The sequence below is a fragment of the Aphelocoma coerulescens genome, chromosome 3, assembly GCF_041296385.1.
Source record: "Aphelocoma coerulescens isolate FSJ_1873_10779 chromosome 3, UR_Acoe_1.0, whole genome shotgun sequence".
NCBI classification, from domain to species: Eukaryota; Metazoa; Chordata; class Aves; order Passeriformes; family Corvidae; genus Aphelocoma; species Aphelocoma coerulescens.
In genome coordinates, this window is record NC_091016.1 from 124518535 (window position 1) to 124799884 (window position 281350).

The window sequence follows — 281350 nt, forward strand, 5'->3', positions numbered from 1 at the left end:
ATTTGGGGTCCCGGACCCCAAACCGCCCCCAAACCCCCAAAATTGGGGTCCCGGACCCCAAACCGCCCCCAAAACCCCCCAAATTTGGGGTCCCGGACCCCAAACCGCCCCAAAACCCCCCAAATTTGGGGTCCCGGACCCCAAACCGCCCCAAATCCCCCAAATTTGGGGTCCCGGACCCCAAAGCGCCCCAAAACCCCCAAATTTGGGGTCCCGGACCCCAAAACCGCCCCAAAACCCCCCAAATTTGGGGTCCCGGACCTCAAACCGCCCCAAAACCCCCCAAATTTGGGGTCCCGGACCTCAAACCGCCCCCAAAACCCCCCAAATTTGGAGTCCCGGACCCCAAAGCGCCCCAAAACCCCCAAATTCGGGGTCCCGGATCACAAAGCGCCCCAAAACCCCCCAAATTTGGGGTCCCGGATCACAAAGCGCCCCAAAACCCCCCAAATTTGGGGTCCCGGACCCCAAACCGCCCCCAAAACCCCCCAAATTTGGGGTCCCGGACCCCAAACCGCCCCAAAACCCCCCAAATTTGGGGTCCCGGACCCCAAACCGCCCCAAAACCCCCCAAATTTGGGGTCCCGGACCTCAAACCGCCTCCAAACCCCCCAAATTTGGGGTCCCGGACCCCAAACCGCCCCCAAACCCCCCAAATTTGGGGTCCCGGACCTCACACCGCCCCAAAACCCCCCAAATTTGGAGTCCCCGACCCCAAACCGCCCCAAAACCCCCAAAATTTGGGGTCCCGGACCCCAAAGTGCCCCCAAAACCCCCAAATTTGGGGTCCCGGACCGAAAACCGCCCCAAAACCCCCCAAATTTGGGGTCCCGGACCTCAAACCGCCCCAAAACCCCCCAAATTTGGGGTCCCGGACCTCAAACCGCCCCCAAAACCCCCCAAATTTGGGGTCCCGGACCCCAAAGCGCCCCAAAACCCCCCAAATTCGGGGTCCCGGACCCCAAACCGCCCCAAAACCCCCAAAATTTGGGGTCCGGGACCCCAAACTGCCCCCAAAACCCCCAAATTTGGGGTCCCGGACCAAAAACCGCCCCAAAACCCCCCAAATTTGGGGTCCCGGACCTCAAACCGCCCCAAAACCCCCCAAATTTGGGGTCCCGGACCTCAAACCGCCCCCAAAACCCCCCAAATTTGGGGTCCCGGACCCCAAAGCGCCCCAAAACCCCCAAATTTGGGGTCCCGGACCAAAAACCGCCCCAAAACCCCCCAAATTTGGGGTCCCGGACCCCAAACCGCCCCAAAACCCCCCAAATTTGGGGTCCCGGACCTCAAACCGCCCCAAAACCCCCCAAATTTGGGGTCCCGGACCCCAAACCGCCCCAAAACCCCCCAAATTTGGGGTCCCTCACCCTCTCCCGGACCGGCTCGGTGTCATTGTCACCTGCTCGGGTTCCCATTCCCAGTTCCCACTCCCAGTTCCCGTTTCCAGTTCCCGTTCCCAGTTCCCACTCCCAGTTCCCATTCCCAGTTCCCATTCCCTGTTCCCTCTCCCTGTCCCCATTCCCAGTTCCCATTCCCAGTTCCCAATCCCAGTCCCCATTCCCATTCCCATTCCCATTCCCTGTCCCCATTCCCAGTTCCCAGTTCCCATTCCCATTCCCACTCCCAGTTCCCATTCCCTGTCCCCTCTCCCTGTCCCCATTCCCAGTTCCCATTCCCTGTCCCAGTTCCCAGTTCCCATTCCCCGTTCCCATTCCCTGTCCCCATTCCCATTCCCAGTTCCCATTCCCTGTCCCCATTCCCAGTTCCCATTCTCAGTTCCCTCTCCCAGTTCCCATTCCCAGTTCCCATTCCCATTCCCAGTTCCCATTCCCATTCCCATTCCCATCCCCATTCCCAGTCCCCATTCCCATTCCCAGTCCCCATTCCCATTCCCATTCCCATCCCCATTCCCAGTCCCCATTCCCATTCCCATCCCCATTCCCAGTTCCCATTCCCATCCCCATTCCCATTCCCATTCCCATCCCCATCCCCATTCCCAGTTCCCATTCCCATCCCCATCCCCATTCCCATCCCCATTCCCAGTCCCCTCTCCCAGTCCCTTATCCCCATTCCCTGTCCCTCGTGCCGCGCTTTTCTCCCCGTCCCTTTATCCCCCGGCCCTAATCCCGATCCCCCGGCGCTCCGCACTCCTCACCTGCCCCATCCCCCTGCCCTTAGCCCTCGCTCGGATCCCTTATCCCAGTTTTTATCCCCTGTCCCTCTGTCCCTCTGTCCCTCTGTCCCCCTGTCCCTTATCCCTTGTTTTTATCCCTGTCCCTGTCCCTCTGTCCGTGTCCCCATCCCCATCCCCCTGTCCTTATCCCTTGTTTTTATCCCCTGTCCCTGTCTCTGGTCCCTCTGTCCGTGTCCCCATCCCCATCCCCCTGCCCCTTAGCCCTCGCTTGGATCCCTTATCCCAGTTTTTATCCCTTATCCCCTGGCCCTCTGTCCCTCTGTCCCTCTGTCCCGCTGTCCCTCTGTCCCCCTGTCCCTTATCCCTTGATTTATCCCCTGTCCCTCTGTCCCTCTGTCCCTCTGTCCCCCTGTCCCTTATCCCTTGTTTTTATCCCTGTCCCACTGTCCCCCTGTCCTTTATCCCATCCCTTCTCCCTGTCCCTGCCCCTTCTCCCCTATTCCCGTCCCTCTGTCCCTCTGTCCCCTGTCCCTTATCCCGTCCCTTCTCCCTGTCCCTGTCCCTTATCTCATCTCCCTGTCCCTTATCTCGTCTCCATTATCCCCATCCCCCTTTCTCCCTGCCCCGCTCTCCTCTGGGAGCCCAACCCTACTTTGGTAGCCCCGGCTCTGCCTTGGTAGCCCCGGCTCTGCTTTGGTAGCCCCGGCTCTGCTTTGGTAGCCCCGGACACCCCTTTGGTAGCCCCGGCTCTGCTTTGGTAGCCCCGGCTCTGCTTTGGTAGCCCCGGACACCCCTTTGGTAGCCCCGGCTCTGCCTTGGTAGCCCCGGCTCTGCCTTGGTAGCCCCGGACACCCCTTTGGTAGCCCCGGCTCTGCCTTGGTAGCCCCGGCTCTGCCTTGGTAGCCCCGGCTCTGCTTTGGTAGCCCCGGACACCCCTTTGGTAGCCCCGGCTCTGCCTTGGTAGCCCCGGCTCTGCTTTGGTAGCCCCGGACACCCCTTTGGTAGCCCCGGCTCTGCCTTGGTAGCCCCGGCTCTGCCTTGGTAGCCCCGGCTCTGCTTTGGTAGCCCCGGACACCCCTTTGGTAGCCCCGGCTCTGCCTTGGTAGCCCCGGCTCTGCTTTGGTAGCCCCGGCTCTGCTTTGGGAGCCCCGGCTCTGCCTTGGTAGCCCCGGCTCTGCTTTGGTAGCCCCGGACACCCCTTTGGTAGCCCCGGCTCTGCTTTGGTAGCCCCGGCTCTGCTTTGGGATCTGGACCCTCCTCTGGGAGCCCAACCCTACTTTGGTAGCCCCGGCTCTGCTTTGGGAGCCCCGGACACCCCTTTGGTAGCCCCGGCTCTGCCTTGGTAGCCCCGGCTCTGCTTTGGTAGCCCCGGACACCCCTTTGGTAGCCCCGGCTCTGCCTTGGTAGCCCCGGCTCTGCTTTGGTAGCCCCGGACACCCCTTTGGTAGCCCCGGCTCTGCCTTGGTAGCCCCGGCTCTGCTTTGGTAGCCCCGGCTCTGCTTTGGTAGCCCCGGACACCCCTTTGGTAGCCCCGGCTCTGCCTTGGTAGCCCCGGCTCTGCTTTGGTAGCCCCGGCTCTGCTTTGGGAGCCCCGGCTCTGCCTTGGTAGCCCCGGCTCTGCTTTGGTAGCCCCGGACACCCCTTTGGTAGCCCCGGCTCTGCCTTGGTAGCCCCGGCTCTGCTTTGGTAGCCCCGGCTCTGCTTTGGTAGCCCCGGACACCCCTTTGGTAGCCCCGGCTCTGCCTTGGTAGCCCCGGCTCTGCTTTGGGAGCCCCAGCTCTGCTTTGGTAGCCCCGGCTCTGCTTTGGTAGCCCCGGACACCCCTTTGGTAGCCCCGGCTCTGCCTTGGTAGCCCCGGCTCTGCCTTGGTAGCCCCGGCTCTGCTTTGGGAGCCCCAGCTCTGCTTTGGTAGCCCCGGCTCTGCTTTGGGAGCCCCGGCTCTGCCTTGGGAGCCCCGGACACCCCTTTGGTAGCCCCGGCTCTGCCTTGGTAGCCCCGGCTCTGCTTTGGTAGCCCCGGACACCCCTTTGGTAGCCCCGGCTCTGCCTTGGTAGCCCCGGCTCTGCCTTGGGATCTGGACCCTCCTCTGGGAGCCCAACCCTACTTTGGTAGCCCCGGCTCTGCCTTGGTAGCCCCGGCTCTGCTTTGGTAGCCCCGGCTCTGCTTTGGGAGCCCTGGACACCCCTTTGGTAGCCCCGGCTCTGCTTTGGTAGCCCCGGCTCTGCTTTGGTAGCCCCGGACACCCCTTTGGTAGCCCCGGCTCTGCCTTGGTAGCCCCGGCTCTGCTTTGGTAGCCCCGGCTCTGCCTTGGTAGCCCCGGCTCTGCTTTGGTAGCCCCGGACACCCCTTTGGTAGCCCCGGCTCTGCTTTGGTAGCCCCGGCTCTGCTTTGGGAGCCCCGGACACCCCTTTGGTAGCCCCGGACACCCCTTTGGTAGCCCCGGCTCTGCTTTGGGAGCCCCGGCTCTGCTTTGGGATCTGGACCCTCCTCTGGGAGCCCAACCCTACTTTGGTAGCCCCGGCTCTGCTTTGGTAGCCCCGGCTCTGCTTTGGGAGCCCCGGCTCTGCCTTGGTAGCCCCGGCTCTGCTTTGGGAGCCCCGGCTCTGCTTTGGTAGCCCCGGCTCTGCTTTGGTAGCCCCGGACACCCCTTTGGTAGCCCCGGCTCTGCCTTGGTAGCCCCGGCTCTGCTTTGGGAGCCCCGGCTCTGCTTTGGTAGCCCCGGCTCTGCCTTGGGAGCCCCGGACCCTCCTCTGGGAGCCCAACCCTACTTTGGGAGCCTGACCCGGGCCAGCTGCCCCCGTCCCCTGTCCCTGTCCCCATCCCTGTCCCCATCCCTTATCCCTGTCCCATCCCTTATCCCTGTCCCATCCCTGTCCCCATCCCTTATCCCTGTCCCATCCCTTATCCCTGTCCCATCCCTGTCCCCATCCCTTATCCCTGTCCCATCCCTTATCCCTGTCCCATCCCTGTCCCATCCCTTATCCCTGTCCCATCCCTGTCCCCATCCCCCATCCCTGTCCCATCCCTTATCCCTGTCCCATCCCTTATCCCTGTCCCATCCCTGTCCCCATCCCTTATCCCTGTCCCATCCCTTATCCCTGTCCCATCCCTGTCCCATCCCTTATCCCTGTCCCATCCCTGTCCCCATCCCCCATCCCTGTCCCATCCCTTATCCCTGTCCCCATCCCTTATCCCTGTCCCCATCCCTTATCCCTGTCCCATCCCTGTCCCCATCCCTTATCCCTGTCTCCATCCCTTATCCCTGTCCCATCCCTGTCCCCATCCCTTATCCCTGTCTCCATCCCTTATCCCTGTCCCATCCCTGTCCCCATCCCTTATCCCTGTCCCATCCCTTATCCCTGTCCCCATCCCTGTCCCATCCCTTATCCCTGTCCCATCCCTGTCCCCATCCCTTATCCCTGTCCCCATCCCTGTCCCATCCCTTATCCCTGTCCCCATCCCTGTCCCCATCCCCCATCCCTGTCCCATTCCTTATCCCTGTCCCCATCCCTTATCCCTGTCCCCATCCCTGTCCCATCCCTTATCCCTGTCCCCATCCCTGTCCCCATCCCCCATCCCTGTCCCATTCCTTATCCCTGTCCCATCCCTTATCCCTGTCCCCATCCCTGTCCCATCCCTGTCCCATCCCCTATCCCTGTCCCATCCCTTATCCCTGTCCCATCCCTTATCCCTGTCCCCATCCCTGTCCCATCCCTGTCCCATCCCCCATCCCTGTCCCATTCCTTATCCCTGTCCCATCCCTTATCCCTGTCCCCATCCCTGTCCCATCCCTGTCCCCATCCCCTATCCCTGTCCCATCCCTTATCCCTGTCCCATTCCTGTCCCCATCCCTTATCCCTGTCCCATCCCTTATCCCTGTCCCATCCCTGTCCCCATCCCTTATCCCTGTCCCATCCCTTATCCCTGTCCCCATCCCTTATCCCTGTCCCATCCCTGTCCCCATCCCTTATCCCTGTCCCATCCCTTATCCCTGTCCCATCCCTGTCCCATCCCTTATCCCTGTCCCCATCCCTGTCCCCATCCCTTATCCCTGTCCCCATCCCTGTCCCATCCCTTATCCCTGTCCCCATCCCTGTCCCCATCCCTTATCCCTGTCCCCATCCCTGTCCCCATCCCTTATCCCTGTCCCCATCCCTGTCCCATCCCTTATCCCTGTCCCATCCCTTATCCCTGTCCCCATCCCTGTCCCATCCCTTATCCCTGTCCCATCCCTTATCCCTGTCCCCATCCCTGTCCCCATCCCTTATCCCTGTCCCATCCCTTATCCCTGTCCCCATCCCTGTCCCCATCCCTTATCCCTGTCCCATCCCTTATCCCTGTCCCCATCCCTGTCCCCATCCCTTATCCCTGTCCCCATCCCTGTCCCATCCCCTATCCCTGTCCCATCCCTTATCCCTGTCCCATCCCTGTCCCATCCCTTATCCCTGTCCCATCCCTGTCCCCATCCCCCATCCCTGTCCCATCCCTTATCCCTGTCCCATCCCTTATCCCTGTCCCCATCCCTTATCCCTGTCCCCATCCCTGTCCCATCCCTGTCCCCATCCCTGTCTCCATCCCTGTCCCATCCCTTATCCCTGTCTCCATCCCTTATCCCTGTCCCATCCCTGTCCCCATCCCTTATCCCTGTCCCATCCCTTATCCCTGTCCCCATCCCTTATCCCTGTCCCCATCCCTGTCCCATCCCTTATCCCTGTCCCCATCCCTGTCCCATCCCCTATCCCTGTCCCATCCCTTATCCCTGTCCCATCCCTTATCCCTGTCCCCATCCCTTATCCCTGTCCCCATCCCTTATCCCTGTCCCATCCCTGTCCCCATCCCTTATCCCTGTCCCATCCCTTATCCCTGTCCCATCCCTGTCCCATCCCTTATCCCTGTCCCCATCCCTGTCCCCATCCCTTATCCCTGTCCCATCCCTTATCCCTGTCCCCATCCCTGTCCCCATCCCTGTCCCATCCCTTATCCCTGTCCCCATCCCCCATCCCCGTCCCCATCCCATATCCCTGTCCCATTCCTTATCCCTGTCCCCATCCCTGTCCCCATCCCTTATCCCTGTCCCCATCCCTGTCCCATCCCTTATCCCTGTCCCCATCCCTGTCCCATCCCTTATCCCTGTCCCATCCCATATCCCTGTCCTCATCCCTTATCCCTGTCCCCATCCCTGTCCCATCCCTTATCCCTGTCCCCATCCCTTATCCCTGTCCCCATCCCTGTCCCATCCCTTATCCCTGTCCCATCCCTTATCCCTGTCCCATCCCTGTCCCATCCCATATCCCTGTCCCATCCCTTATCCCTGTCCCTTATCCCTGTCCTCATCCCATATCCCTGTCCCCATCCCTTATCCCTGTCCCCATCCCTGTCCCCATCCCTTATCCCTGTCCCCATCCCTTATCCCTGTCCTCATCCCTTATCCCTGTCCCCTATCCCTGTCTCCATCCCTGTCCCCATCCCTGTCCCCATCCCTGTCCCATCCCTTATCCCTGTCCCCATCCCTGTCCCCATCCCTGTCCCCATCCCTGTCCCCATCCCTGTCCCATCCCTTATCCCTGTCCCCTATCCCTGTCTCCATCCCTGTCCTCTCCCCCTTTTCCCTGTCCCCAATCCCAGGCCTGGCCCTGAGGGGCCGTGGGGAGGGGTCAGATCCCGGTGTCCCACTGGGACCTTCCCCGTCCGCAGTGTCCCAGCTGCTCCCTGGATCCCAACAAAATCCCGCCCAAAGTCATGGATTCGTGGAATCCCAGAATCCCGGGATGCTTTGCCTGGGATCCACGCAGCTTCAATCCCATCCCATTCCCAGCCCCGCACCTCCCCCGATGATCCCAGGCTGCTCCAGCCTTTCCTTGGGCACTGCCAGGGATCCGGGCATTCCCTGGGAATTCCAGCCCAGCCGGGAATCCCTTCCCGAGATCCCAGCCCGAGCTCCCCTTTCCCAGGGAAATCCCTCCATTCCCGCCTCTCCCAGCCTGGCATTGGATCCAGCCCCATCCCGACTCCTCTGCGGGAAGGAATTCCGGCCTCCAGGCCCTTCCCTGGCAATCTCGGCACTCCAGGAAGGGTCTCCCTTCCCTTTCCCATCCCCGACTCCCAGAAAAACCCCTGGGCATGGATTCGGAGCCTCCTGGATCCCAGAATCCCGGGATGCTTTGCCTGGGATCCACGCAGCTTCAATCCCATCCCATTCCAAGGCCGGCACCTCCCCCGATGATCCCAGGCTGCTCCAGCCTTTCCTTGGGCACTGCCAGGGATCCGGGCATTCCCTGGCAATTCCAGCCCGGCCGGGATTTCCTTCCCAAGATCCCATTTTTCCCCCTCTTTCAGTCCCACCATTCCCTGGATCCCATTGGATTCCCGGCCTTTCCTTCCCAGCCGCCTCCGGACCGGGATTGAAGCTTCCCCATGGAGCTGATCCCTGCTGGAGCATTTTCCCGGGGAAAACCAGGCCTGGAAAATCTGGGATCCTTCGGAGATGTCCCAGCCGGTGGGAAGAGCTCCGGGAATGCCGGAGCAGCTGGGATAACCGCGGGATGAGCCGGGATTTCGGGAAGGAATTCCCGGGCTGGAATTCCCAGAGAAGCTGTGGCTGCCCCTGGATCCCCGCGAGTGTCCAAGGAAAGGCTGGAGCATCCCGGGATCACGGAATGTGCCGGGATGGGGATGGGATGGGGATGGGATCGAAGGTTCTTTCCCACCCCAAATTCCAGGATTCCAGCGCCATTCCCGATCCTGATCCCGGAGGGGGAATCGGGATCCCCGCGCCAGAGGGGCGGCGGAATGAGAGGAACCCATGGAATCCATGGAATGCGGGAAGCGCCGATCCCTCGGGAATTCCCCCGCTGGATGCAGCTCCGTTTCCATGGAAACGGCCGCGGAGAAGAGGCGGGAAGCCGGGAAAGGACGGAGGCGGATGCTCCCGGCGCGGGAAATTCCCGGGATTTGGAGCTTTCCCGCCTTTCCCAAAGGGATTCTTCCCTCGGGAAGGATTTCGGGATCAACCCAAGCCTCGGGCTGTTCCCGGAATCCCAAAATGTCCCCAGTGGGATTCGGGATTCTCCTCCTCGGAGGCTCCGCATTCCCAAGGAAAACGCATTCCCGAGGCCGGGAATTCCCGGGGAATTTCGGGAGCCCCATTCCCGCTTCCGAGGCCTCGCGGAAGCCCCAAATCCTTCGGGATCGGGGCTCTTCCCGCGGCTGCTCCTGGGAATTCCCTGGCGCCGATGAATTCCTGGAATATTTTAATTAAGGCCCAGTTTTTCCCGCCGGGAGCATCCTAATTAATTCCCTAATTAACGAGCCAGGCCGGCGGCTCTTCCCGGCGGGAAGAGAGGCAGGAAGAAAATTCGGGAATGGGGGAGGATTTCCGGGAATTCGGGGGCCAATTCCAGCCTTGTCCTGGCCCCCAGGGCGGCGTCCGGGATTCTGGGAATTCTGGGATCAGCTCCGGGCTCCTCATCCCGTGGATTTGGAGGGGCTGGGGCGGGTCCAGGGAAGGGACGGGAGCTGGGAATGGCTGAGGGAAAAGCCGGGAATAAGGGAGGATCCAAAGGGAGCTCCTCCCCCTCTGGAATTCCCGGGAATCTTGGAGCCAGCTGGGATCGGGATTTGGCCCAGGCTGTGCCGGGGGAGGTTCCCCTGGAAATTTGGGAATGATTCCCACCTGGAACGGCTTTTCCAGCCCCGGGCAGGGGAGGAGTCGCCGTTCCCGGAGGGATTTGAATCCCTGTGGATTTGGGGTGGGGGGAGGGGGGGGACCTGGATCAGGGATGGGATTGGGAGTGTTGGGAAGGCTCGGATCCATGGAATCCCAGGGCTTTTCCAGGGATTTGTCATTCCCGAGGTTTGGGGGAGCCAGGATTGGCAATGCCGGCGATCCCGGCCTCAGTTTCACCTTGGAATTCCGGTGCTCCTGCTCCTCATCCAGAGGGGATCCCGGAGCTGGGAGAGCCGGGAATTCCTGGCTGGATCAGGGAAGGATCCCGGGAATCCTCGGAGCCGCTTCCCGAGCCCGAAGGGGCTCCAGGAGAGCTGGGATTTGGGATTTGGGCTGGAGGGGCAGGAGGCAGGGAATGGCTTCCCGGTGGGAAAGGGGAGCTCGGGCTGGGATCTTGGGAAGGAATTCCCGGCTGGGCTGGAATTCCCAGGGAATGCCCGGATCCCTGGCAGTGCCCAAGGAAAGGCTGGAGCAGCCTGGGATCATCGTGGGGTTGGAATGGGATGGGATTGAAGCTGCGTGGATCCCACTCAAAGCATTCCGGGATTCCATGAATCCCTCACCCTGCAGTGGCCCCATTCCCGGTTTCCTATTCCCCATTCCCAGATCCCATTCCCAATCCCATTCCTGGTTTCCCGGCGCGGGAGGAGCCTTGGGCAGAGTCGGCCCCAGAGCCTTTCCCGGTTCCCATTCCCAGTTCCCAGTTTCCCATTCTCTATACCCCAATCCCCATTCCTGGTTCCCATTCCCTATATCCCAATCCCATTCCCAGTTTCCATTCCCATTCCCTATACCCCGGCCCCATTCCTGATTCCCAGTTCCCATTCCCTATATCCTTATATCCCTATATCCCATTCCCTATATCCCTATATCTGCGTATCCCTATATCCCTATATCTGTGTATCCCTATATCCCTATGTCCCTATATCCCGATATCTCTGTATCCCATTCCCAGTTCCCTTTTCCTTATATCCCCGTTCCCATTCCCTATATCTCAATCCCATTCCCTCTATCCCTCTATCCCTCTATCCCTATATCCCGTTCCCTATATCCCTATATCCCAATCCCATTCTCTGTATCCCTATACCCCTATATCCCATTCCCTGTATCCCTATATCCCAATCCGCATTCCCATTCCCCATATCCCATTCCCCATTCCCTATATCCCAGTCCCATTCCCTATATCCCTATATCCCTATACCCCTAGACCCCTATATCCCTATATCCCAATCCGCATTCCCAGTTCCCATTCCCGGTTCCCTATATCCCTATACCCCTATATCCCTATATCCCTATATCCCTATATCCCATTCCCCATTCCTGATTCCCAGTTTCCCATTCCCTGTATCCCTATATCCCTGTATCCCTATATCCCTATATCCCAATCCCGTTCCCGGTTCCCAATCCCATTCCCTGTTTCCCTGTATCCCTGCACCCCTACATCCCTATATCCCTATATCCCCCTTCCCTATATCCCGAACCCATTCCCTATATCCCTATATCCCTATATCCTTATATCCCTGTACCCCTATATCCCGAACCCATTCCCTATATCCCGAACCCATTCCCTATATCCCTGTATCCCTGTATCCCTATGTCCCTGTATCCCTATATCCCTGTATTCCTATATCCCCATTCCCTATATCCCGATCCCATTCCCTGTATCCCTATATCCCTGTATCCCTATATCCCTATATCCCTATGTTCCTATATCCCAATCCCATTCCCTATTTCCCTGTATCCCTGTATCCCTATATCCCTATAATGTCCCTACATCCCTATGTTCCTATATCCCGATCCCATTCCCTGTATCCCTGCATCCCTGTATCCCTACATCCCTACGTTCCTATATCCCGATCCCATTCCCTATTTCCCTGTATCCCTGCATCCCTACATCCCTATGTTCCTATATCCCAATCCCATTCCCTATTTCCCTGCATCCCTGTATCCCTGTATCCCTATGTCCTTATACCCCCATTCCCTATATCCCGATCCCATTCCCTGTATCCCTGCATCCCTGTATCCCTATATCCCTATGTCCCTATGTCCCCATTCCCTATATCCCGATCCCATTCCCTATTTCCCTGTATCCCTATATCCCTACATCCCTATGTTCCCAGATCCCGATCCCATTCCCTATTTCCCTGTATCCCTGCATCCCTATATCCCTACATCCCTATGTTCCTAGATCCCAATCCCATTCCCTATTTCCCTATATCCCTATAATGTCCCTACATCCCTATGTTCCTAGATCCCGATCCCATTCCCTATTTCCCTGTATCCCATTCCCGCTTTCCCGGCGCGGGAGGAGCCTCGGGCGGAGACGCCCCCGGGGCCGCCCCCGCGGGCTCGGCTCGGGCTCGGCTCGGGCTCGGCTCGGGCTCGGCTCGGGCTCGGCTCGGCTCGGGCTCCTCTCGGGGCTCGGCTCGGGGCTCGGGCTCGGGCTCGGCTCGGGCTCGGCTCGGGCTACGCTCGGGGCTCGGCTTGGACTCGGCTCGGGTTCGGGCTCCTCTCGGGGCTCGGCTCGGGCTCGGGCTCGGCTCGGGCTCGGCTCGGGCTCGGCTCGGGCTCGGCTCGGGCTCGGCTCGGGCTCGGCTCGGCTCGGGCTCCTCTCGGGGCTCGGCTCGGGGCTCGGGCTCGGGCTCGGCTCGGGCTCGGCTCGGGCTACGCTCGGGGCTCGGCTTGGACTCGGCTCGGGTTCGGGCTCCTCTCGGGGCTCGGCTCGGGCTCGGGCTCGGCTCGGGCTCGGCTCGGGCTCGGCTCGGGCTCGGCTCCGGCTCGGCTCGGCTCGGGCTCGGCTCCGGCTCGGCTCGAGCTCCTCTCGGAGCTCGGCTCGGCTCGGAGCTCGGCTCGGAGCTCGGCTCGGACTCGGCTCGGCTCGGCTCGGCTGGGCTCGGGCCGGGCCGGCGGCAGCGGCAGCGGCGGGAGCGGCCATGTACGGTCAGTGCCGGGAACAGCGCCGGGAACAGCGCCGGGATAGCGGGGATCGGGATCACTGGGATCACTGGGATCACTGGGATCAATGGGATCACTGGGATCGGAGTCATCGGGACCGGCAATGCGCTCCCGCCTCCCCCCGCGCCCCCCGCGTTCCGCTGTCCCCGCCCCGGGACGGGCTGAGCATCCCCGGCCTGGGGGGCGGGGGGACCCCAAATGTGTGGGGTGGGAGAGGTTTGGGGTCCGGGACCCCAAATTTGGGGGTTTTGCGGCAGTTTGGGGTCCGGGACCCCAAATTTGGGGGTTTTGGGGCGGTTTGGGGTCCGGGACCCCCCAAATGTGTGGGGTGGGAGCGGTTTGGGGTCCGGGACCCCCCAAATTTGGGGGGTTTGGGGCGGTTTGGGGTCCGGGACCCCCCAAATTTGGGGGGTTTTGGGAGCGGTTTGGGGTCCCGGACCCCAAATTTGGGGGGTTTTGGGGGCGGTTTGGGGTCCGGGACCCCAAATTTGGGGGTTTTGGGGGCGGTTTGGGGTCCGGGACCCCAAATTTGGGGGTTTTGGGGGCGCTTTGGGGTCCAGGACCCCCAAATTTGGGGGGTTTTGGGGCGGTTTGGGGTCCGGGACCCCAAATTTGGGGGGTTTGGGGGCGGTTTGGGGTCCGGGACCCCCAAATTTGGGGGTTTTGGGGGCGGTTTGGGGTCCGGGACCCCAAATTTGGGGGTTTTGGGGGCGGTTTGGGGTCCAGGACCCCCAAATTTGGGGGGTTTTGGGGCGGTTTGGGGTCCGGGACCCCCAAATTTGGGGGGTTTTGGGGGCGCTTTGGGGTCCGGGACCCCAAATTTGGGGGGGTTTGGGGGCGGTTTGGGGTCCGGGAGTTTTTTTGGGATCGGCTCCTCTTTGGGATTTCTGGAATTTTGGGGGGTTTTTTGTGGGATTTTGGGGGGTTTTGGGGTGGGATTTGGTTTTTTTGGGGGGATTTTGGGTGTTTTTGGTGGGATTTGGGGTTTCTTTGGGGGTTTTTGTGGGTCGGGAACATCCCTCAAGATTTGGGGTTAATTTGTGGGATTTTGGGAGTTTTGGGGCTTTTTCTGAGATTTGGGGTTTTTTAATTGGATTTTGGGTTTTTTTACGGGGATTTTTTGTGGTTTTTTTGTGGGATTTTGGGAGGGTTTGGGGTTTTTTGGGGGGGATTTTGGGGTTTTTTTGTGGGATTTTGGGGTGATTTGGGAAGCGGGAACATCCCTGGAGAAAATCCCCCGGGATTTGGGGTTTTTGGGGGATTTTGGGGAGATTTTGGGGGTTTATTTTGTGGGATTTTGGGGTTTTGGGGGTATTTTTTGTGGGATTTTGGGGTAATTTTTGTGGGATTTGGGTTTTTTTTGTGGCTCCGGAACATCCCCAGGGAAAACCCCTCAAGATTTGGGGTTATTTTGTGGGATTTTGGGGTTATTTGGGGAATGGGAACGTCCCCAGGGAAAATCCGCAGGGATTTTGGGGTTTTGGGGGGGATTTTGTGGGGTTTTTTTGTGGGATTTGGGGGGTTTTGTGGGATTTTGGGAGGGCTTGGGGGTTTTGGGGGGATTTGGGGATTTTTTGGTGGAGTTTTGGGGTTGTTTGATGAGATTTTGGGGGTTTTGTGGGATTTCGTGGGATTTTTTGGTTGTTTTATGGGATCTTGAGGGGTTTTGGGTGGGATTTGGGGTCATTTTATGGGATTTGGGGTTGTTTGTGGGATTTTTGGGGAGGTTGTGGGATTTTGGGGATCTTTTTCCTGGAATTTTGGGGTTTTGTGTGAAATTTTGGGGTTATTCTGTGGGATTTTGGGGTTTTTTTTCGGTAGGATTTGGGGTTTCTTGTGGGGTTCCGGTTCTTTTGTGGGATTTTTTGGTGGTTTTATGGAATTTTGAGGTTTTTTGATGGGATTTGGGGTCATTTTGTGGGATGTGGGGTTGTTTGTGGGATTTGGGGGGTTTTTGTGGGATTTCGGGGTTGTTCTGTGGGATTTTGGGGTTGTTTCGGTGGGATTCGGGGTTCTGCGGTAGAATTTGGGGTTATTTGATGGGATTTTTGTGGGATTTTGCTGTTTTCCGGGAATTGGAGTTTTTTAATGGGATTTTGGGTTTTTTTTGTTTTTTTTCGGGAATTCTTCCCCTCTTCCCCCCCCCCCCCCCCCCCCCAGAATTTTGGGGTTGTTTGGTTTGGTTTGGGGAATTTTTGGTTTTTTTTTTTTTCCCCCCTGGAATTTTGGGGTTATTCCCTGCGATTTTCCTCCTTTTCTGTAGGATTTGGGGGGGTTTTGTTTTTATGGGATTTGGGGGCGGGGTTTTGGTGGGATTTTGGGATTATTTGGGGCGCCGGGAACTTCCCTGGGGCAAAGCCCGGGATGGGGACGGGGCTGGAATTCCGGGATGGGGCTGGAATTCCGGGATGGGGCTGGAGGAATTTTGGGATGGGGATGGAGAAATCCCGGGATGGGGAAATCCAGGGATGAGGATGGGGGAGGAATTCCGGGATGGAGATGAGGAGAAATCCCGGGATGGGGATGGAATTCCGGGATGGGGAAATCCCGGGAAGGGGAAATCCCGGGATGGGGATGGGCATGGAATTCTGGGATGGGGAAGGGGAAATCCCGGGATGAGGATGGAGATGGAATCCTGGGATGGGGCTGGAGGAATTCCAGGATGAGGATGGGGAAATCCCGGGATGGGGACAGGGATGAATCCCGGGAAGGGGACGGAGAAATCCCGGGATGGGGCTGGGGCTGGAATCCCGGGAAGGGAATGGAGGAATCCCGGGATGGGGCTGGAGGAATCCTGGGATGGGGCTGGAATGCCGGGAAGGGAATGGAGGAATCCTGGGATGGGGATGGAATTGCGGGATAGGGAAATCCCGGGAAGGGGAAATCCCGGGAGGGGGATGGGCATGGAATTCTGGGATGGGGCTGGGGAAATCCCGGGATGAGGATGGGGATGGAATCCCGGGATGAGGATGGAGATGGAATCCCGGGATGAGGATGGGGAAATCCCAGGATGGGGATGGAATCCCGGGATGGGGCTGGAGGAATCCCGGGATGGGGCTGGAATTCCGGGACAGGGCTGGAATCCCAGGATGAGGATGGAGGAATCCCGGGATGAGGATGGAGGAATCCCCGGATGGGGCTGGAGTCCCCGGATGGGGACGGGGATGAATCCCGGGATGGGGATGGAGAAATCCCGGGATGGGAATGGGGCTGGAATCCCGGGAAGGGGCTGGGGAAATCCCGGGATGGGGATGGAATCCCGGGATAGGGATTGAGAAATCCCGGGATGGGGCTGGGGCTGGAATTCCGGGAAGGGAATGGAGGAATCCCGGGATGGGGATGGAGGAGGAATCCCGGGATGGGGATGGGCATGGAATTCTGGGATGGGGCTGGGGAAATCCCGGGATGAGGATGGGGATGGAATTCCAGGATGAGGATGGGGAAATCCCGGGATGGGGACGGGGACGGAATCCCAGGAAGGGGATGGGAAAATCCCGGGATGAGGATGGGGACGGAGAAATCCCGGGATGGGGCTGGAATCCCGGGAAGGGAATGGAGGAATTCTGGGATGGGGATGGAGGAGGAATCCCGGGATGGGGATGGAATTCCGGGATGGGGAAATCCCGGGAAGGGGAAATCCCGGGAGGGGGATGGGGATGGAATTCTGGGATGGGGCTGGGGAAATCCCGGGATGAGGATGGAGATGGAATTCCAGGATGAGGATGGGGAAATCCCGGGATGGGGACAGGGATGAATCCCGGGAAGGGGACGGAGAAATCCCGGGATGGGGCTGGGGCTGGAATCCCGGGATGGGGCTGGGGAAATCCTGGGATAGGGCTGGAGGAATCCCGGGATGGGGCTGGAAGAATCCTGGGATGGGGCTGGAATGCCGGGAAGGGAATGGAGGAATCCTGGGATGGGGATGGAATTGCGGGATAGGGAAATCCCGGGAAGGGGAAATCCCGGGATGGGGATGGGCATGGAATTCTGGGATGGGGAAGGGGAAATCCCGGGATGAGGATGGGGATGGAATCCCGGGATGAGGATGGGGAAATCCTGGGATGGGGATGGGGATGGAATCCCGGGATGAGGATGGAGAAATCCCAGGATGGGGACGGAGAAATCCCGGGATGGGGCTGGAATCCCGGGAAGGGAATGGAGGAATTCTGGGATGGGGATGGAGGAGAAATCCCGGGATGGGGATGGAATTCCGGGATGGGGAAATCCCGGGAAGGGGAAATCCCGGGATGGGGATGGGCATGGAATTCTGGGATGGGGATGGGGAGGAATCCTGGGATGGGGCTGGGGATGGAATTCCGGGATGGGGCTGGAATTCCGGGATGGGGATGGGGAGGAATTCCAGGATGGGGCTGGAGGAATCCCGGGATGAGGATGGGGCTGGAATTCCGGGATGGGGATAGGGATAAGGAAAATCCCGGGATGGGGAAATCCGGGGATGGGGACGGGGATTGGGAGGAATCCCGGGATGGGGATGGAGAGAAATCCTGGGATGGGGCTGGAATTCCGGGATGGGGATGGGGAGGAATTCTGGGATGGGGCTGGAATGCCGGGATGGGGCTGGAATCCCGGGATAGGGATTGAGAAATCCCGGGATGGGGCTGGGGCTGAAATTCCGGGAAGGGAATGGAGGAATTCTGGGATGGGGATGGAGGAGGAATCCCGGCTTGAGGAAATCCCGGGAAGGGGAAATCCCGGGATGAGGATGGGGATGGAATCCTGGGATGGGGCTGGAGGAATTCCAGGATGAGGATGGAGAAATCCCGGGATGAGGCTGGGGAGGAATCCTGGGATGAAGATGGAGAAATCCCGGGATGGGGCTGGAATCCCGGGATAGGGCTGGGGCTGGAATTCTGGGATGGGAATGGAGAAATCCTGGGATGGGGCTGGAATCCCGGGACAGGGCTGGAATCCCGGGATGAGGATGGAGGAATCCTGGGATGGGGCTGGAATTCCGGGATAGGGCTGGGGCTGGAATTCCGGGAAGGGAATGGAGAAATCCTGGGATGGGGCTGGAATTCCGGGAAGGGAATGGAGGAATTCTGGGATGGGGCTGGAATCCCGGGATAGGGCTGGAATTCCGGGATAGGGCTGGAATCCCGGGATGGGGCTGAAATCCCGGGAAGGAGGGAAGGAAGGAAGGAAGGAGCGGATCCCTCCGGAGCAGCAGCTGGAGCAGCAGCTGGCGCCCCGCCCCCCCCCTCCCGCCCCCCCCTTTTTCCCGGGATTAAGGAGATTTTGGGAATCAAATCCCTCGCCGATCCCCCCAGCGCCCTCCCCGCCCCCCGGAGAGCGGCGGGGCCGGCGATCCCGAATTCCCAAAAAATCCCCAATCCATCCCAAACCCCGTCTGAGGAGTCGGGGCATTCCGGAGCCGGGAATTTGCCTCCCGGGATTCCAGGTGGGGAAAATCCCGGGATTTTTGGGGGGGGGGATTTGGGGGATTCAGGGAGCGGAGCGAGGGGGGGGGAGGGGGGGGGGAAAAGGGGATTTTCCATGGATTTTCCGGCGGTTTTCCCTGGGTTTTCCATGGATTTGGGAAGCTGCGCTGGGACTCGCATCCCGCTTTTTCCCTTTCCCGGCCTCCCCTCGAGGCTCTTCCCGGTTTTCCGGCTCCCGCTGCTTTTCCAGCGGCACGAGGGCAGCGGGGGATGGATTCTTCCCGCTTTTCCTGGGATTTGGGAATTCCTGGAGGCCCGGGAATGCCGCGCCCCCATCCCGGCGTTATCCCGTGACGGGGCACCCCAAATTCCCAAATTTTCCATCCCTCAAATTCCCAACTTTTCCCTCCCTCAATTCCCAACTTTCCCCCCCCCAATTCCCAACTTTCCCCTCCCAATTCCCAACTTTCCCCCCCTCAATTCCCAACTTTTCCCCCTCAATTCCCAACTTTTCCCCCTAATTCCCAACTTTTCCCCCTCCCAATTCCCAACTTTTCCCTCCCTCAATTCCCAACTTTTACCCCAATTCCCAACTTTTCCCCTCCCCCAATTCCCAACTTTTCCCTCCCCCAATTCCCAACTTTCCCCTTCCCTCAATTCCCAACTTTTCCCCCTCCCAATTCCCAACTTTTCCCCCTCAATTCCCAACTTTTCCCTCCCTCAATTCCCAACTTTTCCCCCTCCCAATTCCCAACTTTTCCCCCCCCAATTCCCAACTTCCCCCCCCCCCCCCAATTCCCAACTTTCCCCCTCCCAATTCCCAACTTTTCCCCCTCCAAATCCCAAATTTCCCCCCCCCCAATTCCCAACTTTTCCATGTTTTTCCTGGGAATTCCCATCCCAGCCTGGATTTTCCTGGTTTTTCCCAGGAATTCCCATCCCAAACTTGGCTTTTCCAGTTTTTTCCTGGGAATTCCCATCCCAAACTTGGCTCTTCCCAGGAATTCCCATCCCAGCCTGGATTTTCCAGCTTTTCCCAGGAATTCCCATCCCAAACTTGGCTTTTCCCAGGAATTCCCATCCCAGCCTGGATTTTCCTGGTTTTTCCCAGAAATTCCAATCCCAAACTCGGCTTTTCCAGGCTTTTCCCAGAAATTCCAATCCCAAACTCGGATTTTCCCGTTTTTTCCCAGGAATTCCCATCCCAGACTCGGATTTTCCCGGGAATTCCGGCCCTGCCTTGGCTGGGGGGGTATCCCGGCAATCCGTGCCTGGATTTCGGGATCAGCTCCGGGATGGTTTTTCCAGGATTTTTGGGTTTTTTTTCCTTAGGAATCCCCGTGATTCCGCGGATCCAGCGGATCCCGGCTCATTCCCAGGTGGATCCATGCAATGCTCGATCCCAAAGGATTCCCAGAATTCCCGGCTTTTCCCTCCCTGGGGGTTCAATCCCGTCCTTCCCACCGGGAATCGGGGCGGGATCCGGATCGGGATTCCCGGGATTCCTCAGCTCCCGGGATTTGGTCCGGAAGCGGGGAGGGAATTCCCGTGGAATTCCGGGATGGATCCCCCGGAGCGGATCCCGCCGGGAATTCCCGGCTGGGGAATTCCGAGGTGGGAATTCCTGGAGCTGCCTTTGGAGCTTTTCCCGCCCCATCCCAGCTCCGGGAACGGGGAAAAGTCGGGAATTCCATCGGAGCTCGGACGCTCCCGGAAATTCTTCCCGGAAATTCTTCCCGGAAATTCTTCCCGGAAATATCCGGGAAAGCTTTTCCAGCCCGCGGAATTTCGGGATGAATCCCATCCCGGCGTTTTGGGATCCCAGGACGTCGGGAGCCAAGGAATTCCGGAATTCCGGGAAGCTCCGAAATCCGGGAATGTGGGAAGGAGGAAGATGGGGGTTTCCCACGCCGAGGAATTCCAGGATTCCGCCCGGGAATTCCTGGGTTTCCAGGAGCGGGAATTGGCCGGAATTCCGGGATTCCGGGAATTTTTTAATGGGATTTTTTAGGGAATTTTAATGGGATTTTAATGGGATTTTAATGGGATTTTTTTGGCATTTTAATGGGAATTTTTTAGGGAATTTGAATGGAATTTTATGGGATTCTTAGGGAAATTTTCATGGGATCTTTCAGGGAATTTTAATGGGATTTTCATGGGATTTTTAGGGAATTTTAATGGAATTTTTATGGGATTTTTAATGGGAATTTTAATGGGAGTTTTAGGGGATTTTAATGGGATTTTAATGGGAATTTTAGGGGATTTTAATGGGATTTTAATGGGATTTTTAGGGAATTTTAATGGAATTTTATGGGATTTTTAGGGAATTTTTGGGGAAATTTCATAGGGTTTTTAGGGAATTTTAATGGGTTTTAAGGGAAATTTTAATGGCGATTTTTAGGGAATTTTTATGGGATTTTTAGGGAATTTTATTGGGATTTTAAAATGGGATTTTTATGGGATTTTAATGGAATTTTAGGGGATTTTTAGGGAATTTGAATGGGAATTTCAAATAGGATTTTGGGGAATTTTAATGGCATTTTGATGGGATTTCAATGGGAATTTTTATGGGGTTTTTAGGAACTCTTAATGGGATTTTTAGGGAATCTTAATGGGATTTTTAGGGAATTTTAATGGGAATTTTAAATGGGATTTTAGGGAATTTTAATGGCACTTTGATGGGATTTTTAGGGAATTTCAATGGGAATTTTTATGGGATTTTAATGGAATTTTTTGGGATTTTAGGGAATTTTAATGGGATTTTTAGGGAATTTAATGGGAATTTTTATGGGATTTTAATGGGAATTTTAATGGGAATTTTTAGGGAAATTTTCATGGGATTTTAGGGAATTTTAATGGCATTTTTAGGGAATTTCAATGGGAATTTTTATGGGATTTTTAGGGAATTTTAATGGGATTTATAGGGGATTTTAATGGGATTTTTTTGGGAAATTTAATGGGATTTTTTCGGGAATTTTCATGGAATTTCCCCCGCCTTTCGATGGGAAATAAACCCCGCAGCCCTTTAGTGCCCCCCGCCTTTTCCATGGAATCCCTCACTCCATCCATGGAATTCCCGCCCTGGAATGGAGGAGAACAGGACCTGGCATTCCCTCTTTTCCCCCTTTTCCCCCCTTTTCCCCCCTTTTCCCCCCTTTTCCCCCCTTTTTCCCCCTTTTCCCCTTTTTTCCCCTTTTTTCCCCCCTTTTTTCCCCCTTTTTCCCCCTTTTCCCCCCTTTTCCCCCCTTTTTTCCCCCTTTTCCCCCCTTTCCCTCTTTTTCCCCCCCTTTTTCCCCCCTTTTCCCCCCTTTTCCCTCTTTCCCCTTTTTCCCCCTTTTCCCCTTTTTTCCCCCTTTTTTCCCCCTTTTCCCCCTTTTTTCCCCTTTTTTCCCCCTTTTCCCCCCTTTTCCCCCGTTTTCCCCCCCTTTTCCCTCTTTTCCCTTTTTCCCCTTTTTCCCCTTTTTCCCCTTTTTCCCCTTTTTCCCCTTTTTCCCCTTTTCCCCCTTTTCCCCCCTTTTCCCCCTTTTTTCCCCTTTTTTCCCCTTTTTTCCCCCTTTTTTCCCCCTTTTTTCCCCTTTTTTCCCCTTTTTTCCCCTTTTTTCCCCTTTTTTCCCCCTTTTCCCCCCCTTTTCCCTCTTTCCCCTTTTTCCCCTTTTTCCCCCTTTTTCCCCTTTTCCCCCTTTTTTCCCCCTTTTTTCCCCCATTTCCCCCCTTTTCCCTCTTCTCCCCCTTTTCCCTCTTTTCCCTCTTTTTCCCCCCCCTTTTCCCTCTTTCCCCTTTTCCCCCTTTTCCCTCTTTTTTCCCCTTTTCCCTCTTTTTTCCCCCTTTTTTCCCACTTTTCCCCCTTTTCCCTCCTTTCCCCCTTTTTTCCCCCTTTTCCCTCTTTTCCTTTCCTCTTTTTCCTTAATTTTTCCTCCATTCCCTCTTTCCCTCCTTTTTCTGGTTTTCTTTTCCTCTTTTTTCCTTTTCCCCCTTTCCCCTCCTTTTTCCCTCATTTTTCCTCCTTTCCCTCCTTTTCTTTTCCCTCTTTTTTCCTTTCCCTCCTTTTCCCTTTCTTTCCCCTTCCCCCCCCTTTTTCCTCCTTTTTTCGTTTCCCTTTTTTCCCTTTTCCTCTCCTTTTCTTTCCCATTTTCCCCCTTTCCCCCCTTTCCCCCCTTTCCCCCCTTTCCCCCCTTTTCCCCCTTTTTCCCTCCTTTCCCTTCCTTTCCCCCTCCTTTTTTCCTCCTTTTTCCCTCTTTTCCTTCTTTTCCCCCTTTTCCTCCTTTCCCCCCTTTTTCCCTCCTTTTCCTTAATTTTTCCTCTTTTTCCCTCCTTTTCTGCTTTTCTTTCCACCCCTTTTTTCCTCCTTCCCCCTCATTTTTCCCCCTTTTCCCCCCCTTTTCCCCCCCTTTTCCCCTCCTTTTCCCCCCTTTTTTCCCCCCTTTTCCCCCCTTTTTCCCCTCCTTTTCCCCCCTTTTTTCCCTCCTTTTCCCCCCGTTTTTTCTGCCCCTTTTCCCCCCTTCTTTTCCCCCCTTTCCCCCCCTTCCCCCCCCTTCTTTTCCCTCCTTTCCCCCCCTTTTCCCCCCCTTTTTCCCTCCTTTCCCCCCTTTTTTCCCTCCTTTCCCCCCCTTTTCCCCTCCTTTTCCCCCCCTTTCTCCCCCCATTTTCCCCTCCTTTTCCCCTCCTTTTCCCCCCTTTTTCCCTCCTTTCCCCCCTTTTTCTCCCCCCTTTCCCCCCGTTTCTTCCGCCCCCTTTTCCCCCCGTTTTTTCCGCCCCCTTTTCCCCCTTTTTTCCCCTCCTTCCCCCCCATTTTCCCCTCCTTTTCCCATCCTTTCCCCCCCCTTCCCCCCCTTTTTCCCCCCTTTCCCCCCCTTTTTGCCCCCTTTTTTCCCTCCTTCCCCCCCTTTTTCCCCCCCTTTTTCCCCCCTTTTTTCCCTCCTTTTCCCCCCTTTTCCCTCCTTTCCCCCCCTTTTTTCCCTCCTTCCCCCCCTTTTTTCCCTCCTTTTCCCCCCGTTTTTTCTGCCCCTTTTCCCCCCTTCTTTTCCCTCCTTTCCCCCCCTTTTCCCCCCCTTTTTCCCTCCTTTCCCCCCTTTTTTCCCTCCTTTCCCCCCCTTTTCCCCTCCTTTTCCCCCCCTTTCTCCCCCCATTTTCCCCTCCTTTTCCCCTCCTTTTCCCCCCTTTTTTCCCTCATTTCCCCCCCTTTTCCCCCCCTTTTTCCCCCCCTTTTCCCCCCTTTCCCCCCCCTTTTCCCCCCTTTTTTCCCTCCTTTTCCCCCCTTCTTTTCCCTCCTTTCCCCCCCTTTTTCCTCCCCTTTTCCCCCCCTTTTTCCCCCCCTTTTCCCCCCTTTTTTCCCTCCTTTCCCCCCTTTTTCTCCCTCCCTTTTCCCCCCTTTTCCCCCCCTTTTCCCCCCCTTTTTCCCTCCTTTCCCCCCCTTTTTTTCCCTCATTTCCCCCCCTTTTTCCCCCCCTTTTTCCCCCCTTTTTTCTCTCCTTTTCCCCCCCTTTTTCCTCCCCTTTTCCCCCCCTTTTTCCCTCCTTTCCCCCCTTTTTTCCCTCCTTTCCCCCCCTTTTCCCCTCCTTTTCCCCCCCTTTCTCCCCCATTTTCCCCTCCTTTTCCCCTCCTTTCCCCCCCTTTTTCTCCCCCTTTCCCCCCCTTTTTCCCCCCCTTTTCCCCCCTTTTTCCCTCCTTTCCCCCCCTTTTTCCCCCCCTTTTCCCCCCCTTTTTCCCTCCTTTTCCCCCGTTTTTTCCGCCCCCTTTTCCCCCTTTTTTCCCCTCCTTCCCCCCCATTTTCCCCCCCTTTTCCCCCCTTTTTCCCCCCCTTTTCCCCCCTTTTTCCCCTCCTTTTCCCCCCTTTTTTCCCTCCTTTCCCCCCCTTTTTCCCCCCCTTTTCCCCCCCTTTTTCCCCCCCTTTTCCCCCCTTTTTTCCCTCCTTTCCCCCCTTTTTCTCCCTCCCTTTTTCCCCCTTTTTTCCCTCCTTTTCCCCCCGTTTTTTCCACCCCCTTTTCCCCCTTTTTTCCCCTCCTTTCCCCCTTTCCCGAGGCCGCCCTTTTTCCCGGGATTACGGGATGACCTCCCCGGGCCGGGCGGATCAGGGCGGGATTCTCCCGGATTTCCTCGGGATTTATTCCCGGTCACCTGGGGCGCCCTCGTGGAGCAAATCCCGGGCCTGGGACGCCGCATCCAGAGGCTTTTCCTGCTCATTCCCGGCAAACGGGACAGGGAAAGGGATCAGGGAAAAAAAAACCACCCCAAAAATCTGGGAATAAGGGAAGCATTTTCCAGGGATTTCGGAGTTTTTTGGGGGGATTTTTGGGAGTTCAGCCGTGCCCGGATCCCCAAAATCCCAATTCCGGCCGGGATTTGGGAATGAGGCGGGATCCAGGTGGGATCCGGATGCGGGATGGGGGTGAAACCTTGGGAAAGGGCCTGGAATGGCGGGAAAAGGGGGAAAGGGGGGGATTGGGGTGGGGTTTTTGGGAAGGAATTCCCGGCTGGGCTGGAATTCCCAGAGGAGCTGTGGCTGCCCCTGGATCCCGGGAATGGGATGGGGGTGGGGTGGATTTGGGGTGGGGTTGGGATGGATTTGGGATGGATTTGGGATGGATTTGGGATTTGGGGTTGGGATTTGGGATGGGGTTGGGATGGATTTGGGATGGGTTGGGATGGGATTTGGGATGGGGTTGGGATGGGGTTGGGATTTGGGATGGATTTGGGATGGGGTTGGGATGGAGTTTGGGGTGGATTTGGGATTGGGTTGGGATTTGGGATGGATTTGGGATGGATTTGGGATGGATTTGGGATGGGGTTGGGATGGATTTGGGATGGGGTTGGGGTGGATTTGGGATGGATTTGGGATGGGATTTGGGATGGGGTTGGGATGGGATTTGGGATGGATTTGGGATGGGGTTGGGATGGATTTGGGATGGGGTTGGGATGGATTTGGGATGGGATTTGGGATGGATTTGGGATGGATTTGGGATGGATTTGGGATGGATTTGGGATGGGGTTGGGGTGGATTTGGGATGGATTTGGGATGGATTTGGGATGGGATTTGGGATGGGGTTGGGATGGGATTTGGGATGGATTTGGGATGGATTTGGGATGGATTTGGGATGGATTTGGGATGGATTTGGGATGGGGTTGGGATGGATTTGGGATGGGATTTGGGGTGGATTTGGGATGGATTTGGGATGGGATTTGGGATGGGGTTGGGATGGATTTGGGATGGATTTGGGATGGGATTTGGGATGGGGTTGGGATGGGGTTGGGATGGGGTTGGGATGGGGTTGGGATTTGGGATAGGATTTGGGATGGATTTGGGATGGGGTTGGGATGGATTTGGGATGGGGTTGGGATGGATTTGGGATGGGGTTGGGATGGATTTGGGATGGATTTGGGATGGGATTTGGGATGGATTTGGGATTTCCTCTCCCTTCCCACCCAAAGCATTCCCAGACTCCCTGAAATCCCGGGAATCTGCCGGAGCCGCCGCTTTTCCCTCGCTCCGTTCCCAACAGAAATTCCCGAGGGATGAGGAGGAGGAGGAGGAGGAGGAGGAGGAGGCGGAGCCGCTTCCCGCCTCTCCTCCGGCGCATCCCGGGATTCCGGCGCATCCCGGGATTCCGCTCCTCCATCGCCTCCCCTCCCCCGTCCATCATTCCCAAAAAAAAACCCCAAACCAAAACCGTGCCATGCTCTGCATTCCCAACCTTTGGAAAAATCCCTCCCCGCCCCCCCCTCCCCCCCGCCATTCCCGCTTTTCCAGCCGCATTCCCGCTTTTCCAGCCGCATTCCCGCTTTTCCAGCGGGAGCCGCCCGAGTGACTCAGCAGCGGCTCCCGCGTTTTTCCCGCATCCCTTGGGAGCGATGCGGCCGCCGGGAGCCGCCGGGAGCCGCGGGAATTCCCATCCCCACCCCCATCCCGAAAATCCCCATCCCCAAAATCCCGAAAATCCCGATCCCGCGGGATCATGGCCCTGAGCCCCTGGATCGCATTCCCGGCATTCCCGCTCTGCTCCTGGGAAATGCTGCCCGTGCCTGGAGCAGGTACGGCCCCAAAACCTCGGGAATTTTCCCGCTGGATCGGGATTGGGAATGGGAAGGGGAGGGGGATTTTTCCAGGATTTCCCCCCCCCCCCCCCCCCCCCCCCCCGTGATTTTTCCAGGTTTTTGGGTTTTTTTTCCCGGTTTTTTTTCCCCAGGATTTTTTGTTTTCCCAGCCGCGTTTGGGGCCGTGCCGGGATTGGGAATGGGGGGGGGGGAGGGGGAGTGGGGGAGGGGGAGGATTCCGAGGGAATGCGGGGTTGGGAAAGGGGGAATTTCTGGGAATTCTGGCGGGAATTGGGGCGGCTCCATCCTTCGGGAATGTTTGGGAAGCGGCTCCAGGCTCGGCAGCGGCGCTTCCCTTGGAAAACTGGGAATGAAACACGAGGGGGGGGGGAAAAACACCGGGAAAATTTCCCTGGTTTCCTCCAGGTCTGCGTCGGTTTATCCCGGGTTTTCAGGATTTATCCCGGTTTTAGGCATTTATCCCGGGTTTTTCAGGATTTATCCCGTTTTTTTCCAAGATTTATCCCGGTTTTTCAGGATTTATCCCAGTTTTTAGGCGTTTATCCCGGGTTTTTCCGGATTTATCCTGGTTTTTATGGAATTATCCCGGGTTTTTTCCAAGATTTATCCTGGTTTTTATGGAATTATCCCGGGTTTTTTCCAAGATTTATCCCGGGTTTTAAGGCTTTATCCCAGTTTATAAGGGTTTATCCCCTTTTTTTTAGGATTTATCCCGTTTTTTAAAGGACTTCTCCCAGTTTTTCAGGATTTCTCGTGGTTTTTAGGGATTTCTCGTGGTTTTTCAGGATCTCTCCCAGTTTTTTGGGATTTATTCTGGTTTCTAAGGCTCTATCCCAGTTTTTCAGGATTTATCCCGGATTTTTTCCAAGATTTATCCCGGTTTTTAAGGCTTTATCCCGGTTTATAAGGGTTTATCCCCCTTTTTTTAGGATTTATCCCGATTTTTAAAGGATTTATCCCAGTTTTTCAGGATTTCTCGTGGGTTTTAGGTATCTAGCCCAGTTTTTTGGGATTTATCCTGGTTTTTAGGGATTTATCCCAGTTTTTTGGGATTTATTCCGGTTTCTAAGGCTCTATCCCGGGTTTTTGGGATTTATCCCGGTTTTTATGGAATTATCCCGGTTTTTCAGGCTCTATCCCGGTTTTTAGGGATTTATCCCAGTTTTTTGGGCTTTATCCCAGATTTTTAAGGCTTTATCCCAGTTTTTCAGGATTTTTCCTGGGTTTTTAAGGCTTTATCCCAGTTTTTAAGGATCTAGCCCAGTTTTTCAAGTTCTATCCCATTTTTTTGGGCTTTATCCCGGATTTTCAGGCTCTATCCCGGTTTTTAGGGATTCATCCCAGTTTTCCAGGCTCTATCCCGGTTTTTAGGGATTCATCCCAGTTTTTCAGGCTCTATCCCGGTTTTTAGGGATCTATCCCAGTTTTTCAGGCTCTATCCTGTTTTTTAGGCTCTATCCCGATTTTTTAGGCTCTATCCCAGTTTTTAGGGATTTATCCCAGTTTTTTGGGCTCTATCCCGGATTTTTCAGGCTTTATCCCAGTTTTTCTGGAATTTTCCTGATTTTTGGGGATTCATCCCAGATTTTTCAGGCTCTATCCCATTTTTTCCAGGCTCTATCCCAGTTTTTCAGGCTCCATCCCGGTTTTTAGGCATTTATCCCAGTTTTTCGGGATTTATCCCGGTTTTTATGGAATTATCCCGGTTTATAAGGGTTTATCCCAGTTTATAAGGGTTTATCCCCTTTTTTCCAGGATTTATCCCATTTTTTTAAGGATTTCTCCCGGTTCTTTCAGGGCCTATCCCAGTTTTTCAGGATTTCTCGTGGGTTTTAGGTATCTAGCCCAGTTTTTTGGGATTTATCCTGGTTTTTAGGGATTTATCCCAGTTTTTTGGGATTTATTCCGGTTTCTAAGGCTCTATCCCGGGTTTTTGGGATTTATCCCGGTTTTTATGGAATTATCCCGGTTTTTCAGGCTCTATCCCGGTTTTTATCCCGGTTTTAGGCATTTATCCCGGGTTTTTCAGGATTTATCCCGTTTTTTTCCAAGATTTATCCCGGTTTTTCAGGATTTATCCCGGTTTTTAGGCGTTTATCCCGGGTTTTTCCGGATTTATCCTGGTTTTTATGGAATTATCCCGGGTTTTTTCCAAGATTTATCCCGGGTTTTATGGAATTATCCCGGGTTTTTTCCAAGATTTATCCCGGTTTTTAAGGCTTTATCCCGGTTTATAAGGGTTTATCGCCCTTTTTTTAGGATTTATCCCGTTTTTTAAGGGACTTCTCCCAGTTTTTCAGGATTTCTCGTGGTTTTTCGGGATCTCTCCCAGTTTTTTGGGATTTATTCTGGTTTCTAAGGCTCTATCCCAGTTTTTCAGGATTTATCCCGGTTTTTAAGGCTTTATCCCAGTTTATAAGGGTTTATCCCAGTTTATAAGGGTTTATCCCCCTTTTTCCAGGATTTATCCCATTTTTTTAAGGATTTCTCCCAGTTTTTCAGGGCCTATCCCAGTTTTTCAGGATTTCTCGTGGTTTTTCGGGATCTCTCCCAGTTTTTCGGGATTTATCCTGTTTTATTAAGGTTCTATCCCAGTTTTTAAGGGTTTATCCCAGTTTTTTGGGATTTATCCTGGTTTTTAGGCATTTATCCCAGTTTTTTGGGATTTATTCCAGTTTCTAAGGCTCTATCCCGGTTTTTTGGGATTTATCCCGGGTTTTATGGAATTATCCCGGTTTTTCAGGCTCTATCCCGGTTTATAAGGGTTTATCCCCTTTTTTCCAGGATTTATCCCATTTTTTAAAGGATCTATCCCAGTTTTTCGGGATTTATCCTGATTTTTTCAGGTTCTATCCCAGTTTTTTAGGCTCTATCCCAGTTTTTAGGGATTTATCCCAGTTTTTTGGGCTTTATCCCAGATTTTTAAGGATCTATCCCAGTTTTTTCAAGTTCTATCCCATTTTTTTGGGCTTTATCCCGGATTTTCAGGCTCTATCCCGGTTTTTAGGGATTTATCCCAGTTTTTCAGGCTCTATCCTGTTTTTTAGGCTCTATCCCAGTTTTTAGGGATTTATCCCAGTTTTTTGGGCTCTATCCCAGATTTTTCAGGCTTTATCCCAGTTTTTCTGGATTTTTCCTGATTTTTGGGGATTCATCCCAGATTTTTCAGGCTCTATCCCAGATTTTCCAGGCTCTATCCCAGTTTTTCAGGCTCCATCCCGGTTTTTAGGCATTTATCCCAGTTTTTCGGGATTTATCCCGGTTTTTATGGAATTATCCCGTTTTTTTTCCAAGATTTATCCCGGTTTTTATGGAATTATCCCGGTTTTTAAGGCTTTATCCCGGTTTATAAGAGTTTATAAGGGTTTATCCCCCTTTTTCCAGGATTTATCCCGTTTTTTAAAGGATTTATCCCAGTTTTTTCAGGGCCTATCCCAGTTTTTTAGGGATTTCTCGTGGTTTTTAGGGATTTCTCATGGTTTTTAGGGATTTCTCATGGTTTTTCGGGATTTATCCTGGTTTTCCAGGCTCTAGCCCGGTTTTTCAGGCTTTATCCCAGATTTTTAAGGCTTTATCCCAGTTTTTCAGGATTTTTCCTGGTTTTTGGGGATTTATCCCAGTTTTTCAGGCTCTATCTCGGTTTTCCGGGCTCTATCCCAGTTTTCCAGGCTCTATCCCGGTTTTTAGGGATTTCTCCCATTTTTTCCAGGCTCTATCCCGGTTTTCCAGGCTCTGTCCCGTTTTTTTCAGGCTTTATCCCGGATTTTTAAGGCTTTATCCCAGTTTTTCAGGATTTTTCCTGGTTTTTGGGGATTCATCCCAGTTCCCGGTTTATTCCCGGTTTATTCCCGGTTTATTCCCAGTTTTTGGGGCTCGGAGGAGGCCTCGGCTCCGCATTCCCATTGGGATCTGGGCATGGTGGAAGGTTGGGAATTCTGGGAGGGGGAAAAAAATCCTGGAAAATGTGGGAATTCCTGGCTGGATCCCAAAAATCCTCCCGGCTCTCTGGGATTCGGGATTTGGCCCTGCTGGGAAACATTCCCGGGGTTGTTTTTTCCTGGGAATGTGCTGAGACTCCAGCGGGGACAATTCCCGGTTTTCCAGGTGGGAGGGATTTCGGGGGAGGATCCCGGAGTTTTGGGGAAATGGGGGAATTTCAGGGAGAAAAAAAAAAAATCCCGGAAATGTCGGAATTTTGGGGAATGGGAAAAAAAATCCCGGGAAGTGTGGGAATTTTGGGGAGAAAAAAATATCCCGAAAGATGTGGGAATTTCAGGGAATGGGAAAAAAAATCCTGGAAAAAAAATATCCTGGAAAAGGTGGGAATTTTGGGGAAAGGGAAAAACAAAATCCCGGGAAAAAGAATCCCGGAAAATGTGGGAATTTTGGGGAATGGGAAAAAAAAATCTCGGAAAAAGTGGGAATTTCGGGGAGAAAAAAAATATCCTGGAAAATGTGGGAATTTCGAGGAATGAAAAAAAAAAATCCCGGAAAATGTGGGAATTTTGGGGAAAGGGGAAAAAAAGTCCTGGAAAAAAAAAATCCCGGAAAAAAATCCCAGAAAATGTGGGAATTTTGGGGAAAGGGAAAAAAAAAATCCCGGAAAATGTGGGAATTTCGGGGAGAAAAAAATCCTGGAAAATGTGGGAATTTTGGGGAATGGGAAAAAAAATCCTGGAAAAAAAAATCCTGGAAAATGTGGGAATTTTGGAGAAAGGGGAAAAAAAATCCCGGAAAAAAAAAATCCCAGAAAATGCGGGAATTTCAGGGAATGAAAAAAAAAATCCCAGAAAATGTGGGAATTTTGGAGAATGAATAAAAAAAAATCCTGGAAAATGTGGGAATTTCAGGGAGAAAAAAATCCTGAAAAAAAATCCTGGAAAATGTGGTAATTTTGGGGAAAGGGAAAAAAAAAAATCCCGGAAAAAAAAATCCTGGAAAAAGTGGGAATTTTGGGGAAAGGGAAAAAAAAAATCCTGGGAAAAAAAATCTTGGAAAAAGTGGAAATTTCGGGGAATATAAAAAAAAAAATCCTGGAAAATGTGGGAATTTCAGGGAATGGAAAAAAAATCCCGGAAAATGTGGGAAATTTGGAGAATGAATAAAAAAAAATCCCGGAAAAAAAAAATCCCAGAAAATGTGGGAATTTTGAGGAATGAATAAAAAAAATCCCGGAAAGTTTGGGAATTCCGGCACTTCCTGCCATGGCAACGCCCCCTCCCCCCCCCAATCCCTTGGGAATCGCCTCCCGAATTCGCTTCCCACGGAATTGGCGCCGGGAAAATTCCGGGATTTGCTGCCTCTGAGGCCTCTCCCGCCCTTTGCCTCCATCCTGGAATATTTTCCCGCCATCCGGGAATTTTTCCCGCCATCCGGGAATGATTTCCCACCATCCAGGAATGTTTTGCCGCCATCCGGGAATTTTTCCCGCCATCCTGGAATGTTTTCCCGCCAGGAATTTTTTGCTGCCATCTGGGAATGTTTTTCCCGCCATCTGGGAATAATTTTTCCCGCCATCCTGGAATGGTTTCCCACCATCCCGGAATATTTTCCCGCCATCTGGGAGTGTTTCCCGCCATCCGGGAATGGTTTTTGCCACCATCCAGGAATGGTTTCCCTCCATCTGGGAATGTTTTGCCACCATCCAGGAATTTTTCCCGCCATCCGGGAATGGTTTCCCACCATCCAGGAATGGTTTTTCCCACCTCCCGGGAATGTTTTCCCGCCATCCAGGAATTTTTCCCGCCATCCTGGAACGGTTTCCCGCCATCCTGGAATATTTTCCCGCCACCCGGAATATTTTCCTGCCATCCGGGAATATTTTCCTGCCATCCTGGAATGGTTTCCCACCATCCCGGAATATTTTCCCGCCATCCGGGAGTGTTTCCCTCCATCCGGGAATGGTTTTCCACCATCCAGGAATGGTTTTTCCCACCACCTGGGAATATTTTCCCGCCATCCGGGAATATTTTCCCGCCATCCTGGAATGATTTTCCCGCCATCCAGGAATTTTTCCCGCCATCCAGCAATGTTTTCCCTCCATCCTGGAATATTTTCCCTCCATCCTGGAATGTTTTCCCGCCATCCGGGAATGGTTTTTCCCGCCATCTGGGAATGCTTTCCCATCGGGAATGGTTTTCCCGCCATCCGGGAATTTTTCCTCCTGTCCTGGAATGTTTTCCCGCCATCCCGGAATGGTTTTTCCGCCATCCCGGAATGGTTTCCCGCCATCCAGGAACTTTTCCCGCCATCTGGGAATATTTTTCCCGCCATCCTGGAATGGTTTCCCTCCATCTGGGAATGGTTTCCTGCCATCCAGGAATGGTTTTTCCCACCACCCGGGAATATTTTCCCGCCATCCGGGAGCGTTTCCCACCATCCAGGAATGTTTTCCCGCCATCCGGGAATATTTTCCCGCCATCCGGGAATGGTTTCCCGCCATCCGGGAATGTTTTCCCGCCATCCCGGAATATTTTCCCTCCATCCCGGAATGGTTTCCCTCCATCCCGGAATATTTTCCCGCCATCCGGGAATATTTTCCTGCCATCCTGGAATGGTTTCCCTCCATCCCGGAATATTTTCCCGCCATCCCGGAATATTTTCCCTCCATCTGGGAATATTTTCCCTCCATCTGGGAATATTTTCCTGCCATCCAGGAATGGTTTCCCGCCATCCTGGAATGATTTTCCCGCCATCCTGGAATATTTTCCCTCCATCCTGGAATGTTTTCCCGCCATCTGGGAATATTTTCCCTCCATCTGGGAATTTTTCCCTCCATCCGGGAATGATTTTCCCGCCATCCCGGAATATTTTCCCGCCATCCTGGAATTTTTCCCGCCATCCTGGAATGGTTTCCCTCCATCCGGGAATGGTTTCCCGCCATCCTGGAATATTTTCCCTCCATCCCGGAATGTTTTCCCGCCATCCCGGAATGGTTTCCCGCCATCCCGGAATATTTTCCCTCCATCCAGGAATATTTTCCCGCCACCCGGGAATATTTTCCTGCCATCCTGGAATGGTTTCCCTCCATCCCGGAATATTTTCTCGCCATCCCGGAATGGTTTCCCGCCATCCGGGAATGGTTTCCCGCCATCCGGGAATATTTTCCCTCCATCTGGGAATTTTTCCCTCCATCCGGGAATGATTTTCCCGCCATCCCGGAATATTTTCCCGCCATCCTGGAATTTTTCCCGCCATCCGGGAATGGTTTCCCGCCATCCCGGAATATTTTCCCGCCATCCGGGAATATTTTCCCGCCATCCGGGAATATTTTCCTGCCATCCTGGAATGGTTTCCCTCCATCCCGGAATATTTTCCCGCCATCCCGGAATTTTTCCCGCCATCCTGGAATGGTTTCCCTCCATCCGGGAATGGTTTCCCGCCATCCCGGAATATTTTCCCTCCATCCTGGAATGATTTTCCCGCCATCCCGGAATATTTTCCCGCCATCCGGGAGCATTTCCCACCATCCGGGAATGTTTTCCCGCCATCCTGGAATATTTTCCCTCCATCCTGGAATGTTTTCCCGCCATCCTGGAATGGTTTCCCTCCATCCTGGAATGGTTTCCCTCCATCCCGGAATATTTTCCCGCCATCCCGGAATATTTTCCCACCATCCCGGAATGTTTTCCCGCCACCCGGGAATGTTTTTCCCGCCGGCCGGCGTTCCCTGAGCGCTGCCGCTGCCTTTTCCAGGCGTGTGCGGCTGCTGCGGCGCGCTCCGGCCCCGCTACAAGCGCCTGGTGGACAACATCTTCCCCGAGGATCCCGAGGTAATCCCAGAGAGTTCCCGGGAATCTGGGAGCGCCCCCAGCCCCGGAATTCCCCGTGGGAAGGTGGGGGATGGGATGGGATGGGATTGGGATGGGATGGGATGGGATGGGATGGGATGGGATGGGATGGGATAAATGGGATAAGTGGGATAAATGGGATGGGATGGGAGGGGTGGGGTGGGATGGGATGGGATGGGATGGGATGGGATGGGATGGGGTGGGATGGGATGGGATAAATGGGATAAGTGGGATAAATGGGATGGGATGGGAGGGGTGGGGTGGGATGGGATGGGATGAGATGGGATGGGATAAATGGGATAAGTGGGATAAATGGGATAAGTGGGATAAATGTGATGGGATGGGAGGGGTGGGATGGGATGGGATGGGATAAATGGGATGGGATGGGATGGGATAAATGGGATAAGTGGGATAAATGGGATAAGTGGGATAAGTGGGATGGGATGGGATGGGTGGGATGGGATGGGATGGGATGGGATGGGATAAATGGGATGGGATGGGAGGGGTGGGATGGGATGGGATGGGATGGGATGGGATAAATGGGATGGGATGGGATGGGATAAATGGGATGGGATGGGATGGGATAAATGGGATAAGTGGGATAAATGGGATAAGTGGGATAAGTGGGATGGGATGGGATGGGATGGGATGGGATAAATGGGATGGGATGGGAGGGGTGGGATGGGATGGGATGGGATGGGATGGGATAAATGGGATGGGATGGGATGGGATGGGATGGGATGGGATGGGATGGGATGGGATAAATGGGATAAGTGGGATAAATGGGATAAGTGGGATAAATGGGTGGGATGGGATGGGGATGGGATGGGTGGGATGGGATGGGATGGGATGGGATGGGATGGGATGGGATGGGATGGGGGAGGTGCCAAAGATTCCCGGTGGGGATTTGGGGTGGGGGGAAGGGAGGAGGGGCGTGGGAGGTGATCCAGCTTTTTCTGGGATTTGGGGTTTGGGATTTGGGATTTGGGGTTTGGGGTTTGGGATTTGGGATTGGGGTCTGGGATTTGGGGTTTGGGATTTGGGGTTTGGGATTCAGGATTTGGGGTCTGGGATTTGGGGTTTGGGATTTGGGGTTTGGGGTTGGGAATTTGGGATTTGGGAGCTGGGATTTGGGGTCCGGAATTTGGGGTTTGGGGTTTGGGATTTGGGGTTTGGGATTTGGGGTTTGGAATTTGGGGTTTTGGGTTTGGGGTTTGGGGTTTGGGGTTTGGGATTTGGGGTTTGGGATTTGGGATTTGGGATTTGGGGTTTGGGATTTGGGATTTGGGTTCTGGGATTTGGGGTTTGAGATTTGGGGTTTGGGATTTGGGATTTGGGGTTTGGGATTTGGGGTTTGGGATTTGGGATTTGGGGTTTGGGGTTTGGGATTTCGGGTTTGGGATTTGAGGTTTGGGGTGTGGGAATTGGGGTTTGGGGTCTGGGATTTGGGATTGGGGTCTGGGATTTGGGATTTGGGGTTTGGGGTCTGGGATTTGGGATTGGGGTTTGGGATTTGGGGTTTTGGGATTTGGGGTTTGGGATTTCGGGTTTGGGATTTGGGGTCTGGGATTTGGGGTTTGGGATTTGGGGTTTGGGGTTCGGGATTTGGAATTTGGGGTTTGGGGTTTGGGGTTTGGGGTTTGGGATTTGGGGTTTGGGATTTGGGATCTGGGATTTGGGGTCTGGAATTTGGGGTCCGGGATTTGGGGTTTGGAATTTGGGGTTTGGGGTTTGGGATCTGGGGTTTGGGATTTGGGGTTTGGGATTTGGGGTTTGGAATTTGGGATTTGGGGTCTGGGATTTGGGTTGGGAATTTGGGGTTTGGGGTTTTTGGTCTGGGGTTTGGAATTTGGGGTTTGGGGTTTGGGGTCTGGGATTTGCGATTTGGGATCCGGAATTTGGGATTGGGGGTCTGGAATTTGGGATCTGGTCTTTGGGGTCCAAAATATGGGATTTGAGATCTGGGATTTGGGTGGATGGGAGGACGAGGGATTGGATCTGATCCTGCTTTTTCCAGGATTTGGGATCTGAAGTTTGGGATTTGGGATTTGGGATCTGGGTGGGAAGGTGGGGAATGGGATCCAATCCTGCTTTTCCTGGGATTTGGGATCTGGAATTTGGGATTTGGGCGGATGGGAGGGTGAGGGATTGGATCCGACCCTGCTTTTCCCCAGGATTTGGGATTTGGGCGGATGGGAGGGTGGGGGACTCATTCCAATCCTTTTCCCAGGATTTGGGATTTGGGATTTGGGAGGGTGGGGGATGGGATCGCATCCGTATTTTTTCAGGATTTGGGATGTGAGGTTTGGGATTCGGGATTTTCCAAGGGCGGGGCTCTCTTGGGATCTCCAGGTTTTCCAGCCCCAAAATTCCCAGTGCTTCCAGGGAATCTGGGAATTCCCCTCTGGATCAGCCACGGGGAGCATCCCAAATCCAACCTTTTCCCGGCTGGAACGGGAAACCAGCGGGAGAGGGAGCTGGGTTGGGGGAATAACCGGGATCATTCCCGGCCGGGATTCCATGGGATGGGAATGACCGGGATCATTCCCAGCTGGGAATAACCGGGATCTTTCCACGGGATGGGAATAACCGGGATCGTTCCTGGCTGGGAATAACCGGGATCATTCTGGGATGGGAATAACCGGGATCATTCTGGGATGGGAATAACCGGGATTGTTCCCAGCTGGGAATGACCGGGATCATTCCATGGGTTGGGAATAACTGGGATCATTCCATGGGCTGGGAATGACCAGGATTGTTCCCAGCTGGGAATAACTGGGATCATTCCATGGGTTGGGAATAACTGGGATCATTCCATGGGCTGGGAATGACCGGGATCATTCCCAGCTGGGATTTTGGATTCCATGGGCTGGGAATAACCGGGATCATTCCATGGCCTGGGGATAACCGGGATCATTCCATGGGTTGGGAATAACTGGGATCGTTCCTGGCTGGGAATGACCGGGATCATTCCATGGGCCAGGAATAACTGGGATCATTCCCAGCTGGGATTTGGGATTCCATGGGCTGGGAATAACTGGGATCATTTCATGGGCTGGGAATAACCAGGATCATTCCATGGCCTGGGGATAACCGGGATCATTCCATGGGATGGGAATGAGCGGGATCATTCCCAGCTGGGAATAACCGGGATCATTCCATGGGATGGGAATAACCGGGATTGTTCCCAGCTGGGAATAACCGGGATCATTCCATGGGTTGGGAATAACTGGGATCATTCCTGGCCGGGAATAACCGGGATCATTCCATGGCCTGGGGATAACCGGGATTGTTCCCAGCTGGGAATAACCGGGATCATTCCATGGGTTGGGAATAACCGGGATCATTCCATGGCCTGGGAATAACCGGGATCCTTCCTTGGTATGGGAATAACTGGGATCGTTCCATGGGCTGGGAAGGACCGGGATCATTCCATGGGTTTGGAATAACCGGGATCGTTCCCAGCTGGGAATAACCAGGATCATTCCATGGGTTGGGAATAACCGGGATCATTCCTTGGGATGGGAATGACCAGGATCGTTCCTGGCTGGGAATAACCGGGATTGTTCCCAGCTGGGAATAACCGGGATCGTTCCTGGCTGGGATTCCATGGGCTGGGAATAACTGGAATCATTCCATGGGCTGGGAATAACCGAGATCATTCCATGGGCTGGGAATAGCCGGGATCGTTCCTGGCTGGGAATAACCGGGATCTTCCATGGGCTGGGAATAACCGGGATCATTCCATGGGATGGGAATAACCGGGATCATTCCATGGGTTGGGAATAACTGGGATCATTCCATGGGCTGGGAATAACCGGCATCATTCCCAGCTGGGATTCCATGGGCTGGGAATAACCGGGATCATTTCATGGGCTGGGAAGGACCGGGATCATTCCATGGGTTGGGAATAACCGGGATCATTCCTTGGGATGGGAATGACCAGGATCGTTCCTGGCTGGGAATAACCGGGATTGTTCCCAGCTGGGAATAACCGGGATCGTTCCTGGCTGGGATTCCATGGGCTGGGAATAACTGGAATCATTCCATGGGCTGGGAATAACCGAGATCATTCCATGGGCTGGGAATAGCCGGGATCGTTCCTGGCTGGGAATAACCGGGATCTTCCATGGGCTGGGAATAACCGGGATCATTCCATGGGATGGGAATAACCGGGATCATTCCATGGGTTGGGAATAACTGGGATCATTCCATGGGCTGGGAATAACCGGGATCATTCCCAGCTGGGATTCCATGGGCTGGGAATAACCGGGATCATTTCATGGGCTGGGAAGGACCGGGATCATTCCATGGGTTGGGAATAACCGGGATCATTCCTTGGGATGGGAATGACCAGGATCGTTCCTGGCTGGGAATAACCGGGATTGTTCCCAGCTGGGAATAACCGGGATCGTTCCTGGCTGGGATTCCATGGGCTGGGAATAACTGGAATCATTCCATGGGCTGGGAATAACCGAGATCATTCCATGGGATGGGAATAACCGGGATCGTTCCTGGCTGGGATTCCATGGGCTGGGAATAACTGGAATCATTCCATGGGCTGGGAATAACCGGGATCATTCCATGGGCTGGGAATAGCCGGGATCGTTCCTGGCTGGGAATAACCGGGATCTTCCATGGGCTGGGAATAACCGGGATCATTCCATGGCCTGGGGATAACCGGGATCATTCCATGGGTTGGGAATAACCGGGATCATTCCATGGGCTGGGAATAACCGGGATCATTCCATGGGATGGGAATAACCGGGATCGTTCCTGGCCGGGAATAACCGGGATCATTCCCAGCTGGGTTTCCATGGGCTGGGAATAACCGGGATCGTTTCTGGGCTGGGATTCCATGGGAATCCCCGGGATGGCTCCGGGCTGGGAACAAACCCAATCCCGGTGCTGGTGGCACTCTCCGGGCTGGCTCTGAGCTTTTCCCGGGAATCCTTTCCCGGTGCCGGTTTCCAGGATGGGCTGGTGAAGACCAACATGGAGAAGCTGACGTTCTACGCGCTCTCGGCTCCGGAAAAGCTGGATCGGATCGGAGCCTACCTGTCCGAGCGGCTGATCCGGGACGTCAGCCGGCACCGCTACGGGTCAGCGGCTACGGAATTCCGGCATGGGCTGCCTGGGAAAAGGCCTCCAGTCCCATCCCATCCCATCCCAATCCCATCCCAATCCCACCCCAGTCCCACCCCAGTCCCAATCCCATCCCATCCCATCCCATCCCACCCCAGTCCCAATCCCATCCCAATCCCATCCCAATCCCATCCCATCCCATCCCATCCCAATCATATCCCAATCCCGTCCCAATCCCATCCCAATCCTATCCCAGTCCCATCCCAGTCCCATCTCATCCCATCCCATCCCATCCCATCCCATCCCAATCCCGTCCCAATCCTGTCCCAATCTCATCCCATCCCATCCCATCCCAATCATATCCCAATCCCATCCCAATCCCATCCCATCCCGTCCCAATCCCATCCCAATCCCATCCCAGTCCCATCCCAGTCCCATCCCAGTCCCATCTCATCCCATCCCATCCCAATCCCATCCCAATCCCATCCCATCCCATCCCATCCCATCCCAATCCTGTCCCAATCCCATCCCATCCCACCCCAGTCCCACCCCAGTCCCACTCCCATCCCATCCCATCCCATCCCAATCATATCCCAATCCCGTCCCAATCCTATCCCAATCCCATCCCAATCCCGTCCCAATCCCATCCCATCCCATCCCATCCCATCCCATCCCATCCCAATCTCATCCCAATCCCATCCCAGTCCCATCCCAGTCCCATCCCAGTCCCATCTCATCCCATCCCATCCCATCCCAATCCCGTCCCACTCCCATCCCAATCCCAATCCCATCCCAATCCCATCCCAATCCTATCCCAATCCCATCCCATCCCACCCCAGTCCCAATCCCATCCCATCCCATCCCATCCCATCCCATCCCATCCCATCCCATCCCATCCCAATCATATCCCAATCCCATCCCAATCCCGTCCCAGTCGCAATCCCAGTCCCATCCCAGTCCTGTCCCAGTCCCGTCCCAATCCTATCCCAATCCCATCCCATTCCAATCCTGGCATTTCCCCGATGATCCCAGGTGGATCCAGCCTTTCCTTGGATGCTCCCAGGGATTCCCTGGGAATTCCAGCGCAGCCGGGAATCCCTTCCCAAGATCCCAGCCCGAGCTCCCCTTTCCCAGGGAAATCCCTCCATTCCCGCCTCTCCCAGCCTGGCATTGGATCCAGCCCCATCCCGACTCCTCTGCGGGAAGGAATTCCGGCCTCCAGGCCCTTCCCTGGCAATCTCGGCACTCCAGGAAGGGTCTCCCTTCCCTTTCCCATCCCCGACTCCCAGAAAAACCCCTGGGCATGGATTCGCAGCCTCCTGGATCCCAGAATCCCGGGATGCTTTGCCTGGGATCCACGCAGCTTCAATCCCATCCCATTCCCAGCCTGGCACCTCCCCCGATGATCCCAGGCTCCTCCAGCCTTTCCTTGGGCACTGCCAGGGATCCGGGGGCATTCCCTGGGAATTCCAGCCCGGCCCCTCCCCTCCCCCCAGGGTATCCATAGGGATGGATTTGTTCTCTCTGGATCAGCATCCGGAGCCTTCGGCACCTTCCCGACCTTTCAGGCCCTCAGTGGCTCTTCCCGGGATTTCCTCGGATCCCCGGCAGCTCCCGAGGCTCTCTGGGATTCCGTGGGCGGCCCCGGGGGCGCCGCTTCCGCTCTTGGAACGGCTAAACCTGGAAAAGCCCCCGGAGATCCTCAATCCCGACCTTCATCCCGGCGCTTCCGAGGGTCCCCCCCGGCCCCGATCCATTCCAGAGGTTTTGGGAACAATTCCAGGGACAGGAACTCCAGGGATGGGATCTCCAGCACTTCCCAGCTTTCCCAGAGCCGGATGGAGGCCGGGAATGTTTGGGAAGCAGCCTTTTTGGGATCGCCATTCCCATGGGATAACAGGAGCAGGGATGAGGGGTCGGGATTCCCCGGGATTCCCCGGGATAGGGATTGGAGCCCCTTCCCTTGGTTTTCCATCCCTTGCGGCCAAACTTTCCCAGGAAATCCCTTCCCGCCCTCCCTAAAAACTCCAGGAGAGCTCCGCAGGCTCCATCCCTTTGGAGCAGCCTCCGGATCGATCCCGGCTCCGGAACGAAGGAAAATCCCGCGGGAAGCTGCCAAAAAAGCGGGAAAAGAGCTGGAAAAGCCTCAAAGGCTCGTCCCTGTCACCGGGAATGCCGGGAATGATGGGAAGATCCAAGCTCTGCCTGACATTCCTTGGATCCAAAAAAGCTTCCGGAGCTTTCCTGACGAGCCCCCGGATCCGGGAATCAATTCCTGACGGAATCGGGTCGGAGACGCGGCCGATTTTCCCAGTTCAGCTCCCGGAATGAGGCCGGAGCCGCTTCGGGAAGCGGGAGCAGCATCTCGGAGTTGGGAATGCCGGGATGGAGCTGACCTGGATTTCGGGAATGCTGGGAGTTGTTTCTCCTTCCCTTTTCCATCCTGGTAATCCCAAAGATCCCGGACAATCCGGTTCTCCCCAAGAACCTGGGAATCCAGGAATGTCAGGCTCGGAATGTTGTTCCCAGCCTTTTTCCAGGAGCTGGAAGCGGCTCCGGAGCTTTTTCCCTGCTCTTATCCCATCTGGAGCCTCCGGATCCAGCAATATCCGGGAATTTTGTTGTCCCAGCCTCTGGAATTGCCTGGGGCTGCAATCCCAGAGAAATTCCTCAATTCCCAGAGCCGGAATTCCCAAGTTTTGGGGCCTCTGGAGAAGGGATCGATCTTCCCGTGCTTTATCTGCCGGGACCTGGAATTCCAGGGACTTTTTCCTGGAAAAAGCTGGCCCAGGGAGATCCCGGCTGTGGAAATGGAGCTGGAAAAGGAGGAACTGGGCCGGAGATCCCAAAATTTGGGATTGGCCGCTCCAGCTTCGGCAATCTGGGAGCTGCTGTGGGATTGAGATTCCAGAGGGAGGGAGGAGCTGTTTTATTCCCGGGATTTGGCTGCCCCTGGATCCAGGGAAGGGTTGGGAAGGGCTTGGAGCAGCCTGGGATAGGGGTCCCATGGAACAGATTCCCAGATTCCCTTCCCTAAATCCCTTCCCTAAATCCATTCCCTTCCTCTCCCAAATTCCCAGATTCCCAAATCCATTCCCTTCCCCAAATCCATTCCCTTCCTTTCCCAAATTCCCAAATTCCCGGATTCCCTTCCCAAATCCATTCCCTTCCCTAAATCCATTCCCTTCCTTTCCCAAATTCCCACATTCCCGAATTCCCAGATGCCCTTCCCCAAATCCCTTCCCTTCCTCTCCCAAATTCCCAGATTCCCAAATTCCCACATTCCCAAATTCCCAGATGCCCTTCCCTAAATCCCTTCCCTTCCTCTCCCAAATTCCCAGATTCCCAAATTCCCACATTCCCAAATTCCCAGATGCCCTTCCCTAAATCCCTTCCCTTCCTTTCCCAAATTCCCAGATTCCCAAATTCCCAGATTCCCTTCCCCAAATCCATTCCCTTCCTTTCCCAAATTCCCAGATTCCCAAATTCCCAGATGCCCTTCCCTAAATCCCTTCCCTTCCTCTCCCAAATTCCCAGATTCCCAAATTCCCACATTCCCAAATTCCCAGATGCCCTTCCCTAAATCCCTTCCCTTCCTTTCCCAAATTCCCAGATTCCCAAATTCCCAGATTCCCTTCCCCAAATCCATTCCCTTCCTTTCCCAAATTCCCAGATTCCCAAATTCCCAGATGCCCTTCCCTAAATCCCTTCCCTTCCTCTCCCAAATTCCCAGATTCCCAAATTCCCACATTCCCAAATTCCCAGATGCCCTTCCCTAAATCCCTTCCCTTCCTCTCCCAAATTCCCACATTCCCAAATTCCCACATTCCCAAATTCCCAGATGCCCTCATCTAAATCCATTCCCTTCTCCCAAATCCCTCCCCTAAATCCCTTCCCCTCCCCTTTTCCTTCCCCGCCTTTCCCCTTCCCCAAATCCCCTCCACCTTTTTTTTTTCTGGATTCCCTTCCCAAATCCATTCCCTTCCCTAAATCCATTCCCTTCCTTTCCCAAATTCCCAGATTCCCAAATTCCCAGATTCCCTTCCCTAAATCCCTTCCCTTCCTTTCCCAAATTCCCAAATTCCCGGATTCCCTTCCCAAATCCATTCCCTTCCCAAAATCTCTTCCCTTTCTCTCCCAAATTCCCAGATTCCCTTCCCTAAATCCATTCCCTTCCTTTCCCAAATTCCCACATTCCCAAATTCCCAGATTCCCTTCCCTAAATCCCTTCCCTTCCTTTCCCAAATTCCCACATTCCCAAATTCCCAGATGCCCTTCCCTAAATCCCTTCCCTTCCTCTCCCAAATTCCCAGATTCCCAAATTCCCACATTCCCAAATTCCCGGATGCCCTCATCTAAATCCATTCCCTTCTCCCAAATCCCTCCCCTAAATCCCTTCCCCTCCCCTTTTCCTTCCCCGCCTTTCCCCTTCCCCAAATCCCCTCCACCTTTTTTTTTTCTGGATTCCCTTCCCAAATCCATTCCCTTCCCTAAATCCATTCCCTTCCTTTCCCAAATTCCCAGATTCCCAAATTCCCAGATTCCCTTCCCTAAATCCATTCCCTTCCTTTCCCAAATTCCCAAATTCCCGGATTCCCTTCCCAAATCCATTCCCTTCCCAAAATCTCTTCCCTTCCTCTCCCAAATTCCCAGATTCCCTTCCCTAAATCCATTCCCTTCTTCTCCCAAATTCCCAAATTCCCAGATTCCCAGATGCCCTTCCCTAAATCCATTCCCTTCCTTTCCCAAATTCCCACATTCCCAAATTCCCAGATTCCCTTCCCTAAATCCCTTCCCTTCCTTTCCCAAATTCCCACATTCCCAAATTCCCAGATTCCCTTCCCTAAATCCCTTCCCTTCCTCTCCCAAATTCCCAGATTCCCAAATTCCCACATTCCCAAATTCCCGGATGCCCTCATCTAAATCCATTCCCTTCTTCCAAATCCCTCCCCTAAATCCCTTCCCCTCCCCTTTTCCTTCCCCGCCTTTCCCCTTCCCCAAATCCCCTCCACCTTTTTTTTTTTTGGGGGGGGGCTGGGCTGGGCCGCTCGGGGTGGGTTGCCGGGAGCGCTGCCGGCATTCCCGGCGTTCCCGGCGCCGCAGGTACGTGTGCATCGCCATGGAGGCGCTGGACCAGCTGCTGATGGCGTGCCACTGCCAGAGCATCAACCTCTTCGTCGAGAGCTTCCTCAAGATGGTGGCCAAGCTCCTGGAGTCCGACAAGCCCAACCTGCAGATCCTCGGCACCAACTCCGTGAGTGCCGGACGCCGGAATTCCGCCCCCACCCCCCCCAAGGGATCCCCACGGCCGGGAAGGGCCGGGAAGGGCCGGGAAAAGCGGCTTCAGCCGCGGAGGGAAGGGAGGGAAAAGAGGGGGAGGGGGGAAGGGGGGGGAAAAAGGTGGGAAAAGAAGGGGGAAAAGGGCGGGAAAAGCGGCTTCGTCCATGGAGGAAAGGGCGGGGAAAAGAGGGGGAAAGGGTGGGAAAATGGTGGGGAAATGGGGGGGAAAAGGGTGGGAAAAGAGGGGAAAAGGGGGCGAAAGCGGCTTCGTCCATGGAGGAAAGGGTGGGAAAAGAGGGGGGGAAGGGTGGGGGAAGAGGGGGGAAAAGAAGAGGGAAAAGGGTGGGGAAAAGAGGGGGGAAGGGTGGGAAAAGGGCGGGAAAAGCGGCTTCGTCCATGGAGGAAAGGGCGGGAAAAGAGGGAGGGGAAGGGGGGGGAAAAGGGTGGGAAAAGAGGGGGGAAAAGGGCGGGAAAAGAGGGGAAAAGGGCGGGAAAAGCGGCTTTGTCCATGGAGGAAAGGGCGGGGAAAAGAGGGGGAAAGGGTGGGAAAATGGTGGGGAAATGGGGGGGAAAAGGGTGGGAAAAGAGGGGAAAAGGGCGGGAAAAGCGGCTTCGTCCATGGAGGAAAGGGTGGGAAAAGAGGGGGGGAAGGGTGGGGGAAGAGGGGGGAAAAGGGTGGGAAAAGAGGGGGGAAAAGGGCGGGAAAAGAGGGGAAAAGGGCGGGAAAAGCGGCTTTGTCCATGGAGGAAAGGGCGGGGAAAAGAGGGGGAAAGGGTGGGAAAATGGTGGGGAAATGGGGGGGAAAAGGGTGGGAAAAGAGGGGAAAAGGGCGGGAAAAGGGGGGGAAAGGGTGGGAAAAGCGGCTTCGTCCATGGAGGAAAGGGCGGGAAAAGAGGGAGGGGAAAAGGGGGGAAAAGGTGGGAAAAGAAGGGGGAAAAGGGCGGGGAAAGGTGGGAAAAGGGCGGGAAAAGCGGCTTCGGCCGTGGAGGGAAGGGTGGGAAAAGAGGGGGTGGAGGGGGGGGGAAAGGTGGGAAAAGAAGAGGGAAAAGGGTGGGGGAAAAGAGGGGGGAAGGGTGGGAAAAGGGCGGGAAAAGCGGCTTCGTCCATGGAGGAAAGGGCGGGAAAAGAGGGAGGGGAAGGGGGGGGAAAAGGGTGGGAAAAGAGGGGGGAAAAGGGCGGGAAAAGAGGGGAAAAGGGCGGGAAAAGCGGCTTTGTCCATGGAGGAAAGGGCGGGAAAAGAGGGGGGGGAAGGGTGGGGAAAAGGTGGGAAAAGAAGAGGGAAAAGGGTGGGGAAAAGAGGGGGGAAGGGTGGGAAAAGGGTGGGGAAATGGGGGGGAAAAGGGTGGGAAAAGAGGGGGGAAAGGGGGTGAAAGCGGCTTCGTCCATGGAGGAAAGGGTGGGAAAGGGTGGGAAAAGGTGGGAAAAGGGTGGGGAAATGGGGGAGAAAAGGGTGGGAAAAGGGCGGGAAAAGAGGGGGAAAAGAGGGGGGAAAAGGGCGGGAAAAGAGGGGGAAAAGAGGGGGGAAAAGGGCGGGAAAAGGGTGGGAAAAGGTGGGAAAAGAGGGGGAAAAAGGCGGGAAAAGGGTGGGGAAAGGGGGGAAAAAGGGTGGGAAAAGAGGGGGGAAAAGGGCGGGAAAAGGGTGGGAAAAGAGGGGAGAAGGGTGGGGAAAGGGCGGGAAAAGGTGGGAAAAGGGCGGGAAAAGCGGCTTCGTCCACGGAGGAAAGGGCAGGGAAAGAGGGGGGAAAAGATGGGAAAAGGGTGGGGAAAGGTGGGAAAAGGTGGGGAAAGGGGGGAGGGAAGGGCAGGAAAAGGTGGGACAAAATGGGGGAAAGGGGGGAAAAGAGGAGGGGAAAGGTGGGAAAATGGCAGGGAAAAGGGCGGGAAAAGAGGGGGGAAAGGGTGGGAAAAGGGGGGGGAAGGGCAGGAAAAGACGGGAGAAGGGCAGGGAAAGGGTGGGAAAAGAGAAGGAGAAAAGGGCGGGAAAAGAGGGAGGGGAAAAAGGCGGGAAAAGGTGGGAAAGGGTGGGAAAAGCAGCTTCGTCCATGGAGGAAAGGGCGGGAAAAGGGAGCAGAAAGGGCAGGAAAGGGCAGGAAAGGATGGGAAATGGGCAGGAAAGGCGGGAAAAGAGGGAGAAAAGGGCGGGAAATGAGGGGGGGAATGGGTGGGAAAAGGGCTGGGAAAGGGTGGGAAAGGAGGGGAAAGGGTGCGGAAAGAGCGGGAAAGCGTGGGTTAAAGGGTGGGGAAAAGGGTGGGAAAAGGGGGAAAAAGAGGAGGGGAAAGGGCAGGAAAATGGCAAGAAAAGGGTGGGAAAAGAGGGGAGAAGGGTGGGGAAAGGGCGGGAAAAGGTGGGAAAAGTGGCTTCGTCCAGGGGAGGAAGGGTGGGAAAAGAGGGGGGAAAAAGGCGGGAAAGGGGGGGAAAAAGGGCGGGAAAAGAGGAGGAAAAGGGTGGGAAAAGGGTGGGGAAAAGAGGGGAAAAAGGGCGGGGAAAGGGCAGGAAAAGGTGGGAAAAGCGGCTTCGTCCACGGAGGAGAGGGTGGGAAAAGAGGGGGGGAAGGGTGGGAAAAGAGGGGGGGAAAGGGGGGGGAAAAGATGGGAAAAGGGCGGGAAAGGGGGGAAAAAGGGCGGGAAAAGGTGGAAAAATGGGGGAGGGAAGGGCGGGAAAAGATGGGACAAAATGGGGGAAAGGGGGGAAAAGAGGAGGGGAAAGGTGGGAAAATGGTGGGGAAAAGGGCGGGAAAAGAGGGGGGAAAGGGTGGGAAAGGGGGGGGAAAGGTGGGAAAAGAGGGGGGAAAAGAGGGGGGAAAAGGGTGGGAAAAGAGAAGGAGAAAAGGGCAGGAAAAGAGAGGGGAAAAGAGGGGGGAAAAGGGTGGGAAAAGAGGGAGAAAAGGGCGGGAAAAGAGGGAGGGGAAAAAGGCGGGAAAAGGGCGGGAAAAGGTGGGAAAGGGTGGGAAAAGCAGCTTCGTCCATGGAGGAAAGGGCGGGAAAAGGGGGCGGAAAGGGCAGAGAAAGGGCAGGAAAGGATGGGAAAGGGGCAGGAAAGGGCAGGAAAAGAGGGGGGAGGAAGGGCGGGAAAAGAGGGAGAAAAGGGCGGGAAATGAGGGGGGGAATGGGTGGGAAAAGGGCTGGGAAAGGGTGGGAAAAGAGGGGAAAGGGTGCGGAAAGAGCGGGAAAGCGTGGGGAAAAGGGTGGGGAAAAGGGTGGGAAAAGGGGGAAAAAGAGGAGGGGAAAGGGCAGGAAAATGGCAAGAAAAGGGTGGGAAAAGAGGGGAGAAGGGTGGGGAAAGGGCGGGAAAAGGGTGGGAAAAGTGGCTTCGTCCATGGAGGAAAGGGCGGGAAAAGAGGGGAGGAAGGGTGGGAAAAGAGGGGGGAAAAAGGCGGGAAATGGGGGGAAAAGGGCGGGAAAAGAGGAGGAAAAGGGTGGGAAAAGGGTGGGGAAAAGAGGGGAAAAAGGGCGGGGAAAGGGCAGGAAAAGGTGGGAAAAGCGGCTTCGTGCACGGAGGAGAGGGTGGGAAAAGAGGGGGGGAAGGGTGGGAAAAGAGGGGGGAAAAGGGGGGGGAAAGATGGGAAAAGGGCGGGAAAGGGGGGAAAAAGGGCGGGAAAAGGGCGGGAAAAGGTGGGAAAAGGTGGGGAAAGGGGGGAGGGAAGGGCGGGAAAAGGTGGGACAAAATGGGGGAAAGGGGGGAAAAGAGGAGGGGAAAGGTGGGAAAATGGTGGGGAAAAGGGCGGGAAAAGAGGGGGGAAAGGTGGGGAAGGGGGGGGGAAAGGTGGGAAAAGAGGGGGAAAAGAGGGGGGAAAAGGGTGGGAAAAGGGTGGGGAAATGGGGGAGAAAAGAGGGGGGAAAAGGGCGGGAAAGGGCTGGGAAAGGGTGGGAAAATCGTGGGGAAAGGGTGGGGAAAGGGGGGGGAAAGGGGGAAGGGAAGGAAAAGAGGGGGGAAAAGGGCGGGAAAAGAGGGGAGAAGGGTGGGGAAAGGGCAGGGAAAGATGGGAAAAGTTGGGAAAAGGGTGGGAAAAGAAGCAGGAAAAGGGGGGAAAGGGTGGGAAAAGCAGCTTCGTCCATGGAGGAAAGGGCGGGAAAAGGGGGGGAAAGGGTGGGAAAAGAAGGGGGGAAAGGGCGGAAAAAGGGCGGCAAAAAAAGCAGGAAAAGGGGGAGAAAAGTGGGGAAAGGGCCGGGAAAGATGGGAAAAGTTGGGAAAAGAGGCGGGAAAAGGGGGGAAAGAGGGGGCAAAAGGGCGGGAAAGGTGGGAAAAGGCGGGAAAAGAGGGGGGGAAAGGGTGGGAAAAGGGTGGGAAAAGGGGGGAAGGGGGGAAAGGTGGGAAAAGAGGGAAAAAAAGGGTGGGAAAAGGCGGGGAAGGTGTGAAAAGGGGGTGGAAAGGGGGGGAAGGGCAGGAAATGGGTGGGAAAAGGGTGGGAAAGGGCAGGAAAAGGCCGGAATTCCGGGTGATTTTTGGGGCAATTTTTCCAGGGGTTGGTTTTCCTGGGGTTTGTTTGTTTTCCCGGGGTTTGTTTGAATTTCCCAGGGGTTGATTTTCCCAGGGTTGTTTTTCCTGGGGGTTGTTTTTCCCAGGGGTTGATTTTTCCGGGGGTTGATTTTCCCAGGGTTTGTTTTTCCCGGGGTTTGTTTGAATTTCCCAGGGATTGTTTTTCCTGGGGGTTGTTTTTCCCGAGGGTTGTTTTTCCCAGGGATTGTTTTTCCCAGGGGTTGATTTTCCCGGGAATTGCTTTTCCCGAGGGTTGTTTTTCCCGGGGGTTGTTTGTTTTTCCAGGGGTTTGTTTGAATTTCCCAGGGATTGTTTTTCCCGGGGATTGTTTTTCCCGGGGATTGTTTTTCCTGAGGGTTGTTTTTCCCAGGGGTTGATTTTTCCGGGGGTTGATTTTCCCGAGGGTTGTTTTTCCCGGGGGTTGTTCGTTTTTCCAGGGGTTTGTTTGATTTTCCCGAGGATTGTTTTTCCCGGGGGTTGCTTTTCCTGAGGGTTGTTTTTCCCAGGGGTTGATTTTTCCGGGGGTTGATTTTCCCAGGGTTTGTTTTTCCCGGGGATTGTTTGTTTTTCCCAAGGGTTGATTTCCCCGGGAATTGCTTTTCCCAGGGTTTGTTTTTCCCGGGGTTTGTTTGAATTTCCCAGGGATTGTTTTTCCCGGGGGTTGTTTTTCCTGAGGGTTGTTTTTCCCAGGGTTTGTTTGTTTTTTCCAGGGTTTGTTTTTCCCGGGGATTGTTTGTTTTTCCCAAGGGTTGATTTCCCCGGGAATTGCTTTTCCCGAGGGTTGTTTTTCCCGGGGTTTGTTTGAATTTCCCAGGGATTGTTTTTCCCAGGGATTGTTTTTCCCAGGGTTTGTCTTTCCCGGGATTTGTTTGTTTTTCCCGGGGTTTGATTTTCCCGGGGCTCGTTTGTCTTTCCCGGGGTTTGTTTGTTTTTCCCGGGGTTTGTTTTCCCGGGGGTTTGTACTTCCCGGGGTTTGTCTGTCTTTCCCGGGGTTTGTCTGTCTTTCCCGGGGTTTGTTCGTCTTTCCCGGGCTTTGTTCTTCCCGGGGGTTGTTCGTTTTTCCCGAGATTATTTGTTTTTCCCAGGGGTTGTTTGTCTTTCCCGGGGTTTGTTTTTCCCAGGGTTTGTTTTTCCCGGGAATTGTTTCTTGTTCCCAGGGGTTTGTTTGAATTTCCCGGGGTTTGTTTGAATTTCCCAGGGATTGTTTTTCCCAGGGTTGTTTTTCCCAGGGATTCTTTTTCCCAGGGATTGTTTTTCCCAGGGATTGTTTTTCCCAGGGATTGTTTTTCCCGGGGGTTGATTTTTCCAGGGGTTTGTTTTTCCCAGGGGTTGTTTGTCTTTCCCGGGGTTTGTTTGTCTTTCCCGGGGTTTGTCTGTTTTTCCCGGGGTTTGTTTGTTTTTCCCGGGAATTGTTTCTTTTTCTCAGGGGTTTGTTTTTCCCAGGGTTTGATTTTCCCGGGGGTTGGTTTTTCCAGGGGTTTGTTTTTCCCAGGGGTTGTTTGTCTTTCCCAGGGTTTGTTTTTCCCGGGGTTGTTTGTCTTTCCCGGGGTTTGTCTGTCTTTCCCGGGATGGTTTGTTCTTCCCGGGGTTTGTTCGTCTTTCCCGGGATGGTTTGTTCTTCCCGGGGGTTGTTTTTCCGGCCGTGCCGGCGGCGATTCCCGTCTCTTTCCGGGGCAGTTTGTGAAGTTTGCCAACATCGAGGAGGACACGCCCTCGTACCACCGCAGCTACGACTTCTTCGTCTCGCGCTTCAGCGAGATGTGCCACTCCAGCCACGCCGACCCCGACGTGCGCGCCAGGTCGGCATTCCCGGGAAAAACAAAAAAACGGGAAAAAAATCCCGCTGGGAACGGCCGGCTGGGCTGAGCCGGCTCCCGGCTGCCGGCGCGGGGATTTGGGAATGCTGGAGGCTGAGGGGAGGATTCGGTGCTGGGATGTGGGCTTGGAAAAGTGGGGATGGTGGAGGGAGATGGGAATGGGGCTGGAAAAGCGGGAATGGGGGTGGAAAGATGGGAATGGGGATGGAAAAGTGGGAATGGGGTTGGAAAAATGGGAATTCCAGGAGGGAGATGGGAATGGGGCTGGAAAAGTGGGAATGGGGGTGGAAAGATGGGAATGGGGATGGAAAAGTGGGAATTCCAGGAGGGAGATGGGAATGGGGTTGGAAAAGTGGGAATGGGGGTGGAAAGATGGGAATGGGGATGGAAAGATGGGAATGGGGATGGAAAAGTGGGAATGAGGGTGGGAAAGTGGGAATGGGGATGGGAAGTGAGACTGAGGCTGGAAATTTGGGAGTGGGGTTGGAAAAGCAGGAATGGGGATGGAAAAGCAGGAATGGGGTTGGAAAAGTGGGAATTCCAGGAGGGAGATGGGAATGGGGATGGAAAAGCGGGAATGGGGTTGGAAAAATGGGAATTCCAGGAGGGAGATGGGAATGGGGTTGGAAAAGTGGGAATTCCAGGAGGGAGATGGGAATGGGGTTGGAAAAGCGGAAATGGGGGTGGAAAGATGGGAATTCCAGGAGAGAGATGGGAATGGGGTTGGAAAAGCGGGAATGGGGGTGGAAATTTGGGAATGGGGTTGGAAAAGTGGGAATGGGGCTGGAAAAGTGGGGATGGGGTTGGAAAGTCGGGAATGGGGATGGAAAAGTGGGAATGGGGATGGAAAAATGGGAATGGGGTTGGAAAAGTGGGAATTCCAGGAGGGAGATGGGAATGGGGATGGAAAAGTGGGAATGGGGATGGAAAAGTGGGAATTCCAGGAGGGAGATGGGAATGGGGATGGAAAAGTGGGAATGGGGATGGAAAAGCAGGAATGGGGTTGGAAATTCGGGAATGGGGTTGGAAAAGTGGGAATGGGGATGGAAAAATGGGAATGGGGTTGGAAAAGTGGGAATGGGGTTGGAAAACTGGGAATTCCAGGAGGGAGATGGGAATGGGGCTGGAAAAGCAGGAATGGGGTTGGAAAAGTGGGAATGGGGTTGGAAAAGTGGGAATTCCAGGAGGGAGATGGGAATGGGGATGGAAAAGTGGGAATGGGGTTGGAAAAGTGGGAATTCCAGGAGGGAGATGGGAATGGGGATGGAAAAGCGGGAATGGGGTTGGAAAAATGGGAATTCCAGGAGGGAGATGGGAATGGGGTTGGAAAACTGGGAATTCCAGGAGGGAGATGGGAATGGGGTTGGAAAAGTGGGAATTCCAGGAGGGAGATGGGAATGGGGTTGGAAAAGCAGAAATGGGGGTGGAAAGATGGGAATTCCAGGAGAGAGATGGGAATGGGGCTGGAAAAGCGGGAATGGGGGTGGAAAAGTGGGAATTCCAGGAGGGAGATGGGAATGGGGTTGGAAATTTGGGAATGGGGTTGGAAAAGTGGGAATGGGGTTGGAAAAGTTCGAATTAGCGGGATTATCGGGATTAGCAGGAGCAGTGGGGTCAGCGGGATTATCAGGATTAGCGGGATCAGTGGGATCAATGGGATTGGTGGGATTGGTGGGATCAGTGGGATTATCGGGATTATCAGAATTAGTGGGATTATCGGGAGCAGTGGGATTATCGGGAATAGTGGGAATATCGTGATTTGTGGGATTGGCGGGATTAGTGGGATTATCGGTATTAGTGGGAGGAGTGGGATGAGTGGGATGAGTGGGATTATCGGGAGCAGTGGGATTAGCGGGATCAGCGGGAATAGAGGGACCAGTGGGATCAGCGGAAGCAGTGAGAATAGCGGGATCAGTGGGATCAGAGGGATTATCAGGATCAGAGGGATTATCGGGAGCAGTGGGATCAGCGGGATCAGCAGGAATAGAGGGACCAGCGGGATCAGCGGGAATAGAGGGACCAGCGGGATTAGCGGGATCAGAGGGATCATCGGGAATAGCGGGATTAGCAGAAGCAGTGAGAATAGCGGGATTAGCGGGATCAGTGGGATTATCGGGAGCAGTGGGATCAGCGGGGGCAGCAGGAATAGAGGGATCAGCAAGAACAGCAGGAATAGAGGGATCAGCGGGATCAGCAGGACCAGTGGGATCAGAGGGATCAGTGGGATCAGCGGGATCAGCGGGATTAGCAGAAGCAGTGAGAATAGCGGGATCAGTGGGATCAGCGGGATTATTGGGATCAGCGGGATCAGTGGGATCAGCGGGAGCAGCGGGAGCAGCGAGAATAGTGGGATTAGGGGGAGAAGCTGGATTAATGGGGTGAGCAGGATTAGCGGGAGCCGAGGGAATAGAGGGATCACTGGGAATTGTGGGATCAGCAGGATCAGAGCAATCAGCGAGGATAGCAGGATTAGTGGGATTAGCAGGGTTAGCGGGAGCAATGGGAATTGAGCGATCAGCGGGATCAGCGGGATCAGCGGGATCAGCGGGACCAGCGGGACCAGCAGGATCAGTGGGATCAGTGGGATCAGCAGAAGCAGTGAGAATAGCGGGATTAGGGGGATCAGCGGGATTATCGGGATCAGAGGGATCAGCGGGGCAGCAGGAAGAGAGATCAGCAAGAACAGCAAGAATAGAGGGATCAGCGGGATCAGCGGGATCAGCGGGATCAGCGGGATCAGAAGGAATAGCGGGAATAGTGGGATCAGCGGAAGCAGCGAGAACAGCGGGATTAGCGGGGTGCCATTCCCAGACTGGCATTCCCAGGCTGCCATTCCCAGGCTGCCATTCCCAGACTGGCATTCCCAGGCTGCCATTCCCAGGCTGCCATTCCTAGACTGGCATTCCCAGGCTGCCATTCCCAGGCTGGCACTCCCAGGGCTGGCACTCCCAGGGCTGCCATTCCCAGAGTTGGCACTCCCAGAGTTGGCACTCCCAGGGCTGGCACTCCCAGGCTGCCATTCCCAGGCTCCCATTCCCAGGCTCCCATTCCCAGGTTGGCACTCCCAGGCTGCCATTCCCAGGCTCCCATTCCCAGGCTGCCATTCCCAGGCTGCCATTCCCAGGCTGGCACTCCCATGCTGCCATTCCCAGACTGCCATTCCCAGGGCTGGCACTCCAGGGCTGCCATTCCCAGGCTGCCATTCCCAGGGTTGGCATTCCCAGGGCTGCCATTCCCAGGGTTGGCACTCCCAGGCTGGCACTCCCAGGCTCCCATTCCCAGGCTCCCATTCCCAGGGTTGGCACTCCCAGGCTGGCATTCCCAGGCTGCCATTCCCAGGGTTGGCATTCCCAGGGCTGCCATTCCCAGGGTTGGCACTCCCAGACTGGCACTCCCAGGCTGCCATTCCCAGGCTGCCATTCCCAGGCTGCCATTCCTAGACTGGCATTCCCAGGCTGCCATTCCCAGGCTGGCACTCCCAGGGCTGGCACTCCCAGGGCTGCCATTCCCAGAGTTGGCACTCCCAGAGTTGGCACTCCCAGGGCTGGCACTCCCAGGCTGCCATTCCCAGGCTCCCATTCCCAGGCTCCCATTCCCAGGTTGGCACTCCCAGGCTGCCATTCCCAGGCTCCCATTCCCAGGCTGCCATTCCCAGGCTGCCATTCCCAGGCTGGCACTCCCATGCTGCCATTCCCAGACTGCCATTCCCAGGGCTGGCACTCCAGGGCTGCCATTCCCAGGCTGCCATTCCCAGGTTGGCACTCCCAGGCTGCCATTCCCAGGCTCCCATTCCCAGGCTGCCATTCCCAGGCTGCCATTCCCAGGCTGGCACTCCCATGCTGCCATTCCCAGACTGCCATTCCCAGGGCTGGCACTCCAGGGCTGCCATTCCCAGGCTGCCATTCCCAGGGTTGGCATTCCCAGGGCTGCCATTCCCAGGGTTGGCACTCCCAGGCTGGCACTCCCAGGCTCCCATTCCCAGGCTCCCATTCCCAGGGTTGGCACTCCCAGGCTGGCATTCCCAGGCTGCCATTCCCAGGGTTGGCATTCCCAGGGCTGCCATTCCCAGGGTTGGCACTCCCAGACTGGCACTCCCAGGCTGCCATTCCCAGGCTGCCATTCCCAGGGTTGGCACTCCCAGGCTGGCATTCCCAGGCTGCCATTCCCAGGGTTGGCACTCGCAGGGCTGTCATTCCCAGGGCTGCCATTCCCAGACTGCCATTCCCAGGCTGCCATTCCCAGGGTTGGCACTCCCAGGCTGCCATTCCCAGGCTCCCATTCCCAGGGTTGGCACTCCCAGGCTCCCATTCCCAGGCTCCCATTCCCAGGGCTGCCATTCCCAGGCTGCCATTCCCAGGCTGGCACTCCCATGCTGCCATTCCCAGACTGCCATTCCCAGGGCTGGCACTCCCAGGCTGCCATTCCCAAGTTGCCATTCCCAGGCTGGCATTCCCAGGGCTGCCATTCCCAGGCTGCCATTCCCAAGTTGCCATTCCCAGGCTGCCATTCCCAGACTGCCATTCCCAGGCTGCCATTCCCAGGCTGCCATTCCCAGGCTCCCATTCCCAGGGTTGGCATTCCCAGGCTCCCACTCCCAGGGCTGCCATTCCCAGGGCTGCCACTCCCGGGCTGCCATTCCCAGGCTGGCATTCCCGGGCTGGCATTCCCAGGCTGCCATTCCCAGGCTGGCACTCCCAGGGTTGGCACTCCCAGGCTCCCACTCCCAGGGCTGCCATTCCCAGGCTGCCATTCCCAGGGTTGGCACTCCCAGGGCTGGCATTCCCAGACTGCCATTCCCAGGCTGCCATTCCCAGACTGGCATTCCCAGGCTGGTACTCCCAGGCTGCCATTCCCAAGTTGCCATTCCCAGGCTGCCATTCCCAGGGCTGGCATTCCCAGGCTCCCATTCCCAGGCTGGCACTCCCAGGCTGGCACTCCCAGGCTGCCATTCCCAGGCTGCCATTCCCAGGGCTGGCACTCCAGGGCTGCCATTCCCAGGGTTGGCATTCCCAGGGCTGCCATTCCCAGGGTTGGCACTCCCAGGCTGCCATTCCCAGGCTGCCATTCCCAGGGTTGGCACTCCCAGGCTCCCATTCCCAGGCTGCCATTCCCAGGGTTGGCACTCCCAGGCTCCCATTCCCAGGCTGCCATTCCCAGGCTGGCACTCCCAGGGCTGCCATTCCCAGGCTGCCATTCCCAGACTGCCATTCCCAGGCTCCCATTCCCAGGCTGCCATTCCCAGGCTGCCATTCCCAGGCTGGCACTCCCAGGCTGCCATTCCCAGGCTGCCATTCCCAGGCTCCCATTCCCAGGGCTGCCATTCCCAGGCTGCCATTCCCAGACTGCCATTCCCAGGCTGCCATTCCCAGGGCTGCCATTCCCAGGGTTGGCACTCCCAGGCTGCCATTCCCAGACTGGCATTCCCAGGGTTGGCATTCCCAGGGTTGGCATTCCCAGGCTGCCATTCCCAGGCTGCCATTCCCAGGCTGGCACTCCCAGGCTCCCATTCCCAGGCTGCCATTCCTGGACTGGCATTCCCAGGCTGCCATTCCCAGACTGGCATTCCCAGGCTGGCACTCCCAGGCTGCCATTCCCAGGGCTGCCATTCCCAGGCTCCCATTCCCAGGCTGCCATTCCCAGGGTTGGCACTCCCAGGCTCCCACTCCCAGGGCTGCCATTCCCAGGGCTGCCACTCCCGGGCTGGCGTTCCCAGGCTGCCATTCCCAGAGTTGGCACTCCCAGGCTCCCATTCCTAGGCTCCCATTCCCAGGCTCCCATTCCCAGGCTCCCATTCCCAGACTGCCATTCCCAGGGTTGGCACTCCCAGGGCTGCCATTCCCAGGCTCCCGCTCCCAGGCCTGCCGCTCCCGGGCTGGCACTGCCGGGGTGCCATTCCCGGGCCGTTTTCCGCCAGGATCCGTCGGGCGGGCATCCGGGGGCTGCAGGGCGTGGTGCGGAAGACGGCGAGCGACGAGCTGCAGGCCAACATCTGGGAGCCGCAGCACATGGACAAGATCCTGCCCTCGCTGCTCTTCAACCTCCAGCAGCAGCCGCCCGCCCCGGCCCCGCGCCACGGCAGCGCCCGCAGGTGGGCACGGACACACCGGGAACGGGCAGGGATACACCGGGAACGGGCAGGGATACAGCGGGAACGGGCAGGGATACACCGGGAACGGGCAGGGATACACGGGGAACGGGCAGAGATATACGGGGAATGCCCGCAGGTGGGCACAGATACACCGGGAACGGGCGCGGATACACTGGGAACGGGCAGGGACACACCGGGAACGGGCAGGGACACACCGGGAACGGGCAGGGATACAGCGGGAACGGGCAGGGATACACAGGGAACGGGCAGGGATACACCGGGAACGGGCACGGACGCACCAGGAACGGGCGCGGACACACCGGGAACGGGCAGGGACACACCGGGAACGGGCAGGGATACACGGGGAACGGGCAGGGATACACCGGGAACGGGCAGGGATATACGGGGAATGCCTGCGGGTGGGCACAGATACACCGGGAACGGGCGCGGATACACTGGGAATGGGCACGGACACACCGGGAATGGGCACCAAACCCGGGAATGCCCGCGGGTGGGCACGGACACACCGGGAACGGGCAGGGACACACTGGGAATGGGCAGGGATACGGGGAATGGGCAGGGATACAGCGGGAACGGGCAGGGACACACCGGGAGCGGGCACGGATATAGGGAATGGGCACCAAACCCGGGAATGCCCGCGGGTGGGCACGGACACACCGGGAATGGGCAGGGATACACCGGGAACGGGCAGGGATACAGCGGGAACGGGCAGGGATATACGGGGAATGCCCGCAGGTGGGCATGGACACACCAGGAAAGGGCACGGACACACCAGGAATGGGCAGGGATACACCGGGAACAGGCAGGGATACACCAGGAACGGGCACGGATACAGGGAATGCCCACGGGTGGGCAGGGATACACCGGGAACGGGCGCGGATACACTGGGAACGGGCAGGGATACGAGGAATGGGCAGGGATACAGCGGGAACGGGCACGGATATACGGGGAATGGGCACCAAACCCGGGAATGCCCGCGGGTGGGCGCGGACACACCGGGAACGGGCACGGACACACCGGGAACGGGCAGGGATACACCGGGAATGGGCAGGGATACAGCAGGAACGGGCAGGGATATACGGGGAATGCCCGCGGGTGGGCACGGACACACCAGGAAAGGGCATGGACACACCAGAAATGGGCAAGGATACACCGGGAACGGGCAGGGATACACCGGGAACGGGCACGGATACAGGGAATGCCCACGGGTGGGCACGGATACACCGGGAACGGGCGTGGACACACCGGGAACGGGCACGGATACACCAGGAATGGGCACCAAACCCGGGAATGCCCGCGGGTGGGCACGGACACACCGGGAACGGGCACGGACACACTGGGAACAGGCACGGATACACCGGGAATGGGCAGGGATACACCGGGAACGGGCAGGGATATGGGAACGGGCACGGATACCGGGGATGGGCACGGATACAGGGAATGCCCGCGGGTGGGCACGGATACAGGGAATGGGCACGGGTGGGCACGGATTCTGGGAATGCCCGCTGGGAATGCACTTTTTTCCCCCTCTCATTCCCACTTTCCCCCCTCCCATTCCCACTTTTCCCTCCCATTCCCACTTTTCCCCCTCCCATTCCCACTTTTCCCCTCTCATTCCCACTATTTCCTCTCATTCCCGCTTTCCCCCTCTCATTCCCACTTTTCCCCCCTCCCATTCCCACTTTTCCCTCTCCCATTCCCACTTTTCCCTCCCATTCCCACTTTTCCCCCTCTCATTCCCACTTTTCCCTCCCATTCCCACTTTTCCCCTCTCATTCCCACTTTCCCCCCCTCCAATTCCCACTTTTCCCCTCTCATTCCCACTTTTCCCTCTCCCATTCCCACTTTTTCCTCCAATTCCCACTTTTCCCCCTCCCATTCCCACTTTTCCCTCCCATTCCCACTTTTCCCCTCATTCCCACTTTTCCCCTCCAATTCCCACTTTTCCCTCCCATTCCCACTTTTCCCCCTCTCATTCCCACTTTTCCCTCCCATTCCCACTTTTCCCCTCTCATTCCCACTTTCCCCCCCCTCCAATTCCCACTTTTCCCCTCTCATTCCCACTTTTCCCTCTCCCATTCCCACTTTTTCCTCCAATTCCCACTTTTCCCCCTCCCATTCCCACTTTTCCCTCCCATTCCCACTTTTCCCCTCATTCCCACTTTTCCCCTCCAATTCCCACTTTTCCCTCCCATTCCCACTTTTCCCCCTCTCATTCCCACTTTTCCCTCCCATTCCCACTTTTCCCCTCTCATTCCCACTTTCCCCCCCTCCAATTCCCACTTTTCCCCTCTCATTCCCACTTTTCCCCTCTCTCATTCCCACTTTTCCCTCCCATTCCCGCTTTTCCCTTCTCATTCCCACTTTTCCCTCCCATTCCCACTTTTCCCCCCTCCCATTCCCACTTTTCCCCTCTCATTCCCACTTTCCCCTCCCTTTCCCACTTTTCCCTTCTCATTCCCATTTTTCCCTCCCATTCCCACTTTTCCCCTCTCTCATTCCCACTTTTCCCCCCTCTCATTCCCACTTTTCCCCTCTCATTCCCACTTTTCCCCTCCAATTCCCACTTTTCCCCCCTCCCATTCCCACTTTCCCCCTCTCATTCCCACTTTCCCCTCCCATTCCCACTTTTCCCCTCTCATTCCCACTTTTCCCCTCTCATTCCCACTTTTTCCCCCTCCCATTCCCACTTTTCCCTCCCATTCCCACTTTTCCCTCTCATTCCCGCTTTTCCCGCAGCCGTTCCCCGTCCCCGCTGCAGGCGGCCGACACGGAGCAGGAGATCCCGGCTGAGCTGGCCGAGCGCTGCCTCCGGGAATTGTTGGGAAGAGCGGCCTTCGGGAATATCAAGAACGCCATCAAGCCCGTGCTCATGTGAGTCGGAATTCCAGGAAAAAACGGGAATTTTCTGCCTCTCCTCGGGCCTTCCCGCTGCGTTCCGGGCCGGGGGAATCCCCCCTGGAGCCGGATTTGTGTCCCGGCAATTCCCGATCCCGATAATTCTGGGGGCGATCCCGCTGAGCGCTGGGGGGGGGTTCATTCCCGGTTTTCCTGCTAATTCCATGTTTTCCCTGGAATTCGCCCTCTTCCCTGGAATTTTCTGTTTTCTCTGGAATTCCCTGTTTCCCCTGGAATTCCCTGTTTCCCTGGAATTCTCTGGAATTCCCTGTTTCCCCTGGAATTCCCTTTTCCCCCTGGAATTCCCTGTTTCCGCTGTTTCCCCTGGAATTCCCTTTTTCCCCTGTTATTCCCTGTTTTCCCTGTAATTCCCTGTAATTCCCTGTTTCCCCTGGAATTCTCTGTTTTCCCTCTCATTCCCTGTTTCCCCTGGAATTCCTTTTCCCCCCTGTTATTCCCTGTTTTCCCCGTTTCCCCTGGAATTCCCTGCTTCCCTGGAATTCCCTGGAATTCCCTGTTTCCCGTTATCCCGTTATTCCCTGTTTTCCTGCTGTTATTCCCTGTTATTCCCTATTTCCCCTGTTACTCCCTGTTTTCCCTGTTATTCCCTGTTATCCCATTATTCCCGGTTATTCCCTGTTCTACTGCTGTTATCTCCTGTTTTCCCGTTATTCCCTCTCATTCCCTGTTTTCCCTGTTATTCCCTGTTATTTCCTGTTATTCCCTGTTATCCCCTGTTATTCCCTGTTTTCCTCCTGTAATTCCCTGTTATCCCGTTATTCCCTGTTTCCCCTGTTATCCCCCGTCATTCCCTGTTATTCCCTGTTTTCCCCTGTTATTCCCTGTTTTCCTGCTATCATTCCCTGTTTTCCCCTGTCATTCCCTGATATTCCCTGTTTTCCCCTGTTATTCCCTGTTTTCCTGCTGTTATCTCCTGTTTTCCCGTTATTCCCTCTCATTCCCTGTTTTCCTGCTGTTATTCCCTGTTATTCCCTGCTTTCCCCTCTCATTCCCTGTTATCCCCTGTTATTCCCTGTTTTCCTGCTGTTATTCCCTGTTTTCCCATTATCCCCCGTCATTCCCTGTTACTCCCCTGTTATTCCCTGTTTTCCCCTTGAATTCCCTCTTTTCCTGCTGTTATTCCCTGTTATTTCCTGTTATCCCGTTATTCCCCTGTTTCCCCTGGAATTCCCGGTTATTCCCTGTTATTCCCCTGTTTTCCTGCTGGAATTCCCTGTTTTCCCTGTTATCCCCCTGTTATCCCCCTGTAATTCCCTGATATTCCGTGTTATCCCGTTATTCCCTGGTTTCCCCTATTATCCCGTTATTCCCTGCTACTCCCTGTTATTCCCTGTTTTCCTGCTGTTACTCCCTATTATTCCCTGTTATCCTCTGATATTCCCTGTTTTCCAGCTGTTATTCCCTGTTTTCCCCTGTTATTCCCTGTTATCCCCTGTTATTCCCTATTTCCCCTATTATCCTGTTATTCCCTGGTTTTTTGCCTTTATCTCCTGTTTTCCTCTGTTATTCCCTCTCATTCCCTGTTTTCCCCTGTCATTCCATGTTATCCTGTTTTCCCCTATTATTCCCTGTTTTCCTGCTATTATTCCCTGTTTTCCCCTGTTATCCCCTGTTATCCCCTGTTATCCCATTATTCCCTGTTATTCCCTGTTTTCCTGCTATCTCCTGTTTTCCCCTGTTATTCCCTCTCATTCCCTGTTTTCCCCAGTTATTCCCTGTTATTCCCTGTTATTCCCTGTTATTCCCTATTTCCCCTGTTTTCCCTGTTATCCTCTGTTATCCCCTGTCACTCCGTTATCCCCTGTTATTCCCTGTTTTCCCCTGTTATTCCCTGGGATTCCCCGTTTCCCCCGGAATTCCCCGTTTCCCCCGGAATTCCCCGTTTCCCTGTTATTCCCTGTTATTCCCTGTTATTCCCTGTTTTCCCTGTTTCCCCTGGAATTCCCTGTTTCCCCCGGAATTCCCCGTTTCCCTGTTATTCCCTGTTATTCCCTGATATTCCCTGATATTCCCTGTTTTCCTGCTGTTATTCCCTGTTTTCCCTCTCATTCCCTGTTTCCCTGTTTTCCCGTTATCCCCTGTTATTTCCCCTGTTATTCCCCGTTATTCCCTGTTTTCTCCTTGATTCCCTGTTATCCCCTGTTATTCCCTGTTATTCCCTGTTATTCCCTGTTTTCCGGCTGTTATTCCCTGTTTTCCTGTTACTCCCTGTTATTCCCTGTTATCCCATTATTCCCTGTTATTCCCTGTTCTCCTGCTGATATTCCCTGTTTTCCCCTGTTATTCCCTGTTATCCCCTCTTATTCCCTATTTCCCCTATTATCCCGTTATTCCCCGTTTTCCTGCTGTTATTCCCTGTTTTCCCCTGTTATTTCCTGTTTTCCTGTTATTCCCTGTTATTCCCTGTTTTCCCCAGTTATTCCCTGTTTTCCTGCTATCATTCCCTGTTTTCCCCTGTCATTCCCTGTTATTCCCTGTTTTCCTGCTGTTATCTCCTGTTTTCCCGTTATTCCCTCTCATTCCCTGTTTTCCCTGGTCATTCCCTGGAATTCCCTGTTTTCCCATTATTCCCTGTTTTCCCCTGTTATTCCCTGTTATTCCCTATTTCCCCTGTTATCCCTGGTTATTCCCTGTTTTCCTGCTGTTATCTCCTGGTTTCCCCTGTTATTCCCTCTCATTCCCTGTTTTCCTCCTGTAATTCCCTGTTATCCCGTTATTCCCTGTTTCCCCTGTTATCCCCTGTCATTCCCGCTTATTCCCTGTTTTCCTCTGTTATTCCCTGTTTTCCTGCTATCATTCCCTGTTTTCCCCTGTTATTCCCTGTTATTCCCTGTTATCCCGTTTTCCCCTGTTATCCCCTGATATTCCCTGTTTTCCTGCTGTTTTCCCGTTATCCCCTGTTATTCCCTGGTTTCCCCTGATATTCCCTGTTTTCCTTCTGATATTCCCTGTTATCCCGTTATTCCCTGTTATTCCGTTATCCCCTGTTATTCCCTGTTTTCCCTGTTTCCCCTGGAATTCCCTGTTTCCCCCGGAATTCCCTGTTATTCCCTGTTATTCCCTGATATTCCCTGTTTTCCCCTGTTATCCCGTTATTCCCTGTTATTCCCTGTTATTCCCTGTTTTCCTGCTGCTATTCCCTGTTTTCCCCTGTTATTTGCTGTTATTCCCTGTTTTCCTGCTATTATTCCCTGTTTTCCTGTTACTCCCTGTTATTCCCTGTTATTCCCTGTTTTCCTGCTGATATTCCCTGTTTTCCAGCTGTTATTCCCTGTTATTCCCTGTTTTCCCTCTCATTCCCTGTTTTCCTGCTGATATTCCCTGTTTTCCTGCTGTTATTCCCTGTTATTCCCTGTTATTCCCTGTTTTCCCTCTCATTCCCTGTTTTCCTGCTGATATTCCCTGTTTTCCAGCTGTTATTCCCTGTTTTCCAGCCACCTGGACAACCACTCCCTGTGGGAGCCCAAGGTCTTTGCCAGGGGCTGCTTCCGGATCATCATGTACTCCATCCAGGTGGGAATTCCGGGATCGGCGGGGAATTCCAGAGGGATCCCGGATCCGCCCCTGGAAGGGCTGGGAATGGGAGGGCGGGAACGGCAGGCCGGGCTGGGAATGCCGTGGGAACGCGGGGCCGGGCCGGGCGCCGGATCCGGGGGATTTTCGGGATGAGCCCATCCCGGATGCGTTATCCCGCTTTTCTCCCCGGGAATTCCCTTTGGATTCGGCCCAGCCGTGCTCTGCTGGGAGAATTCCCACTGGGAATTCCCAGATTTCCCACCCCAGCTCCCATTCCTGGTTTTCCATCCCAGAAATTCCCCCCATCCCAGATTTGGGACAATCCCGGAATTCCCCGCTGGAAAATCCCGATGATTCCTTTGTGGGATGGATTTCCTTGGGAATTCCCGGCAGGAATCCCATCCTTCCTCCCGGAAATCCCACGGAATTCCCAAAATCCCTCCATCCCCACGACTCCTCCCATCCTTTTCCCCATGGAAACCTCTCCAAGCTTTTCCCGGAATTACGGCGACCCGGATCCCTCCGGTGCCTCCCGCTTTTCCATCCGGAAGTTTCTCGGGAATACCGCGGGATCCGGCGGCTCCGGATGATTCCCGTGACATTCCCGGTGTTTTTCCAGCCCCAGCATTCCCACCTGGTGATCCAGCAGCTCCTGGGACACCTGGACGCCAACAGCCGGAGCGCGGCCCCGATCCGGGCGGGAATCGTCGAGGTGCTGTCGGAAGCGGCCGTGATCGCCGCCTCCGGATCCGTGGGTGCGCCGCCATCCCGGGAATTCCCGGGAAATTCGGGAAGGGGCTCCCGCTGGAATTGTGGGAAAGGCTCTGGGATGAGCCGGGAGTGTGGGATCTCCGCGGGAGCATCCCGGGATTCTGGGATCGGTTCTGGGCCGTTCCTGAGCTCCCAAACTCAGGGATGAGTGGAATTCCAGGGTTTCCTTTGGAATTTGGGAAGAGGCTCCTGGGATCGGTTCTGGGCCGTTCCTGAGCTCCCGAACTCGGGGAGGAGTGGAATTCCAGGGATTCCTTTGGGAATTCAGGAAGAGGCTCCCGCTGGAATTGTGGGAAAGGCTCTGGGATGAGCTCTCGGGGAACCCCTCGGGAGCATCCCGGGATTCTGGGATCGGTTCTGGGCCGTTCCTGAGCTCCCGAACTCAGAGATGAGTGGAATTCCAGGGTTTCCTTTGGAATTTGGGAAGAGGCTCCCGGGGTCGGTTCTGGGCCATTCCTGAGCTCCCGAATTCCTGGAGCAACCTGGGAGGGAGGAGTGGAATTCCAGGAATTCCTTTGGGAATTTGGGAAGAGGCTCCTGCTGGAATTGTGGGAAAGGCTCTGGGATGAGCTGGGAGTGTGGGAACCTCTTGGGAACATCCCGGGATTCTGGGATCGGTTCTGGGCCGTTCCTGAGCTCCCGAATTCAGGGATGAGTGGAATTCCAGGGTTTCCTTTGGAATTTGGGAAGAGGCTCCTGCTGGAATTGTGGGAAAGGCTCTGGGATGAGCCGGGGCTGTGGGATCTCCTCGGGAGCATCCCGGGATTCTGGGATCGGTTCTGGGCCGTTCCTGAGCTCCCGAACTCAGGGATGAGTGGAATTCCAGGATTTCCTTTGGAATTTGGGAAGAGGCTCCTGGGATCGGTTCTGGGCCCTTCCAGGGCTCCTGAATTCCTGGAGCAACCTGGGAGGGAGGAGTGGAATTCCAGGGTTTCCTTTGGAATTCGGGCAGGGGCTCCTGGAGGAATTGCGGGAAAGGCTCTGGGATGAGTCGGGGCTGTGGGAACCCCTCGGGAGCATCCCGGGATTCTGGGATCGGTTCTGGGCCGTTCCTGAGCTCCCGAACTCAGAGATGAGTGGAATTCCTGGGATTCCTTTGGAATTCGGGAAGAGGCTCCCGGGGTCGGTTCTGGGCCATTCCTGAGCTCCCGAATTCCTGGAGCAACCAGGGAGGGAGGAGTGGAATTCCAGGGATTCCTTTGGAATTTGGGAAGAGGCTCCCGGGATCGGTTCTGGGCCCTTCCAGGGTTCCCAAATTCCTGGAGCCACCCGGGAGGGATGAGTGGAATTCCCGACTTTCTGGGAAAACGGGATTCTCCAGCATTCCCCGGGAATGCCGCTCTCTGCCCGCCCGTTCCCTTCCCCCACGGGAGCCCCCAAAACCCCGAAACTTCCCGGAATTCCGGCCCAAGCCTTTCCCGTGGGAATCCCTCTGGCCGTTCCCGGCATTCCCGGTATTCCCGGCATTCCCGATCCCACTGCAGGCCCCACGGTGCTGGAAGTGTTCAACACCCTCCTGCGGCAGCTGCGGCTCAGCATCGACCACGGCCTGAGCGGGAGCTCCGAGGGCGGAGCCGCAGCCCGGAAAACCAAGGAGCACGAGGAGAGGATGTTCCAGGAGGCCGTCATCAAAACCATCGGTGGGCATGCCCGGGATTTCTCGGGGGTTTCCTGGGATTTTTCGGGATTTTTCGGGATTTTTCTGGGGTTTTCTGGGATTTATCTGATTTTTTTTCTGGATTTTCTGGTTTCTATCTGGGATTTTCCCAGGGTTTTCTGATTTTTTCCTGAATTTTTTCTGGATTTTCTGGGATTTTTCTGGGGTTTTCTGGGATTTTTTTTTTTGGATTTTCCAGGATTTTTTTGGATTTTCCAGGATTTTCTGGGATTTTCCAGGATTTTCAGGGATTTTTCTTGGGTATTTCAGGCTTTTTCCAGGATTTTTCTGGGGTTTTCTGGGATTTTTCTGGGATTTTCCAGGATTTTCTGGGATTTTTCTTGGGTATTTCAGGCTTTTTCCAGGATTTTTCTGGGGTTTTTCCGGGATTTTTCCAGGATTTTCCAGGATTTTTCTGGGTTTTTTTCTGGGATTTTTTTGGATTTTCCAGGATTTTCGGGGTTTTTCCAGGATTTTTCTGGGGATTTTTCTGATTTTTTTCTGGATTTTCTGGGATTTTTCTGGGATTTTCTGGGATTTTTCTGGGATTTTTCCAGGATTTTCAGGGATTTTTTCTGGATTTTCTGGGGTTTTCTGGGATTTATCTGATTTTTTTTCTGGATTTTCTGGGATATTATTCTGGATTTTTTTTTGATTTTCCATGATTTTCTGGGATTTTTTTGGATTTTCCAGGATTTTCAGGGATTTTTCTTGGGTATTTCAGGCTTTTTCCAGGATTTTTCTGGGGTTTTCTGGGATTTTTCTGGGATTTTCCAGGATTTTCTGGGATTTTTCTGGGATTTTCCAGGATTTTTCTGGGATTTTTCTGGGATTTTCTGGGACTTTTCTGGGATTTTTCCAGGATTTTCTGGGTTTTTTTTCTGGATTTTCTGGGGTTTTCTGGGATTTATCTGATTTTTTTTCTGGATTTTCTGGTTTATATCTGGGATTTTTCCAGGGTTTTCTGATTTTTTCCTGAATTTTTTCTGGGATTTTTCTGGGGGTTTCTGGGATTTTTTTGGGATTTTCCAGGATTTTTTTGGATTTTCCAGGATTTTCTGGGATTTTTCTTGGGTATTTCAGGCTTTTTCCAGGATTATTCTGGGGTTTTCTGGGATTTTTCCAGGACTTTCCAGGATTTTTCTGTTTTTTTTTCTGGGATTTTTTTGGATTTTCCAGGAGTTTCGGGGTTTTTCCAGGATTTTTCTGGGGTTTTTCTGGATTTTCTGGGATTTTTCTGGGATTTTCTTGGATTTTTCTGATTTTTTTTCTGGATTTTCTGGGATTTTTCTGGGGTTTTCTGGGATTTATCTGATTTTTTTTCTGGATTTTCTGGGGTTTTCTGGGATTTATCTGGGATTTTTCCAGGATTTTCCAGGATTTTTTTGGATTTTCCAGGATTTTCTGGGATTTTCCAGGATTTTCTGGGATTTTTCTTGGGTATTTCAGGCTTTTTCCAGGATTTTTCTGGGGTTTTCTGGGATTTTTCTGGGATTTTCCAGGATTTTCTGGGATTTTTCTGGGATTTTCCAGGATTTTTCTGGGATTTTTCTGGGATTTTCTGGGACTTTTCTGGGATTTTTCCAGGATTTTCTGGGTTTTTTTTCTGGATTTTCTGGGGTTTTCTGGGATTTATCTGATTTTTTTTCTGGATTTTCTGGTTTATATCTGGGATTTTTCCAGGGTTTTCTGATTTTTTCCTGAATTTTTTCTGGGATTTTTCTGGGGGTTTCTGGGATTTTTTTGGGATTTTCCAGGATTTTTTTGGATTTTCCAGGATTTTCTGGGATTTTTCTTGGGTATTTCAGGCTTTTTCCAGGATTATTCTGGGGTTTTCTGGGATTTTTCCAGGACTTTCCAGGATTTTTCTGGTTTTTTTTCTGGGATTTTTTTGGATTTTCCAGGAGTTTCGGGGTTTTTCCAGGATTTTTCTGGGGTTTTTCTGGATTTTCTGGGATTTTTCTGGGATTTTCTTGGATTTTTCTGATTTTTTTTCTGGATTTTCTGGGATTTTTCTGGGGTTTTCTGGGATTTATCTGATTTTTTTTCTGGATTTTCTGGGGTTTTCTGGGATTTATCTGTCTGGTGTTCTTTGTTTTTTTTTTTTTTTTTTTCCTGGATTTTCTGGAATGTTGTTCTGGATTTTTTTGGATTCTCCAGCATTTTCTGGGATTTTTTTGGAATTTCCAGGATTTTCAGGGATTTTTCTTGGGTATTTCAGGTTTTTTCCGGGATTTTTCTGGGGTTTTCTGGGAATTTTTTTTTGGATTTTCCAGGATTTTCTGGGATTTTCCAGGATTTTCCAGGATTTTTCTGGAGTTTTTCTGACTTTTTTCTGGGATTTTTCTGGATTTTCTGGGGTTTTCTGGGATTTTTTTTCTGGATTTTCTGGGATTTTTCTAGGGTTTTCTGGGATTCTCCTGGATTTTCTGGGATTTTCTGGGAATTTTTGGGATTTTCCAAGATTTTCTAGGATTTCCCGGGATTTTTCCAGGATTTTTCTTGGATTTTTTCTGGAATTTTTCTGGGATTTTCTGGGTTTTCCAGGATTTTTCTGGGATTTTTTTTCCTGGATTTTCTGTGATTTTCTGTGATTTTTCTGGGATTTTTTGGGATTTTTCTGGGATTTTTTCTGGGATTTTTCTGATTTTTTTCTGGATTTTCTGGGATTTTTCTGGGGTTTTCCAGGATCTTTCTGGGATTTTTCAAGGATTTTCCAGGATTTTCTGGGATTTTTCTGATTTTTTTCTGGATTTTCTGGGATTTTCCAGGGTTTTCTGAGATTTTTCTGATTTTTTTTTCTGGATTTTCTGGGATTTTTCTCCGGTTTTCTGGGATTTTTCCAGGATTCTCCAGAATTTTTGGGGATTTTCCAGGGTTTTCTGGGATTTTTATGATTTTTTTTTTCCTGGATTTTCTGGAATTTTTCTGGGGTTTTCTGGGATTTTTTCCAGGATTTTCTGGGATTTTCTGATTTTTTTCCGGATTTCCTGGGATTTTTCTGGGGTTTTCTGGGATTTTTTCTGGGATTTTTCCAGGATTTTCCAGGATTTTTTTTGATTTTCCAGGATTTTCTGGGATTGTTCAGGATTTTCCCCGGGGTTTTCTGGGATTTTTTTTCTGGGATTTTTCTGGATTTTTCTGGGATTTTTCTGAGTTTTTTCTGGATTTTCTGGGATTTTCTGGGATTTTTCTGGGATTTTTCTGGGATTTTCCAGGATTTCCTGGGATTGGGGCCGGGATTGGGGCTGGGATTGGGATTGGGGCCGGGATTGGGACTGGGATTGGGATTGAGGCTGGGATTGGGATTTGGGCTGGGATTGGGATTGGGATTGGGATTGGGATTGGGATTGGGATTGGGGTTGGGGTTGGGATTGGGACTGGGACTGGGACTGGGATTGGGGCTGGGATTGGGACTGGGATTGGGGCTGGGATTGGGATTGGGGCTGGGATTGGGGCCGGGACTGGGACTGGGATTGGGATTGGGATTGGGATTGGGACTGGGACTGGGACTGGGACTGGGACTGGGATTGGGACTGGGATTTGGGCTGGGACTGGGATTGGGACTGGGATTGGGGCTGGGATTGGGATTGAGGCTGGGATTGGGGCCGGGATTGGGATTGGGATTGGGGCTGGGATTGGGACTGGGTCTGGGATTGGGACTGGGACTGGGATTGGGGCTGGGATTGGGACTGGGGCTGGGATTGGGATTGGGGCTGGGATTGGGATTGGGGCTGGGATCGGGGCCGGGACTGGGACTGGGATTGGGATTGGGATTGGGATTGGGATTGGGGCTGGGATCGGGGCCGGGACTGGGACTGGGATTGGGATTGGGATTGGGATTGGGATTGGGGCTGGGATCGGGGCCGGGACTGGGATTGGGATTGGGGCTGGGATTGGGATTGGGATTGGGGCTGGGATTGGGACTGGGACTGGGATTGGGACTGGGATTGGGATTGGGACTGGGATTGGGGCTGGGATCGGGACTGGGATTGGGATTGGGGCTGGGATTGGGATTGAGGCTGGGATTGGGGCTGGGCCTGGGACTGAGATTGGGATTGGGGCTGAGATTGGGATTGGGGCTGGGATTGGGACTGGGACTGGGACTGGGGCTGGGATTGGGATTGGGGCTGGGATTGGGATTGGGATTGGGATTGGGATCTCCCGGCTGCAGCTTTCCCAGCTGGAATGTGGCTCCAGAATCTGCAGCTCCCCGGGGCTGGGATCCAGCCAGGATTTCCCGGATCCAGCTGGGGTTTCCCAGATCCAGCTGGGATTTCCCAGTTCTAGCTGGGATTTCCCAGTTCCAGCCGGGATTTCCCAGATCCAGCCGAGGTTTCCCAGTTCTAGCCAGGATTTCCCAGTTCTAGCTGGGACTTCCCAGTTCCAGCTGGGGTTTCCCAGTTCCAGCTGGGGTTTCCCAGTTCTGGCCGGGGTTTCCCAGTTCCAGCCGGGCTCAGAGCGGGCTGGGTGGGAATTCCGTGTAATTTTCCTTCTGTTCTCTCATCCTCATCCCCATTCCAATCTAATTCCCATCCCCGTCCCTTTCCTGCTCCCATTCCCCGTCCCCATCCCCACTCCCATCCCCATCCCATTCCTGCTCCAATTCCCATTCCGGTTCCCGCTCCCATCCCCATCCCCCTTCCCATCCCCATCCCCATCCCCACTCCCACTCCCATTCCCATTCCTGCTCCGGTTCCCACCCCCATCCCTGTTCCCGTTCCCGTCCCCATCCCCGTTCCCATCCCCACTCCCGTTTCTGTTCCCACTCCCATTCCCATTCCCATTCCCGTTGCCACCCCCATTCCCATCCCCATTCCCAATCCCATTCCTGTTCCCATTCCTGTTCCCATTCCATTTCCCACTCCCATCCCCATCCCCGTCCCCATTCCCGTTCCCATTCCCATTCCCGTTCCCATTCCATTTCCCATTCCCGCTCCCATCCCCATCCCCCTCCCCCATTCCCATCCCCGTTCCCATCCCCAATCCTATTCCCATTCCCATTCCCATTCCTGCTCTGGTTCCCACTCCCATCCCTGTTCCCATTCCCGCTCCCATTCCCGTTCCCATTCCCGTTCCCATCCCCATCCCCATCCCCATCCCCATTCCCATTCCCATTCCCATTCCCATTCCCATCCCCATTCCCAATCCTGTTCCCATTCCCATTCCCGTTCCCATTCCATTTCCCATTCCCACTCCCATCCCCGTCCCCATCCCTGTTCCCGTTCCCGTTCCCATCCCCATCCCCGTTCCCGTCCCCATCCCCGTTCCCATCCCCATCCCCATCCCCAATCCCATTCCTGTTCCCATTCCCATCTCCATCCCCATTCCCATCCCCATTCCCCGTTCCCGTCCCCGCTCCCGTTCCCATTCCTGTTCCTGTTCCCATCCCTGTCCCCATCCTGTCCCCATCCCCATCCCCATCCCCATCCCATCCCCATCCCCCTCCCCCATTCCCATCCCCGTTCCCGTCCCCAATCCCAATCCCATTCCCATTCCCATTCCCATTCCTGCTCTGGTTCCCACTCCCATCCCCGTTCCCATTCCCGTTCCCATTCCCGTTCCCATCCCCGTCCCCATCCCCATCCCCATTCCCATTCCCATCCCCAATCCCATTCCTGTTCCCATTCCCATCCCTGTCCCCATTGCCATCCCCATTCCCATTCCCATTCCCGCTCCGGTTCCCACTCCCATCCCCATTCCCATTCCCATTCCCATTCCCAATCCCGTTCCCATCCCCATCCCCATCCCCGTTCCCATCCCCGTTCCCACTCCCATCCCATCCCCATCCCCATTCCCATCCCCATTCCCATTCCCAATCCCGTTCCCATCCCCATCCCCATTCCCATCCCATCCCCATCCCCCTCCCCCATCCCCATCCCCGTTCCCGTTCCCATTCCTGTTCCTGTTCCCATCCCTGTCCCCATCCTGTCCCCATCCCCATCCCCATCCCCATCCCCATCCCATCCCCATCCCCCTCCCCCATTCCCATCCCCGTTCCCGTCCCCAATCCCAATCCCATTCCCATTCCCATTCCCATTCCCATTCCTGCTCTGGTTCCCACTCCCATCCCCGTTCCCATTCCCGTTCCCATTCCCGTTCCCATTCCCGTTCCCATCCCCACTCCCATCCCCATCCCCATCCCCATTCCCATTCCCGTTCCCATCCCCACTCCCATCCCCATCCCCATCCCCGTTCCCGTTCCCATTCCTGTTCCTGTTCCCATCCCTGTCCCCATCCTGTCCCCATCCCCATCCCCATCCCATCCCCATCCCCATTCCCATTCCCGTTCCCACTCCCATCCCCATCCCCCTCCCCCATTCCCATCCCCGTTCCCATCCCCAATCCCATTCCCATTCCCATTCCCATTCCCATTCCCATTCCTGCTCTGGTTCCCACTCCCATCCCCGTTCCCATTCCCGCTCCCATTCCCGTTCCCATTCCCGTCCCCATCCCCATCCCCATTCCCATCCCCATTCCCAATCCTGTTCCTGTTCCCATTCCCGTTCCCATTCCATTTCCCATTCCCGCTCCCATCCCCATCCCCCTCCCCCATTCCCATCCCCGTTCCCGTCCCCAATCCCATTCCCACTCCCATTCCCATTCCTGCTCTGGTTCCCACTCCCATCCCCGTTCCCATTCCCGTTCCCATCCCCATCCCCATCCCCATTCCCATTCCCATTCCCATTCCCACTCCCACTGCCATTCCCATCCCCGTCCCCCGCTCCCATCCCCATCCCCATCCCTGTTCCCATTCCCATTCCCATCCCCGTCCCCATTCCCATCCCCATTCCCATTCCCATTCCCGCTCCGGTTCCCACTCCCATCCCCATCCCCATCCCCGTTCCCGTTCCCATTCCCGTTCCTGTTCCCGTCCCCACTCCCATCCCCATCCCCATTCCCATTCCCATTCCCGCTCCGGTTCCCACTCCCATCCCCATTCCCAATCCCGTTCCCGTTCCCATCCCTGTTCCCGCTCCCATCCCCATTCCCATTCCCATTCCCATTCCCATTCCCATTCCCATTCCCAATCCCGTTCCCGTTCCCATCCCTGTCCCCATCCCCATTCCCATTCCTGTTCCCATTCCCATCCCCATCCCCATCCCCATCCCCATCCCCATCCCCATCCCCATCCCCGTTCCCACTCCCATCCCCACTCCCATCCCCACTCCCATCCCCATCCCCATCCCCATCCCCGTTCCCATTCCCCATTCCCCGTTCCCGCTCCCCCGTTCCCGCTCCCCCGTTCCCCGTTCCCGTTCCCGTTCCCGGTGCCGCAGGTTCGTTTTCGGGGACGCTGCCGCCGTACCAGCAGTCGGAGGTGATGGTTTTCATCATGAACAAGCTCCCGCTGCCGCCTTCCCGCCATTCCCTGGAGCCCGGATCCCACGGGTCAGCCCCGACCCCCTTCCCGCTTCGCCTCGGATCCGCCCCGGCCTCGCATTCGCCTTTCCCGGGAAAGGGCTCCCGGCTTTCCTCACGTGCGGGAACCTGGCTCCGATCCCGATCCGGGAATCCTTATCCCGCTTTTCCCCCCAGAATTCCCAGATTTCCCATTCCCGATCCGGGAATCCTTATCCCGCTTTTCCCCTCAGGAATTCCCAGATTTCCCGATCCCGATCCGGGAATCCTTATCCCGCTTTTCCCCTGGGAATTCCCAGATTTCCCATTCCCGATCCGGGAATCCTTATCCCGCTTTTCCCCCGGGAATTCCCAGATTTCCCATTCCCGATCCGGGAATCCTTATCCCGCTTTTCCCCTCAGGAATTCCCAGATTTCCCGATCCCGATCCGGGAATCCTTATCCCGCTTTTCCCCCCAGAATTCCCAGATTTCCTGATCCCGATCTGGGAATCCTTATCCCGCTTTTCCCCCCAGAATTCCCAGATTTCCCGATCCCGATCCGGGAATCCTTATCCCGCTTTTCCCCTCAGGAATTCCCAGATTTCCCATTCCCGATCCGGGAATCCTTATCCCGCTTTTCCCCCGGGAATTCCCAGATTTCCCATTCCCAATCCGGGAATCCTTATCCCGCTTTTCCCCTCAGGAATTCCCAGATTTCCCATTCCCGATCCGGGAATCCTTATCCCGCTTTTCCCCTGGGAATTCCCAGATTTCCCGATCCCGATCCGGGAATCCTTATCCCGCTTTTCCCCTCAGGAATTCCCAGATTTCCCATTCCCGATCCGGGAATCCTTATCCCGCTTTTCCCCTGGGAATTCCCAGATTTCCCGATCCCGATCCGGGAATCCTTATCCCGCTTTTCCCCTGGGAATTCCCAGATTTCCCATTCCCGATCCGGGAATCCTTATCCCGCTTTTCCCCCCAGAATTCCCAGATTTCCCATTCCCGATCCGGGAATCCTTATCCCGCTTTTCCCCCCAGAATTCCCAGATTTCCCATTCCCGATCCGGGAATCCTTATCCCGTTGTTCCCCCCAGAATTCCCAGATTTCCCATTCCCGATCCGGGAATCCTTATCCCGCTTTTCCCCTGGGAATTCCCAGATTTCCCGATCCCGATCCGGGAATCCTTATCCCGCTTTTCCCCTCAGGAATTCCCAGATTTCCTGATCCCGATCCGGGAATCCTTATCCCGCTTTTCCCCCGGGAATTCCCAGATTTCCCATTCCCGATCCGGGAATCCTTATCCCGCTTTTCCCCTCAGGAATTCCCAGATTTCCCATTCCCGATCCGGGAATCCTTATCCCGCTTTTCCCCTCAGGAATTCCCAGATTTCCCATTCCCGATCCGGGAATCCTTATCCCGCTTTTCCCCCCAGAATTCCCAGATTTCCCATTCCCGATCCGGGAATCCTTATCCCGCTTTTCCCCTGGGAATTCCCAGATTTCCCATTCCCGATCCGGGAATCCTTATCCCGCTTTTCCCCCCAGAATTCCCAGATTTCCCATTCCCGATCCGGGAATCCTTATCCCGCTTTTCCCCTGGGAATTCCCAGATTTCCCAATCCCGATCCGGGAATCCTTATCCCGCTTTTCCCCTGGGAATTCCCAGATTTCCCATTCCCGATCCGGGAATCCTTATCCCGCTTTTCCCCTCAGGAATTCCCAGATTTCCCATTCCCGATCCGGGAATCCTTATCCCGCTTTTCCCCTGGGAATTCCCAGATTTCCCAATCCCGATCCGGGAATCCTTATCCCGCTTTTCCCCTCAGGAATTCCCAGATTTCCCATTCCCGATCCGGGAATCCTTATCCCGCTTTTCCCCTGGGAATTCCCAGATTTCCCGATCCCGATCCGGGAATCCTTATCCCGCTTTTCCCCCCAGAATTCCCAGATTTCCCAATCCCGATCCGGGAATCCTTATCCCGCTTTTCCCCCGGGAATTCCCAGATTTCCCATTCCCGATCCGGGAATCCTTATCCCGCTTTTCCCCCGGGAATTCCCAGATTTCCCATTCCCGATCCGGGAATCCTTATCCCGCTTTTCCCCTGGGAATTCCCAGATTTCCCATTCCCGATCCGGGAATCCTTATCCCGCTTTTCCCCTCAGGAATTCCCAGATTTCCCATTCCCGATCCGGGAATCCTTATCCCACTTTTCCCCAGGGAATTCCCAGATTTCCCATTCCCGGTCCGGGAATCCTTATCCCGCTTTTCCCCTGGGAATTCCCAGATTTCCTGATCCCGATCCGGGAATCCTTATCCCGCTTTTCCCCCCAGAATTCCCAGATTTCCCATTCCCGATCCGGGAATCCTTATCCCGCTTTTCCCCCCAGAATTCCCAGATTTCCCATTCCCGATCCGGGAATCCTTATCCCGCTTTTCCCCCCAGAATTCCCAGATTTCCCATTCCCGATCCGGGAATCCTTATCCCGCTTTTCCCCTGGGAATTCCCAGATTTCCCGATCCCGATCCGGGAATCCTTATCCCGCTTTTCCCCTCAGGAATTCCCAGATTTCCTGATCCCGATCCGGGAATCCTTATCCCGCTTTTCCCCCGGGAATTCCCAGATTTCCCATTCCCGATCCGGGAATCCTTATCCCGCTTTTCCCCCCAGAATTCCCAGATTTCCCATTCCCGATCCGGGAATCCTTATCCCGCTTTTCCCCTCAGGAATTCCCAGATTTCCCATTCCCGATCCGGGAATCCTTATCCCACTTTTCCCCAGGGAATTCCCAGATTTCCCATTCCCGGTCCGGGAATCCTTATCCCGCTTTTCCCCTCAGGAATTCCCAGATTTCCTGATCCCGATCCGGGAATCCTTATCCCGCTTTTCCCCCGGGAATTCCCAGATTTCCCATTCCCGATCCGGGAATCCTTATCCCGCTTTTCCCCCCAGAATTCCCAGATTTCCCATTCCCGATCCGGGAATCCTTATCCCGCTTTTCCCCTCAGGAATTCCCAGATTTCCCATTCCCGATCCGGGAATCCTTATCCCACTTTTCCCCAGGGAATTCCCAGATTTCCCATTCCCGATCCGGGAATCCTTATCCCGCTTTCCCCTCAGGAATTCCCAGATTTCCCATTCCCGATCCGGGAATCCTTATCCCGCTTTTCCCCTGGGAATTCCCAGATTTCCTGATCCCGATCCGGGAATCCTTATCCCGCTTTTCCCCTCAGGAATTCCCAGATTTCCCAATCCCGATCCGGGAATCCTTATCCCGCTTTTCCCCTGGGAATTCCCAGATTTCCCATTCCCGATCCGGGAATCCTTATCCCGCTTTTCCCCTCAGGAATTCCCAGATTTCCCATTCCCGATCCGGGAATCTTTGGGTGTTTTGGTTTTATATTTTGAGATTTGGGATTTTTGGGATTTGGGGGAATTTTTTTGGGCGATTTGGGGTTTTTTTGGGATTGGGGTTTTTTTGGGGGATTTGGGTTTTTTTGGGTGAAGTTTTTGGGATTTGGGGTTTTTTGGGATTGGGGAATTTTGGGGGATTTGGGGCTTTTGGGGGATTTGGGGTTTGTTTGGGAGTTGAGATTTTGGGGGGGAATTGGGGTTTTTCGGGAAGTTGTTGGGATTTGGAGATTTTTGGGATTTGGGGGAAGTTTTGGGGATTTGGGGCTCTCTTGGATTTGGGGTTTTTTGGGCGAAGTTTTTGAGATTTGGGGTTTTTTGGGATTTGGGAATTTGGGGGATTTGGGGTTTGTTTGGGCGAAGTTTTTGGGATTTGGAGTTTTTGGGGATTTGGGGGAAGTTTTGGGGGATTTGGGGTTTTTTGGGATTTGAGTTTTTTTGGGGCTATTTTTAGGGATTTGGGTTTTTTTTGGGGATTTGGGTTTTTTTGGGAAGTTTTTGGGATTCGGGGTTTTTGGGGATTTGGGGCTCTCTTGGATTTGGGGTTTTTTGGGAGGATTTGGGGTTTTTTGGGTGAAGTTTTTGGGATTTGGGGTTTTTTTGCATTTGGGAATTTTGGGGGATTTGGGGTTTGTTTGGGAAGTTGTTGGGATTTGGAGTTTTTGGGGATTTGGGGGAAGTTAAGGGGGATTTGGGGTTTTTTGGGAAGTTTTTGGGATTTGGGTCTTTTTTGGATTTGGGGGCTTTTGGGATTTGAGGATTTTTAGGGTTATTTTTAGGGATTTGGGGGATTTGGAATTTTTTGGGGGGGATTTGGGGTTTTTCGGGAAGTTTTTTGGATTTGGAGTTTTTGGGGGTTTGGGGGAAGTTTTGGGGGATTTGGGGTTTTTTGGGAAGTTTTTTTGGGATTTGGGGGTTTTTGGGATTTGAGGTATTTTTGGGTTCATTTTTTGGGATTTTGGGTTTTTTTGGGATCTGGGTTTTTTGGGGGGGACTTTGGAATTTTTTTGGATGTGGGGTTTTTTGGGATTTGGGTTTTTTGGGGGGAAATGTTGGGGATTTGGGGTTTTTATGGATTTGGGGTTTTTGGGGAGATTTGTGGGTTTTTTGGGGAAGTTTTTGGGATTTGAGTTTTCCTTTGATTTGGATTTTTTGGGGGGATTTGGGGTCTTTTGGGATTTGTTTTTTTTGGGAATTGGGATTGGGGTTTTTTGGGGTTTGGGTTTTTTTTGGATTTAGGGTTTTTTGGGGGGAAATTTTGGGGATTTGGGGTTTTTATGGATTTGGGGTTTTTGGGGGGATTTGTGGGTTTTCTGGGGAAGTTTTTGGGATTTGGGTTTTTCTTTGCTTCGGATTTTTTGGGAGATTTGGGGTCTTTTGGGATTTGTTTTTTTGGGGATTGGGATTGGGATTTTTTGGGGATTTGTGTTTTTTTTTGAGATTTGGATTTTTTGGGGGGATTTGGATTTTTTGGGGGGATTTGGTTTTTTTGCATTTGCATTTTTTGGGAAATTTTGGGGATTTGGGGTTTTTATGGATTTGGGGTTTTTGGGGGGATTTGGGGTCTTTTGGGATTTGTTTTTTTGGGAATTGGGATTGGGTTTTTTGGGGTTTGGGTTTTTTGGGGGGATTGGGGTTTTTTTGGATTTGGGTTTTTTGGGGAGATTTGCGGTTTTTTTGGGGAAGTTTTTGAGATTTCGGTTTTCCTTTGATTTGGATTTTTTGGGGGGATTTGGGGTCTTTTGGGATTTGTTTTTTTTGGGAATTGGGATTGGGAATTTTTTGGGATTTGGTTTTTTGGGGGCATTTGGGTTTTTCTTTGCTTTGGATTTTTTGGGGGATTTGGGGTCTTTTGGGATTTGTTTTTTTGGGAATTGGGATTGGGTTTTTTGGGGTTTGGGTTTTTTGGGGGGATTTGGATTTTTTTGGGGGGATTTGGGTTTTTTTGGATTCGGGTTTTTTGGGGAGATTTGTGGTTTTTTTGGGGAAGATTTTGAGATTTGGGTTTTCCTTTGATTTGGATTTCTTTGGGATTTGGGGTCTTTTGGGATTTGGGGGTTTTTTTTGGAGAATTGGGATTGGGATTTTTTTGGGATTGGGGTTTTTTTTGGGATTTGGGTTTTCCTTTGCTTTGGATTTTTTGGGGGATTTGGGGTTTTTTGGGACTGGGTTTTTTTTGGGAATTGGGGTTTTTCGGAGGATTTGGCTTTTTCTTTGCTTTGGATTTTTTGGGAGATTTGGGGTCTTTTGGGATTTGTTTCTTTGGGAATTGGGGTTTTTCGGAGGATTTGGGTTTTCCTTTGCTTTGGATTTTTTGGGGGATTTGGGGTTTTTTGGGACTGGGTTTTCTTTGGGAATTGGGGTTTTTCGGAGGATTTGGCTTTTTCTTTGCTTTGGATTTTTTGGGAGATTTGGGGTCTTTTGGGATTTGTTTCTTTGGGAATTGGGGTTTTTCGGAGGATTTGGGTTTTCCTTTGCTTTGGATTTTTTGGGGGATTTGGGGTTTTTTGGGACTGGGTTTTCTTTGGGAATTGGGGTTTTTCGGAGGATTTGGCTTTTTCTTTGCTTTGGATTTTTTGGGGGATTTTGGGGCTTTTTCAAATTTGCAATTTTTCCGGGAAATTTGGATTTTTTGGGTGCATTTGGGCCTTTCCCCCCCCCCCCCCCCCCCCAATTTGGGAATTTTTTTCTCCCCAGGGAAAACCGGAACCGCCTGACGCAGGTCATGCTCCTGAAATCCCTGCTCCAGGTGGGAAAACCCAGCCCCACCCCCAGCCCATCCCAAACTCCGGAGTAACCAAATCCCGGGATTCCCTTCCCGCCCGTCACCCTTCGGAGCCGCCCCGATCCCGCTTTTTCCCTGGATATTCCCAGGTTTCCGTGGGATTCCAGTGCAGCAACATGCTGACGGCGCTGCCCAGCGCCTTCCTGGACCGGCTGCTGTCGGCCGCGCTCCTGGAAGATCCCGAAATCCGACTTTTTGTCCTGGAAATCCTCAGCAGCTTCATCGACCGCCACGGGAATCGCCACAAGGTGTCCCCGGGCAGGTGAATCCCGGGAATTCCCGGCCGGGGAGGGAAATCCGGGATGGGATCAGGGAGAGTCCAGGGCTGGGTGAAATCCGGGATTTCTGGGATGCTCTGGGTGGGGTTTTCCAAGGGTTTTTCCCTTTGGATGCTCTGGGCTGGATCCAGGACCAAGAATTCCTGGATTTTTCTCTTTCCAAGGAGGGAAATCTGGGATGGGATCAGGGAGAGTCCGGGCTGGGTGAAATCCGGGATTTCTGGGATGCTCTGGGTGGGGTTTTCCAAGGATTTTTCCCTTTGGATGCTCTGGGATGGATCCAACCCTGAGAATTCCCGACTTTTCCCTTTTCCCGGGAATTCCCAGCCAGGGAACGAAATCCGGGATGGGATCAGGGAGAGTCCGGGCTGGGTGAAATCCGGGATTTCTGGGAATGTCTGGGCTGGGTTTTCCAAGGGTTTTTCCCTTTGGAAGCTCTGGGATGGATTCAGCACCAAGAATTCCTGGATTTTCCCTTTTCCCGGGAATTCCCAGCCAGGGAAGGAAATCCGGGATGGGATCAGGGAGAGTCCAGGGCTGGGTGAAATCCGGGATTTCCGGGAAGCTCTGGGCTGGATCCCTCCCATCCAGCCCCAGGAATTCCCGACTTTTCCCTTTTCCCGGGAATTCCCAGCCAGGGAACGAAATCCGGGATGGGATCAGGGAGAGTCCGGGCTGGGTGAAATCCGGGATTTCTGGGAATGTCTGGGCTGGGTTTTCCCAGGATTTTTCCCTTTGGATGCTCTGGGCTGGATCCAACCCTGAGAATTCCCAACTTTTCCCTTTTCCCGGGAATTCCCGGCAGCGCCATCGGCGACGTGTCCGTGCTGAAGCTGAAGGTGGAGAAATGTTCCCGCCAGGATTCCGTCTTCATGAAGAAGGTGCCGGAAAATCCCGGGAATCGCCGCCCTTTTCCCGACTTCCGGAGCCTCCCCGAGGCCGGAATTCCCGGGAATCCCAACCCCGCCGGATCCCGGCTCCTCCGGGCCTTCCGGGCCGGGATTTGGGGTTTCCCGAGCTTCCGGTGCCCTCGGGAATCCTCCTGGCATTCCTTGGGAATTCTGCGCCTTCCGGGGGGCGCTCCTTGGGAAAAGCTGGGATTTGGGGCTTTTTTGGGGGTTTTTTGGGGTTGTTTTGGGGGTTTTGGGGGGGATTTGGGGTTTTTTGGGAATTTGGGGGTTTTGGGGTTTTGGGGAATTTTGGGGTTTTGGGATTTTGGGAGTTTTTTTGGGGAATTTTGCGGGTTTTGGGGGGAATTTTGGGAGTTTTTTTGGGAATTTTGCCGGTTTTGGGGGTTTTTTTGGGAATTTTGGGGTTTTTTTTGATTTTGAGGGGTTTTGGGGGGAATTTTGGGGTTTTTGGTTTTTGGGTTTTTTTTGGGAATTTTGCCGGTTTTGGGGGTTTTCGGGGGGATTTTGGGGGTTTATTTTGGAAATTTTAGATTTTTTGGGGATTGGGGTTTTTTTGGGAATTTTGGGGTCTTTTGGATTTTGAGGGGTTTTGGGGGGAATTTGGGGTTTTTTGGGATTTTGAGGGGTTTTTGGGGAATTTTGGGGTTTTTGGTTTTTGGGGGTTTTTTGGGAATTTTGTGGGTTTTGGGGGGAATTTTAGTTTTATTGGGGATTTGGGGTTTTTTTGGATTTTGAGGTTTTTTTGGGGAATTTTGGGGTTTTTGGTTTTTGGGGGTTTTTTGGGGGAATTTTGTGGGTTTTGAGGGTGTTTGGGGGGATTTTGGGGGTTTATTTTGGAAATTTTAGGTTTTTTGGGGATTTGGGGTTTTTTGGGAATTTTGGGTTTTTTTGGATTTTGAGGGGTTTTTGGGGAATTTTGGGGTTTTTGGTTTTTGGGTTTTTTTTGGGAATTTTGTGGGTTTTGGGGATTTTTGGGGGGATTTGGGGGGTTTTTTGGGGGAATTTTAGTTTTATTGGGGATTGGGGTTTTTTTGGGAATTTTGGGGTTTTTTGGATTTTGAGGGTTTTTTTTGGAATTTTGGGGTTTTGGGATTTTTGGGGTTTTTTTTGGGAATTTTGCGGGTTTTGGGGGGAATTTTGGGGGTTTTTTTTTGGGAATTTTAGTTTTATTGGGGATTTGAGGTTTTTTTGGGGAATTTTGGGGTTTTTGGTTTTTGGGGTTTTTTTTGGGAATTTTGCGGGTTTTTGGGGGGACTTGGGGGGTTTTTGGGAATCTTGGGTTTTTTCGGGAATTTTGGGGATTTGGGTTTTTTTGGGGGAATTTTGGGGTTTTTGGGAATTTTGGGGTTTTTCTGGCAATTTTGGGTTTTTTGGATTTTGGGGTTTTTTGGGGATTTTTGCGGGTTTCTTTGTTTTTTGGGGGGGATTTTGGGGTTTTTGGGAATTTTGGATTTTTTTGGGAATTTGGGTTTTTTTGCGGATTTGGGTTTTTTTGGGAATTTTGGGTTTTTTGGGAATTTTGGGGGTTTTTGGGAATTTTGTTTTTTTGGGAATTTTGGGGTGTTTTGGGGGGAATTTTGAAGGTTTTATGGGGTTTTTTGGATTTTGGGATTTTTTTGGGGAATTTTGGATTTTTTGGGGAGTTCTGCGGGTTTTGGGGGTTTTTTTGGGGGGGAATTTTGCAGCTTTTTTGGGGGTTTTGGGGGGGATTTTGGGGTTTTTGGGAATTTTGGGTTTTTTTGGGGAATTTGGGTTTTTTTAGGGATTTTGGTGTCTTTGGGAATTTTGGGGTTTTTGGATTTGGGGTTTTTTGGGGGGGAATTTTGCAGGTTTTGGGGGATTTTTTTGGGGAATTTTGCAGGTTTTGGGTTTTTTGGGGGGATTTTGGGGTTTTGGGGTTTTTTTTGGATTTTGGGGGATTTGGGGAGTTTCTGGGGTTTGGGTTTTATTTTGGGATTTGGGGTTTTTTGGGGATTTTGTGGGGTTTTGGAAGGGTTTTGGGGTTTTTGGGGTGTGGGTTTGTTTGGGGATTTGGGGTGTTTTTGGGGATTTTGCGGGATTTTTTTGGGAATTTTGGAGGGATTTGGGGTTTTTTGGGGGGGATTTGTCTCTTTTTTGTATTTAGGGGCTTTTTTGGATTTTGGCGGTTTTTTTTGGGAATTTTGTGGGGTTTGCGGGTTTTTTTTTTGATTTTGGGGGATTTTGGGGTTTGGGGTTTTTTTGGGGATTGTGGGGTTTTTTGGGGACTTCAGGGTTCTGGGTTTTTTTTGGGAATTCTGGGGATTTTGGGGGGGTTGGGTTAGTTTTGGGGGGATTCGGGATTTTTTGGGGGAGATTTGTCTCTTTCTTGGATTTAGTTTTTTTTTTTAATTTGGGTTTTTTGGGGGAATTTGAGGGGATTTGGGGGTTTTGGGGGGATTTAGGGTTTTTTTGGGGGGGGGTTGGGATTTGGGGTTTTTTTTGGGGGGGATTTTGGATTTTTTGGGGGATTAGCGGTTCTTTGAGAGAACTTTGGGGATTTTTTTGGATTTTGTGGCTTTTCTTGGGATTCGGGGTTTTTTGGGGGGAGATTTGGGGTGGTTTTGGGTAATTTTGGTTTTTTGGGGGGGATTAGGGAGGTTTTTTGGGAATTTTCGGGCTTTTTTGGGATTTGGAGTTTCCTGGGGGAGATTTGGGGATGGATTTTTGGGATTTGGGGGGGGGGGGGGGTTTGGGATTTCGGGGGGGGTTTTTTTTGGGATTTGGGGGTATTTTGGGATTTGCGATGGGATCCTCCACGATCTGGGGATCCCCTCTGCATCCCCCGGAACGTTTCCCGCCTCTCCTTTCCCGCTTCCCTTGGAATCTCCGGAGCTCCTCCCACATTCCCGCTCTTCCCTTCTGCCATTCCCACCTCCACAAGGAATTTTTCCCATAAAAAACTCATCCCAAATCCATTCCCACCCCAAATCCCGTTGGAATTCCATCCTCCCAACCCTTCCAGACCCTTCCCCCTGATCCCTTGGGATAACACCAGAATTCCCGGAATTCCCGCCCCAAATCCCTCTGGAATTCCCTCCTGGAATCCCTTCCAGACCCTTCTCCCTGATCCCAGCTCCCCTGCGGCCCCGATCCCTTGGGATAACCCCGGAATTCCCGGAATTCCCACCCCAGATCCCTCTGGAATTCCCTTCTCCAAACCCTTCCAGACCCTTCTCCCCGATCCCTTGGGATAACCCTGGAATTCCCGGGATTCCTGCCCCGAATCCCTCTGGAATTCCCTTCTCCAATCCCTTCCAGACCCTTCTTCCCAATCCCATTGGATAACCCTGGAATTCCTGGAATTCCCACCCCAAATCCCTCTGGAATTCCCTCCTGGAATCCCTTCCAGACCCTTCTCCCCGATCCCTTAGGATAACCCCAGAATTCCCGGGATTCCCACCCCAAATCCCTCTGGAATTCCCTCCTGGAAACCCTTCCAGACCCTTCTCCCCAACCCCAGTTCCCCTCCGGCCCCAATCCCTTGGGATAACCCCGGAATTCCTGGAATTCCCTCCCCGAATCCCTCTGGAATTCCTTCCTATGAACCCTTCCAGACCCTTCTCCCCGATCCCTTGGGATAACCCCGGAATTCCCGGGATTCCCACCCCAAATCCCTCTGGAATTCCCTTCTCCAAACCCTTCCAGACCCTTCTCCCCGATCCCTTGGGATAACCCCAGAATTCCTGGAATTCCTGCCCCAAATCCCTCTGGAATTCCCTCCTGGAATCCCTTCCAGACCCTTCTCCCCGATCCCAGCTCCCCTCCAGCCCCAATCCCTTGGGATAATCCCGGAATTCCTGGAATTCCCTCCCCGAATCCCTCTGGAATTCCCTCCTATGAACCCTTCCGGACCCTTCTCCTTGATCCCTTGGGATAACCCCGGAATTCCCTCTTCCCACCCCAAATCCCTCTGGAATTCCCTTCTCCAATCCCTTCCAGACCCTTCTCCCCGATCCCATTGGTTAATCCCGGAATTCCCTGTTCCAATCCCGGATCCCTCTGCAATTCCCTCCTATGAACCCTTCCAGACCCTTCTCCCCGATCCCAGTTCCGCTCCGGAGCTGATCCCGATGGATAATCCCGGAATTCCCACCCCAAATCCCTCTGGAATTCCCTTCTCCGAACCCTTCCAGACCCTTCTCCCCGATCCCACCTCCCCTCCGGCCCCGATCCCTTGGGATAATCCCGGAATTCCCCGAATTCCCACCCTGAATCCCTCTGGAATTCCCTCCTATGAACCCTTCCAGACCCTTCTCCTTGATCCCATTGGATAATCCTGGAATTCCCTGTTCCTGTCCCAAATCCCTCTGGAATTCCCTTCTCCAATCCCTTCCAGACCCTTCCCCCCAATCCCAGCTCCCCTCCGGCCCCGATCCCATTGGATAACCCCGGAATTCCCTGTTCCCACCCCAAATCCCTCTGGAATTCCCTCCTATGAACCCTTCCAGACCCTTCTCCCCGATCCCGTGGGATAACCCCGGAATTCCCGGGATTCCCGCCCTGAATCCCTCTGGAATTCCTTCCTATGAACCCTTCCAGACCCTTCTTCCCGATCCCTTGGGATAACCCCAGAATTCCTGGAATTCCCGCCCTGAATCCCTCTGGAATTCCCTCCTGGAAACCCTTCCAGACCCTTCTCCCCGATCCCACCTCCACTCCGGCCCCGATCCCATTGGATAACCCTGGAATTCCTGGGATTCCCACCCCGAATCCCTCTGGAATTCCCTCCTGGAAACGCTTCCAGACCCTTCCCCCTGATCCCATTGGATAACCCCGGAATTCCTGGAATTCCCGCCCCGAATCCCTCTGGAATTCCCTCCTGGAATCTCTTCCAGACCCTTCTCCTTGATCCCATTGGATAATCCCGGAATTCCCTGTTCCTGTCCCAGATCCCTCTGGAATTCCCTTCTCCAATCCCTTCCAGACCCTTCTCCCCGATCCCATTGGGATAACCCCGGAATTCCCGGAATTCCCACCCCAAATCCCTCTGGAATTCCCTCCTATGAACCCTTCCAGACCCTTCTCCCCGATCCCACCTCCACTCCGGCCCCGATCCCTTGGGATAATCCCGGAATTCCCGGAATTCCCACCCCGAATCCCTCTGGAATTCCCTGCTCCAAACCCTTCCAGACACTTCCCCCAAATGCCACCTCCCCTCGGGCCCCGATCCCTTGGGATAACCCTGGAATTCCCGGGATTCCTGCCCCGAATCCCTCTGGAATTCCCTTCTCCAATCCCTTCCAGACCCTTCTTCCCAATCCCATTGGATAACCCTGGAATTCCTGGAATTCCCACCCCAAATCCCTCTGGAATTCCCTCCTGGAATCCCTTCCAGACCCTTCTCCCCGATCCCTTGGGATAACCCCAGAATTCCCGGAATTCCCACCCCAAATCCCTCTGGAATTCCTTCCTATGAACCCTTCCAGACCCTTCCCCCCAATCCATTTGGGATAACCCCAGAATTCCTGGAATTCCCACCCCAAATCCCTCTGGAATTCCCTTCTCTGAACCCTTCCAGACCCTTCTCCCCGATTGTTTGGGATAAGCCCGGAATTCCCGGGATTTTTCCCGCAGCACGGCCAGCAGCTCTTCCGGCACCTGTTCCTGGTTTCCAAGGAGCGCGACAACGGCCGCGAGCACTTCCGGGCGCTCTTCCGGCTCCTGGTGCTGCTCAGCCTGGAGCTGGCCAACGACGACGTCATCGTGGACCTCGTGCGCCTCGCGCTCGCCCTGCAGGTCCGGATCGAGCCGGATCGAGCCGGATTGAGCCGGGATGAGCCGGGATGAACCGGGATTTGGGGTTTGGGGTTTGGGATTTGGGGTTGGATTTGGGGTTTGGGATTTGGGGTTGGATTTGGGGTTTGGGATTTGGGGTTTCCAAGGCCAAGGTGCTCGTGGACCTCGTGCGCCTCGCGCTCCCCCTGCAGGTCCGGATCGAGCCGGATCGAGCCGGATTGAGCCGGATTGAGCCGGGATGAACCGGGATTTGGGGTTTGGGGTTTGGGATTTGGGGTTGGATTTGGGGTTTGGGATTTGGGGTTGGGATTTGGGGTTTGGGGTTTCCAAGGCCGAGGTGCTCGTGGACCTCGTGCGCCTCGCGCTCGCCCTGCAGGTCCGGATGGAGCCGGATCGAGCCGGATCGAGCCGGGATGAGCCGGGATGAACCGGGATTTGGGGTTTGGGATTTGGGGTTGGGTTTGGGATTTGGGGTTGGATTTGGGGTTTGGGATTTGGGGTTTCCAAGGCCAAGGTGCTCGTGGACCTCGTGCGCCTCGCGCTCCCCCTGCAGGTCCGGATCGAGCCGGATCGAGCCGGATTGAGCCGGATTGAGCCGGGATGAACCGGGATTTGGGGTTTGGGGTTTGGGATTTGGGGTTGGATTTGGGGTTTGGGATTTGGGGTTGGGATTTGGGGTTTGGGGTTTCCAAGGCCGAGGTGCTCGTGGACCTCGTGCGCCTCGCGCTCGCCCTGCAGGTCCGGATCGAGCCGGATCGAGCCGGATTGAGCCGGGATGAGCCGGGATGAACCGGGATTTGGGGTTTGGGATTTGGGGTTGGGTTTGGGATTTGGGGTTGGATTTGGGGTTTGGGATTTGGGGTTTCCAAGGCCAAGGTGCTCGTGGACCTCGTGCGCCTCGCGCTCCCCCTGCAGGTCCGGATCGAGCCGGATCGAGCCGGATTGAGCCGGATTGAGCCGGGATGAACCGGGATTTGGGGTTTGGGATTTGGGGTTTGGGGTTGGATTTGGGGTTTGGGGTTTCCAAGGCCGAGGTGCTCGTGGACCTCGTGCGCCTCGCGCTCCCCCTGCAGGTCCGGATCGAGCCGGATCGAGCCGGATTGAGCCGGGATTTGGGGTTGGGTTTGGGGTTTGGGTTGGATTTGGGGTTTGGGGTTTGGGGTTTGGGGTTTCCAAGGCCGAGGTGCTCGCGGACCTCGTGCGCCTCACGCTCGCCCTGCAGCTCCAGATGGAGCCGGAATGAGCCAGGATTTGGGGTTGGATTTGGGGTTTGGGGTTTGGGGTTGGATTTGGGGTTTGAGGTTGGATTTGGGATTTGGGATTTGGGGTTGGGTTTGGGATTTGGGGTTGGATTTGGGATTTGGGGTTGGATTTGGGGTTGGATTTGGGGTTTGGGGTTGGATTTGAGGTTTGGGGTTGGATTTGGGGTTTGGGGTTGGATTTGGGGTTTGGGGTTGGATTTGGGATTTGGGGTTGGGTTTGGGGTTTGGGGTTGGGGTTTGGGGTTCGGGGTTTCCAAGGCCGAGGTGCTCGCGGACCTCGTGCGCCTCACGCTCGCCCTGCAGGTCCAGATGGAGCCGGAATGAGCCAGGATTTGGGGTTGGATTTGGGGTTTGGGGTTTGGGGTTGGATTTGGGGTTTGAGGTTGGATTTGGGATTTGGGATTTGGGGTTGGGTTTGGGATTTGGGGTTGGATTTGGGATTTGGGGTTGGGGTTTGGGGTTGGATTTGGGATTTGGGGGTTGGATTTGGGATTTGGGGTTGGATTCGGGATTTGGGGTTTGAGGTTGGATTTGAGGTTTGGGGTCTGGGATTTGGGGTTTGGGGTTGGATTTGGGATTTGGGGTTGGGATTTGGGGTTTGGGGTTTCCAAGGCCGAGGTGCTCGTGGACCTCGTGCGCCTCGCGCTCGCCCTGCAGGTCCGGATCGAGCCGGATCGAGCCGGATTGAGCCGGGATGAGCCGGGATGAACCGGGATTTGGGGTTTGGGATTTGGGGTTGGGTTTGGGATTTGGGGTTGGATTTGGGGTTTGGGATTTGGGGTTTCCAAGGCCAAGGTGCTCGTGGACCTCGTGCGCCTCGCGCTCCCCCTGCAGGTCCGGATCGAGCCGGATCGAGCCGGATTGAGCCGGATTGAGCCGGGATGAACCGGGATTTGGGGTTTGGGGTTTGGGATTTGGGGTTTGGGGTTGGATTTGGGGTTTGGGGTTTCCAAGGCCGAGGTGCTCGTGGACCTCGTGCGCCTCGCGCTCGCCCTGCAGGTCCGGATCGAGCCGGATCGAGCCGGATTGAGCCGGATTGAGCCGGGATGAACCGGGATTTGGGGTTTGGGGTTTGGGATTTGGGGTTTGGGGTTGGATTTGGGGTTTGGGGTTTCCAAGGCCGAGGTGCTCGTGGACCTCGTGCGCCTCGCGCTCCCCCTGCAGGTCCGGATCGAGCCGGATCGAGCCGGATTGAGCCGGATTGAGCCGGGATGAACCGGGATTTGGGGTTTGGGGTTTGGGATTTGGGGTTTGGGGTTGGATTTGGGGTTTGGGGTTTCCAAGGCCGAGGTGCTCGTGGACCTCGTGCGCCTCGCGCTCCCCCTGCAGGTCCGGATCGAGCCGGATCGAGCCGGGATGAGCCGGGATTTGGGGTTGGGTTTGGGGTTTGGGGTTTGGGGTTGGATTTGGGGTTTGAGGTTGGATTTGGGGTTTGGGGTTTCCAAGGCCGAGGTGCTCGCGGACCTCGTGCACCTCACGCTCGCCCTGCAGCTCCAGATGGAGCCGGAATGAGCCAGGATTTGGGGTTGGATTTGGGGTTTGGGGTTTGGGGTTGGATTTGGGGTTTGAGGTTGGATTTGGGATTTGGGATTTGGGGTTGGGTTTGGGATTTGGGGTTGGATTTGGGATTTGGGGTTGGATTTGGGGTTGGATTTGGGGTTTGGGGTTGGATTTGAGGTTTGGGGTTGGATTTGGGGTTTGGGGTTGGATTTGGGGTTTGGGGTTGGGTTTGGGGTTTGGGGTTGGGGTTTGGGGTTCGGGGTTTCCAAGGCCGAGGTGCTCGTGGACCTCGTGCGCCTCACGCTCGCCCTGCAGGTCCGGATGGAGCCGGAATGAGCCAGGATTTGGGGTTGGATTTGGGGTTTGGGGTTTGGGGTTGGATTTGGGGTTTGAGGTTGGATTTGGGATTTGGGGTTGGGTTTGGGATTTGGGGTTGGATTTGGGATTTGGGGTTGGGGTTTGGGGTTGGATTTGGGATTTGGGGGTTGGATTTGGGATTTGGGGTTGGATTCGGGATTTGGGGTTTGAGGTTGGATTTGAGGTTTGGGGTCTGGGATTTGGGGTTTGGGGTTGGATTTGGGATTTGGGGTTGGGATTTGGGGTTTGGGGTTTCCAAGGCCGAGGTGCTCGTGGACCTCGTGCGCCTCGCGCTCGCCCTGCAGGTCCGGATCGAGCCGGATTGAGCCGGGATGAGCCGGATTGAGCCGGGATTTGGGGTTGGGTTTGGGGTTTAGGTTTTGGGGTTGGATTTGGGATTGGATTTGAGGTTTGGGATTGGATTTGGGGTTGGATTTGGGGTTTGGGGTTTGGGGTTGGATTTGGGATTTGGGGTTGGATTTGGGGTTTGGGGTTGGATTTGGGATTTGGGGTTGGATTTGGGATTTGGGGTTGGATTTGAGGTTTGGGATTTGGGGTTTGGGGTTTCCAAGGCCGAGGTGCTCGCGGACCTCGTGCGCCTCACGCTCGCCCTGCAGGTCCGGATGGAGCCGGGTGGAGCCGGATTGAGCCGGGATGAACCGGGATGAGCCGGGATTTGGGGTTGGGTTTGGGGTTTGGGATTTGGGGTTGGATTTGGGATTTTTATTGGGGATTTTTTGGGATTTTTTTTTTTTTTTTTTTTTTTTTTTTGTATTTTGGGGATTTTTGGAAATTGGGGGATTTTTGGGGGATTTTGGAGTTTTTTGGGATTTGGGGTTTTTTATGGCTTTGGAGTGTTTTGGGGATTTTTGGGATTTAAGGGGCTTTTTTTGGGATTTCAGGGGTTTTGGGGATTTTGGTTTTTTTGGGGATTTGGGGTTTTTTGGGGTTTCAGGGTTCTTTGTATTTTGGGGTTTTTTTTCAGGATTTGGGGGTTTTTTTCTGGATTTGGGAGGTTTTTTTCAGAAATTGGGACTTTTGGGGATTTGGGGTTTTTTTGGGATTTGGAGTGTTTTGATTTGAGGGTTTTTTTATGACTTCGGGGGTTTCTTGGGATTCGGAGGTTTTTTGGGATTTAGGGGATTTTTTGCGGGATTTCAGGGTTTTTTTGGGATTTCAGGGGTTCTTTTGGAAATAGGGGTTTTTTGGGGATTTGGGTTTTTTTGGGGGGGGATTTGGAGGTTTTTTTGGGATTTGGGGTTCTTAATTTGGGGGTTGGGGTTTGATTTGGGGTTTGGGGATTTTTTTGGATTTGGGTTTTTTTGGGGATTTGGGTTTGGTTTTTTTTTGGTATTTTGGGATTTTTTGGGAATTGGGGGAATTTTTTTGGATTTTGGAGTTCTTTTGGTTGGAGGGTTTTTTTATGACTTTGGAGTGTTTTGGGGATTTGGGGGATTTTTGGGATTTAAGGGGGTTTTTTTGGTATCTCAGGGGTGTTTTTGGAACTTAAGGGGGTTTTTTGGAAATCGGGATTTTTTGGGATTGGGGATTTTTTGCGGATTTGGGTTTTTTTGGGATTTGGGGTTTTTTGGGGGGATTTTGGGGGTTTTTTTGGCGTTTCAGGGGTTGTTTTGGGATTTAGGCTTTTTTGGGATTTGGGCTTTTTTGGGGGGATTTCTTTGGGGTTGCCAAGGCCGAGGTGCTCGCGGACCTCGTGCGCCTCACGCTCCCCCTGCAGGTCCGGAATTCTCTGGGAATGATCTGGGGATTCTGCGGGATTTGGGTTTTTTTGGGATTTGGGGTTTTTATTGGGATTTGGGGGTTTTTTTTAGGACAGATTTGGGGTTTTATCGAATCCTTCGGGGCGGATTTGGGGTTCTTTTTTTTTCGGGATGCGATTTAAGCTCCCTCCCCACCCAACCCCTTCCACGCCGCCGCCGATTCCCTCCCGCCCACGGAGATCCAACCCCTCCGGGAATGCGCTTTGACGCCGATCCCATGGGATTTTCCCGGATTTCCAGGAGCTGGCGCAGAACCCCGAGGAGCAGCTCCCGCCCTACAACCGCTGCGCCCTCCTGGCGCTCGGGGCCGCCTTCCTGAGCCTCATCAGCCAGCTGCTGACCGTGCCGCCCTTCTTCCAGCACATCCAGGAGGTGCGGCCGCAATCCCGGGAATCCCGGCAATCCCGGGACCTTTCCAGCACGTCCCGGCAGCTCCGAGCTGGGCTCCATCCCCCGTTTTCCGCAGGTGATCCAGAGCCGGCAGAAGGAGGCGCCGTTCCTGCTGCCCGAGGAGGTGTTCGGGGAGAACCCCAGGTGAGGGCGGGGAACGGAGCATTCCCGGATTTCTGAGCCCGAGGAATTGGGGCTGGAATTCCCAGGGAATCGCCGGGAGTGCTCAAGGAAAGGCTGGAGCAGCCTGGGATCATCGGGGGAGGTCCCGGGGCTGGGAATGGGATGGGATTGAAGCTGCGTGGATCCCAGGCAAAGCATCCCGGGATTCTGGGATCCAGGAGGCTGCGAATCCATGCCCAGGGGTTTTTCTGGGAGTCGGGGATGGGAAAGGGAAGGGAGACCCTTCCTGGAGTGCCGAGATTGCCAGGGAAGGGCCTGGAGGCCGGAATTCCTTCCCGCAGAGGAGTCGGGATGGGGCTGGATCCAATGCCAGGCTGGGAGAGGCGGGAATGGAGGGATTTCCCTGGGAAAGGGGAGTTCGGGCTGGGATCTTGGGAAGGGATTCCCGGCTGGGCTGGAATTCCCAGGGAATCCCCGGATCCCTGGCAGTGCCCAAGGAAAGGCTGGAGCAGCCTGGGATCATTGTGGGGTTGGAATGGGATGGGATTGGAGCTCCGTGGATCCCACCCAAAGCATTCCGGGATTCTGGGATTCCATGGAGCTGCTGGGATGGCTCCAGGCTGGGGGTCCCAGCACACAAATCCCGTGGGATGCAGCTCCAAGGGATTCAAGGATCCAGGGAATCCTCGGAGCCGCTTCCCGAGGCTGAAGGGGCTCCAGGAGAGCTGGGATTTGGGATTTGGGCTGGAGGGGCAGGAGGCAGGGAATGGCTTCCCAGTGGGAAAGGGGAGCTTGGGCTGGGATCTTGGGAAGGAATTCCTGGCTGGGCTGGAATTCCCAGGGAATGCCCGGATCCCTGGGAGCATCCAGGGAAAGGCTGGAGCCCCCTGGGATCATCGGGGGATGGGATCCGGATGGGGTTGAAGGTCCCTTCCCATGAAACCGTTCCGGGATTCCCGGATTATCAGCCCCGGGAATGGCAGGGTGGGAAGGACGTCAGGATTTTCCATGGGGAGAGGAAAACCTGTCCCAGCTCCCCTCGGGAACCACCGGAGCCATTCCAGGGCCGGCTCCGCTTGGATTTTGGGAAAAGCTCCCTCATCCTGTGGAGCCCTGGAACAGGGAATGGCGACATTCCCGAGGTTTCCGGAACTCCGGGAGCGTTTGGACAACGCTCCGGCACCGGGCGGGATTTTGGGATGAGAGCGTGGCCCGGAATCGAATCCGTGAGCCCTTTGGATCCCATGGAGCTGGGAACATCCCATAATTCCTCTCTTTCCATGGATTTTCCCGTTTCTCCGCAGGGTGAGCGGGAACCTGGAGCAGCTGGGGCCGGAGGTTTTCTTCTGGCAGAGTAAAATCAGCGAAATCCTGGGAAGCAGCGGATACAGCCTGGAGCGGCTCAGCATTCCCTACGTGCCGCAGCTGACCGGTACGGAAAACCGGGATAACCGGGAAAACCGGGATAACTGGGAAAACCGGGATAACCCAGGATTTGGGACAGGCTGGGCTGGGAATGTGGGATCCTCGCCATTCCCTGCCTCCTGCCCCTCCAGCCCAAATCCCAAATCCCAGCTCTCCTGGAGCCCCTTCAGGCTCGGGAAGCGGCTCCGAGGATTCCCTGGATCCTTCCCTGATCCAGCCGGACATTCCCGGCTCTCCCAGCCTGGCATTGGATCCAGCCCCATCCCGACTCTTCTCTCAGGAATTTTGGGAATAAGGGGGCCTTCCCTGGCAATCTCAGCACTCCAGGAAGGGTCTCCCTTCCCTTTTCCTCCCTTTTATATCCCCCAAATCCCATAAAAACCCCTCGGGATGCATTCTGAGTGTCCTTGATCCCAGAATTCCAGACTGGTTTGGGTGGGATCCACAGAGCTCCAATCCCATCCCATTCCAATCCCCCGATGATCCCAGGCTGCTCCAGCCTTTCCTTGGACACTGCCAGGGATCCGGGGATTCTCTGGGAATTCCAGTGCAGCCGGGAATCCCTTCCCAAGATCCCAGCCCGAGCTCCCCTTTCCCAGGGAAATCCCTCCATTCCCGCCTCTCCCAGCCTGGCATTGGATCCAGCCCCATCCCGACTCCTCTGCGGGAAGGAATTCCGGCCTCCAGGCCCTTCCCTGGCAATCTCGGCACTCCAGGAAGGGTCTCCCTTCCCTTTCCCATCCCCGACTCCCAGAAAAACCCCTGGGGATGGATTCGGAGCCTCCTGGATCCCAGAATCCCGGGATGCTTTGCCTGGGATCCACGCAGCTTCAATCCCATCCCATTCCCATCCCGGCACCTCCCCCGATGATCCCAGGCTGCTCCAGCCTTTCCTTGGGCACTGCCAGGGATCCCGGCATTCTCTGGGAATTCCAGCCCGGCCGGGAATTCCTTCCCAAGATCCCACCCCAAGCTCCCCTTTCCCGCTGAAGCCGTTCCCTGTGCCCTGTCCTGGCTGGATTTCGGGAATGGCTTTTCCCGGAGTCGGGCTGGGATTCCGAGGCCGGAATCGTTTCCTGATGCCGCCGTTCCGGTTCCTTCCCAGACGAGGATCGTTTATCCAAGAGGAAAAGCATCGGAGAAACCATTTCCCTGCAGGTGGAGGTGGAATCCAGGAACAGCCCGGAGCGGGAGCAGGTCCGGGATCCAGAGCTGGGAATTCCCTCGGGATGTGCCCTTCAACCCTCCCTTACCTGTGGGAATTCATGGCATTGTCGGTGTTGGAAAAGATCTCTGGGATCACCCACGGCTTCCCAGGAATTTCTGGGAACGTCAGGGAATTCCCAACTCCCTCCGGCGCTTCCCGAATTCCCGCCCAGGCGCCGGCAGATCCCGTTTCCCGCGGGATCCTGGGTGTCCCAGTGCTGGGACGTTGGGTGGCAAATCCCAGCATGCCGAGATTTTTCGGGTCGGAAAAGGCCCAAAATTCCCACCGGAATTCCTGATTTTCCCTGGATTCCCTTTCCTTAGCAACGGGAATCTTCGGAGGGGGATAAACCCGGGCTGCTCCAGCTGGAAAAATCCCGGATTTTTTAGGAGAAATATCCCAGATTTTTATGGAGAAACAACAAAACCAGAGCCTGGCCCGGTGGGTCTGGGATTCCCGCCTGGAATTCCGGGCTTTTCCTGGAATCTCATCCCGATTTCCCTCCCCGCAGAGAGCTCCGGCGGAGGAGATCACCTACGAGACGCTGAAAAAGGCCATCGGTAAGAGAGGGAATCCCGGGAATTCCGGGAATTTTGGGAATTTTGGGAATTCGGGAATGGGGTGGGGGTTTTATATTTGGAGGGGTTTTGGGGATTTTGGTTCTTTTTCTTTTGGGATTTGGGGGGTTTTGTTTGGGATTTAGGTTTTTCTGGGATTCGGGGATTTCTGGGAAGTTTTGGCGATTTGGGGTTTTTTGGGAATTTTGGGGGGTTTAGGGTTTTCTTGGATTTGGGGTTGGGGGGGGCTTTGGGATTTTTTTGGGGGTGGGAGGGGTTTTTTTTGGATTTAGGGTTTTTTTGGATTTACGAGGACTTTTTGGAATTTGGGGATTTTTTTGGGGGGGGGTTGGGGATTTTTGGGATTTGGGAGTTTTTTTTGGGATTTGGGTTTTTGGGGATTTGAGGGGTTTTTTTTTCAGTTTTTTTTTCAGATTTGGGGTATTTTGGACATTTTGGGGGTCTCTTTTATTTGGGGGGTTTTAGAGATTTGGGGTTTTTTTGGGATTTGGGTTTTGGGGGGGGATTTGGGTTTCTTTTTTTTTTGGATTATGGTTTTTTGGGGGATTTTGGTTTTTTTTCAGATTTGGAGCTGGTTTTGGGATTTGGGATTTTTTGGGCTTTGGGGCTTTTTTGAGGCATTTGGGAGTTTTTTTCGGAATTTGGGGGATTTTTGGGATTCGGGGGATTTGTGGCGGGGAATTTGTTGTTTCGGTGGGATTTTGAGGGTTTTTTTGGGGATTTGGTTGGGGTTTTTTTTTTTTTTGGGATCTGTTTGGAATTTGGGAATGGGGGAGCTTGGAAAAGCTCCGGGAGACGGAGGCCGAGCATTCCCAGCCGTGTCGGATTGGGAATCCCAAATCCCTCCGGGAACTGGACTCCACCACTGGGCAGCTCCAATCCCTGGCCGCTCTTTCCATGGAAAACCATTCCCAACACCCCCCGGAGCTCCCCCGGAGCCCATTCCCGCTTTTCCTGCGGGAAAAGCCATTCCCGATCCCACCTGGCTGCTTCCTCCTGGCCAAGAATTCCAGAGCGGGAAAACCCCTCGGGATCCTCCTTTTCTCCAGGCTGAGCCTTCCCGGCTCCTTCCCTCTTCTCCACCCCCTTCCCTGAATCCATTCCCACCCCCGATCCCAACCCTGGACCCCTTCTCCTCCATTCCCGCGGAACGCCGGAATTCCCGCTTTTCCCGCTTTTCCAGTGGACAGCGTGGCCGTGGAGGAGCAGGAGCGGGAGCGCCGGCGCCAGGTGGTGGAGAAGTTCCAGAAGGCTCCGTTCGAGGAGATCGCCGCCCACTGCGGCGCCCGGGTGAGCCGGCGCCGCCTTCCCGGGAATTCCGTCGGGAACGGGGGGGGGTTGGGAAGGAGGCGCCGGGAGCGGAAGGGCTGGAAAAGGCGGGGAAGAGGGAAGGGAAACGGGGATGGAATGGGGGGAGGGGAGGGCTGGAGAGGCGGAAAGAGCCGGTGCCCGACGAGCCCCAAACAGCCCCAAAAAGAAGCCGAAGCAAAAGCCCCAAAAAAGCCTCAGAAAGCCACCAAAAAAAGCCCCAAAAAGCGCAAGGCTGCAGAGGCCCAAAAAGCCACTAAAAAAATCCCCCAAAAAAACCCCAAAAAGGCCCAGAAAATCCCCAAAAAAGCCCCAAAAATCCCCAACAAGTGCAAGCCTGCAGAGGCCCAAAAAGCCCCCAAAAGCCGCCCAAAAAATCCCCCAAAAGCCCCCAAAACCCACAAGCCTGCAGAGGCCCAGAAAACCATCAAAAATACCCAAAAGCCCCCAAAAAATCCCAAAAAAGCCCCAAAAAGCCCCAAAAAGCCCCAAAAAAGCGCAAGCCTGCAGAGGCCCAAAAAGCCCCAAAAAAATCCCCAAAAATGGCCCAGAAAATCCCAAAAAAGCCCCAAAAAGCCCCAAAAAAGCCCCAAAAAGCGCAAGCCTGCAGAGGCCCAAGAAGCCCCCAAAAGCCCCAAAAATTCCCCAAAAGTGCAAGCCTGCAGAGGCCCAAACAGCCCCAAAAAATCCCCAAAAAGCCCGAAAAAAATCCTAAACCCCCCCCAAAAAGCCTCAAGCAGTACTAAAAAGTGAAAGCCTGCAGAGGCCCAAAAAGCCTCAAAAAGCCGCCCAAAAAATCCCCCAAAAGCCACCAAAAAATCCCAAAAAAGCCCCAAAAAGCCTCAAGAAGTGCAAGCCTGCAGAGGCCCAAAAAGCCACTAAAAAAATCAAAAAAAAAAACCCAAAAAGGCCCAGAAAATCCCCCAAAAAGCCCCAAAAATCCCCAACAAGTGCAAGCCTGCAGAGGCCCAAACAGCGCCAAAAAAATCCCCAAAAAGCCCCCAAAAAATCCCCCCAAAGCCCCAAAAAGCCTCAAGAAGCACCAAAAAGTGAAAGCCTGCAGAGGCCCAAAAAGCCTCAAAAAGCTGCCCAAAAAATCCCCCAAAAGCCACCAAAAAAATCCCAAAAAAGCCCCAAAAATCCTCAAGAAGTGCAAGTCTTCAGAGGCCCAAAAAGTCCCAAAAAATCCCCAAAAAAGCCTCAAAAAGCCCCCAAAAGCACAAGCCTGCAAAGCCCCAAAAATCCCCCAAAAGCCACCAAAAAATCCCAAAAAAGCCCCAAAAAGCCTCAAGAAGTGCAAGCCTGCAGAGGCCCAAAAAGCCCCCAAAAATCCCCAAAAAGCCACCAAAAAATCCCCAAAAAACCCCAAAAAGCCCCAAAAAAGCACAAGCCTGCAGAGGCCCAAAAAATCCCCAAAAAGCCTGAAAAAAAACCCCAAAAAGCCCCAAAAAGCCTCAAAAAGAACAAGCCCCAAAAAGCCCAAAAAATACCCCAAAAGCCACCAAAATATCCCAAAAAAGCCTCAAGAAGCCCCAAAAAAGCGCAAGCCTGCAGAGGCCCAAAAAGCCCCCAAAAGCCGCCCAAAAATCCCCCAAAAGTCCCAAAAAGCCCCCAAAAAATCCCCAAAAGCCCCAAAAAGCCCCCAAAACCCACAAGCCTGCAGAGGCCCAGAAAGCCTCAAAAATCCCCAAAAGCCACCAAAAAATCCCTGGAAAGCCCCAACATTCCCAAAAAATCCCCAAAAACCAGAAGCCTGCAAAGGCCCAAAAAGTCCCCAAAAATCCCCAAAAAGCCTCAAAGAGGCCCAAAACCCAAAATGCCCAAAAAGCCCAAAAACCCTCAAAAATGCCCCAAAAAGGGCCCAGAAAATCCCCCAAAAAACCCCAAAAATTCCCCAAAAGCGCAAGCCTGCAAAGGCCCAAAAAGCCCCCAAAAGGCACCCAAAAAATCCCCAAAAAGCCCCAAAGATCCCCAAAAAATCCCCAAAAAGCCACCAAAAATCCCCCAAAAGCCACCAAAAAATCCCAAAAAAGCCACCCCAAAAATCCCCCAAAACCGCAAGCCTGTAAAGGCCCAAAAAGCCACCCCAAAAATCCCCCAAGAGCCCCAAAAAGCCCCCAAAAAATCCCAAAAAAGCCCCAAAAAGCAGAAGCCTGGAACGGCCCAAAAAGCCTCGAGAAGCCACCCAAAAAATCCCCAAAAAAGCCCCAAAAATCCCCCAAAAAGCCACCCAAAAAGCCCCAAAAAATCCCTAAAAAGCCTAAAAAAAAACCCCCAAAAGCCCCAAAAAGCCCCCAAAAAATCCCCAAAAAGCCCCAAAAAGGCCCAAAACCCAAAAGGCCCCAAAAGCCCGAAAACCCTCAAAGAAGCCCCAAAAAAGGCCCAGAAAATGCCCAAAAAGCCCCCAAAAGCCCCAAAAAACGCAAGCCTGCAAAGGCCCAAAAAGGCCCCCAAAAGCCACCCAAAAATTCCCTAAAACATCCCCAAAAATTCCTAAAAAGCCTCAAAAAATCCCCCAAAGCCCCATAAATCCCCAAAAATCCCCCCAAATCCCCAAAAATCCCCAAAAAGCCTCAAAAATCCCCAAAAAGCCACCAAAAATCCCCCAAAAGCCACCAAAAAATCCCAAAAAAGCCCCCAAAATCCCCCAAAACCGCAAGCCTGTAAAGGCCCAAAAAGCCTCAAAAAGCCACCCCAAAAATCCCCAAAAAATCCCCAAAAATCCCCCAAAAATCCCCAAAAAGCCCCCAAAAATTCCCCAACAGCCACCAAAAAATCCCCCAAAATATCCCAAAAAAGCCCCAAAAATCCCCAAAAACCGCAACCCTGCAAAGGCCCAAAAAGCTTCAAAAGACCACCCAAAAAATCCCCCAAAATCCCCAAAAAATCCCCAAAAAGCCTCAAAAGGGCCCAAAAAGTCCCCAAAGCCCCCAAAAAATCCCTAAAAATCCCCCAAAATCCCCCAAAAGCCACCAAAAAATCCCAAAAAAATCCCAAAAAATCCCCAAAAAAGCCTCAAAAAGGCCCAAAAAGTCCCCAAAGCCCCCAAAAAGTTCCCAAAAAGCCCCAAAAATCCCCAAATCCGCGGCTACGAGGGCTGGCGGGGGCGGGGCGGGGCGGGGCCCCGCGCGGCGCTCGCGATTCCGGCGTTTTCCGGGCCGAGCGTCGGCAACGCCGATCGCCGGCTTTGGCAGGCCTCGCTGCTCCGGAGCAAACTGAACCAGATCTTCGAGATCACCATCCGGTGAGGGATCACCGGAATCACCGGGAGCGGGATCGGCGGGATTGGGATCGGTGGGATTGGGATTGGCGGGATTGGGATTGGTGGGATTGGGATCGGCGGGATTGGGATCGGTGGGATTGGGATTGGCGGAATTGGGATGGGCGGGGTTGGGATTGATGGGATTGGGATGAGTGGGCTGGGATCGGTGGGATTGGGATGGGCAGGATTGGGATTGGCAGGATTGGGATCAGTGGGATTGGGATCAGTGGGATTGGGATCGGCGGGATTGGTATCGGTGGGATTGGGATTGGCAGGGTTGGGATTGGTGGGATTGGGATCGGTGGGATTGGGATCAGTGGGATTGGGATCGGTGGGATTGGGATTGGTGGGATTGGGATTGGCGGGATTGGGATCGGTGGGATTGGGATTGGCAGGGTTGGGATTGGTGGGATTGGGATTGGCGGAATTGGGATGGGCGGGGTTGGGATTGATGGGATTGGGATGAATGGAATTGGGATTGGCGGGATTGGGATTGCCGGGATTGGGATGAGTGGGATTGGGATCGGTGGGATTGGGATGGGCAGGATTGGGATTGGCAGGATTGGAATCAGTGGGATTGGGATCAGTGGGATTGGGATCGGCGGGATTGGGATCGGTGGGGTTGGGATCAGTGGGATTGGGATCGGCGGGGTTGGGATTGGTGGAATTGGGATCAGCGGGATTGGGATCGGCGGGGTTGGGATGGTCAGGATTGGGATTGGCAGGGTTGGGATCAGCGGGAATGGGTTTGGCAGAATTGGGATCGGTGGGATTGGGATCGGCGGGATTGGGATCAGCGGGATCAGTGGGGTCACGATAGGTGGGATTGGGATTGGTGGGATTGGGATTGGCAGGATCGGGATCAGTGGGATTGGGATCAGTGGGATTGGGATTGGCAGGATTGGGATGGGCAGGATTGGGATGGGCGGGATTGGGATGGGCGGGACTGGGATCGGTGGGATTGGGATCAGTGGGATTGGGATCGGTGGGATTGGGGTTGGCGGGATTGGGATCAGCTGAATTGGTATCGGCGGGATTGGGATTGGCGGAATTGGGATCAGTGGGATTGGGATGGGCGGGATTGGGATGGGCGGGACTGGGATCGGTGGGATTGGGATCAGTGGGATTGGGATCGGTGGGATTGGGGTTGGCGGGATTGGGATTGGCAGGGCTGGGATCAGTGGAATTGGGATCGGCGGGATTGGGATCAGCGGGATCAGTGGGGTCACGATAGGTGGGATTGGGATCAGCAGGATTGGGATGGGCAGGATTGGGATTGGCAGGATCGGGATCAGCAGGAGCAGGATCAGGATCAGCGGGATTGGGATCAGTGGGATCAGCGGGATTGGGATGGGCGCTGGATTGGGATGGGCGGGATTGGGGTCAACGGGATTGGGATGGGCGGGATTGGGATGGGCGGGGTTGGGATCAGCGGGATTGGGATTGGGATTGGCAGGATTGGGATCAGCAGGAGCGGGATCAGAATCACTGGGATTGGGATCAGAGGGGTTCGGGAGGGGTCGGGATCGGCAGGATCAGGATCGGCAGGATTGGGATCAGCGGGATCAGCAGGATCAGTGGGATCGGCAGGATTGGGATCAGTGGGATCGGCAGGGTCGGGATCAGCGGGATTGGGATCAGCAGGATTGGGATTGGCAGGATTGGGATTGGCGGGATTGGGATTGGTGGGGTTGGGATTGGTGGGATTGGGATTGGCGGGGTCGGGATCGGTGGGATCGGGATCAGCGGGATGGGAATGGGAGCGGCTCCTGGGTGGTCGCCTTTTCCCACCCCAAATCCCCATTTCCCATTCCCAAATCCCCTTTCCCCACCCCAAATTCCCAAATCCCACCCCAAATCCCCATTTCCCACCCCAAATCCCCGTTTCCCATTCCCAAATCCCATTCCCCACCCCAAATCCCCTTTTCCCACCCCAAATCCCCATTTCCCATTCCCAAATCCCCTTTCCCACCCCAAATCCCCTTTTCCCACCCCAAATACCATTCCCCACCCCAAATCCCCTTTTTCCACCCCAAATCCCTTTTCCCATTCCCAAATCCCCTTTTCCCACCCCAAATTCCCAAATCCCACCCCAAATCCCCTTTCCCCATTCCCCATTCCCAAATCCCCTTTCCCCATTCCCAAATCCCCTTTTTCCACCCCCAATCCCTTTTCCCACCCAAATCCCCTTTTCCCACCCCAAATCCCCTTTTCCCATTCCCAAATCTCCTTTTCCCACCCCAAATTCCCAAATCCCACCCCAAATCCCCATTTCCCACCCCAAATCCCCATTTCCCATTCCCAAATCCCTTTTCCCACCCCAAACCCCCTTTCCCACCCCAAATCCCATTCCCCACCCCAAAACCCCTTTTCCCATCCCAAATTCCCAAATCCCACCCCAAATCCCCTTTCCCCATTCCCCATTCCCCACCCCAAATCCCCATTTCCTATTCCCAAATCCCCTTTTCCCATTCCCAAATCTCCTTTTCCCACCCCAAATTCCCAAATCCCACCCCAAATCCCCTTTCCCCATTCCCCATTCCCAAATCTCCTTTTCCCATTCCCAAATCCCTTTCCCCCTTCCCAAATCCCCTTTTTCCACCCCAAATCCCCTTTTCCCACCCCAGATCCCCATTTCCCACCCCAAATCCCCTTTTCCCATTCCCAAATCCCTTTCCCCATTCCCAAATCCCCTTTCCCCACCCCCAATCCCCATTTGCCACCCCAAATCCCCTTTTCCCACCCCAAATCCCATTCCCCACCCCAAATCCCCTTTTTCCACCCCAAATCCCTTTTCCCATTCCCAAATCCCCTTTTCCCACCCCAAATCCCTTTTCCCATTCCCAAATCCCTTTTCCCATTCCCAAATCCCTTTCCCCATTCCCAAATCCCCTTTCCCCACCCCAAATCCCCATTTCCCACCCCAAATCCCATTCCCCACCCCAAATCCCTTTCCCCATTCCCAAATCCCCTTTTCCCACCCCAAATCCCTTTCCCCATTCCCAAACCCCATTCCCCACCCCAAATCCCCATTTCCCATTCCCAAATCCCCTTTTCCCACCCCAAATCCCCTTTCCCACCCCAAACCCCATTTCCCGTTCCCAAACCCCCTTTTCCCACCCCAAATCCCATTCCCCACCCCAAATCCCTTTCCCCATTCCCAAATCCCCTTTCCCACCCCAAATCCCCATTTCCCACCCCAAATCCCATTCCCCACCCCAAATCCCTTTTCCCGAGCTCTCCCTCCCTCCCCGCTCCGGCTGATCCCGGTTTTTTTTTTGGGTTCTCCAGGCCTCCCCCGAGTCCCTCCGGCACCATTGCGGCCGCCTACGGCCAATCCCAATCCCAATCCCACTCGATCCCGGTGTACGAGATGAAATTCCCGGATCTCTGCGTCTACTGAAGGAGCCTCGTTCCCGCGGAATCCCGACGTTCCCGCGGAATCCCGACGTTCCCACGGAATCCCGACATTCCCACGGAATCCCGACGTTCCCGACGTTCCCACGGAATCCCGACGTTCCCACGGAATCCCGACATTCCCGATGTTCCCACGGAATCCCGACGTTCCCACATTCCCACGGAATCCCGACATTCCCACGGAATCCCAACGTTCCCACGGAATCCCGACGTTCCCGACGTTCCCACAGAATCCCGACGTTCCCACGGAATCCCGACGTTCCCGACGTTCCCACAGAATCCCGACATTCCCATGGAATCCCGACGTTCCCACGGAATCCCGACATTCCCGACGTTCCCACGGAATCCCGACATTCCCATGGAATCCCGACATTCCCGACGTTCCCACGGAATCCCGACATTTCCATGGAATCCCAACGTTCCCACGGAATCCCGACATTCCCGACGTTCCCACGGAATCCCGACATTCCCATGGAATCCCGACATTCCCGACGTTCCCATGGAATCCCGACGTTCCCACGGAATCCCGACATTCCCGACGTTCCCATGGAATCCCGACGTTCCCACGGAATCCCGACATTCCCGATGTTCCCATGGAATCCCGACGTTCCCACGGAATCCCGACATTCCCGATGTTCCCACGGAATCCCGACGTTCCCACAGAATCCCGACGTTCCCACGGAATCCCGACATTCCCGACGTTCCCACGGAATCTCAACGTTCCCACGGAATCCCGACATTCCCACGGAATCCCGACATTCCCATGGAATCCCGACGTTCCCGCGGAATCCCGACGTTCCCGCGGAATCCCGGCCTTCCCGCCGGGATTTGGGGATTTTTGGGATGCCCCCGGGAGCCGTTGCTGGGATTCCCTCTCCGCTCCGGGTTTTTCCTTGGGAAGAGGCAGCGGTGGCGCTCCGGGAATGTGCGTTTTCCCGGGATAACGCCCCGGGAATTCCCGGGGATGGATGGGAAAGGCGGGAAGGTCCCCTCGGATCCCAAATCGCCGTCGGAGGCAGGAACGCCGAGCCCAGATCCCGCTGGAATTCCCGGCTGGAATTCCGGAGCGAGCGTTCCCGGCAGCCGGGCGGGCTCCAGGGCGCTCGGAATGGGGATTCCTTTGGGAAAATCCAGGATTTTGGGGGGAAATCCATCCTCGGGCTGCTGGGAATGGCGGGAATATCGGGATTATCGGGAATATCGGGATTATCGGGATTATCGGGATTATCGGGAATATCAGGATTATCGGGAATATGGGGCCATTCCCGCCGTTTTCCGTGGGTTTGGGATGAGTTTCCGCAGTTCTGGGCGCTCCCGCCTGGAAAAATCCCAAATTGGGATTGGCAGGATTGGGATTGGCGGGATAGAGATTGCCGGGATCGGGGATCCCGCTCCCGGGGATTTGTGGATCCGTGGATCGCCGGATTCCTGGGATCGAAGGGGATTCGGGATGCGGGGCGGGATCGAGTTCGGCTTCGCTGGAAGCAGCGCCCGGATCTTCCCAAAAAAACCCCTCGGGAATGGGGAAGGACGGGAAGGAAAAGGAAACGTCGGGATCCCGGGATTCGCTGCCGGACGTTTTCCGAGCGCCGGAGAACTTTGGGATGTGGGGTGGGACGGGCGCGTCCCGGGAATCCTGGGAATGTTGGGAATTCCTGGGGTCGGGAAAAGCGGGAAGAGCCCTTTCCTGGGAAAATTGCTGGAATTATTCACAAAAAACAGTGGGAAAAGCACTTTCCTGGTGGGAAAATTGCTGGAATCGTTCCCGAAAACGGCGGGAAGAGCCTTTTCCTGGGAAAATTGCTGGAATTCATCCCAAAAATGGCGGGAAGAGCCTTTTCCTGGGAAAATTGCTGGAATTCTTCCCGAAAATGGCGGGAAGAGCCTTTTCCTGGGAAAATTGCTGGAATTAATCCCAAAAATGGCGGGAAGAGCCTTTTCCTGGGAAAATTGCTGGAATTCTTCCCGAAAATGGCGGGAAAAGCACTTTCCTGGTGGGAAAATTGCTGGAATCGTTCCCGAAAACAGCGGGAAGAGCCTTTTCCATGGAAAATTGCTGGAATTCATCCCGAAATCCAGTGGGAAGAGCCTTTTCCATGGAAAATTGCTGGAATCGTTCCCGAAAACAGCGGGAAGAGCCTTTTCCATGGAAAATTGCTGGAATTCTTCCCGAAATCCAGTGGGAAGAGCCTTTTCCCTGGAAAGTTGCTGGAATCGTTCCCGAAAACGGCGGGAAGAGCCTTTTCCCGGGAAAATTGCTGGAATCGTTCCCAAAAATGGCGGGAAGAGCCTTTTCCATGGAAAATTGCTGGAATCGTTCCCAAAAACAGCAGAAGAGCCTTTTCCTGGGAAAATTGCTGGAATTCATCCCAAAAAACAGTGGGAAAAGCACCGGGAAAACCCCTCCGGAGGGAAGAAGCGGGAAAAGGAGGAGGAATCCATCGGGAACGCTCCCGGAATTCCCAGGGACCCTCTGGAGCCCCGGGAATTCTCCCGCCCTTCCCGGCGCTTTTCCCTCGCTCCGGCCGCGTCCCTGGAATGTCGTCGGGGATCCCAAATCCCACCGGGATTCCCGTTCCCAATAAACGTCGATGTTGGCACCGCAGGGCTGGGAGTGCTGGGAATTTTCTGGGAATGGTTCCGGGTGGAGGGGGGGGGAGGGAAGGATCGGCCGATTCCATGGGCAGGGATCCCACGGGCCTGGGAGGCTCCGACTTTTCCTTGGGTGCTCCCAGTGATCCGGAGATTCCCTGGGAATTCCAGCGCAGCCGGGAATCCCTTCCCCAGATCCCAGCCCGAGCTCCCCTTTCCCAGGGAAATCCCTCCATTCCCGCCTCTCCCAGCCTGGCATTGGATCCAGCCCCATCCCGACTCCTCTGCGGGAAGGAATTCCGGCCTCCAGGCCCTTCCCTGGCAATCTCGGCACTCCAGGAAGGGTCTCCCTTCCCTTTCCCATCCCCGACTCCCAGAAAAACCCCTGGGCATGGATTCGCAGCCTCCTGGATCCCAGAATCCCGGGATGCTTTGCCTGGGATCCACGCAGCTTCAATCCCATCCCATTCCCAGCCCGGCACCTCCCCCGATGATCCCAGGCTGCTCCAGCCTTTCCTTGGGCACTGCCAGGGATTCCCTGGGAATTCCAGCCCGGCCGGGAATCCCTTCCCGAGATCCCAAGAAATCTCCCTTTTCCCTGCCTCCTTCCGCTCCGTCCCGTTTTCCCCCTTGGCAAACTTCCCAGCCTTCCCAGTTCCTTCCCCATCTCTCCCGAACTGGGAATTCCAAGTCATTCCCCCTCCCTCATCCCCAAACATTCCCCCCCAACCCTTTCCCCCGCCCATTCCCAACCTCCGCATCCATCCCCGATTCCCACATTTTTCCCCCCCCGGGAGCCGCCGGCACCCTCCGAACGCTCTCATCCGTATTTTTTTTATTTTTTATTTTTTTTTATTTCTTCGGGAATTCCCCAGCCCTCCTTTCCAACATTTGGACAGCTCCGCCGGGATCCCGCCATCCCAAGAATCCCCAGCCGGGATTTATCCCACCACCACCACCACCACATTCCCGAGCGGGATTCACCCCTGTCTCCCCCACCTCATTCCCACCCAGAATCCCGGGATTTGGACGAGGGATTTGGATGACGGAGCGGGAGCGCTGAGGGGACGCGACGGGCTGGGGGTTGGGGGGAGGGGAATCCCATGGGATTTTCCCGCTTTTCCATCACTGCCCTTCCTTGGAAAGGCTTTTCCCGATGGCGTTCTTGAAGAGCGTCACCAGCGGGGTCCGGATCCGCTCCGAGCTCATGAAGCCTCCGTAGCGTTTTTCCTTCCGGGATCGATCCCACGGGAATCTCTCCTCCTCCTCCTCCTCCTCCTCTTCCTCCTCCTCCCCCTCCTCCTCCCAGGGCGCTTCCCGCCGGAATTCCAGCGGGGAATTCTCCGCCGACTCCTCCTCGGCTCCGCCGGGATAAACCTTGACGGGCCTCCTCTTGCGGCCCACGGGCTTCCCCCATCGGAAGTGCTCCATGGAATACGAGCGCTTCCCTTCTTCCCGCTCCCCCGGGCGCCGGGAAAAGGCCGTCCCGGCCTCGGCGCCCGTTCCCTCTTCCCGTTTCCGCATCCCGGGAATGCTGCTGCTGTTCCCGCGGCCGAACTGGTTCCATCGGAAGTGGCTCATGACGTAGCGCCGGAGGCTCTCGGACAGCGGCTGCAGGTGCCCGTTCCCGGGAAAAACCGGCGCTTCCAAGGAAAGCCGGGCCCGGCACGATCCCGGGCAGGCCTGGGTGGGATGGAGGAATTGGGGGGGAGAGGGGGAAAAACGGCGGGGTGGGAATTCCGGGCGTGGAATTCCCGCCCGCGGCGCTCCCGAGGGGTTTTTTTTTTGGGAATGATGGAGGTGGGAGGGGGAAGGTGGGATGGGATGGGATGGGGGGAGAGGGGGGTTGGGAATGCGAACGCTTGGATTGGTGGCGTTCCCAGGATCTGGGGGGTCGTGGAATGTCCGGTCCTGGAATGGTTTGGGTGGGAAACTCATCCGCGACGCCGACTTTTCCTTGGACGCTGCCAGGGACTCCCTGGGAATTCCGGCCCAGCCGGGAATCCCTTCCCGAGATCCCAGCCCGAGCTCCCCTTTCCCAGGGAAATCCCTCCATTCCCGCCTCTCCCAGCCTGGCATTGGATCCAGCCCCATCCCGACTCCTCTCTGAGGAATTTTGGGAATAAGGGGGCCTTCCCTGGCAATCTCGGCACTCCAGGAAGGGTCTCCCTTCCCTTTTCCTCCCTTTTATATCCCCCAAATCCCATAAAAACCCCTGGGGATGGATTCTGAGTGTCCTTGATCCCAGAATTCCAGACTGGTTTGGCTGGGATCCACGCAGCTCCAATCCCATCCCATTCCAATCCCCCGATGATCCCAGGCTGCTCCAGCCTTTCCTTGGACACTGCCAGGGATCCGGGCATTCCCTGGGAATTCCAGCGCAGCCGGGAATCCCTTCCCAAGATCCCAGCCCGAGCTCCCCTTTCCCAGGGAAATCCCTCCATTCCCGCCTCTCCCAGCCTGGCATTGGATCCAGCCCCATCCCGACTCCTCTGCGGGAAGGAATTCCGGCCTCCAGGCCCTTCCCTGGCAATCTCGGCACTCCAGGAAGGGTCTCCCTTCCCTTTCCCATCCCCGACTCCCAGAAAAACCCCTGGGCATGGATTCGCAGCCTCCTGGATCCCAGAATCCCGGGATGCTTTGCCTGGGATCCACGCAGCTTCAATCCCATCCCATTCCCATCCCGGCACCTCCCCCGATGATCCCAGGCTGCTCCAGCCTTTCCTTGGACACTGCCAGGGATCCGGGCACTCCCTGGGAATTCCAGCCCAGCCGGGAATCCCTTCCCAAGATCCCAGCCCGAGCTCCCCTTTCCCAGGGAAATCCCTCCATTCCCGCCTCTCCCAGCCTGGCATTGGATCCAGCCCCATCCCGACTCCTCTGCGGGAAGGAATTCCGGCCTCCAGGCCCTTCCCTGGCAATCTCGGCACTCCAGGAAGGGTCTCCCTTCCCTTTCCCATCCCCGACTCCCAGAAAAACCCCTGGGCATGGATTCGCAGCCTCCTGGATCCCAGAATCCCGGGATGCTTTGCCTGGGATCCACGCAGCTTCAATCCCATCCCATTCCCAGCCCGGCACCTCCCCCGATGATCCCAGGCTGCTCCAGCCTTTCCTTGGGCACTGCCAGGGATCCGGGCATTCCCTGGGAATTCCAGCCCAGCCGGGAATCCCTTCCCAAGATCCCAAGAAATCTCCCCTTTCCCACTGGGAAGCCATTCCCTGCCTCCTGCCCCTCCAGCCCAAATCCCTCCGTTTTTTCTGGGATCTTTGGGAGCTGGGATTTGACCCCCATCCATCTCCAGGAAAATCCCGATTCCCAAATCCCACCTTCCTTTTCCTGGCTCCCATCCCTTCCCTTTCCCGCCCCACCCATGGATCCCAAAATCCTCATCCCACATTCCCGAGGGTTTCCCCCCCCCCCTCCCCATTCCCGAATTCCCGCCGCATCCAAGGCCTTACCAGCATTCCCGCCTCGCTGCTGAGGTCCTGGCACTTGGAATTCTCCCAGCACGGCCCGGAGGCTCCGGTGGAATTCCAGAGGAGCAGCCCCAGCACCACGGGAAGGATTCCCAACCCCATCCCGGCTGGAAAAAAAACGAGGCCGGGATCACGCAGGGAGCAGAGAGGCCAAAAAAAAAAAAAAAAACAAACCACAAAAAACCGGGAAGGAACTGCGGGAAAATCCCAGGAAAAAAGAAAATAAAAATCTCATCAGCATCACCGGGAAATTCCGGAATTCCTTTGGGATTCGGCCACCGCGGAATTTTCCATCCCGGAGTTGGGATCGGAGCGGTGGGATTGGTTCTGGTGGCAATTCCGGGTTCTCCCGTTCCCTCCTGGGTTTTCCCGGGATTTGCAGGCTTGGGGGAAATGGGAATCGTCTCGGGAATTGTGGGGAAATGATCCCGATCCCAGAAAAGGAGAGGGAATTTTCCCGAGGGAAACTGAGGCACGGGAAAGGGAATCCCCTGGATCCGCCTCTGTCCCGGCTCCAAAATTAGGGAAAAATCCCCTCCTGAGCATTCCCAGGATTTCCCGGCTTTGGGAAAATGGGATTTGGCAAAAAAAATTAAGGGAAAATGATCCCGATCCCAGAAAACGGGAGGGAATTTTCCCGAGGGAAACTGAGGCACGGGAAAGGGAATCCCTGGATCGGTCCCATTCCCGGCTCAATCCCTCCAAAAAAAAGGGAAAAATTCCTTCCCGGGAGTTCCTAAATTTTGGGAAAATGGGATTTATTAAGGGACAATGATCCCGATCCCAGAAAAAGAGAAGGAATTTTCCAGAGGGAAACTGAGGCACGGGAAAGGGAATCCCTGGATCCGTCCCATTCCCGGCTCAATCCCTCCAAAAAAACCAGGAAAAATTCCCTCCCGAGCATTCCCAGGATTTCCCGGCTTTGGGAAAACGGGATTTTACAGGGAATTATGGGAAAACCGGATTTTTACAGGGAGCTATGGGAAAAATGGGATTTTTACGGGGAATTATGGGAAAAATGGGATTTTTACGGGGAATTATGGGAAAATGGGATTTTCCCAAGGCTGGGAATGCTCAGGAGGGAATTTTTCCTGGTTTTTTTGGAGGGATTGAGCCGGGAATGGGACGGATCCAGGGATTCCCTTTCCGTGCCTCAGTTTCCCTCGGGAAAATTCCCTCCCGTTTTCTGGGATCGGGATCATTTTCCCTTAATTTTTTTTTGCCAAATCCCATTTTCCCAAAGCCGGGAAATCCTGGGAATGCTCAGGAGGGGATTTTTCCCTTTTTTTTGGAGGGATTGAGCCGGGAATGGGACGGATCCAGGGATTCCCTTTCCCGTGCCTCAGTTTCCCTCAGGAAAATTCCTTCTCATTTTCTGGGATCGGGATCATTGTCCCTTAATAAATCCCATTTTCCCAAAATTTAGGAACTCCCGGGAAGGAATTTTTCCTTTTTTTTTGGAGGGATTGAGCCGGGAATGGGACGGATCCAGGGATTCCCTTTCCCGTGCCTCAGTTTCCCTCTGGAAAAATCCCTCCCGTTTTCTGGGATTGGGATCATTGTTCCTTAATATTTTTTTTGCCAAATCCCATTTTCCCAAAGCCGGGAAATCCTGGGAATGCTCAGGAGGGGATTTTTCCCTAATTTTGGAGCCGGGGCAGAGGCGGATCCAGGGATTCCCTTTCCCGTGCCTCAGTTTCCCTCTGGAAAATTCCCTCCCATTTTCTGGGATCGGGATCATTTTCCCTTAATTTTTTTTGCAAAATCCCATTTTCCCAAAGCCGGGAAATCCTGGGAATGCTCAGGAGGGGATTTTTCCCTAATTTTGGAGCCGGGGCAGAGGCGGATCCAGGGATTCCCTTTCCCGTGCCTCAGTTTCCCTCTGGAAAATTCCCTCCCATTTTCTGGGATCGGGATCATTTTCCCTTAATTTTTTTTGCAAAATCCCATTTTCCCAAAGCCGGGAAATCCTGGGAATGCTCAGGAGGGGATTTTTCCCTAATTTTGGAGCCGGGACAGAGGCGGATCCAGGGATTCCCTTTCCCGTGCCTCAGTTTCCCTCTGGAAAATTCCCTCCCATTTTCTGGGATCGGGATCATTTTCCCTTAATTTTTTTTGCAAAATCCCATTTTCCCAAAGCCGGGAAATCCTGGGAATGCTCAGGAGGGGATTTTTCCCTAATTTTGGAGCCGGGGCAGAGGCGGATCCAGGGATTCCCTTTCCCGTGCCTCAGTTTCCCTCTGGAAAATTCCCTCCCATTTTCTGGGATCGGGATCATTTTCCCTTAATTTTTTTTGCAAAATCCCATTTTCCCAAAGCCGGGAAATCCTGGGAATGCTCAGGAGGGGATTTTTCCCTAATTTTGGAGCCGGGACAGAGGCGGATCCAGGGATTCCCTTCCCTTCCCCTCCCGGCCTTTCCCGGGATTTCCCAGCCTTGGGAAAATGGGAATTGTCTCGGGAATTGTGGGAAAATGATCCCGATCCCAGAAAAGGAGAGGGAATTTTCCTGAGGGAAACTGAGGCACGGGAAAGGGAATCCCTGGATCCGTCCCATTCCCGGCTCAATCCCTCCAAAAAAACCAGGAAAAATTCCCTCCTGAGCATTCCCAGCCTTGGGAAAATGGGATTTTACAGGGAATTATGGGAAAACCGGATTTTTACGGGGAATTATGGGAAAAATGGGATTTTCCCAAGGCTGGGAATGCTCAGGAGGGAATTTTTCCTGTTTTTTTTGGAGGGATTGAGCCGGGAATGGGACGGATCCAGGGATTCCCTTTCCCGTGCCTCAGTTTCCCTCGGGAAAATTCCCTCCCGTTTTCTGGGATCGGGATCATTTTTTCCCTAATTTTTTGCAAAAATCCCATTTTCCAAAGCCGGGAAATCCTGGGAATGCTCAGGAGGGGATTTTTCCCTTTTTTTTTGAGGGATTGAGCCGGGAATGGGACGGATCCAGGGATTCCCTTCCCGTGCCTCAGTTTCCCTCGGGAAAAATCCCTCCCATTTTCTGGGATCGGGATCATTTTCCCTTAATTTTTTTTGCCAAATCCCATTTTCCCAAAGCCGGGAAATCCTGGGAATGCTCAGGAGGGGATTTTTCCCTAATTTTGGAGCCGGCACAGAGGCGGATCCAGGGATTCCCTTTCCCGTGCCTCAGTTTCCCTCTGGAAAATTCCCTCCCATTTTCTGGGATCGGGATCATTTTCCCTTAATTTTTTTTGCAAAATCCCATTTTCCCAAAGCCGGGAAATCCTGGGAATGCTCAGGAGGGGATTTTTCCCTAATTTTGGAGCCGGGGCAGAGGCGGATCCAGGGATTCCCTTTCCCGTGCCTCAGTTTCCCTCTGGAAAATTCCCTCCCATTTTCTGGGATCGGGATCATTTTCCCTTAATTTTTTTTGCAAAATCCCATTTTCCCAAAGCCGGGAAATCCTGGGAATGCTCAGGAGGGGATTTTTCCCTAATTTTGGAGCCGGGACAGAGGCGGATCCAGGGATTCCCTTCCCTTCCCCTCCCGGCCTTTCCCGGGATTTCCCAGCCTTGGGAAAATGGGAATTGTCTCGGGAATTGTGGGAAAATGATCCCGATCCCAGAAAAGGAGAGGGAATTTTCCTGAGGGAAACTGAGGCACGGGAAAGGGAATCCCTGGATCCGTCCCATTCCCGGCTCAATCCCTCCAAAAAAACCAGGAAAAATTCCCTCCTGAGCATTCCCAGCCTTGGGAAAATGGGATTTTACAGGGAATTATGGGAAAACCGGATTTTTACGGGGAATTATGGGAAAAATGGGATTTTCCCAAGGCTGGGAATGCTCAGGAGGGAATTTTTCCTGTTTTTTTTGGAGGGATTGAGCCGGGAATGGGACGGATCCAGGGATTCCCTTTCCCGTGCCTCAGTTTCCCTCGGGAAAATTCCCTCCCGTTTTCTGGGATCGGGATCATTTTTTCCCTAATTTTTTGCAAAAATCCCATTTTCCAAAGCCGGGAAATCCTGGGAATGCTCAGGAGGGGATTTTTCCCTTTTTTTTTGAGGGATTGAGCCGGGAATGGGACGGATCCAGGGATTCCCTTCCCGTGCCTCAGTTTCCCTCGGGAAAAATCCCTCCCATTTTCTGGGATCGGGATCATTTTCCCTTAATTTTTTTTGCCAAATCCCATTTTCCCAAAGCCGGGAAATCCTGGGAATGCTCAGGAGGGGATTTTTCCCTAATTTTGGAGCCGGGACAGAGGCGGATCCAGGGATTCCCTTCCCGTGCCTCAGTTTCCCTCAGGAAAATTCTCTCTCCTTTTCTGGGATCGGGATCATTGTTCCTTAATTTTTTTTGCCAAATCCCATTTTCCCAAGGCCGGGAAATCCTGGGAATGCTCAGGAGGGGATTTTTCCCCTCCCTCGGGAGCTTCCAGGTGGCTCCTGGCCGGAGCAGAATTCCTTGGGAAGAGGCAAAAAACGATCCCGAGGGTGGGGACGGGAACGGGAATAAACCCGGGAAAGGGATGGGAGCAGAAAGTCGGGATTGAAGTGGGAAAACCGGGAAAAGGGGCCAAATTTCGGGATCAAAGGCTGGAATTGGGAATCCCCCGGGATTAACCCCCGAAATTCCAAGAGAATCTGGAATTCAGAGGAGAAAAGGATGGGAAAAAAAATCCCAAAAAACCGGGAGCGAGGCTGGATTTGATTCCCGATCCTTCGGGAAAAGGCCGAGAATTCCCAGATTTCTTTCGGCCGGGATTTTTTGGGATTTACCTGGAATGGGATCCCGGCCGCTGCCGGCGCTGCTCCTTCCCCTTTTCCCGAGCGTTTCCAGGGAGCCTCTGGCTCTGCTCCGCTCATCCCGAGGTTTTTATATCCAGAGGGAAGGAGGGGCTGGAGGGGGAAAATCGGGATCGTTCCAGGTGGGGAACAAAGGAGCCGCATCCCGGCGGGATTAACAGCCCCGGGAAAGTTTTCCAGGAGCTCCGGAGGGGATTTGGGAGCGGGGAAAGGATGGGAAAGAATTCCCGGGGTTGGGAATGGGCTTGGGAGCGGCGGGAATTGGGGATGGGAGAGGGGGGATGAGGTGCGGAGGGAATGGGGATCCCAAAGGGTTCAGGGATGGATTTGGGATGGGGTTGGGAATAGGGGAAGGGGGGGGGGAGTGGCCAATTCCAAATCCGTCCTAAATCCATCCCAAATCCGTCCCAACCCCATCCCAAATCCATTCCAAATCAATCAAAATCCATCCCAAATCCATCCCAAATCCATCCCAACCCCATCCCAAATCCATCCCAAATCCCATCCCAAATCCATCCCAAATCCCTCCCAAATCCGTCCCGAATCCATCCCAACCCCATCCCAAATCCATCCCAAACCCATCCCAAATCCATCCCAACCCCATCCCAAATCCATCCCAAATCCCATCCCAAATCCATCCCAAATCCATCCCAACCCCATCCCAAATCCATCCCAAATCCATCCCAAATCCATCCCAACCCCCTCCCAAATCCATCCCAAATCCATCCCAAATCCATCCCAAATCCGTCCCAACCACACCCCAAATCCATCCCAAATCCATCCCAAATCCATCCCAACCCCCTCCCAAATCCATCCCAATCCCATCCCAAATCCATCCCAAATCCACCCCAAATCCATCACATTTTCCCGGATTGGGATTTGGATTTGGGATAGATTTGGCATTTGGGGTTGGGATGGGGTTGGGATGGATTTGGGATGGATTTGGGGTGGGATTGGGATTTGGGATGGATTTGGGGTGGATTTGGGATGGATTTGGGATGGGGTTGGGATGGACTTGGGATGGATTTGGGATGGATTTGGGATGGATTTGGGATGGATTTGGGGTGGATTTGGGATGGATTTGGGGTGTGGTTGTGATGGATTTGGGATGGGGTTGGGATGGATTTGGGATGGATTTGGGATGGGATTGGGATTTGGGATGGATTTGGGATGGATTTGGGGTGGGGTTGGGATTTGGGATGGGATTTGGGATGGATTTGGGGTGGATTTGGGATGGATTTGGGATGGGGTTGGGATGGACTTGGGATGGATTTGGGATGGATTTGGGATGGATTTGGGATGGATTTCGGATTGGGTTCCTTGCCCATAAAAATCCCGGGATAATCAAGCCAGCGAGGCCCCTCCAACCTCATCCCATTCCACGGGCAGCGGTGTTTTCCACCATCCCGGCTTTTCCATCCCATCCTCATTCCCAGAAATCCGGGACGTGCCGCCCTTTCCCGGCCGCATCCGGGGCCGGTTGGGGTTTCATTCCCACGTGATTCCTGCCCTTTCCCGATTAATCCGGGACCAGCTCGCACCTGGATGTGAATGAGCTCCGGGAGCCGGCCGAGAAAATCGCGGATGGGCTCAAATCCCACAAATCCCTCGGGATGCGGGGTTGGCCGGGAGCTGTCGGGGGTCATGGAAGCGGGAAGTGCTCCGGAGGGGGGGCCGGGGTCATAAAAACCTTGGGATTTGTCCCAGGATTCTTTGGGATTGAAAGCTTGGAGTCGATGCTTTTTTCCAAGGGTTTTTCCAGCTTTAAATCCCGGATTCCCGACTTCGAGAAATCCGTGATTCCCAACCTTAATAACTCTAAGGTTTTCACAATTTTTGGGATTCCCAAAGCAGTTCCAAGTCCAAAAAATCCGGGATTTGCCTGACAACAATCAGCGGGAAAAGGGAAATCCGGAGGCTCCAGAATTCCAGGGAATCCCCAAAATCCACCCAAACCTCGACCCTGCTCCGATCCAGGGATCCCATCCCAGGCCGGCCCCAAATCCCTGGATTCAGGAGAGCCCTGGGATTGCCGGGAACGCCGGCCGGAGATGTCTCAGCAAGGATCGGGATTGAGGATTTTGGGATGGAGCCGGGAATTGCGGTGGGATTTGGGATGGAGCGGGGAGAGGAGAAGCTGCACAGCAGGAGAGCGCTGGGATCCCGGGATCCCGGAATTCCAGCCGGGATTGGGTGGGACGGGACCTTCAATCCCATCCCATCCCGACCCCACAGTGATCCCAGGCGGATCCAACCTTTCCCTGGATGCTCCCAGGGATTCTCTGGGAATTCCAGCGCAGCCAGGAATCCCTTCCCAAGATCCCAGCCCGAGCTCCCCTTTCCCAGGGAAATCCCTCCATTCCCGCCTCTCCCAGCCTGGCATTGGATCCAGCCCCATCCCGACTCCTCTGCGGGAAGGAATTCCGGCCTCCAGGCCCTTCCCTGGCAATCTCGGCACTCCAGGAAGGGTCTCCCTTCCCTTTCCCATCCCCGACTCCCAGAAAAACCCCTGGGCATGGATTCGCAGCCTCCTGGATCCCAGAATCCCGGGATGCTTTGCCTGGGATCCACGCAGCTTCAATCCCATCCCATTCCAAGGCCGGCACCTCCCCCGATGATCCCAGGCTGCTCCAGCCTTTCCTTGGACACTGCCAGGGATTCCCTGGGAATTCCAGCCCGGCCGGGAATCCCTTCCCAAGATCCCAAGAAATCTCCCCTTTCCCACTGGGAAGCCATTCCCTGCCTCCTGCCCCTCCAGCCCAAATCCCAACTCCCAGCTCTCCCGGAGCCCCTTTCCGGATCCAAGATTTCCCCGGATTCTTCCCCGATCCAGCTGAACATTCCCAGCCCGGCTCCAGAGCTTCCCCATCCCTCCGGAGGGTTCGTATCCCACATTCCCCCCTAAAAACCCAGCAGCGATCCCATCCAAACTGGGAATTTTCTCCCCCTTTTCCCCATCCCCCCCTCCCTAAATCCCAACCGACCCCATCCATCGGCGGGAAAAGCGGGGCCGGATCCGGCCGGGCTTTGTCTCCCTGAAGAGCTGGGTCGGAAAACCGGGAATTGCGTTTTCCAAAGTCCCTTTTGTGCCGGGATCAGCCTCGAAGCACTCGAAGGCCGTCGGATGTTCCCCCTTTTCCAGAGGCGTCCGGAGCCGTCTCCGCCTCTGACGCCAACGCTCGGGATGAGCTCGGATTGTCCGGGGGGTTTTTATTATTCCCGAGAATAATGAGCCGGTGGAAAATCAAAGGGAATAAAGCTCGGGAGGAGCGGAGGTCAAATCCATTTAGGAGCCGGGAAGTGGCTCTGGAGTGCTCGGATAAAAGGGTCGGGATGGAGCCGGCTCCGGCCTTTTTCCAGCTCCGTGAAAAGCCGGGATGGGCCCTCGGAGGAGGGGGATGAAAATAAAAAAAGGCGGATAATGGATGCGGTGAATGGGAAACGTCGATGGCGGAGAACGGCGGGAAGATGGATCGGAGTTAATGGGGCCGGAGAGCTCCGGGATGGAGGGGGGGGGGATGGGATAAATGGGATAAATGGGATGGGATGGGATGGGATGGGATGGGATGGGATGGGATGGGATGGGATGGGATGGGATGGGAGAAATGGGATAAATGGGATGGGATGGGATGGGATGGGATGGGATGGGATGGGATGGGATGGGATGGGATGGGATGGGATGGGATGGGATGGGAGAAATGGGATAAATGGGATGGGATGGGGTGGGGTGGGGTGGGATAAATGGGATAAATGGGATGGGATAAATGGGATGGAATGGGGTGGGAGAAATGGGATGGGATGGGATAAATGGGATAAATGGGATAAATGGGATAAATGGGATGGGAGGGGAGGGGATGGGGTGGGGTGGGATGGGATGGGTTAAAGGGATGGGATAAATGGGATAAATGGGATGGGATGGGGTAGGGTGGGATGGGATAAATGGGATGGGATGGGATGGGATGGGATGGGATGGGAGAAATGGGATAAATGGGATAAATGGGATGGGATAAATGGGATGGGATGGGGTAGGGTGGGATGGGATGGGACGGGACAGGATGGGATCCATGGGATGGGGTAGGGTGGGAGAAATGGGATGGGATGGGTTAAAGGGATGGGATCAATGGGATGGGATGGGATGGGATGGGATGGGATGGGATGGGATAAATGGGATAAATGGGATAAATGGGATAAATGGGATAAATGGGATGGGATGGGACAGGGAGAGGCTCCGGGTGCTCCGGAAAAACCTCTGGACCCCCCCAAAAAGAGGGATTTGGGGGGGGGGTGGGATTGGGATAAATGGGATGGGATGGGATGGGATGGGATGGGATGGGATGGGATGGGATGGGATGGGATGGGATGGGATGGAAATGGATGGGATGGGATGGGATGGGATGGGATGGGATGGGATGGGATGGGATGGGATGGGATGGGATGGGAGAAATGGGATAAATGGGATGGGATGGGGTGGGGTGGGGTGGGATAAATGGGATAAATGGGATGGGATAAATGGGATGGAATGGGGTGGGAGAAATGGGATGGGATGGGATAAATGGGATAAATGGGATAAATGGGATAAATGGGATAAATGGGATGGGAGGGGAGGGGATGGGGTGGGGTGGGATGGGATGGGTTAAAGGGATGGGATAAATGGGATAAATGGGATGGGATGGGGTAGGGTGGGATGGGATAAATGGGATGGGATGGGATGGGATGGGATGGGATGGGAGAAATGGGATAAATGGGATAAATGGGATGGGATAAATGGGATGGGATGGGGTAGGGTGGGATGGGATGGGACGGGACAGGATGGGATCCATGGGATGGGGTAGGGTGGGAGAAATGGGATGGGATGGGTTAAAGGGATGGGATCAATGGGATGGGATGGGATGGGATGGGATGGGATGGGATGGGATGGGATGGGATGGGATGGGATGGGATGGGATGGGATAAATGGGATAAATGGGATAAATGGGATAAATGGGATAAATGGGATAAATGGGATAAATGGGATGGGATGGGACAGGGAGAGGCTCCGGGTGCTCCGGAAAAACCTCTGGACCCCCCCAAAAAGAGGGATTTGGGGGGGGGGGTGGGATTGGGATAAATGGGATGGGATGGGATGGGATGGGATGGGATGGGATGGGATGGAAATGGATGGGATGGGATGGGATGGGATGGGATGGGATGGGATGGGATGGGATGGGATGGGATGGGATGGGATGGGATGGAAATGGATGGGATGGGATGGGATGGGATGGGATGGGATGGGTTAAAGGGATGGGATAAATGGGATGGGACGGGGAGAGGCTCCGGGTGCTCTGAAAAAACCTCTGGACCCCCCCCAAAAAAGAGGGATTTGGGGGGGAGGGGATTGGTTTCAGCGGCATTCCGGGGGGGGGGGGGTTGGAATTCCTGAGGTTTGTCTGTGGGATTCATGGGAATGGCTGGAATGGGATTGGGAATGTTGGGGGGGGAGGGTCTGATCCATGGATATTCCTGGGAATGGGATCGGGAATGTTGGGGGGGGGTCTGATTTCCATGGATATTGCTGGGAATGGCCGGAATGGGATCGGGAATGTTGGGGGGGGTCTGATTTCCATAGATATTCCTGGGAATGGGATCAGAAAGTTTGGGGGGGGAGGGGGGGTTAATCCATGGATATTCCTGGGAATGGCTGGAGTGGGATCGGGAATGTTGGGAAGGGTCTGATTTCCATGGATATCTCTGGGAACGGCTGGAAAGGGATCGGGAATGTTGGGGGGGGGTCTGATTTCCATGGATATTCCTGGGAATGGGATCAGGAATGTTGGGGGGGGGTCTGATTTCCACGGATATTCCTGGGAATGGGATCAGGAATGTTGGGGGGGGGTCTGATTTCCACGGATATTCCTGGGAATGGGATCAGGAATTTTGGGGGGGAGGGGGGGTTAATCCATGGATATTTCTGGGAATGGCCGGAATGGGATCGGGAATGTTGGGGGGGGGGGAGGGTCTGATCCATGGATATTCCTGGGAATGGGATCGGGAATGTTGGGGGGGGGGGCTCTGATCCATGGATATTCCTGGGAATGGCTGGAATGGGATCGGGAATGTTGGGGGGAGGAGGGGTCCAACCCCATCCCAGAGCTCCAGGATTTTTTGGGATACTGGGGTGTGTCCCACCTTTCCCCCCCCGAACCGGCCCAGCCGCCCATTCCCAGCAGGAATCCAAGGAATTCCCATTCCCAGCAGGAATCCAAGGAATTCCCGTTTCCAGCAGGAATCCAAGGAATTCCGGCGTCTTCCCGAAGGAAAAACGAGGGATTTCTGTTTTCCGGGATTTTCGGAACTCTTTTTTTTCCCCCGAATCCGCCACCCACCGCTGGGAAAGGACGGGAACAGCGGATCCGGGAGCTCCTTTGGAATTTCGAAGGAGTCGGGGAGAAGAACAAATCCCGGCGGAAACGACGAATTCCTAACGGGAAAAATCCCTTGGAAGAAGCATCCAGGAATCCGGGAAGTCTCCTCCAGGACCCGGAAGTGGGGGATGAGGGTCGAATCCCGGGATTTGGGGTGATCCAAGCCCTGTGGAATGGCTGGAGCTGCGGCAGGCGAGGATTAAGTTGGAATTTGGGAAGAGATTCCTCATCCGGAGGGTGTCGGGCTCTGGAGCAGCTCCGCAGGGAATGGCGACATTCCCAAGGTTTCCGGGGGTGGGAATTTTGGGATGCCTGCGCAGGGTCTGGAGTTGGATCGATGATCCCGGCGGATCCCGCTCCGGATATTCCGTGATTCCCATCTCCCGTCCAAAATCTCCCTTCGTGCCCCTTCCCGGGAACGTCGGAGCTCCGGGAAGGGATGGAACCATTCCCAAGCTCTCCATTCCCATTCCCGATCCCCTCACCGGGAATATTCCCAACCTCTTCCCGAGTCCCCAGGGCCGGACACTTCCATAGGGAACGTTCTGCTCCGGGAAAGGTTTTATTGAGGGGGGGGGGGAGGGGGGGAAAACGGCTCCGGAATTCCGCGGAATTCCGGGAGAGCGGGACAACATTCCGCAGGAGCCGCGGGTTTCCCGGGAATCTTCCCAGGCCCTTCGGAGCCTGGGGTTGGCTCCGGGATCAGAGCGAATCCTTGGCCCTGCCGGGACATGAGGCGACAGCCCGGTGGGAGCGGGAATTCCGGGATTTTCCAAGGATTTGGGGCCGGATTTCCGCCGTCAGTAGAAGACCCTTTCCAGGTAGGGGTTCAGGAAGATCCCGGTGGGATCCAGCTTCTCCCGGATGGCGCAGAATTTCGGGAAGGCCGGATACATCTTCTCCAAATCCTTCCGGGTGCAGCTGTGAGCCTGCGGGAGACGGAGGATCCCGGAGGGAATTCCCAACACCGGGAATGCGCCGGGGAAATCCACCCCCCCCCCCCGTGGAACACCCAGGGGCTCCGCTTTCCTTGGGAAAATTCGGGATCCGGAGGCATCCGGCTCCCTCTGGAAGCAGCCGGATGTGGGATGGTTTGGGGGGGGGTGGGGGGGTCATTCCCTGATCCCAAAGGCCTTTCCCGGGGGAAATTCCCGGTTTTCCGGTACCTTGGCCCAGTGGGGTCTCCCGCCGTGTTTCTTCATGATTGTCTCGTAGGTGCGCCAATATTCCAGCCTGGGAATGTCTTTTCCGTAGGGCCTGGAGAGAGGGATCGGGAATCAGCAGCATCCGGGAAAGGGGGATGGGCACGGCTGGGAAAGGCCCCTCGGGAAAAGGAGAATCCCGGGAATCCATCCCGGGGGGGGGGGGGGTTGGGGATGCTGGGAGCACGGGAAAGGGATGGATTTGGGATCCCGGGATTGGGGATGTGGCGGGATCCACATGGAAATATTCCCGGTGGGAATGGGGTCTCCAAGGCAGATCCCTCTTTCCATGGATTTGGGATCCTAGGATCGGGATCTAGAGGGATCCACATGGAAATATTCCAGGTGGGAATGGGGTCCCCAGTCCAGATCCCTCTTTCCATGGATTTGGGATGTCAGGATGAGGATCTAGAGGGATCCACATGGAAATATTCCAGGTGGGAATGGGGTCTCCAATCCACATCCATCTTTCCATGGATTTGGGATCCTGGGATCAGGATCGATCCACATGGAAATATTCCAGGTGGGAATGGGGTCCCCAATCCAGATCCCTCTTTCCATGGATTTGCTCCTCATCCAGGGAATCCTGAGCTGGACGAGATCCCAGAAAGGGCTGGGACAAGGAATGGATTTGGGATCCTGGGATGGGGATGTGGAGGGATCCACATGGAAATATTCCAGGATGGGAATGGGGTCTCCAATCCAGATCCCTCTTTCCATGGATTTGCTCCTCATCCAGGGAAAACCGACCTGGAGGAGATCCCGGAAAGGGCTGCGACAGGGAATGGATTTGGGATCCCGAGATGGGGATCTAGAGGGATCCACATGGAAATATTCCAGTGGGAATGGGGTCCCCAGTCCAGATCCCTCTTTCCATGGATTTGGGATGTCAGGATGAGGATCTAGAGGGATCCACATGGAAATATTCCCAGTGGAAATGGGGTCTCCAGTCCAGATCCCTCTTTCCATGGATTTGGGATCCCAGGATTGGGAATGGGGTCTCCAATCTTTCCATGGATTTGCTCCTCATCCAGGGAATCCCGGGCTGGAGGAGATCCCGGAAAGGGCTGGGACAAGGAATGGATTTGGGATCCCGGGATCGGGATGTGGAGGGATCCACATGGAAATATTCCCGGTGGGAATGGGGTCTCCAAGGCAGATCCCTCTTTCCATGGATTTGGGATCCTGGGATCAGGATCGATCCACATGGAAATATTCCAGGTGGGAATGGAGTCTCCAGTCCAGATCCCTCTTTCCATGGATTTGCTCCTCATCCAGGGAATCCTGAGCTGGACGAGATCCCAGAACGGGCTGGGACAAGGAATGGATTTGGGATCCTGGGATGGGGATGTGGAGGGATCCACATGGAAATATTCCAGGTGGGAATGGTGTTCCCAAGGCAGATCCCTCTTTCCATGGATTTGGGATGTCAGGATGGGGATCCAGAGGGATCCACATGGAAATATTCCAGGTGGGAATGGGGTCTCCAATCCACATCCATCTTTCCATGGATTTGGGATCCTGGGATCAGGATCGATCCACATGGAAATATTCCAGGTGGGAATGGGATCCCCAATCCAGATCCCTCTTTCCATGGATTTGCTCTTCATCCAGGGAAAACCGACCTGGAGGAGATCCTGGAAAGGGCTGGGACAAGGGATGGATTTGGGATCCCGGGATGGGGATGTGGAGGGATCCACATGGAAATATTCCAGTGGGAATGGGGTCTCCAGACCAGATCCCTCTTTCCATGGATTTGGGATCCCAGGATTGGGAATGGGGTCTCCAATCTTTCCATGGATTTGCTCCTCATCCAGGAAATCCTGAGCTGGAGGAGATCCCGGAAAGGGCTGGGACAAGGAATGGACTTGGGATCCCAGGATGGGGATGTGGAGGGATCCACATGGAAATATTCCCAGTGGGAATGGTGTCCCCAATCCAATTCCCTCTTCCCACGGATTTCCTCCTCACCCAGGGAATCCCAGGCTGGAGGAGATCCCAGGAAAAAAACTGGGCACAACCCTTGGGCTCGGAATTCCATCCCACAGCATTCCCAACCCCTGCGTCACCCACGGACCATCCCGGAATATCCCAACAACCCCTCCCACACCTTTGCCCTCAGGATTTCACCCTCCCGTGGGACAACATCCCGGAAAAAAACCCGGGATGGGCTCCACCCCTTGGGATCCTCGGCTCTGCCGGCTCTCCGGGTGGGATATTCCTGCCGGGAAAAGTCGGGATGGGGATCGGGCTCCACCCCTTGGGATCCTCGGCTCTGCCGGCTCTCCGGGTGGGATATTCCCACCGGGAAAAGGTCGGGATCGGGATCAGGCTCCACCCCTTGGGATCCTCGGCTCTGCCGGCTCTCCGGGTGGGATATTCCCGCCGGGAAAAGGTCGGGATGGGGATAGGGCTCCACCCGTTGGGATCCTCGGCTCTGCCGGCTCTCCGGGTGGGATATTCCCGCCAGGAAAAAGTCGGGATTGGGATAGGGCTCCACCCCTTGGGATCCTCGGCTCTGCCGGCTCTCCGGGTGGGATATTCCCGCTTGGAAAAGGTCGGGATCGGGATCGGGCTCCACCCTTGGGATCCTCGGCTCTGCCGGCTCTCCGGGTGGGATATTCCCGCCGGGAAAAGGTCGGGATCGGGATCGGGCTCCACCCCTTGGGATCCTCAGCTCTGCCGGCTCTCCGGGTGGGATATTCCCGCCAGGAAAAAGTCGGGATTGGGATAGGGCTCCACCCCTTGGGATCCTCGGCTCTGCCGGCTCTCCGGGTGGGATATTCCCGCTTGGAAAAGGTCGGGATCGGGATCGGGCTCCACCCTTGGGATCCTCGGCTCTGCCGGCTCTCCGGGTGGGATATTCCCGCCGGGAAAAGGTCGGGATCGGGATCGGGCTCCACCCCTTGGGATCCTCGGCTCTGCCGGCTCTCCGGGTGGGATATTCCCGCTAGGAAAAGGTTGGGATCGGGATCGGGCTCCACCCCTTGGGATCCTCGGCTCTGCCGGCTCTCCGGGTGGGATATTCCCGCCGGGAAAAAGTCGGGATGGGGATAGAGCTCCACCCCTTGGGATCCTCGGCTCTGCCGGCTCTCCGGGTGGGATATTCCCGCTTGGAAAAAGTCGGGATGGGGATCGGGCTCCACCCCTTGGGATCCTCGGCTCTGCCGGCTCTCCGGGTGGGATATTCCCGCCGGGAAAAAGTCGGGATCGGGATAGGGCTCCACCCCTTGGGATCCTCGGCTCTGCCGGCTCTCCGGGTGGGATATTCCCGCTTGGAAAAGTCGGGATGGGGATAGAGCTCCACCCCTTGGGATCCTCGGCTCTGCCGGCTCTCCGGGTGGGATATTCCCGCCGGGAAAAGGTCGGGATGGGGATCGGGCTCCACCCCTTGGGACCCTTGGCTCTGCCGGCTCTCCGGGTGGGATATTCCCGCCGGGAAAAAGTCGGGATGGGGCTGGGGCTGACCTGTACATGATGACGTTGATGTAGCAGCTGTCCCGCCGGAAGCAGGGGCTCAGCAGGATCTCATCCCCCCGGGAAAAGCGGATTTCCACCGGGAAGTGAGCCACCAGCTCGGGATTCCGCTCCAGCGCCGCCTTCAGCTCCAGCAGCGCTTCCTTGGTCTTCCCGCTGTTTTCCCGGGAAAAAGCGCCCCCCCCCCCCCCCGATCCCAGGATCCCGGTCAATGGAAGGGAGGGGTGGGAGCTCCGTCCCGCGGAATTCCCGGCCCCCCGTTATCCCGGGGAACGGGCCGGGATGGGCCGGCGCGTCCCTGCCACGGGATCGCACGGCTCCCAGATTGGGGATCCCGGGATTGGGAATGGGGCCACCAAGGGAGATCCCTCTTTCCATGGATTGGGGATCCTGGGATTGGGATGTAGAGGGATCCACATGGAAATATTCCAGGTGGGAATGGGGTTCCCCAATCGAGATCCCTCTTTCCATGGATTTGCTCCTCATCCAGGGAATCACAAGCTGGAGGAGATCCCGGAAAGGGCTGGGACAAGGAATGGATTTGGGATCCCGGGATGGGGATCTAGAGGGATCCACTTGGAAATATTCCAGGTGGGAATGGTGTTCCCAAGGCAGATCCCTCTTTCCATGGATTTGCTCCTCATCCAGGAATCCTGGGATTCAGTGGAGTTTGGGAAAGGGATGGGAAAAGGAATGGATTTGGGATCCCAGGATCGGGATGTGGAGGGATCCACATGGAAATATTCCAGGTGGGAATGGTGTTCCCAATCTAGATCCCTCTTTCCATGGATTTGCTCCTCATCCAGGGAATCCCGGGCTGGAGGAGATCCCGGAAAGGGCTGGGACAAGGAATGGATTTGGGATCCCGGGATGGGGATGTGGAGGGATCCACATGGAAATATTCCAGTGGGAATGGGGTCTCCAATCCAGATCCCTCTTTCCATGGATTTGCTCCTCATCCAGGGAATCCTGGGCTGGAGGAGATCCTGGGAAGGGGCTGCGATCTGGGAATTTCCATGGGAATGGCCCAATCCTGGATCGGGTTCCAGGAATTTCCATGGGAACAGCCCAATCCTGGACCAGGATCTGGGAATTTCCATGGGAATGGCCAAATCCTGGACTGGGATCTGGGAATTTACATGGGAATGGCCCAATCCTGGACCAGGATCTGGGAATTCTGGGAATTTCCAAGGGAATGGCCCAATCCTGGACCGGGATCCGGGAATTCTGGGAATTTCCATGGGAACGGCCCAATCCTGGACCGGGATTTGGGAATTCTGGGAATTTCCATGGGAACGGCCCAATCCTGGACCGGGATCCGGGAATTCTGGGAATTTCCATGGGAACGGCCCAATCCTGGACCGGGATTTGGGAATTCTGGGAATTTACATGGGAATGGCCCAATCCTGGACGTGCTGCCGGAAGCGACACTCGTAGGAGAAGATCCGGTGGCTCTGGGCGACGTTTTCCACGCGGGAATTGAAGAGGAGCCAGAAGAAGCCGCGGTTGATCCAAGCCACCAGGCCGGGAATGAAGGAGCTGCGGGGGGGAAAAGCGGGAAGTGAGGCCGGAATCGCTTCCCAGGGATCTGCCGAGGGCGGGATGAGAGCGGCACCGCCCGGGAGAAGAATCCTGGGAACGTGGAAGGGGTGGGATCTTCAATCCCAGCGCATTCCAGGGACACTTCCCCCGATGATCCCAGGCGGATCCAGCCTTTCCTTGGATGCTGCCAGGGATTCTCTGGGAATTCCAGCGCAGCCGGGAATCCCTTCCCAAGATCCCAGTCCGAACTCCCCTTTCCCAGGGAAATCCCTCCATTCCCGCCTCTCCCAGCCTGGCATTGGATCCAGCCCCATCCCGACTCCTCTGCGGGAAGGAATTCCGGCCTCCAGGCCCTTCCCTGGCAATCTCGGCACTCCAGGAAGGGTCTCCCTTCCCTTTCCCATCCCCGACTCCCAGAAAAACCCCTGGGCATGGATTCGGAGCCTCCTGGATCCCAGAATCCCGGGATGCTTTGCCTGGGATCCACGCAGCTTCAATCCCATCCCATTCCCAGCCCGGCACCTCCCCCGATGATCCCAGGCTGCTCCAGCCTTTCCTTGGGCACTGCCAGGGATCCGGGCATTCCCTGGGAATTCCAGCCCAGCCGGGAATTCCTTCCCAAGATCCCAAGAAATCTCCCCTTTCCCACTGGGAAGCCATTCCCTGCCTCCTGCCCCTCCAGCCCAAATCCCAAATCCCAGCTCTCCGTGGGAATGCTGGGACGCTGGAATGGGAATCTTGGAATGCCCTCCCCAGAGGCAGAGCGGCAATTCCCTGAGGATTCCGGATCCCAGGAATCCCGCAGCTCTCCCGGGATCTCCCCTGTCCCAATCCCAATGGATCCCAGTGCAGTGGCTGCCTGGATCCCTTGGCAGAATTCCAAGTGGTCCCAATCCCTCTTTCCCCTCTTTTTTCCAGGCTCTCCTGTGTCCTCCTCCTTCGGATCGGATCCTTCCCCATCCCGGTGCTCGGGGGCATTCCCACACCCAAACCCATCCCTAAAAACTCCCCCATTCCCGCCCCCGGCACCGGGAATTCCGCACCCAGGACAGGCTCGGAATTCCCGTTCCCACGGGGATTTCAAAGCCGGGCGGATCCGGGGCGTGGATCGGGGCTGGGGGAATGGTTGGGCTCCGAGGTCTCGGGGGCTTTTCCAGCCTCAACAATTCCATGATTCCATGATTTCTCTGGACACCAGAGGGCAGTGGAGCCCCAGCCGTGAATCCCAAAGCGCTACCCTGGGAAAAGCAGCAACTCCCGATTCCGCTTTTCCCAGGAATCGGGAGTGCTCCAGGTGACAGCTCTGCCTTACCGGATTCCCTGGGAATGCCGAGGGATCGGCACGGGGAGAACATCGGGATGAGGGCAGCCCTGGGAAAATCCTTCGCAATCCCAGTGCCCGGAGGGTTTTCCTACCTGATCCAGAGCAGGAATTCCAGGAGATAATATCCAACGGCATAATCCCAAAACCAGCTGGAGGAGGAGCGGGGAGGCTGCGAATCCAGCAGGAAAACGACGGATTTTAGGGATGAGCGGGGATGTGGAGGGCGGAAAACTGGGAATGTAAGACCGGGATCCACCCGGGAGCAGGGGATGGGAGAAGGGAACCCCAACATTCCGCTCATCCCGCGGGGGGGAAAAAAAAAAAAGACCCGGAATCGCCAGGAGGACGCCGAGGGCTTGGAAAATCCCGGGATTCCCGGAGTGTGGAGCTCAGGCAGAGTCTCCAGCCCATTCCCAAAATCCGGCTTCCCGCCCTCAAATCCATCCATCCCTGGATCCCCCGGGATGGATCCCGGCGGGACCTGCCTTGGAAGTGGGATCCTGGTAGATGATCCGGACGTTCTCGCTGTGCGGGAACCACAGGAAGCGGAAATATTGGGATCTCCTCAGGTGCTCCTCCAGCTGATCCAGGACCTGCAGCCAGAGGAAAAAACGGGAAAGGGGCCGAGGTTTCCCCCTTTTTCCGGAGCCGGGAATGCCCGGAATGGGAGGTGGGGGAACCTCCAGAGGATTCCTGGGATGCCGGAGCAAATTCCAAGGGTTTTGTGTGGCGGAAATGCCCGGGGTTGGGATCTGAGCGCTGAGGGGCCGTGGATCCCGACCGAAAGTTTGGGAATGGGAAGAGGATCCCTCGAGCCACGGAGAAGGGAAAGGGCTCCCGGAATCCGTGTCCGGCTCCGGAGGCAGGGATGCTTCCGGTGGTATTCCCACGCCGGCAGCGGAGCTCGGGAATTCTGGGAAAATGGGGAATGGGGCTGGGATCCAATGGGAATGGGGCTGGGATCCAATGGGGCTGGGATCCAATGGGAATGGGGCTGGGATCCAATGGGAATGGGGCTGGGATCCAATGGGGCTGGGATCCAATGGGAATGGAGCTGGGATCCAATGGGAATGGAGCTGGGATCCAACGGGAATGGATCTGGGATCCAGAAGGAATGGAGCTGGGATGCAATGGGAATGGAGATGGGATCCAACGGGAATGGATCCAACAGGAATGGAGCTGGGATCCAATGGGAATGGGGCTGGGATCCAATGGAAAAAGGGGCTGGGATCCAATGGGAATGGGGCTAGGATCCAACGGGAATGGATCCAATGGGAATGGGGCTGGGATCCAATGGGAAATGGAGCTGGGATCCAATGGGAAATGGATCCAATGGGAATGGGGCTGGGATCCAATGGGAATGGGGCTGGGATCCAATGGAGCTGGGATCCAATGGGACAGGGGCTGGGATCCAACGGGAATGGATCCAATGGGGATGGGGCTGGGATCCAATGGGAATGGGGCTGGGATTCAACGGGAATGGAGCTGGGATCCAACGGGAATGGATCCAATGGGAATGGGGCTGGGATCCAATGGAAAAAGGGGCTGGGATCCAGAGGGAATGGAGCTGGGATCCAATGGGAATGGAGCTGGGATCCAATGGCAATGGGGCTGGGATCCAATGGGAATGGGGCTGGGATCCAACGGGAAAGGAGCTGGGATCCAACGGGAATGGATCCAATGGGAATGGGGCTGGGATCCAATGGAAAAAGGGGCTGGGATCCAGAGGGAAAGGAGCTGGGATCCAATGGGAATGGGGCTGGGATCCAATGGGACAGGGGCTGGGATCCAACGGGAATGGAGCTGGGATCCAACGGGAATTGGGATCCGGTGGGAAAACCCAGCAGGACCCTCTGGAATGCTCCCTCTGGAACGGGAATTGAGGACTTGGGAACACAAAGAACTCGGAGGGCGCGGCGGGAACGGAGCCGCTCCCGGGCTAAAGCCGCCGTGACCTTCCCGGGATTAAATCCACGGATCACTGCACCCCTCGTGCGTCAGGAAAACGCCTGGAAGCAAAGCTGGGAGTGGGGTGGGGGTGGGGGGGGTGGGAATCCTTTCCGGAAAGTTCTGGGAGAGGAGGGAGAAAAGAACGGAATTCTGGAATGCTTTGGGATGGGAAGGGGCTCCAATCCCATCCCATTCCAAGGCCGGCACCTCCCCCGATGATCCCAGGCTGCTCCAGCCTTTCCTTGGATGCTCCCAGGGATTCCCTGGGAATTCCAGCCCAGCCGGGAATCCCTTCCCAAGATCCCAGCCCGAGCTCCCCTTTCCCAGGGAAATCCCTCCATTCCCGCCTCTCCCAGCCTGGCATTGGATCCAGCCCCATCCCGACTCCTCTCTCAGGAATTTTGGGAATAAGGGGTCTTCCCTGGCAATCTCGGCACTCCAGGATGGGTCTCCCTTCCCTTTTCCTCCCTTTTATATCCCCCAAATCCCATAAAAAACCCTGGGGATGGATTCTGAGTGTCCTTGATCCCAGAATTCCAGACTGGTTTGGGTGGGATCCACGCAGCTTCAATCCCATCCCATTCCAACCCCCCGATGATCCCAGGCTGCTCCAGCCTTTCCTTGGACACTGCCAGGGATCCGGGCATTCCCTGGGAATTCCAGCCCGGCCGGGAATCCCTTCCCAAGATCCCAGCCTGAGCTCCCCTTTCCCAGGGAAATCCCTCCATTCCCGCCTCTCCCAGCCTGGCATTGGATCCAGCCCCATCCCGACTCCTCTGCGGGAAGGAATTCCGGCCTCCAGGCCCTTCCCTGGCAATCTCGGCACTCCAGGAAGGGTCTCCCTTCCCTTTCCCATCCCCGACTCCCAGAAAAACCCCTGGGCATGGATTCGCAGCCTCCTGGATCCCAGAATCCCGGGATGCTTTGCCTGGGATCCACGCAGCTTCAATCCCATCCCATTCCCAGCCCGGCACCTCCCCCGATGATCCCAGGCTGCTCCAGCCTTTCCTTGGGCACTGCCAGGGATCCCGGAGCAGCCACAAATTCCTGGGAAAAATCTACACCCTCCCAACCCCCCCATTTACCATGGTTTTATTTGGGAAGGAATCCACGGAGCAGCAGAAGGAGTGGGAAAGAAGGACACAGCATTCCCTGCTTATCTGCGAGGCGGGAACAGGGAATTGACCTTTGCCATGCGCAGCTTTGGATTCCCGGGATTTCAATCAGCGGGAAGATAAAGCCGGAGCCTTTGACGGATAATTCCGGCACGAAGCGGGAAGGGAGGGAGGGAGCGGCACCGGGAGTCCTTGGGAAGGGCGTTCGCTGGCCAGAATGGGATGCGGAGGGCAGGCGGTGGGAATGTGATGGAATCAGGGAATCCCGGAATGCTCCGGCTGGGATCCACGGAGCTTCGATCCCATCCCCTTCCAAGCCCGGCACCTCCCCCGATGATCCCAGGCTGCTCCAAGGTGTTGGGGTTGGAACGGGATGGGATCGAAGCTCCGTGGATCCCACCCAAAGCATTCCGGGATCCTCTGGAGCCGCTGGGATGGCTCCAGGCTGGGGTTCCCAGCACACAAATCCCGTGGGATGCAGCTCCGAGGGATTCAAGGATCCAGGGAATCCTCGGAGCCGCTTCCCGAGCCTGAAGGGGCTCCAGGAGAGCTGGGATTTGGGATTTGGGCTGGAGGGGCAGGAGGCAGGGAATGGCTTCCCAGTGGGAAAGGGGAGCTTGGGCTGGGATCTTGGGAAGGAATTCCCGGCTGGGCTGGAATTCCCAGGGAATCCCTGGATCCCTGGGAGTGTCCAAGGAAAGCTTGGATGGGGCAAACGCCCTTCCCAAGGACTCCCGGTGCCGCTCCCTCCCTCCCTTCCCGCTTCGTGCCGGAATTATCCGTCAAAGGCTCCGGCTTTATCTTCCCGCTGATTGAAATCCCGGGAATGCAAAGCTGCGCATGGCAAAGGTCAATTCCCTGTTCCCGCCTCGCAGATAAGCAGGGAATGCTGTGTCCTTCTTTCCCACTCCTTCTGCTGCTCCGTGGATTCCTTCCCGAATAAAACCATGGAAAATTGGGGGTTCAGGGGAGAGGGGGGTGTAGATTTTTCCCAGGAATCTGAGGCTGCTCCGGGATCCCTGGGAGTGTCCAAGGAAAGGCTGGAGCAGCCTGGGATCATCGGGGGAGGTGCCGGCCTTGGAATGGGATGGGATTGAAGCTGCGTGGATCCCAGGCAAAGCATCCCGGGATTCTGGGATCCAGGAGGCTGCGAATCCATGCCCAGGGGTTTTTCTGGGAGTCGGGGATGGGAAAGGGAAGGGAGACCCTTCCTGGAGTGCCGAGATTGCCAGGGAAGGGCCTGGAGGCCGGAATTCCTTCCCGCAGAGGAGTCGGGATGGGGCTGGATCCAATGCCAGGCTGGGAGAGGCGGGAATGGAGGGATTTCCCTGGGAAAGGGGAGCTCGGGCTGGGATCTTGGGAAGGGATTCCCGGCTGGGCTGGAATTCCCAGGGAATCCCTGGGAACATCCAAGGAAAGGCTGGAGCAGCCTGGGATCATCGGGGGAAGCGCCGGGATGGGACTGGGATGGGATCGAACCTCCATGAATCCCACCCAAAGCATTCCAGGATGCTCCGTGTCCTTCCCAAGCCTCCGGAGGCGCCGGGTTCATCCGAGGATCCCGCGGGAGCGGCCGTTACATAACCCCACATCCAAGGGCTCCGGTGGCACGTTCGTCATTCCCAGATAACTCCGGCTCCATTATTCCAGGCCGGCGGCTCCTTTGCCGTTCTCCTGCTCCGCTCGGATGCCCGGCTCCACATAAAAGCCGGGATTCGGGAGCCGCCGGAGAGGGCGATGACCGGGAATTGATAAGGGCATCCGTATTTATGGAGCGGCCGCCGCGTCCCCGTTCCCGAGGGATGGGGAATGACGGGATGAGGGGGTGGATGGGCTTGGAGCTCGGCCGGGGTCGCTGGTGCAGATCCGGAGCTGGAGTTTTCCATGGAAAAAGGGGGGTCGGAGGTGGAAAAGGAGGATTGGGAATGTGGGGGGAAGGTGGGAAGGGATGGGGAAGGTGGGGAGGGATTTAGGGAATGTGGGAGAGGATTTAGGGAATGTGGGAAAGGTTAAAAGGAAAGAGGGAAAGGATAAAAGGAAGGGGTTGGAAAATGCAGGAAAGGTGGGAAAAGGAGGGAGGAAAAACGGGAAAGGATCCAGGGAAAGCTGTTAGGAAAAGGAGGAAAGGATGCAGGGAATGTGGGAAGGGATTTAGGGAATGTGGGAGAGGATTTAGGGAATGTGGGAGAGGATCCAGGGAAGAGGGAGAGGAGGTGGAAAAAGTGGGAAAGGATGTGGGAAAAGTGGGAAAAGCTGCAGGGAAGGGGTTGGAAAATGCGGGAAAAGTGGGAAAGGATTTAGGGAAAGGTGGGAAAAGGATACAGGGAGGAGCAGGAAGATTCAGGAAAGGTGGGAGATGATCCAGGGAAAGTGGGATAAGGTTAAAGGGAAGGGGTTGGAAAATTCAGGAAAGGTGGGAAAAGGAGGGAGGAAAAGTGGGAAAGGATCCAGGGAAAGAGGGAAAGGATGTGGGAAAAGTGGGAAAGGATTTAGGGAAATTGGGAAAAGGATGCAGGGAGGAGCAGGAAGATGCAGGAAAGGTGGGAGAGGATCCAGGGAATGTGGGAAAGGATTCGGGGAAGGGGTTGGAAAAGGCAGGGAAGGTGGGAAAAGGAGGGAGGAAAAGCGGGAAAGGATTCAGGGAAAGGGATTGGGAAATGGAGGAAAGGATTTAGGGAATGTGGGAGAGGATTTAGGGAATGTGGGAAAGGATGCAGGAAAGAGGGAAAGGATAAAAGGAAGGGATTGGAAAATTCAGGAAAGGTGGGAAAAAGAGGGAGGAAAAGTGGGAAAGGATCCAGGGAAAGAGGGAGAGGAGGTGGGAAAAGTGGGAAAAGCTGAAGGGAAGGGGTTGGAAAATGTGGGAAAAGTGGGAAAGGATTTAGGGAATGTGGGAGAGGATTTAGGGAATGTGGGAGGGGATGCCAGGAATGGGTTGGAAAATGCGGGAAAGAGGGAAAAGGATGGAGGGAATGTGGGAAAGGATGGAGGGAAATTGGGAGAGGATTTAGGGAAAATGGGAAAGGATTTAGGGAATGTGGGAAGGGATGCAGGGAAGAGGGAAAGGATGCAGGGAAGGAGTTGGAAAATTCAGGAAAGGTGGGAAAAGGAGGGAGGAAAAGCAGGAAAGGATCCAGGGAAAGAGGGAGAGGAGGTGGGAAAAGTGGGAAAGGATTTAGGGAAATTGGGGAAAGGAGGCAGGGAGGAGCAGGAAGATGCAGGAAAGGTGGGAGAGGATCCAGGGAATGTGGGAAAGGATTCAGGGAAGGGGTTGGAAAAGGCAGGAAAGGTGGGAAAAGGAGGGAGGAAAAGCTGGAAAGGATCCAGGGAACGGGGATGGGAAAAGGAGGAAAGGATGCAGGGAATGTGGGAAGGGATTTAGGGAATGTGGGAAGGGATTTAGGGAAAGGGGTGGTAGATGCAGGAAAGGTGGGAAAGGATGGAGGGAAAGTGGGAGAGGATTTAGGGAAGAAGGAAAGGATTTAGGGAATGTGGGAGAGGATGCAGGGAAGAGGGAGAGGATAAAGGGAAGGGGTTGGAAAATGCAGGAAAGGTGGGAAAAGGAGGGAGGAAAAGCGGGAAAGGATCCAGGGAAAGTGGGAGAGGAGGTGGGAAAAGTGGGAAAAGCTGCAGGGAAGGGGTTGGAAAATGGGGGAAAAGTGGGAAAGGATTTAGGGAAAATGGAGGAAAGGATTTAGGGAATGTGGGAGAGGATGCCAGGAATGGGTTGGAAAATGCAGGAAAGAGGGAAAAGGATGGAGGGAATGTGGGAAAGGATGGAGAAAGATGGGAGAGGTTTTAGGGAATGTGGGGAGGGATTTAGGGAATGTGGGAGAGGATTCAGGAAAGAGAGAGAGGAGGTGGGAAAAGTGGGAAAAGCTGCAGGGAAGGGGTTGGAAAATGCGGGGAAGGATCCAGGAAAAGTGGGAAAGGATTTAGGGAGGTGAAGGAAAGGTGGGAGAGGATCCAGGGAATGTGGGAAAGGATGCAGGGAATGGTTTGGAAAATGGAGGAAAAGTGGGAAAAGATGAAGGAAAAGTGGGAAAGGACATTGGGAATGTGGGAAAGGATGTAGGGAATGGGTTGGAAAATGCAGGAAAGAGGGAAAAAGATGGAGGGAATGTGGGAAAGGATGGAGGGAAAGTGGGAGAGGATTTAGGGAAAATGGGAAAGGGATTTAGGGAATGTGGGAGAGGAAAGGATGCGGGAAAGAGGGAAAGGATAAAAGGAAGGGGTTGGAAAATTCAGGAAAGGTGGGAAAAGGAGGGAGGAAAAGCGGGAAAGGATTCAGGGAAAGAGGGAGAGGATGTGGGAAAAGTGGGAAAAGCTGCAGGGAAGGGGTTGGAAAATGCGGGGAAGGATCCAGGAAAAGTGGGAGAGGATTTAGGGAATGTGGGAGAGGATTTAGGGAATGTGGGAGGGGATGCCAGGAATGGGTTGGAAAATGCGGGAAAGAGGGAAAAGGATGGAGGGAATGTGGGAAAGGATGGAGGGAAATTGGGAGAGGATTTAGGGAATGTGGGAAGAGATGCAGAGGAGAGGGAAAGGATGAAGGGAAGGGGTTGGAAAATTCAGGGAAGGTGGGAAAAGGAGGGAGGAAAAGCGGGAAAGGATCCAGGGAAAGGGGTTGGGAAATGGAGGAAAGGATTTAGGAAATGTGGGAAGGGATTTAGGGAATGTGGGAGAGGATGCAGGAAAGAGGGAGAGGAGGTGGGAAAAGTGCGAAAAGCTGCAGGGAAGGGGTTGGAAAATGCGGGAAAAGTGGGAAAGGATTTAGGGAAAATGGGAAAGGAGTTAGGGAATGTGGGAGAGGATTTAGGGAATGTGAGAGGGGATGCCAGGAATGGGTTGGAAAATGCAGGAAAGGTGGGAAAGGGTGGAGGGAAATTGGGAGAGGATTTAGGGAATGTAGGAGAGGATGCACAAAAGAGGGAAAGGATAAAAGGAAGGGGTTGGAAAATTCAGGAAAGGTGGGAAAAGGAGGGAGGAAAAGTGGGAAAGGATCCAGGGAAAGTGGGAGAGGAGGTGGGAAAAGTGGGAAAAGCTGCAGGGAAGGGGTTGGAAAATGCGGGGAAGGATCCAGGAAAAGTGGGAGAGGATTTAGGGAATGTGGGAGAGGATTTAGGGAATGTGGGAGGGGATGCCAGGAATGGGTTGGAAAATGCGGGAAAGAGGGAAAAGGATGGAGGGAATGTGGGAAAGGATGGAGGGAAATTGGGAGAGGATTTAGGGAATGTGGGAAGAGATGCAGAGGAGAGGGAAAGGATGAAGGGAAGGGGTTGGAAAATTCAGGGAAGGTGGGAAAAGGAGGGAGGAAAAGCGGGAAAGGATCCAGGGAAAGGGGTTGGGAAATGGAGGAAAGGATTTAGGAAATGTGGGAAGGGATTTAGGGAATGTGGGAGAGGATGCAGGAAAGAGGGAGAGGAGGTGGGAAAAGTGCGAAAAGCTGCAGGGAAGGGGTTGGAAAATGCGGGAAAAGTGGGAAAGGATTTAGGGAAAATGGGAAAGGAGTTAGGGAATGTGGGAGAGGATTTAGGGAATGTGAGAGGGGATGCCAGGAATGGGTTGGAAAATGCAGGAAAGGTGGGAAAGGGTGGAGGGAAATTGGGAGAGGATTTAGGGAATGTAGGAGAGGATGCACAAAAGAGGGAAAGGATAAAAGGAAGGGGTTGGAAAATTCAGGAAAGGTGGGAAAAGGAGGGAGGAAAAGTGGGAAAGGATCCAGGGAAAGTGGGAGAGGAGGTGGGAAAAGTGGGAAAAGCTGCAGGGAAGGGGTTGGAAAATGCGGGGAAGGATCCAGGAAAAGTGGGAAAGGATTTAGGGAATGTGAGAGAGGATTTAGGGAATGTGGGAGAGGATTTAGGGAATGTGGGAGGGGATGCCAGGAATGGGTTGGAAAATGCAGGAAAGAGGGAAAAGGATGGAGGGAATGTGGGAAAGGATGGAGGGAAATTGGGAGAGGATTTAGGGAATGTGGGAGAGGATTTAGGGAATGTGGGAAGGGATGCAGGGAAGAGGGAAAGGATGCAGGGAAGGAGTTGGAAAATTCAGGAAAGGTGGGAAAAGGAGGGAGGAAAAGCAGGAAAGGATCCAGGGAAAGAGGGAGAGGAGGTGGGAAAAGTGGGAAAGGACTTAGGGAAATTGGGGAAAGGAGGCAGGGAGGAGCAGGAAGATGCAGGAAAGGTGGGAGAGGATCCAGGGAAAGTGGGAAAGGATTCAGGGAAGGGGTTGGAAAAGGCAGGAAAAGTGGGAAAAGGAGGGAGGAAAAGCGGGAAAGGATCCAGGGAAAGGGGTTGGGAAATGGAGGAAAGGATTTAGGGAATGTGGGAGAGGATGCAGGAAAGAGGGAGAGGAGGTGGGAAAAGTGGGAAAAGTTGCAGGGAAGGGGTTGGAAAATGTGGGAAAAGTGGGAAAGGATTTAGGGAAATTGGGAAAAGGATTTGGGGAAGTGCAGGAAGATGCAGGAAAGGTGGGAGAGGATCCAGGGAATGTGGGAAAGGATTCGGGGAAGGGGTTGGAAAATGCAGGAAAGGTGGGAAAAGGAGGGAGGAAAAGCTGGAAAGGATCCAGGGAAAGGGGTTGGGAAAAGGAGGAAAGGATGCAGGGAATGTGGGAAGGGATTTAGGGAATGTGGGAAGGGATTTAGGGAATGTGGGAAAGGGATTTAGGGAATGTGGGAGAGGATTTAGGGAATGTGGGAAAGGATGCACGAAAGAGGGAAAGGATAAAAGGAAGGGATTGGAAAATTCAGGAAAGGTGGGAAAAGGAGGGAGGAAAAGCGGGAAAGGATCCAGGGAAAGTGGGAGAGGAGGTGGGAAAAGTGGGAAAAGCTGAAGGGAAGGGGTTGGAAAATGCGGGGAAGGATCCAGGAAAAGTGGGAAAGGATTTAGGGAATGTGGGAGGGGATTTAGGGAATGTGGGAGAGGATTTAGGGAATGTGGGAGGGGATGCCAGGAATGGGTTGGAAAATGCAGGAAAGAGGGAAAAGGATGGAGGGAATGTGGGAAAGGATGGAGGGAAATTGGGAGAGGATTTAGGGAATGTGGGAAAGGATGCAGAAAAGAGGGAGAGGATTCAGGGAAGGGGTTGGAAAATACAGGAAAGGTGGGAAAAGGAGGGAGGAAAAGCGGGAAAGGATCCAGGGAAAGGGGTTGGGAAAAGGAGGAAAGGATTTAGGGAATGTGGGAAGGGATTTAGGGAAAGGGTTGGAAGATGCAGAAAAGGTGGGAAAGGATGGAGGGAAAGTGGGAGAGGATTTAGGGAAGAAGGAAAGGATTTAGGGAATGTGGGAAGGGATTTAGGGAAGGTGGGAAGGGATTTAGGGAAAGGTGGGAAAGGATTCAGGGAAGGGGTTGGAAAATTCAGGAAAGGTGGGAAAAGGAGGGAGGACAAGTGGGAAAGGATCCAGGGAAAGGGGTTGGGAAAAGGATGCAGGGAACATGGGAGAGGATTTAGGGAATGGGGGGAAGGGATTTAGGGAATGTGGGGAAGGGATTTAGGGAATGTGGGAGAGGATTTAGGGAAAGGGGTGGAAGATGCAGAAAAGGTGGGAAAGGATGGAGGGAAAGTGGGAGAGGATTTAGGGAAGAAGGAAAGGATTTAGGGAATGTGGGAGAGGATGCAGGAAAGAGGGAGAGGAGGTGGGAATAGTGGGAAAAGCTGCAGGGAAGGGGTTGGAAAATGTGGGAAAAGTGGGAAAGGATTTAGGGAATGTGAGAGAGGATTTAGGGAATGTGGGAAAGGATGCAGGAAAGAGGGAAAGGATAAAAGGAAGGGATTGGAAAATTCAGGAAAGGTGGGAAAAGGAGGGAGGAAAAGCGGGAAAGGATCCAGGGAAAGTGGGAGAGGAGGTGGGAAAAGTGGGAAAAGCTGCAGGGAAGGGGTTGGAAAATGCGGGGAAGGATCCAGGAAAAGTGGGAAAGGATTTAGGGAATGTGGGAGAGGATTTAGGGAATGTGGGAGGGGATGCCAGGAATGGGTTGGAAAATGCAGGAAAGAGGGAAAAGGATGGAGGGAATGTGGGAAAGGATGGAGGGAAATTGGGAGAGGATTTAGGGAATGTGGGAGAGGATGCAGGAAAGAGGGAGAGGAGGTGGGAAAAGTGGGAAAGGATTTAGGGTAATTGGGAAAAGGATGCAGGGAAGTGCAGGAAGACGCAGGAAAGGTGGGAGAGGATCCAGGGAATGTGGGAAAGGATTCAGGGAAGGGGTTGGGAAATGCAGGAAAAGTGGGAAAAGGAGGGAGGAAAAGCGGGAAAGGATCCAGGGAAAGGGGTTGGGAAAAGGAGGAAAGGATGCAGGGAATGTGGGAAGGGATTTAGGGAATGTGGGAAGGGATTTAGGGAAAGGTGGGAAAGGATGCAGGGAAGGGGTTGGAAAATGCAGGAAAGGTGGGAAAGGGTTTAGGGAATGTGGGAAAGGATGCGGGAAAGAGGGAAAGGATAAAAGGAAGGGGTTGGAAAATTCAGGAAAGGTGGGAAAAGGAGGGAGGAAAAGTGGGAAAGGATCCAGGGAAAGAGGGAGAGGAGGTGGGAAAAGTGGGAAAGGATGCAGGGAAGGGGTTGGAAAATGCAGGAAAAGTGGGAAAGGATTTAGGGAAAGTGGGAGAGGATTTAGGGAATGTGGGAGAGGGTGCCAGGAATGGGTTGGAAAATGCAGGAAAGAGGGAAAAGATGGAGGGAATGTGGGAAAGGATGGAGAAAGATGGGAGAGGTTTTAGGGAATGTGGGGAGGGATTTAGGGAATGTGGGAGAGGATTCAGGAAAGAGAGAGAGGAGGTGGGAAAAGTGGGAAAAGCTGCAGGGAAGGGGTTGGAAAATGCGGGGAAGGATCCAGGAAAAGTGGGAAAGGATTTAGGGAGGTGAAGGAAAGGTGGGAGAGGATGCAGGGAATGGGTTGGAAAATGCAGGAAAAGTGGGAAAGGATGGAGGAAAAGTGGGAAAAGATGAAGGAAAAGTGGGAAAGGACACCGGGAATGTGGGAAAGGATTCACGGAAAGGATGGAGAAAGAAAGGAAAGATCCGGCACATTCCCATCCCACTCCTAATGCACGGAAAACCGGGAATTCCCGGGAAAAATTGTTCCAGAGGCGCTAAACACCATCCCATCCATCCCCACGGGAAAACCGGGAATGAACTCGCTGCAGGCCGGGAAGGCACCCGGAAAAATACCTTGGAATGTTGGGGGGGTGGGAATTCCCAGGAATTCCCTTTCTAATTCCCAGGAAAAAGAGGAGCCCGGAGGGATCTCGGGAACGCTCCTGGATCCCTTTCTCCACATTCCCGCTCATCCCAAGCTCCCACAAGCTTCGGATGGGGATTCGGGAATCCGATCCCGGTTTCCGGCGCCGTTCGTCCATCCCGGAATTCTTGAATCACCCCTCCCCCCACCCCCCCCCCCCCCCCCCCCCCAAAAAAAAATTCCGGAATCTGGATCCGATGGCGCCACAAATCCTCGGAGTTGGGCGCCGAGGATTTCCCGTTTCTCACGAGGCCGGGAGACTCCGAGGGATGCCGGGATGAGGATTTGCCAGGCCCCGGAAAAGGTCAGGAATGAGGGATTTGGGAGCAGATCCAAGATTCTGGAGAGGATTTTTTGGTTTTGCCTCCTGCTGCAATTCCTGCCTCGGTTTTCCCGCTTTTTCCGCCTTTCCCGGTCTCATTCCTCCTTCCGGAGAATCCTTCGGGAAGAGCTTTTTCCCGGTGGTTTCCGAGGATCCGGAAAGTCGGGAAAAGGTGGCTGAGGGCGGATATTCCGCCCCTGGAAATATTCCAGGCCGGCTCGGTCGAGGCTTGGAAAAATCCGGGATCACGGAATCGGATGGAATTCCAGGTCCTTCCCACCGAGATCCAGCCGGGATTCTGCTGGATCGACTGGATCCGCTCGCTCCATCGGAATTCCCGGCACCGAGAGGGCGGGAAGGGCCTCGAATCCAAGGGATTTTATCCAGCGGGAAAACGGGATCGCGGCAAAAAAAAAATCGGGAAGCGGGCTTGGATGCGTTCCCAGGGGAAAGAATTCCCTCGGATCTTTCTCTCCTGAAGGATCCCGAGGGATCCGGATCCCACCCCCGGAGCCACAGGAGATCCGGGATCCCGAATCCAAGGAATGCCCCAGGGAATTGCTGCCTTTTCCAAGGGAAATCTGCCAGGAGTGGAACCGGAAGCGGCTTTTCCGGTTATTCCCGGGAAAAGGGAATTCCACGGTCCAGGAATTGGCGGGAAAAAAAAAAAACAAAAACCCCTGGGATTTGTGGGAGCAGCTCCTTCCGGCGGGAATCCATCCAGGAATTCTCCGGGCTCTTGGCAGCCCTTCGGATCATCCCGGAATTCCCAGGACGGGAATTTCCTCCAGCTGGAACATCAAAGGCTCCGCCACGTTCGCCCGGAATTCCCGAATTCCCACAGATCCAGCGGGAAAAATCGCAGCCCGGAGCCGTTTTCCATGGAAAAACCCCGAATTCCAAGGGCAACATTGGAGCCTCCGCGCTCATTCCCGGGAATCCGGAGCTGCTGGATCCAGGGAAAACCTTCCTGGATATTCCACGCTCCGATGGGATTGCCCGGCTCATCCCTGCCCGTGGAAAAGCTCGGGAATTGCTCGGGAGAAGAGTTGGGAATCCCAAGGCTTGGATCCTTGGGATTGGCCGGATGCGGAGGAAAACTCCGGGATGAGGCGGGGCTGGGAATGACGGAGGCTGGAAGGAATTCTGGGATACAAGGCCACGGAAAAGCGGGAACGGGAATCTCCCTAAGGCCCGGAATTCCGCGAAGGAGGAGGAGCGCGGGAAAGGGCGGGAGAGGCGGAATCGTTCCAGGTCAGCTCCACATTCCCAGGAATTCCTGGGATAAACCAGCCGGGAATGGCCACAATTCCTGCCGGGAATTCTCCGAAGCCGCCAGGAATGCCAAAGATCGGGAATTCCAGCCGGAGCCGGCTCTTTCCCGGCTCGGAGGAGCCGCATGGATCCGTCTCTTCCCGGGTTTTGGGAATGAAGGAATCTCTTCCCACAGCAGGAGGGGCCTCGGAATTCCCGATTCCCGGCCGATCCGGGATTCCCGACGCTCCCCGACATTCCCGAGCTCCGATCCCAAAAAACCGCTCTTCCCGCCCTTGGGAAGGAGCTTTTCCTGCCGCCCCTTCGGCACAATTCCCGGAGATCTTTCCAGCTTCGAGGATACCGGGAAGCCGTGGAAATCGTGGAATTCCGGCCGGAAAAAGCCCCGGGAATCCGGTGCCGATCCCGGCCGAGCCACGCCCTCCCAAATCCACGGAATTCCAGTCCCGCTTCCCGATCCCGCGGCGCCTCCCCGGGAGTTTTCCTCGTCCCGGGGAAATTCCCAGCGCGGGGAATTCCGTACCTGGGAGAGGGTGGAGGGAAAGGCGACCTCGCGCAGCCGGAATTGGGGGACGCACTGGAACGTGACGGAGAGGACGATTCCCAAACATCCCAGATGGAGCCGGGCGGCCTGGAAAATGTCGGGATTGACGGAGTCGGAGCATTCCAGGATCTCTCCCGAGGCCAGGAGCAGGGAAAGAGCCACGACCTGGAGAGAGGGAGCCGAGCTCAGATCCGGGGATCCCGGGGAATCCATGGAATTCCAGAGCGGGATTGGAGGCGTGGAGGGGGCCTGGGAGCTGATCCCGTTCCAGGGGATCCATCCCCCGGTGATCCCAGGCTGCTCCAGCCTTTCCTTGGATGCTGCCAGGGATTCCCTGGGAATTCCAGCGCAGCCGGGAATCCCTTCCCAAGATCCCAGCCCGAGCTCCCCTTTCCCAGGGAAATCCCTCCATTCCCGCCTCTCCCAGCCTGGCATTGGATCCAGCCCCATCCCGACTCCTCTGCGGGAAGGAATTCCGGCCTCCAGGCCCTTCCCTGGCAATCTCGGCACTCCAGGAAGGGTCTCCCTTCCCTTTCCCATCCCCGACTCCCAGAAAAACCCCTGGGCATGGATTCGCAGCCTCCTGGATCCCAGAATCCCGGGATGCTTTGCCTGGGATCCACGCAGCTTCAATCCCATCCCATTCCCAGCCCGGCACCTCCCCCGATGATCCCAGGCTGCTCCAGCCTTTCCTTGGGCACTGCCAGGGATCCGGGCATTCCCTGGGAATTCCAGCCCAGGCGGGAATTCCTTCCCAAGATCCCAAGAAATCTCCCCTTTCCCACTGGGAAGCCATTCCCTGTTTCCCATCCCTTTATCCCAAATCCCGGATCCCCTCCAGCCTCGGGAAGCGGCTCCGAGGGGAGAATTCCCGGGATAATTCCATCCCTGAGCTGCTGCAGGAAAGGCCCCTCCTTTTCCCAACCCTTGGGATTCCCAAAGCACTTCCAAGCCCCAAAAATCCGGGATTTGCCCGACAACAATCAGCGGGAAAAGGGAAATCCGGAGGCTCCTGAATTCCAGGGAATCCCCAAAATCCACCCAAACCTCGACCCTGCTCCGATCCAGGGATCCCATCCCAGGCCGGCCTCAAATCCCTGGATTCAGGAGAGCCCTGGGATTGCCGGGAACGCCGGCCGGAGATGTCTCAGCGAGGATCGGGATTGAGGATTTTGGGATGGAGCCGGGAATTGCGGTGGGATTTGGGATGGAGCGGGGAGAGGAGAAGCTGCACAGCAGGAGAGCTCTGGGATCCCGGGATCCCGGAATTCCAGCCGGGATTGGGTGGGACGGGACCTTCAATCCCATCCCATCCCGACCCCACAGTGATCCCAGGCGGATCCAACCTTTCCCTGGATCCGGGCATTCCCTGGGAATTCCAGCCCAGCCGGGAATCCCTTTCCCAAAATTCCGGGATGAAGGCTCGGGACTCCAGGACCGGCTGTAGGACCATGGAATATCCCAAGCTGGATCCACCAGGATCATCCAATCCAATTCCTGGCGCGGAACATTCCAAGAATTCCGCCCCCCCCCCCCCCCCCCCCGGAATTCCCGGAGCTCTGCACGGCCCAGCTCGGATTCCAGGGAATCTCCCCATTGGATGCACGGGAAAAAGGGGGGGAGGGGGGGGTGAAACAGAGAACCAGGAATGTCGGAATTTTTTGTGGTTTTCCTCGGGAACGGACGGAATTTCCCTCGGGATTGGGAATTTCCTGGGCAGGGATCCGGAGCAGCCAAGGATTCCCGGAATCCCGTGGGGTGGGAAGGGGCCGGAATTCCCGCTCCGTGCGCAGGGAGCTCCCGCCATCCCGGAATTCCCCAAGCTCGGGAATTCTTTCCCCAAGGCTGGATTCCCTTCTCCGTATCCAGCAGTGGAATCTCCCCGTGGATTCCGGAGCGGGAATGGGAGGATTATTCCCGGAATTCCCGGGGGCTCGATTCCCAGCGGGGATCCGACCTGGGTGGGCAGAATTCCGTGGTCGATCCCGGTGTTGTGCGTCCCGGTGCCGATCACTCCGGCCGCCGTCACCTCGGACACGGCTCCCAAACTGGGAAGGGGAAAAGTTCGGGATGAGAATTCCACGTCTGGAAAATTCCCAAGGGAGGGGTTTCCTGCCATGGAGACGCCTTTTCCAGGGGGATTCGGAGCTCGGGATTCGGGATCTGGGATCGCTCCGGAGAAATCCCCGCGGGGAGGGGGTCGGAGGAGCATCCACAGGGAGGAGAATCCATGGGAAAACGGCACCGCAAGGAATTCCGGGAATGGGGATGTGGGAATGGAAGCCTGGGGGCATTCCATGGAATCCCATGGAATCCTGGAATTGTCTGGGCTGGGAAACTGGGACAAAGGGAATTCTGGGTGGATTCCTGGCTCCTGATCCCACCCAGATCCATTCCCGGCTCCTGATTCCACCTGGATCCATTCCCGATCCCACCTGGATCCCGATCCCACCCAGATCCATTCCCAGCTCCTGATCCCAGCCAGCTCCATTCCCAATCCCACCTGGCTCCATTCCTGATCCCACCCAGATCCACTCCTGGCTCCTGATCCCACCCGACTCCATTCCCAGATCCCACCTGGATCCATTTCCGATCCCACCCAGATCCATTCCCAATCCCACCCAGATGCATTCCTGGCTCCCAATCCCACCCAGATCCATTCCTGATCCCAGCCTGATCCATTCCTGATCCCACCTGGATCCATTCCCAATCCCACCTGGATCCATTCCCGATCCCACCCAGATCCAATCCCTGGCTCCTGATCCCACCCAGCTCCATTCCTGATCCCACCCTGATCCATTCCTGATCCCACCCGGATCCAATCCCAGCTCCTGATCCCACCCGGCTCCATTCCTGATCCCACCTGGATCCAATCCCAGCTCCCAATCCCACCTGGATCCATTCCTGATCCTACCTGGATCCATTCTCGATCCCACCCGGCTCCATTCCCAATCCCACCCATATCCATTCCTGGCTCCCGATCCCACCCAGCTCCATTCCTGATCCCACCCAGATCCATTCCTGGCTCCTGATCCCACCCGGATCCAATCCCAGCTCCCGATCCCACCCAGCTCCATTCCTGATCCCACCCTGATCCATTCCTGATCCCACCTGGATCCATTCGCAGCTCCGGGTCCCAGCTGGCTCCATTCCTGATCCCACCCAAATCCATTCCTGGCTCCTGATCCCACCCTGATCCATTCCTGATCCCACCCGGATCCAATCCCAGCTCCTGATCCCACCTGGCTCCATTCCTGATCCCACCCTGATCCATTCCTGATCCCACCTGGATCCAATCCCAGCTCCCAATCCCACCCGGCTCCATTCCCGATCCCACCCAGATCCATTCCTGGCTCCTGATCCCACCTGGCTCCATTCCCAGGTTCTGATCCCACCTGGATCCATTTCCGATCCCACCCAGCTCCATTCCTGATCTCACCCAGATCCATCCCAGATTCCACCTGAAACCATTCCTGATCCCACCCTGATCCTGATCCCACCCGGATCCATTCCCGGCTCCTGACCCCACCCAGATCCATTCCTGGCTCCCAATCCCACCCGACTCCATTCCCAGATCCCACCCAAATCCATTCCTGATCCCACCTAGATCCATTCCTGGCTCCTGATCCCACCTGGATCCAATCCCAGCTCCCGATCCCACCTGGGTCCATTCCCAGATCCCACCCGAATCCATTCCCGATCCCACCTGGATCCAGTCCCATCTCCCAATCCCACCCGAATCCATTCCTGATCCCACCCGAATCCATTCCTGATCCCACCTGGATCCAATCCCAGCTCCCGATCCCACCTGGATCCATTCCCAATCCCACCCAGATCCATTCCTGGCTCTTGATCTTACCCAGATCCACTCCTGATCCCACCTGGATCCATTCCTGGCTCCTGATTCCACCTGGATCCATTCCCAATCCCACCCAGATCCATTCCCAGCTCCTGATCCCAGCTGGATCCATTCTCGATCCCACCCAGCTCCATTCCTGATCCCACCCGCATCCAATCCCAGCTCCCCATCCCACCCAGATCCATTCCCGATCCTACCCAGCTCCATTCCTGATCCCACCCAGATCCATTCCTGGCTCCCAATCCCACCCGGCTCCATTCCCAGATCCCACCCAAATCCATTCTCGATCCCGGCCGGCTCCATTCCCGATCCCTCCCGGTTCCCTTCCCGACCCCGCTCACTTGGCCAGGGCCATCCCGTGTTTATCCAGCTCCAGGTTCAGCTCCGAGAGGAGAATTCCCGCTTCCGCCGTCACCTGCAGCTTGGCCTTGTCCACCTGGGAAAACCGGGATCGAGGGCCGTTCATTCCCGACGGAAAAACCCTTCCCAAATCCGCCGGCGCCCCCATCCCAAACCTCCTCCGAGCCTTTGATCCGGCCCCGCTCCCGCCTCATTCCCGATTCCCGGAATCCCTCCCGGAATTCCTCCCAGCTCCGCGCCGGGGAGGAAATTCCCAGGAAAAGGCGGCTCCGGAGCTCGATCCCAAGAGGATCCGCCAGGGAAGGAGCCTTCCCTTCAGGAATTCCCGGGAATTCTCCGGGCTGGGCGATGGTTGGGATTTTTCCGGCGTGTTCCCGGAATATTCCGGCTCTCACCTGCAGGATCCGGTTGATTTTTCCCATGTGGATCATGAAATCGTCGGAGCAGGCGATGTCCGAGGGGGAGTGACCCCCCCCCACCACCTTCACCCGCTTGTCCCGCTGCCGGGCCAGCTCCAGGATCTGCGGGAAAAACAGCGGGAAAAGAGTGGGAAAAACAGCGGGAAAAGAACGGGAAAAACAGAGGGAAAAGAGCGGGAAAAGAGTGGGAAAAGAGCGGGAAAACAGCGGGAAAAGAACGGGAAAACAGTGGGAAAAGAGCAGGAAAAACAGAGGGAAAAACAGCGGGAAAAGAGCGGGAAAAGAATGGGAAAGCAGCAGGAAAAGAGCGGGAAAAACAGCAGGAAAAGAGCAGGAAAAACAGTGGGAAAAGAGCGGGAAAACAGCGGGAAAAGAACGGGAAAAGAGCAGGAAAAGAGTGGGAAAACAGCGGAAAAGAGCGGGACAAGAGCGGGAAAAGAGTGGGGAAAACAGCGGGAAAAGAGCAGGAAAAGAGCGGGAAAAACAGCGGGAAAAGAGCGGGAAGAGAGCGGGAAAAGAGCAGGAAAAGAGTGGGAAAAACAGTGGGAAAAGAGCGGGAAAAGAGTGGGGAAAGAGCAGGAAAAGAGCGGGAAAAACAGTGGGAAAAAAGGCGGGAAAAGAACAGGAAAAACAGAGGGAAAAGAGTGGGAAAAGAGCGGGAAAAAGAGAGGGAAAACAGTGGGAAAAGAGCAGGGAAAACAGCGGGAAAACAGCAGGAAAAGAGCGGGAAAAGAGCAGGAAAAACAGCAGGAAAAGAGTGGGAAAACAGCGGGAAAAGAGCGGGAAAAAGAGCAGGAAGAGAGCGGGAAAAGAGTGGGAAAAACAGAGGGAAAACAGCGGGAAAAGAACAGGAAAAACAGCGGGAAAAGAGCGGGAAAAGAGCGGGGAAAACAGAGGGACAACAGTGGGAAAAGAGCAGGAAAAGAGGGGGAAAAACAGAGGGAAAACAGCAGGAAAAGAGCGGGGAAAACAGCGGGAAAAGAGTGGGAAAAGAGCGGGAAAACAGCGGGAAAAGAGCAGGAAAAACAGAGGGAAAAACAGCGGGGAAAAGAGCAGGAAAAGAGCAGGAAAAACAGCAGGAAAAGAGCAGGAAAAGAGCGGGAAAAGAGCGGGAAAAGAACAGGAAAAACAGAGGGAAAAGAGCAGGAAAAGAGTGGGAAAAGAGTGGGAAAAGAGCGGGAAAAGAGTGGGAAAAACAGCGGGAAAAACAGAGGGAAAACAGCGGGAAAAGAACAGGAAAAACAGCGGGAAAAGAGCAGGAAAAACAGCAGGAAAAGAGTGGGAAAAACAGCGGGAAAAGAGCGGAAAAGAGCAGGAAAAACAGAGGGAAAAGAGCGGAAAAGAGCAGGAAAAACAGCAGGAAAAGAGCGGGAAAAACAGCGGGAAAAGAGCGGGAAAACAGCGGGAAAAGAGCGGGAAAAGAACGGGAAAAACAGCGGGAAAAGAAAAGGAAAAACAGTGGGAAAAGAGCGGGAAAAGAACAGGAAAAAGAACGGGAACAGAGCGGGAAAAACAGCGGGAAAAACAGCAGAAAAGAGCGGGGAAAACAGAGGGAGAACAGTGGGAAAAGAACAGGAAAAGAGGGGGAAAAACAGCGGGAAAAGAGTGGGGAAAGAGCGGGAAAAGAGCGGGAAAAACAGCAGGAAAAGAGTGGGAAAGAGCGGGAAAAGTGCGGGGGAAAAACAGAGGGAAAACAGTGGGAAAAGAACAGGAAAAGAGCGGGAAAAGAGTGGGGAAAAGTGGGAAAAACAGTGGGAAAAGAGCGGGAAAAGAGCAGGAAAAAAGTGGGAAAAGAGCGGGAAAAACAGCGGGAAAAGAGTGGGAAAAACAGTGGGAAAAGAGCGGGAAAAAGAGCAGGAAAAGAGCGGGAAAAGAGTGAAAACAGCAGGAAGAGAGTAGGAAAAGAGCGGGAAAAACAGAGGGAAAAGAGCAGGAAAAGAGTGAGAATCAACCCCAAACCCATCCCAAAATCCGGGATCTATGGAAAAGCAGCGGGAATTCCAGGATTTATGGAAAACCACCGGGAATCTCCCGGAAAACCCATCCCAGGAATTCCCACCATCCCCAGCTGGAATGAAATCCGCCCCCGGATCCCGGATTTTCCCTTGGGATCATCCTTGGAATCCCAAAGGAAGGGCGGCGGAGGCCTCGGAATTCCCACTGGGATTGGGGATTTCCCAGAATTCCCACTGGGATCGGGGCTTTTCCCGGAATTCCCGCTGGGATCGGGGCCTTTCCCTGAAATTCCCACTGGGATCGGGGATTTCCTGGGATTCCCGCTGGGATTGGGCCCTTCCCAGAATTCCCACTGGGATCGGGGCTTTTCCTGAATTCCCACTGGGATCAGGGATTTCCCAGAATTCCCATTGGGATTGGGGCTTTCCTGGGATTGGGCCCTTCCCAAAATTCCCACTGGGATCGAGGCCTTTCCCAGAATTCCCGCTGGGATCGAGCCTTTCCTGGGATCGGGGCTTTTCCCGGAATTCCCGCTGGGATCGGGCCTTTCCCAAAATTCCCACCAGGATCAGGGATTTCCCAGAATTCCCGCTGGGATCGGGGCTTTTCCCGGCATTCCCACTGGGATGGGGCCTTTCCTGGAATTCCCACTGGGATCAGGGATTTCCAAGAATTCCTGCTGGGATTGGGCCTTTCCCAGAATTCCCATTGGGATCAGGGATTTCCCTGGAATTCCCACTGGGATTGGGCCTTTCCTGAATTCCCGTTGGGATCGGATTGGGGTTTTTCCCGGAATTCCCGCAGGGATCGGGGCTTTCCCTGAAATTCCCGCTGGGATCGGATCAGGCCTTTCCCGGAATTCCTGCCGGGATCGAGCCTTTCCCAGAATTCCCGCTGGGATCGGGGTTTTCCCGGCATTCCCACTGGGATCGAGACCTTTCCTGGAATTCCCACTGGGATCAGGGCTTTCCTGGGATTGGCCCTTTCCCAGAATTCCCACTGGGATCGAGGCCCTTCCCAGAATTCCCACTGGGATTGTGCTTTTCCCAGAATTCCCACTGGGATCGGGGATTTCCTTGGAATTCCTACTGGGATCGAGGCCTTCCCAAAATTCCCACTGGGATCAGGGATTTCCCAGAATTCCCATTGGGATCGGGGCTTTCCTGGGATTGGGCCCTTCCCAGAATTCCCATTGGGATCGGGGATTTCCCAGAATTCCCATTGGGATTGGGGCCTTTCCCAGAATTCCCGCTGGGATCGAGGCTTTCCTGGGATCGGGGATTTTCCCAAAATTCCCACTGGGATCAGGCCTTTCCCGGAATTCCCGCTGGGATCGGGGCCTTTCCCCGAATTCCCATTGGGATTAGGGATTTCCTTGGAATTCCTACTGGGATCGAGGCCTTTCCTGAATTCCCACTGGGATCGGGGCCTTTCCTGGGATTGGGCCCTTCCCAGAATTCCCATTGGGATCGGGCCTTTCCCAAAATTCCCACCGGGATCAGGGATTTCCCAGAATTCCCGCTGGGATCGGGGCCTTTCCCGGCATTCCCACTGGGATCAGGCATTTCCTGGGATCGGGGCTTTTCCCAGAATTCCCACTGGGATCGGATCAGGCCTTTCCCGGAATTCCCACTGGGATTGGCCCTTTCCGAGAATTCCCGCTGGGATCGGGGCCTTTCCCGGGATCGGGGGCCTTTCCCGGAATTCCCACAGGGATTGGGGCCTTTCCCAGAATTCCCACTGGGATTGAGGCTTTCCTGGGATCGGGGCTTTTCCCGGAATTCCTGCTGGGATCGGGCCTTTCCCAGAATTCCCGCTGGGATCAGGGATTTCCTTGGAATTCCTACTGGGATCGGGGCCTTTCCCAGAATTCCCACTGGGATCGGATCAGGCCTTTCCCGGAATTCCCCCTGGGATTGGCCCTTTCCTGGAATTCCCACTGGGATCGAGCCTTTCCCGGGATCGGGGCCTTTCCCGGAATTCCCCCTTTTCCCGAGGGTTTCCGTGCCGGAAGCGCTTCCGTTACCTCCCGGATCTCCTGCACCGAGCGGGGCCGGAAGAAAAGCTCCGGAGAGGATCCGTAGGTGCCGGCCCAGTTCCGGAATCGGATTCCTCCTTCTCCGAGCACCTGGATCGGGAAGGAGAGAGCCCGAGGGGCTGGAGTCGATCCCAAAGGGATCGGGATCATCCCACGGGAATCCAGAGGGGGTTGGAGTCGATCCCAAAGGGATTGGGATCATCCCAGGGGAATCTGGAGGGGTTGGAGTTGATCCCAAAGGGATTGGGATCATCCCGTGAGAATCCTGAGGGGGTTGGGATCGATCCCAATGGGATCGGGATCATCCCACAGGAATCCAGAGGGGGTTGGAGCTGATCCCAACGGGATTGGATTCACCCTGTGGGTGCTGGATCCCATCCCACGGGAATCCAGAAGGTGATCCCGAGGGGCTGCAGCTGATCCCAAAGGGATTGGGATCATCCTGTGGGAATCCAGAGGGGCTGGAGTCGATCCCACCAGGATTGGGATCATCCCAGGGGAGTCTGGAGGGGCTGGAGCTGATCCCATTTGGATTGGGATCATCCCAGGGGAATCTGGAAGGGGTTGGAGCCGATCCCAAAGGGATCGGGATCATCCCAGGGGAATCTGGAGGGGCTGGAGCTGATCCCAAAGGGATCGGGATCATCCCAGGGGAATCTGGAGGGGCTGGAGCTGATCCCAAAGGGATCGGGATCATCCCAGGGGAATCCAGAGGGTGCGGAGCCGATCCCACCAGGATCGGGATCACCCCCGGGGCTCTGATCCCATCTCCTTCCCTTCCTTCTCCCATTCCCACCTGGGCTCCAGGGAATAATTCCCGAAATCCTGACCCCAAATCCCGACCCCAAATCCCTCCCCAATTCCCCAAATCCCGACCCCAAATTCCCCAAATCCCGACCCCAAATCCCGACCCCAAATCCCGACCCCAAATCCCTCCCAAATTCCCCAAATCCTGACCCCAATTCCCCAAATCCCGACCCCAAATTCCTCCCAAATTCCCCAAATCCCTCCCCAATTCCCCAAATCCCGACCCCAAATCCCTCCCCAAATTCCCCAAATCCCGACCCCAAATCCCCACCCCAAATCCCTCCCCAAATTCCCCAAATCCCGACCCCAAATCCCCACCCCAAATCCCCACCCCAAATTCCCCAAATCCCCACCCCAAATTCCCCAAATCCCGACCCCAAATCCCCACCCCAAATCCCTCCCCAGTTCCCCAAATCCCGACCCCAAATTCCCCAAATCCCGACCCCAAATTCCCCAAATCCTGACCCCAAATCCCTCCCCAGTTCCCCAAATCCTGACCCCAAATTCCCCAAATCCTGACCCCAAATCCCTCCCCAGTTCCCCAAATCCCGACCCCAAATTCCCCAAATCCCGACCCCAAATCCCGACCCCAAATTCCCCAAATCCCGACCCCAAATTCCCCAAATCCTGACCCCAAATTCCCCAAATCCTGACCCCAAATTCCCCAAATCCCTCCCCAATTCCCCAAATCCCGACCCCAAATTCCCCAAATCCCGACCCCAAATCCCTCCCCAATTCCCCAAATCCCGACCCCAAATCCCGACCCCAATTCCCCAAATCCCGACCCCAAATCCTGATCTCAGTTCCCCAAATCCCCTCCCCAAATCCCGACCCAAATCCTGACCCCAAATTCCCCAAATCCCTCCCCAGTTCCCCAAATCCCGACCCCAAATCCCCAAATCCCGACCCGAAATTCCCCAAATCCTGACCCCAAATTCCTCCCAAATTCCCCAAATCCCTCCCCAATTCCCAATCCCGACCCCAAATCCCTCCCCAAATTCCCCAAATCCTGACCCCAATTCCCCAAATCCCGACCCCAAATCCCTCCCAAATTCCCCAAATCCCTCCCCAATTCCCCAAATCCCGACCCCAAATTCCCCAAATCCCCACCCCAAATTCCCCAAATCCCAACCCCAAATCCCCACCCCAAATTCCCCAAATCCTGACCCCAAATCCCTCCCCAGTTCCCCAAATCCCGACCCCAAATCCCCAAATCCCGACCCCAAATTCCCCAAATCCTGACCCCAAATTCCTCCCAAATTCCCCAAATCCCTCCCCAATTCCCAATCCCGACCCCAAATCCCGACCCCAAATTCCCCAAATCCCGACCCCAAATCCCCAAATCCCGACCCCAAATCCCTCCCCAAATTCCCCAAATCCCGACCCCAAATCCCTCCCCAATTCCCCAAATCCCGACCCCAAATCCTGACCCCAAATCCTGATCCCAAATTCCCCAAATCCCTCCCCGATTCCTGACCCCAAATCCTGACCCCAAATCCCTCCCCGATTCCCCAAATCCCTCCCCAAATTCCCCAAATCCCGACCCCAAATCCCGACCCCAAATTCCCCAAATCCCGACCCCAAATCCCGACCCCAAATCCTGGCCCCAAATCCTGACCCCAAATCCCGACCCCAAATTCCCCAAATCCCGACCCCAAATCCCTCCCCAGTTCCCCAAATCCCGACCCCAAATTCCCCAAATCCCGACCCCAAATTCCCCAAATCCTGACCCCAAATTCCCCAAATCCCCACCCCAAATCCCTCCCCAGTTCCCCAAATCCCTCCCCAAATTCCCCAAATCCCGACCCCAAATTCCCCAAATCCTGACCCCAAATTCCCCAAATCCCGACCCCAAATCCCTCCCCAGTTCCCCAAATCCCTCCCCGATTCCCCAAATCCCGACCCCAAATCCCCACCCCAAATTCCCCAAATCCCGACCCCAAATCCTGACCCCAAATTCCCCAAATCCCGACCCCAAATCCCCAAATCCCGACCCCAAATCCCGACCCCAAATCCCTCCCCAGTTCCCCAAATCCCTCCCCAAATTCCCCAAATCCCGACCCCAAATCCCCAAATCCTGACCCCAAATCCTGACCCCAAATCCCGACCCCAAATTCCCCAAATCCCGACCCCAAATCCTGGCCCCAAATCCCGACCCCAAATCCCGACCCCAAATTCCCCAAATCCCGACCCCAAATCCCGACCCCAAATCCTGGCCCCAAATCCCGACCCCAAATCCCCGCTCATCCCAACCCCCCGGCACAGCCCCTCCCCCCCTCCCCCTTCCCAAGGCTCGGGAATTTCGGGAAGCGATTCCAAACATCCCAAAAACCCCTCGGGATCCTTGGGAAGGGGGGGAGGGGGAGGAGCGGCCGCTTCCCAAATCCCAGAGAAATCCCAAAAGCAGAAAAACCTGGGAAAAAAAAAACCCAAAAATTCCGAAAAAAAACCCCAAAAATTCCCAAAAACCCCAAAAATTCCCCAAAACCCCAAAATTCCGGGAATTTTTTGGATTTGAGAGGGGAAAAAAATTGGGAAAAAAATTCCCAGCGAGGTGAATTTCTCCCGGGAGGGGGAGGGGGGAGATTCCCAAATCCCAGAGAAATCCCAAAAGCAGAAAAACCTGGGAAAAAACCCCAAAAATTCCCCAAAAAAACCTCCCAAAAACCCCAAAATTCCGGGAATTTTTTGGATTGAGAGGGGGAAAAAATTGGGAAAAAAATTCCCAGCGAGGTGAATTTCTCCCGGGAGGGGGAGGGGGAGATTCCCAAATCCCAGAGAAATCCCAAAAGCAGAAAAACCTGGGAAAAAAAAACCCCAAAAATTCCGAAAAAAACCCCAAAAATTCCCAAAAAAACCCCCAAAAATTCCCAAAAAAAACCTCCCAAAAACCCCAAAATTCCGGGAATTTTTTGGATTGAGAGGGAAAAAAAATTGGGAAAAAAATTCCCAGCGAGGTGAATTTCTCCCGGGAGGGGGAGGGGGGAGATTCCCAAATCCCAGAGAAATCCCAAAAGCAGAAAAACCTGGGAAAAAACCCCAAAAATTCCCAAAATCCGGGAATTTTTTAGATTGGGGTGGGAAAAAAATTGGGAAAAAAATTCCCAGCGAGGTGAATTTCTCCCGGGAGGGGGAGGGGGGAGATTCCCATTCCCAAATCCCATCCCCCCCCCCAAAAAAAACCGGGAAAAATCCCTCGGGATCCTCCTCACCATCCCGGAGCCGCTGCGGGAATTCCCGGTGGGAATTTCGGGGGGGGATCCCGATGGATTCGGGCTTGGAAGAGGCCGGGAAAACGCCGGGAATGGCAGGAAAAGCGGGATGAGTTCCGAATTCTGGGAATTGCCACATTCCAGAGGGTGGGGGAGGGGAGGGAGGGGAAGGGGAGGGAGGGGGAGGAGGGAATTCCAAAGGTTTGGAGTTCCTGGGGCTGGGAAAAGGTTGGGAATTCTTGGGGAAATGCCGAGGATTTGGGGGGGGTTGGGGAGGGAATTCCTGGGAAAAGGGGGAAAAGGGGGGAAAATTCCAAAGATTTTGGGATTCAGGCAGGGAATTGTTGGGAAAAGGGGGAAAAGAGGAGAAAATTCCAAGGATTTTGGGATTTGAGGAGGGTTCAAGGCAGAGAATTCCTGGGAAAAGGGGGAAGAGGGGAAAGATCCCGAAGATTTTGGGATTTTGGGAGGGAATTCCTGGGAAAAGGGGGGAAGAGGGAAAAAATTCCAAGGATTTTGGGATTTGGGGAGCACAGGGAGGGGTGGGGGGATGGGAATTCCTGGGAAAAGGGGGGAAGAGGAGAAAAATTCCAAGGATTTTGAGATTTGGGGAGGGAATTCCTGGGAAAAGGGGAAAGAGGGAAAAAATCCCGAAGATTTTGGGGGGTTTGGGGAGGGAATTCCTGGGAAAAGGGGGGAAAAGAGGGAAAAATTCCAAGGATTTTGGGATTTGAGGAGGGTCCCAGGCAGAAAATTCCTGGGAAAAGGGGGGAAGGGGGAAAAATTCCAAGGATTTTGGGGTTTGGGGAGCACCAGGAGGGGTGGGGGATGGGAATTCCTGGGAAAAGGGGGGAAATCCCGAGGATTTTGGGGGTTTGGGGAGGGAATTCCGGGATCCTGGGGTGCCATATCCTGAAAATTCCAAGGATTTTGGGGTTTGGGGAGCACCGGGAGGAGTTGGGGGATGGGAATTGCTGGGAAAAGAGGGAAAAAATCCCGAAGATTTTGGGGTTTTGGGGAGGGAATTCCTGGGAAAAGGGGGAAAGAGGGAAAAAATTCCAAGGATTTTGGGATTTGAGGAGGGTCCCAGGCAGAGAATTCCTGGGAAAAGGGGGGAAGAGCCCGAAAATTCCAAGGATTTTGGGGGTTTGGGGAGGGAATTCCGGGATCCTGGGGTGCCATAGCCCGAAAATTCCAAGGATTTTGGGATTTGGGGAGCACCGGGAGGGGTTGGGGCAGAGAATTCCTGGGAAAAGAGGAAAAAAATCCCGAAGATTTTGGGGGGTTTGGGGAGGGAATTCCTGGGAAAAGGGGGAAAGAGGGAAAAAATTCCAAGGATTTTGGGGTTTGGGGAGCACCGGGAGGAGTTGGGGGATGGGAATTCCTGGGAAAGGGGGAAAAAATCCCAAAGATTTTGGGATTTGGGGAGGAAATTTCTTGGAGAAGAGGGAAAAATTCCAAGGATTTTGGGGGTTTGGGGAGGGAATTCCGGGATCCTGGGGTGCCATAGCCCGAAAATTCCAAGGATTTTGGGATTTGGGGAGCACCGGGAGGGGTTGGGGGATGGGAATTCCTGGGAAAAGGAATTCCAAGGATTTTGGGATCTGAGGAGGGTCCCAGGCAGAGAATTCCTGGGAAAAGGGGGAAAATCCCGAGGATTTTGGGGGGTTTGGGGAGGGAATTCCTGGGAAAAGGGGGAAAGAGGGAAAAATTCCAAGGATTTTGGGGGTTTGGGGAGGGAATTCCGGGATCCTGGGGTCCCATATCCTGAAAATTCCAAGGATTTTGGGATTTGAGGAGGGTCCCAGGCAGAGAATTCCTGGGAAAAGGGGGGAAGGGGGAAAAATTCCCAGGATTTTGGGATTTGAGGAGCACCAGGAGGGGTTCTAGGATGGGAATTCCTGGGAAAAGGGGGAAATCCCGAGGATTTTGGGATTTGGGGAGGGAATTTCTTGGAAAAGGGGGAAAAGAGGGAAAAAATTCCAAGGATTTTGGGATTCAGGCTGGGAATTCCTGGGAAAAGGGGGAAAGAGGGGAAAAATCCCAAAGATTTTGGGGTTTGGGGAGGGAATTCTGGGCTCCTGGGGTGCCATAGCCCGAAAATTCCAAGGATTTTGGGGTTTGGGGAAGGTTCAAGGCAGGGAATTGTTGGGAAAAGGGGAAAGAGGGGAAAAATTCCAAGGATTTTGGGATTTGGGGAGCACAGGGAGGGGTTGGGGGATGGGAATTCCTGGGAAAAGGGGGAAATCCCGAGGATTTGGGGGGGGGTTGGGGAGGGAATTCCTGGGAAAAGGGGGAAAAGAGGAGAAAATTCCAAGGATTTTGGGGTTTGGGGAGGGAATTCCGGGATCCTGGGGTGCCATAGCCCGAAAATTCCAAGGATTTGGGGATTTGGGGAGCACCGGGAGGGGTGGGGGATGGGAATTCCTGGGAAAAGGGGAAATGGGGACTGGGAATGGGAACTGGGAACTGGGGATGGGAACTGGGATCAGGGTTGGGATCTGGGAATGGAACCCAGGAATGGGATCCAGGATTGGGAACTGGGATCTGGAACTGGGACTGGGAACTGGGAACTGGGATCCAGGATTGAGATCCGGGATTGGGAACTGGGATTGGGAACTGGGAACTGGGAATGGGAACAGGGATTGGGATCCAGGATTGGGATCCAGGAATGGGACCTGGGACTGGGAACTGGGACTGGGAACTGGGAATGGGAACTGGGAATGGGATCTAGGAATGGGATCCGGGATTGGGAGCTGGGACTGGGAACTGGGATTGGGATCCAGGAATGGGAACTGGGACTGGGAACTGGGATTGGGAACTGGGATTGGGAACTGGGATTGGGATCCAGGATTGGGATCTGGGATTGAGATTGGGAACTGGGATTGGGATCCAGGAATGGGAACTGGGATTGGGATTGGGAACTGGGATTGGGAACTGGGATTGGGATCTGGGAATGGGATCTGGGATCTGGGATCCAGGATTGGGATCCAGGATTGGGATCCAGGAATGGGAACAGGGACTGGGAACTGGGACTGGGATTGGGATCTGGGATTGGGATCCAGGAATGGGAACTGGGACTGGGATTGGGAACTGGGATCTGGAACTGGGACTGGGAACTGGGAACTGGGATCCAGGATTGAGATCCGGGATTGGGAACTAGGATTGGGAACTGGGAATGGGAACAGGGATTGGGATCCAGGATTGGGATCCAGGAATGGGACCTGGGACTGGGAACTGGGACTGGGATCCAGGATTGGGATCCAGGAATGGGAACTGGGACTGGGAACTGGGATTGGGATTGGGATCTGGGATTGGGATCCAGGAATGGGAACTGGGATTGGGATTGGGAACTGGGATTGGGAACTGGGATTGGGATCCAGGATTGGGATCTGGGATTGGGATTGGGAACTGGGATTGGGATCCAGGATTGGGATCTGGGAATGGGATCTGGGATTGGGATCCAGGATTGGGATCTGGGAATGGGATCTGGGGTTGGGATCCAGGATTGGGATCCAGGATTGGGAACTGGGACTAGGATCTGGGATCTGGAACTGGGAACTGGGACTGGGTACTGGGAATGGGAACTGGGAATGGGAACTGGGACTGGGATCCAGGAATGGGATCTGGGAATGGGACCTGGGAATGGGATCTGGGATTGGGATCCAGGATTGGTAACTGGGGTTGGGATCCAGGACTGGGTACTGGGAACTGGGATTGGGATCCAGGATTGGGATCCAGGACTGGGTACTGGGAATGGGAACTGGGATTGGGATCCAGGATTGGGATCCAGCACTGGGATCCAGCACTGGGATCCGGGACGGGGATCTGGGATCTTTTCCCGCCGGAAAAGCCCCGGCAGTTCCCAGCCGGCAGCGGGATCGTGGCCGGGAGGGAGCCCCGAGCGTTCCCGAGTTTTTCCCACGGCTTTTCCAGGACTTTTCCGAGGTTTTCGGACCTCTGCCCCCCCCCCCCCCAACTCCCGAGCAAAGGCCGGGATCATCTCCCGACGTTCCCGGCTGGCGATTGGATCCCTCCGGCTCCAAAGGCCGGGCAAAGGTCGGGAATTGATCCCAAAAATTCCTCGGGATTATCCATTAACAGAGCTGGGGGGGGGGAGGGGAGGGGGGGGGAGGGGCCGGGGTTGCAGCCGGAGGGAGGGGACGGCTCCGAATTCCCGGGATTTCGGGGAATTCCCGAAGGTTCTGCAGCCCCGGATCCCGAGGAATTCCCAAATCCTGAGGAATTCCCGAATTTCCGGCCGTTCCCCAATTTCCGGCCGTTCCCGAATCCCGAGGAATTCCCAAATCCCGAGGAATCCCAAACTCCCACCCATTCCCAAATTTCCATCCCTTCCCAAATCCTGAGGAATTCCCGAATTTCCGGCCGTTCCCGAATTTCCGGCCGTTCCCAAATCCCGAATCGTTCCCAAATCGGGGGAAATTCCCAAATTCCCGGAGCCTTCCCAGGATGCCATTCCCAGCCCGAAATCCTGAGGAATTCCCAAATCCCGAGGAATTCCCAAATTCCAGGAAATTCCCAAATTTCCACTCATTCCTGAATTCCAACATTTTCCCAAATCACACTTCCCAAATCCCGAGGAATTCCCAAACTCCCGCCCATTCCCAGATTTCCATCCCTTCCCAAATCCCGAGGAATTCCCAAATCCTGAGGAATTCCCCAATTTCCGCCCATTCCCAATTCCAATCTGCTCCCAAATCGCTCTTCCCAAATTCCAGGAAATTCCCAAATCCTGAGGAATTCCCGAATTTCCGGCCGTTCCCGAATTTCCGGCCGTTCCCGAATCCCGAGGAATTCCCAAATCGGGGGAAATTCCCAAATTCCCGGAGCCTTCCCAGGTTGCCATTCCCAGCCCGAAATCCCGAGGAATTCCCAAATTCCAACAGATTCCCAAATTTCCTCTCATTCCCAAATTCCGTCTTCCCAAATCCCGAGGAATTCCCAAATCCCGAGGAATTCCCAAACTCCCGCCCATTCCCAGATTTCCATCCCTTCCCAAATCCTGAGGAATTCCCCAATTTCCGGCCGTTCCCGAATCCCGAATCGTTCCCAAATCGGGGGAAATTCCCAAATTCCCGGAGCCTTCCCAGGTTGCCATTCCCAGCCCGAAATCCCGAGGAAATTCCCAAATCCTGAGGAATTCCCAAATTTCCACTCATTCCTGAATTCCAACATTTTCCCAAATCCCGAGGAATTCCCAAATCCCGAGGAATCCCAAACTCCCGCCCATTCCCAAATTTCCATCCCTTCCCAAATCCTGAGGAATTCCCGAATTTCCGGCCGTTCCCGAATTTCCGGCCGTTCCCAAATCCCGAATCGTTCCCAAATCGGGGGAAATTCCCAAATTCCCGGAGCCTTCCCAGGATGCCATTCCCAGCCCGAAATCCCGAGGAAATTCCCAAATCCTGAGGAATTCCCAAATTCCCTGAATTCCCAAATTTCCACTCATTCCTGAATTCCAACATTTTCCCAAATCCCGCTTCCCAAATCCCGAGGAATTCCCAAATCCTGAGGAATTCCCCAATTTCCGCCCATTCCCAATTCCAATCTGCTCCCAAATCGCTCTTCCCAAATTCCAGGAAATTCCCAAATCCTGAGGAATTCCCGAATTTCCGGCCGTTCCCGAATTTCCGGCCGTTCCCAAATCCCGAATCGTTCCCAAATCAGGGGAAATTCCAAATTCCCGGAGCCTTCCCAGGATGCCATTCCCAGCCCGAAATCCCGAGGAAATTCCCAAATCCCGAGGAAATTCCCAAATCCCGAGGAAATTCCCAAATCCCGAGGAATTCCCAAATTCCAGGAAATTCCCCAATTTCCGGCCATTCCCAATTCCAATCTGCTCCCAAATCGCTCTTCCCAAATTCCAGAGTGTTCCCAAATTCCAGGAAATTCCCAAATTCTTCCTGCAGGATTCCTTTCCGAAGGCACTTCCTGATCCCAGTCCTGAATTCCCAGTCCCATTCCCAGTTCCCATTCCCAGTTCCCAATCCCAGTTCCCAATCCCCAGTTCCCATTCCCAGATCCCAATCCCAAATTCCCAGTTCCCATCCCCATTCCCATCCCCATTCCCATCCCCCATTCCCATTCCCAGTTCCCAGTTCCCATTCCCGGTTCCCATTCCCAGTTCCCCATTCCCAGGTCCCAATCGCAGTTCCCATCCCCCATTCCCAGTTCCTGTTCCCAGTTCCCATTCCCATCCCCCATTCCCAGTTCCCATTCCCAGTTCCTGTTCCCAGTCCCCATCCCCCATCCCCATTCCCAGTTCCCATTCCTGGTTCCCATTCCCAGTTCCCCATTCCCAGTTCCCGATCCCAGGTCCCATCCCCCATTCCCAGTTCCCATTCCCAAATTCCCAGTTCCAGTTCCCATTCCCAGTTCCCAGTTCCCATTCCCAGTTCCCATCCCCCATTCCCAGTTCCCATCCCCCGTTCCCATTCCCAGTTCCCATTCCCAGTTCTCATTCCCGATTCCCGTTCCCAGTTCCCATCCCCAGTTCCCGTCCCCAGCTCCCATTCCCCATTCCCATTCCCAGTTCCCATTCCCAGTTCCTATTCCCAACTTCCCAGTTCCCAACTTCCCAGTTCCCAGTTCCCATTCCCATCCCCCATTCCCAGTTCCCATTCCCAGTTCCCATCCCCCATTCCCAGTTCCCATTCCCAGTTCCCATTCCCAGTTCCCAGTTCCCATTCCCAGTTCCCATTCCCAGTTCCCATTCCCGGTTCCCAGTTCCCATTCCCAGTTCCCCATTCCCAGTTCCCAAATTCCCAGTTCCCAGTTCCCATTCCCAGTTCTCATTCCCGATTCCCGTTCCCAGTTCCCATTCCCAGTTCCCGTCCCCAGCTCCCATTCCCCATTCCCAGTTCCCAGTTCCCATTCCCAGTTCCCATTCCCAGTTCCCCATTCCCATTCCCCGTTCCCATTCCCAAATTCCCATTCCCAGTTCCCATTCCCAAATTCCCAGTTCCCATTCCCAGTTCCCATTCCCAGTTCCCATTCCCATCCCCCATTCCCAGTTCCCATTCCCATTCCCAGTTCCCATTCCCAGTTCCCATTCCCAGTTCCCATTCCCAGATTCCCAGTTCCCCATTCCCAGTTCCCATTCCCAGTTCCCATTCCCAAATTCCCAGTTCCCATTCCCAGTTCCCATTCCCAGTTCCCAGTTCCCAGTTCCCATTCCCATTCCCAGTCCCCATTCCCATCCCCCATTCCCAGTTCCCATTCCCATTCCCAGTTCCCATTCCCAGTTCCCCATTCCCAGTTCCCATTCCCATTCCCAGTTCCCAGTTCCCATTCCCATCCCCCATTCCCAGTTCCCAGTTCCCATTCCCAGTTCCCCATTCCCAGTTCCCATTCCCATTCCCAGTTCCCAGTTCCCATTCCCAGTTCCCCATTCCCAGTTCCCATTCCCAGTTCCCATTCCCAAATTCCCAGTTCCCCATTCCCAGTTCCCATTCCCAGTTCCCATTCCCAAATTCCCAGTTCCCATTCCCAGTTCCCATTCCCAGTTCCCAGTTCCCAGTTCCCATTCCCATTCCCAGTCCCCATTCCCATCCCCCATTCCCAGTTCCCATTCCCATTCCCAGTTCCCATTCCCAGTTCCCCATCCCCCATTCCCATCCCCCATTCCCAGTTCCCATTCCCATTCCCAGTTCCCATTCCCAGTTCCCCATTCCCAGTTCCCAGTTCCCATTCCCAGTTCCCCATTCCCAGTTCCCATTCCCATTCCCAGTTCCCAGTTCCCATTCCCAGTTCCCCATTCCCAGTTCCCATTCCCAGTTCCCATTCCCAAATTCCCAGTTCCCCATTCCCAGTTCCCATTCCCAGTTCCCATTCCCAAATTCCCAGTTCCCATTCCCAGTTCCCATTCCCAGTTCCCAGTTCCCATCCCCGTTCCCATTCCCAGGTCCCATTCCCAGTTCCCATTCCCAGTTCTCGTTCCCAGTTCCCAGTTCCCATTCCCAGTTCCCATTCCCCATTCCCCATTCCCATTCCCAGTCCCCATTCCCCGTTCCCAGTTCCCATTCCCAGTTCCCAGTTCCCGTTCCCAGTTCCCGTTCCCAGTTCCCAGTTCCCATTCCCAGTTCCCATTCCCAGTTCCCATTCCCAGTTCCCAGTTCCCATTCCCATCCCCCATTCCCAGTCCCCATCCCCAGTTCCCATTCCCAGTTCCCATTCCCAGTTCCCAGTTCCCAGTTCCCCATTCCCATTCCCAGTTCCCATTCCCAGTTCCCATTCCCATCCCCCATTCCCAGTTCCCATTCCCATTCCCAGTTCCCATTCCCAGTTCCCATTCCCAGTTCCCATTCCCAGATTCCCAGTTCCCCATTCCCAGTTCCCATTCCCAGTTCCCATTCCCAAATTCCCAGTTCCCATTCCCAGTTCCCATTCCCAGTTCCCAGTTCCCAGTTCCCATTCCCATTCCCAGTTCCCAGTTCCCATTCCCAGTTCCCCATTCCCAGTTCCCATTCCCAGTTCCCATTCCCAAATTCCCAGTTCCCCATTCCCAGTTCCCATTCCCAGTTCCCATTCCCAAATTCCCAGTTCCCATTCCCAGTTCCCATTCCCAGTTCCCAGTTCCCAGTTCCCATTCCCATTCCCAGTCCCCATTCCCATCCCCCATTCCCAGTTCCCATTCCCATTCCCAGTTCCCATTCCCAGTTCCCCATCCCCCATTCCCATCCCCCATTCCCAGTTCCCATTCCCATTCCCAGTTCCCATTCCCAGTTCCCCATTCCCAGTTCCCAGTTCCCATTCCCAGTTCCCCATTCCCAGTTCCCATTCCCATTCCCAGTTCCCAGTTCCCATTCCCAGTTCCCCATTCCCAGTTCCCATTCCCAGTTCCCATTCCCAAATTCCCAGTTCCCCATTCCCAGTTCCCATTCCCAGTTCCCATTCCCAAATTCCCAGTTCCCATTCCCAGTTCCCATTCCCAGTTCCCAGTTCCCATCCCCGTTCCCATTCCCAGGTCCCATTCCCAGTTCCCATTCCCAGTTCTCGTTCCCAGTTCCCAGTTCCCATTCCCAGTTCCCATTCCCCATTCCCCATTCCCATTCCCAGTCCCCATTCCCCGTTCCCAGTTCCCATTCCCAGTTCCCAGTTCCCGTTCCCAGTTCCCGTTCCCAGTTCCCAGTTCCCATTCCCAGTTCCCATTCCCAGTTCCCATTCCCAGTTCCCAGTTCCCATTCCCATCCCCCATTCCCAGTCCCCATCCCCAGTTCCCATTCCCAGTTCCCATTCCCAGTTCCCAGTTCCCAGTTCCCCATTCCCATTCCCAGTTCCCATTCCCAGTTCCCATTCCCATCCCCCATTCCCAGTTCCCATTCCCATTCCCAGTTCCCATTCCCAGTTCCCATTCCCAGTTCCCATTCCCAGATTCCCAGTTCCCCATTCCCAGTTCCCATTCCCAGTTCCCATTCCCAAATTCCCAGTTCCCATTCCCAGTTCCCATTCCCAGTTCCCAGTTCCCAGTTCCCATTCCCATTCCCAGTTCCCAGTTCCCATTCCCAGTTCCCCATTCCCAGTTCCCATTCCCAGTTCCCATTCCCAAATTCCCAGTTCCCCATTCCCAGTTCCCATTCCCAGTTCCCATTCCCAAATTCCCAGTTCCCATTCCCAGTTCCCATTCCCAGTTCCCAGTTCCCAGTTCCCATTCCCATTCCCAGTCCCCATTCCCATCCCCCATTCCCAGTTCCCATTCCCATTCCCAGTTCCCATTCCCAGTTCCCCATCCCCCATTCCCATCCCCCATTCCCAGTTCCCATTCCCATTCCCAGTTCCCATTCCCAGTTCCCCATTCCCAGTTCCCAGTTCCCATTCCCAGTTCCCCATTCCCAGTTCCCATTCCCATTCCCAGTTCCCAGTTCCCATCCCCGTTCCCATTCCCAGGTCCCATTCCCAGTTCCCATTCCCAGTTCTCGTTCCCAGTTCCCAGTTCCCATTCCCAGTTCCCATTCCCCATTCCCCATTCCCATTCCCAGTCCCCATTCCCCGTTCCCAGTTCCCGTTCCCAGTTCCCAGTTCCCATTCCCAGTTCCCATTCCCAGTTCCCAGTTCCCATTCCCATCCCCCATTCCCAGTCCCCATCCCCAGTTCCCATTCCCAGTTCCCATTCCCAGTTCCCATTCCCAGTTCCCCATTCCCATTCCCAGTTCCCATTCCCAGTTCCCATTCCCAGTTCCCCATTCCCATTCCCAGTTCCCATTCCCAGTTCCCATTCCCAGTTCCCCATTCCCATTCCCAGTTCCCATTCCCAGTTCCCATTCCCAGTTCCCATTCCCATCCCCCATTCCCAGTTCCCATTCCCAGTTCCCATTCCCAGTTCCCATTCCCAGCTCCCAGTTCCCAATTCCCAGTTCCCATTCCCAGTTCCCGTCCCCAGTTCCCATTCCCCATTCCCAGTTCCCAGTTCCCATTCCCAGTTCCCATTCCCAGTTCCCATTCCCAAATTCCCAGTTCCCATTCCCAGTTCCCATTCCCAATTCCCAGTTCCCATTCCCAAATTCCCAGTTCCCATTCCCAGTTCCCCATTCCCAGTTCCCATTCCCAGTTCCCATTCCCAAATTCCCAGTTCCCATTCCCAGTTCCCCATTCCCAGTTCCCAGTTCCCAGTTCCCATCCCCCCTCCCATTACCATTCCCACCCCCATCCCCATTTCCAGTTCCCAGTTCCCATTCCTATTCCCACCCCATTCCCAGTTCCCATTCCCAGTTCCCATTCCCATTTCCCATTCCCACCCCATCCCCATCCCCATCCCCATTCCCAGTTCCCATTCCCAGTTCCCATTCCCAGTTCCCATTTCCCATTCCCAGTTCCCCATCCCCATTTCCCAGTTCCCAGTTCCGGAATTCCGCGGGGATCCGGAATTCCCGGCCTGGAATTGCCGAGGTTTGGGGTCGTTCCCGGTCCCGCTCCGGCCTCGGGGGAGGAGAGCGGGAAGAGGGAGCAGATTCCCAGCAGGATCCAGCGGCCGGAGCCTTTCGGGATCATGGCGCCTTCGGGGGGGATGGGAATGGGGGATCCCAAATCCTAAATCCGAATCCCAAATCCCAGATCCCAAACCCTCAATCCCAAATTCCAAATCCCAGATCCTGAATCCTGAATTCCAAATTCCAAGCGCCAGATCCCAAATCCTCAATCCAAATCCCTGATCCCAAATCCTCAATCCAAATCCCTGATCCCAGATCCCAAATCCTCAATCCAAATCGCAGATCCCGAATCCCAAAGCTCAAATCCCAAATTCCAAATCCCAGATCCCAAATCCTTAATCCAATGCTAGATCCCAAATCCTCAATCCGAATCCCTGATCCCAAATCCCAAAGCAAAAATCCCAAAGCAAAAATCCCAAAGCACAAATCCCAAATCCCAGAACCCAAATCCTCAATCCCAAATCTTCAATCCAAATCCCAGATCCCGAATCCCAAAGCTCAAATCCCAAATCCTCAATCCAGATCCCAAATCCTAAATCCCAAATTCCAAACCCACGATCCCAAATCCTGAATCCAAATCCACGATCCCAAACCCTGAATCTTCAATCCAAATCCCAGATCCCAAATCCCAAATCCCAAATCCCAAATCCCAAATCCCAGATCCCAAATCCCAAATCCCAAATCCCAAACCCCAAATCCTCAATCCAAATCCATGATCCCAAATCCCAGATCCCAAATCCTAAATCCTCAATCCAAATCCCAAATCCCAAAGCTCAAATCTCAAATCCCAATTTCCAAATCCGAGATCCCAAATCCTCAATCCAAATCCCTGATCCCAAAGATTGAATCCCAAATTCCAAATCACAGATCCTAAATCCCAAATTCTCAATCCCAGATCCCAAATCCCAAATTCCAAATTCCAAATCCCAGATCACAAATCCCAAATCCTTAATCAAAATCCTGGATCCCGAATCCTAAATCCCAAATCCTGAATCCCAGATCCTCAATCCAAATCCCAGATCCCAAATCCCAAATCCACGATCCCAAATCCTTAATCCCCAAATCCCAGATCCCAAAGATCGAATCCCAAATCCTAAATCCCAAATCCTAAATCCCAGATCCCAAATCCTAAATCCTCAATCCAAATCCCAAAGCTCAAATCCCAAATCCCAAACCCCAGATCCCAAATCCTCAATCCAAATCCTAAATCCCAAATCCCAGATCCCAAATCCTGAATCCCAATCCCAAACCCCAAAGCTCAAATCCCAAACCCCAGATCCCAAATCCCAAATCCCAGGTTCCCAAATCCCCAATCCAAATCCCAGACCCAAATCCCAGATCCCAAATCCCAGGTTCCCAAATCCCCAATCCAAATCCCAGACCCAAATCCCAGATCCCAAATCCCAGGTTCCCAAATCCTCAATCCAAATCCCAGATCCCAAATCCCAAAGCTCCAATCCCAAATCCCAGATCCTCAATCCCAGATCCCAAATCCCAAACCCGAGATCCAAAATCCCAAATTCCTAAATCCCAAATCCAAAACTCCAAACCCCAGATCCCAAATCCCAGATCTCAGATCCCAAATCCCAGGTTCCAAACCGCAAACCCCAAATCCCAAATCCCAAACCCCAGATCCCAGATTCCCAAACCCCAGATCCCAGATTCCCAAACCCCAAACCCCAAGCCCCAAATCCCAAATCCCAAAGCCCAAATCCCGAAACACAAACCCCGGGTACCAAATCCTAAATCCCAAACCTGGAATCCCAAATCCCAAAAAATCCCAAAAAATCCAAAAAAAATCCCAAATCTCAGCAGCCAGGGCAGCAGATCCAGGGAAAAATGAAGCATTTGGGATTTGGGATTTGGGATTTGGGATCCGGGATTTGGGATTTGGGGTTTGGGGTTCGGGATTTGGGGTCTGGGATTTGGGGTTTGGGATTCGGATCTGGGATTTGGGGTTTGGGGTTTGGGATTTGGGATTTGGGATCACAGATTGGGAATCTGGGAATCCGGGATTTGGAACCTGGGATCTGGGATTTGGGGTTTGGGGTCTGGGATTTGGGATTTGGGGTTTGGGATTTGAGGTCTGGGAATTGGGGTCTGGGATTTGGGGTTTGGGATTTGGGGTTTGGGATTCTGGATTTGGGGTCTGGGGTTTGAGGTTTGGAGTTTGGGATTTGGGATTCCAGGTTTGGGGTTTGGGATCTGGAATTTGGGATTTGGGATTCTGGATTTGGGGTTTGGGATTTGGGATTCCAGGTTTGGGATTTGGGATTTGGAACCTGGGATCTGGGATCTGGAATTCGGGATTTGGGATTCAGGATTAGGGATTTGGGATTCGGGAATCCGGGATTTGGGATCTGGGTTCTGGGATTTGGGGTTTGGGATTTGGGGTTTGGAGTTTGGAATCTGGGATTTGGGATTTGGGATCTGGAATTTGGGGTTTGGGATTTGGGTTTTGGGATTTGGGGTTTGGGATTTGGAATTCCAGGTTTGGGATTTGGGATCTGGGATTGGGATTTGGGATTTAGGATTTGGTACCTGGGGTTTGTGTTTTGGGATTCCAGGTTTGGGATTTGGGATTTGGGGTTTGGGATCTGGCATTTGGGAACCTGGGATCTGGGATTTGGGATGTGGGACTTGGGGATTTGGGACCTGGAATTTGGGATTTGGGGTTTGGGATTTGGAATTCCAGGTTTGGGATTTGGGATTTGGAACCTGGGATCTGGGATTTGGGATCTGTGATGTGAGATTTGGGATCTGGGATCTGGAATTCGGGATCTGGGATTGCGGATTTGGGATCTGGGATTTGGGATTCCAGGTTTGGGGTTTGGGATCTGGGATTTGGGATTTGGGGTGTGGGGTTTGGGATTTGGGATTCCAGGTTTGGGGTTTGGGGTTTGGAGTTTGGGATCTGGGATTTGGAACCTGGGATTTGGGATCTGGAATTTGGGGTTTGGGATTTGGGGTTTGGGATTTAGGATTTGGTACCTGGGGTTTGTGTTTTGGGATTTGGGGTTTGGAACCTGGGATTTGGGATGTGGGGCTTGGGGATTTGGGATCTGTGATGTGAGATTTGGGATCTGGGATCTGGAATTCGGGATCTGGGATTTGGCCTTTTGGATTTAGGATTCAGGATTAGGGATTTGGGATTTGGGAATCGGGATTTGGGATCTGAGTTCTGGGATTTGGGGTTTGGGATCTGGGATTTGGGATTTGGGATTTGGGGTCTGGAATTTGGGATCTGGGGTTTGGGATTTGGGGTTTGGGATCTGGGATTTGGGGTTTGGGATCTGGGATTCGGGATTTGGGATTTGGGGTTTGGGGTCTGGGATTTGGGAATCCGGGATTTGGGGTTTGGGATCTGGGATTTGGGATTCGGGATTTGGGATTCAGGATTTGGGGTTCAGGATTTGGGCTCTGGGGAAACTGAGGCCCAGAAGGGGTCGGGGGTGGGGGAGGGGCTGATCCCGCTGCTCCCGGCCCCAATTCCCCCTCGGGAATCCCGGAGGCCGCGGGAATCTGGGATTTGGGATTCCAGGATTTGGGTTTGGGATTTGGGGTTTGGGATTTGGGATTTGGGGTTTGGGATTTGGGGTTTGGGGTTTGGGATCTGGGATTTGGAATCTGGGATTTGAGGTTTGGGATTTGGGATTTGGGGTCTGGGATTTGGGATTCCGGGATTTGGGATTTGGGGTTTGGGATTCGGATCTGGGATTTGGAATCTGGGATTTGGGATTTGGGATTTGGGTTTGGGATTTGGGGTCTGGGATTTGGAATTTGGGGTTTGGGATTTGGGATTTGGGATTCCAGGATTTGGGGTTTGGGGTTTGGGGTTTGGGATTTGGGATTTGGGATTCCAGGATTTGGGGTTTGGGGTTTGGGGTTTGGGGTCTGGGATTGGGAATTGGGATTTGGGGTTTGGGGTTTGGGGTTTGGGATTTGGGATCTGGGATTTGGGATTCCAGGTTTGGGGTCTGGGGTTTGGGATTTGGGATTTAGGGTTTGGGGTTTGGGGGTTTGGGATTTGGCATTTGGAATCTGGGATTTGGGGTTTTGAGTTTGGGATTTGGGGTCTGGGATTGGGATTTGGGAATTGGGATCTGAGATTTGGGATCTGGGGTTCCAAGTTTGGGATTTGGGGTTTGGGCTTTGGAATTTGGGATTCGGAACCTGGGATCTGGGGGTTGGGATTCAGGATCTGGAATTCGGGATCTGGGATTTGGGATTTGGGATTTGAGATTCCAGGTTTGGGGTTTTGGATTTGGGATTTGGGGTTTGGGATTTGGGGTTTGGGGTCTGGGATTTGCAATTTGGGGTTTGGGATTTGGGATTCCGGGATTTGAGATTTGGGGTTTGGGATTCGGATCTGGGATTTGGGGTTTGGGGTTTGGGGTTTGGGGTTTGGGATTCAGGATTTGGGGTTTGGGGTTTGGGGTTTGGGGTTTGGGGTTTGGGATTTGGGATCTAGGGTTTGGGATCTGTGATGTGAGATTTGGGATCTGGGATCTGGGATTTGGGGTTTGGGGTTTGGGATTTGGGATTTGGGGTTTGGAATTTGGGATTCGGGATTCAAATTTGGGGTTTGGGATTTGGGATTCCGCTTTAGGATTTGGGAATCCCGGCCTCCCTCCCATCATCCCGCACCCCCCGATCCCACCGGGAAGAGAATTCCCGGCTCATCCCGCGAGGATGCGGGGAGGGAGGGGGGGAGGGGGGGAGTTTAGAGGGAAAAATTCCCCCAAATTTTTGGGGGATTTCTGCTCCCCCCCCCGCTCCTCCCGAGCTGCCGGAATTCCAGAGGGGCGGAATTCCAGAGGGGCAGAATTCCAGAGGGACGGAATTCCAGAGGGGCAGAATTCCAGAGGGACGGAATTCCAGAGGCCTCGCTGGCATTTCCCGGGCTCCCCTTCCTGGCTTTTCCCGGGAATTCGCGCCCCCAATTCCTCATTTTTCTCATTTTTCCCCCTTTTCCCTCCCCCCCCCCCCCCCCCCCCCAAATCCCCGTTCCCACCTTTTTTGGGGGTTTTTTTGGGATGTTTTCCCTCTTTTGGGATCGGCCGGCCGGGATTTGGGGGGGGTTGGGAATCCCGGGAATGCGCAGGAGGTCGGGAAGGAGCAGGAAAAGCCTCCGGGGGGGGGGATGGGAGGCAGAAATGGGGGATTGGGGATCTGGAGCAGCCCCAGGAGCCCGAGCCCGAACCTGATCCTGATCCTGATCCCGGTCCTGATCCCAATCCCGATCCCGATCCCAGTCCCGGTCCCGATCCCGATCCCAGTCCCGATTCCGATCCTGATCCCGATCCCGATCCTAATCCCAATCCCGATCCCAGTCCCGATTCCAATCCTGATCCCGATCCTAATCCCAGTCCCGATCCTGATCCCAATCCCAATCCCGATCCCAATCCTGATCCCGGTCCTGGCCCTGATCCCGATCCCAATCCCAATCCCGATCCTGATCCCGGTCCCAATCCCGATTCCAACCCTGATCCTGATTCCAATCCCGATCCTGATCCCGATCCTGATCCCGGTCCCGATCCCGATCCTGGTCCTGGTCCCAATCCTGATCCCAATCCCAATCCCGGTCCCGATCCCATTCCCTATCCTGGTCCCTATCCTGTTCCCAATCCCAATCCTGATCCCAATCCTGATCCCAATCCCAATCCCGATCCCGATCCCAATCCTGATCCCGATCCCGATCCCAATCCTGATCCCGATCCCAGTCCCGGTCCCAATCCCAATCCTGATCCTGATCCCAGTCTTGAACCCAATCCCAATTCCGGTCCCAGTCCCAATCCCGATCCTGATCCCAGTCCCGATCCTGATCCCCATCCCAATCCTGATCCCGATCCCAATCCCAGGCCTGATTCCAATCCCGATCCCAATCCCGATCCTGATACAGATCCCGATCCCAATCCCAATCCCGGTCCCGATCCGGGTCCCGGTCCCGATCCCGATCCTGATCCCAATCCCGATCCTGGTCCTGATCCCAGTCCCGGTCCCGATCCCGATCCCAGTCCCGATTCCGATCCTGATCCCGATCCCGATCCCAATCCCAATCCCAGTCCCGATCCTGATCCCAGTCCTGATTCCAATCCTGATCCTGGTTCCGATCCCGATCCCGATCCTGATCCCAATCCCGATCCCAGTCCCAGTCCCGGTCCCGATCCCGATGCTGATGTTGATCCCGATCCCAATCCTGATCCCAGTCCCGATCTCGATCCCGATCCCGATCCCGGTCCCGATCCTGATCCTGATCCTGACCCCGATCCTGATCCCGGTCCCAATCCTGATCCCGATCCCAATCCCAATCCCGGTCCCGATCCGGGTCCCGGTCCCAATCCCGATTCCAATCCTGATCCCGATCCTGATCCCAATCCCGATCCTGGTCCTGATCCCGGTCCCGATCCCAATCCCCATCCCAGTCCTGGTCCCGATCCCGATCCCAGTCCCGATTCCGATCCTGATCCCATTCCCGATCCCAGTCCCAATCCCGATCCCAGTCCCGATCCCGATCCTGGTCCTGATCCTGATCCCGATCCCGATCCTGATCCCGATCCCGATCCTGATCCCAGTCCTGATTCCAATCCTGATCCTGGTTCTGATCCCGATCCTGATCCTGATCCCAATCCCGATCCCAATCCTGATCCCAGTCCCTATCCTGATCCCGATCCCGGTCCCGATCCTGATCCTGATCCTGACCCCGATCCTGATCCCGGTCCCGATCCCGATCCCGGTCCCGATCCCGGTCCCGATCCCGATCCCAATCCCGATCCTGGTCCTGGTCCCAATCCTGATCCCGGTCCCAGTCCTGATCCTGATCCTGATCCTAATCCCAATCCTGATCCCAATCCCGATCCCGATCCTGATCCCCATCCTGATTCCAATCCTGGTCCCGATCCCGATGCCGATTCCAATCCCAATCCTGATCCTGATCCCGATTCTGATCCTGATCCCGATTTCGATCCCAATCCCGATCCCAATCCTGATCCTGATCCCGATTCTGATCCTGATCCCGATTTCGATCCCAATCCCGATCCCAATCCTGATCCCGGTCCCGATCCCAGTCCCAATCCCAGTCCTGATCCTGATCCCGATCCCAATCCTGGTCCCGATCCCGATCCCAATCCCGAACCTGATCCTGATCCCGATCCCGATTCCAATCCCAAACCCAATCCTGATCCTGATCCTGATCCTGATCCCAATCCCAATCCCGATCCCAATCCCGGTCCCAATCCTGATCCCAATCCCGATCCTGATCCCAGTCTCGATCCCAATCCCAATCCCAATTCCGGTCCCGGTCCCAATCCCGATCCTGATCCCCATCCCAATCCCAATCCCAATCCCAATCCCAATCCCGATCCCAATCCTGATCCTGATCCTGATCCCGATCCCGATCCCAATCCCAATCCCGGTCCCGGTCCCAATCCCGATCCCGATCTCGGTTCCAATCCCAATCCCGGTCCTGATCCCAATCCCAATCCCGATCCCGATTCGGATCCCAATCCCAATCCCAATCCCAATCCCAATCCCAATCCCGGTCCCCATCCCGATCCCTCTGGAACGGGTGGGGCGGGGGGATCAGGGATCCCGGGAATTTGGGATCCGGGGGTGGCCAAAGAGGTCACCCCAATATTCCCCAAATCCAAGGGAACTCCGCGGCTCCGGAGAGTCGGGAACGGGGAGATCCCAAAATTCCGGCGGGGGAAGAAAGTCCCCGAATTCGGGGGGGATTCCCCAAAATCCCACCGGGACCCCCCAAAATCCCTCCGGGATCCCCAAAATCCCACCGGGACCCCCCAAAATCCCTCTGGGACCCCAAAAATTCCACCGGGACCCCCCAAAATCCCACCGGGATTCCCCAAAATCCCCCCGGGATCCCCCCAAAATCCCCCTGGGACCCCCCAAAATCCCTCTGGGATCTCCCAAAATCCCCCCGGGATCCCCAAAATCCCACTGGGACCCCCCAAAATCCCATCGGGATCCCCAAAATCCCACCGGGATCCCCCAAAATCCCACTGGGACCCCCCAAAATCCCACCGGGATCCACAAAATCCCACTGGGATCCCCCAAAATTCCACTGGGACCCCCCAAAATTCCACTGGGACCCCCCAAAATCCCACCGGGACACCCCAAAATCCCACTGGGACTCCCCAAAATTCCACTGGGACCCCCCAAAATCCCACCGGGACACCCCAAAATCCCACTGGGACTCCCCAAAATCCCACCGGGACCCCCAAAATCCCACTGGGACTCCCCAAAATTCCACAGGGATCCCCCAAAATCTCACTGGGACCCCCCAAAATCCCCCTGGGACCCCAAAATCCCACCGGGATCCCCAAAAATCCCCCTGGGATCCCCCAAAATCCCTCTGGGACCCCCAAAATCCCACCGGGACCCCCCAAAATCCCACCGGGATCCCCCAAAATCCCACCGGGATCCCCAAAATCCCACCGGGACCCCCCAAAATCCCACCGGAACCCCAAAATCCCCCTTTGACCCCCCCCAAAATCCCTCCATGACCCCAAAATTCCCGTTTAAACCCCCAAAAATCTCTCTGAGACCCCAAAAATCCCTCTGGGACCCCAAAAAATCCCACTGAGATCCCAAAATCCACCGGGGACCCCAAAAATCCTTCAGTGGCCCCAAAATCCCCCCCGGGACCCCAAAATTCCTCTTTGACCCCCCCAACATCCCTCCATGACCCCAAAATTCCCCCTTTGAGCCCCCAAAAATCCCACGGGGACCCCAAAAAATCCCGCTGGGACCCCCAAAATCGTTCAGTGACCCCAAAATCCCATTGTGATCCCCAAAAATCCCACTGCGGCCCCAAAAATCCCTCTGTGATTCCCAAAATCCCAATGGGACTCCCCAAAATCCCTCTTTGACCCCAAAACCTCTCTGAGACCCCAAACCCCCTCTGGGACCCCCAAAATCCCTCAGGGACCCCAAAATCCACCTGTGACCCCAAAAATCCCACTCGGACCCCAAAAATCCTTCAGTGGCCCCAAAATCCCACTGGGACACCAAAAATCCCCCTGTGACCCCCCCAAAATCCCCCAAGGACCCCCCAAAATCCCCCTGGGACCCCCCAAAATCCCACTGGGACCCCCCAAAATCCCCCTGTGACCCCCCAAAATCCCACCGGGACCCCCCAAAATCCCACAGGGACCCCAAAAATCCAACTGGGATCCCCCAAAATCCCACTGGGACCCCCCAAAATCCCACTGGGACCCCCGAAAATCCCATCGGGATCCACAAAATCCCACCGGGACCCCCCAAAATCCCCCCGGGACCCCCCAAAATCCCTCTGGGACCCCCCAAAATCCCACTGGGACCCCCCAAAATCCCACCGGGACCCCCCAAAATCCCACTGGGATCCCCAAAATCCCACCGGGACCCCCCAAAATCCCACCGGGATCCCCCAAAATCCCCCTGGGACCCCAAAATCCCACCGGGACCCCCCAAAATCCCTCTGGGACCCCCAAAATCCCACTGGGATCCCCAAAAATCCCCCTGGGATCCCCCAAAATCCCTCTGGGACCCCCAAAATCCCACTGGGATCCCCCAAAATCCCACCGGGATCCCCCAAAATCCCTCTGAGACCCCCAAAATCCCACCGGGATCCCCCAAAATCCCTCTGGGACCCCCAAAATCCCACTGGGATCCCCCAAAATCCCACCGGGACCCCCAAAATCCCATCGGGACCCCCCAAAATCCCACCGGGATTCCCCAAAATCCCACTGGGACCCCCCAAAATCCCTCCGGGACCCCCAAAATCCCTCTGGGACCCCCAAAATCCCCCCGGGATCCCCCAAAATCCCACCGGGACCCCCCAAAATCCCACCGGGATTCCCCAAAATCCCACCGGGACCCCAAAATCCCCCCGGGATCCCCCCAAAATCCCACTGGGACCCCCCAAAATCCCTCTGGGATCTCCCAAAATCCCCCCGGGATCCCCAAAATCCCACCGGGATCCCCAAAATCCCTCCGGGACCCCAAAATCCCACCGAGACCCCCCAAAATTCCACTGGGACCCCAAAATCCCACCGGGATCCCCAAAATCCCACCGGGACCCCCCAAAATTCCACTGGGACCCCCCAAAATCCCACCGGGACCCCCCAAAATTCCACTGGGACCCCCCAAAATCCCACCGGGATCCCCCAAAATCCCACTGGGATCCCCAAAATCCCCCCGGGATCCCCCCAAAATCCCCCTGGCACCCCCCAAAATCCCTCTGGGATCTCCCAAAATCCCCCCGGGATCCCCAAAATCCCACCGGGACCCCCAAAATCCCTCTTTGACCCCCCCAAAATCCCTCCATGACCCCGAAATTCCCCTTTGAGCCCCAAAAAATCCCTCTGGGACCCCAAAAATCCTTCAGTGGCCCCACAATCCGATTGTGATCCCCAAAATCCACCTGGGACCCCAAAATCCCTCCGGGACCCCCCCAAAATCCCACCGGGACCCCCCCAAAATCCCACTGGGACCCCAAAAATCCCCCTGGGACCCCAAAATCACCCGGGGACCCCAAAAATCCTTCAGTGACCCCATAATCTGATTGTGATCCCCAAAATCCACCTGGGACCCCAAAATCCTTCCATGACCCCCCCCAAAATCCCTCCATGACCCCAAAATTCCACTTTGAGCCCCCAAAATCCCCCCGGGACCCCAAAAATCCTTCAGTGGCCCCAAAATCCCACTGGGACCCCAAAATTCCTCTTTAAACCCCCCAAAATCCACCTGGGACCCCAAAAAATCCCCCCGGGACCCCAAAATCCCCCTTTGACCCCCCCAAATCCCTCCATGACCCCAAAATTCCACTTTGAACCCCCAAAATCCCCTGGGGACCCCAAAAATCCTTCAGTGGCCCCACAATCCGATTGTGATCCCCAAAATCCACCTGGGACCCCAAAAATCCCTCCGGGACCCCAAAAATCCCAATGGGACCCCAAAAATCCTTCAGTGACCCCAAAATCCGATTGTGATCCCCAAAATCCCTCCGTGACCCCAAAAATCCCTCCGGGACCCCAAAAATCCCAATGGGACCCCAAAAATCCACCTGTGACCCCAAAATCCCACTGGGACCCCAAAATTCCCCCTGGAGCCCCAAAAATCCTTCAGTGCCCCCACAATCCCATTGTGATCCCCAAAATCCATCTGGGACCCCAAAAATCCCGCTGTGATTCCCAAAATCCCAATGGGACTCCCCAAAATCCCTCTTTGACCCCAAAACCTCTCTGAGACCCCAAAATCTCTCTGGGACCCCAAAAATCCTTCAGTGGCCCCAAAATCCCCCTGGGATCCCCCAAAATCTCTCTGGGACCCCAAAAATCCTTCAGTGCCCCCCAAAATCCCATTGTGATCCCCAAAATCCCTCCGTGACCCCAAAAAATTCCACTGAGACCCCAAAACCCCTCTGGGACCCCAAAAATCCCCCTTTGACCCCCCCCAAATCCCTCTGGGACCCCAAAAATCCCACTGAGACCCCAAAATCCCACTGGGACCCCCCAAAATCCTTCAGTGACCCCAAAATCCGATTGTGATCCCCAAAATCCACCTGGAGCCCCAAAAATCCCTCTGGGACCCCAAAAATCCCCCCGGGACCCCAAAATCCCTCCATGACCCCAAAACTCCCACTTTGACCCACCCCCAAAATCCCCCTGGGACCCCAAAAATCCCACTGTGATTCCCAAAATCCCAATGGGACGCCCCAAAATCCCACTGAGACCCCAAAAATCCCTCCGGGACCCCAAAAATCCCACTGGGACCCCAAAATCCCTCCGGGACCCCAAAAATCCCTCCGGGATCCCAAAATCCCACTGGGACCCCAAAATCCCTCCGGGACCCCAAAAATCCCTCCGGGACCCCAAAAATCCCACTGGGACCCCAAAATCCCTCCGGGACCCCAAAAATCCCTCCGGGATCCCAAAATCCCACTGGGACCCCCCAAAATCCCACTGGGACCCCCCAAAATCCCACCGGGATCCCCAAAATCCTCCTGGGACCCCCCAAAATCCCATCGGGATCCCCCAAAATCCCACCGGGACCCCCCAAAATCCCATCGGGATCCCCCAAAATCCCACTGGGACCCCCCAAAATCCCACCGGGATCCCTCCAAAATCCCCCTGGGACCCCCCAAAATCCCTCTGGGATCTCCCAAAATCCCACCGGGATCCCCCAAAATCCCACTGGGATCCCCCAAAATTCCACTGGGACCCCCCAAAATTCCACTGGGACCCCCCAAAATCCCACCGGGATCCCCCCAAAATCCCTCCGGGACCCCCCAAAATCCCACTGGGACCCCCCAAAATCCCCCCGGGATCCCCAAAATCCCTCTTTGACGCCCCCAAAATCCCTCCATGACCCCGAAATTCCCCTTTGAGCCCCAAAAAATCCCTCTGGGACCCCAAAAATCCTTCAGTGACCCCATAATCCGATTGTGATCCCCAAAATCCCTCAGGGACCCCAAAATCCCCCCCGGGACCCCAAAATTCCTCTTTGACCCCCCCCCAAAATCCCTCCATGACCCCAAAATTCCCCCTTTGAGCCCCAAAAATCCCCCTGGGACCCCAAAAATCCTTCAGTGGCCCCAAAATCCCACTGGGACCCCAAAATTCCTCTTTAAACCCCCCAAAATCCACCTGGGACCCCAAAAAATCCCAACGGGACCCCAAAAATCCCCCTGGGACCCCAAAATTCCCCTTTGAACCCCCAAAAATCTCTCTGAGACCCCAAAAATCCCTCTGGGACCCCAAAAAATCCCACTGAGATCCCAAAATCCACCGGGGACCCCAAAAATCCTTCAGTGGCCCCAAAATCCCCCCCGGGACCCCAAAATTCCTCTTTGACCCCCCCAACATCCCTCCATGACCCCAAAATTCCCCCTTTGAGCCCCCAAAAATCCCACGGGGACCCCAAAAAATCCCGCTGGGACCCCCAAAATCGTTCAGTGACCCCAAAATCCCATTGTGATCCCCAAAAATCCCACTGCGGCCCCAAAAATCCCGCTGTGATTCCCAAAATCCCAGTGGGACTCCCCAAAATCCCTCTTTGACCCCAAAACCTCTCTGAGACCCCAAACCCCCTCTGGGACCCCCAAAATCCCTCAGGGACCCCAAAATCCACCTGTGACCCCAAAAATCCACCTGTGACCCCAAAAATCCTTCAGTGGCCCCAAAATCCCTCTGGGACAGCAAAAATCCCCCTGTGACCCCCCCAAAATCCCCCAAGGACCCCCCAAAATCCCACCGGGACCCCCCAAAATCCCCCTGTGACCCCCCAAAATCCCCCAAGGACCCCCCAAAATCCCACCGGGATCCCCAAAATCCCACCGGGACCCCCCAAAATCCCACTGGGACCCCCCAAAATCCCCCTGGGACCCCAAAATCCCACTGGGATCCACAAAATCCCACCGGGACCCCCAAAATCCCACAGGGATCCCCCAAAATCTCACTGGGACCCCCCAAAATCCCACTGGGATCCCCAAAATCCCCCCGGGACCCCCCAAAATCCCACCGGGACCCCCCAAAATCCCACTGGAACCCCAAAATCCCCCTTTGACCCCCCCAAAATCCCTCCATGACCCCAAAATTCCCGTTTGAGCCCCCAAAAATCCCTCTGGGACCCCAAAAATCCCCCGGTGACCCCAAATTCCCCCCGGGACCCCAAAATCCCTCTTTGACCCCCCCAAAATCCCCCTGGGACCCCCCAAAATCCCTCCGTGACCCCAAAAATCCCTCCGGGACCCCAAAAATCCCAATGGGACCCCAAAAATCCACCTGTGACCCCAAAATCCCCCCGGGACCCCAAAATTCCCCCTGGAGCCCCAAAAATCCTTCAGTGCCCCCACAATCCCATTGTGATCCCCAAAATCCCTCTGGGACCCCAAAAAATCCCAATGGGACCCCAAAAATCCCTCCGTGACTCCAAAAATCCTTCAGTGGCCCCAAAATCCCACTGGGACCCCAAAAAATCCCTCTGGGACCCCATAATCCCTCCATGACCCCAAAACTCCCTCTGGGACCCCCCCCCAAAATCCCCCTGGGACCCCAAAATCCCTCTGGGACCCCAAAAATCCCACTGTGATTCCCAAAATCCCACTGAGACCCCAAAATCCCTCCGGGACCCCAAAAATCCCTCTGGGACCCCAAAAATCCCAATGGGACCCCAAAATACCCCCGTAAACGCCCCAAAATCCCACTGGGACCCCAAAATCCACCTGTGACCCCAAAAATCCTTCAGTGGCCCCAAAATCCCTCCGTGACCCCAAAAATCCCCCTTTAAACCCCAAAAAACCCCCCTGGAACCCCCAAAACCCCCCTGGAACCCCCCAAAAATCCCCCTTTGACCCCCCCCAAAACCCTCCCAGCCCCTTCCCAGCCCCAATTTGGGGGAAAATCCCGGGATTTGGGGGAAAATCCCGGGATTTGGGGCCAACCGGGAATGGGGGCGGGGCCGGGACCAGAGGGGGCGTGGCCTGGGGCGGAGGGGGCGTGGCCTGGGCGAAAGGGGGCGTGGCCTCGGGCGAAAGGGGGCGTGGCCTCGAACAAAGGGGGCGTGGCCTGGGCGCTGCCAAAGGTCGAGGTCGCGGGTTCGAGTCCCGGTTCCGGCGGCGGCCATGGCGCGGCGGGCGGTGCTCTTCGACCTCGGCGGGGCTTTGTTCGGGCCGGGCCTGCAGCACTTCCTGGGCTCGTGTGAGCGGGAATGGGGCTTGCCGAGGTAGGGCACGGCTCGTTTGGCGTGGTTTGGCACGGTTTGGGCACGGCTCGGCCTGGCACGGCCTGGCGCGGCCTAGCAAGGCGCGGCTTAAGCGAACGCGCCCGCCCTCCTCTCCATGGAGGGCCGCTCTGCCGGAGAACCGTAGAGACGACGCGAAAATTTTGTGGTTGCCGGCGCCCGCCCGCCCGCGACTTTGGGGATTTTGGAATATGGGAAAATAAAATTCCCCCAAAATTTAAAATGTTGGGATAAGAAATTCCCCCAAAAAATAAAACCTTGGGATAATAAATTCCAAAAAAAAAAAAAAAACCCAAACCTGGGATAATAAATTCCCAAAATAATTAAACCCTGGGATAAGAAATTCCCCCCCAAAAATAAGTAAAGTTTAAAAAATAAAATTCCCCCCAAAATTAAAATGGTGGGATAATAAATTCCCCAAAATAATTAAACCCTGGGATAAGAAATTCCCAAAAAAAAAAAATAAAATTTAAAAAATAAAATTCCCCAAAAAGTAAAATGCTGGGATAATGAATTCCCAAAAAATAAAATCTTGGGATAAGAAATTCCCCCAAAAAATAAAACCTTGGGATAATAAATTCCCAAAATAATTAAACCCTGGGATAAGAAATTCCCCCCCAAAAATAAATAAAGTTTAAAAAATAAAATTCCCCAAAAATTAAAATGGTGGGATAATGAATTCCCAAAATAATTAAACATTGGGATAAGAAATTCCCAAAAAAATAAATAAAATTTAAAAATAAAATTCCCCCAAAAATTAAAATGCTGGGATAATGAATTCCCAAAAAAATTAAACCCTGGGATAAGAAATTCCCAAAAAAATAAATAAAATTTAACAAATAAAATTCCCAATAAAAATTAAAATGCTGGGATAAGAAATTCCCCCAAAAATAAAACCCTGGGATAGTTTTTCCCAAATTTCCCCCAAAAATTCCATCCTGAGCTTTTTTTTCCCAAATTTCTCCCAAAAATTCCATCCTGAGCTTTTTTCCCCAAATTTTTCCCCAAAAATTCCATCCTGAGCTTTTTTTCCCAAAATTTCTCCCAAAAATTCCATCCTGAGCTTTTTTTTCCCAAATTTCTCCCAAAAATTCCATCCTGAGCTTTTTTTTCCCAAATTTTCCCCAAAAATTCCATCCTGAGCTTTTTTTTCCAAAATTTTTCCCAAAAATTCCCTCCTGAGCTTTTTTTCCCAAATTTCTCCCAAAAATTCCATCCTGAGCTTTTTTTCCCAAATTTCCTCCCAAAAATTCCATCCTGAGCTTTTTTTCCCAAATTTCCCCCAAAAATTCCATCCTGAGCTTTTTTTCCCCAAATTTATTCCCAAAAATTCCATCCTGAGCTTTTTTTCCCAAATTTTCATCCCAAAAATTCCATCCTGAGCTTTTTTTCCTAAAATTTTCTCCCAAAAATTCCATCCTGAGCTTTTTTCCCCCAAATTTTCATCCCAAAAATTCCATCCTGAGCTTTTTTTCCCAAAATTTTCCCAAAAATTCCATCCTGAGCTTTTTTTTCCCAAAATTTTCTCCCAAAAATTCCATCCTGAGCTTTTTTTCCCAAATTTTCATCCCAAAAATTCCATCCTGAGCTTTTTTCCCCAAATTTATTCCCAAAAATTCCATCCTGAGCTTTTTTTTCCCAAAATTTTCCCAAAAATTCCATCCTGAGCTTTTTTTCCCAAATTTTCATCCCAAAAATTCCATCCTGAGCTTTTTTTCCTAAAATTTTCTCCCAAAAATTCCATCCTGAGCTTTTTTTTCCCAAATTTTTTCTCCCAAAAATTCCATCCTGAGCTTTTTTTTCCCAAATTTTTTCTCCCAAAAATTCCATCCTGAGCTTTTTTTCCCAAATTTTTTCCCAAAAATTCCATCCTGAGCTTTTTTTCCCAAATTTTTTCCCAAAAATTCCATCCTGAGCTTTTTTTTCCCAAATTTTATTCCCAAAAATTCCATCCTGAGCTTTTTTTTCCCCAAATTTCATCCCAAAAATTCCATCCTGAGCTTTTTTTCCCAAATTTTCCCCAAAATTTCCATCCTGAGCTTTTTTTTTCCCAAATTTTCATCCCAAAAATTCCATCCTGAGCTTTTTTTTCCCAAATTTCTCCCAAAAATTCCATCCTGAGCTTTTTTCCCCAAATTTTTCCCCAAAAATTCCATCCTGAGCTTTTTTTTCCCAAAATTTTCCCAAAAATTCCATCCTGAGCTTTTTTTCCCAAATTTTCATCCCAAAAATTCCATCCTGAGCTTTTTTTTCCCAAATTTTCATCCCAAAAATTCCATCCTGAGCTTTTTTCCCAAAATTTTTATTCCCAAAAATTCCATCCTGAGCTTTTTTCCCCAAATTTTTCCCCAAAAATTCCATCCTGAGCTTTTTTTTCCCAAAATTTTCCCAAAAATTCCATCCTGAGCTTTTTTCCCCCAAATTTCATCCCAAAAATTCCATCCTGAGATTTTTTTTCCCCAAATTTTTTCTCCCAAAAATTCCATCCTGAGCTTTTTTTCCCAAATTTTTTCCCAAAAATTCCATCCTGAGCTTTTTTTTCCCAAATTTCTCCCAAAAATTCCATCCTGAGCTTTTTTTTCCCAAATTTTTTCTCCCAAAAATTCCATCCTGAGCTTTTTTCCCAAAATTTCTCCCAAAAATTCCATCCTGAGCTTTTTTTCCCAAATTTTCATCCCAAAAATTCCATCCTGAGCTTTTTTTTCCCAAATTTATTCCCAAAAATTCCATCCTGAGCTTTTTTTCCCAAATTTTCATCCCAAAAATTCCATCCTGAGCTTTTTTTTCCCAAATTTCATCCCAAAAATTCCATCCTGAGCTTTTTTTCCCCAAATTTTCATCCCAAAAATTCCATCCTGAGCTTTTTTTTCCCAAATTTCCCCCAAAAATTCCATCCTGAGCTTTTTTTCCCAAATTTTCATCCCAAAAATTCCATCCTGAGCTTTTTTTTCCCAAATTTCATCCCAAAAATTCCATCCTGAGCTTTTTTTCCCCAAATTTTCATCCCAAAAATTCCATCCTGAGCTTTTTTTCCCAAATTTCATCCCAAAAATTCCCAAATTTTTCCCGCAGGAATTTTCTCCGGGATTTGCTCTTTTCCGGGGGATCCCAAAGTTCCTTTTCCAGAGCCTTGAGGGGAGAAATCACCTTGAGCCAGGTTTGGGGGAATTTGGGGAATTTTTGGGGAATTTTGGGAATTTTTGGGGAATTCTCTGGGATCGGGGAAGGAGGAGCAGGCTCGGGGTTTTTTGGGAATTTTGGGGAATTTTTTGGGAATTCTGTGGGATCAGGCTCGGGGTTTTTTGGGAATTTTTGGGGAATTTTTGGGGAATTTTTGGGGAATTCTTGGGGAATTTTTGGGGAATTTTGGGAATTCTCTGGGATCAGGCTCGGGGTTTTTTTGGGGGGTTTTTTTGGGAATATTGGGAATTCTCTGGGATCAGGCTCAGGGTTTTTTGGGAATTTTGGGAATTTTTGGGAATTCCCTGGGGTCAGGGAAGGAGGATCCGGCTCAGGGTTTTTTGGGAATTCTCTGGGAATTTTGGGAATTTTTTGGGAATTCTCTGGCATCGGGAAGGAGAATCAGGCTCAGGGTTTTTTGGGAATTTTTGGGAATTTTGGGAATTCTGGGAATTCTCTGGGGTCAGGGAAGGAGGATCCGGCTCGGGGTTTTTTTGGGAATTTTTGGGAATTTTGGGAATTCTGGGAATTTCGGGAATTTTTTGGGAATTTTCTGGGATCCGGCTCGAGGTTTTTTGGGAATTTTTGGGGAATTCTCTGGGATCAGGGAAGGAGGATCTGGCTCGGGGTTTTGTGGGAATTTTGGGAATTTTTTGGGAGTTCTTTGGGATCAGGGAAGGAGGATCCGGCTCAGGGTTTTTTGGGAATTTTTTGGGAATTTTTGGGAATTTTGAGAATTCTCTGGGATCAGGCTCGGGGTTTTTTGGGAATTCTGGGAATTCTCTGGGATCAGGCAAGGCGGATCCAGCTCAGGGGTTTTTTGGGAATTTTTGGGGTTTTTTTTTGGGAATTTTGGGAATTCACTGGGACCCGACTCGGGGTTTTTTAGGAATTTTGGGAATTTTTTGGGAATTCTCTGGGATCCGGCTCGGGGTTTTTTGGGAATTCTGGGAATTCTCTGGGATCAGGCAAGGCGGATCCAGCTCAGGGGTTTTTTGGGAATTTTTTGGGGTTTTTTTGGGGAATTTTGGGAATTCTCTGGGACCCGACTCGGGGTTCTTTGGGAATTTTGGGAATTTTTTGGGAATTCTCTGGGATCAGGCTCAGGGTTTTTTTGGGTTTTTTTTTTTGGGAACTTTGGGAATTCTCTGGGATCAGGCTCGGGGTTTTTTTGGGAATTCTGGGAATTCTCTGGGATCAGGGAAGGAGGATCCAGCTCGGGGTTTTTTGGGATTTTTTGGGGTTTTTTTTGGGAATTTTGGGAATTCTCTGGGACCCGACTCGGGGTTCTTTGGGAATTTTGGGAATTTTTTGGGAATTCTCTGGGATCGGGAAGGAGGATCCGGCTCGGGGTTTTGTGGGAATTTTGGGAATTTTTTGGGAATTCTTTGGGATCAGGGAAGGAGGATCCGGCTCAGGGTTTTTTGGGAATTTTTTGGGAATTTTTGGGAATTTTGGGAATTCACTGGGATCAGGCTCGGGGTTTTTTTGGGGGGGGTTTTTTGGGATTTTTTTGGGAATTCTCTGGGATCTAGCTCGGGGTTTTTTGGGAATTTTGGGAATTTTGGGAATTTTCTGGGATCAGGGAAGGAGGAGCAGGCTCAGGGGTTTTGGGAACTTTTTGGGAATTTTTGGGGGAATTTTTTGGGGATTCTCTAGGATCAGACTCAGGGGTTTTTGGGGATTTTTCAGAATTTTGGGAATTTTTTGGGAATTCTCTGGGATCAGGCAAGGAGGATCCAGCTCGGGGTTCTTTGGGAATTTTGGGAATTCTGGGAATTCTCTGGGATCGGGGAAGGAGGATCCAGCTCGGGGTTTTTTGGGAATTCTCTGGGATCAGGCTTGGGTGTTTTTGGGAGTTCTGGGAATTCTCTGGGATCAGGCAAGGCCGATCCAGTTCAGGGGTTTTTTTTTGGGGGGAATTTTTTGGGATCGGCCCCTTCCCGGTCAAACCGCTCCGACGTTGGGCTGGGACGATTCCCGGCTGGATCCCAATCCCTGTGCGTTTGAGCTCCCGGATTTCCGGTGGCCACCGCTCGGATTTGGTGGCCTCCTGGGGCTTTTCCGAGCGGGATTTCTCCCGGATTCCGTGGCTTTTCCCAGCTGCTGGCCGAGGTGGACGGGAGCTGCCGGCGCCGCGCCGCTTCCTTGGGAATCGCCGTGCCCGGAGCCTTTTCCGCTGCTCGGCCCTTCCAGGACCTGCGGGATCAGGGCGGCGTCGACGGCCGGATGCTGAGGGTGGCCCAGATCCTGCGGGGGAATGGTGGGAAGGGAGGGGTGGGAATGGTGGGAATGGAATGGTGGGAAGGGAATGGTGGGAATGGGGGGAATGGTGGGAATGGAGTGGTGGGAATGGTGGGAATGGTGGGAAGGGAGTGGTGGGAATGGTGGGAGTGGTGGGAATGGTGGGAATGGAATGGTGGGAATGGTGGGAATGGTGGGAATGGTGGGAATGGTGGGAATGGAATGGTGGGAATGGTGGGAATGGTGGGAATGGTGGGAATGGTGGGAAGGGAGTGGTGGGAATGGTGGGAATGGTGGGAAGGGAATGGTGGGAATGGTGGGAATGGTGGGAGTGGTGGGAATGGTGGGAATGGTGGGAAGGGAATGGTGGGAATGGTGGGAATGGTGGGAAGGGAATGGTGGGAATGCTGGGAATGGTGGGAATGGAGTGGTGGGAATGGTGGGGAGGGAATGGTGGGAAGGGAGTGGTGGGAATGGAGTGGTGGGAGTGGTGGGAATGGTGGGAATGGTGGGAAGGGAAGGGTGGGAATGGTGGGAATGGTGGGAATGGTGGGAATGGTGGGAATGGTGGGAATGGAGTGGTGGGAATGGTGGGAATGGTGGGAATGGTGGGAATGGTGGAAATGGAGTGGTGGGAATGGTGGGAAGGGAGTGGTGGGAATGGTGGGAATGGAATGGTGGGAATGCTGGGAATGGAGTGGTGGGAAGGGAATGGTGGGAATGGTGGGAATGGTGGGAAGGGAATGGTGGGAATGGTGGGAATGGTGGGAATGGTGGGAATGGTGGGAAGGGAATGGTGGGAATGGTGGGAATGGTGGGAATGGTGGGAATGGTGGGAAGGGAATGATGGGAATGCTGGGAATGGTGGGAAGGGAGTGGTGGGAATGGTGGGAATGGTGGGAATGGTGGGAATGGTGGGAATGGTGGGAATGGTGGGAATGGAATGGTGGGAATGGAGTGGTGGGAATGGTGGGAATGCTGGGAATGGTGGGAAGGGAGTGGTGGGAATGGTGGGAGTGGTGGGAATGGTGGAAATGGTGGAAATGGAGTGGTGGGAATGGTGGGAAGGGAGTGGTGGGAATGGTGGGAATGGAATGGTGGGAATGCTGGGAATGGAGTGGTGGGAAGGGAATGGTGGGAATGGTGGGAATGGTGGGAAGGGAATGGTGGGAATGCTGGGAATGGTGGGAATGGTGGGAATGGTGGGAAGGGAATGGTGGGAATGGTGGGAATGGTGGGAATGGTGGGAAGGGAATGATGGGAATGCTGGGAATGGTGGGAAGGGAGTGGTGGGAATGGTGGGAATGGTGGGAAGGGAATGGTGGGAATGCTGGGAATGGTGGGAATGGAGTGGTGGGAATGGTGGGGAGGGAATGGTGGGAAGGGAGTGGTGGGAATGGAGTGGTGGGAGTGGTGGGAATGGTGGGAATGGTGGGAATGGTGGGAAGGGAATGATGGGAATGCTGGGAATGGTGGGAAGGGAGTGGTGGGAATGGTGGGAATGGTGGGAAGGGAATGGTGGGAATGCTGGGAATGGTGGGAATGGAGTGGTGGGAATGGTGGGGAGGGAATGGTGGGAAGGGAGTGGTGGGAATGGAGTGGTGGGAGTGGTGGGAATGGTGGGAATGGTGGGAATGGAGTGGTGGGAATGGTGGGAATGGTGGGAAGGGAATGATGGGAATGGTGGGAATGGAGTGGTGGGAATGGTGGGAATGGTGGGAATGGTGGGAATGGTGGGAAGGGAGTGGTGGGAATGGTGGGAGTGGTGGGAATGGTGGGAATGGTGGGAATGGTGGGAATGGTGGGAAGGGAATGGTGGGAATGGTGGGAATGGTGGGAATGGAGTGGTGGGAATGGTGGGAAGGGAATGGTGGGAATGGTGGGAATGGTGGGAATGGTGGGAATGGTGAGAATGGAGTGGTGGGAATGGTGGGAATGGTGGGAATGGTGGGAATGGTGGGAGTGGTGGGAATGGTGGGAAGGGAGTGGTGGGAATGGTGGGAAGGGAATGGTGGGAATGGTGGGAATGGTGGGAATGGTGGGAATGGAGTGGTGGGAATGGTGGGAATGGTGGGAATGGTGGGAATGGTGAGGACGAGGAGGACGAGGATGAGGAAGAGGAGGAAGAGCAGGAGGAGGAGGAGGAAGATGAGGAGGAGGAGGAGGAGGAGGAAGAGCAGGAAGAGGAAGAGGAAGAGGAAGAGAAGGAGGAGGACGAGGATGAGGAGGAGGAGAAGGACAAGCAGGAGGAGGAGGAGGAGGAAGAGGAGGAGGAGGGGGAGGGGGAGGAAGAGGAGAAAGAGGAGAAAGAGCAGGAAGAGGAGGAAGAGGAGGAGGAAGAGCAGGAGGAGGAGGAGGAGGAGGGGGAGGAGGAAGAGGAGGAAGAAGAGGAAGAGGAGGAAGAGGAGGAGGAGGAAGAGGAGGAGGAGGAGGAAGGGGAGGAAGAGGAAAAAGAGGAGGAAGAGCAGGAGGAGGAAGAGGATGAGGACGAGGAGGACGAGGAGGAGGAAGAGGAGGAAGAGCAGGAAGAGGAAGAGGAGGACGAGGAGGAGGAGGAGGAAGAGGAAGAGCAGTAGGAGGAGGAGGAAGAGGAGGAGGAAGGGGCGAAAGAGGAGGAAGAGGAGGAGAAAGAGGAGGAAGAGGAGGAAGAGGAGGACGAGGAGGAGGAGGAGGAGGAAGAGCAGGAGGAGGAAGAGGAGGGACAGGAGGAGGAGGAGGAAGATGAGGAGGAGGAGGAGGAGGAGGAGGAAGAGCAGGAGGACGAGGATAAGGAAGAGGAGGGATCCGCCGCTCCGGGCTGCGAATTCCCGGCTTTCCCCAGGATTCCGGACCTGCGTCCTGGCCAGCACCTGGCTGGACGACGGCTCCGCCCGCTCGGCGGCGGCCGCGCTCCTCCTGCGCCTCCGCGGCCGCTTCGACCTGGTGCTGGAATCCTGCCGGGTCGGGATCTGCCCGCCCGATCCCGGGATCTACTCCTACGCCCTGCAGGCGCTGCAGGCCCGGCCCCAGGAGGTGCCCCGATCCCAAAAAAAAAAAAAACAAAAACCTGGGAATGGGGGGGGATCTTCCAATCCCAAAAAAATCCTTGGCTGATTCCCAGGGATTAGGAAAACTCGGGAGGTGCCACGATCCCAAAAAAATCCAGGGAATGGGGGATTTTCCAGCCCCACAAATCCTGGGATTTTCCCGGGATTAGGAAAGCTCAGGAGGTGCCACAATCCCAAAAAAAACCTGGGAATGGAGGATTTTCCAGCCCCACAAATCCTTGGTTGATTCCCAGGATTAGGAAAGCTCAGGAGGTGCCCTGATCCCAAAAAAAACCTGGGAATGGGGGGATCTTCCAATCCCACAAATCCTTGGATGAATCCTTGGAGTGAGGCCACAGGAGGTGCCCCGATCCCAAAAAACCCTGGGAATGGGGGATTTTCCAGGCTCCCAAATCCTTGGATGAATCCTTGGATGTTTCAGGGATTAGAAAACCTCAGGAGGTGCCACAATCCCAAAAAAGCCCTGGGAATGGGGGATTGTCCAGCCCCACAAATCCTTGGATTTTCCTGGGATTGGAAAGCTCAGGAGGTGCCACAATCCCAAAAAATAACCGGGAATCTGGGATTTTCCAGGCTCCCAAATCCTTGGATGATTCCCAGGGATTTGAAACCTCAGGAGGTGCCACAATCCCAAAAAAACCCTGGGAATGGGGGGATCTTCCAATCCCACAAATCCTTGGATGAATCCTTGGATGTTCCCAGGAATGTGAAACCTCAGGAGGTGCCACAATCCCAAAAAAACCCTGGAAATGGGGGGATCTTCCAATCCCACAAATCCTTGGAGGAATCCTTGGTTTTTTCCGGGATTAGGAAACCTCCGGAGGTGCCACAATCCCAAAAAAGCCCTGGGAATGGGGGGATCTTCCAATCCCACAAATCCTTGGATGAATCCTTGGATGTTCCCAGGAATGTGAAACCTCAGGAGGTGCCACAATCCCAAAAAAAACCTGGGAATGGGGGGATCTTCCAATCCCACAAATCCTTGGAGGAATCCTTGGTTTTTTCCGGGATTAGGAAACCTCCGGAGGTGCCACAATCCCAAAAAAGCCCTGGGAATGGGGGATCTTCCAATCCCACAAATCCTTGGAGGAATCCTTGGTTCTTTCCGGGATTAGGAAAGCTCAGGAGGTGCCCCGATCCCAAAAAAAAATGGGAATGGGGGATTTTCCAGCCCCACAAATCCTTGGATGTTCCTAGGGATTTGAAGCCTCAGGAGGTGCCCTGATCTCAAAAAAACCCTGGGAATGGGGGATCTTCCAATCCCACAAATCCTTGGATGATTCCCAGGGATTAGGAAAGCTCAGGAGATGCCCTGATCCCAACAAAAACCTGGGAATGGGGGATTTTCCAGGCTCCCAAATCCTGGGATTTTCCAGGGATTAGGAAACCTCAGGAGGTGCCACAATCCCAAAAAACCCCTGGGAATGGGGGATTGTCCAGCCCCACAAATCCTTGGATGATTCCCAGGGATTTGAAGCCTCAGGAGGTGCCACAATCCCAAAAAAATCCAGGGAATGGGGGATTTTCCAGCCCCACAAATCCTGGGATTTTCCAGGGATTAGGAAACCTCAGGAGGTGCCACAATCCCAAAAAAAGCTGGGAATGGGGGATTGTCCAGGCTCCCAAATCTTTGGATGAATCCTTGGATTTTCCCAGGATTAGGAAAGCTCAGGAGGTGCCCTGATCCCAAAAAAAAACTGGGAATGGGGGATTTTCCAGCCCCACAAATTCTGGGATTTTCCCGGGATTAGGAAAGCTCAGGAGGTGCCACAATCCCAAAAAAAACCGGGAATGGGGCATTTTCCAGGCGATCCTCCTGGATAACCACGCGGAGAACCTGGCGGCGGCGCGGGATTTGGGAATCGCCACCATCCCGGTCCGGGACCCCGACTCCGTCCTCAGGGAGCTGCAGGAGCTCTCCGGGGTCCAGGTATGGAAAAAAAAAACCCCCCGGAATTCCCGGAATTCCCAGAAATTCCAACGGGATTCGCCCTCACCGTGGAAACCGTCGGGAATAACGAGCTCGGAGGTGACGCCAAGGCGGCGGCTGGAATTCCGTGATTCCATCGTTCCTGGAGAGGAGATGGGATCCCGGTTCCGGGGTCGGCAGCGGCCGGGTGGGATTTTTCCATGGAATTCCGGGAGCTCATTCCCGGCTCATCCCGCAGCTCCTGGGGCAGGAGGAGCCGCTGCCGATTCCGTGCGATCCGGCCGGGGTCGCGCACGGATACGTCTCCATCCGCGTACGGAACGAGGCCTCCGGGGGGCTCGGGAAGGGTCGCGGGGGGTTTTTTTTGGGAATGTGGGGGAGGGAGGATCCGGAGTCGGGAATGGAAGGAGGAGATGCTCCGGGTTTTTTTGGGAATTGTCCCGGGTGTTCCGGGGGGGATGGGGAATGTTGGGAATGGAGAGGGTGGTGGGGAGTGGAATTCCGGGTGGTGGGAATTGGAATTCCAGGCTGGGAGGGGTGGTGGGATCTGGAATTCCAGGTGGTGGGAACTGGAATTCCGGGCTGGGAGGGGTGGTGGGTTTGGAATTCCAGGTGGTGGGAACTGGAATTCCGGGCTGGGAGGGGTGGTGGGAACTGGAATTCCAGACTGGAAAGGGTGGTGGGAACTGGAATTCCGGGCTGGAAGGGTTGGTGGGTTTGGAATTCCAGGTGGTGGGATCTGGAATTCCAGGTGGTGGGAACTGGAATTCTGGGCTGGAAGGGGTGGTGGGAATTGGAATTCCAGGTGGTGGGAACTGGAATTCCAGGCTGGGAGAGGTGATGGGAACTGGAATTCCAGGATGCAGGGGTGGTGGGATCTGGAATTCCAGGTGGTGGGAACTGGAATTCTGGGCTGGAAGGGGTGGTGGGATCTGGAATTCCAGGTGGTGGGAACTGGAATTCCAGGCTGGGAGAGGTGATGGGAACTGGAATTCCAGGATGCAGGGGGTGGTGGGAACTGGAATTCCAGACTGGAAAGGGTGATGGGAACTGGAATTCCAGACTGGAAAGGGTGGTGGGATCTGGAATTCTGGGCTGGAAGGAATGTGGGGCTCTGGAATTCCAGGGAATGGGCTCTGGAATTCTGGGCTGGAGGGAATGTGGGGGTCTGGAATTCCAGGTGGTGGGAACTGGAATTCCAGGCTGGAAGAGGTGGTGGGAACTGGAATTCCAGGGGATGGGCTCTGGAATTCCAGGCTGGAAGGGGTGGTGGGATCTGGAATTCCAGGCCGGAAGGGGGCGCTACCCTCCGGAATTCCGGAATTCCGGCTGCGGGCCCGGTGGGAATGTGAGCTGGGAATTCTGGGAATTCTGGGATGGGATGGGATTGGAATGGCCAATCTGGGGGGGGATGGGTGTGGGAAGGTGAGCTGGGAATTCTGGGAATTCTGGGATAGATTGGAATGGGAATGGGCCAGTCTGGGGGGGGATGGGTGTGGGAAGGTGAGCTGGGAATTCTGGGAATTCTGGGATGGGATGGGATTGGAATGGCCAATCTGGGGGGGGATGGGTGTGGGAATGTGAGCTGGGAATTCTGGGAATTCTGGGATAGATTGGGATGGGAATGGGCAATCTGGGGGGGGATGGGTGTGGGAAGGTGAGCTGGGAATTCTGGGAATTCTGGGATAGATTGGAATGGGCAATCTGGGGGGGGATGGGTGTGGGAAGGTGAGCTGGGAATTCTGGGATAGATTGGGATTGGAATGAGCAATCTGGGGGGGGATGGGTGTGGGAAGGTGAGCTGGGAATTCTGGGAATTCTGGGATAGATTGGGATTGGAATAACGAATCCTGGGGGGGGATGGGTGTGGGAAGGTGAGCTGGGAATTCCGGGAATTGCCCCGGATCCGTGAGGAATTCCCGGTTTTTTTTCCAGCCGGGAGTGCAGCTGCACTTCGTGGAGCTGGGCCAGGGCCCCGTGCTCTGCCTGTGCCACGGATTCCCGGAATCCTGGCTCTCCTGGCGCTTCCAGGTGATTCCGGGAATCCGGGAATCCGGCGGGTGGGGGGGAGGGGGAGGCGGAGGCGCCGTTCCCGAGGCTCTTCCTGAATTCCTGGGAATGCCGGGATGGGATCCGGGGGTGGGGGGAGGGGGTCGGTGCAGCCTTTGGGATGCGCTGCTCTCCCTCCGTGGCAGATCCCGGCGTTGGCCGACGCCGGATTCCGGGTGATCGCCCTGGAAATGAAGGGATACGGGGAATCCACCGCTCCGCCGGGTGAGCCCGGAATTCCGGGGATTCTGGGGGTTCCGGGAATTCCGGGGTGGGATTGGGAATGGGCGGTCTGGGGGGGGGGGGGGGATGGGTGTGGGAGGGTGAGCTGGGAATTCTGGGAATTCCGGGAATTTCAGGATGGGAATGGCCAATCCCTGGAGGGGATGGATGTGGGAATGTGAGCTGGGAATTCTGGGAATTCTTGGAATTCCGGGATGGGATGGGATTGGAATGGGCAATCTGGGGGGGGATGGATTTGGGAATGTGAGCTGGGAATTCCGGGAATTCTGGGAAGGATTGGGGTTGGAATAACCAATCCCAGGAGGGGATGGATGTGGGAATGTGAGCTGGGAATTCTGGGAATTGTAGGAATTCTGGGAATTCCAGGATGGGATGGGAATGGGCAATCTGGGGGGATGGGTGTGGGAATGTGAGCTGGGAATTCTGGGAATTCTGGGATAGATTAGGATTGGAATGACCAATTTGGAGGAGATGGATGTGGGAAGATGAGCTGGGAATTCTGGGAATTCCAGGAATTTCAGGAAGGGAATAATCAATCCCAGGAAGGGATGGGTGTGGGAATGTGAGCTGGGAATTCCGGGAATTCCGGGATGGGATGGGATGGGAATGGCCAATCTGGGGGGATGGGTGTGGGAATGTGAGCTGGGAATTCTGGGAATTCCGGGAATTTCAGGATGGGAATGGCCAATCCCAGGAGCGGATGGGTGTGGGAATGTGAGCTGGGAATTCCGGGAATTCTGGGATTGGATTGGAATGACCAATCTGGGGGGGATGGGTGTGGGAATGTGAGCTGGGAATTCTGGGAATTCTGGGATGGGATGGGAATGGCCAATCCCAGGAGCGGATGGGTGTGGGAATGTGAGCTGGGAATTCCGGGAATTCCGGGAATTCTGGGATGGGATGAGATGGCCAATCTGGGGGGGATGGATCCGGGAATGTGAGCTGGGAATTCTGGGAATTCCAGGATGGGATGGGATGGGAATGGCCAATCCCTGGAGGGGATGGGTGTGGGAATGTGAGCTGGGAATTCCGGGAATTCCGGGATAGATTGGGATTGGAATAACGAATCCCGGGAGGGGATGGATGTGGGAATGTGAGCTGGGAGTTCTGGGAATTCTGGGAATTCCGGGATGGGATGGGATTGGAATGGGCAATCTGGGGGGGGGGATGGATTCGGGAATGTGAGCTGGGATTTCCGGGAATTCTGGGAAGGATTGGGGTTGGAATAACCAATCCCAGGAGGGGATGGATGTGAGAATGTGAGCTGGGAATTCTGGGAATTCCGGGATGGGATGGGATGGGATGGGATGGGATGGCCAATCCTAGGAGGGGATGGGTGTGGGAATGTGAGCTGGGAATTCTGGGAATTCTGGGAATTCTGGGCTGGGATGGGAATGGGCAATCTGAGGGGATGGGTGTGGGAATGTGAGCTGGGAATTCTGGGAATTCCGGGAATTTCGGGATGGGAATGGCCAATCTGGGGGGGATGGATGTGAGAATGTGAGCTGGGAATTCTGGGAATTCTGGGATGGGATGGGAATGGCCAATCCTGGTGGGGATGGATTCAGGAATGTGAGCTGGGAATTTCGGGAATTCTGGGAATTCTGGGATGGAATGGGATGGGATTGGAATGGGCAATCTGGGGGGGATGGATGTGGGAATGTGAGCTGGGAATTCCGGGAATTCCGGGATTGGAATGACCAATCCCAGGAGGGGACGGATGTGGGAACAGATCCATGGGAAGCAGAACTCCATGGAGACGCCCTTTTCCCGGCAGATATCCCGGAATATTCCCAGGAGCAGATCTGCAAGGTGAGGGATTGCTGGGAACGGCGGCGGCCGGGAAGGGCCGATCCCGATGGGATCCCGATCCCCATTTTCTGCTCCTTTTCCCAGGATTTTGTGACTTTCTTGGATAAACTGGTGAGGAGCCGCCCCGGACGGGTCCGGTTTTCCGGGAAAACTTGGGATTTATCCCTCTGGATGCTTTTTTTTTTTCCTCCTCTTTCCCATCCCTGGGATGTCGGCCCGGAATTCCGGAATCCTTGGAAAGGCCCCGAGCCCGTCCGGGTGGTTTCCGGGGGAGGGATTTTCGGGATGGGAATGGGATGAATCCTGGGATTTCCTGGGATGATCCCAAGGGGCTGGAAGGATCCTGGGATTTCCGGGATTCTCCTGAGGGGCTGGAATGTTTGGGAATCACAGCGGGAAGGACTCTGGGATTCCTGGAATTCCTGGAATGATCCCAAGGGCCTGGAATAGCCGGGAATCACAGCTGGAAGGATCCTGGGATTCCTGGGATTCTCCCAAGGGACTGGAATGTTTGGGAATCACGGCTGGAAGGATCCTGGGATTCCTGGGATGATCCCAAGGGCCTGGAATGTTTGGGAATCACGGCTGGAAGGACTCTGGGATTCCTGGAATTCTTGGGATGCTCCCAAGGGCCTGGAATAGCCGGGAATCACAGCTGGAAGGATCCTGGGATTTCTGGGATGATCCCAAGGGACTGGAATGTTTGGGAATCACGGCTGGAAGGATCCTGGGATTCCTGGGATGATCCCAAGGGGCTGGAAGGATCCTGGGATTTCCGGGATTCTCCTGAGGAGCTGGAATGGTCAGGAATCACAGCTGGGAGAACTCTGAGATTCCTGGATTTCTGGGATGATCCCAAGGGCCTGGAATGTTTGGGAATCACAGCGGGAAGGACTCTGGGATTCCTGGAATTCCTGGAATGATCCCAAGGGCCTGGAATAGCCGGGAATCACAGCTGGAAGGATCCTGGGATTCCTGGGATTCTCCCAAGGGACTGGAATGTTTGGGAATCACGGCTGGAAGGATCCTGGGATTCCTGGGATGATCCCAAGGGCCTGGAATGTTTGGGAATCACGGCTGGAAGGACTCTGGGATTCCTGGAATTCTTGGGATGCTCCCAAGGGCCTGGAATAGCCGGGAATCACAGCTGGAAGGATCCTGGGATTTCTGGGATGATCCCAAGGGACTGGAAGGACTGGGAATCACAGCTGGGAGAACTCCAGGATGCTCCTGAGGGCCTGGAATGGTCGGGAATCAGAGCTGGGAGAATTCCAGGATGCTCCTGAGGAGCTGGAATATTCGGGAATCACAGCTGGGAGAACTCTGGGATTTCTGGGATGATCCCAAGGGGCTGGAAGGATCCTGGGATTTCCGGGATTCTCCTGAGGGGTTGGAATGTTTGGGAATCACAGCTGGGAGAACCCTGGGATTCCTGGGATGATCCCAAGGGACTGGAAGGACCGGGAATCACAGCTGGGAGAATTCCAGGATCCTCCTGATGGCCTGGAATGGTCGGGAATCACAGCTGGGAGAATTCCAGGATCCTCCCGAGGGCCTGGAATATTTGGGAATCGCAACCAGAAGAATCCCAGGATTCTCCCCAGGGGGCTGGGACCGGAGGAGTAAAAAAAAAAGCAGGAAAAACTGGGAATGCTGGGGAGTGGAGGAGGGTGGGGGAGGGGGAGGGGGAGGGGGAGGGGGAGGGCGATCCCACCCTTTCCCTTTTCCCTAGGGAATCCCGCAGGTTGTCCTGGTGGGCCACGACTGGGGCGGGGCCGTGGCCTGGAACCTGGCCCTGTTCTATCCCGAGAGGCTCCGGTGAGTCCGGGAATATCCCGGCATTCCAGAGCCCCCCTTTTCCCATCCCAAAAAAAAATCCCGGCCCAGATCCCGAATTTTTTTGTTGTTTTCCCCGCCCGCCCGCAGAGCCGTGGCGTCGCTGAACACCCCGTACCGGCCGGCGGATCCCGGCGTGGACGTCCTGGAAAAGCTGGAATCTTTTCCCGCCTTCGATTACCAGCTCTACTTCCAGGAGCCCGTGAGAATTCCTGGTTTTTTTGTTTTTTTTTTTTTTTCCGTTTTTTTTTTTGGGGAATCTGGCCCCTTTTCGGGGTGATCCAGTGGGGTTTTCCCGGTGTTTTTCTTCCGTAGGGAGTGGCGGAAGCGGAGCTGGAGAAGGACGTGGGGAGGACGCTGAAGATCCTGATCCGCTCCTGGCGGCCGGAGGTGGGGGAGGGGAGGGGAGCCGTGGGATGGGATCCGTGGGATCCGTGGGATCCATGGGATGGGAGGGGAGGGGATGGGATGGGATGGGATGGGATGGGATGGGATGGGATGGGATGGGATGGGATGGGATGGGATCCGTGGGATGGGATGGGATGGGATGGGGTGGGATGGGATGGGATGGGATGGGATGGGATGGGATGGGATCCGTGGGATGGGATCCATGGGATCCATGGGATCCATGGGATGGGATGGGATCCATGGGATGGGACGGGATCCGTGGGATGGGATCCGTGGGATTGGATCCATGGGATGCGATCCATGGGATGGGATGGGATCCATGGGATGGGATCCGTGGGATTGGATCCATGGGATCAATGGGATAACAGGATGGGATCCATGGGATGGGATCTGTGGGATTGGATCCATGGGATGGGATGGGATGGGATCCAATGGGATAGGATGGAATCTGTGGGATGGAATGGGATCCATGGGATGGGATCCAATGGGATGGGATCCAATGGGCTGGGATCCAATGGGATCCATGGGCTGGGATCCAATGGGATCCACGGGCTGGGCCGAGGGGCTGGAACAGGATCCCAAAGGAATCCCCAATTCCGGAGCGGCTTTGGAGCATCCCACGGGGCCCCTCAGTCCCGGATTCCGGCGGATTCCGGCGGATTCCGGCGGATTCCCGGGATTCGGCCCCGTTCTCCAGGGATCCCGAAGCCCTCGGGATGCAGCGATTCCCGGTGCTGGATCCCGGGCGGGATCGGAGGGATCCCGAATTCCTGGGAATGGCGGATCCCTCATTCCTTCCCTGCTCCCACAGGATCGGCTCCCCTTCGACCTCGACTTCCGCAGGGTCCGGGAGAGAGGTCGGGAATGCTGCGGGGGGGGGGGGGGAGGGGGATCCTGGGAGAATGGGGATCCTGGGGGATCCTGGGAGAATGGGGATCCTGGGGGATTTGGGAATGGGGATCCCAGGGGATCCTGGGAATGGGGATCCTGGGAAAATGGGGATCCGGTGGGATCCTGGGAAAATGGGGATCCTGGGAGAATGGGGATCCCGGGGGATCCTGGGAGAATGGGGATCCTGGGGGATTTGGGAATGGGGATCCTGGGGGATCCTGGGAGAATGGGGATCCCAAGGGATCCTGGGAATGGGGATCCTGGGAAAATGGGGATCCTGGGGGATTTGGGAATGGGGGGGATCCTGGGGAAATGGGGATCCCGGGGGATCCTGGGAAAGTGGGGATCCTGGGAATGGGGATCCTGGGAATGGAGATCCTGGGAATGGGGATCCCAATGGATCCTGGGAATGGGGATCCTGGGAGAATGGGGATCCTGGGAATGGGGATTCCAAGGGATCCTGGGGAAATGGGGATCCCAAGGGATTTGGGGGATCCTGGGGGATTTGGGAATGAGGGATCCTGGGAATGGGGATCCCGGGAGAATGGGGATCCTGGGGGATTTGGGAATGGGGGATCCTGGGAATTGGGATCCCAGGGGATCCTGGGAAAATGGGGATCCTGGGGGATTTGGGAATGGGGATTCTGTGGGATCCTGGGGAAATGGGGATCCCAGGGGATCCTGGGAAAATGGGGATCCTGGGGGATCCTGGGAATGGGGATCTGAAGGGATTTGGGAATGAGGGAGATCCTGGGAAAATGGGGATCTTGCAGGATTTGGGAATAGGGGATCCTGGGAATGGGGATCCCAGGGGATCCTGGGGAAATGGGGATCCCAAGGGATCCCGGGAATGGGGATCCCAAGGGATTTGGGGGATCCTGGGGGATTTGGGAATGAGGGAGATCCTGGGAATGGGGATCCCAAGGGATTTGGAATGAGGGGGATCCTGGGAATGGGGATCCCAAGGGATTTGGGAATGGGGATCCTGGGGAAATGGGGATCCCAAAGGATTTGGGGGATCCTGGGAATGGGGATCCCAAGGGATTTGGGAATGAGGGGGATCCTGGGAATGGGGATCCCAATGGATCCTGGGAAAATGGGGATCCTGGGGGATCCTGGGAAAATGGGGATCCCAAGGGATTTGGGGGATCCTGGGGGATTTGGGAATGAGGGATCCTTGGAATGGGGATCCTGGGAAAGGGGATCCTGCAGGGTTTGGGAATGGGGGATCCTGGGAATGGGGATCCCGGGGGATTTGGGAATGGGGGGGATCCTGTGTGGTTCGGGGGATCCCGGGGGATTTGTGGAATCCTGAGGGGGGGTCCTGAAGGCTGGGCTGGATCCCAAGGGATTTGGGCTGGATCCCGAGGAGGTTGGGGTGGATCCCGAGGGAATTGGGGTGGAACCCAATAAATTTGGGGTGGATCCCAATGAATTGGGGTGGGTCCTGAGGGAGTTGGGTGGATTCTGAGGGATTGGGGTGGATCCCTTGGGATTGGGGTGGATCCCAAGGGAATTGGGCTGGATCCCGATGAATTTGGGTGGATCCAGAGGGAATTTGGGTGGAGCCTGAGGGCATTGGGGTGGATCCCGAGGGATTGGGGTGGATCCCGAGGGATTTTGGTGGCTCCTGAGGGAATTGGGGTGGATCCCAATGAATTGGGCTGGATCCTGAGGGATTTGGGTGGATCCCGATGAATTTGACTCGGTCCCAAGGGAATTGGGGTGGATCCTTAGGGATTTGGGCTGGATCCCAAGGGAATTAGGCTGGATCCCAATGAATTTGACTGGATCCCTAAGAATTGGGGTGGATCCTGAGGGAATTGGGGTGAATCCCAATGAATTTGGGTGGATCCCGAGGGATTGGGGTGGGTCCTGAGGGAATTGGGTGGATCCCGAGGGATTTTGGGTGGATCCCGAGGAATTGGGGTGGCTCCTGAGGGAATTGGGGTGGATCCCAATGAATTGGGCTGGATCCCAAGGGATTGGGGTGGTTCCCAATGAATTTGGGGTGGATCCCGAGGGGTTTTGGAGGCTCCTGAGGGAATTGCGGTGGATCCGAAGGGAATTGGGGTGGGTCCCGAGGGAATTGGGCTGGATCCCGATGAATTTGACTGGATTCCAATGAATTTGGGTGGATCCTGAGGGATTTTGGTGGCTCCTGAGGGAATTGGGATGGATCCCAATGAATTGGGCTGGATCCCAAGGGATTGGGGGTGGATCCCGGTGAATTTGACTGGATCCCTAAGAATTTAGGTGGATCCTGAGGGAACTGGGGTGGATCCCAAGGGAATTGGGCTGGGTCCTGAGGGATTGGGGTGGATCCCAAGGGATTTTGGTGCCTCCTGAGGGAATTGGGGTGGGTCCCAAGGGAATTGGGCTGGATCCTGAGGGAATTGGGGTGGATCCCAGGGGAATTGGGGTGGATCCCAAGGGAATTGAGGTGGCTCCCGATGAATTTGACTGGATCCCAATGGAATTTGACTGGATCCCAATGGAATTTGACTGGATCCTGAGGGAACTGGGCTGGATCCCAACGAATGGGGCCGGATCCCGAGGGATCCGGGGAGCGCCGCCGAGGGGGGGGGCGGGCAGCGGATCTTCGGGATGGATTCCGGCTGCTCAGCTCCGGCCTCTCCCTCCAGGGGGGCTCCTGGTGGGATTCCCGGAGAACCCCCCCGGGAGCCGCCTCCTGCCCCCCGCCCAGCTGGAATATTACGCCCGGCAATTCCGGAAATCCGGGTTCAGGTGGGATCCCTGGGATCCGCCCCCCCCCCCCCCCCCTTCCCGGCTCTTTCCTGGGAATTCCCGGAATTCCCGGCGCCTTCCGGCTTTTCCCAGGGGTCCCCTGAACTGGTACCGGAACCTGCGAGCCAACTGGAGCTGGGCCCTGAGCGCCAGGGACAGGAAGGTGGGAGCCGATCCCCAGCCCCAGCCCGGGATCCCCTCGGGATCCTCCACCTTCCCTCGGGATCGTCCCCATCCTCCCGGGATCACACGAATTCCCCTCTGGATCCCCTCAGGATCCTCTCAGGATCCTCTAAATCCCATTTGTCCCTTCTGGATCCCCTCTGGATCCCCCAAATTCTCTCTGGATCCTTCAAATCCCCTCTGGATCCCTTCTGGATCGTCCAAATCCCATTTTCCCCCCTCTGGATCCCCTCTGGATCCCCCAAATCCCCTCTGGATCCCCTCTGGATCATCCACATCCCTTTCCCCCCCTCTGGATCCCTTCTGGATCCCCAAAATCCCGTTTGTCCCCTCTGGATCCCCTCTGGATCCTCCAAATCCCATTTCCCTTCTCTGGATCCTCTCTGGATCCCCCAAATCCCGTTTTTCCCCTCTGGATCCCCTCCATCCCCTCTGGATCACCCAAATCCCTTCTGGATCCTCTCTGGATCCCCCCAATTCCCTCTGGATCCCCCAAATTCTCACTGGACCCCTGAAATCCCCTCTGGATCCCCCAAATCCCATCTGGATCCCCTCTAGATCACCCCAATCCCCTCTGGATCCCTCAAGTTCCCTCTGGATCCCCCCAGTTCCCTCTGGAACCCTCAAATCCCCTCTGGATCACCCATATTCCCTCTGGAATCCCTTTGGATCCCCCAATTCCCCTCTAGATCCCCTGTAGATCATCCCAATCCCCTCTGGATCCCCCAAATCCCCTCTGGATACCCCCAAATCCTCTCTGGATCCCTCAAATCCCCTCTGGATCCCCTCAGAATCATCCAAATCCCATTTTCCCCCTCTGGATCCCCCAAATCCCCTCTGGATCACCCAGATTCCCTCTGGAATCCCTTTGGATCCCCCACATCCCCTGTGGATCCCTCCAATCCCCTCTGGATCCCCCCAATTCCTTCTGGATCCCCCAAATCCCCTCTGGATCACCCAAATTCCCTCCGGATTCCCTTTGGATCCCCCCAATCCCCTCTGGATCCCCTGGGGATCCCCTCCGGCTCCCGCGGGGATCCCCCACTCGCTCCGTTCCCGGGCAGATCCAGATCCCGGCGCTGATGGTGACGGCCGGGAAGGATCCGGTGCTGCAGCCCGGCCTCAGCGAGGGCATGGAATCCTGGGTGAGCCGGGAGAGCCGGGAGCTCGGCGGGGGGATCTGGGGAAAATCCGGGAATTCTGGGAAAAAATCCGGGAATTCTGGGGGAATCCACGAAAAATCCAGGAATTCTGGGGGAAATCTGGGAAAAATCTGGGAAAAAATCAGGGAATTCTGGGGGAATCTGGGAAAAATCTGGGAATTCTGGGGGAATGTCAGAAAAATCTGGGAATTTGGGAAAAAATCCGGGAAAAATCCGGGAATTCTGGGGGAATCTGGGAAAAAAATCTGGAAATTTGGGGGAATCCAGGGAAAATCTGGGAATTCTGGGGGGATCTGGGAAAAATCCGGGAATTCTGGGGGAATCCAGGGGGAAAGATCCGGGAATTCTGGGAAAAAATCCGGGAATTCTGGGGGAATCCGGGGAAAATCTGGGAAAAAATCCGGGAATTCTGGGGGAAATCCGGGAAAAATCCAGGAATTCTGGGGGAATGTTGGAAAGCTCCGGGAATTCTGGGGGAAATCCGGGAAAAAATCAGGGAATTCTGGGGGAATCTTGGAAAAATCCGGGAATTCTGGGGGAAATCCAGGGGAAAATCTGGGAATTCAGGGAAAAAAATCCAGGAAAAATCCAGGAATTCTGGGGGAATCTGGGAAAAAAATCCGGGAATTCGGGGGAATCCAGGGAAAATCTGGGAATTCTGGGGGAAATCTGGGAAAAATCCGGGAATTCTGGGGGAATGTTGGCCCATTCCCGGCCCTTTCCCGTCCCCTCCCTGCCCAGATCCCGCGGCTGCACCGGGAGCACCTCCAGGACTGCGGCCACTGGACCCAACTGGAGAGGTGGGAATGGCCCGCGCCCGGAAAAACGGGATCCCAAATTCCCGGGAATTCCGGCTCCATCCCTGCCCCTGATCCCAACATTCCCGGGAATTCCAACTCCCAACATTCCCAGGAATTCCAGCTCCCCCAACATTCCTGGGAATTCCAGCCCCCAACATTCCCAGGAATTCCAGCTCCAACATTCCCGGGAATTCCAGAACCAACATTCCCAGGAATTCCAGCTCCCCCAACATTCCCAGGAATTCCAGCTCCCCCCATTCCCAGGAATTCCAGCTCCCCCCGTTCCCGGGAATTCCAGCCCCAACATTCCCAGGAATTCCAGCTCCCAACATTCCCAGGAATTCCAGCCCCAACATTCCCAGGAATTCCAGCCCCCCAACATTCCCGGGAATTCCAGCTCCCCCAACATTCCCAGGAATTCCAGCTCCCCAACATTCCCAGGAATTCCAGCCCCAACATTCCCAGGAATTCCAGCTCCAACATTCCCAGGAATTCCAGCTCCCCAACATTCCCAGGAATTCCAGCTCCCCCCATTCCCAGGAATTCCAGCCCCAACATTCCCAGGAATTCCAGCTCCCCCAACATTCCCAGGAATTCCAGCCCCAACATTCCCGGGAATTCCAGCCCCAACATTCCCAGGAATTCCAGCCCCAACATTCCCAGGAATTCCAGCTCCCAACATTCCCAGGAATTCCAGCCCCAACATTCCCAGGAATTCCAGCTCCAACATTCCCAGGAATTCCAGCTCCCCCCATTCCCAGGAATTCCATCCCCAACATTCCCAGGAATTCCAGCTCCAACATTCCCAGGAATTCCATCCCCAACATTCCCAGGAATTCCAGCTCCCCAACATTCCCAGGAATTCCAGCTCCCCCCATTCCCAGGAATTCCAGCCCCAACATTCCCAGGAATTCCAGCTCCCCCAACATTCCCAGGAATTCCAGCCCCAACATTCCCGGGAATTCCAGCCCCAACATTCCCAGGAATTCCAGCCCCAACATTCCCAGGAATTCCAGCTCCCAACATTCCCAGGAATTCCAGCCCCAACATTCCCAGGAATTCCAGCTCCAACATTCCCAGGAATTCCAGCTCCCCCCATTCCCAGGAATTCCAGCCCCAACATTCCCAGGAATTCCAGCTCCCCCAACATTCCCAGGAATTCCAGCCCCAACATTCCCAGGAATTCCAGCCCCAACATTCCCAGGAATTCCAGCTCCCAACATTCCCAGGAATTCCAGCTCCAACATTCCCAGGAATTCCAGCTCCCCCCATTCCCAGGAATTCCAGCCCCAACATTCCCAGGAATTCCAGCTCCCCCAACATTCCCAGGAATTCCAGCCCCAACATTCCCGGGAATTCCAGCCCCAACATTCCCAGGAATTCCAGCTCCAACATTCCCAGGAATTCCAGCCCCGACATTCCCGGGAATTCCAGCTCCAACATTCCCAGGAATTCCAGCCCCAACATTCCCAGGAATTCCAGCTCCCCCCGTTCCCGGGAATTCCAGCCCCAACATTCCCGGGAATTCCAGCTCCAACATTCCCAGGAATTCCAGCCCCAACATTCCCAGGAATTCCAGCTCCCCCCATTCCCAGGAATTCCAGCTCCCCCAACATTCCCAGGAATTCCAGCCCCAACATTCCCGGGAATTCCAGCCCCAACATTCCCAGGAATTCCAGCCCCAACATTCCCAGGAATTCCAGCTCCGACATTCCCAGGAATTCCAGCCCCAACATTCCCAGGAATTCCAGCTCCCAACATTCCCAGGAATTCCAGCCCCAACATTCCCAGGAATTCCAGCTCCCCCCATTCCCAGGAATTCCAGCTCCAACATTCCCAGGAATTCCAGCTCCCCCCATTCCCAGGAATTCCAGCCCCAACATTCCCGGGAATTCCAGCTCCCCCCATTCCCAGGAATTCCAGCCCCAACATTCCCAGGAATTCCAGCTCCAACATTCCCAGGAATTCCATCCCCAACATTCCCAGGAATTCCAGCCCCCCAACATTCCCAGGAATTCCAGCTCCCAACATTCCCGGGAATTCCAGCTCCCCCAACATTCCCAGGAATTCCAGCTCCCCCCATTCCCAGGAATTCCAGCCCCAACATTCCCAGGAATTCCAGCTCCAACATTCCCAGGAATTCCAGCCCCAACATTCCCAGGAATTCCAGCTCCCCCAACATTCCCGGGAATTCCAGCCCCCAACATTCCCAGGAATTCCAGCTCCAACATTCCCGGGAATTCCAGAACCAACATTCCCAGGAATTCCAGCTCCCCCCATTCCCAGGAATTCCAGCCCCAACATTCCCGGGAATTCCAGCTCCCCCCATTCCCAGGAATTCCAGCTCCCAACATTCCCAGGAATTCCAGCTCCCCCCCAACATTCCCAGGAATTCCAGCCCCAACATTCCCAGGAATTCCAGCTCCCCCCATTCCCAGGAATTCCAGCCCCAACATTCCCGGGAATTCCAGCTCCCCCCATTCCCAGGAATTCCAGCTCCCAACATTCCCAGGAATTCCAGCTCCCCCCCAACATTCCCAGGAATTCCAGCCCCAACATTCCCAGGAATTCCAGCTCCCCCCATTCCCGGGAATTCCAGCCCCAACATTCCCAGGAATTCCAGCTCCCAACATTCCCAGGAATTCCAGCCCCAACATTCCCCGGAATTCCAGCTCCAACATTCCCAGGAATTCCAGCCCCAACATTCCCAGGAATTCCAGCTCCCCCCATTCCCAGGAATTCCAGCCCCAACATTCCCAGGAATTCCAGCTCCGACATTCCCAGGAATTCCAGCCCCAACATTCCCGGGAATTCCAGCTCCAACATTCCCAGGAATTCCAGCTCCCAACATTCCCAGGAATTCCAGCCCCCCAACATTCCCAGGAATTCCAGCCCCAACATTCCCAGGAATTCCAGCTCCAACATTCCCAGGAATTCCAGCTCCCCCCATTCCCAGGAATTCCAGCCCCAACATTCCCAGGAATTCCAGCTCCCAACATTCCCAGGAATTCCAGCTCCAACATTCCCAGGAATTCCAGCTCCCCCCATTCCCAGGAATTCCAGCCCCAACATTCCCGGGAATTCCAGCTCCAACATTCCCAGGAATTCCAGCCCCCCAACATTCCCAGGAATTCCAGCTCCCAACATTCCCAGGAATTCCAGCTCCCCCAACATTCCCAGGAATTCCAGCCCCAACATTCCCGGGAATTCCGGCCCCAACATTCCCAGGAATTCCAGCTCCAACATTCCCAGGAATTCCAGCTCCCCCCATTCCCAGGAATTCCAGCCCCAACATTCCCAGGAATTCCAGCTCCAACATTCCCAGGAATTCCAGCTCCCCCCATTCCCAGGAATTCCAGCCCCAACATTCCCAGGAATTCCAGCTCCCAACATTCCCGGGAATTCCAGCTCCCCCAACATTCCCAGGAATTCCAGCTCCCCCAACATTCCCAGGAATTCCAGCCCCAACATTCCCAGGAATTCCAGCTCCCCCAACATTCCCAGGAATTCCAGCTCCAACATTCCCAGGAATTCCAGCTCCCCCCATTCCCAGGAATTCCAGCTCCCCAACATTCCCAGGAATTCCAGCTCCCCCCGTTCCCGGGAATTCCAGCCCCAACATTCCCAGGAATTCCAGCTCCCAACATTCCCAGGAATTCCAGCCCCAACATTCCCAGGAATTCCAGCTCCCCCAACATTCCCGGGAATTCCAGCTCCCCCAACATTCCCAGGAATTCCAGCCCCAACATTCCCGGGAATTCCAGCTCCCCCCATTCCCAGGAATTCCAGCTCCAACATTCCCAGGAATTCCAGCTCCCCCAACATTCCCAGGAATTCCAGCCCCAACATTCCCAGGAATTCCAGCTCCCCCCATTCCCAGGAATTCCAGCCCCAACATTCCCAGGAATTCCAGCTCCCAACATTCCCAGGAATTCCAGCTCCGACATTCCCAGGAATTCCAGCTCCAACATTCCCAGGAATTCCAGCTCCCCCAACATTCCCAGGAATTCCAGCCCCAACATTCCCAGGAATTCCAGCTCCCCAACATTCCCAGGAATTCCAGCCCCAACATTCCCAGGAATTCCAGCTCCCAACATTCCCAGGAATTCCAGCTCCAACATTCCCAGGAATTCCAGCTCCCCCCATTCCCAGGAATTCCAGCCCCAACATTCCCGGGAATTCCAGCTCCAACATTCCCAGGAATTCCAGCCCCCCAACATTCCCAGGAATTCCAGCTCCCAACATTCCCAGGAATTCCAGCTCCCCCAACATTCCCAGGAATTCCAGCCCCAACATTCCCGGGAATTCCGGCCCCAACATTCCCAGGAATTCCAGCTCCCCCCATTCCCAGGAATTCCGGCTCCAACATTCCCAGGAATTCCAGCTCCCCCCATTCCCAGGAATTCCAGCCCCAACATTCCCAGGAATTCCAGCTCCAACATTCCCAGGAATTCCAGCTCCCCCCATTCCCAGGAATTCCAGCCCCAACATTCCCAGGAATTCCAGCTCCCAACATTCCCGGGAATTCCAGCTCCCCCAACATTCCCAGGAATTCCAGCTCCCCCAACATTCCAAGGAATTCCAGCCCCAACATTCCCAGGAATTCCAGCTCCCCCAACATTCCCAGGAATTCCAGCCCCAACATTCCCAGGAATTCCAGCTCCCCCAACATTCCCAGGAATTCCAGCTCCAACATTCCCAGGAATTCCAGCTCCCCCCATTCCCAGGAATTCCAGCTCCCCAACATTCCCAGGAATTCCAGCTCCCCCTGTTCCCGGGAATTCCAGCCCCAACATTCCCAGGAATTCCAGCTCCCCCAACATTCCCGGGAATTCCAGCTCCCCCAACATTCCCAGGAATTCCAGCCCCAACATTCCCGGGAATTCCAGCTCCCCCCATTCCCAGGAATTCCAGCTCCAACATTCCCAGGAATTCCAGCTCCCCCAACATTCCCAGGAATTCCAGCCCCAACATTCCCAGGAATTCCATCCCCAACATTCCCAGGAATTCCAGCTCCAACATTCCCAGGAATTCCATCCCCAACATTCCCAGGAATTCCAGCTCCAACATTCCCAGGAATTCCATCCCCAACATTCCCAGGAATTCCAGCTCCAACATTCCCAGGAATTCCATCCCCAACATTCCCAGGAATTCCAGCTCCAACATTCCCAGGAATTCCAGCCCCAACATTCCCAGGAATTCCAGCTCCCCCAACATTCCCAGGAATTCCAGCTCCAACATTCCCAGGAATTCCAGCTCCCCCCATTCCCAGGAATTCCAGCTCCCCAACATTCCCAGGAATTCCAGCTCCCCCTGTTCCCGGGAATTCCAGCCCCAACATTCCCAGGAATTCCAGCCCCAACATTCCCAGGAATTCCAGCTCCCCCAACATTCCCGGGAATTCCAGCTCCCCCAACATTCCCAGGAATTCCAGCCCCAACATTCCCGGGAATTCCAGCTCCCCCCATTCCCAGGAATTCCAGCTCCAACATTCCCAGGAATTCCAGCTCCCCCAACATTCCCAGGAATTCCAGCCCCAACATTCCCAGGAATTCCATCCCCAACATTCCCAGGAATTCCAGCTCCAACATTCCCAGGAATTCCATCCCCAACATTCCCAGGAATTCCAGCTCCAACATTCCCAGGAATTCCATCCCCAACATTCCCAGGAATTCCAGCTCCAACATTCCCAGGAATTCCATCCCCAACATTCCCAGGAATTCCAGCTCCAACATTCCCAGGAATTCCAGCCCCAACATTCCCAGGAATTCCAGCTCCCCCAACATTCCCAGGAATTCCAGCCCCAACATTCCCGGGAATTCCGGCCCCAACATTCCCGGGAATTCTCCCTTCCCGCAGGCCGGCCGAGCTGAACCGGCTCCTCCTGGAATGGCTGCGGAGGCTCCCCCCGGCTCCGGCTTTTCCCGGGAATTCCAAGCTTTGATCGGGAATCTTCGCCCTCGGGAATTCCCCTCCCCCGACATTCCCGGGATTTTTCCCCCATTCCGGGAGGAATTTTTGGCCCCTTTGGAATTGGATTTCCCGCCTCGGAGCGGGAACGGGTGGGGGATGGAAATCCGGGATGAGGCCGGAGGGGGAAAATTCCCGGGAAAAAAAATTCCGGAGTTGGGATTTGGTTGTTGTTGTTTTTATTTGTGGGAATTTTTGGGGCTTTGGGAAGAGGGTTTGGGGTGGGATCCGGGCTCGGGATCTGGGAATCGGCCCCTGATCCCATCCCGGGGCTTTTCCTGGAGAGTGCGGGGAGTTTTCATGGATTTGGTGGTGATCGATAATCGATAATCGATAATAAATCGATAATTAATAAGAATGAATAAGAATGAATAAGAATTAATAATTGTTAATAAGAATTAATAGGAATTAATAAGAATTAATAGGAATTAATAATTGTTAATAAGAATTAATAATGATTAATAAGAATTAGTAAGAATTAATAATAATTAATAAGAATTAATAAGAATTAATAGGAATTAATAAGAATTAATAAGAATTAATAATGATTAATAAGAATTAATAAGTGTTAATAAGAATTAATAAGAATTAATAGGAATTAATAGGAATTAATAAGAATTAATAAGTGTTAATAAGAATTAATAATGATTAATAAGAATTAGTAAGAATTAATAAGAATTAATAATAATTAATGAGAATTAATAAGAATGAATAAGAATTAATAGGAATTAATAAGACCTAATAAGAATTAATAAGTGTTAATAAGAATTAATAAGAACTAATAAGAATTAATAGGAATTAATGGGAATTAATAGGAATTAATAAGAATTAATAAGTGTTAATAAGAATTAATAATGATTAATAAGAATTAGTAAGAATTAATAAGAATTAATAAGAATTAATAAGAATTAATAGGAATTAATAAGAATTAATAAGAATTAATAAGTGTTAATAAGAATTAATAATGACTAATAAGAATTAGTAAGAATTAATAATAATTAATAAGAATTAATAAGAATTAATAGGAATTAATAAGAATTTATAAGAATTAATAAGAATTAATAAGAATTAATAGGAATTAGTAAGAATTAATAATAATAACAATTAATAAGAATTAATAGGAATTAGTAAGAATTAATAATTAATAAGAATTAATAAGAATTAATAGGAATTAATAGGAATTAATAAGTGGTAATAAGAATTAATAAGAATTAATAATGATTAATATGTGTTAATAAGAATTAATAATGAATAATAATAATTAATAATCATCAATAATTAATAATAATAACAATTAATAACAATTAATAAGATCGAATAAGAGCTAATAGATAATCAAGAATGACTCATTAGCAATAATAGGGAGGCTCTGATCAGTAACCAATAATTGATCAATAGTCAATGGTCAGAGCCAATGCGCTGGAGGCGACAGTCTGGGAACTGGGAATGGGAACTGGGAACGGGAACTGGGAACGGGAATGGGAATCGGGAATGGGAACTGGGAATGGGAACTGGGAATGGGAATGGAAACTGGGAATGGGAACTGGGAATGGGAATGGGGATGGGAACTGGGAATGGGAACTGGGAACGGGAACTGGGAATGGGAACTGGGAACGGGAATGGGAATCGGGAATGGGAACTGGGAATGGGAACTGGGAATGGGAATGGAAACTGGGAATGGGAACTGGGAATGGGAACTGGGAACTGGGAACTGGGAATGGGAACTGGGAATGGGAATGGGAACTGGGAACTGGGAACTGGGAACGGGAACTGGGAATGGGAACTGGGAACTGGGAATGGGAATGGGAACTGGGAACTGGGAACGGGAACTGGGAATGGGAACTGGGAACTGGGAACTGGGAACGGGAACTGGGAACTGGGAACTGGGAATGGGAACTGGGGATGGGAACTGGGAATGGGAATGGGGACTGGGAATGGGAACTGGGAATGGGAACTGGGAACTGGGAATGGGAACTGGGGATGGGAACTGGGAATGGGAACTGGGAACTGGGAACTGGGAACGGGAACTGGGAACTGGGAACTGGGAATGGGAACTGGGGATGGGAACTGGGAATGGGAACTGGGAATGGGAACTGGGAATTGGGAATGGGAACTGGGAATGGGAACTGGGAATGGGAACTGGGAATGGGGAATGGGAACTGGGAATGGGAACTGGGAATGGGAACTGGGAATGGGGGTGGGAATGGGGGTGGGAACTGGGAACTGGGAATGGGGTGGGAATGGGAAAGGGGTGGGAATGGGAACTGGGAATGGGAACTGGGAATGGGGATGGGAACTGGGAATGGGGTGGGAATGGGAATAGGGATGGGATGGGATGGGATGGGATGGGATGGGATGGAAATGGGAAGGGGAATGGGAAGGGGAATGGGAGCTGGGAACTGGGAATGGGAACTAGGAACTGGGAATGGGGATGGGAACTGGGAATGGGGTGGGAATAGGAATGGGAACTGGGAACTGGAAATGGGGATGGGGGTGGGAATGGGAATGGGAATGGGAGGGGGGATGGGAACTGGGAAATGGGAATGGGAATGGGGTGGGAATGGGGTGGGAATGGGAAATGGGAACTGGGAATGGGGTGGGAATGGGAATGGGATGGGAATGGGAACTAGGAACTGGGAACTGGGAATGGGGATGGGGGTGGGGTGGGAATGGGGGTGGGAATGGGGATGGGGATGGGAACTGGGAACTGGGAACTGGGCATGGGATGGGAATGGGGTGGGAATGGGGACGGGGGTGGGGGTGGGAATGGGAATGGGGATGGGAATGGGGTGGGAATGGGAAATGGGAACTGGGAATGGGGTGGGAATGGGAATGGGATGGGAATGGGAACTAGGAACTGGGAACTGGGAATGGGGATGGGGGTGGGGTGGGAATGGGGGTGGGAATGGGGATGGGGATGGGAACTGGGAACTGGGAACTGGGCATGGGATGGGAATGGGGTGGGAATGGGGACGGGGGTGGGGGTGGGAATGGGAGTGGGGATGGGAAGGCATTTTTTAAAAAATCATGGAATTAGGGAATGGTTTGGGACTTTATGGATCATCCCATTCCATGGGACACCTCCCGCTATCCCAGGGCGCTCCGAGCTTTCCTTGGGCAATTCCAGGGATCCCGGCGAAGCCACAATCCCAAAAACCAAAAAATTTCGGGAATTGATGGAATTTGGCATCCGGACAATTCCAGGGATCCCAAAGCAGCTGCAATCCCAAAAATTGGGGTGGGGGATTTGATGGAATTTGGCATCCGGACAATTCCAGGGATCCCGGGGCAGCCACAATCCCTCCCCATTCCCAAAATATTCCCACCCCAGTCCCCTCTGTGTCTCCCAGTGGGAAAATTCCCTCGGATTCCCAAAATATTCCTGTTCCCATGCCTGTTCCCATCCCATTGGTGTCTCCCAGCCGAAAAATTCCCTCTAATTCCCAAAATATTCCCATTCCAATCCCCATTCCCATCCCATCGGTGCCTCCCAGTGGGAAAATTCCCACAGATTCCCAAAATATTCCCATCCCAGTTCCCTCTGTGTCTCCCAGTGGGAAAATTCCCCCGGATTCCCAAAATATTCCCGTTCCCATCCCATCGGTGTCTCCCAGGGGGATAATTCCCCTCTAATTCCCAAAATATTCCCATTCCCAAAATATTCCCATCTCAGTCCCCTCTGTGACTCCCATTGGGAAAATTCCCAAAATATTCCCAAAATATTCCCGTTCCCAGTCCCCTCTGTGACTCCCAGTGGGAAAATTCCCCTCTAATTCCCAAAATATTCCCATTCCCAAAACATTCCCATCCCAGTTCCCTCTGTGTCTCCCAGTGGGAAAATTCCCCCGGATTCCCAAAATATTCCCATTCCCATCCCATCGGTGCCTCTCACTGGGAAAATTCCCTCCCATTCCCAGAAAATCCCTGTTCCCATCCCATCGGTGCCTCCCAGGGGGAAAATTCCTGCCCATTCCCAAAATATTCCCATCCCAGTCCCCTCTGTGTCTCCCAGTGGGAAAATCCCTCCCCATTCCCAAAATATTTCCGTTCCAATCCCCATTCCCATCCCATTGGTGTCTCCCAGTGGGAAAATTCCCAGAGATTCCCAAAATGTTCCCATTCCCAAAATATTCCCATCCCAGTCCCCTCTGTGTCTCCCGGTGGGAAAATTCCCACAGATTCCCAAAATATTCCCGTTCCCATCCCATCGGTGTCTCCCAATGGGAAAATTCCCTCGGATTCCCAAAATATTCCCATTCCAATCCCCATTCCCATCCCATCGGTGCCTCCCAGGGGGAAAATTCCCCTCTAATTCCCAAAATATTCCCATTCCCAAAATATTCCCATCCCAGTCCCCTCTGTGTCTCCCAGTGGGAAAATCCCTCCCCATTCCCAAAATATTCACATTCCCATCCCCGCTCCCATCCCATTGGTGTCTCCCAGCCGAAAAATTCCCACAGATTCCCAAAATATTCCCATTCCAATCCCCAGTCCCATCCCATTGGTGTCTCCCAGTGGGAAAATCCCCTCAGATTCCCAAAATATTCCCATCCCAGTTCCCTCTGTGCCTCCCGGTGGGAAAATTCCCCCGGATTCCCAAAATATTCCCGTTCCCATCCCATCGGTGCCTCCCACTGGGAAAATTCCCTCCCATTCCCAGAAAATCCCCATTCCCATCCCATCGGTGCCTCCCAGGGGGAAAATTCCCCTCTAATTCCCAAAATGTTCCCATTCCCAAAATATTCCCATCCCAGTCCCCTCTGTGCCTCCCGGTGGGAAAATTCCCCCGGATTCCCAAAATATTCCCGTTCCCATCCCATCGGTGCCTCTCACTGGGAAAATTCCCTCGGATTCCCAAAATATTCCCATTCCAATCCCTGCTCCCATCCCATCGGTGTCTCCCAGCCGAAAAATTCCCTCTAATTCCCAAAATATTCCCATTCCAATCCCCATTCCCATCCCATCGGTGCCTCCCAGTGGGAAAATTCCTTCCCATTCCCAGAAAATCCCCGTTCCCATCCCATCGGTGCCTCCCACTGGGAAAATTCCCTCCCATTCCCAGAAAATCCCTGTTCCCATCCCATCGGTGCCTCCCAGGGGGAAAATTCCTGCCCATTCCCAAAATATTCCCATCCCAGTCCCCTCTGTGTCTCCCAGTGGGAAAATCCCTCCCCATTCCCAAAATATTCCCATTCCCATCCCCGCTCCCATCCCCCTGTGTCTCCCAGCCGAAAAATTCCCTCTAATTCCCAAAATATTCCCATTCCAATCCCATTGGTGTCTCCCAGTGGGAAAATCACCTCGGATTCCCAAAATATTCCCATCCCAGTCCCCTCTGTGACTCCCAGTGGGAAAATTGCCTCGAATTCCCAAAATATTCCCATTCCCATCCCATCGGTGCCTCTCACTGGGAAAATTCCCTCCCATTCCCAGAAAATCCCTGTTCCCATCCCATCGGTGTCTCCCAGGGGGAAAATTCCTGCCCATTCCCAAAATATTCCCGTTCCCATCCCCATTCCAATCCCATTGGTGTCTCCCAGTGGGAAAATTCCCACAGATTCCCAAAATATTCCCATCCCAGTCCCCTCTGTGTCTCCCAGTGGGAAAATTCCCCTCTAATTCCCAAAATATTCCCATTCCCAAAATATTCCCATCCCAGTCCCCTCTGTGCCTCCCAGTGGGAAAATCCCTCTCCCTTCCCAAAATATTCCCGTTCCAATCCCCATTCCCATCCCATTGGTGTCTCCCAGTGGGAAAATTCCCACAGATTCCCAAAATGTTCCCATTCCCAAAATATTCCCATACCAGTCCCCTCTGTGTCTCCCGGTGGGAAAATTCCCACAGATTCCCAAAATATTCCCGTTCCCATCCCATCGGTGCCTCTCATTGGGAAAATTCCCTCGGATTCCCAAAATATTCCCATCCCAGTCCCCTCTGTGTCTCCCGGTGGGAAAATCCCTCCCCATTCCCAAAATATTCCCATTCCAATCCCCATTCCCATCCCATTGTTGTCTCCACGTGGGAAAATCCCTTCCCATTCCCAAAATATTCCCATTCCCAAAATATTCCCATCCCAGTCCCCTCTGTGTCTCCCATTGGGAAAATTCCCAAAATATTCCCAAAATATTCCCATTCCCATCCCATTGGTGTCTCCCAGCCAAAAAATTCCCTCTAATTCCCAAAATATTCCCATTCCAATCCCCATTCCCATCCCATTGGTGTCTCCCAGTGGGAAAATTCCCTCAGATTCCCAAAATATTCCCATCCCAGTTCCCTCTGTGACTCCCAGTGGGAAAATTCCCACAGATTCCCAAAATATTCCCATTCCAATCCCATCGGTGCCTCTCACTGGGAAAATTCCCTCCCATTCCCAGAAAATCCCTGTTCCCATCCCATCGGTGCCTCCCAGTGGGAAAATCGCTCCCCATTCCCAAAATATTCCCATCCCAGTCCCCTCTGTGACTCCCAGTGGGAAAATCCCTCCCCATTCCCAAAATATTCCCGTTCCCATTCCCGTTCCCATCCCATTGGTGTCTCCCAGCCAAAAAATTCCCTCTAATTCCCAAAATATTCCCATTCCAATCCCCAGTCCCATCCCATCGGTGTCTCCCAGTGGGAAAATTCCCACAGATTCCCAAAATAAAAAAAATCCCTCCCCATTCCCAAAATGTTCCCATTCCCAAAATATTCCCACCCCAGTCCCCTCTGTGACTCCCAGTGGGAAAATTCCCACAGATTCCCAAAATATTCCCGTTCCCATCCCCGTTCCCATCCCATCGGTGGCTCCCAGTGGGAAAATCCCTTCCCATTCCCAAAATATTCCCATCCCAGTCCCCTCTGTGTCTCCAAATGGGAAAATTCCCACAGATTCCCAAAATATTCCCATTCCCATCCCATCGGTGCCTCCCAGTAGGAAAATCACCTCGGATTCCCAAAATATTCCCATTCCCAAAATATTCCCATCCCAGTCCCCTCTGTGACTCCCAGTGGGAAAATTCCCACAGATTCCCAACATTTTCCCGTTCCCATCCCTGAGTGTCCCCGCAGGTCTCTGGGGTGGGAATTCTGGGATAGGATCGAGAACGGATCCAAGAGTTGGGATTGATGCTGGATTTCCCAATTTCGGGAACGCCGTTCCCACATTTCCCGGTCTTTTCCTGGAACAAAGACGGCAATTCCATCCTTTCCCAAAATTCCCAACCCCCCTTCCCAAATTCCCCATCCCATTCCCAAAAATCCCCCAAAATTCCATCCTTTCCCAAAATTCCCAACCCCCTTCCCAAATTCCCCATCCCAATCCCAAAAATCCCCAAAAATTCCATCCTTTCCCAAAATTCCCAACCCCATTCCCAAATTCCCCATCCCAACCCCAAAAATCCCCCAAAATTCCATCTTCTCCCAAAATCCCCAACCCCCTTCCCGAATTCCCCATCCCAATCCCAAAAATCCCCCGAAATTCCATCCTTTCCCAAAATTCCCAACCCCCCTTCCCAAATTCCCATTCCCAATCCCAAAAACCCCCCAAAATTCCATCCTTTCCCACAATTCCCAACCCCCTTCCCAAATTCCCCATCCCATTCCCAAAAATCCCCAAAATTCCATCCTTTCCCAAAATTCCCAACCCCCTTCCCGAATTCCCCATCCCATTCCCAAAAATCCCCCAAAATTCCATCCTTTCCCAAAATTCCCAACCCCCTTCCCAAATTCCTGATCCCATTCCCAAAAATACCCAAAACTCCATCCTTTCCCAAAATTCCCAACCCCCTTCCCAAATTCCCCATCCCAATCCCAAAAATCCCCAAAATTCCCAACCCCCCTTCCCAAATTCCCCATCCCAATCCCAAAAATCCCCAAAATTCCATCTCTTCCCAAAATTCCCAACCCCCCATTCCCGAATTCCCCATCCCATTCCCAAAAATCCCCCAAAATTCCATCCTTTCCCGAAATTCTCAACCCCCCTTCCCAAATTTCCCAAAAATTCCCCAAAATCCCCCAAAATTCCATCCTTTCCCACAATTCCCAACCCCCCTCCCAAATTCCAGATCCCAATCCCAAAAATCCCCAAAATTCCATCCTTTCCCAAAATTCCCAACCCCCCTCCCAAATTCCTGATCCCAATCCCAAAAATCCCCCAAAATTCCATCCTTTCCCAAAATTCCCAACCCCCCTTCCCAAATTCCCCATCCCAATCCCAAAAATCCCCCAAAATTCCATCCTTTCCCAAAATTCCCAATCCCCCTTCCCAAATTTCCCAAAAATTCCCAAAAATCCCCAAAATTCCATCTTTTCCCAAAAATCCCAACCCCCTTCCCAAATTCCCCATCCCAATCCCAAAAATCCCCCAAAATTCCATCCTTTCCCACAATTCCCAACCCCCTTCCCGAATTTCCGATCCCAATCCCAAAAATCCCCCAAAATTCCATCCTTTCCCAAAATTCCCAACCCCCCCTTCCCAAATTCCCATTCCCAATCCCAAAAATCCCCCAAAATTCCATCCTTTCCCAAAATTCCCAACCCCCTTCCCGAATTCCCCATCCCATTCCCAAAAATCCCCCAAAATTCCATCTTTTCCCACAATTCCCAACCCTCCCAAATTCCCCATCCCAATCCCCAAAAATCCCCCAAAATTCCATCCTTTCCCACAATTCCCAACCCCCCCTTCCCAAATTCCCATTCCCAATCCCAAAAATCCCCCAAAATTCCATCCTTTCCCAAAATTCCCAACCCCCTTCCCAAATTCCTGATCCCATTCCCAAAAATCCCCAAAATTCCATCCTTTTCCAAAATTCCCAACCCCCTTCCCAAATTCCCCATCCCATTCCCAAAAATCCCCAAAATTCCATCCTTTTCCAAAATTCCCAACCCCCTTCCCAAATTCCCCATCCCAATCCCAAAAATCCCCCAAAATTCCATCCTTTCCCAAAATTCCCAACCCCCTTCCCAAATTCCCCATCCCAATCCCAAAAATCCCCCAAAATTCCATCCTTTCCCAAAATTCCCAACCCCCTTCCCAAATTCCCCATCCCATTCCCAAAAAACCCCCAAAATTCCATCCTTTCCCACAATTCCCAACCCCCTTCCCAAATTCCCCATCCCAATCCCAAAAATCCCCAAAATTCCATCCTTTCCCACAATTCCCAAAAATCCCCTTCCCAAATTCCTGATCCCAATCCCAAAAATCCCCCAAAATTCCATCCTTTTCCCAAAATTCCCAACCCCATTCCCAAATTCCTGATCCCATTCCCAAAAATCCCCCAAAATTCCATCCTTTCCCACAATTCCCAACCCCCTTCCCAAATTCCTCATCCCATGCCCAAAATCCCCCAAAATTCCATCCTTTCCCACAATTCCCAACCCCGTTCCCGAATTCCTGATCCCAATCCCAAAAATCCCCAAAATTCCATCCTTTCCCAAAATTCCCAACCCCCCCTTCCCAAATTCCTGATCTCAATCCCAAAAATCCCCAAAATTCCATCCTTTCCCAAAATTCCCAACCCCCCTTCCCAAATTCCCCATCCCAATCCCAAAAATCCCCCAAAATTCCATCCTTTCCCAAAATTCCCAACCCCCTTCCCAAATTCCTGATCCCAATCCCAAAAATCCCCCAAAATTCCATCCTTTCCCACAATTCCCAACCCCCCCTTCCCGAATTCCCCATCCCAATCCCAAAAATCCCCCAAAATTCCATCCTTTCCCACAATTCCCAACCCCCTTCCCGAATTCCCCATCCCAATCCCAAAAATCCCCCAAAATTCCATCCTTTCCCACCATTCCCAACCCCCTTCCCAAATTCCCCATCCCAATCCCAAAAATCCCCAAAATTCCATCCTTTCCCACAATTCCCAACCCCCTTCCCAAACTCCCCATCCCATTCCCAAAAATCCCCCAAAATTCCATCCTTTCCCACTATTCCCAACCCCCTTCCCGAATTTCCCAAAAATTCCCAAAAATCCCCCAAAATTCCATCCTTTCCCAAAATTCCCAACCCCCCCTTCCCAAATTCCCCATCCCATTCCCAAAAATCCCCCAAAATTCCATCCTTTCCCAAAATTCCCAACCCCCATTCCCAAATTCCCCATCCCATTCCCAAAAATCCCCCAAAATTCCATCTTTTCCCACAATTCCCAACCCCCTTCCCAAATTCCTGATCCCAATCCCAAAAATCCCCAAAATTCCATCCTTTCCCAAAATTCCCAACCCCCTTCCCAAATTCCCCATCCCAATCCCCAAAATCCCCCAAAATTCCATCCTTTCCCAAAATTCCCAACCCCCATTCCCGAATTCCCCATCCCAATCCCAAAAATCCCCCAAAATCCCATCTTTTCCCACCATTCCCAACCCCCTTCCCAAATTCCCCATCCCATTCCCAAAAATCCCCCAAAATTCCATCCTTTCCCACTATTCCCAACCCCCTTCCCGAATTTCCCAAAAATTCCCAAAAATCCCCCAAAATTCCATCCTTTCCCACAATTCCCAACCCCCCCTTCCCAAATTCCTGATCTCAATCCCAAAAATCCCCAAAATTCCATCCTTTCCCACAATTCCAGACCCCCCTTCCCAAATTCCTGATCCCAATCCCAAAAATCCCCAAAATTCCATCCTTTCCCACAATTCCCAACCCCCTTCCCAAATTCCCCATCCCAATCCCAAAAATCCCCCAAAATTCCATCCTTTCCCACCATTCCCAACCCCCTTCCCAAATTCCCCATCCCATTCCCAAAAATCCCCAAAATTCCATCCTTTCCCACAATTCCCAGCCCCCCTTCCCGAATTTCCCAAAAATTCCCAAAAATCCCCCAAAATTCCATCCTTTCCCACAATTCCCAACCCCCTTCCCGAATTTCCCAAAAATTCCCAAAAATCCCCCAAAATTCCATCCTTTCCCAAAATTCCCAAAAATTCCCAAATTCCCCATCCCAATCCCCAAAATCCCCCAAAATTCCATCCTTTCCCACAATTCCCAATCCCCTTCCCAAATTCCTGATCCCATTCCCAAAAATCCCCCAAAATTCCATCCTTTCCATGATTCCCAACCCCCCTTCCCAAATTCCCCATCCCAATCCCAAAAATCCCCCAAAATTCCATCCTTTCCCAAAATTCCCAACCCCTTCCCAAATTCCCATTCCCAAAAATCCCCAAAATTCCATCCTTTCCCAAAATTCCCAACCCCCTTCCCAAATTCCCCATCCCATTCCCAAAAATCCCCCAAAATTCCATCCTTTCCCACAATTCCCAGCCCCCCTTCCCGAATTTCCCAAAAATTCCCAAAAATCCCCCAAAATTCCATCCTTTCCCAAAATTCCCAAAAATTCCCAAATTCCCCATCCCAATCCCCAAAATCCCCCAAAATTCCATCCTTTCCCACAATTCCCAACCCCCTTCCCAAATTCCCCATCCCATTCCCAAAAATCCCCAAAATTCCATCTTTTCCCAAAATTCCCAACCCTCCTTCCCGAATTCCCCATCCCAATCCCAAAAATCCCCCAAAATTCCCAACCCCCCTTCCCAAATTCCCCATCCCATTCCCAAAAATCCCCCAAAATTCCATCCTTTCCCAAAAATCCCAACCCCCTTCCCGAATTCCCCATCCCATTCCCAAAAATCCCCAAAATTCCATCCTTTCCCAAAATTCCCAACCCCCTTCCCAAATTCCCCATCCCAATCCCAAAAATCCCCCAAAATTCCATCCTTTCCTACAATTCCCATTCCCAAAAATCCCCAAAATTCCATCCTTTCCCAAAATTCCCAACCCCCCTTCCCAAATTCCCCATCCCATTCCCAAAAATCCCCCAAAATTCCATCCTTTCCCACTATTCCCAACCCCCTTCCCGAATTTCCCAAAAATTCCCAAAAATCCCCCAAAATTCCATCCTTTCCCAAAATTCCCAACCCCCCCTTCCCAAATTCCCCATCCTATTCCCAAAAATCCCCCAAAATTCCATCCTTTCCATGATTCCCAACCCCCTTCCCAAATTCCCCATCCCAATCCCAAAAATCCCCCAAAATTCCATCCTTTCCCACCATTCCCAACCCCCTTCCCAAATTCCCCATCCCAATCCCAAAAATCCCCCAAAATTCCATCCTTTCCCACAATTCCCAACCCCCTTCCCAAATTCCCCATCCCATTCCCAAAAATCCCCCAAAATTCCATCCTTTCCCAAAATTCCCAACCCCCTTCCCAAATTCCTGATCCCAATCCCAAAAATCCCCAAAATTCCATCCTTTCCCACAATTCCCAACCCCCTTCCCAAATTCCCCATCCCAATCCCAAAAATCCCCCAAAATTCCATCCTTTCCCAAAATTCCCAACCCCCTTCCCAAATTCCCCATCCCAATCCCAAAAATCCCCCAAAATTCCATCCTTTCCCACCATTCCCAACCCCCTTCCCAAATTCCCCATCCCAATCCCAAAAATCCCCCAAAATTCCATCCTTTCCCACAATTCCCAACCCCCTTCCCAAATTCCCCATCCCATTCCCAAAAATCCCCCAAAATTCCATCCTTTCCCAAAATCCCCAACCCCCCTTCCCAAATTCCCCATCCCAATCCCCAAAAACCCCCCAAAATTCCATCCTTTCCCACAATTCCCAACCCCCTTCCCAAATTCCCCATCCCAATCCCAAAAATCCCCCAAAATTCCATCCTTTCCCACAATTCCCAACCCCCTTCCCAAATTCCCCATCCCAATCCCAAAAATCCCCCAAAATTCCATCCTTTCCCAAAATTCCCAACCCCCTTCCCAAATTCCCCATCCCAATCCCAAAAATCCCCCAAAATTCCCAACCCCCCTTCCCAAATTCCCCATCCCATTCCCAAAAATCCCCCAAAATTCCCAACCCCCTTCCCAAATTCCCCATCCCATTCCCAAAAATCCCCCAAAATTCCCAACCTCCTTCCCAAATTCCCCATCCCATTCCCAAAAATCCCCCAAAATTCCCAACCCCCTTCCCAAATTCCCCATCCCAATCCCAAAAATCCCCCAAAATTCCATCCTTTCCCAAAATTCCCAACCCCCTTCCCAAATTCCCCATCCCATTCCCAAAAATCCCCCAAAATTCCATCTTTTCCCAAAATTCCCAACTCCCCTTCCCAAATTCCCCATCCCATTCCCAAAAATCCCCCAAAATTCCATCCTTTCCATGATTCCCAACCCCCCTTCCCAAATTCCCCATCCCATTCCCAAAAATCCCCCAAAATTCCATCCTTTCCCAAAATTCCCAACCCCTTCCCAAATTCCCATTCCCAAAAATCCCCCAAAATTCCATCCTTTCCCACCATTCCCAACCCCCCTTTCCCAAATTCCTGATCCCAATCCCAAAAATCCCCCAAAATTCCATCCTTTCCTACAATTCCCATTCCCAAAAATCCCCAAAATTCCATCCTTTCCCAAAATTCCCAACCCCCCTTCCCGAATTCCCCATCCCATTCCCAAAAATCCCCTCCGATCCCCTCCTTCCCCAGCACTTCCCGATCCTTCCCCTCCCTCCTTCCCCCGCTCCTTCCCCTCCTTCCCAGCTTTTCCAGGATTTTCCCTCCTCCCCCGGCGGCTCCGCCCTCCCGGACTCCGCTCCGATCCCGATCCCGATCCCGCTCCCGATCCCGATCCCAGATTTTTTTTCCCGGGAGCGCTCGGCGGGCGCCGCATCCCGATCCCGCCTCGTGATCCCCATCCCAGCGGCAACGCAGGTACGGAGATTCCTGGCATTCCCGAGGGTGGGAAAGGAGGAAAAACTGGGATTTTCCCGGCGAATCCCCGCGATTCCAGCTCTTTACGGAGCGCCGGGAACGCTCGGGAAGCGCAGGAGAGGGAAACTTTCCCGGCTCCGCTGGAAGTTCCCGTTTCAAATTCCCGAAAAAATTCCCGAAAATCCCTCCCGTGCGTGGCCGCTTTGAAATCCCAGAAATTCCCGGTTTTTTTTTTTTTGGGTTTTTTTTTTTTTTTTTCCTTCGCCGCTTCCCTGGTTGATGGCGGGAGCTTTTTCCAGCTTTTCCTTGGATCCAGCCCGGGGCAGGGCTGCGCATCGCTCCGGGGAAAGTGCTCGGGAAAGCGGGAATGGCGATTTCCAGGCGCGGAGGGGCAGCTGGGGAGGGGAGGGGAGGGAGGGAGGGGGGGAAAATCCAGCCGGGAAATCCTTGGGATGCGGGAATGCGAGGCAGGGCTGGAGGGAAGGGCAGGGAGGAGGGCTGGGATCGGCCAGCGCTGCTGCTGCCGCTGGAAAAGCCTCGGAAAAGCCGCGGAAAAGGCTTGGAAAAGGCTTGGAAAAGCCCTGGAAAAGCCCTGGAAAAGGCTCGGAAAAGGCTCGGAAAAGGCTCGGAAAAGCCGCGGAAAAGGCTTGGAAAAGCCTCGGAAAAGCCCTGGAAAAGCTTCGAGGAGCAGGAATTTTTGCAGGGAATGGGGAGGGATGTGGGAGCAAGGAAAAACCTTGGGAAAACCCTGGAAAAGCCCTGGAAAAGCTCTGAAGGGCAGGAATTTTTGCAGGGGATGGGGAGGGATGTCGGAGCAAGGAAAAACCTCAGGAAAACCTTGGAAAAGCCTTGGAAAAGCTCCAAAGGGCAGGAATTTTTGCAGGGGATGCAGAGGGATGTGGGAGCAAGGAAAAACCTTGGGAAAACCCTGGAAAAGCCCTGGAAAAGCTCTGAAGGGCAGGAATTTTTGCAGGGGATGGGGAGGGGTGTGAGAGCGAGGAAAAACCTTGGAAAAGCCCTGGAAAAGCCTTGAAAAAGCTTCAAGGGGAAGGAATTGTGGCAGGGAATGGGGAGGGATGTGGGAGCAAGGAAAAATCTTGGGAAAACCTTGGAAAAGCCTTGGAAAAGCCCTGGAAAAGCTTCGAGGAGCAGGAATTTTTGCAGGGAATGGGGCGGGATGTGGGATGAAGGAAAAGCCTTGGGAAAGCCCTGTGGGGGAGGAATTGTGGCAGGGAATGGGGAGGGATGTGGGAGCAAGGAAAAATCTTGGAAAAGCCCTGGAAAAGCCCTGGAAGAGCTCCAAAGGGCAGGAATTTTTGCAGGGGATGCAGAGGGATGTGGGATGAAGAAAAAACCTTGGAAAAACCCTGGAAAAGCCCTGGAAGAGCTCCAAAGGGCAGGAATTTTTGCAGGGGATGCAGAGGGATGTGGGAGCAAGGAAAAACCTTGGAAAAGCCCTGGAAAAGCCTTGGAAAAGACCTGGAAAAACCCTGAAACAGCTCCAAAGGGCAGGAATTTTTGCAGGGGATGGAGAGGGATGTGGGAGCAAGGAAAAACCTTGGGAAAACCCTGGAAAAGCCCTGGAAAAGCCTTGGAAAAGCCCTGGAAAAACCCTGGAACAGCTCCGAAGGGTGGGAATTTTTGCAGGGGATGGGGAGGGATGTGGGAGCAAGGAAAAATCTTGGAAAAGCCTTGGAAAAGCTTCGAGGGGGAGGAATTATGGCAGGGGATGGGGAGGGATGTGGGATGAAGGAAAAACCTTGGAAAAGCCCTGGAAAAGCCCTGGAACAGCTCCAAAGGGCAGGAATTTTTGCAGGGGATGCAGAGGGATGTGGGAGCAAGGAAAAACCCTGGAAAAACCTTGGAAAAGCCCTGGAAAAGCTTCAAGGGGAAGGAATTGTGGCAGGGGATGCAGAGGGATGTGGGAGCAAGGAAAAACCCTGGAAAAACCTTGGAAAAGCCCTGGAAAAGCTCCGAAGGGTGAGAATTTTTGCAGGGGATGCAGAGGGATGTGGGAGCAAGGAAAAACCCTGGAAAAACCTTGGAAAAGCCCTGGAAAAGCCCTGGAAAAGCTTTGAGGGAAAGGAATTGTGGCAGGGGATGGGGAGGGGTGTGGGAGCAAGGAAAACCTTGGAAAAACCCTGGAAAAGCCTTGGAAAAGACCTGGAAAAACCCTGAAACAGCTCCAAAGGGCAGGAATTTTTGCAGGGGATGCAGAGGGATGTGGGAGCAAAGAAAAACCTCGGAAAAGCCTTGGAAAAGCCTTGGAAAAGCCTTGGAAAAGCTTCGAGGGGGAGGAATTGTGGCAGGGGATGGGGAAGGGTGTGGGATGAAGGAAAAACCTCAGGAAAACCTTGGAAAAGCCTTGGAAAAGGCCTGGAACAGCTCCGAAGGGCAGGAATTTTTGCAGGGGATGCAGAGATATTTGGGAGCAAGGAAGCAGCAAGATTTGGGATTTGGGATTTGGGATTTGGGATTTGGGATTTGGGATTTGGGATCGGTGCCGTCTCCCCCCCCCCCCTCCCCCATCCATCCCAATTCCCACCCTTCATCCGCCCCCATCCCAGCTCCATCCATGGCTGCACATTCCCGGTGGGATCCCCTCCCTCCCTTCAATCCCCCCTTGGATCATCCCTCTCCAGCCTCCTCCGGAGCCCACGGAATTCCCGCTGGAGCGGGACCAGCTCCCCTGGGGAATATCCGAACATCTCATCCCGGAGAGGCCCATCCGTCATTTTTCCCCTCCGTTGGACGATGCTTTTCCTGCTGTTTTCCAACCCCTCCGTCATCCCGGTCTCCCGGAAAACGGCGCCGAGGATGAGGAGGGATCCGGGAAGGCTCCGTGGGGTTTTCAATCCCTTTCCATTCCCGGCAGGAATTGAACCCCGAGGGGATAAAAAAAAAAAAAAATCAAAAAAAAACGTGGGAAAGGGAAGCGGGAAAATTGTCCCCGCCCGTGGAATTCCCGGGAACTCCAAGGTCTCTTCCCACCCAAACCACGCCGTGATTCCCAGGAACAGCCTGGAATGGGAATGCTGCTCCGGAGGGCGCGGGGAGGGTGTGGGGAAGTCACCTTGGGAGCGGATTCCGGAGCCTCTGCAGGGAAGAGATTCCTCCTTTTCCAGGGATCTGCTGTGCCGGGGGGGGGGTGGGAATCCCACAGATCCATGGATGGCTGGATAATCCCCGGAAAACCGGGATCCAGAGCAGAGCAGCAAATCCCTGGATTTCCCCCTTCCCCAAGGAGCGCCGAGCAGATTTTTTTGGGGAATATTTTCCTTTCCAAGCGCTGCTCCCGGCCGGAGAAGCTTTGGAATGACCTCGAGGACATCCCGGGGACGTTCCAGCGGCAGCGCCGCTTTCTCCGCTCTTTTCCAGGAATAAAATCCGGGATCGGTGACTCGGCAGCGCATCCCGATCCGGCCGCATCCCGGCCCAAATCCATGGAGACGCCGCCGGAATTCCCTCGCCGGCGCCGTTCCCGCTGAGCTTCCTTGGCTCCATTTCCAAGGGGGATTTTTCCGGCCGAAAATTTTTCCGAAAATTCCAAGGAGAGGATCCATGGGGAGCGGCGGCGCCGGGAGCTCGGGATGCTTTTCCCATGGGATTTTCCCGCTCCTCCTGTGCTGCTTCCTCCCCTTCCAGGCGGGTAAGGACGGCTCCGCTTTTCCCTGGACTTCCTCGAATTCCTCAAAAACTTCGGGAAGAGGGAGGGGAGTTGTGAATTCCCAGTTTTCCCCGCGAGCCAGGCTGGGATGGGCTTCGTATCCTTCTGGATCCACCTGGAAAATTTGGGGTCTCCTCGGGGTCGTTCCTTAGGGAACGCGCCGCTGCAATCCCACATCCCTCCCCTGCCCTCCCAAAATCTGGGAATGCCGGGGGGGGAAAAGCGGGATTTGGCTTCGGTTTTCCGTCGACATTCCGTGAGCTGGGCACCCAACGCCCCCCCAGGGCTGACTTTCAGTTCAATGAATTCAGGTTTTTCGGGAATTCAGACGAATTCCCGGCTAAAATGCGACCCCGGGGCCTTTCCGATGGCGGGAAAAGCTTGGAAGGGGTTTGGGATGGGTTTGGGGGGGGGCCGCGTTCCCATCCGGATTCCCGGGAAAAGCCACCGGGACGGCGAGTCGTGGGTCGCGCAGAGCCCTCCCTCCCTCCCCGTGTCCATTTTCCATCCCTCCATCCCTTTTCCATCCCTTTTCCGTCCCTTTTCCATCCCTTGTCCATCCCTCCATCCCTTTCCCATCCCTTCCTTTCCCATCCCACCCTCCTTGTATCCTTTTCCATCCCTTTATCCATCCCTGGATCCCTTTTCCATCCTTTTCCCTCCCTTTTCCCTCCCTCCCTCCCTTTTCCATCCCCTTTCCCTGTATCCCTTTTCCATCCCTCCCTCTCTCCCTCCCTCCTTCCCTCTCTCCATTGTCCATCCCTTTCCCATCCCTTTATCCCTCTCTCCATCCCTTTATCCATCCCTGGATCCATTTTCCATCCTTTTCCCTCCCTTTTCCATCCCTGTATCCCTCCATCCCTTTTCCATCCCCCTTTCCCTGTATCCCTTTTCCATCCCGTCCTCCATCTGTTTTCCATCCCCTTTTCCATCCCTCCGTCCCTCCCTCCTTCCCTCTCTCCATTTTCCATCCCTGTATCCCTCTCTCCATCCCTTTCCCATCCCTTTCCCATCCCACCCTCCTTGTATCCTTTTCCATCCCTTTATCCATCCCTGGATCCTTTTTCCATCCCTCCATCCCTTCTCCATCCCTTTCCCATCCCTTTATCCCTCTCTCCATCCCTTTTCCATCCCTGGATCCATTTTCCATCCTTTTCCCTCCCTTTTCCATCCATCCCTCCCTTTTCCATCCCTGGATCCCTTCCTCCCTCCCTTTTCCATCCCTGGATCCCTTCCTCCCTCCCTTTTCCATCCCTTTCCCATCCCCTTCCCATCCCTTCCTTTTCCGTCCCGCCCTCCTTGTATCCTTTTCCATCCCTTTATCCATCCCTGGATCCTTTTTCCATCCCTCCATCCCTTTCCCATCCCTTTATCCCTCTCTCCATTCCTTTATCCATCCCTGGATCCATTTTCCATCCTTTCCCCTCCCTTTTCCATCCCTCCCTCCCTTTTCCATCCCCTTTTCCCTGGATCCCTTTTCCATCCCCTTTTCCCTGGATCCCTTTTCCATCCATCCCTCCCTCCTTCCCTCTCTCCATTTTCCATCCCTTTTCCATCCCTTTATCCCTCTCTCCATCCCTTTTCCATCCTTTTCCCTCCCTTTTCCATCCCTCCCACCCTCCCTCCCTCTCTCCCTCCTTCCCTCCCTCCTTCCCTCCCTTTTCCATCCTGCCCTCCATCTGTTTTCCATCCCTTTATCCCTCTCTCCATCCCTTTTCCATCCCTGTATCCCTTCTCCATCCTTTTCCTTCCCTTTCCCATCCCTGTATCCCTCCCTCCATCCCTTCTCCATCCCCTTTTCCCTGGATCCCTTTCCCATCCCTCCCTCCCTCCCTCCCTCCCTCCTTCCCTCTCTCCATTTTCCATCCCCTTTTCCATCTCTTTATCCCTCTCTCCATCCCTTTTCCATCCTTTTCCATCCATTTTCCACCCCTGTATCCCTCCCTCCATCCCTTCTCCATCCCCTTTTCCCTGGATCCCTTTCCCATCCCTCCCTCCCTCCCTCCTTCCCTCTCTCCATTTTCCATCCCCTTTTCCATCTCTTTATCCCTCTCTCCCTCCCTTTTCCATCCTTTTCCATCCCTTTTCCACCCCTGTATCCCTCCCTCCATCCCTTTTCCATCCCTGTATCCCTTCTCCATCCTTTTCCCTCCCTTTCCCATCCCTGTATCCCTCCCTCCATCCCTTTTCCACCCCCTTTTCCCTGGATCCCTTTCCCATCCCTCCCTCCCTCCCTCCTTCCCTCTCTCCATTTTCCATCCCCTTTTCCATCTCTTTATCCCTCTCTCCATCCCTTTTCCATCCTTTTCCCTCCCTTTCCCATCCCTGTATCCCTCCCTCCATCCCTTCTCCATCCCCCTTTCCCTGGATCCCTTTCCCATCCCTCCCTCCCTCCCTCCCGGAAATTTCCGGATCCCCGCAGCGACGCAGCAGCCGAGGGCACCGAGGAATTTCAGGAAAACTCCTTCCCATCCCAACCTCGGGAATGCCCTCCGGAAAAGCCGCATCCATCCCCAGGCCGGGCTCACCCCACCCCTCCCAGAGCCAAACCAGTGGCACCAGTAAGGGCAGCGAGGGGGGGGGAACTGGGAGCAGGGATGGATCCGGGAGGGGGTGAATTCCCGAATTCCCGAATTCCCGCCTCTGTCTCGGCACAGCCGGCGGCCAGCGCGGGAGCCACGCGGAGGATCGGCTCTTCAAGCGCCTTTTTTCGGGATACAACCGCTGGTCCCGGCCCGTTCCCAACACTTCCGACGTGGTCATCGTCCGCTTCGGCCTCTCCATCGCCCAGCTCATCGACGTGGTGCGGAATTCCCGGGATTTGGGATTCCGGCTGCTCCCACCGGGCTGCCGGACTGAGGGGGGGGTTGGGTTCGAGGAGTTCCGGAATGGTTTGGGTGGGAAAGGACCTTCAGTCCCGAAGAATTCCCGATCCAAGCCCGATACCTGCCACGATGCCAGGGTGGTTCAAATCCATCCTTGGATACTCCCAGGGATCCAGGGGCAGCCAGGGATTCCCTGGGAATTCCAGCCCAGCCGGGAATCCCTTCCCGAGATCCCAGCCCGAGCTCCCCTTTCCCAGGGAAATCCCTCCATTCCCGCCTCTCCCAGCCTGGCATTGGATCCAGCCCCATCCCGACTCCTCTGCGGGAAGGAATTCCGGCCTCCAGGCCCTTCCCTGGCAATCTCGGCACTCCAGGAAGGGTCTCCCTTCCCTTTCCCATCCCCGACTCCCAGAAAAACCCCTGGGCATGGATTCGCAGCCTCCTGGATCCCAGAATCCCGGGATGCTTTGCCTGGGATCCACGCAGCTTCAATCCCATCCCATTCCCATCCCGGCACCTCCCCCGATGATCCCAGGCTGCTCCAGCCTTTCCTTGGGCACTGCCAGGGATCCGGGCATTCCCTGGGAATTCCAGCCCGGCCGGGAATTCCTTCCCAAGATCCCACCTCGAGCTCCCCTTTCCCACTGGGAAGCCATTCCCTGCCTCCTGCCCCTCCAGCCCAAATCCCAAATCCCAGCTCTCCTGGAGCCCCTTTAGGCTCGGGAAGGGGCTCCGAGGATTCCCTGGATCCTTGAATCCCTTGGAGCTGCATCCCACGGGATTTGTCTGATGGGAACCAAAACCCCAGCCTGGAGCCGTCCCAGCAGCTCCATGGAATCCCAGGATCCCGGAATGCTTTGGGTGGGAAGGGACCTTCCATCCCATCCCATTCCAGCCCCGACACCTTCCCCTATCCCAGGCTGCTCCAAGCCCCGTCCAGCCTGGCCTGGAATGGGGCCTTTTCCAGCAGGACCTCAGGCCTCCAAGGAGCCGGGAATCTGCATCCCTGCTCTCCATCCCGATTCTTTCTTTCCCCAAACCAGGAAAAGCGCCGGGTTTCATCCCTGCCATGTCCGTACCCGGCATCCTCCTGCCTTGGGAGCCTCTGGGATTGTCTGTCCAGCCATTTGTCCATCCATCCTTCCCTCCATCCATCCCTCCATCCATCCGGGGATCCATCCATGGATCCATCCATGGATCCCTCCATCCATCCATCCCTCCATCCCTCCATCCATCCATCCATCCCTCCATCCATCCATCCATCCATCCATCCATCCATCCATCCCTCCATCCCTCCATCCATCCATCCATCCCTCCATCCATCCATCCCTCCATCCATCCATCCATCCCTCCATCCATCCATCCATGGATCCATCCATCCATCCATCCCTCCATCCATCCATCCCTCTATCATCCATCTGTCCATCCCTCCATCATCCATCCATGGATCCATCCATCCATCCATCCATCCATCCATCCATCCATCCATCCATCCATCCCTCCATCCATCCATCCATCCATCCATCCCTCCATCCATTCCGTCCTTCCATCCCTCCATCCATCCATCCATCCATCCATCCATCCATCCATCCATCCATCCATCCATCCCTCCATCCCTCCATCCATCCATCCATCCATCCATCCCTCCATCCATTCCGTCCTTCCATCCCTCCATCCATCCATCCATGGATCCATCCATCCATGGATCCATCCATCCATCCCTCCATCCATCCATCCATCCATCCATCCATCCATCCATCCATCCATCCCTCCATCCCTCCATCCATCCATCCATCCATCCATCCATCCATCCATCCCTCCATCCCTCCATCCATTCCGTCCCTCCATCCCTCCATCCATCCATCCATCCATCCATCCATCCATCCATCCATCCCTCCATCCCTCCATCCATCCATCCATCCCTCCATCCATCCATCCCTCCATCATCCATCCATGGATCCATGGATCCCTCCATCCATCCATCCATCCATCCATCCATCCATCCATCCATCCCTCCATCCATGGATCCATCCCTCCATCCCCTTATGTTCCATCCCTCCATCCATCCATTCCTCATCCCTTTATCCCTCTATCCCCCTTTCCTTTTATCCCTTTATCCCTCTATCCCCCCATTCCTATATCCCATTATCCATTTATCCCCCGATCCCTTTATCCCTCTATCCCCCTATTCCCTATCCTTTTATCCCTATATCTGTCTATCCCCCTATCCCTTTATCCCCCTATCCCTCTATCCCCCTATCCCCCATTCCCCTATCCCTTTATCCTCCTATCCCCCTATCCAGATCCTCTGTCCCCCTATCACTTTATCCCCCTATCCCTCTATCCCCCTATCCCTCTATCCCCCATCCCTTTATCCCCCATCCCTTTATCCCCTATCCCTACATCCCCCTATCCCTTTATCCCCTATCCCTCTATCCCCCTATCCCTTTATCCCCTATCCCTCTATCCCCTATCCCTATATCCCCCATCCCTATATTCCCCTATCCCTATATCCCCCTATCCCTTTATCCCCCTATCCCTCTATCCCCCATCCCTTTATCCCCCATCCCTTTATCCCCCATCCCTTTATCCCCTATCCCTACATCCCCCTATCCCTTTATCCCCTATCCCTTTATCCCCTATCCCTTTATCCCCTATCCCTCTATCCCCCTATCCCTTTATCCCCTATCCCTCTATCCCCTATCCCTATATCCCCCATCCCTATATTCCCCTATCCCTATATCCCCCTATCCCTTTATCCCCCTATCCCTCTATCCCCCTATCCCTTTATCCCTATATCCCTCTATCCCTCTGTCCCCCCATCCCTCTATCCCCTATCACTTTATCCCCTATCCCTTTATTCCCCTATCCCCCATCCCTATATCCCCATATCCAGATCCCTCTATCCCCCTATCCCTCTGTCCCCCATCCCTATATCCCCCTATCCCTTTATCCCCCTATCCCCCTATCCCTTTATCCCCTATCCCTACATCCCCCTATCCCTTTATCCCCTATCCCTTTATCCCCCATCCCTTTATTCCCCTATCCCCCTATCCCTATATCCCCATATCCAGATCCCTCTATCCCCCTATCCCTCTGTCCCCCATCCCTATATCCCCCCATCCCCCTATCCCTTTATCCCCTATCCCTTTATCCCCCTACCCCTATATCCCCCCATCCCCCTATCCCTATATCCCCCTATCCCTTTATCCCCCAATCCTCCATCCCTCGATCCTTGACCATCCCCTCCCTCCTCCCGAGCCGTTCCCTGCCAGACGCAATTCCCTGCTGCCCTCTAGTGATATCCAGGATATCCCAGGAAAACTCTTCCTTGGGCTGATCCCGAGGAGAGCTGGAATTTAGGGACGAGGCGCGGCCAGGACATTCCCTCGGGATCTCATCCCGCCTCATCCCTCTTTCCCACCGCAGGATGAGAAGAACCAAATGATGACCACCAACGTCTGGCTGAAGCAGGTAGGAGCTGGTCCCGACCCGGGAATGGGATTTGGGAATGATTCCAATGGTTGGGTGGATGGATCTCCATGGATCTGCTCCGCGTGTCCTGGCAGGAATGGAGCGACTACAAGCTGCGCTGGGATCCGGCCGAGTACGACAACGTCACCTCCATCCGGGTGCCCTCCGAAATGATCTGGATCCCGGATATCGTCCTGTACAACAAGTGAGCGACGCTGCCGGGATGGAGAATTCCTGGGAAAGATGGGAATTTCCCTTCCCTTTCTCTCCCCTTCCTTTACCCATCCTCATTCCTGCGGTTCGCATGATCCCGTTCCATTCCTGCATCCCATCCCATCCCTTTAACCCATCCCATCCCTTTAACCTATCCCATCCCAATCCATCCCATCCCATCCCATCCCATCCCATCCCATCCCATCCCATCCCATCCCATCCCATCCCATCCCATCCCATCCCTTTAACCCATCCCATCCCATCCCATCCCAATCCATCCCATCCCATCCCATCCCATCCCTTTAACCCATCCCATCCCATCCCATCCCATCCCATCCCATCCCAATCCATCCCATCCCATCCCATCCCATCCCATCCCATCCCATCCCATCCCTTTAACCCATCCCATCCCTTTAACCCATCCCATCCCATCCCATCCCATCCCATCCCTTTAACCCATCCCATCCCTTTAACCCATCCCATCCCATCCCATCCCTTCCCATCCCCTCCCATCCCATCCCATCCCATCCCATCCCATCCCATCCCATCCCATCCCATCCCATCCCATCCCATCCCATCCCATCCCATCCCATCACTTGAACCCATCCCATCCCCAATCCTAGGGAAAACCCTGACCTGCCCGTTCCCTGCTTTCCAGCGCCGACGGGGAGTTCGTGGTGACCCACACGACCAAGGCCCACCTGTTCTCCGATGGCATCTCCATCCCATCCCATCCCATCCCGTCCCATCCCATCCCATCCCTTTAACCCATCCCATCCCTTTAACCCATCCCATTCCATCCCCTCCCATCCATTTAACCCATCCCATCCCATTCCATCCCATCCCACCCCATCCCATCCCGTCCCATCCCGTCCCATCCCATCCCATCCCATCCCATCCCGTCCCATCCCATCCCATCCCATCCCATCCCATCCCATCCCATCCCATCCCATCCCTTTAACCCATCCCATCCCATCCCATCCCATCCCATCCCATCCCATCCCCAATCCCAGGGAAAACCCTGACCTGCCCGTTCCCTGCTTTCCAGCGCCGACGGGGAGTTCGCGGTGACCCACATGACCAAGGCCCACCTGTTCTGGGACGGGACGGTCAAGTGGGTGCCGCCGGCCATCTACAAGAGCTCCTGCAGCATCGACGTCACCTTCTTCCCCTTCGACCAGCAGAACTGCAAGATGAAGTTCGGCTCCTGGACCTACGACAAGGCCAAGATCGACCTGGAGAACATGGACCACCACGTGGACCTCAAGGACTACTGGGAGAGCGGCGAGTGGGCCATCATCAACGCCATCGGCACCTACAACTCCAAGAAATACGACTGCTGCACGGAGATCTACCCCGACATCACCTTCTACTTCGTCATCCGGCGCCTCCCGCTCTTCTACACCATCAACCTCATCATCCCGTGTCTCCTCATCTCCTGCCTCACCGTCCTGGTCTTCTACCTGCCTTCGGATTGCGGCGAGAAGATCACGCTCTGCATCTCCGTGCTGCTGTCCCTCACCGTCTTCCTGCTGCTCATCACCGAGATCATCCCGTCCACCTCGCTGGTCATCCCGCTGATCGGGGAGTACCTGCTCTTCACCATGATCTTCGTCACCCTCTCCATCATCATCACCGTCTTCGTGCTCAACGTCCACCACCGCTCGCCCAGCACCCACACCATGCCGCGCTGGGTCCGGAGTTTTTTCCTGGATTTTATCCCGCGCTGGCTCTTCATGAAGAGGCCGCCGGCGCTGCCGCCCCCCGAGGAGACGGGGGGACAATACGACCTCCCGGGGACGCGGCTCAGCACGTCCCGGTGTTGGCTGGAGACCGACGTGGATGACAAGTGGGAAGAGGAGGAGGAGGAGGAGGAGGAGGAAGAGGAAGAGGAGGAGGAGGAGGAGGAAGAGGAGAAGACCTATCCGAGCCATCCCGGCCGTTCCGTGGAATCCCACACCCGGGAAACCCAGTTCCGCTACGGCCAAGCTGGGAAGGCACCTGGGGGCTCGGCATCCCGTGGATTATCCAAGGGGAAGGAGGAGGAGAAGCAGGAGGAGGAGGAGGAGGAGGAGGAGGAAGGCTCGGAGCAGGGCTTGGCGCTGTCTCCCAGGATTCTGAAGGCCCTGGAAGGGGTGCAGTACATCGCGGATCACCTGCGGGCCGAGGACGCCGACTTTTCCGTGAGTTCTGGGATCCATGGATGGGGTCGGGAGAGCCCAAAAATGGGAAGGGCAGTTCTGGGATCCATGGTTGGTTCCCAAGATCCCAAAAATAGGGAGGGCGGTTCTGGGATCCATGAATGGTTCCCGAGATCCCAAAACTGGGAATGGTCAGTTCTGGGATCCATGGTTGGTTCCCAAGGACCCAAAAATAGGGAGGTTGGTCCTGGGATCCACAGTTGGTTCCCAAGGACCCAAAACGGGGAAGGGCAGTTCTGGGATCCATGAATGGTTCCTGAGAGCCCAAAAATGGGAAGGGCAGTTCTGGGATCCATGGTTGGTTGCCAAGAACCCAAAACTGGGAAGGGCAGTTCTGGGATCCATGGTTGGTTCCCAAGGACCCAAAAATAGGGAGGTCGGTTCTGAGATCCATGGTTGGTTGCCAAGGACCCAAAACTGGGAAGGGCAGTTCTGGGATCCATGGTTGGTTCCCGAGATCCCAAAAATAGGGAGGGCGGTTCTGGGATCCATGAATGGTTCCCAAGATCCCAAAACTGGGAATGGTCAGTTCTGGGATCCATGGTTGGTTCCCAAGGACCCAAAACTGGGAAGGGCAGTTCTGGGATCCATGAATGATTCCTGAGATCCCAAAACTGGGAAGGGCAGTTCTGAGATCTATGAATGGTTCCCGAGATCCCAAAAATAGGGAGGGCGGTTCTGGGATCCATGGTTGGTTCCCGAGATCCCAAAACTGGGAATGGTCAGTTCTGGGACCCATGGTTGGTTCCTGAGATCCCAAAACTGGGAATGCTCAGTTCTGGGATCCACAGTTGGTTGCCAAGGACCCAAAACTGGGAAGGGCAGTTCTGGGATCCATGAATAGTTCCCGAGATCCCAAAAATAGGGAGGGCGGTTCTGGGATCCATGAATGGTTCCCAAGATCCCAAAACTGGGAATGGTCAGTTCTGGGATCCATGGATGGTTCCTGAGATCCCAAAAATAGGGAGGTCAGTTCTGGGATCCATGGTTGGTTCCTGAGACCCCAAAACTGGGAATGCTCAGCTCTGGGATCCATGAATGGTTCCCAAGGACCCAAGACTGGGAATGGTCAGTTCTGGGATCCACAGTTGGTTCCCAAGGACCCAAAACTGGGAATCGTCAGTTCTGGGATCCATGAATGATTCCTGAGATCCCAAAACTGGGAAGGGCAGTTCTGAGATCTATGAATGGTTCCCGAGATCCCAAAAATAGGGAGGGCGGTTCTGGGATCCATGGTTGGTTCCCAAGGACCCAAAACTGGGAATGGTCAGTTCGGGGATCCATGGTTGGTTCCTGAGATCCCAAAACTGGGAATGGTCAGTTTGGGGATCCACAGTTGGTTGCCAAGGACCCAAAACTGGGAAGGGCAGTTCTGGGATCCATGAATGGTTCCCAAGATCCCAAAAATAGAGAGGTCAGTTCTGGGATCCGTGGTTGGTTCCCAAGGACCCAAGACTGGGAAGGGCAGTTCTGGGATCCATGGTTGGTTCTTGATATCCCAAAAATGGGAAGGGCAGTTCTTGGATCCATGAATGGTTCCCGAGATCCCAAAACTGGGAAGGGCAGTTCTGGGATCCATGGTTGGTTCCTGAGATCCCAAAACTGGGAATGGTCAGTTCTAGGATCCATGGTTGGTTCCCAAGGACCCAAAACTGGGAAGGGCAGTTCTGGGATCCATGGTTGGTTCCCAAGATCCCAAAAATAGGGAGGTTGGTTCTGAGATCCACAGTTGGTTCCCAAGATCCCAAAACTGGGAAGGGCAGTTCTGGGATCCATGAATGGTTCCTGAGATCCCAAAACTGGGAATGGTCAGTTCTGGGATCCATGGATGGTTCCTGAGATCCCAAAACTGGGAAGGGCAGTTCTGGGATCCATGGTTGGTTCCTGAGATCCCAAAACTGGGAATGCTCAGCTCTGGGATCCATGAATGGTTCCTGAGAGCCCAAAAATGGGAAGGGCAGTTCTGGGATCCATGGTTGGTTCCCAAGGACCCAAAACTGGGAATGGTCAGTGCTGGGATCCATGGATGGGGTCGGGAGAGCCCAAAATTGGGAAGGGCAGTTCTGGGATCCATGGTTGGTTCCTGAGATCCCAAAACTGGGAATGCTCAGTTCTGGGATCCACAGTTGGTTGCCAAGGACCCAAAACTGGGAAGGGCAGTTCTGGGATCCATGAATGGTTCCCAAGATCCCAAAAATAGAGAGGTCAGTTCTGGGATCCGTGGTTGGTTCCCAAGGACCCAAGACTGGGAATGGTCAGTTCTGGGATCCATGGTTGGTTCTTGATATCCCAAAAATGGGAAGGGCAGTTCTCGGATCCATGAATGGTTCCCAAGATCCCAAAACTGGGAAGGGCAGTTCTGGGATCCATGGTTGGTTCCCAAGGACCCAAAACTGGGAAGGGCAGTTCTGGGATCCATGGTTGGTTCCCAAGATCCCAAAAATAGGGAGGTTGGTTCTGGGATCCACAGTTGGTTCCCAGGGACCCAAAACTGGGAATGGTCAGTTTTGGGATCCATGAATGGTCCTGAGATCCCAAAACTGGGAATGGTCAGTTCTGGGATCCATGAATGGTTCCTGAGATCCCAAAACTGGGAAGGGCAGTTCTGGGATCTATGAATGGTTCCCGAGATCCCAAAAATAGGGAGGGCGGTTCTGGGATCCATGGTTGGTTCCCGAGATCCCAAAACTGGGAATGGTCAGTTCTGGGACCCATGGTTGGTTCCTGAGATCCCAAAACTGGGAATGCTCAGTTCTGGGATCCACAGTTGGTTGCCAAGGACCCAAAACTGGGAAGGGCAGTTCTGGGATCCATGAATAGTTCCCGAGATCCCAAAAATAGGGAGGGCGGTTCTGGGATCCATGAATGGTTCCCAAGATCCCAAAACTGGGAATGGTCAGTTCTGGGATCCATGGATGGTTCCTGAGATCCCAAAAATAGGGAGGTCAGTTCTGGGATCCATGGTTGGTTCCTGAGACCCCAAAACTGGGAATGCTCAGCTCTGGGATCCATGAATGGTTCCCAAGGACCCAAGACTGGGAATGGTCAGTTCTGGGATCCACAGTTGGTTCCCAAGGACCCAAAACTGGGAATCGTCAGTTCTGGGATCCATGAATGATTCCTGAGATCCCAAAACTGGGAAGGGCAGTTCTGAGATCTATGAATGGTTCCCGAGATCCCAAAAATAGGGAGGGCGGTTCTGGGATCCATGGTTGGTTCCCAAGGACCCAAAACTGGGAATGGTCAGTTCGGGGATCCATGGTTGGTTCCTGAGATCCCAAAACTGGGAATGGTCAGTTTGGGGATCCACAGTTGGTTGCCAAGGACCCAAAACTGGGAAGGGCAGTTCTGGGATCCATGAATGGTTCCCAAGATCCCAAAAATAGAGAGGTCAGTTCTGGGATCCGTGGTTGGTTCCCAAGGACCCAAGACTGGGAAGGGCAGTTCTGGGATCCATGGTTGGTTCTTGATATCCCAAAAATGGGAAGGGCAGTTCTTGGATCCATGAATGGTTCCCGAGATCCCAAAACTGGGAAGGGCAGTTCTGGGATCCATGGTTGGTTCCTGAGATCCCAAAACTGGGAATGGTCAGTTCTAGGATCCATGGTTGGTTCCCAAGGACCCAAAACTGGGAAGGGCAGTTCTGGGATCCATGGTTGGTTCCCAAGATCCCAAAAATAGGGAGGTCGGTTCTGAGATCCATGGTTGGTTGCCAAGGACCCAAAACTGGGAAGGGCAGTTCTGGGATCCATGAATGGTCCTGAGATCCCAAAACTGGGAATGGTCAGTTCTGGGATCCATGGATGGTTCCTGAGATCCCAAAACTGGGAAGGGCAGTTCTGGGATCCATGGTTGGTTCCTGAGATCCCAAAACTGGGAATGCTCAGCTCTGGGATCCATGAATGGTTCCTGAGAGCCCAAAAATGGGAAGGGCAGTTCTGGGATCCATGGTTGGTTCCCAAGGACCCAAAACTGGGAATGGTCAGTGCTGGGATCCATGGATGGGGTCGGGAGAGCCCAAAATTGGGAAGGGCAGTTCTGGGATCCATGGTTGGTTCCTGAGATCCCAAAACTGGGAATGCTCAGTTCTGGGATCCACAGTTGGTTGCCAAGGACCCAAAACTGGGAAGGGCAGTTCTGGGATCCATGAATGGTTCCCAAGATCCCAAAAATAGAGAGGTCAGTTCTGGGATCCGTGGTTGGTTCCCAAGGACCCAAGACTGGGAATGGTCAGTTCTGGGATCCATGGTTGGTTCTTGATATCCCAAAAATGGGAAGGGCAGTTCTCGGATCCATGAATGGTTCCCAAGATCCCAAAACTGGGAAGGGCAGTTCTGGGATCCATGGTTGGTTCCCAAGGACCCAAAACTGGGAAGGGCAGTTCTGGGATCCATGGTTGGTTCCCAAGATCCCAAAAATAGGGAGGTTGGTTCTGGGATCCACAGTTGGTTCCCAGGGACCCAAAACTGGGAATGGTCAGTTTTGGGATCCATGAATGGTCCTGAGATCCCAAAACTGGGAATGGTCAGTTCTGGGATCCATGAATGGTTCCTGAGATCCCAAAACTGGGAAGGGCAGTTCTGGGATCTATGAATGGTTCCCGAGATCCCAAAAATAGGGAGGGCGGTTCTGGGATCCATGGTTGGTTCCCGAGATCCCAAAACTGGGAATGGTCAGTTCTGGGACCCATGGTTGGTTCCTGAGATCCCAAAACTGGGAATGCTCAGTTCTGGGATCCACAGTTGGTTGCCAAGGACCCAAAACTGGGAAGGGCAGTTCTGGGATCCATGAATAGTTCCCGAGATCCCAAAAATAGGGAGGGCGGTTCTGGGATCCATGAATGGTTCCCAAGATCCCAAAACTGGGAATGCTCAGTTCTGGGATCCACAGTTGGTTGCCAAGGACCCAAAACTGGGAAGGGCAGTTCTGGGATCCATGAATGGTTCCCAAGATCCCAAAAATAGAGAGGTCAGTTCTGGGATCCGTGGTTGGTTCCCAAGGACCCAAGACTGGGAATGGTCAGTTCTGGGATCCATGGTTGGTTCTTGATATCCCAAAAATGGGAAGGGCAGTTCTCGGATCCATGAATGGTTCCCAAGATCCCAAAACTGGGAAGGGCAGTTCTGGGATCCATGGTTGGTTCCCAAGGACCCAAAACTGGGAAGGGCAGTTCTGGGATCCATGGTTGGTTCCCAAGATCCCAAAAATAGGGAGGTTGGTTCTGGGATCCACAGTTGGTTCCCAGGGACCCAAAACTGGGAATGGTCAGTTTTGGGATCCATGAATGGTCCTGAGATCCCAAAACTGGGAATGGTCAGTTCTGGGATCCATGGTTGGTTCCTGAGATCCCAAAACTGGGAATGGTCAGTTCTGGGATCCATGAATGGTTCCTGAGATCCCAAAACTGGGAAGGGCAGTTCTGGGATCTATGAATGGTTCCCGAGATCCCAAAAATAGGGAGGGCGGTTCTGGGATCCATGGTTGGTTCCTGAGATCCCAAAACTGGGAAGGTCAGTGCTGGGATCCATGGATGGTTCCCAAGGACCGAAAACAGGGAAGGGCAGTTCTGGGATCCATGGTTGGTTCCCGAGATCCCAAAACTGGGAATGGTCACTTCTGGGATCCATGGTTGGTTCCCGAGATCCCAAAACTAGGAATGGTCAGTTCTGGGATCTGTGGTTGGTTCCCAAGGACCCAAAACCAGGGAGAAGATCCATGACCACCCCTGGGGAGATTCCTGGTCTGCAGAGTCAGTCAAGGGTTCCTCCAGCTCCTGCTGGCCTTGGGAATGTTGGAGATCCCTCTTCCACCCGAGACCCACCTCAGGGGCCGCATTCCCACTTCTCCCAAAGTGGTTTTGGAAAACCCTTGGTGGGATCAGCTCTACCCTGGAGCCCTCCATCCCCCACCCCAGGATTTCTTGGAAAACTCCAAGGTTTTTCCCACGCCACGTGGGGTCTCCTCAACCCGAGGCAGATTCCCAGGAAGCCCTGGGTGGTCTCCTAATCCCATGAGATTCCCAGGAAGGGATTCCCGAGGGATTCACAGCCCTTTTCCACCGGCAGGTGAAGGAAGACTGGAAGTACGTGGCCATGGTGATCGACCGGATCTTCCTCTGGATGTTCATCATCGTCTGCCTGCTCGGCACCGTGGGGCTCTTCCTGCCACCCTACATGGCCGGGATGATCTAGGATCGGGCCGGGAATGGCGGGAATGGTGGGAATGGTGGGAATGGTGGCGACCGCATCCCGCTGGACGCTGGGGGGACGTGGAGCTGGGGAAAACCTCGGATGGGAATGGAGGGTGGAGAAAGGGATGTGGTAAGGGGTGGTCTGGGGGTGGTGGTGACCACCTGGGTGGGCCCATGGATGATGCGGGATATGGGCATGAGTCTGTAATCCCATGATCCCGTAATCCCATGATCCCGTAATCCCATGATCCCATAATCCCATGATCCCATAATCCTATGATCCCAGGAGGTTGTGGGGTGGGGATAATGCTTTGGATGGTCCATGCAGAAGGGACGCAGACATGATCCCATGATCCCACGATCCCACAATCCCAGGAAGTTGTGGGACAGGGATAATGCTGTGGATGGTCTGTGCAGAAGAGACATGGACATAATCCCACCATCCCATGATCCCATAATCCCAGTATCCCATAATCCCATGATCCCAGGAGGTTGTGGGACAGGGATGATGCTTCAGATTGTCCGTGCAGAAGGGACACAGACATGATCCCATGATCCCACAATCCCAGGAAGTTGTGGGACAGGAATAACACTGTGGATGGTCCATGCAGAAGGGACACGGACATAATCCCACCCTCCAATGATCCCATAATCCCATGATCCCAGGAGGTTGTGGGATGGGGATAATGCTTTGGATGGTCCATGCAGAAGGGACACAGACATGATACCATGATCCCATGATCCCACGATCCCACAATCCCAGGAAGTTGTGGGACAGGGATAATGCTGTGGATGCTCTGTGCAGAAGAGACATGGACATGATCCCATCATCCCATGATCCCATGATCCCACAATCCCAGGAAGTTGTGGGACAGGAATAACACTGTGGATGGTCCGTGCAGAAGGGACACGGACATAATCCCACCATCCCGCGATCCCATAATCCCGTGATCCCATGATCCCATGATCCCAGGAGGTTGTGGGACGGGGATAATGCTTTGGATGGTCCATGCAGAAGGGACGCAGACATGATCCCATGATCCCGTGATCCCACAATCCCAGGAAGTTGTGGGACAGGGATAATGCTGTGGATGGTCTGTGCAGAAGAGACATGGACATAATCCCACCATCCCGTGATCCCATAATCCCAGTATCCCATAATCCCATGATCCCAGGAGGTTGTGGGACAGGGATGATGCTTCAGATTGTCCGTGCAGAAGGGACACAGACATGATCCCACGATCCCAAAATCCCAGGAAGCTGTGGGACAGGGATAATGCTGTGGATGGTCTGTGCAGAAGAGACATGGACATGATCCCATCATCCCATGATCCCAGTATCCCACAATCCCAGGAAGTTGTGGGACAGGAATAACACTGTGGATGGTCTGTGCAGGAGGGACACGGACATAATCCCACCATCCCGCGATCCCATAATCCCAGTATCCCATAATCCCATGATCCCAGGAGGTTGTGGGACAGGGATAATGCTGTGGATGGTCCATGCAGAAGGCACATGGACATGTTCCCATGATCCCATGATCCCAGGAAGTTGTGGGACAAGGATGATGCTTCAGATTGTCCGTGCAGAAGGGACACAGACATGATCCCATGATCCCACGATCCTAAAATCCTGGGAAGTTGTAGGACAGGAATAACACCATGGATGGTCTGTGCAGAAGGGACATGGACATGATCCCATCATCCCGTGATCCCATAATCCCAGTATCCCATAATCCCAGGAAGTTGTGGGAGAGGGATAACACTTTGGATTGTCCATGCAGAAGGGACACAGACATGATCCCACTATCCCATGATCCCACAATCCCACGATCCCAGGAAGTTGTGGGACAGGAATAACATCATGGATGGTCCGTGCAGAAGGGATATGGACATGATCCCATCATCCCGTGATCCCATAATCCCACAATCCCAGGAAGTTGTGGGACAGGGATAATGCTGTGGATGCTCTGTGCAGAAGAGACATGGACATGATCCCATCATCCTGTGATCCCACAATCCCAGGAAGTTGTGGGACAGGGATAACACTGTGGATGGTCCATGCAGAAGGGACATGGACATGATCCCACTATCCCATGATCCCATAATCCCATGATCCCATAATCCCATAATCCCATGATCCCAGGAGGTTGTGGGACAGGGATAATGCTTTGGATTGTCCATGCAGAAGAGACACAGACATGATCCCATGATCCCACGATCCCAGGAAGTTGTGGGATAGAAATAACACTATGGATTGTCCATGCAGAAGGGACATGGACATGATCCCACTATCCCATGATCCCATAATCCCACAATCCCAGGAAGCTGTGGGACAGGGATAACGCTGTGGATGGTCCGTGCAGAAGAGACACGGACGTGATCCCATAATCCTCTGATCCCAGTATCCCATAATCCTGTGATCCCAGGAAACTGTGGGACAGAAATAACACTATGGATGTCCATGCAGAAGGGACGCGGTCACGATCCCATCATCCCATGATCCCATGATCCCACAATCCCAGGAAGTTGTGGGACAGGGATAACGCTATGGATTGTCCATGCAGAAGGGACATGGACATGATCCCATCATCCCATGATCCCATAATCCCATGATCCCAAGAGGTCCCTGCTCTGCCCACGTGTTGCCCCTCTCCAACCCCCCGAACAAGCGGCTTCTTCCCACCCCATCCCCCACCGGAGCTCGGGAGGGAGATGGGAACATCCCACCTGGAAATGGGGGCGGCTCAGATGGGAAAACCCACCTGGATGGTGCCCACGGATCCCGGGATCTCTGGGATGCTGCCGGGTTTGGCTGGAACGGCGGGAATCTGCGCTCCTGGATCCATCCCAGTGCTCCCCAGCCCAACTCGGATCCCAAATCTCCCGCCTCTGACACCTGCTGCAATCCAGCTTGGAATTCCCAGCTTCCAGAAATCCTCCACCACCCTCCCGGGAGCGCCTGCTCCCTTTTTCCACGCCCTGAGAGACACCGGGATTTTTCCTGATCCCTTTTCCCTCCTGGAGCAGGACCGGGAAGCTTTCAGGGAACGCTTTGCGCATTCCGGAGTGAAACGAGCCGGGATAAATGGGGCCACGGCAGGACAGGCACATCCCGAGGGGGGTGTCCCTGCCACTTCCGGAGCCTCCGGAGCCGGCAGACGGATCAGGCGTGGGGACACGTGGGGGGAGTGTCCGACCTGGATCAGACCAGGAGCTCCTGGACACGGAGAGGGATCTCCTGGTTCGGTTGGAGCTGCGGCATTCCGGGGCGGGGGGAGGATGGGGATGAGCCGGCACGGATAGAATCCGGGAATTATGGAATTCTTTAGGTTGGGAAAGCTCTCGGAGGTGGAGTCCGAGCATTCCCAGCACTGCCAAGGCCACCCCTGATCCGTGTCCCCCCCCCAATCCACGGGGATTTCAATCCATCCGGGAATGGGGATTCATCCACCACTGCCCAGGGCTGGAAAACCCTTTCCAGGCAGGAATTGTTCCCAATATCCCATAAACCTCCCCTGGCACAGCTGGAGGCCGTTCCCTCTCATCCCATCCCTCATTCCCTGGGAGCAGATCCCGATCCCACCTGGCTGCACCTTCCTGGCCGGGAATTCCAGAGGGAAAGGTCCCTCCGGAGCCTCCTCTCTTCCAGGCTGAGCTTTCCCAGCTCCCTCAGCCGCTCCGGGTGCTCCAGCCCCATTCCCAATCCATTCCCTTCCCCGGACACGCTCCAGCCCCTCCAGATCCTTGGAATGAGGAGCCACCATCCCAAGATCCGGGGTGACCCCAGGTGTGGCCTTGACCCCACCGCCCCTCTTTTGGGAGAAGCCCCACTTGGGGCAGGAATTCTCATCCCATTCCACAATCCAGGACTCCATTCCCACTATCCCAAGGAGAAGCCTGGGAGCTCCGAGCATCCCAACCGTTCCTCTTTCCAAGGAAGTTCCAAGGACTGCGGGGGGGGGGGGAAGGGGTGACAGGAAGGACAGGCCACGGCAGGATTTGGCGCATGGTTTATCTCAGCCGGAATAAACTGGGAAAACTGCGGGAAAAACGCTGGGGAAAAGCCCGAACCGCCCGGTTCCCAACCGGAAGCACAAACCCGACGGAGCCGCGGTTTTGCCGGCGGCGCTTACACAAAGCTCGGGAAAAACGCAGCTGGAAGAGGCACCGTTCTCCAGGTTTGTGCCCCCCCCCCCCAAGGCCGCGATCCGTGGGGGGCCCAATCCCTCCCTGGATTCCGCAGGCTCCGGAAGCGGCTCCCGCTTCCCGTCATTAAATAAACTCTTCTATACAATGCGCGAGGAAAACGCCGACGCTCCCTGCGGACGCCGCTCCCGCGGGAATTCCAGCTCCCCCCCCAAAATCCGTACCCTCGGCTCCCGGCACGCTCCAGGTCCCTGTCCCGCCGTGCCGCCCGCGGCCGTCCGTGCTTGGAGGATGGATCCACGGATGCGCCGGCAGCCGGGAAGCCGCCGAGCCGGAGGAATCTTCATCCGCCCCTGGCACGGCCGGATCCCTCCCCAAGCCCTTTTTCCAGGGAAAAAAAAAAACCCCACCGGATGCCTCCCGTCTTCCGAAGAGCAACGAGACACTTACAGACACGAGCGGCTGCAGGAGGAGCGGGAAGAGGGAGAGCGGGAAAACCGCGGGAGACACACAAAAGCCGACTCCTCCCGGATCCACCGGCATCGCTCCGGCCTTCCCCTCATTCCGAGCACGGCTTCGCCAGGTTGGCCTGGAGCTTGGCCTGATCCACGGCATCCAGGAGGTTCTTGGCGTCCACGGCCAGGGTGTGGGAAGCCGTCAGCATCTGCCGCTGGAATTCCGTGCTCAGGGAAGTGCCGGAATTCTGCTGCGCCAGGCGCATCTTGCTGATGAGGTTGGCCAAGTCCTTGTTGAGCAGCTTCTGGGTGCCCTCGATCTGGGTGGGATTTTTTGGGAATTCAGACCGGGGATCCGGCCGGAATGTCACCCCACACCCCGCCCTCCCCCGTTCCCGCCATTCCCGCTCGTACCTCGGTGCGGGAAGTGGAGGGAAGGTTGGGAAGGATCTCGTCGACGCTCCCGATCAGCTTCCGTAGGGAAAGGCCGATGTTCTGCGGGAAGGAAGGGTTGGGATGGAGCCCGGGATGGATCCAGGTGCTTCCCAGTGGGAATTGTTTGGGGGGCTGAGGGGAGGATTCCATTTGGGAGAGGGGAGTGGTGGGAGAATCGCCAACTGTTGATCCAAGGATCCAATGGAGGAGCTGGGAATGCTGGAATTGCTCCCACCATTGATCCAAGGATCCAATGGAGGAATTGGGAATGTTGGAGACTCTCCCATTATTGATACAATGGTTAAATGGAGGAACAGGGAATGCTGGAATTGCTCCCACCATTGATCCAAGGATCCAATGGAGGAACTGGGAATGCTGGAGTTGCTCCCACCATTGATCCAAAGACTCAATGGAGGAACTGGGAATGCTGGAGTTACTCCCACCATTGATCCAAGGATCCAATGGAGGAGCTGGGAATGCTGGAGTTGCTCCCACCATTGATCCAAGGATCCAATGGAGGAACTGGGAATGCTGGAATTGCTCCCACCATTGATCCAAGGATCCAATGGAGGAGCTGGGAATGCTGGAATTGCTCCCACCATTGATCCAAGGATCCAATGGAGGAACTGGGAATGCTGGAGTTGCTCCCACCATTGATCCAAGGATCCAATGGAGGAGCTGGGAATGCTGGAATTGCTCCCACCATTGATCCAAGGATCCAATGGAGGAATTGGGAATGTTGGAGACTCTCCCATTATTGATACAATGGTTAAATGGAGGAACAGGGAATGCTGGAATTGCTCCCACCATTGATCCAAGGATCCAATGGAGGAACTGGGAATGCTGGAATTGCTCCCACCATTGATCCAAGAACCCAAGGGAAGAGCAAGGAATTGGTCCAAGGACCAATGGAGGAGCTGGGAATGCTGGAATTGCTCCCACCATTGATCCAAGGATCCAATGGAGGAACTGGGAATGCTGGAGTTGCTCCCACCATTGATCCAAAGACTCAATGGAGGAACTGGGAATGCTGGAGTTACTCCCACCATTGATCCAAGGATCCAATGGAGCAGCTGGAAATGTGGGAATCGCTCCCTCCCATGGACACAAGCCCTTCCCAAGAAGGACACTTGGTGGGAACCACTCAGGAGACTCCTTCCCACCTCCCTCTCCCCTCTCCCATCGAATTCCAGGGGTTATCCCGTCCCTACCTTGACCACCAGGATGTATCCGTCGGGAGGCACGAGGCTGATCTCGTTCTTCAGCTGCAGCACAGCCCGGACCAGATCCATGACATTCCCGTACACGGGATCATCCGTGCGGTCCAGGTTGGCCGTGGGCGCCGGCTGGATGGACTGCCAGGGAAGCAGGGATAGGGCGGGATCAGACGGATCCCGGGAAAAACAGGGAAAGGGCGACATCTGTCTGCAGAGGGTGCAGTGTTCCCATCCCTGGAAGGGGCCAAGGAAAGGTTGGACCGGGCTTGGAGCTACCTGGGATAGGGGAATTCCCTGCTCATGGAATGGGATGGGATTGAAGGTCCCTTCCCATCCAAAGCATTCCGGGATTCTGGGCTCCAGGACATGCAGAATGCATCCCGAGGGATTTTTATGGAAGTCGGGGATGGGAAAGGGAGGAAAAGGGAAGGAAGACCCTTCCTGAAGTCCTGAGAATCCCAGGGAAGCCTCTTGTTCCCGAAATTCCGTCCCAGAGAGGAGTTGGGGTGGGGATGGATTCAATCCCAGGCTGGGAGAGCTGGGAATGTTCAGCAGGAGAAGGGAAGGATCCAGGGAATCCTCGGAGCCGCTTCCTGAGCCTAAAGGGGCTCCAGGAGAGCTGGGATTTGGGATTTGGGCTGGAGGGGCAGGAGGCAGGGAATGGCTTCCCAGTGGGAAAGGGGAGCTTGGGGTGGGATCTTGGGAAGGAATTCCCGGCTGGGCTGGAATTCCCAGGGAATGCCCGGATCCCTGGCAGTGCCCAAGGAAAGGCTGGAGCAGCCTGGGATCATCGGGGGAGGGGCCGGGCTGGGAATGGGATGGGATTGAAGCTGCGTGGATCCCAGGCAAAGCATCCCGGGATTCTGGGATCCAGGAGGCTGCGAATCCATGCCCAGGGGTTTTTCTGGGAGTCGGGGATGGGAAAGGGAAGGGAGACCCTTCCTGGAGTGCCGAGATTGCCAGGGAAGGGCCTGGAGGCCGGAATTCCTTCCCGCAGAGGAGTCGGGATGGGGCTGGATCCAATGCCAGGCTGGGAGAGGCGGGAATGGAGGGATTTCCCTGGGAAAGGGGAGCTCGGGCTGGGATCTTGGGAAGGAATTCCCGGCTGCGCTGGAATTCCCTGGCTGCCCCTGGATCCCTGGGAGTGTCCAAGGAAACGTTGGAGCATCCTGGGATCATGGGAGGGGTTCCTGGGATGAGCTTTAAGGTCCCTTCCCACCCAAACCATTCTGGAATTCTTTGGGAAGCCCCAGTCAGTCCCACCCACGTCCCGGCCATGATCCCGATCCTGCTGGGTCTGTCTGACCCCTTTGGCGCTGGGAAGAGCAGGAAAATTCCCATCCCGTGGATTCCGGAGGTGGGAAAGGAGGTTCAGGAGCCATCCCAGGTCTTACCTGAGCCCCAAGTCTCGGAGGTTTTTGGGGGGGCCCCGTGAATTGCGCTGCGCCAGGAGCAAGGAAAAAGCAGGAAAATCATTCCAGCGGATCCCACGGAAACGCGGGAATGCCGAAGGATCCACGGGATCTGCGCCACATCCCCTCCCTCAGCCTCCCTGCCCCATCCCAGCTTCCCACGGGATCTCATTCCCATGGCCAGGAGAAGCAGCCCCTCCCCTAAAGGTGCCCCCCCGGGAATGTGGGATTTCACTCCTGGAGCATCCAGGGAAACATTCCCGAGGCTCCCGGCAGCCCAAAGTGGGAATTCCAGGGTGGGAATCACCGGGAACTCACTGTAATCCGTCTCCTTCTCCGGCAGCAGCTGTGGAGGGGGAAAAAATTTGGGAATTAGGGGCTCCAAATCCAGGAGGGAGGGAGGGAAGAGCGAGGAGGCGTCGCCATTCCCTCCTGGATTCCCGGGATCCAGCCCTCCCAGGATCTCCCGATTTCAGGATAATTATCCCAAATAAAGAAATAAATAAATAAATATTTATCAGCCAGCCGCGGGAAAGGGAATGAGGAGCTCCAGTTATTCCCAAAAAAAAAAAAAGGGAGTGGACCCAAAATTCCCCCGGCCTGGATTTTCCAGGGATCACTGGAATCGCTCACCGGAGGAACGTTGTTGTTCATGAACACGGTGGGGTCCTGGAAAAGGGGGAAAAGCTGGTGTGAGGCATGGGAAAAAGGGGGAAAAGGGGGGCATGGGGGGAAAAGGGGGAAAAGGGGGGAAAAGGGGGGAAAAGGGGGGAAAAGGGGAATAAAGAAAAAAAAGGGAAAAGTGGGGGGGAAAGGGGCAAAAAAGGGGGAAAAAAAAGATGGGAAAAAGGGGGGAAAAAGAAGGGAAAAAAGAGGGGGAAAAAAGAGGGGAAAAAAAGAGGGGAAACGGGGGGGGAAAAGGGGAAAAAAGGGAAAAAAGGGGAAAAAAGGGGAAAAAAGGGGAAAAAAGGGGAAAAAAGGGGAAAAAAGGGGAAAGGGGGAAAAGGGGAAAAAGGGGAAAAAAGGGGAAAAAAGAGGAAAAAAGGCAAAAAGGGGGAAAGGCAGGAAAAATGGGGGGAAAAGGGGGGAAAAGGGGGGAAAGGGGGAAGAAGGGGGAAGAAGGGGGAAAAAGGGGGAAAAAGGGGGAAGAAGGGGGAAAAAGGGGGAAAAAGGGGGAAAAAGGGGGGAAAAGGGGGAAAAGGGGGAAAAGGGGGGAAAGGGGGGAAAGGGGGGAAAAGGGGGAAAAGGGGGAAAAAGGGGAAAGGGGGGAAAAGGGGGGAAAAAGGAGGAAAAGGGAGAAAAAGGGGGGAAGGGGGAAAAAGGGGAAAGGGGGGAAAAGGGGGGAAAAGGGAGAAAAAGGGGAAAAAGGGGGGAAAGGGGGGAAAGGGGGGAAGGGGGGGAAAAGGGGGAAAAGGGGGAAAAGGGGGAAAAAGGGGGAAAACGGGGGAAAACGGGGGAAAACGGGGGAAAACGGGGGAAAACGGGGGGAAAAGGGGGAAAAAGGGGGAAAAAGGGGGAAAAAGGGGGAAAAAGGGGGGAAAAGGGGGGAAAAGGGGGGAAAAGGGGGGAAAAGGGAAAAAAAGGGAGAAAAAGGGAGGAAAAGGGGGGAAAGGGGGAAAAAGGGGGGAAAGGGGGAAAAAGGGGGGAAAGGGGGGAAAAGAATAAAAGGCAAAAATATGGGGGAAAAGGGGGGAAAAGGAGGAAAGGGGGAAATAAAGGGGAAAAGGGGGGAAAAAAGGGGAGGAAATTGGGGAAAAAATGAGGAAAATGGGAGGGAAAAGGGGAAAAAAGGGTGTCTAATTTCTGGGAGACTCGTGGAACATTTCCTTGGAAGGGAATAGTGCGGGACCCCGGAATATGGGATGGGAAGGGGAATTCTGCCCAGGAACCCCGAATCTGCTTGATCAAAATCCCGATTCCAAAATTATTTGAATAATTAATTCAGACGCGACTGAAAGTGTCTTAAAATTGCCGAAAATTCCAAACATTCCTTTGGACGCGGAGCAGCTCCGAGGGGGTTTGATAGGGATGGAAAAGGTTTGGTTGGTGGAGGAGCCATTTCTCCATGGAAAACTGGGATTTTCCAGCCAGGAATGGTTCTTCCAACCTCCTTCATCCTTGGGAGGGTGGAGATGGAATTCCCAGAGAAGCTGGGGCTGCCCCCGGATCCCTGAGAGTGGCCAAGGAAAGGCTGGAGCAGCCTGGGATCATCGGGGCAGGTGCTGGGATGGGAATGGGATGGGATTGAAGCTGCGTGGATCCCAGGCAAAGCATCCCGGGATTCTGGGATCCAGGAGGCTGCAAATCCATGCCCAGGGGTTTTTCTGGGAGTCGGGGATGGGAAAGGGAAGGGAGACCCTTCCTGGAGTGCCGAGATTGCCAGGGAAGGGCCTGGAGGCCGGAATTCCTTCCCGCAGAGGAGTCGGGATGGGGCTGGATCCAATGCCAGGCTGGGAGAGGCGGGAATGGAGGGATTTCCCTGGGAAAGGGGAGCTCGGGCTGGGATCTTGGGAAGGAATTCCCGGCTGGGCTGGAATTCCCAGGGAACACCCGGATCCCTGGCAGTGGCCAAGGAAAGGCTGGAGCAGCCTGGGATCATCGGGGGAGGCGCTGGGATGGGATCGAAGCTCCTTTCCCAGCCAAACCATTCCACGCTCGGCGATTCCCGAGGGTCCGGGATGCCGGGATCACTCACCAGGCTCTTCACCTCCTGCCGCAGCCACCGATCGTCCTCCAGCATCTCCTTCTGCTGCCTCTCCATCGCCTGCTCCACCTGGAGCCGCTCCAGCTCCAGCAGCTGCTGCGCCTCTTCCCGGCTGCTGGGCCGCAGGAAATCTTCCTCCTGGATTCCGGGAGAACACGGGGAAGGATCAGGGGACAGAATTCCCAACGTTTCGGGGGGCCGGATTCCCGCTCCGTAGGTGCCAGCTGTGTGCTAGAGGCCGGCAGATTCCAACAGAAAGGGGGGAAAAGGGGGAAAATTGGGGATAAAGGAGGGAAAAGGGAGAAAGGGGGGAAAAAAGAGGGAAAACACAAAGAGGGAAAAGGGAGAAGAAAGAGGGGGGGAAACGAGGGGAAAACGAGGGGGAAAAAAGAAGGGAAAAGAAAGAAGGGGGGAAAAAGAAGGGGAAAAAGGAAGTGGAAAAAAAGGGGGAAAAAAGGAAGGGAAAAAGAAGGAAAAAAAGAAGGAAAAAAGGGAAAAAAGAAGGAAAAAAGGAAAAAAAGAAGGAAAAAAGGGAAAAAAGAAGGAAAAAAGGAAAAAAGAAGGAAAAAACAAGGAAAAAGGAAGGAAAAAGGGGAAAAAGGGGGAAAAGGGGGAAAAGGAGGAAAAGGGGGGAAGGGGGGAAAATGGGGGGAAAAGGGGGAAAAGGGGGGAAAAGGGGGAATAAAGGGGGGATAAAGGGGGGAAAAAAGGGGGAAAAAGGGGGGGAAAAGGGGGGAAATTGGATTTCCAGCAAGGAAAGGCAGCCACGTCTCCCACGAGCACATTCCAGCAGCGTGGGAAGCGGCTCATCCCGTCGGGACAGACACGCTCGGCACCGCGGCATTCCCAGCGCACCAGCTCGGAGCATCCCAACTCCCAGCAGCCATTTTGGGATTCCAACCACCAAGCTCCAGCGGGAGAAATCTCCCTCGGGAATCTCAGGTGGGATCCCAACACAGAGCCTGAGGAGTTGCCCGAAATTCCCGAGGAGCAGCAGCCACCCATTCCCTGCTCATTTCTGGGAACGCCGCGCCGGTGGCCGATCCCACAAAACGCAGGACGCGGGGGGAAAACGACCACGGAGACATCCCAAAGATTGATCTTTCCATAGGGAACGGGATTGGAGCCTCCCACGGCATCCAACAGATCCAACGGGAGCAACGCGGAGCCAGACGCAGCGGGAAGCGGCAGCGGGAAGCGGCAGCGGGAAGCGGATCCCAACGGGACCATTGCTGAGGATCGGGAAGCCCTCCGGATGCCGAATCCCGCCGGGAATTCCGGGCTTACCCTCATGCTGTGGCGCTTGAAGACGTTGTGCCGGCTGGGAGGCGGAGTGCGCCGGGAATGTGCCGGACTCTGGTACTCGGCGGGACTGGCGAGGGTGGGAGAGCTGGCACAGAGCCCCTCCGGAACCTGGGAATGCGGGAATGGCGCGGCGGCGGCGGCGGCGCAGGCACGAGAGAAGCCCATGGAAAGGGTTAGCGCGGACACACGGACGGAGCGGGAGCACAGGAAGAGCGGGAATTGCGCCGGGAGCCATCCCGGATCGGGATCGGCCTCGCCCTAAAAATGGGCTCGGAATATTTGGCTCCTTCCAGCCTCCAAAGAGCTTTGGAAGCGGATGCCGGAGAAACCGGGAATGGCTGAGAGAGCTGGGAAAGCTCAGCCTGGAGAAAAGGAGGGAAATTCCCTCTGGAATTCCCGGCCAGGAAGGTGCAGCCAAGGTGGGATCGGGATTTGTTCCCAGGGAATGAGGGATGGGATGAGGGAATGGCCTCCGGGTGTGCCGGGGGAAGTTTATGGGATATTGGGAACAATTCCTGCCTGGAAAGGGTTTTCCAGCCCTGGGCAGTGGAGGATGAATCCCCATTCCTGGATGGATTGAAATCCCCGTGGATTTAGGGGGGGAAAAGGATCAGGGGTGGCCTTGGCAGTGCTGGGAATGCTCGGACTCCACGGGCTCCGAGAGCTTTTCCAACCTCAACGACTCCGGGATTCCCCGAGGGACAAAACCCGGAGCTGGAATTGCTCCGAGCGCTGCCGTGTCCCGCTGGAACGGTGGCGCTCGATGGTGACGCGGAGCACCTCAGATCCCGAAATCCACGAGATTCCCGAGCCCTCCCGTCCTCACCCCCTTGCCCAGATCCCTCTGGGATTCTCCGGCCCCTGGAATTCTCACCTGGAAATGCAGCTTGGGAGCCAGGAGGTTATTCTGGGATGGCGGCTTGTACATGGGCCTGCTGGGCTGTGGGAATGGGAAAAGGCGGGAATTCCTCCGGATGCAATCCGGGAAATCCCACCGCGGTGTCCCGTTGAGGGCTCTGCCCCATCCCAACCTTCGGAGGCGGCTCCTGGAATGCCGGCGGCTCCAGGATTTTGGGAGGTCGGTGCCGGTTGTTCCTCTCCTGCTCCTTGGCCAGCTCCTTCTCCATCAGGTAAATGTCACTGCAGGGAGGGGACACCGAGGTGGCAATCCCGGCATCGGGAATTCCCACCTTTCCCACGTCCCTGCAGAGCCGGGATGGGGCGGGATGAGCCATGGAAAACGCGAGGGAGCAGGGAGGGATGGGAGTGGGAGGACACCAGAATTCCCACGGCTGATCCCGGTAATTCCCTTTCCCGGGAAGCAAAGCCCTTCCATCCCATCCCTTTCCAAAGGGTCTCCAAAGGGTCTCCAAAGGGTCTCCGAAGCTCCTCCAAGCCCAGACTTTTCCATAAAAATTCCCAATCCAAACCCTTTCCCAGCTTTTCCCCCCACATTCCCACCCCTCCATCTTTCCAGGGATCTTCCAGCATTCCCAGCTCACCTCAGGCTGCAAAGCAGCTCCTGGAATTTGGGGCTTGGAGGAGCCTTGGAGACCCTTTGGAGACCCTTTGGAGACCCTTTGGAGACCCTTTCCCAGGAAGCAAAGCCCTTCCATCCCATCCCTTTCCAAAGGGTCTCCAAAGGGTCTCCGATGCTCCTCCAAACCCAGACTTTTCCATAAAAACCCCCGATCCAAAACCTTTCCCAGCTTTTTCCCCCCACATTCCCACCCCTCCATGGATCCTCCAGCATTCCCAGCTCACCTCAGGCTGCAAAGCAGCTCCTGGAATTTGGGCTTGGAGGAGCCTTGGAGACCCTTTGGAGACCCTTTGGAATGGGAGCGTTCTGATTCCCAGGAAAAGATCTCCAAAGAGTCTCCAAAGGGTCTCCAAAGGGTCTCTGATCCTCCTCCAAGCCCAGACTTTTCCATAAAAATTCCCAATCCAAAGCCTTTCCCAGATTTTTTCTCCCACATTCCCACCCCTCCTTCCTTCCAGGGACCTTCCAGCATTCCCAGCTCACCTCAGGCTGCAAAGCAGCTCCTGGAATTTGGGGCTTGGAGGAGCCTTGGAGACCCTTTGGAGACACTTTGGAATGGGAGCGTTCTGATTCCCTGGAAAGGGTCTCCAAAGGGTCTCCGATGCTCCTCCAAGCCCAGACTTTTCCATAAAAACTCCCGATCCAAAGCCTTTCCCAGCTTTTTCCCCTCACGTTCCCACCCCTCCATGGATCCTCCAGCATTCCCAGCTCACCTCAGGCTGCAAAGAATCTCCTGGAATTTGGGGCTTGGAGGAGCCTTGGAGACCCTTTGGAGACCCTTTGGAATGGGAGTGTTCTGATTCCCTGGAAAGGGTCTCCAAAGGGTCTCCAAAGGGTCTCCGATGCTCCTCCAAACCCAGACTTTTCCATAAAAACTCCCGATCCAAAGCCTTTCCCAGCTTTTTCCCCCACATTCCCAACCCTCCATGGATCCTCCAGCATTCCCAGCTCACCTCAGGTTGCAAAGCAGCTCCTGGAATTTGGGCTTGGAGAACCCTTGGAGACCCTTTGGAGACCCTTTGGAGACCCTTTCCCAGGAAGCAAAGCCCTTCCATCCCATCCCTTTCCAAAGGGTCTCCAAAGGGTCTCCGATGCTCCTCCAAGCCCAGACTTTTCCATAAAAATTCCCGACCCAAAGCCTTTCCCAGCTTTTTCCCCCACATTCCCAACCCTCCATGGATCCTCCAGCTCACCTCAGGCTGCAAAGCAGCTCCTGGAATTTGGGGCTTGGAGGAGCCTTGGAGACCCTTTGGAGACCCTTTGGAATGGGAGTGTTCTGATTCCCAGGAAAAGGTCTCCAAAGGGTCTCCAAAGGGTCTCCAAAGAGTCTCCAAAGGGTCTCTGATCCTCCTCTAAACCCAGACTTTTCCATAAAAACTCCTGATCCAAACCCTTTCCCAGATTTTTCCCCCACATTCCCACCCCTCCATCTTTCCAGGGATCTTCCAGCATTCCCAGCTCACCTCAGGCTGCAAAGCAGCTCCTGGAATTTGGGGCTTGGAGGAGCCTTGGAGACCCTTTGGAGACCCTTTGGAGACCCTTTGGAGACCCTTTCCCAGGAAGCAAAGCCCTTCCATCCCATCCCTTTCCAAAGGGTCTCCAAAGGGTCTCCGATGCTCCTCCAAACCCAGACTTTTCCATAAAAACCCCCGATCCAAAACCTTTCCCAGCTTTTTCCCCCCACATTCCCACCCCTCCATGGATCCTCCAGCATTCCCAGCTCACCTCAGGCTGCAAAGCAGCTCCTGGAATTTGGGCTTGGAGGAGCCTTGGAGACCCTTTGGAGACCCTTTGGAATGGGAGCGTTCTGATTCCCAGGAAAAGATCTCCAAAGAGTCTCCAAAGGGTCTCCAAAGGGTCTCTGATCCTCCTCCAAGCCCAGACTTTTCCATAAAAATTCCCAATCCAAAGCCTTTCCCAGATTTTTTCTCCCACATTCCCACCCCTCCTTCCTTCCAGGGACCTTCCAGCATTCCCAGCTCACCTCAGGCTGCAAAGCAGCTCCTGGAATTTGGGGCTTGGAGGAGCCTTGGAGACCCTTTGGAGACACTTTGGAATGGGAGCGTTCTGATTCCCTGGAAAGGGTCTCCAAAGGGTCTCCGATGCTCCTCCAAGCCCAGACTTTTCCATAAAAACTCCCGATCCAAAGCCTTTCCCAGCTTTTTCCCCTCACGTTCCCACCCCTCCATGGATCCTCCAGCATTCCCAGCTCACCTCAGGCTGCAAAGAATCTCCTGGAATTTGGGGCTTGGAGGAGCCTTGGAGACCCTTTGGAGACCCTTTGGAATGGGAGTGTTCTGATTCCCTGGAAAGGGTCTCCAAAGGGTCTCCAAAGGGTCTCCGATGCTCCTCCAAACCCAGACTTTTCCATAAAAACTCCCGATCCAAAGCCTTTCCCAGCTTTTTCCCCCACATTCCCAACCCTCCATGGATCCTCCAGCATTCCCAGCTCACCTCAGGTTGCAAAGCAGCTCCTGGAATTTGGGCTTGGAGAACCCTTGGAGACCCTTTGGAGACCCTTTGGAGACCCTTTCCCAGGAAGCAAAGCCCTTCCATCCCATCCCTTTCCAAAGGGTCTCCAAAGGGTCTCCGATGCTCCTCCAAGCCCAGACTTTTCCATAAAAATTCCCGACCCAAAGCCTTTCCCAGCTTTTTCCCCCACATTCCCAACCCTCCATGGATCCTCCAGCTCACCTCAGGCTGCAAAGCAGCTCCTGGAATTTGGGGCTTGGAGGAGCCTTGGAGACCCTTTGGAGACCCTTTGGAATGGGAGTGTTCTGATTCCCAGGAAAAGGTCTCCAAAGGGTCTCCAAAGGGTCTCCAAAGAGTCTCCAAAGGGTCTCTGATCCTCCTCTAAACCCAGACTTTTCCATAAAAACTCCTGATCCAAACCCTTTCCCAGATTTTTCCCCCACATTCCCACCCCTCCATCCTTCCAGGGACCTTCCAGCATTCCCAGCTCACCTCAGGCTGCAAAGCAGCTCCTGGAATTTGGGGCTTGGAGGAGCCTTGGAGACCCTTTGGAGACCCTCTGGAGACCCTTTGGAGACCCTTTCCCAGGAAGCAAAGCCCTTCCATCCCATCCCTTTCCAAAGGGTCTCCAAAGGGTCTCTGATCCTCCTCTAAACCCAGACTTTTCCATAAAAATTCCCGATCCAAAACCTTTCCCAGCTTTTCCCCCCACATTCCCACCCCTCCTTCCTTCCAGGGACCTTCCAGCATTCCCAGCTCACCTCAGGCTGCAAAGCAGCTCCTGGAATTTGGGCTTGGATGAGCCTTGGAGACCCTTTGGAGACCCTCTGGAGACCCTTTGGAGACCCTTTCCCAGGAAGCAAAGCCCTTCCATCCCATCCCTTTCCAAAGGGTCTCCAAAGGGTCTCCAATGCTCCTCCAAGCCCAGACTTTTTCATAAAAATTCCCGATCCAAAACCTTTCCCAGCTTTTCCCCCCACATTCCCACCCCTCCTTCCTTCCAGGGACCTTCCAGCATTCCCAGCTCACCTCAGGCTGCAAACCAGCTCCTGGAATTTGGGCCTTTCTCCGGGATCGTAATCCCAGCACCGCGTCATGAGGGTGTAGAGGACGGGCGGGCACAGGTCGGGTTTGGGAAGCCGATCCCCCTTTTCCAGGACTCCGATCACATCCTTGTTTTCCAGCCAGAAGAACGGCTGCTTCCCGTAGCTCAGGATCTCCCACATGCACACGGCTGCCGGAGAAACCAGGACAACCTCCAGCCGTGGGAATTCCCGGGAATCGGCCACTTCCCGGGGTTTTTTTTTGGGATGTGGCCGCGCTTTGCGGCGGGACACTCGGCTGCTTGGGATTCCGGATTCCTGAGCGGGAAGCGCAGAGGGGCTGGGGATCGGGAATTTCGGGATGGGCGGATGGGAAGGGGGTGGATATTTGGAGTGGGAAGAGTGGAGCTCATCCCAAAATCCCAGGAGGAGGAGGAGGAGGAAGCACCGAACGATGGGTGAAGGGAAGCCCTTCCCTAGGGGGGCTTCTTGCCGGGAAAAAGTTGGGATAATCTGGCATTTCGGAGCGGGATTTGTCCTTGTGCCTTGTGCCATGGGCAGGGGATAAATCCCAGGATCCTGCTCAATGCCATGGGAAGTGGATGAATCCCAGAATCCCGCTCAATGCCATGGGAAGTGGATAAATCGCAGGATCCCATCCATGCCATGGGAAGTGGATAAATCCCAGGATCCCATCCATGCCATGGGAAGGAGATAAATCCCAGGATCCCATCCATGCCATGGGAAGGGGATAAATCCCAGGATCCCATCCATGCCATGGGAAGAGGATGAATCCCAGGATCCCATCCATGCCATGGGAAGGGGATAAATCCCAGGATCCCATCCATGCCATGGGAAGAGGATGAATCCCAGAATCCCGCTCAATGCCATGGGAAGTGGATAAATCCCAGAATCCCATCCATGCCATGGGAAGTGGATAAATCCCAGGATCCCATCCATGCCATGGGAAGTGGATAAATCGCAGGATCCCATCCATGCCATGGGAAGTGGATAAATCCCAGGATCCCATCCATGCCATGGGAAGGGGATAAATCCCAGGATCCCATCCATGCCATGGGAAGAGGATGAATCCCAGGATCCCATCCATGCCATGGGAAGTGGATAAATCCCAGGATCCCGCTCAATGCCATGGGAATTGGATGAATCCCAGGATCCCATCCATGCCATGGGAAGGGGATAAATCCTGGGATCCCGCTCAATGCCATGGGAAGGGGATAAATCCCAGGATCCCATCCATGCCATGGGAAGTGGATGAATCCCAGGATCCCGCTCAATGCCATGGGAAGTGGATGAATCCCAGAATCCCGCTCAATGCCATGGGAAGGGGATAAATCCCAGAATCCCGCTCCATGCCATGGGAAGTGGATGAATCCCAGAATCCCGCTCCATGCCATGGGAAGTGGATGAATCCCAGAATCCCGCTCAATGCCATGGGAAGTGGATAAATCCCAGAATCCCGCTCCATGCCATGGGAAGTGGATAAATCCCAGGATCCTGCTCAATGCCATGGGAAGGGGATGAATCCCAGGATCCCATCCATGCCATGGGAAGAGGATGAATCCCGGGATCCCATCAATGCCATGGGAAGTGGATAAATCCCAGGATCCCGCTCAATGCCATGGGAAGTGGATAAATCCCGGGATCCCATCCATGCCATGGGAATTGGATAAATCCCAGGATCACATCCAGGCCATGGGAATCAGGTGAATCCCAGGATCCCATCCATGCCATGGGAAGTGGATGAATCCTGAGATCCTGCTCAGTGCCATGGGAAGGGGATAAATCCCAGGATCCCATCCATGCCATGGGAAGTGGATGAATCCCAGGATCCCATCAATGCCATGGGATGTGGATGAATCCCAGGATCCCATCAATGCCATGGGATGTGGATAAATCCCAGAATCCCGCTCCAGGCCATGGGAATCAGGTGAATCCCAGGATCCTGATCAATGCCATGGGAAGTGGATGAATCCCGGGATCCCATCCAGGCCATGGGAAGTGGATGAATCCCAGGATCCCATCCAGGCCATGGGAAGTGGATGAATCCCAGGATCCCGCTCAATGCCATGGGAAGGGGATAAATCCCAGGATCCCATCCATGCCATGGGATGTGGATGAATCCCAGGATCCCATCCATGCCATGAGATGTGGATGAATCCCAGGATCCCATCCATGCCATGGGAAGTGGATGAATCCCGGGATCCCATCCATGCCATGAGATGTGGATGAATCCCAGGATCCCATCCATGCCATGGGAAGTGTATGAATCCCAGGATCCCGCTCAATGCCATGGGAAGGGGATAAATCCCAGGATCCCATCCAGGCCATGGGAAGTGGATAAATCCCGAGATCCTGCTCAATGCCATGGGAAGGGGATGAATCCCAGGATCCCATCTGTGCCATGGGAAGGCGATTAATCCCAGGATTCCATCCATGCCATGGGAATCAGGTGAATCCCAGGATCCCATCCATGCCATGGGAAGTGGATAAATCCCAGGATCCCATCAATGCCATGGGAATCAGGTGAATCCCAGGATCCTGCTCAATGCCATGGGAAGGGGATAAATCCCGGGATCCCATCTATGCCATGGGAAGTGGATAAATCCCAGGATCCTGCTCAATGCCATGGGAAGGGGATGAATCCCAGGATCCCATCCATGCCATGGGAAGAGGATGAATCCCAGGATCCCGCTCAATGCCATGGGAAGTGGATAAATCCCGGGATCCCGCTCAATCCCGATCCCAGCACGCACCGAACATCCAGACGTCGCTGGCCGTGGTGAAGCGTCGGAAGTTGATGGATTCCGGCGCCATCCACTTGATGGGGAGGCGGGTGACGGAAGCTGGAATGATCCAGGAATGATCCAGATCTCCGCCCCCTCCCCACCATCCGGAGAAATCCACGGGAGGGAGCCCCGATCCCACGGGATCCTACCTTTGTAATATTCCTCATCCTCGATGTACCGGGAGAGGCCGAAGTCTCCCAGTTTGACACATTCCGGAGAGGCCACCAGGATGTTCCTCACGGCGATGTCCCTGCAGGGCCAGAAATCCTTGGATTGGGAGATGGGATGGGGGTGGGATGGGATGGGGACGGGATGGGGACGGGATGGGGATGGGATGGGGATGGGATGGGGACGGGATGGGATGGGATGGGATGGGATGGGATGGGGATGGGGATGGGGATGGGGATGGGATGGGATGGGGATGGGATGGGGACGGGATGGGGATGGGATGGGATGGGGATGGGAACGGGATGGGGATGGGATGGGATGGGGATGGGAACGGGATGGGGATGGGATGGGATGGGGATGGGATGGGGACGGGATGGGGATGGGATGGGGATGGGATAGGGATGGGGATGGGGATGGGGATTGGGATGGGGATGGGATGGGGATGGGATGGGGATGGGGATTGGGATGGGGATTGGGATGGGGATTGGGATGGGATTGAGACGGGATGGGGATGGAGGGAGATGGGATGGGGATGGATGGAGATGGGATGGGGAAGTGATGGAGATGATTGGGGATGGGATGGAGAAGGGATGGGATGGAAGTGGGAAGGAGACGGGATGGAGATGGGATGGGGATGGGATTGGGATGGGGATGGAAGAAGAAAGGATGGGGATGGGATGGGATGGGATGAAGACTGGGATGGGATGGGATGGGATGGGATGGGATGGGATGGGATGGGATGGGATGGGATGGAGATGGGATGGAGATGGGATGGAGATGGGATGGAGATGGGGATGGGATGGGATGGGATGGAATGGGGATGGGATGGGGAAGGGATGGGATGGAAGTGGGAAGGAGACGGGATGGGGACGGGATGGGGACGGGATGGAAAAGGGATGGAAAAGGGATTGGGATGGATGAAGAAAGGATGGGATGGGATGGGATGGGATGGGATGGGATGGGATGGGATGGGATGGGATGGGATGGAATGGAATGGAATGGAATGGAATGGAATGGAATGGAATGGAATGGAATGGAATGGGGAAGGGATGGGGAAGGGATGGGGAAGGGATGGGGAAGGGATGGGGAAGGGATGGAGAAGGGATGGGGAAGGGATGGAGATGGGATGGGGATGGGATGGAGATGGATGAAGAAAGGATGGGGAAGGGATGGAATGGGATAGGGATGGGATAGGGATGGGGATGGGGACGGGATGGAGATGGATGGAGACGGGATGGGGACAGAATGGATGGGGAAGGGATGGGGGAACGGGATGGGGGAACGGGATGGGGGAATGGGATGGGGGAACGGGATGGAGATGGGATGGGGATGGGATGGGATGGGATGGGATGGGATGGGATGGGATGGGATGGGATGGGGATGGGGATGGGATGGGGATGGGATGGGGATGGGATGGGATGGGATGGGATGGGATGGGATGGGATGGGATGGGATGGGATGGGATGGGATGGGATGGGATGGGATGGGATGGGGATGGGATGGGGATGGGGATGGGATGGGGATGGGATGGGGATGGGATGGGGATGGGATGGGGATGGGGATGGGATGGGGATGGGATGGGATGGGATGGGATGGGATGGGATGGGATGGGATGGGATGGGATGGGATGGGATGGGATGGGATGGGATGGGATGGGATGGGATGGGATGGGGATGGGATGGGGATGGGATGGGGATGGGATGGGGATGGGATGGGGATGGGGATGGGATGGGGATGGGATGGGATGGGGATGGGATGGGATGGGATGGGATGGGATGGGATGGGATGGGATGGGATGGGATGGGATGGGATGGGATGGGATGGGATGGGATGGGATGGGATGAGATGGGATGGGATGGGGATGGGATGGGGATGGGATGGGATGGGATGGGATGGGATGGGATGGGATGGGATGGGATGGGATGGGATGGGATGGGATGGGATGGGATGGGGACGGGATGGGGATGGGATGGGGATGGGATGGAGATAGGATGGAGATAGGATGGAGATGGGGCAGACAAGGGACAGAATGGAGATGGGAATGGGATGGAGAAAGGACGGAGAACCCACAACGCGGCTTCCCAAAGACTCCACAACAAACCCCCCCTCCCCCTCCTCCCCGTGCCCGTTCCCAGCTCCCATTTCGAGATCCCACCCAGCTCCCATCCCATCCCAAATCCCGTCCCCTCACCTATGGACACAGTTGATGGCCTCCAGGTAGGCCAGGGCCTTGCCGACCTGCAGCGCGTACAGCACCAGGGTGGGCACGGCCAGCCCCAGCCGGTTCTGCTCCAGGTACTGCCCCAGCTGCAACGGCACGTTCCCGGCGGGATCAGCGGCGGGAATGCCGGCGGGACGCCGGGAAGGGCTCGGGAATAGGATCGCACCTCTCCGTAGGGATAGAGCTCCATGATGATCCAGGTGGGCTCCTCCTCGGCGATGCCGATGAGCTTCACGATGTGGGGGTGGTCCAGCTTCTTCATCAGCACTGCGGGAAGCGCGGAATTCCCACCTTGGAACGGGGGAATCCCAGTTCCGGGAGTCCCAGTCCCTGGCCTGGGGGATGGAGGTGGAGCAGGAGGAATTGTCTGGGATTTCCCCAAGGGGTCGGAGCTCCTGGTTTTTAGGGATGGACAGCCTCATCCAGGGATTCCAGCAGCTTCCCCCCTCCAATAATCCCATAATCCGGAGGTTTTTGGGATCCTATCCTGGGTTTCCGGGCATGGATCAAGTCCCTCCTCCTCCATCCTGAATTCCAAAGGCCACTTGTTCCCAAGAAGCCACCGGGAGATACCACGACAAGGTCGTGCCATCCCCCCACCGTGTGAGCCCTGACCGGGATCTTATCCCAAAAAAACCCTGGCAGGACCTTCGGGATCCCAAAAAAACCCGTCAGGACCCCTGGGATACCGGCTTCACTCAGGAATTTATCCCTGTTTTCCGGGCTGCAATCCTTCTTGCAGGTCTTCACGGCCACGTTGATCCTCTCCCCTTTCTGCTCCGAGAAGGAAAAGCGGGAACGCGTCATCCCGAATCCGGCCCAGATCCCGGATTTGGGATGACGGGGACGGAGGAAGGCAGGGAAAGGGCGGGAATCTCACCGGGGTGGTGTAAATTCCCTCGTAGACCTCTCCGAAGAATCCTTCCCCCAGGATCCTGCCCAGCGCGATGTCATCCCGGGAGATTCCGTAGTGCTGGACTTCACGGAGACGGAAACAGGGAAGAGCCGCCTTTATCCCGGCCCATTCCGTGGGCAGATCCCCCAGGGAATAACTGGGAAATATCCCTGGGGGCCGACCCTCTCCATCCATGAGGATCCATGGATCCTGCCCTCTCCATCCATGAGAATCCATGGATCTCTCCTCTCCATCCATGAGGATTCCTGGATCCTGCCCTCTCCATCATTCCCACAAGGATCCATGGATCCTGCCCTCTCCATCCATGAGGATCCATGGATCTCTCCTCTCCATCCACAAGGATCCATGGATCTCTCCTCTCCATCCATGAGGATTCATGGATCCTGCCCTCTCCATCCACAAGGATCCATGGATCTCTCCTCTCCATCCATGAGGATCCATGGATCTTGCCCTCTCCACAAGGATCCATGGATCTCTCCTCTCCATCCATGAGGATCCATGGATCCTGCCCTCTCCATCCACATGGATCCATGGATCCTGCCCTCTCCACAAGGATCCATGGATCTCTCCTCTCCATCAGTGAGGATTCCTGGATCCTAACCTCACCATCCATGAGGATCCATGGATCCTGCCCTCTCCATCCATGAGAATTCCTGGATCCTGCCCTCTCCATCCGCGAGGATCCATGGATCCTGCCCTCTCCATCCATGAGAATCCATGGATCTCTCCTCTCCATTCATGAGGATTCCTGGATCCTGCCCTCTCCATCATTCCCACAAGGATCCATGGATCCTGCCCTCTCCATCCATGAGGATCCATGGATCTCTCCTCTCCATCCACAAGGATCCATGGATCTCTCCTCTCCATCCATGAGGATTCATGGATCCTGCCCTCTCCATCCACAAGGATCCATGGATCTCTCCTCTCCATCCATGAGGATCCATGGATCTTGCCCTCTCCACAAGGATCCATGGATCTCTCCTCTCCATCCATGAGGATCCATGGATCCTGCCCTCTCCATCCACATGGATCCATGGATCCTGCCCTCTCCACAAGGATCCATGGATCTCTCCTCTCCATCAGTGAGGATTCCTGGATCCTAACCTCACCATCCATGAGGATCCATGGATCCTGCCCTCTCCATCCATGAGAATTCCTGGATCCTGCCCTCTCCATCCGCGAGGATCCATGGATCCTGCCCTCTCCATCCATGAGGATCCATGGATTCTGTCCTCTCCATCCATGAGGATCCATGGATCCTGCCCTCACCATCCATGAGAATCCATGGATCCTGCCCTCTCCATCCATGAGGATCCATGGATCTCTCCTCTCCATCCATGAGGATTCCTGGATCCTGCCCTCTCCACAAGGATCCATGGATCTCTCCTCTCCATCCACGAGGATCCATGGATCCTGCCCTCTCCATCCACAAGGATCAATGGATCCTGCCCTCTCCATCCGTGAGGATCCATGGATCCTGCCCTGTCCACGAGGATCCATGGATCTCTCCTCTCCATCCATGAGGATCCATGGATCTCTCCTCTCCATCCATGAGGATTCCTGGATCCTGCCCTCTCCATCCGTGAGGATCCATGGATCCTGCCCTCTCCATCCACACGGATCCATGGATCCTGCCCTCTCCGTCCATGAGGATCCATGGATCTCTCCTCTCCATCCATGAGGATCCATGGATCTCTCCTCTCCATCAACAAGGATCCATGGATCCTGCCCTCTCCATCCATGAGAATCCATAGATCCTGCCCTCCATCCACACGGATCCATGGATCCTGCCCTCTCCATCCACAAGGATCCATGGATCTCTCCTCTCCATCCATGAGGATTCCTGGATCCTGCCCTCTCCATCCATGAGGATCCACGGATCTCTGCTCTCCATCCATGAGGATCCATGGATCCTGCCCTCTCCATCCATGAGGATTCCTGGATCCTGCCCTCTCCACGAGGATCCATGGATCTCTCCTCTCCATCCATGAGGATCCATGGATCTCTCCTCTCCATCCACACGGATCCATGGATCCTGCCCTCTCTATCCACATGGATCCATGGATCCTGCCCTCTCCATCCACATGGATCCATGGATTCTGTCCTCTCCATCCATGAGGATCCATGGATCTCTCCTCTCCATCCATGAGGATCCATGGATCCTGCCCTCTCCACAAGGATCCATGGATCTCTCCTCTCCATCCATGAGGATCCATGGATCTCTCCTCTCCATCCATGAGGATTCCTGGATCCTAACCTCTCCATCCATGAGGATCCATGGATCTCTCCTCTCCATCCACACGGATCCATGGATCCTGCCCTCTCCATCCATGAGGATCCATGGATCCTGCCCTCTCCATCCACATGGATCCATGGATTCTGTCCTCTCCATCCATGAGGATCCATGGATCCTGCCCTTTCCATCCATGAGGATCCATGGATCCTGCCCTCTCCATCCATGAGAATCCATGGATTCTGTCCTCTCCATCCACAAGGATCCATGGATCTCTCCTCTCCATCCATGAGGATTCCTGGATCCTAACCTCGCCATCCATGAGGATCCATGGATCCTGCCCTCTCCACAAGGATCCATGGATCCTGCCCTCTCCATCCACATGGATCCATGGATCCTGCCCTCTCCATCCACAAGGATCCATGGATGTCTCCTCTCCATCCACATGTATCCATGGATCCTGCCCTCTCCATAAGGATCCATGGATCCTGCCCTCTCCATCCATGAGGATCCATGGATTCTGCCCTCTCCATCATTCCCTCAAGGATCCGCAGATCCTGCCCTCTCCACCATTCCATGGATGCTGCCCCATGGCTCATCCCAGCTCCTCCAGGACCTTCTGAGCGGTTTGGTGAGGATGGGACGGGAATTTGGGATGGGCCGGAGGAATTAGGACACCTTGGACGGAGAATTCCCAAGGGGAGCACCTACTTCCGGATCTCGGCCTCGAGCATTCATCCAGGATTTCAGCGTAAATTTCGGAATCTAGGGAAAAATGGGATGCAGGAATGGGATCAGGAAGCTCAGTGGGCATGGGAGGTCTTCCAACATCTCCGGAGGGTCTGGAGCTCCTCCAGGATGCTTGGATGCATCCCAACCCTCTGGAAAAGAGCTGGTGGTGTCCAACCCTCCCAAATCCCACACGGAGCGTATCCCAATTCCCTGCCCGCACCCCAAGGATGGTGGGAAGAGGGAAGAGCCCAAACTCACCCCCGCTGATACTGTGGGAAAGCGTGGAATGCCTCTCCCCGAGATTCCTGAGGGTGGGAAGAGGGTCAGGGAGCGGGATGGGGGGTAAGGAGCAGGATTCCAACCCCGCACTGGGGCCAGGAATCCTGGGAAAAGGGCCAGGATCACTCACGGGGCCGGGATCTGCGGGAGGCTGACCCTCTTCTCCCGATCTGTGGAGAGGACAGGGAAAGGTTCCATCCCATCCCAATCCCATCCCATCTTCATCCTCATCCTCATCCCCATCCCATCCACTCCACCCCATTCCAACACCATCCTTATTCCCGTGCTCATTCCAACTGCATCCCTTCCCATCCCATCCCATCCCATCCCATCCCATCCCATCCCATCCCACCCCATTCCATGAAAAGCCATCCCATCCCCATCTTCATCCTTATCCCATTCCACTCCATCCCATCCAAGCCCATTCCATCCCATTCCCATCTCTGTAACATCCCACCCAATCTTCATCCCATCCCATCCCCATCCCATCCCATCCCATCCCATCCCATCCCATCCCATCCCATCCCATCCCATCCCATCCCATCCCATCCCATCCCATCCCCATCCCATCCCATCCCATCCCATCCCGTCCCATCCCAGTCTTCACCCCATCCCATTCTCATTCCCATCTTCGTAACATCCCACCCAATCTTCATTCCATCCCATCCCAATCTTCATCCCCATCCCAATCTTCATCCCCATCCCATCTCAATTTTCATCCCCATCCCAATCTTCGTCCCCATGCCATCTCATTCCCATCCCATTCCCATCTCTGTAACATCCCATCCCAATCTTCATCCCCATCCCATCCCATCCCATCCCATCCCATCCCATCCCATCCCATCCCATCCCAATCTTCATCCCCATCCCATCCCATTCCCATCCCTATTCCTTCCATTCCCATCCCATCCCGTCCCATCCCAGTCTTCATCCCCATCCCATTCCCATTCCCATCTCTGTAACATCCCACCCAATCTTCCTCCCATCCCATCCCATCCCATCCCATCCCATCCCATCCCAATCTTCATCCCATCTCATCCCAATCTTCATCCCCATCCCATCCCAATCTCCATTCCCATCCCATCCCATCCCATCCCATCCCATTCCCATCCCTATTCCTTCCAATCCCATCCCTATCTTACCCCACCCTACCCAATCCACATAATATCCTGTCCCCATCCCATCCCAGGATGCCCCGAATTCCCACCTTTTCTCGGGAATACGATGAGGGATGTCTCCGAGCCCCCCTGGAGTCGGCAGTAGCCGTCGATGAGGTCGGCCATGTTTTCCGCCTCGGCCAGCGACGACGTCTTGATTGCCAAGGACTTGGGAATGCCGGGATGGATGAGTCCGGAGCAGGGCAGGGGGGGCTGGAATGGGAGGGTCCCCCCCTTCTCCCCGCTCCGCAGCCAATCCCAGTTTTCCATCATCATCCTTCCCAGCACCCCAAAACAGCCAGGAAAACACACCCACACCGAAGTATTCCCGGGAAAAGGTGGAAACAGGGACATTCCCGGGTTTTAGGGGATCATCTCCCCTTGACCGGGGCTGGAGATGGAGCTTCCAGCAAATCCTGCCTGATCCACAGGGATCCCACCCATCCCACCCAGCATTCCCAGGAATTCTCTCCCAGTTCCTCACCGGGGGGGCAGAAGATGGAGCTTCCAGCAAATCCTGCCTGATCCACAGGGATCCCACCCATCCCACCCAGCATTCCCGGGAATTCTCTCCCAATTCCTCCCCGGGGGGGCTGGAGATGGAGCTTCCAGCAAATCCTGCCTGATCCACAGGGATCCCACCCATCCCACCCAGCGTTCCCAGGAATTCTCTCCCAATTCCTCACCGGGGGGGCTGGAGATGGAGCTTCCAGCAAATCCTGCCTGATCCACAGGGATCCCACCCATCCCACCCAGCATTCCCAGGAATTCTCTCCTAATTCCTCCCCGGGGGGGCTGGAGATGGAGCTTCCAGCAAATCCTGCCTGATCCACAGGGATCCCACCCATCCCACCCAGCATTCCCAGGAATTCTCTCCCAACTCCTCACCTGGGGTGTCCCACTGAGCCCCAGCTGCAGCAGAGCCTGGCCGTCCTCCACTCCGGAGCACCGGATGGATTTGATGTCCCGGAATTCTGCCAGGCAGGTGGGCTGGGAAAGGGGGAATTCATTGGGAATTTGATCCACGTTGACTTTAATCCCTGATTCCAGAGCGGGAGTCCCTCAATTCCCGGCCCGGAATTCCCACCTTGGCATCCTTGCTGGTCACCTGCCGGATGCCCTTGGGGCCGATGACCAAGTCCACGGTGATGTTCCATCCTTGCTGGGGGGAGCAGGAGTGGGACAGAAGTTTGGATGAGCGGCATTCCGAGAGCCAGGTCCCACCCCGTCCCATCTCCATAAAATCCCAACCCTTTCCTCATCCCATCTCCATCTCACTCCACCCCATTCCATCGCCATCCCCATGCCCATTCCAGCTGCATCCCATCCCATCCCAACCCACCCCATGCCATGAAAAGCCATCCCATCCCCATTTTCATCCCCATCCCATCCCCATAACATCCCACCCAACCCCATCCCCATTCCGTCCAACCCCATCCTATCCCCATACCATTCTACACCACCCCATCCCATCCCATCCCATCCCATCCCATCCCATCCCATCCCATCCCATCCCATCCCATCCCATCCCATCCCATCGCATGAAAAGCCATCCCATCCCCATTTTCATCCCCATCCCATCCCCATAACATCCCACCCAACCCCATCCCCATTCCATCCAACCCCATCCTATCCCCATCCCATCCCATCCCATCCCATCCCATCCCATCCCATCCCATCCCATCCCATCCCATCCCATCCCATCCCATCCCATCCCATTCCCATGCCCATCCTGATCCCATCCTGATCCCATCCTTCCATCTCCATAACTTCCCAACTACCTCATCCCATCTCATCCCACCCTGCCCCATCCCATCCCATCCCATCCCATCCCATCCCATCCCATCCCATCCCATCCCATCCCATCTTCATCCCCAACCCTATCCCATCCCCCTAAAATCCCACCCCACCTCATCCCATCCCCACAACACCTGACCCCAAAACACTCCACCCATCCCATCCCATCCCCATAATATCCCACCCAACTCCATCCCCATTCCATCCAACCCCATCCTTTCCCCATCCCATTTCACACCACCCAACCCCATCCCCATAACATCCCATCCCATTCCCATGCCCATCCTGATCCCATCCCTTCCCATCCCAACCCCATTGCCATCCCATCCCTTCCATCTCCATAACTTCCCAACTACCTCATCCCATCCCATCTCATCCCACCCATCCCATCCCGTCCTGTCCCATCCCATCCCATCCCATCCCTCCCATCCCATCCCGTCCCATCCCGTCCCGTCCCGTCCCATCCCATCTTCATCTCCATCCCCATCCCATTCCCACCCCATCCCCTCCCATCCCCCTAAAATCCCACCTCATCCCATCCCCACAACACCTGACCCCAAAACACTCCACCCATCCCATCCCATTCCATCCCCGTAATATCCCACCCAACCCCATCCCATCCCACCCATCCTACCCAGCTCCACCCCATCCCATATCCCATATCCCATATCCCATATCCCATATCCCATATCCCATATCCCATATCCCATTCCTGGGCACGCACGACGAGCTGGCAGCGGAAGCTCTCCTGGTCGATGGGGGCGAAGGTGGCCAGGGTGTGCAGGAATTTGAGGACGCACTCCTCTTCCCGCAGGAGCGCGTACTGCTGGAACGTCTGCTGGATCATCTTCCGCAGCTGCCGCGGCTACCGGGACACCCGTGGGGATGCAGTGTTGGATACGGGAACAGCGGGATGGACACAGGGGTGGATACGGGAACAGTGGGATGGACACGGGGGTGGATACGGGAACAGCGGGATGGGGGTGGACACACGGATATGGGAGTGTGGGCGGGAATAGGGACACACAGGGATATGGGGTTGAGTATGGGAACAGCGGGATGGGGAGCGGGATGGGGGTCGACACACGTGGATATGGGAGTGTGGGTGGGAATAGAGACACACAGGGATAGGGGGTTGGATATGGGAACAACGGGATGGGGAGCGGGATGGGGATGGACACGTGGATGTGGGTGGGAATATGGACACAGGAATATGGGGATGCACATGGATACGGGGACATGGACACACATGGACACACATGGACACACATGGACACGGGCGGATGGGTGGGAATAGGGACACACAGGGATATGGGGTTGGATATGGGAACAGCGGGATGGGGAGCGGGATGGGAATCGACACACGTGGATGCGGGAGTGTGGGTGGAAATAGGGACACACAGGGATATGGGGTTGGATATGGGAACAGCGGGATGGGGGTGGACATGTGGATATGGGAGTGTGGGTGGGAATAGGGACACACAGGGATATGGGGATGCACACGGATACGGGGACATGGACACACATGGACACACAGACACAGGTGGATGGGTGGGGATAGGGATTCACAGGGATATGGGGTTGGATATGGGAACAGTGGGATTGGGAGCAGGTTGGGGGTGGACACGTGTGGATATGGGAGTGTGGGTGGGAATAGAGACACACAGGGATATGGGGTTGGATATGGGAACAGCGGGATGGGGAGGGGGATGGGGGTGGACACGCGGATGTGGGAGTGTGGGTGGGAATATGGACACAGGAATATGGGGATGCACACGGATATGGGGACATGGACACACATGGACACATGGACACGGGCGGATGGGCGGGGATAAGGACACACAGGGATATGGGGTTGGGTATGGGAACAACGGGATGGGGAGCGGGATGGGGGTGCACACACGGATGTGGGAGTGTGGGCGGGAATAGGGACACACAGGGATATGGGGTTGGATATGGGAATAGCGGGATGGGGTGGACACACGGATATGGGAGTGTGGGCGGGAATAGGGACACACAGGGATATGGGGTTGGATATGGGAACAGCGGGATGGGGAGCGGGATGGGGATGGACACGTGGATGTGGGTGGGAATATGGACACAGGAATATGGGGAAGCACACGGATATGGGGACATGGACACACATGGACACACGGACACGGGCGGATGGGCGGGGATAAGGATTCACAGGGATATGGGGTTGGATATGGGAACAGCGGGATGGGGAGCGGGATGGGGGTGGATACGCGGATAGGGGAGTGTGGGTGGAAATATGGACACAGGAATATGGGGTTGGATATGGGAACAATGGGATGGGGAGCAGGATGGGGATGGACACGCGGATGTGGGTGGGAATATGGACACAGGAATATGGGGATGCACATGGATACGGGGACATGGACACACATGGACACACGGACACGGGCGGATGGGTGGGGATAGGGACACACAGGGATATGGGGTTGGATATGGGAACAGCGGGATGGGGAGCGGGATGGGGATGGACACGCGGATGTGGGAGTGTGAGTGGGAATAGGGACACACAGGGATATGGGGATGCACATGGACACACACGGACACAGATGGGCACACATGGGCCGTGCTCGCGTGTGCCCCCAGGCGTCACACCCGTGTCACACGTGTGCCCCTCACCTTCAGGTTCTCCTGCATCTGGCTGGGGAAGAACAGGTCCAGCCCCACCTCCTTCCTGCGGAGCAGAGAATCCCGGGAATGTCAGTGGGAATTCCCGATCGTGGGGAGGAGGGGGGTTCTGGGGGCAGCTGGATGTGGAGGGACTGAGGGAAGGGGGGGGCTGAGGGTGAGGGGGAATCCGGGGTGGGGGAAAGGGGGGGGATGGTTCCCATCTCCCTCTCTGAGGATGAGGAGCTGTTGGAGGATGAGAAGATGGGGGAAGATGAGGAGGATGAGGATTTGAGAAGGATGAGGAGGATGAGGAGTTGAGAAGGATGAGGAGCTGTGGGAGGATGAGGAGTTGAGAAGGATGAGGAGGATGAGGAGTTGAGAAGGATGAGGAACAGCAGCAGGATGAGGAGCTGTGGATGGATGAGGAGGATGTGGAGCTGTGGGTGGATGAGGAGGATGAGGAGCTGTGGGAAGATGAGGAGGATGAGGAAGCTCAGGAGGAACAGTGGGAAGATGAGGAGCTGAAGGATGAAGAGATCAAGGAGGATGAGGAGCTGTGGGTGGATGAGGAGCTGTGGGTGGATGAGGAGGATGAGGAGCTGTGGGTGGATGAGGAGCTGTGGATGGATGAGGAGAATGAGGAGCTGTGGATGGATGAGGAGAATGAGGAGCTGTGGGTGGATAAGGATGAGGAAGCTCAGGAGGAACAGTGGGAAGATGAGGAGCTGAAGGATGAAGAGATCAAGGAGGATGAGGAGCTGTGGGTGGATGAGGAGGATGAGGAGCTGTGGGTGGATGAGGAGCTGTGGGTGGATGAGGAGGATGAGGAGCTGTGGATGGATGAGGAGCTGTGGGTGGATGAGGAGGATGAGGAGCAGCAGGATGAGGAGCTGTGGATGGATGAGGAGGATGAGGAGCTGAGGGAGGATGAGGAGGATGAGGAGCTGTGGGTGGATGAGGAGGATGAGGAGCTGTGGGTGGATGAGGAGCTGTGGGTGGACGAGGAGGATGAGGAAGCTCAGGAGGAACAGTGGGAAGATGAGGAGCTGAAGGATGAAGAGATCAAGGAGGATGAGGAGCTGTGGGTGGATGAGGAGGATGAGGAGCTGTGGGTGGATGAGGAGGATGAGGAGCTGTGGGTGGATGAGGAGCTGTGGGTGGATGAGGAGGATGAGGAGCTGTGGGTGGATGAGGAGCTGTGGATGGATGAGGAGAATGAGGAGCTGTGGATGGATGAGGAGAATGAGGAGCTGTGGGTGGATAAGGATGAGGAAGCTCAGGAGGAACAGTGGGAAGATGAGCTGAAGGATGAAGAGATCAAGGAGGATGAGGAGCTGTGGGTGGATGAGGAGCTGTGGGTGGATGAGGAGCTGTGGGTGGATGAGGAGGATGAGGAGCTGTGGGTGGATGAGGAGCCACAGGAGGACGAGGAATTGAGGGAGGATATGGAGCTGTGAGAGGACAAGGAACGGCGGGAGGATGAGGAGGATGAGGAGCTGCAGAGGATGAGGAGCCATGGGAGGATGAGAAACTGTGGGAAGATAAGGAGGATGAGGAAGATGACGAAGGCCCTCAGCAGGTCCCCAGCCCCTCAGGACTGCCGGGATGGGGTGGGGACTCCAGGGCTGGACTCACTCCAGGAACTCAAAGTTGGATTTCTTGTCCAGCGCATTCTGGGGCATGTCCTTGTAGAACCTCCTGTGGGACCGAGGGACGGGGACATCAGCCGGTGACACACGCCGCCTGTGTCCCCACGTCCCTCCATGTCACCCATGTCCCTCCATGTCCCCCATGTCTCCATGTCCCCCCATGTCCCCCATGTCCCCATGTCTTCATATTCCTCATGTTCCTATGTCCCTCCATGTCCCTTATGTCCCTCCATGCCCCCATGTCCCCATGTCTCCGTGTTCCCCATGTCACTCCAGGTCCTTCCATGTTCCCACATCCCCCTTGTCCCTCCATGTCACCCCTGTCCCCATGTCTCCATATTCCCCATGCTCCTATGTCCCTCCATGTCCCTCATGTCCCTCCATGTCCCCTTGTCACCCATGTCCCCATGCCCTCCATGTCTCCCATGTCCCCCATGTCCCCACACCCTCCACGTCACCCATGTCCCCATGTCTCCATATTCCCCATGTTCCCACGTCCCTCCATGTCCCTCACGTCCCTCCATGTCCCCTATATCCTTTCACGTCCCCTTGTCTCCCATGTCCCCATGCCCATCCCCATGTCCCTCCATGCCCTCCATGTCACCCATGTCCCCATATCCCCCATGTCCCTCCATGCCCTCCATGTCACCCATGTCCCCATATCCCCCATGTCCCCATGCCCTCCATGTCACCCATGTCCCCATATCCCCCATGCCCTCCATGTCACCCATGTCCCCATGTCCCCATCCCCTCCATGCCCTCCATGTCCCCCATGTCCCCATGCCCTCCATGTCACCCATGTCCCCATGTCACCCATATCCCCCATGCCCTCCATGTCACCCATATCCCCCATGTCCTCCATGTCCCCATGTCCCCATGTCCCCCATGCCCTCCATGTCCCGATGTCCCCATGTCCCCCATGCCCTCCATGTCACCCATGTCCCCATGTCCCCATGTCCCCCATGTCCTCCATGTCACCCATGTCCCCCATGTCCTCCATGTCACCCATGTCCCCATATCCCCCATGTCCCTCCATGCCCTCCATGTCACCCATGTCCCCATATCCCCCATGTCCCCATGCCCTCCATGTCACCCATGTCCCCATATCCCCCATGCCCTCCATGTCACCCATGTCCCCATGTCCCCCATGTCCCCATCCCCTCCATGCCCTCCATGTCACCCATATCCCCCATGTCCTCCATGTCCCCATGTCCCCATGTCCCCCATGCCCTCCATGTCCCGATGTCCCCATGTCCCCCATGCCCTCCATGTCACCCATGTCCCCATGTCCCCATGTCCCCCATGTCCTCCATGTCACCCATGTCCCCATATCCCCCATGCCCTCCATGTCACCCATGTCCCCCATGCCCTCCATGTCCCCCATGCCCTCCATGTCCCCCATGTCCCCATATCCCCCATGTCCCCATCCCCTCCATGTCACCCATGTCCCCCATGCCCTCCATGTCACCGATGTCCCCCAGGTCCCCCTGCCACCTCCAAAAAAGCTGGAACTTCCCTCCCCATCCCCATCCCCACTCCCCAGCCCTCCCATGGCAGCAGAGGGAACAGGAGGGACAGAGGGACATGGGGACAGAGGGACACAAGGAGAGAAGGACAGAGGGACACGGACACAGGGACATGGGGACAGAGGGACACAAGGAGAGAAGGACAGAGGGACACGGACAGAGGGACAGAGGGACACAAGGAGAGAAGGACAGAAGGACACAGGGACATGGGGACAGAGGGACACAAGGAGAGAAGGACAGAAGGACACAGGGACATGGGGACAGAGGGACACAAGGAGAGAAGGACAGAAGGACACAGGGACATGGGGACAGAGGGACACAAGGAGAGAAGGACAGAGGGACACGGACACAGGGACATGGGGACAGAGGGACACAAGGAGAGAAGGACAGAGGGACACGGACACAGGGACATGGGGACAGAGGGACACAAGGAGAGAAGGACAGAGGGACACGGACACAGGGACATGGGGACAGAGGGACACAAGGAGAGAAGGACAGAGGGACACGGACACAGGGACATGGGGACAGAGGGACACAAGGAGAGAAGGACAGAGGGACACAGGGACATGAGGACAGAGGGACACAAGGAGAGAAGGACAGAGGGACACAGGGACATGGGGACAGAGGGACACAAGGAGAGAAGGACAGAAGGACACAGGGACATGGGGACAGAGGGACACAAGGAGAGAAGGACAGAAGGACACAGGGACATGAGGAAAGAGGGACACAAGGTGAGAAGGACAGAGGGACACAGGGACATGGGGACAGAGGGACACAAGGAGAGAAGGACAGAAGGACACAGGGACATGGGGACAGAGGGACACAAGGAGAGAAGGACAGAAGGACACAGGGACATGAGGAAAGAGGGACACAAGGAGAGAAGGACAGAGGGACACAGGGACATGGGGACAGAGGGACACAAGGAGAGAAGGACAGAGGGACACGGACACAGGAACATGGGGACAGAGGGACACAAGGAGAGAAGGACAGAGGGACACGGGGACAAAGGGACACGGGGACACAAAGACACAGGGACATGGACACAAGGATACGGGGACAGAAGGACACAGGGATACGGACAGAGAGACACAGAGGGACACACGGACGTGGGGACACAAGGACAGGGACAAAGGGACACGGGGCAGAGCGACACAAGGGCACAAGGATGGGGGACACAAGGACACGGGGACAGAGGGACACGGGGACAGAGGGATAGAGGAACACAGGGATACAAGGACACAGGGACACGGGGACAGAGGGACAGACGGACACAGGGCCAGGGGACAGACGGGGACAAGGGGACACAGGGCCGTACCGGAGCTCGAGGCAGCCGAGCTGCAGGGCCATGCCCTCGCTGACCTTGCTGGCGTAGTTCTGCATGTACTCACTGCGGAGCTGCGGGGACAGCGCGTCACGGCGGGGACACCGGCGGGGACACCGAAGGGGACATCGGCGGGGACATCCCGGGGGCGGGATGGGGACGGGGATGGGGGCAGGGGGTGGGGACAGGGGGTGGGGACAGGGGGTGGTAAAGAGTGGTAGAGATGGTGAGAGGGGACGGTGGCAGGGGATGGTGACAGGGATGGTGACAGGGACAAAGGAAGGGATGGTGACAGCAGGGACAGTGGGATGGTGACGGGATGGTGGAGGAGTGACAGGGATGGTGGCAGCAGGGATGGTGATGGAATGATGAGGGGGTGGTCAAGAGTGGTAGAGATGGTGGCAGGGATGGTGACGGGATGGTGGCAGGGGACGGTGACAGGGACAACGGAAGGGATGGTGACAGCAGGGACAGTGGGATGGTGACGGGATGGTGGAGGAGTGACAGGGATGGTGGCAGGAGTAACAGGGATGGTGACAGGACAGGGATGATGGCAGGGATGGTGACAGGAATGGAGCCAGGGGATGGTGGAGCAGTGACAGGGAAGGTGACAGCAGGGACAGTGAGTGGGATGGTGACAGCAGGGATGGTGACAGGGGACGGTGACAGGATGGTGGAGGAGTGGCAGGGATGGTGACAGCAGGGATGGTGACAGGGACAACGGAAGGGATGGTGACAGCAGGGACAGTGACAGGGATGGTGACGGGATGGTGGAGCAGTGACAGGGATGGTGACAGCAGGGATGGTGATGGAATGATGAGGGGGTGGTCAAGAGTGGTACAGATGGTGGCAGGGATGGTGACAGGGGACGGTGACAGGGACAATAGAAGGGATGGTGACAGCAGGGACAGTGAGTGGGATGGTGACAGGATGGTGGAGGAATGACAGGGATGGTGGCAGCAGGGACAGTGACAGGGATGGTGATGGTGGAGGAGTGACAGGGATGGTGACAGGACAGGGATGATGGTAGGGATGGTGATAGGAATGGAGCCAGGAGATGGTGGAGGAGTGACAGGGATGGTGACAGCAGGGATGGTGACAGGGGATGGTGACAGGGGACGGTGACAGGGGACGGTGACAGGATGGTGGAGGAGTGACAGGGATGGTGACAGCAGGGACAGTGACAGGGATGGTGACAGCAGGGATGGTGATGGAATGATGAGGGGGTGGTCAAGAGTGGTAGAGATGGTGGCAGGGATGGTGACAGGGATGGTGACAGGGGATGGTGACAGGGACAACAGAAGGGATGGTGGCAGCAGGGACAGTGACTGGGATGGTGATGGTGGAGGAGTGACAGGGATGGTGACAGGACAGGGATGATGGTAGGGATGGTGACAGGAATGGAGCCAGGAGATGGTGGAGGAGTGACAGGGAAGGTGACAGCAGGGATGGTGACAGCAGGGACAGTGACAGGGAAGGTGACAGCAGGGATGGTGACAGCAGGGATGGTGATGGAATGATGAGGGGGTGGTCAAGAGTGGTAGAGATGGTGGCAGGGGATGGTGACAGGGGACAGTGACAGGGACAAAGGAAGGGATGGTGACAGCAGGGACAGTGACTGGGATGGTGACGGGATGGTGGAGGAGTGACAGGGATGGTGGCAGGACAGGGATGATGGCAGGGATGGTGATAGGAATGGAGCCAGGAGATGGTGGAGGAGTGACAGGGATGGTGACAGCAGGGATGGTGACAGCAGGGATGGTGACAGCAGGGATGGTGACGGGATGATGGAGAAGTGACAGGGATGGTGACAGCAGGGACAGTGACAGGGATGGTGACAGCAGGGATGGTGATGGAATGATGAGGAGGTGGTCAAGAGTGGTAGAGATGGTGGCAGGGATGGTGACAGGGGATGGTGACAGGGGACGGTGACAGGGACAATAGAAGGGATGGTGACAGCAGGGACAGTGACTGGGATGGTGACAGGATGGTGGAGGAGTGACAGGGATGGTCACAGCAGGGACGGTGACAGCAGGGATGGTGACAGGGACAACGGAAGGGATGGTGACAGCAGGGACAGTGACTGGGATGGTGATGGGATGGTGGAGGAGTGACAGGGATGGTGACAGCAGGGATGGTGATGGAATGATGAGGGGGTGGTCAAGAGTGGTAGAGATGTGGCAGGGATGGTGACAGCAGGGACGGTGACAGGGATGGTGATGTGATGGTGGAGGAGTGACAGGGATGGTGGCAGGAGTGGCAGAGATGGTGACAGGACAGGGATGATGGCAGGGATGGTGACAGGAATGGAGCCAGGGGATGGTGGAGGAGTGACAGGGAAGGTGACAGCAGGGATGGTGACAGGGACAATGGAAGGGATGGTGACAGCAGGGACAGTGACAGGGATGGTGACGGGATGGTGGTGGAGGAGTGACAGGGATGGTGACAGCAGGGATGTGGCAGGAGTGGCAGAGATGGTGACAGGACAGGGATGATGGCAGGGATGGTGACAGGGGACAAGGACAGGGGATGGTGACAGAAGATGGTGACCAGGATGGAGCCAGGGGATGGTGGAGGAGTGGCAGGGAAGGGTGCCAGGGGACAATGACAGGGGATGGAGGAGTGACAGGGATGGTGATGGGATGGTGGAGGAGTGGCAGGGAAGGGTGACAGGGATTGGAGGAAAGGAACGGTGGCAGGAATGACGTCAGGACGTGGTGACCAGGGGATGGTGACCAGGGGACGCTGGCACTGCCCACACTCTCCCCCATCCCGTGCTGGGACGCTCCAAGAGGGAATGCAGTGCCAGGAATGTCCCTGGATGTCCCTGCTGGACATTCCCAACTGGATCTGCTCCCCAGATCCATCAGCGGGATGGGGCCACCACCACCCCGGGGTGACAAAACCTTGGAACGTTGGGAATTTTGGGCCTGGAGAGGCGGAATGGGATCCAGAGAACACCTGGAGCTGCCCTGACCTGCTGGTAGAAGTAGAGCAGGGTGGTCCTGTCCTCCTTGAAGCGCTCCATGAAATCCTCCGGGAGGTACCGGATCTGGAGGTCGTACCTGGAAAAGCCAGGAGCCGCTCCGTGAGGACGCCGTTGCCCTTCCCAGGAATTTGGGGACACGGAGAGGGACAAGGCCACCGCCACCACCGCGGTCCCCACCTCCACTCAGCTTCCAGGTGGAGGCACTCGTATTTTTCCTGGACTTCTCCCACCGTCAGGTCGGGATGGAGCCAATGGATCTCGTCCGACTTGACGTGTTTGAGCCGGAGGCCGTAGCACTCGGCCAGCTGGATGTCCGGCCCGATCCGGCCACTCAGCAGGATGGACCGGATCACCTCCCTGGGAAAAGGGAATCGTGGAATCATGGAATGGTTTGGGGTGGGAAAGGACCTTAAATGCCATCCCGTTTCATTCCCGACACCTCCCCCGATGATCCCAGGCTGCTCCAGCCTTTCCTTGGACACTGCCAGGGATCCGGGCATTCCCTGGGAATTCCAGCACAGCCGGGAATTCCTTCCCAAGATCCCAGCCCGAGCTCCCCTTTCCCAGGGAAATCCCTCCATTCCCGCCTCTCCCAGCCTGGCATTGGATCCAGCCCCATCCCGACTCCTCTGCGGGAAGGAATTCCGGCCTCCAGGCCCTTCCCTGGCAATCTCGGCACTCCAGGAAGGGTCTCCCTTCCCTTTCCCATCCCCGACTCCCAGAAAAAACCCCTGGGCATGGATTCGCAGCCTCCTGGATCCCAGAATCCCGGGATGCTTTGCCTGGGATCCACGCAGCTTCAATCCCATCCCATTCCCATCCCGGCACCTCCCCCCGATGATCCCAGGCTGCTCCAGCCTTTCCTTGGGCACTGCAGGGATCCGGGCATTCCCTGGGAATTCCAGCCCAGCCGGGAATCCCTTCCCAAGATCCCACCCCAAGCTCCCCTTTCCCACTGGGAAGCCATTCCCTGCCTCCTGCCCCTCCAGCCCAAATCCCAAATCCCAGCTCTCCTGGAGCCCCTTTAGGCTCGGGAAGGGGCTCCAAGGATTCCCTGGATCCTTCCCTGATCAG

At 54.7% G+C, this 281350-nt stretch overlaps 6 protein-coding genes across 8 annotated transcripts; 3 read left to right on the forward strand and 3 right to left on the reverse strand.

Moving 5' to 3' along the window:
- The first annotated feature begins 12743 nt into the window (after positions 1-12743).
- EFR3B (EFR3 homolog B) lies at positions 12744-104965 on the forward strand. Its single transcript, XM_069011882.1, has 23 exons — positions 12744-12803; positions 33962-34038; positions 39031-39158; positions 44245-44395; positions 50576-50697; positions 56630-56803; positions 59564-59698; positions 63178-63256; positions 63879-64014; positions 65515-65670; positions 72968-73079; positions 79141-79192; positions 79318-79490; positions 80312-80387; positions 86013-86174; positions 91315-91446; positions 91541-91608; positions 92892-93019; positions 94118-94209; positions 94731-94779; positions 95981-96087; positions 99300-99349; positions 102659-104965. Exons 1-23 carry the CDS (start codon positions 12797-12799, stop codon positions 102768-102770), a joined length of 2478 nt encoding a protein of 825 aa, XP_068867983.1. The 5' UTR covers positions 12744-12796; the 3' UTR covers positions 102771-104965.
- Positions 104966-106244: 1279 nt separating this feature from the next.
- Positions 106245-108994, reverse strand: POMC (proopiomelanocortin). The gene is made up of 2 exons (XM_069008675.1): positions 108836-108994; positions 106245-107059 (listed from the first exon to the last, which is right to left on the reverse strand). The coding sequence occupies exons 1-2, from the start codon at positions 108953-108955 to the stop codon at positions 106502-106504; spliced, it is 678 nt and encodes a 225-aa protein (XP_068864776.1). The 5' UTR covers positions 108956-108994; the 3' UTR covers positions 106245-106501.
- Positions 108995-120557: 11563 nt separating this feature from the next.
- Positions 120558-154802, reverse strand: LOC138108782 (L-gulonolactone oxidase-like). The gene is made up of 12 exons (XM_069011883.1): positions 154663-154802; positions 150632-150733; positions 146626-146751; positions 146212-146306; positions 143969-144059; positions 141991-142176; positions 128052-128159; positions 127659-127735; positions 126090-126239; positions 124692-124856; positions 121188-121278; positions 120558-120950 (listed from the first exon to the last, which is right to left on the reverse strand). The coding sequence occupies exons 1-12, from the start codon at positions 154663-154665 to the stop codon at positions 120822-120824; spliced, it is 1323 nt and encodes a 440-aa protein (XP_068867984.1). The 5' UTR covers positions 154666-154802; the 3' UTR covers positions 120558-120821.
- Positions 154803-180188: 25386 nt separating this feature from the next.
- EPHX2 (epoxide hydrolase 2) lies at positions 180189-209013 on the forward strand. Of its 2 annotated transcripts, none has more exons than XM_069011885.1 (19): positions 180189-180329; positions 183420-183504; positions 185631-185790; positions 188593-188783; positions 190626-190748; positions 190987-191061; positions 192684-192779; positions 192944-193022; positions 194818-194852; positions 194937-194963; positions 196585-196670; positions 196779-196890; positions 197004-197078; positions 197908-197953; positions 200633-200735; positions 200829-200898; positions 201983-202063; positions 202823-202881; positions 208741-209013. In XM_069011885.1, the coding sequence occupies exons 1-19, from the start codon at positions 180229-180231 to the stop codon at positions 208823-208825; spliced, it is 1689 nt and encodes a 562-aa protein (XP_068867986.1). In that variant the 5' UTR covers positions 180189-180228; the 3' UTR covers positions 208826-209013. The 2 variants fall into 2 exon arrangements, with proteins under 2 accessions (XP_068867986.1, XP_068867985.1); XM_069011884.1 differs by having other exon boundaries at positions 197908-197952; positions 200485-200735.
- Positions 209014-232476: 23463 nt separating this feature from the next.
- CHRNA2 (cholinergic receptor nicotinic alpha 2 subunit) lies at positions 232477-241108 on the forward strand. The gene is made up of 5 exons (XM_069008676.1): positions 232477-232503; positions 232599-232708; positions 233765-234735; positions 234799-234899; positions 240983-241108. The coding sequence occupies exons 1-5, from the start codon at positions 232477-232479 to the stop codon at positions 241106-241108; spliced, it is 1335 nt and encodes a 444-aa protein (XP_068864777.1).
- Positions 241109-245114: 4006 nt separating this feature from the next.
- PTK2B (protein tyrosine kinase 2 beta) lies at positions 245115-280629 on the reverse strand. 2 transcript variants are annotated; one of them, XM_069011888.1, is made up of 29 exons: positions 280454-280629; positions 280265-280352; positions 277282-277361; positions 274427-274489; positions 272801-272855; positions 270873-271013; positions 269439-269513; positions 269240-269341; positions 268402-268519; positions 267325-267364; positions 267174-267220; positions 266895-266948; positions 263915-264012; positions 263724-263808; positions 263201-263301; positions 263005-263120; positions 260795-260895; positions 260613-260702; positions 257825-258029; positions 253815-253923; positions 253658-253723; positions 252766-252891; positions 251470-251616; positions 249408-249443; positions 249093-249120; positions 248757-248803; positions 247357-247500; positions 246125-246205; positions 245115-246030 (listed from the first exon to the last, which is right to left on the reverse strand). In XM_069011888.1, the coding sequence occupies exons 2-29, from the start codon at positions 280313-280315 to the stop codon at positions 245815-245817; spliced, it is 2622 nt and encodes an 873-aa protein (XP_068867989.1). In that variant the 5' UTR covers positions 280316-280352; positions 280454-280629; the 3' UTR covers positions 245115-245814. The 2 variants fall into 2 exon arrangements, with proteins under 2 accessions (XP_068867989.1, XP_068867988.1); XM_069011887.1 differs by lacking the exon at positions 280454-280629 and having other exon boundaries at positions 277282-277353; positions 280265-280283.
- Between the last annotated feature and the right edge of the window lie 721 nt (positions 280630-281350).

Coding starts and splice junctions, on each gene's coding strand:
- EFR3B (XM_069011882.1), top strand. Junction 63,257..63,878: donor TCATCATGTACTCCATCCAG/GTGGGAATTCCG, acceptor GTGTTTTTCCAG/CCCCAGCATTCCCACCTGGT. Junction 64,015..65,514: donor CGCCGCCTCCGGATCCGTGG/GTGCGCCGCCAT, acceptor ATCCCACTGCAG/GCCCCACGGTGCTGGAAGTG.
- POMC (XM_069008675.1), bottom strand. CDS start 108,955: ATGGGGTTGGGAATCCTTCCCGTGGTGCTGGGGCTGCTCCTCTGGAAT. Junction 107,060..108,835: donor GCAGCGAGGCGGGAATGCTG/GTAAGGCCTTGG, acceptor CATCCCACCCAG/GCCTGCCCGGGATCGTGCCG.
- LOC138108782 (XM_069011883.1), bottom strand. Junction 126,240..127,658: donor GAATTCCTGCTCTGGATCAG/GTAGGAAAACCC, acceptor TCCCCCCCGCAG/CTCCTTCATTCCCGGCCTGG. Junction 124,857..126,089: donor CAGGATTGGGCCATTCCCAT/GTAAATTCCCAG, acceptor CCGGGAAAACAG/CGGGAAGACCAAGGAAGCGC.
- EPHX2 (XM_069011884.1), top strand. CDS start 180,229: ATGGCGCGGCGGGCGGTGCTCTTCGACCTCGGCGGGGCTTTGTTCGGG. Junction 180,330..183,419: donor CGGGAATGGGGCTTGCCGAG/GTAGGGCACGGC, acceptor TTTTTCCCGCAG/GAATTTTCTCCGGGATTTGC. Junction 193,023..194,817: donor GGAATCCACCGCTCCGCCGG/GTGAGCCCGGAA, acceptor TTTTCCCGGCAG/ATATCCCGGAATATTCCCAG.
- CHRNA2 (XM_069008676.1), top strand. CDS start 232,477: ATGACCACCAACGTCTGGCTGAAGCAG. Junction 234,736..234,798: donor ACCTGGGGGCTCGGCATCCC/GTGGATTATCCA, acceptor AGGAGGAGGAAG/GCTCGGAGCAGGGCTTGGCG. Junction 234,900..240,982: donor CCGAGGACGCCGACTTTTCC/GTGAGTTCTGGG, acceptor TTCCACCGGCAG/GTGAAGGAAGACTGGAAGTA.
- PTK2B (XM_069011888.1), bottom strand. CDS start 280,315: ATGGAGCGCTTCAAGGAGGACAGGACCACCCTGCTCTACTTCTACCAG. Junction 264,013..266,894: donor CTCGAGGCCGAGATCCGGAA/GTAGGTGCTCCC, acceptor GTCTCCGTGAAG/TCCAGCACTACGGAATCTCC. Junction 260,896..263,004: donor GCCATCAACTGTGTCCATAG/GTGAGGGGACGG, acceptor CTGGCCCTGCAG/GGACATCGCCGTGAGGAACA.